Raw genomic sequence first — 288358 nt, forward strand, 5'->3', positions numbered from 1 at the left:
GGCGACCCACGGGTTGAGAACCCCTGCAGCACAGGAATACCGTGTAGAAATTATTCATTTTAGGACACTACAGGGGAATTGTCAAAAAGCACAATTGTGAGCAGCATGTAACGATCACTTCAGATTCAGAACCTTCATACACTTCCATCCGATTGCTTTGTTCTAATCTGTGTGTGTGTGTGTGTGTGTGTGTGTGTGTGTGTGTGTCTCCTGCAGTATGTTTGTATTGCTGAAGGGAGCCACCAAAGAGCAGGCCTTCAAGATCGGCAACGAAATGGCCGAAGCGGTGACCGCCACCAACCCTAAACCGGTCAAGCTGAAGTTTGAGAAGGTTTGTGGTTAGTCATCACAGGCTCTAGGCTGCACGAAGACCATTTGCGGACGAAGTGCATCCATTCTCTTTAGCAAACGCATGCGCAGTTGCGCACACACAACACTCAAAACACACACACAGCATGGGATCACGGACGCTCTGTGCACGCCTCTCTGTGTATTCATGTCGGTGCACACATACAGTATAAACCGTCTCTGCTCATACAGATGTGCATTCATTACCAACCTATTAGTCTAACTACCCACGGCATATGTTTGTAGTCATGGATACACGTACATTATACGTTACTGCAGTCAATTTATTTGCCTGTTATTTACATATATTATATATACTAGCCCTTACCCGTTGTGAAATACTTGCCGCCTGGTGGCCGCGTGGGGTACTGTGCCCTGTGGCCGCGGGGGGTACTGCACCCTGGGTGCATTCACTAATCAATTAATTATGTATAATTTGTTAAATTGAAAAAAGGGCTTCGTTAAGACCTCCATATTATTATGGTCAATGCCTGTGTGAAGTGATTGGTGCAGGCAGTGAGGAGCTATGGCAGTGTTTCTGACACACATTCAGACAGACAGACATATTTGGTTAATTATAGTATGATGATATATGATATGATATGATATGATATGATATGATATGATGATGATACATAGATAGATATATCTTATACTGTGTGTGTGTGTGGGGGGGGGGAGTTCTATAGATTCACAGAGCAATCTTTTACCCATTTGACCTATTTTGATTTCTATTTGTATGTGTTATTTATATGATGTGTGTGCACATTTCCAGGTGTACCTGCCGTGCGTGTTGCAGACAAAGAAGCGCTACGTGGGCTACATGTACGAGAGTCTGGATCAGAAGGAGCCCACGTTCGACGCCAAGGGGATAGAAACGGTCCGCCGCGACGGCTGCCCGGCTGTTTCCAAGGTAACCAGCAGCATGCTATCCATCCTTCCCTCCCTCCACTCATCCATCCATCCATCCATCCATTCATCCATTAGTGAATGCACTCGCTCATTCACCCTTTGTATACCCTGTTGTCCATCTTAGAGCCCAACTGATGCCAAATGTTTGGGTTCAATTACGATCCAAAGTTTGGCGAGCCCTAGGCCGCTGATTACCAGTGTTTTGACTGATATTGTGCCAAAATATTGCAGCTTTGAAGTTTCTCTTTGAGAACATTGAACTTATAAGCAAACAAAAGAATAAGGTGATCTACAAGCGCTTATGTGAATGCAGGACACATCGGCTGCATAATTGCAGAGACCCATGTCACCAAAATAAACTCTAATAACAACGATATACCAAATGGTACCAAATGTTGCTCGGGCTCGCATCCTTCCACCGATATCCTAATACTGTATATCCCTCTCACTTCTCGTGCATCTAACCGTCCCATGCGTTGCGTTCTGTTGTTTCCAGGTTCTGGAGCGCTCCATCAAGCTTCTGTTTGAGACGCGGGACATCAGCCAGGTGAAGCGCTACGTCCAGCGTCAGTGTGTGAAGGTGCTGGAAGGCAGAGCCAGCATGCAGGACCTGACCTTCGCCAAGGAGTACCGGGGCAGTGGCTCCTACAGGCCTGGAGCCTGTGTCCCCGCGCTGGAGCTCACCAGGTAGGCCTACTGCTACTATCACTACCACTGATAAACCACTGTGTTCATTGTCGCTGTCTGAAACCGTTACTTTTCATTCAGTGTAGTTGTTATTTAGTCACAAGCTTTTTTTTAATACTTACGTATAAAACCCACAGACAGGCTTTCACTTTCAACCTGGTGTCCCTACTTTGTCGTTATACTGTAGTCTGTAATCTTATATTTCAGCTTTTATTTTTGCACGACACTGTCAAGACAAAGTATAAAATAAGGCATTGATTTATGAAAAAACATGAAAAGCTAAGAGAAATATAAGGTTTCTGCGAGACAGTGTAAATGGTTTACAAACCAGTCCGTGTGTCCGCAGACGTACATGTTGGAGAGACCAAAAGAGACAACCAGGGAGAAAGACAAGTCGGCTACCGTATAGAATTACTGTACACATTTACAGTACACAGTGTGAATCCAATTACTCTCTCTCCACAATGCCCATTGTCTGCAACTGCATGCACCAGCAACTGGCCTGCATCTGCTGAACCTGACTGTGTTGCCTAGCAACCCAGCCCCTTAATGGGTGGAAAAATCTGATTTGAGAGACCTGGTTAAGATGGAAATACTCAGCCATCTTCATCAGGCATGCCGCTCATCACTTCCATCGCCTCCCCTTTGCAAAACTACTGTTGGTATGCAGGCCAGAGTCCCGGTGTTGCTGCTGTTAATTACATGTTACAGTATACTAGTACATTTTTGATGTGTTCGATATATTAACCTTATATCTGTTTCTTTCATAAGAACCAGGCTTCCACCATCATTACAGAATTATGCGGAGTAGGGCTGGGCGATATGACTTCAAATTAATATTTCAAACTTTTGCCTCGATTATAAAAATAAATAAATACTGAAAAGAGCTGATCTAAAAATATATACATTTAAAAAAACCTTGTTTCTCGATTATGCTGTTATTGGTTAATTATTGGTTTTGATATATTTTCGGTTAATTGTCCAGCCCTAATGTGGAGTATCCGTTCTTCAGTAAAAGGGTGGGCTACTGAATTGCCAATCCTGGTTATTTGTGGTAGATTTTGGCCTCCTTGCCAATTGTGATTGTTTACTTAAATGCTTGGAGAGCAAATGTATTATTTATTTGCATTTTTTCAAAACATTATGTTTGCAGTCATAGCAGGTCTGGTGACAATCCAAGCTGATGTGTTTCTAAACTTGTTATATGCACTGTTTTATTGGTTTTACTCTGTTAAATTGTCCTTTTTCTTGTTCCCCCCCCACACATGTAAAGCGTCTTTGAATGTCATGAAAAGCGATATACAAGTCCCAGATATTATTATTATAATCCTCTTTCTGTGCGTCCCTCCCATTTCGTCCACACAGGCGCACCATGTCACACGACCGGCGGCTGGAGCCGCGGGTGGGCGAGCGCGTGCCCTACGTCATCGTGTACGGCGTGCCGGGTGTGCCACTCATCCAGCTGGTACGGCGCCCCCTGGAGGTGCTCCAGGACTCCAGTCTCCGCCTCAACGCCACCTACTACGTCACCAAGCAGATACTGCCCCCGCTGGCGCGCATGTTCCAGCTCATTGGTGTCGACGTGTTCGGCTGGTATCACGAGCTGCCCCGGGTGAGAGAGAAGGCCGCCACACACACACACACACAGGCCGAGATTGGTGTCTGCGTCAAGCAAAACAAAACATTATCCCATTAAGTCCTGGAATGCATTTGTGTCACATTAGCTTTTAACCATTATTTTACACTTGAGCTATTGAAAAATAGCAGATCTACAAGCTTGTAGATCTGCTATTTTTTTTTTAAATCGAAAGTCACAAAATGACTTCATCATTTACACTCTAATCTTTATGTTATTTATTTTTGGCTTTCGCCTTTATTTTATTTATTTTATGGAGGGACAGTCAGTAGTCTGACAGGAAATGGGGGGGAAGATATGCGGTAAAGGCCGTCGAGATTGGGAGTCGAACCCGCGGCACACTGCCAGCCAAGGTGCCTGGACTGCTGAGCCACGGCCCAGGCCTACACTCTAATCTTTAACTTTAACCAGTGCTAGTGCATCTGCTTAATGCTTATAGTTAGTTAATTAAATTCCAAGGAGCCGGAGGTCGGAGGACTCATCCATTTGGTTACACTCTTCGGAGCTACACCAAAACAAACGGCGAATATAACGGCGTCATGACGTCATTTTGGATCTTGATCCAGAACCTGTTGAGAACCACTGGTATAGTTATATAACGTTATTCTTATAGTTAGTGATCTTTTGTAAATATTGAACTAATGAAAAGCATTAAGAAGAGCCAATATTTAAAGTATTAACAAAAGGTTGAGACTAAATATTCACGACAATGGATCCATTGGAATACAGGTTTTTGGTTTTGGATATCCAGCCAACGGTGACAATATATTTTGCGGACAATTCAAATCTATTTCATTATGTATTTAATTATTTAATTGGTGATTATATAATAACATTCTGTGAAAATAACAAAATGGCCCATCTACAAGCTCATAACCTTTGTGTAGAGAGAGGGGATAGGGCCATGCATCCCTGGGGGACCCCAAAGTGGTTAAGATTATTTTTTTGATTTTAAAGAACAATACATTTAAAAAATCACTCGAATATTTACTGCTTGCTGTCAAAGGGAGCGAGATAAACTATGTCGATGTTGGCCAACAGTCTAAAATAAGAAAATGGCATATTTTCTTTGCCCATGCTGTTTAGTAACGAGAGAACAAAAGAGAAAGAAAATCCTCCCAGCTTCATGCTGGGAATCAGAGGACACTCCTGAAACTGAAGTGGTGATGTGGGTGGTCTTTTGTGTAAAGGCTGAATGCACACCCTTTCAGTAGTGCACACACGCCATCTGGTGGGAAGCGTGAGAAACTGCAAGACATACATTAAAGGAGGATTCTATACTAGAAGGCTTTCTTACCTTTATTTGTAGTTGTTGCGTCCCCACTAGGTGTTATTTTGTGCAAAAGCGCATTATTGGCTATTTCCCCTACCATAAGCCCTCAATGAATTGCATTGAATAGAATGGGGCTATTGGGTGTTGTGCTAATTCGTTTATTTTCATCGCTCAAAAATAAATGTATCCTCTTCATAAGGTAAATAGTATCCCAAGCAGCACACTTTACTACTTATTTCGATGGAAATAAGCTAATTAGCACAAAAACCCAACCCCCATTGAGGGCTTATGGAAGGGGAAATAGCCAATAATGCACTTTTGCACAAAACAACACCTGGACCTCTTTGGTGGGGATGTAACAACTACAAATAAACGTAAGAAAGCCTTCTAGTATATGGAATTCTCCTTTAAGGGACTACTGCAGGAATTGAATCGTTGCATCATGGAGCTTACACTAACACTCCATAAATTACCAAACGCAAATGGAACAGAAAAGGCCTTCAAGATTATTACTAGGTATCTGCTTAAAATGAAATGCTGTAAGCTTGTAGATCTGCTATTTTCCGGTGTGTGACAACGTTGCACGCCCGACAAAATGTAAATCATGTAAAGTCGGTCAATTTACTCACCATGCTGTTAAGATTGACCTCTGCAGTTTCTCATCATGCATTTCATCATCCATGAGCACAACATTAACCGGAGGGAAATAACTGGAGGGAAAAAAGACCATCTAATGGTCCCAAATTGCTTCCTGTTTTCTCACCAGACCCAGAAGGCTTCCTGTTCGAGCGCGGCGGGAGGCGACGAAGGCGGAAGGAAGGGAACCATTTCCCAGTACTTCACCACGCTGCACTGCCCCGTGTGCGACCAGCTCACCCAGCTTGGTGTGTGCGCGCAGTGCCGCGCAGAGCCACAGCGCGTCGCCGTCACCCTGCACCAGGACATGCGCCAGTGGGAGAGCCAGCAAGACCAGCTGCTAAAGGTTAGAGGAGAGAGGAGGTCGTTGCCGTTGGACAGAGGAGAAATGTTCAATTTACACAGTACCAAATTGCTTCCTGTTTTTTTGCCAGGTGCTTGAAAAGCGCCTGGAATACATTTACTAACGACCGTACAGAGACGACCGTAATGGACACCTTGTCATGATTGGCTGCCTCTAGGCTGCCTCTAAGCCAAGACTTACCCATAAAACCCATAGTCTGAATGGCATAAACCGCATACTTTGAACGCTGCAACGTGAAGCCGTATTGGCTGCTGTTGTGCAACGGGTTTCTGTGAGAAGTGGAACGTGAGTGGGAACTTGCTATACTTGGCAATTATGACTGAGTCATTCTCGTTTCTACACTGTAGACGGTGTACGGAATGTATATTTATCGGAAAGTATAATTATCAGTCACGGGAAACGGGGAGAGACACGTAGCAAAGGCTGCCAGGCTGAGGAATCGAACCCGAGACTCTCATTAGACTAGAGCCTATATACAACTTAAAGGGTAAGACCACTTTATTAGAGGTTTGAGTTGTTTTCTTACCTTATTATGGGCAAACTAGTCCATTCCATGAGTTATTTAGCTCTGTTGTGTGAAATAAAAACAGTCGCTCGGTGACTTCCATTGTAACGGGGGAACAGCTCTCAAAATCACTCTTTTAGCACATAAACCAGTGCAACAAAAGACAGTTTATGACATCAGGAAAACTCTTTTAAAATAGATTTATAAAGTTACTATTTTTGTTGGAGATATACTGAAGCATTACTGCGGCATTCCCAACTCTCGCGGGGACATCTTGCGAGGTTTGTTAAAGAAATCTGTCGGTGAGCACTCATAACATAGTTGAAACAACATTAATGAGACAGACACAATTCAGAGTTTCAGAGTATTGGAATAAATGTATTCGAATACGGAGAGCAGTGAAGCGTTACAATGGAACACCGTACTGACTCAACACATCTCAGTCAGGCTTCAGCTTAAATACATTATTAGTTATTACCCCCCCCCAGGGGTGGGTGGGTCTTGTACACATGACATCAGAGGACCCCTCCAGACCACACAGGTCACAGAAAACAGCTTCTCATGGCTTGGTTTATGACGTCCTTAAATGTACAAGCATTCCACATTTCCTTGACAGGTTTCGTTTGTAAACAAGTCGCCACGCTGTTTGAGATGCACCTAGCTGCAGCATCGCATACGAGCAGTCCCACACACACTTCTTCTAAAGTGTCTCCCTCAAACACGTCCATTGTGTATGTTTTTAGCGACAAGCGGACAAGATCAAATCCATTTGTTTAGATCGTCGTGGCTCAACAGCATTCCAATAATAGTTCAATCAGATCGTTTTTACTCAACGCGAACAGCAGTGATTCGGTCGGCGTAGGCATACCTACCGGATCTTCTTTCTAGACAAATTAGTCAAAACAAGACAAAATTGACATTAAAAAAGAATATTAAAACCGCATGAGTTTTCCTGATCTCATAAACTGTCAGAATCAGCTTTTGTTGCGTTGGTTTATGTGCTAAAAGAATGACTTTGAGAGCCGTTACAATGGAAGTCAATGAGCGACTGTTTTTATTTCTTAAATTGCTAATAAACAACACAACGGAAAGAAATAGCTCATGGAATGGACTAGTTTGCCCATAATAAGGTAAGAAAACAACCCAAGGAGAAATAGTGCGGCAGCTAGATGCGGGATCAAGGCAGGACTGTGTTCTGTGTATGCCTTGATCCCGCCTCTAGCTGCTGCTGATTGGCCAGGCCGTTTGGTGGCCGGAGCATGGAGTCTGCCTGAGAGTTCCCAGATGGGAGCAGGAGGGGGGGAACCCAGTGTACTCTCTGCTGCCCCATCTGGCGGAGTCAGGTTAACTGTTTGTAGCTTCCCCAGGAATTGTATTAGAATAGAAGGATGACAACGTTTTTGTTCAACTACTACTTGCCTTCTCGTTTCGAGAAGTTTTGCCCTCTGCAGCTGCTGTTTAACCAGATTCAACCTGGTGTCGCTATTTTAGGCAAAGGTTTTCAAAACCTTTCACAATTTGTCTAATATCTAATATCTAAAATGGCAGATACAAAAGCTTGTAAAAGCTATTTTCAACCTGGGGCACCACCATACAACAAAGTATAATATAGGGCTTAAATGTTTGTCATGCTAGGATTTGGGGTTTTGTCGCTGTAAGAGCCATTATGACCTAATGTTTTGCTGATTGACAGTGTCACTGCAGCTTGGTCAGTGTCTGGGCCAGCCCAGGTACTTAACCAGGCTCCTGATCAGGTACAGGTGTTGCCAGTGGCAGACGGCAGAGGCTAACAGTTTTCTACTGTGTTCAGGAGGGCTGATCGCCTGTGTTTGTTAGGGTTTCTTTCTGATTATTGTATCTGTATGTTATATAGAATGGGTTTTCAACAGGTGGTCCGTGAAGGTGTTGCATGTGGTCCCTGACCATGCATTTAGTAATGTAGGAAAGTGAAGATTCGTATTTGAATTTATTGTATTGACCACAATTTGAGAAACAATGCAGTAAATGATCTGGTGACAAATTATGTCGATGTCATCAGTTACTGGGAAGTCTACTCTGAACTTCCACAGAAAAGTGAGTTAGAATCTCAAGGGAAACCATACCGGATTGCCTGGTTGAGTCACCATTATAAAGAAATGTGCCCATAATCAACCGCAAGTGTCTGCTTACTCATAGTAAGTTACAATGAACAGCAACATGAGTTTAATATGGAAGGTTAATTTCTTTCCCCCACACCACGACGGTATCCCCCCTCCCAACTCAACAATGGTCCCCAGGTTAATTCTCAGTCAGGGTGGTGGTCCCCAGGTTAATTCTCAGTCAGGGGGGTGGTCCCCAGGTTAATTCTCAGTCAGGGTGGTGGTCCCCAGGTTAATTCTCAGTCAGGGGGGTGGTCCCCAGGTTAATTCTCAGTCAGGGTGGTGGTCCCCAGGTTAATTCTCAGTCAGGGGGGTGGTCCCTGGTTCATAATCAGTTGAAAACCCCTGTTATATAGGAAAATGACTGCGGAAAATAAAGCAAAGTTAAACTCAACGGACATGTTTTGGAGATCAGTTTGTACTGGCACACGTAAGAGCTTCCACCTGGCCGTCGGCAACCAGTAGTGACATTAAGTATAGGACTTTAGGCACTACAGTCACATTGCATTGAATCACATTGCCTGACCTTGGATGACTGTGCAATGAAATTCACATGAAACGTGTTTGTATTTCCAGATCTGTAGGAACTGTAGTGGCAGTGCAGAGCGCCAGGTGCTCTGCGTCTCACTGGACTGCCCCGTGCTCTACAAGCTGTCCCGGGTCAACCGGCAGCTGTCCAAGGCCCCCTACCTCCGTCAACTCCTGGAGCACTTCTGAATACCCCTTAACACACATCCTAACTCCAGGGCCTCGGCCCAAGCCAACCAGGAGCCAGAATGCTTTTTTTTTTGTGCTAAATGCTGTCTCGTCCACATCAGTGTTTGCGTGATCCTTTGGGTTTGTTCGTTCATTACAACGGTGCTTTGATTAAACTCTGTTGGGTTTTTCATTTTAGTGTTGTAAATGTTATTTGTTATACAAGTATTTTTCGGCAGTGTGCAGCAGACTGTTTGGTTTTTGGCCTCCCATGTGGAGCCGAAGGTATCTTTTTCCCGCCTACTCCCTCTCGAGGGCTTATGTTTTGAGTTTAGCTGATGACATTGTATTTGGACACTGGCCTTCCCCACACTGCATCAGAGCATTAAGTGCAGTGCTATCAACAAGGACTCTTGTCTCCTTTTTGTATGCGCTGTAGGAGTTTGTACTGTAAATACCAAGACTGAACATGAATTTGTCAAAAGATAATCTGGACACAATTTTTAAATATCCCTCCTTGTACAACTGTCAAGTCAAGACGGACTACATTGAACCACTGATTAACTTTTTTCTTTTTTTCTTCCTTTTTATAAAACAACTGCAATCCCATGTAAATAGTTTATGTACAGAGCCTGTCTGGAATCACTGTGCATTAGTCAGTTTAAAAAAAGAAGAAAAAAATAAAATATAGGTAAAGTTCCAGCCATGATGTGGTCAAATCAGTCCTATATATCATGCATCAATTTTCAGTTGAGTTTTGTCGGTTTTAAATGTTGATTGTATTGATGTCCAGTTTGACAGAAATAACACCTGAGAACTCTGTTCTGAAGTGAATGATGGGAGTTGGAAGATTCATTTCAGTTGTCTTTTTTTTTTCTTTCTTTTTTTTTTTTTACATCTGGGACTGTTGCAATACTGTATGTTGATAATTTATGTCACAAGAGTCTATTATTCCCCCTGTGCATTTGGTTTTGTATACATTTAAGAAACCCCTTGAAAACAAGATTATTCATCTGAAGGGGTTCATCATAATAAAGGTACATTTCTAATGCGTTCTCCATGGCAAACAGTATCCAACATCAACATAAAAGTTCTGTTCTGTATTTCACTTATGATAGTACGCAGGTTCTGTGTATTTGTATAAATGTAAAAAAGAAGAAAAAAAATGGAAGTGGATTTTTTGTTTGTTTTTAATGGACGGTGCTGTGGGTGGAGGTTTGAGATTGATATAATAAAAAGTCACTGTATTAACATTTTCCCGATTTATATTTTCAAAAGATAACTCAAAGGTACTCACACCAATGGCAGAGGAAACCAAGTAAGGGACAGTAGTGGAAAGTAAGTACATTATATACGCATAATTACTGATGCTTGTAGATCTGGTATTTTCCATTTCCGCAATTTCCGCAATTACAATTTCCGCAAATTCCGCAAATTGACAAAAACGATGGGTTATAGCCCATGTTTTTTGAAATTTTGAAAAAAAAAGTTATCCTCGTTTCTCATCATTTTGGACCATGGGCTATAGCCCATATCGTACGGCATACTATAACGCGCCGTTTTTCATCATTTTTGAGGATTTGAAAAAAATGACGAAATGACAAAAACGATGGGTTATAGCCCATGTTTTTTGAAATTTTGAAAAAAAAAGTTTGCCTCGTTTCTCGTTATTTTGGACCGTGGGCTATAGCCCATATCGTACGGCATACTATAGCGCGCCGTTTTTCATCATTTTTGAAGATTTGAAAAAAATGACGAAATGACAAAAACGATGGGTTATAGCCCATGTTTTTTGAAATTTTGAAAAAAAAGTTTTCCTCGTTTCTCACCATTTTGGACCATGGGCTATAGCCCATATCGTACGGCATACTATAGCGCGCCGTTTTTCATCATTTTTGAGGATTTGAAAAAAATGAAAAAAACGATGGGTTATAGCCCATGTTTTTTGAAATTTTGAAAAAAAAAAACTTATCCTCGTTTCTCATCATTTTGGACCATGGGCTATAGCCCATATCGTTCTAGTCAGGGTTCTAGTCTCCTGAAGAACATTTTCACTGTCCATCTAAATTCTAAAAGGCTGGTTAAATGAGACATGGGCTATAACCCATCGTTTTTTTCATATTTTCATTATTTTCAAATCCTCAAAAACGATGAAAAGCGGCGTGCTATAGTATGCCGTACGATATGGGCTATAACCCATGGTCCAAAATGATGAGAAATGAGGATAACTCAAATTGTCGTAGTGGTTAAGATGTTGGCTTTCCACGTGGGAGACCAGGGTTCGATTCCCGGCTGTTACACTATCATACAAAAGAAGACCTCAACATGATGCTGTGTTATTTAAACTTTACTAACTGAAGGCTAACGAACAAAAGATCACTTCAAAATTACCAGGAGACTTTGCCTGAGAGTGTCTGACTGATGGTGCAGTGGTCTAATCATCAGGGTTTCAGTACAGACATTCCATGTTCAAGGCCTGTTCCTCCTACAGCTCAATGCTGCAGTATTTTCAAGGCTAGAAAAAAAATAGAAACTCAAAAGCACCCGGAGACATCTGCTGAATGCCCAAAGGTGCCGTGGCGTAATGGTGTGGAGCGCTTGGCCCGATGCCTCTGCTACAGTCAGTTGGCCGGTTCAAGTCCCATGTCATGACATCAAGGTGCTGGAGGACCATCGGGAGTTCCTCCTACAGCTCAATGCTGCAGTAATTTGAACTTTTCAAGGCTAGAATAAAAAATAAAAACTCAAAAGCACCCGGAGACATCTGCTGAATGCCCAAAGGTGCCGTGGCGTAATGGTGTGGAGCGCTTGGCCCAATGCCACTGCTACAGTCAGTTGGCCGGTTCAAGTCCCATGTCATGACATCAAGGTGCTGGAGGACCATCGGGAGTTCCTCCTACAGCTCAATGCTGCAGTAATTTGAACTTTTCAAGGCTAGAATAAAAAATAAAAACTCAAAAGCACCAGGAGACATCTGCTGTATGCCCCAAGGTGCCTTGGCTCAATGGTGTGGAGCGCTTGACCCAGTTGCCAGCTTCAGACAGTTGGCCGGTTCAAGTCCCATGTCATGACATCAAGGTGCTGGGAAGGACCATCGGGAGACGGTGCTCTCTCCCCCTGTTTCCTGAAAAGTAACGGTTGGGGGTTATGCCCACGGTCCAAAATGATGAGAAACGAGGATAACTTTTTTTTTCAAAATTTCAAAAAACATGGGCTATAACCTATCGTTTTTTTTCATTTATTCCGCAATTTCCATTTCCACAATTTCCATTTCCGCAATTTCCATTTCCGCAATTTCCACAATTTCCATTTCCGCAATTTCCGCAATTTCCATTTCCGCAATTTCCGAAATTTCCATTTCCGCAAATTCGCAATTTCCGCAATTCCCGCAATTTCCGCAATTACAATTTCCGCAACTTCCGCAATTTCCGCAATTTCCATTTCCGCAATTTCCGCAATTTCCATTTCCGCAATTTCCGCAATTTCCATTTCCGCAATTTCCGCAATTACCATTTCCGCAATTTCCGCAATTTTGCAATTTCCGCAATTTCCGCAATTTCCGCAATTTCCATTTCCGCAATTTCCGCAATTTGCGGAAATTGCGGAATAAATGGAAAAAAAAAAAAAAAAAACGATTGGTTAGAGTCCATGTTTTTTGAAATTTTGAAAAAAAAAATTATCCTCGTTTCTCATCATTTTGGACGGTGGGCTATAGCCTATATCGTACGGCATAACCCCCAACCGTTACTTTTCAGGAAACAGGGGGAGAGAGCACCGTCTCCCGATGGTCCTTCCCAGCACCTTGATGTCATGACATGGGACTTGAACCGGCCAACTGTCTGAAGCTGGCAACTGGGTCAAGCGCTCCACACCATTGAGCCAAGGCACCTTGGGGCATACAGCAGATGTCTCCTGGTGCTTTTGAGTTTTTATTTTTTATTCTAGCCTTGAAAAGTTCAAATTACTGCAGCATTGAGCTGTAGGAGGAACTCCCGATGGTCCTCCAGCACCTTGATGTCATGACATGGGACTTGAACCGGCCAACTGACTGTAGCAGTGGCATTGGGCCAAGCGCTCCACACCATTACGCCACGGCACCTTTGGGCATTCAGCAGATGTCTCCGGGTGCTTTTGAGTTTTTATTTTTTATTCTAGCCTTGAAAAGTTCAAATTACTGCAGCATTGAGCTGTAGGAGGAACTCCCGATGGTCCTCCAGCACCTTGATGTCATGACATGGGACTTGAACCGGCCAACTGACTGTAGCAGAGGCATCGGGCCAAGCGCTCCACACCATTACGCCACGGCACCTTTGGGCATTCAGCAGATGTCTCCGGGTGCTTTTGATTTTCTATTTGTTTTCTAGCCTTGAAAAGTTAAAAATACTGCAGCATTGAGCTGTAGGAGGAACAGGCCTTGAACATGGAATGTCTGTACTGAAACCCTGATGATTAGACCACTGCACCATCAGTCAGACACTCTCAGGCAAAGTCTCCTGGTAGTTTTGAAGTGATCTTTTGTTCTTTAGCCTTCAGTTAGTAAAGTTTAAATAACACAGCATCATATTAATCAGATCTTTCTTAGCGCTGTTGAGGTCTTCTTTTGTATGATAGTGTAACAGCCGGGAATCGAACCCTGGTCTCCCACGTGGAAAGCCAACATCTTAACCACTACGACAATTAGAGTTATCCTCGTTTCTCATCATTTTGGACCGTGTGCTATAGCCCATATCGTACGGCATACTATAGCGCGCCGTTTTTCATCATTTTTGAGGATTTGAAAAAAATGACGAAATGACAAAAACGATGGGTTATAGCCCATGTTTTTTGAAATTTTGAAAAAAAATGTTAGCCTCGTTTCTCATCATTTTGGACCGTGGGCTATAGCCCATATCGTACGGCATACTATAGCGCGCCGTTTTTCATCATTTTTGAGGATTTGAAAAAAATGACGAAATGACAAAAACGATGGGTTATAGCCCATGTTTTTTGAAATTTTGGAAAAAAAAGATAGCCTCGTTTCTCATCATTTTGGACCGTGGGCTATAGCCCATATCGTACGGCATACTATAGCGCGCCGTTTTTCATCATTTTTGAGGATTTGAAAAAAATGACGAAATGACAAAAACGATGGGTTATAGCCCATGTTTTTTGAAATTTTGAAAAAAAAAGTTAGCCTCGTTTCTCATCATTTTGGACCGTGGGCTATAGCCCATATCGTACGGCATACTATAGCGCGCCGTTTTTCATCATTTTTGAGGATTTGAAAAAATGACGAAATGACAAAAACGATGGGTTATAGCCCATGTTTTTTGAAATTTTGAAAAAAAAAGTTAGCCTCGTTTCTCATCATTTTGGACCGTGGGCTATAGCCCATATCGTACGGCATACTATAGCGCGCCGTTTTTCATCATTTTTGAGGATTTGAAAAAAATGACAAAATGACAAAAACGATGGGTTATAGCCCATGTTTTTTGAAATTTTGAAAAAAAAAGTTAGCCTCGTTTCTCATCATTTTGGACCGTGGGCTATAGCCCATATCGTACGGCATACTATAGCGCGCCGTTTTTCATCATTTTTGAGGATTTGAAAAAAATGACGAAATGACAAAAACGATGGGTTATAGCCCATGTTTTTTGAAATTTTGAAAAAAAAAGTTAGCCTCGTTTCTCATCATTTTGGACCGTGGGCTATAGCCCATATCGTACGGCATACTATAGCGCGCCGTTTTTCATCATTTTTGAGGATTTGAAAAAAATGACAAAATGACAAAAACGATGGGTTATAGCCCATGTTTTTTGAAATTTTGAAAAAAAAAGTTAGCCTCGTTTCTCATCATTTTGGACCGTGGGCTATAGCCCATATCGTACGGCATACTATAGCGCGCCGTTTTTCATCATTTTTGAGGATTTGAAAAAAATGACGAAATGACAAAAACGATGGGTTATAGCCCATGTTTTTTGAAATTTTGAAAAAAAAAGTTAGCCTCGTTTCTCATCATTTTGGACCGTGGGCTATAGCCCATATCGTACGGCATACTATAGCGCGCCGTTTTTCATCATTTTTGAGGATTTGAAAAAAATGACGAAATGACAAAAACGATGGGTTATAGCCCATGTTTTTTGAAATTTTGAAAAAAAAAGTTAGCCTCGTTTCTCATCATTTTGGACCGTGGGCTATAGCCCATATTGTACGGCATACTATAGCGCGCCGTTTTTCATCATTTTCGAGGATTTGAAAAAAATGACGAAATGACAAAAACGATGGGTTATAGCCCATGTTTTTTGAAATTTTGAAAAAAAAAGTTAGCCTCGTTTCTCATCATTTTGGACCGTGGGATATAGCCCATATCGTACGGCATACTGTAGCGCGCCGTTTTTCATCATTTTTAAGGATTTGAAAAAAATGACGAAATGACAAAAACGATGGGTTATAGCCCATGTTTTTTGAAATTTTGAAAAAAAAAGTTAGCCTCGTTTCTCATCATTTTGGACCGTGGGCTATAGCCCATATCGTACGGCATACTATAGGGCGCCGTTTTTCATCATTTTTGAGGATTTGAAAAAAAATGACGAAATGACAAAAACGATGGGTTATAGCCCATGTTTTTTGAAATTTTGAAAAAAAAAGTTAGCCTCGTTTCTCATCATTTTGGACCGTGGGCTATAGCCCATATCGTACGGCATACTATAGCGCGCCGTTTTTCATCATTTTTGAGGATTTGAAAAAAATGACGAAATGACAAAAACGATGGGTTATAGCCCATGTTTTTTGAAATTTTGAAAAAAAAAGTTAGCCTCGTTTCTCATCATTTTGGACCGTAGGCTATAGCCCATATCGTACGGCATACTATATCGCGCCGTTTTTCATCATTTTTGAGGATTTGAAAAAAATGACGAAATGACAAAATGATGGGTTATAGCCCATGTTTTTTGAAATTTTGAAAAAAAAAGTTAGCCTCGTTTCTCATCATTTTGGACCGTGGGCTATAGCCCATATCGTACGGCATACTATAGCGCGCCGTTTTTCATCATTTTTGAGGATTTGAAAAAAATGACGAAATGACAAAAACGATGGGTTATAGCCCATGTTTTTTGAAATTTTGAAAAAAAAAGTTAGCCTCGTTTCTCATCATTTTGGACCGTGGGCTATAGCCCATATCGTACGGCATACTATAGCGCGCCGTTTTTCATCATTTTTGAGGATTTGAAAAAAATGACGAAATGACAAAAACGATGGGTTATAGCCCATGTGTTACGGTGTCAAAATGTGTTGAACCCAAAATGCAGAGTCACGACTAACAAACAGCGGAGTAGTGTTCAAACACTAATTTATTAATTAAATGCAGAACAAAGGGCAGGCTAACAAAAAGGCAGAGGGTAAGCAATCCCAAAAATGCACACACAAAAAATAGGTACGAGCAAATTACCAGAGGTATTCAAGGCAGGGTCCAGAGGAACAGCGACACAGGTAAGCGCTCCAGGGTAGACATCATAACAACAATGTATGAACAGACAAAGTGTGAGTGCAATGAGTCCAGTTATAAATGGGGCAGGCTGATTGTCAAAGTGTTCACAGGTGGGATGACGAGGGGGTTGGAGACAGGTGAGTGAACTGACTGTGTGAGTGGAAGGGAAAGTAGGAGTGGCCAGGGCTGACATGGTCTGTGGAGGGACAGATCCTAACACCATGTTTTTTTGAAATTTTGAAAAAAAAAGTTAGCCTCGTTTCTCATCATTTTGGACCGTGGGCTATAGCCCATATCGTACGGCATACTATAGCGCGCCGTTTTTCATCATTTTTGAGGATTTGAAAAAAATGACGAAATGACAAAAACGATGGGTTATAGCCCATGTTTTTTGAAATTTTGGAAAAAAAAGTTAGCCTCGTTTCTCATCATTTTGGACCGTGGGCTATAGCCCATATCGTACGGCATACTATAGCGCGCCGTTTTTCATCATTTTTGAGGATTTGAAAAAAATGACGAAATGACAAAAACGATGGGTTATAGCCCATGTTTTTTGAAATTTTGAAAAAAAAGAGTTTGCCTCGTTTCTCATCATTTTGGACCGTGGGCTATAGCCCATATCGTACGGCATACTATAGCGCGCCGTTTTTCATCATTTTTGAGGATTTGAAAAAAATGACGAAATGACAAAAATGATGGGTTATAGCCCATGTTTTTTGAAATTTTGAAAAAAAAAGTTAGCCTCGTTTCTCATCATTTTGGACCGTGGGCTATAGCCCATATCGTACGGCATACTATAGCGTGCCGTTTTTCATCATTTTTGAGGATTTGAAAAAAATGACGAAATGACAAAAACGATGGGTTAAAGCCCATGTTTTTTGAAATTTTGAAAAAAAAAGTTAGCCTCGTTTCTCATCATTTTGGACCGTGGGCTATAGCCCATATCGTACGGCATACTATAGCGCGCCGTTTTTCATCATTTTTGAGGATTTGAAAAAAATGACGAAATGACAAAAACGATGGGTTATAGCCCATGTTTTTTGAAATTTTGAAAAAAAAAGTTAGCCTCGTTTCTCATCATTTTGGACCGTGGGCTATAGCCCATATCGTACGGCATACTATAGCGCGCCGTTTTTCATAATTTTCGAGGATTTGAAAAAAATGACGAAATGACAAAAACGATGGGTTATAGCCCATGTTTTTTGAAATTTTGAAAAAAAAAGTTAGCCTCGTTTCTCATCATTTTGGACCGTGGGCTATAGCCCATATCGTACGGCATACTGTAGCGCGCCGTTTTTCATCATTTTTAAGGATTTGAAAAAAATGACGAAATGACAAAAACGATGGGTTATAGCCCATGTTTTTTGAAATTTTGAAAAAAAAAGTTAGCCTCGTTTCTGATCATTTTGGACCGTGGGCTATAGCCCATATCGTACGGCATACTATAGCGCGCCGTTTTTCATCATTTTTGAGGATTTGAAAAAAATGACGAAATGACAAAAACGATGGGTTATAGCCCATGTTTTTTGAAATTTTGGAAAAAAAAGTTAGCCTCGTTTCTCATCATTTTGGACCGTGGGCTATAGCCCATATCGTACGGCATACTATAGCGCGGCGTTTTTCATCATTTTTGAGGATATGAAAAAAATGAAAAAATGAAAAAAAGAAATCCGCAATTTCCGCAATTCCGCAATTTGACAAAAACGATGGGTTATAGCCCATGTTTTTTGAAATTTTGGAAAAAAAAGTTATCCTCGTTTCTCATCATTTTGGACCGTGGGCTATAGCCCATATCGTACGGCATACTATAGCGCGCCGTTTTTCATCATTTTTGAGGATTTGAAAAAAATGACGAAATGACAAAAACGATGGGTTATAGCCCATGTTTTTTGAAATTTTGAAAAAAAAAGTTAGCCTCGTTTCTCATCATTTTGGACCGTGGGCTATAGCCCATATCGTACGGCATACTATAGCGTGCCGTTTTTCATCATTTTTGAGGATTTGAAAAAAATGACGAAATGACAAAAACGATGGGTTATAGCCCATGTTTTTAGAAATTTTGAAAAAAAAAGTTAGCCTCGTTTCTCATCATTTTGGACCGTGGGCTATAGCCCATATCGTACGGCATACTATAGCGCGCCGTTTTTCATCATTTTTGAGGATTTGAAAAAAATGACGAAATGACAAAAACGATGGGTTATAGCCCATGTTTTTTGAAATTTTGAAAAAAAAAGTTAGCCTCGTTTCTCATCATTTTGGACCGTGGGCTATAGCCCATATCGTACGGCATACTATAGCGCGCCGTTTTTCATAATTTTCGAGGATTTGAAAAAAATGACGAAATGACAAAAACGATGGGTTATAGCCCATGTTTTTTGAAATTTTGAAAAAAAAAGTTAGCCTCGTTTCTCATCATTTTGGACCGTGGGCTATAGCCCATATCGTACGGCATACTGTAGCGCGCCGTTTTTCATCATTTTTAAGGATTTGAAAAAAATGACGAAATGACAAAAACGATGGGTTATAGCCCATGTTTTTTGAAATTTTGAAAAAAAAAGTTAGCCTCGTTTCTGATCATTTTGGACCGTGGGCTATAGCCCATATCGTACGGCATACTATAGCGCGCCGTTTTTCATCATTTTTGAGGATTTGAAAAAAATGACGAAATGACAAAAACGATGGGTTATAGCCCATGTTTTTTGAAATTTTGGAAAAAAAAGTTAGCCTCGTTTCTCATCATTTTGGACCGTGGGCTATAGCCCATATCGTACGGCATACTATAGCGCGGCGTTTTTCATCATTTTTGAGGATATGAAAAAAATGAAAAAATGAAAAAAAGAAATCCGCAATTTCCGCAATTCCGCAATTTGACAAAAACGATGGGTTATAGCCCATGTTTTTTGAAATTTTGGAAAAAAAAGTTAGCCTCGTTTCTCATCATTTTGGACCGTGGGCTATAGCCCATATCGTACGGCATACTATAGCGCGCCGTTTTTCATCATTTTTGAGGATTTGAAAAAAATGACGAAATGACAAAAACGATGGGTTATAGCCCATGTTTTTTGAAATTTTGAAAAAAAAAGTTAGCCTCGTTTCTCATCATTTTGGACCGTGGGCTATAGCCCATATCGTACGGCATACTATAGCGTGCCGTTTTTCATCATTTTTGAGGATTTGAAAAAAATGACGAAATGACAAAAACGATGGGTTATAGCCCATGTTTTTAGAAATTTTGAAAAAAAAAGTTAGCCTCGTTTCTCATCATTTTGGACCGTGGGCTATAGCCCATATCGTACGGCATACTATAGCGCGCCGTTTTTCATCATTTTTGAGGATTTGAAAAAAATGACGAAATGACAAAAACGATGGGTTATAGCCCATGTTTTTTGAAATGTTGAAAAAAAAAGTTAGCCTCGTTTCTCATCATTTTGGACCGTGGGCTATAGCCCATATCGTACGGCATACTATAGCGCGCCGTTTTTCATCATTTTTGAGGATTTGAAAAAAATGACGAAATGACAAAAACGATGGGTTATAGCCCATGTTTTTTGAAATTTTGAAAAAAAAAGTTAGCCTCGTTTCTCATCATTTTGGACCGTGGGCTATAGCCCATATTGTACGGCATACTATAGCGCGCCGTTTTTCATCATTTTCGAGGATTTGAAAAAAATGACGAAATGACAAAAACGATGGGTTATAGCCCATGTTTTTTGAAATTTTGAAAAAAAAAGTTAGCCTCGTTTCTCATCATTTTGGACCGTGGGATATAGCCCATATCGTACGGCATACTGTAGCGCGCCGTTTTTCATCATTTTTAAGGATTTGAAAAAAATGACGAAATGACAAAAACGATGGGTTATAGCCCATGTTTTTTGAAATTTTGAAAAAAAAAGTTAGCCTCGTTTCTCATCATTTTGGACCGTGGGCTATAGCCCATATCGTACGGCATACTATAGCGCGCCGTTTTTCATCATTTTTGAGGATTTGAAAAAAAATGACGAAATGACAAAAACGATGGGTTATAGCCCATGTTTTTTGAAATTTTGAAAAAAAAAGTTAGCCTCGTTTCTCATCATTTTGGACCGTGGGCTATAGCCCATATCGTACGGCATACTATAGCGCGCCGTTTTTCATCATTTTTGAGGATTTGAAAAAAATGACGAAATGACAAAAACGATGGGTTATAGCCCATGTTTTTTGAAATTTTGAAAAAAAAAGTTAGCCTCGTTTCTCATCATTTTGGACCGTGGGCTATAGCCCATATCGTACGGCATACTATAGCGCGCCGTTTTTCATCATTTTTGAGGATTTGAAAAAAATGACGAAATGACAAAAACGATGGGTTATAGCCCATGTTTTTTGAAATTTTGAAAAAAAAAGTTAGCCTCGTTTCTCATCATTTTGGACCGTAGGCTATAGCCCATATCGTACGGTATACTATATCGCGCCGTTTTTCATCATTTTTGAGGATTTGAAAAAAATGACGAAATGACAAAATGATGGGTTATAGCCCATGTTTTTTGAAATTTTGAAAAAAAAGGTTAGCCTCGTTTCTCATCATTTTGGACCGTGGGCTATAGCCCATATCGTACGGCATACTATAGCGCGCCGTTTTTCATCATTTTTGAGGATTTGAAAAAAATGACGAAATGACAAAAACGATGGGTTATAGCCCATGTTTTTTGAAATTTTGAAAAAAAAAGTTAGCCTCGTTTCTCATCATTTTGGACCGTGGGCTATAGCCCATATCGTATGGCATACTATAGCGCGCCGTTTTTCATCATTTTTGAGGATTTGAAAAAAATGACGAAATGACAAAATGATGGGTTATAGCCCATGTTTTTTGAAATTTTGAAAAAAAAGGTTAGCCTCGTTTCTCATCATTTTGGACCGTGGGCTATAGCCCATATCGTACGGCATACTATAGCGCGCCGTTTTTCATCATTTTTGAGGATTTGAAAAAAATGACGAAATGACAAAAACGATGGGTTATAGCCCATGTTTTTTGAAATTTTGAAAAAAAAAGTTAGCCTCGTTTCTCATCATTTTGGACCGTGGGCTATAGCCCATATCGTATGGCATACTATAGCGCGCCGTTTTTCATCATTTTTGAGGATTTGAAAAAAATGACGAAATGACAAAAACGATTGGTTATAGCCCATGTTTTTTGAAATTTTGAAAAAAAAAGTTAGCCTCGTTTCTCATCATTTTGGACCGTGGGCTATAGCCCATATCGTACGGCATACTGTAGCGCGCCGTTTTTCATCATTTTTAAGGATTTGAAAAAAATGACGAAATGACAAAAACGATGGGTTATAGCCCATGTTTTTTGAAATTTTGAAAAAAAAAGTTAGCCTCGTTTCTCATCATTTTGGACCGTGGGCTATAGCCCATATCGTACGGCATACTATAGCGCGCCGTTTTTCATCCTTTTTGAGGATTTGAAAAAAATGACGAAATGACAAAAACGATGGGTTATAGCCCATGTTTTTTGAAATTTTGAAAAAAAAAGTTAGCCTCGTTTCTCATCATTTTGGACCGTGGGCTATAGCCCATATCGTACGGCATACTATAGCGCGCCGTTTTTCATCATTTTTGAGGATTTGAAAAAAATGACGAAATGACAAAAACGATGGGTTATAGCCCATGTTTTTTGAAATTTTGAAAAAAAAAGTTAGCCTCGTTTCTCATCATTTTGGACCGTGGGCTATAGCCCATATCGTACGGCATACTATAGCGTGCCGTTTTTCATCATTTTTGAGGATTTGAAAAAAATGACGAAATGACAAAAACGATGGGTTATAGCCCATGTTTTTAGAAATTTTGAAAAAAAAAGTTAGCCTCGTTTCTCATCATTTTGGACCGTGGGCTATAGCCCATATCGTACGGCATACTATAGCGCGCCGTTTTTCATCATTTTTGAGGATTTGAAAAAAATGACGAAATGACAAAAACGATGGGTTATAGCCCATGTTTTTTGAAATGTTGAAAAAAAAAGTTAGCCTCGTTTCTCATCATTTTGGACCGTGGGCTATAGCCCATATCGTACGGCATACTATAGCGCGCCGTTTTTCATCATTTTTGAGGATTTGAAAAAAATGACGAAATGACAAAAACGATGGGTTATAGCCCATGTTTTTTGAAATTTTGAAAAAAAAAGTTAGCCTCGTTTCTCATCATTTTGGACCGTGGGCTATAGCCCATATTGTACGGCATACTATAGCGCGCCGTTTTTCATCATTTTCGAGGATTTGAAAAAAATGACGAAATGACAAAAACGATGGGTTATAGCCCATGTTTTTTGAAATTTTGAAAAAAAAAGTTAGCCTCGTTTCTCATCATTTTGGACCGTGGGATATAGCCCATATCGTACGGCATACTGTAGCGCGCCGTTTTTCATCATTTTTAAGGATTTGAAAAAAATGACGAAATGACAAAAACGATGGGTTATAGCCCATGTTTTTTGAAATTTTGAAAAAAAAAGTTAGCCTCGTTTCTCATCATTTTGGACCGTGGGCTATAGCCCATATCGTACGGCATACTATAGCGCGCCGTTTTTCATCATTTTTGAGGATTTGAAAAAAAATGACGAAATGACAAAAACGATGGGTTATAGCCCATGTTTTTTGAAATTTTGAAAAAAAAAGTTAGCCTCGTTTCTCATCATTTTGGACCGTGGGCTATAGCCCATATCGTACGGCATACTATAGCGCGCCGTTTTTCATCATTTTTGAGGATTTGAAAAAAATGACGAAATGACAAAAACGATGGGTTATAGCCCATGTTTTTTGAAATTTTGAAAAAAAAAGTTAGCCTCGTTTCTCATCATTTTGGACCGTGGGCTATAGCCCATATCGTACGGCATACTATAGCGCGCCGTTTTTCATCATTTTTGAGGATTTGAAAAAAATGACGAAATGACAAAAACGATGGGTTATAGCCCATGTTTTTTGAAATTTTGAAAAAAAAAGTTAGCCTCGTTTCTCATCATTTTGGACCGTAGGCTATAGCCCATATCGTACGGCATACTATATCGCGCCGTTTTTCATCATTTTTGAGGATTTGAAAAAAATGACGAAATGACAAAATGATGGGTTATAGCCCATGTTTTTTGAAATTTTGAAAAAAAAGGTTAGCCTCGTTTCTCATCATTTTGGACCGTGGGCTATAGCCCATATCGTACGGCATACTATAGCGCGCCGTTTTTCATCATTTTTGAGGATTTGAAAAAAATGACGAAATGACAAAAACGATGGGTTATAGCCCATGTTTTTTGAAATTTTGAAAAAAAAAGTTAGCCTCGTTTCTCATCATTTTGGACCGTGGGCTATAGCCCATATCGTATGGCATACTATAGCGCGCCGTTTTTCATCATTTTTGAGGATTTGAAAAAAATGACGAAATGACAAAAACGATTGGTTATAGCCCATGTTTTTTGAAATTTTGAAAAAAAAAGTTAGCCTCGTTTCTCATCATTTTGGACCGTGGGCTATAGCCCATATCGTACGGCATACTGTAGCGCGCCGTTTTTCATCATTTTTAAGGATTTGAAAAAAATGACGAAATGACAAAAACGATGGGTTATAGCCCATGTTTTTTGAAATTTTGAAAAAAAAAGTTAGCCTCGTTTCTCATCATTTTGGACCGTGGGCTATAGCCCATATCGTACGGCATACTATAGCGCGCCGTTTTTCATCCTTTTTGAGGATTTGAAAAAAATGACGAAATGACAAAAACGATGGGTTATAGCCCATGTTTTTTGAAATTTTGAAAAAAAAAGTTAGCCTCGTTTCTCATCATTTTGGACCGTGGGCTATAGCCCATATCGTACGGCATACTATAGCGCGCCGTTTTTCATCATTTTTGAGGATTTGAAAAAAATGACAAAATGACAAAAACGATGGGTTATAGCCCATGTGTTACGGTGTCAAAATGTGTTGAACCCAAAATGCAGAGTCACGACTAACAAACAGCGGAGTAGTGTTCAAACACTAATTTATTAATTAAATGCAGAACAAAGGGCAGGCTAACAAAAAGGCAGAGGGTAAGCAATCCCAAAAATGCACACACAAAAAATAGGTACGAGCAAATTACCAGAGGTATTCAAGGCAGGGTCCAGAGGAACAGCGACACAGGTAAGCGCTCCAGGGTAGACATCATAACAACAATGTATGAACAGACAAAGTGTGAGTGCAATGAGTCCAGTTATAAATGGGGCAGGCTGATTGTCAAAGTGTTCACAGGTGGGATGACGAGGGGGTTGGAGACAGGTGAGTGAACTGACTGTGTGAGTGGAAGGGAAAGTAGGAGTGGCCAGGGCTGACATGGTCTGTGGAGGGACAGATCCTAACACCATGTTTTTTGAAATTTTGAAAAAAAAAGTTAGCCTCGTTTCTCATCATTTTGGACCGTGGGCTATAGCCCATATCGTACGGCATACTATAGCGCGCCGTTTTTCATCATTTTTGAGGATTTGAAAAAAATGACGAAATGACAAAAACGATGGGTTATAGCCCATGTTTTTTGAAATTTTGAAAAAAAAAGTTAGCCTCGTTTCTCATCATTTTGGACCGTGGGCTATAGCCCATATCGTACGGCATACTATAGTGCGCCGTTTTTCATCATTTTTGAAGATTTGAAAAAAATGACGAAATGACAAAAACGATGGGTTATAGCCCATGTTTTTTTAAATTTTGAAAAAAAAAGTTTTCCTCGTTTCTCACCATTTTGGACCATGGGCTATAGCCCATATCGTACGGCATACTATAGCGCGCCGTTTTTCATCATTTTTGAGGATTTGAAAAAAATGAAAAAAACGATGGGTTATAGCCCATGTTTTTTGAAATTTTGGAAAAAAAAAACTTATCCTCGTTTCTCATCATTTTGGACCATGGGCTATAGCCCATATCGTTCTAGTCAGGGTTCTAGTCTCCTGAAGAACATTTTCACTGTCCATCTAAATTCTAAAAGGCTGGTTAAATGAGACATGGGCTATAACCCATCGTTTTTTTCATATTTTCATTATTTTCAAATCCTCAAAAACGATGAAAAGCGGCGTGCTATAGTATGCCGTACGATATGGGCTATAGCCCATGGTCCAAAATGATGAGAAATGAGGATAACTCAAATTGTCGTAGTGGTTAAGATGTTGGCTTTCCACGTGGGAGACCAGGGTTCGATTCCCGGCTGTTACACTATCATACAAAAGAAGACCTCAACATGATGCTGTGTTATTTAAACTTTACTAACTGAAGGCTAACGAACAAAAGATCACTTCAAAATTACCAGGAGACTTTGCCTGAGAGTGTCTGACTGATGGTGCAGTGGTCTAATCATCAGGGTTTCAGTACAGACATTCCATGTTCAAGGCCTGTTCCTCCTACAGCTCAATGCTGCAGTATTTTGAACTTTTCAAGGCTAGAAAAAAAATAGAAACTCAAAAGCACCCGGAGACATCTGCTGAATGCCCAAAGGTGCCGTGGCGTAATGGTGTGGAGCGCTTGGCCCGATGCCTCTGCTACAGTCAGTTGGCCGGTTCAAGTCCCATGTCATGACATCAAGGTGCTGGAGGACCATCGGGAGTTCCTCCTACAGCTCAATGCTGCAGTAATTTGAACTTTTCAAGGCTAGAATAAAAAATAAAAACTCAAAAGCACCCGGAGACATCTGCTGAATGCCCAAAGGTGCCGTGGCGTAATGGTGTGGAGCGCTTGGCCCAATACCACTGCTACAGTCAGTTGGCCGGTTCAAGTCACATGTCATGACATCAAGGTGCTGGAGGACCATCGGGAGTTCCTCCTACAGCTCAATGCTGCAGTAATTTGAACTTTTCAAGGCTAGAATAAAAAATAAAAACTCAAAAGCACCAGGAGACATCTGCTGTATGCCCCAAGGTGCCTTGGCTCAATGGTGTGGAGCGCTTGACCCAGTTGCCAGCTTCAGACAGTTGGCCGGTTCAAGTCCCATGTCATGACATCAAGGTGCTGGGAAGGACCATCGGGAGACGGTGCTCTCTCCCCCTGTTTCCTGAAAAGTAACGGTTGGGGGTTATGCCGTACGATATAGGCTATAGCCCACGGTCCAAAATGATGAGAAACGAGGATAACTTTTTTTTTCAAAATTTCAAAAAACATGGGCTATAACCTATCGTTTTTTTTCATTTATTCCGCAATTTCCGCAATTTCCATTTCCACAATTTCCATTTCCGCAATTTCCATTTCCGCAATTTCCACAATTTCCATTTCCGCAATTTCCGCAATTTCCATTTCCGCAATTTCCGCAATTTCCATTTCCGCAAATTCGCAATTTCCGCAATGTCCGCAATTTCCGCAATTCCCGCAATTTCCGCAATTACAATTTCCGCAACTTCCGCAATTTCCGCAATTTCCATTTCCGCAATTTCCGCAATTTCCATTTCCGCAATTTCCGCAATTTGCGGAAATTGCGGAATAAATGGGAAAAAAAAAAACGATGGGTTATAGTCCATGTTTTTTGAAATTTTGAAAAAAAAAATTATCCTCGTTTCTCATCATTTTGGACGGTGGGCTATAGCCTATATCGTACGGCATAACCCCCAACCGTTACTTTTCAGGAAACAGGGGGAGAGAGCACCGTCTCCCGATGGTCCTTCCCAGCACCTTGATGTCATGACATGGGACTTGAACCGGCCAACTGTCTGAAGCTGGCAACTGGGTCAAGCGCTCCACACCATTGAGCCAAGGCACCTTGGGGCATACAGCAGATGTCTCCTGGTGCTTTTGAGTTTTTATTTTTTATTCTAGCCTTGAAAAGTTCAAATTACTGCAGCATTGAGCTGTTGGAGGAACTCCCGATGGTCCTCCAGCACCTTGATGTCATGACATGGGACTTGAACCGGCCAACTGACTGTAGCAGTGGCATTGGGCCAAGCGCTCCACACCATTACGCCACGGCACCTTTGGGCATTCAGCAGATGTCTCCGGGTGCTTTTGAGTTTTTATTTTTTATTCTAGCCTTGAAAAGTTCAAATTACTGCAGCATTGAGCTGTAGGAGGAACTCCCGATGGTCCTCCAGCACCTTGATGTCATGACATGGGACTTGAACCGGCCAACTGACTGTAGCAGAGGCATCGGGCCAAGCGCTCCACACCATTACGCCACGGCACCTTTGGGCATTCAGCAGATGTCTCCGGGTGCTTTTGATTTTCTATTTGTTTTCTAGCCTTGAAAAGTTAAAAATACTGCAGCATTGAGCTGTAGGAGGAACAGGCCTTGAACATGGAATGTCTGTACTGAAACCCTGATGATTAGACCACTGCACCATCAGTCAGACACTCTCAGGCAAAGTCTCCTGGTAGTTTTGAAGTGATCTTTTGTTCTTTAGCCTTCAGTTAGTAAAGTTTAAATAACACAGCATCATATTAATCAGATCTTTCTTAGCGCTGTTGAGGTCTTCTTTTGTATGATAGTGTAACAGCCGGGAATCGAACCCTGGTCTCCCACGTGGAAAGCCAACATCTTAACCACTACGACAATTAGAGTTATCCTCGTTTCTCATCATTTTGGACCGTGTGCTATAGCCCATATCGTACGGCATACTATAGCGCGCCGTTTTTCATCATTTTTGAGGATTTGAAAAAAATGACGAAATGACAAAAACGATGGGTTATAGCCCATGTTTTTTGAAATTTTGAAAAAAAATGTTAGCCTCGTTTCTCATCATTTTGGACCGTGGGCTATAGCCCATATCGTACGGCATACTATAGCGCGCCGTTTTTCATCATTTTTGAGGATTTGAAAAAAATGACGAAATGACAAAAACGATGGGTTATAGCCCATGTTTTTTGAAATTTTGGAAAAAAAAGATAGCCTCGTTTCTCATCATTTTGGACCGTGGGCTATAGCCCATATCGTACGGCATACTATAGCGCGCCGTTTTTCATCATTTTTGAGGATTTGAAAAAAATGACGAAATGACAAAAACGATGGGTTATAGCCCATGTTTTTTGAAATTTTGAAAAAAAAAGTTAGCCTCGTTTCTCATCATTTTGGACCGTGGGCTATAGCCCATATCGTACGGCATACTATAGCGCGCCGTTTTTCATCATTTTTGAGGATTTGAAAAAATGACGAAATGACAAAAACGATGGGTTATAGCCCATGTTTTTTGAAATTTTGAAAAAAAAAGTTAGCCTCGTTTCTCATCATTTTGGACCGTGGGCTATAGCCCATATCGTACGGCATACTATAGCGCGCCGTTTTTCATCATTTTTGAGGATTTGAAAAAAATGACAAAATGACAAAAACGATGGGTTATAGCCCATGTTTTTTGAAATTTTGAAAAAAAAAGTTAGCCTTGTTTGTCATCATTTTGGACCGTGGGCTATAGCCCATATCGTACGGCATACTATAGCGCGCCGTTTTTCATCATTTTTGAGGATTTGAAAAAAATGACGAAATGACAAAAACGATGGGTTATAGCCCATGTTTTTTGAAATTTTGAAAAAAAAAGTTAGCCTCGTTTCTCATCATTTTGGACCGTGGGCTATAGCCCATATCGTACGGCATACTATAGCGCGCCGTTTTTCATCATTTTTGAGGATTTGAAAAAAATGACAAAATGACAAAAACGATGGGTTATAGCCCATGTTTTTTGAAATTTTGAAAAAAAAAGTTAGCCTCGTTTCTCATCATTTTGGACCGTGGGCTATAGCCCATATCGTACGGCATACTATAGCGCGCCGTTTTTCATCATTTTTGAGGATTTGAAAAAAATGACGAAATGACAAAAACGATGGGTTATAGCCCATGTTTTTTGAAATTTTGAAAAAAAAAGTTAGCCTCGTTTCTCATCATTTTGGACCGTGGGCTATAGCCCATATCGTACGGCATACTATAGCGCGCCGTTTTTCATCATTTTTGAGGATTTGAAAAAAATGACGAAATGACAAAAACGATGGGTTATAGCCCATGTTTTTTGAAATTTTGAAAAAAAAAGTTAGCCTCGTTTCTCATCATTTTGGACCGTGGGCTATAGCCCATATTGTACGGCATACTATAGCGCGCCGTTTTTCATCATTTTCGAGGATTTGAAAAAAATGACGAAATGACAAAAACGATGGGTTATAGCCCATGTTTTTTGAAATTTTGAAAAAAAAAGTTAGCCTCGTTTCTCATCATTTTGGACCGTGGGATATAGCCCATATCGTACGGCATACTGTAGCGCGCCGTTTTTCATCATTTTTAAGGATTTGAAAAAAATGACGAAATGACAAAAACGATGGGTTATAGCCCATGTTTTTTGAAATTTTGAAAAAAAAAGTTAGCCTCGTTTCTCATCATTTTGGACCGTGGGCTATAGCCCATATCGTACGGCATACTATAGCGCGCCGTTTTTCATCATTTTTGAGGATTTGAAAAAAAATGACGAAATGACAAAAACGATGGGTTATAGCCCATGTTTTTTGAAATTTTGAAAAAAAAAGTTAGCCTCGTTTCTCATCATTTTGGACCGTGGGCTATAGCCCATATCGTACGGCATACTATAGCGCGCCGTTTTTCATCATTTTTGAGGATTTGAAAAAAATGACGAAATGACAAAAACGATGGGTTATAGCCCATGTTTTTTGAAATTTTGAAAAAAAAAGTTAGCCTCGTTTCTCATCATTTTGGACCGTAGGCTATAGCCCATATCGTACGGCATACTATATCGCGCCGTTTTTCATCATTTTTGAGGATTTGAAAAAAATGACGAAATGACAAAATGATGGGTTATAGCCCATGTTTTTTGAAATTTTGAAAAAAAAAGTTAGCCTCGTTTCTCATCATTTTGGACCGTGGGCTATAGCCCATATCGTACGGCATACTATAGCGCGCCGTTTTTCATCATTTTTGAGGATTTGAAAAAAATGACGAAATGACAAAAACGATGGGTTATAGCCCATGTTTTTTGAAATTTTGAAAAAAAAAGTTAGCCTCGTTTCTCATCATTTTGGACCGTGGGCTATAGCCCATATCGTACGGCATACTATAGCGCGCCGTTTTTCATCATTTTTGAGGATTTGAAAAAAATGACGAAATGACAAAAACGATGGGTTATAGCCCATGTGTTACGGTGTCAAAATGTGTTGAACCCAAAATGCAGAGTCACGACTAACAAACAGCGGAGTAGTGTTCAAACACTAATTTATTAATTAAATGCAGAACAAAGGGCAGGCTAACAAAAAGGCAGAGGGTAAGCAATCCCAAAAATGCACACACAAAAAATAGGTACGAGCAAATTACCAGAGGTATTCAAGGCAGGGTCCAGAGGAACAGCGACACAGGTAAGCGCTCCAGGGTAGACATCATAACAACAATGTATGAACAGACAAAGTGTGAGTGCAATGAGTCCAGTTATAAATGGGGCAGGCTGATTGTCAAAGTGTTCACAGGTGGGATGACGAGGGGGTTGGAGACAGGTGAGTGAACTGACTGTGTGAGTGGAAGGGAAAGTAGGAGTGGCCAGGGCTGACATGGTCTGTGGAGGGACAGATCCTAACACCATGTTTTTTTGAAATTTTGAAAAAAAAAGTTAGCCTCGTTTCTCATCATTTTGGACCGTGGGCTATAGCCCATATCGTACGGCATACTATAGCGCGCCGTTTTTCATCATTTTTGAGGATTTGAAAAAAATGACGAAATGACAAAAACGATGGGTTATAGCCCATGTTTTTTGAAATTTTGGAAAAAAAAGTTAGCCTCGTTTCTCATCATTTTGGACCGTGGGCTATAGCCCATATCGTACGGCATACTATAGCGCGCCGTTTTTCATCATTTTTGAGGATTTGAAAAAAATGACGAAATGACAAAAACGATGGGTTATAGCCCATGTTTTTTGAAATTTTGAAAAAAAAGAGTTTGCCTCGTTTCTCATCATTTTGGACCGTGGGCTATAGCCCATATCGTACGGCATACTATAGCGCGCCGTTTTTCATCATTTTTGAGGATTTGAAAAAAATGACGAAATGACAAAAACGATGGGTTATAGCCCATGTTTTTTGAAATTTTGAAAAAAAAAGTTAGCCTCGTTTCTCATCATTTTGGACCGTGGGCTATAGCCCATATCGTACGGCATACTATAGCGTGCCGTTTTTCATCATTTTTGAGGATTTGAAAAAAATGACGAAATGACAAAAACGATGGGTTAAAGCCCATGTTTTTTGAAATTTTGAAAAAAAAAGTTAGCCTCGTTTCTCATCATTTTGGACCGTGGGCTATAGCCCATATCGTACGGCATACTATAGCGCGCCGTTTTTCATCATTTTTGAGGATTTGAAAAAAATGACGAAATGACAAAAACGATGGGTTATAGCCCATGTTTTTTGAAATTTTGAAAAAAAAAGTTAGCCTCGTTTCTCATCATTTTGGACCGTGGGCTATAGCCCATATCGTACGGCATACTATAGCGCGCCGTTTTTCATAATTTTCGAGGATTTGAAAAAAATGACGAAATGACAAAAACGATGGGTTATAGCCCATGTTTTTTGAAATTTTGAAAAAAAAAGTTAGCCTCGTTTCTCATCATTTTGGACCGTGGGCTATAGCCCATATCGTACGGCATACTGTAGCGCGCCGTTTTTCATCATTTTTAAGGATTTGAAAAAAATGACGAAATGACAAAAACGATGGGTTATAGCCCATGTTTTTTGAAATTTTGAAAAAAAAAGTTAGCCTCGTTTCTGATCATTTTGGACCGTGGGCTATAGCCCATATCGTACGGCATACTATAGCGCGCCGTTTTTCATCATTTTTGAGGATTTGAAAAAAATGACGAAATGACAAAAACGATGGGTTATAGCCCATGTTTTTTGAAATTTTGGAAAAAAAAGTTAGCCTCGTTTCTCATCATTTTGGACCGTGGGCTATAGCCCATATCGTACGGCATACTATAGCGCGGCGTTTTTCATCATTTTTGAGGATATGAAAAAAATGAAAAAATGAAAAAAAGAAATCCGCAATTTCCGCAATTCCGCAATTTGACAAAAACGATGGGTTATAGCCCATGTTTTTTGAAATTTTGGAAAAAAAAGTTAGCCTCGTTTCTCATCATTTTGGACCGTGGGCTATAGCCCATATCGTACGGCATACTATAGCGCGCCGTTTTTCATCATTTTTGAGGATTTGAAAAAAATGACGAAATGACAAAAACGATGGGTTATAGCCCATGTTTTTTGAAATTTTGAAAAAAAAAGTTAGCCTCGTTTCTCATCATTTTGGACCGTGGGCTATAGCCCATATCGTACGGCATACTATAGCGCGCCGTTTTTCATCATTTTTGAGGATTTGAAAAAAATGACGAAATGACAAAAACGATGGGTTATAGCCCATGTTTTTTGAAATTTTGAAAAAAAAAGTTAGCCTCGTTTCTCATCATTTTGGACCGTGGGCTATAGCCCATATCGTACGGCATACTATAGCACGCCGTTTTTCATCATTTTTGAGGATTTTAAAAAAATGACGAAATGACAAAAACGATGGGTTATAGCCCATGTTTTTTGAAATTTTGGAAAAAAAAGTTAGCCTCGTTTCTCATCATTTTGGACCGTGGGCTATAGCCCATATCGTACGGCATACTATAGCGCACCGTTTTTCATCATTTTTGAGGATTTGAAAAAATGACGAAATGACAAAAACGATGGGTTATAGCCCATGTTTTTTGAAATTTTGAAAAAAAAAAGTTAGCCTCGTTTCTCATCATTTTGGACCGTGGGCTATAGCCCATATCGTACGGCATACTATAGCGCGCCGTTTTTCATCATTTTTGAGGATTTGAAAAAAATGACGAAATGACAAAAACGATGGGTTATAGCCCATGTTTTTTGAAATTTTGAAAAAAAAAGTTAGCCTCGTTTCTCATCATTTTGGACCGTGGGCTATAGCCCATATCGTACGGCATACTATAGCGTGCCGTTTTTCATCATTTTTGAGGATTTGAAAAAAATGACGAAATGACAAAAACGATGGGTTATAGCCCATGTTTTTTGAAATTTTGAAAAAAAAAGTTAGCCTCGTTTCTCATCATTTTGGACCGTGGGCTATAGCCCATATCGTACGGCATACTATAGCGCGCCGTTTTTCATCATTTTTGAGGATTTGAAAAAAATGACGAAATGACAAAAACGATGGGTTATAGCCCATGTTTTTTGAAATTTTGAAAAAAAAGGTTAGCCTCGTTTCTCATCATTTTGGACCGTGGGCTATAGCCCATATCGTACGGCATACTATAGCGCGCCGTTTTTCATCATTTTTGAGGATTTGAAAAAAATGACGAAATGACAAAAACGATGGGTTATAGCCCATGTTTTTTGAAATTTTGAAAAAAAAAGTTAGCCTCGTTTCTCATCATTTTGGACCGTGGGCTATAGCCCATATCGTACGGCATACTATAGCGCGCCGTTTTTCATCATTTTTGAGGATTTGAAAAAAATGACGAAATGACAAAAACGATGGGTTATAGCCCATGTTTTTTGAATTTTTGAAAAAAAAAGTTAGCCTCGTTTCTCATCATTTTGGACCGTGGGCTATAGCCCATATCGTACGGCATACTATAGCGCGCCGTTTTTCATCATTTTTGAGGATTTGAAAAAATGACGAAATGACAAAAACGATGGGTTATAGCCCATGTTTTTTGAAATTTTGAAAAAAAAAGTTAGCCTCGTTTCTCATCATTTTGGACCGTGGGCTATAGCCCATATCGTACGGCATACTATAGCACGCCGTTTTTCATCATTTTTGAGGATTTGAAAAAAATGACGAAATGACAAAAACGATGGGTTATAGCCCATGTTTTTTGAAATTTTGAAAAAAAAAGTTAGCCTCGTTTCTCATCATTTTGGACCGTGGGCTATAGCCCATATCGTACGGCATACTATAGCGTGCCGTTTTTCATCATTTTTGAGGATTTGAAAAAAATGACGAAATGACAAAAACGATGGGTTATAGCCCATGTTTTTTGAAATTTTGAAAAAAAAAGTTAGCCTCGTTTCTCATCATTTTGGACCGTGGGCTATAGCCCATATCGTACGGCATACTATAGCGCGCCGTTTTTCATCATTTTTGAGGATTTGAAAAAAATGACGAAATGACAAAAACGATGGGTTATAGCCCATGTTTTTTGAAATTTCGGAAAAAAAAGTTAGCCTCGTTTCTCATCATTTTTGAGGATTTGAAAAAAATGACGAAATGACAAAAACGATGGGTTATAGCCCATGTTTTTTGAAATTTTGAAAAAAAAAGTTAGCCTCGTTTCTCATCATTTTAGACCGTGGGCTATAGCCCATATCGTACGGCATACTATAGCACGCCGTTTCTCATCATTTTTGAGGATTTAAAAAAAATGACGAAATGACAAAAACGATGGGTTATAGCCCATGTTTATTGAAATTTTGAAAAAAAAAGTTAGCCTCGTTTCTCATCATTTTGGACCGTGGGCTATAGCCCATATCGTACGGCATACTATAGCGCGCCGTTTTTCATCATTTTTGAGGATTTGAAAAAATGACGAAATGACAAAAACGATGGGTTATAGCCCATGTTTTTTGAAATTTTGAAAAAAAAAAGTTAGCCTCGTTTCTCATCATTTTGGACCGTGGGCTATAGCCCATATCGTACGGCATACTATAGCGCGCCGTTTTTCATCATTTTTGAGGATTTGAAAAAAATGACGAAATGACAAAAACGATGGGTTATAGCCCATGTTTTTTGAAATTTTGAAAAAAAAAGTTAGCCTCGTTTCTCATCATTTTGGACCGTGGGCTATAGCCCATATCGTACGGCATACTATAGCGTGCCGTTTTTCATCATTTTTGAGGATTTGAAAAAAATGACGAAATGACAAAAACGATGGGTTATAGCCCATGTTTTTTGAAATTTTGAAAAAAAAAGTTAGCCTCGTTTCTCATCATTTTGGACCGTGGGCTATAGCCCATATCGTACGGCATACTATAGCGCGCCGTTTTTCATCATTTTTGAGGATTTGAAAAAATGACGAAATGACAAAAACGATGGGTTATAGCCCATGTTTTTTGAAATTTTGAAAAAAAAAGTTAGCCTCGTTTCTCATCATTTTGGACCGTGGGCTATAGCCCATATCGTACGGCATACTATAGCGCGCCGTTTTTCATCATTTTTGAGGATTTGAAAAAAATGACGAAATGACAAAAACGATGGGTTATAGCCCATGTTTTTTGAAATTTTGAAAAAAAAAGTTAGCCTCGTTTCTCATCATTTTGGACCGTGGGCTATAGCCCATATCGTACGGCATACTATAGCGTGCCGTTTTTCATCATTTTTGAGGATTTGAAAAAAATGACGAAATGACAAAAACGATGGGTTATAGCCCATGTTTTTTGAAATTTTGAAAAAAAAAGTTAGCCTCGTTTCTCATCATTTTGGACCGTGGGCTATAGCCCATATCGTACGGCATACTATAGCGCGCCGTTTTTCATCATTTTTGAGGATTTGAAAAAAATGACGAAATGACAAAAACGATGGGTTATAGCCCATGTTTTTTGAAATTTCGGAAAAAAAAGTTAGCCTCGTTTCTCATCATTTTGGACCGTGGGCTATAGCCCATATCGTACGGCATACTATAGCGCGCCGTTTTTCATCATTTTTGAGGATTTGAAAAAAATGACGAAATGACAAAAACGATGGGTTATATCCCATGTTTTTTGAAATTTTGAAAAAAAAAGTTAGCCTCGTTTCTCATCATTTTGGACCGTGGGCTATAGCCCATATCGTACGGCATACTATAGCGCGCCGTTTTTCATCATTTTTGAGGATTTGAAAAAAATGATGAAATGACAAAAACGATGGGTTATAGCCCATGTTTTTTGAAATTTTGAAAAAAAAAGTTAGCCTCGTTTCTCATCATTTTGGACCGTGGGCTATAGCCCATATCGTACGGCATACTATAGCGCGCCGTTTTTCATCATTTTTGATGATTTGACAAAAATGAAAAAAACGATGGGTTATAGCCCATGTTTTTTGAAATTTTGGAAAAAAAAATTAGCCTCGTTTCTCATCATTTTGGACCATGGGCTATAGCCTAGCCCTATATCGTACGGCATACTATAGCGCGCCGTTTTTCATCATTTTTGATGATTTGACAAAAATTAAAAAATTAAAAAAAACGATGGGTTCTAGCCCATGTTCTGACCCCTTCATGCCAAAGCGCCAGCGCTCGCCCAGCAGTCTGCTGTCACCCAGGCGGATATGGTGATCTGACCACCCATTCCAAAGCGCCAGCGCTCGCCCAGCAGTCTGCTGTCACCCAGACGGATATGGTGATCTGACCACCCATTCCAAAGCGCTCGCCCAGCAGTCTGCTGTCACCCAGGCGGATATGGTGATCTGACCACCCATTCCAAAGCACCAGCGCTCGCCCAGCAGTCTGCTGTCACCCAGGCGGATACTTACACACCCTCAGGCGTCTTACTGGTAGCATTTGTAGTAGATAACAGTAGCACAATTTTAAATTTGTAAGCTATAATATGGCCAGAATCATTTAGCCATATGCTGGGAGGAAGCGTCAGTGAATCCTCACTATGAGTCTGGCCACGCCAGGCTAAGAAAAAATATCTGTACAGTAGTCTGTGTGTTTGACTAGAGTTTGACTGGATAGCTGAATTCCAACATCCAAAATCTCGGTCACTCGCTCACTCACACTTGGGTCACTCCAGCATGGTCATGTTACGGTGAAATTGGTGACCGGCTGTAGACATCACATAATGTAATAAATCATTGTGGTTTGTTTATTAGCAGAGTTTTATCTAGCACTATTTAGGCCACGTATTTAAAGACCTCCATGAAAGTTATGTGAAGTCCACAAGATGGTCACATATTTCAGTAGGTCACCAATTTCACCGTAGCATGCCATGCTGGAGTGAGCAAGTGTAAGTGGTAAGTGAGTGAGTGGCCGAGATTTTGGGTACTGAGAACATGTGGTTAGCTTCGTGGTAAAAATGTCAACACTTGGGTGGAAGACCTAGGTTCGAATCCGGGGAAGAACATGAAAGTTACCAAGTGCAGCTTTAAACAAACAAACATTATTGGGTTTAGTTCAAAAGAAAAAGAAAAACATACTGAGACTCAATTCAGTAAAAGACCAAATCTTAGGTAAACAATCTAAATTGTTTATATTTATTCATCTTTCGCCCGAGAATCTTAAATATCATTATTCATTAGACAAGTCAACAAAACAAATCGCTACAGACTCTGTAGGCTCCTGTACATGGGACAGGGAAAACATTTTTTAGGGCAACCATTAGACTCAGCTTAACAAATACACAATTCAGAAACACTGAAGTAGTCATACCTACTATGGAGCTGAACCCTGGAAACCCAATTAATCAGCCTAAATGTGTGGTGGTATAATTCAAACCGCTCTGTCAGCGAGGAAAGTCAAATGATGAAGAGTGCAGACATTGTTGCACACAGTAATGGCTGATTAATCGCTTGTTGCATGACTGTGTCACGTGATAGTAGCAGACCTACAGGATCACTAGTACAACACGCCATAACGTGAATCGTTCCGAGTTCGGCTATTTCAGCGTCGTCGTCAAGATGGCTTAAATCAGCAGGCTTGCACAAAAACGGCAGGAGTGTGGCGCAAACTTTAAAAAATTCACTTCTCAACAGCAACACATTGACAAGTGCGAACACACACACACACACACACACACACACACACACACACACACCTCAAGTGAAAATGGCTCTTCTATATTCTAGTAATGTCTCAACAGCACTTAGGAGTCACAGGAAGGCGGACAGGGCCCACAGGTGCCATATCATCACTAATGAATACTTTGTCGTATGACTATGGTACTTCAGCGAGCAACACAGTTGTACGGCAGTGTATATATTAGGCTTTAGTCTCTTTTCTCTCGGTCCAACGTGAAGAGCAGTTTGCGTCTGGGTGAGTCTGCTATTAAGGACACCGTATCGGAGAAGGGTCCCCCGCCCCCACCCGAGGTTTCAGTGACCTGGACAGTGGAGGGGACAGTTCCCGGGTTGATCCCGGATAGCCCGGTGCCGTCCGGGGAGAACGGTGTCACCTTTTGTGGAGAATTCATGAGGCCGGCAGTATCATCCATTTCAATGACCTCAAAGTCTGCATCGTTCCACAGGTCCGCCTCATTGTCCCCGTGATCCTCCTCCTCCTCTTCCTCATCGTTGGCTCCCGAGTCCAGCAGCGCTTGGCGGTACTCGCTGTCGTCCGCGTCGGGTCGTCCCCTGCCGCGGGATTTCCCGCGCTGCGTGCCGTCGGCGGGGGCGGAGGCCAGCTTGTACATGACGGGGAAGAGGATGGAGGTTAGGGTGGCGCTGAGCAGCGACTGGTACATGAGCAGCGGCTGCTCCGGCAGCTTCCCGAGGAGGAAACCCAAAAGGCCGGGCAACGCCATCTCCCCCAGCGCCGCACCGACCACGAAGCCCGCGGCCGAGTGGCTCGTCACCGCGGTGTACTGCTCCACCCAGGAGATGCCGCTGGGGAACGTGGCGGCCATGGAGGCGCCGTACACGGCCGTGCCCAGCCACAGGACCACCCGCTCCCGGCTGAACAGGCAGAGGAGCAGCGAGGAGAGCGTGCAGCCCACCAGGCTGAGGAGGATCATGGTGCCCGGATACACGCAGGCCGCAAAGAAGATGGCCAGGCCGCGGCAGACCGCGAACGTTCCCCAGAACAGGGAGTTGAGTCCCGCGGCCTGAGGCTCGTCCATGTGGGCATAGTCCTTGGCGTAGGTGAAGATGAAAGAGCCGTACGCCACCTCGGCACCGACATACCAGAAGAAGAAGACGAACAGCAGGACGTTGAGCGCTGTGTGATGCCGCGCAAACAGGGGCTTCCCCGAGGCGGCGGCGGCCTTGTCGCGCGATGGGCTGCCGCGGGCGTAGAGGATGAAGAACAGGATGGCGATGAGGAGAACGAAGGACCCGATCACAATGTATGCCAACATGGAGGTGAGGGCGCCCTCCTTGCTGTGGAAGTATCGGATGGCCACCTTTTCTCTCGTGCCAACAGGAGGTGCGGCAGCAGCAGCGTTGAGTGCAGTGGAGTTTGCGAGAGTGGACAGGGTGACGCCCATGCTGCTATTTTTACCCATGTCTGTCCCAAAGAGTAACTTTGCTATTATCGGTGCCATGAAGGCCCCCGCTGCGAAGCTGAAGTGCAGGGCCTGCATGTGGGGTCCGGCATGCTCTCCCCATGTGTTCAGGATGAGTACATTCCCACCTAAGACCGCAGAGGAAACACATGAATCAAACCGTTGTCCAAACGATTATACTCTGGCCTCAACAATGAATAAAATACCCATAATCAACACAGTGATTATTTCATATCAACAATCTTTCCATTTTCTATTATTAGTATATTTGATGAAGTGCTGCTAAAGAGTGGTTTCCAAATTCCTGCCGAACACAACCAAAGATTCAGATTGTTCGTACCTGTATCCAGAACACCCATAGATATTCCAATGCTGGACATCAGCCCAGTGAGGAGAAGAGCCTTCTGGCAGAAAGGGATGGCACACATTCCAAGTGCTGTGATCAACATGGAAAAACCTGCCAAACATTAATTAAGAGAGAGGGGAGAGAAAGCCTTCATTATTCTCAGAGCAACCTCCAAACACTAACAATAATGAGACACCTTGATGGACTGCATCGTGATACCCTATAAATGCATTTAAACTCTTAAACCTAGTACATTCCGTTGGCCAGGGTCCCCCAGGAGTGCATGCTTGGTCCCCTCCTTTTTCCCCCCTACACCAAAAACGACGCCAAAAATAGCAGATCTACAAGCTCACAATGTAAGCATAATATATAGAGATGTATTTTCATCTATTAAGACATGCACCGAAGGAGCACACAAGGGTTGTGTCCTCATTCTAGGGACATTAACCATAGTCAGCACCATAGTCATTAACCATAGTCAGCACCATAGTCATTAACCATAGTCAGTAGTACCATGGGTTTAATCATGTGATTAAACAATAAATAGCAGAGCACCAGCAGTCACTGTAGTAAACACTGAACGGTTATATGACTACACTGCACACAGTACCCTATTGGTCTGAATATAAGACTATGTTTTTTACCAAAGGAAATATCCTAAAGAACTGAGTCGTATTATACAACTTAATCGGGGACTAGACTATTTGACATTCAATGTACATTTTCCACAATGAGTCTTGAAAAATGGGGGTCTTATATTCGGTATATGTTTATGATGCACTTTGGCTGTATGTGCCCAACCGTGGTTCAGAGGGCACAGGTTTTATTACAAAAGGGCAGTGGTGGGAACTCAATTGTTTTACTCAAGTAAAAGTATAAATACTGCAATGTAGAAGTAAAAGTCCGGAATTCAAAATGTACTTGAATAAAAGTACAAAAGTATTGTCATCTCACTATGCAGAATGTGCCATTTCAAGTTTTCAAATGTATACAAATATTTTGACGTACAACATCAATCGCGATGCATTGTGAGCTTGTAGATCGGCTATTTTCAAATGGACGAAATGTCTAATAGGGCTGAAGTGGTTAATTTATGTTTTGTAATAATAATCAAAATCTACCAAGTAACTAGTAACTTAGCCCTGAAACATGTTTTACGCAATCGCTACATTTACAGTCCAAACGTGTATATAAACATTCCGATTTCAAATATAAAGTCCTCGCCACATGTGCCACGGGTGTTAGAAATTTGCTGGTACAGCGATTAGCATTGCTGCATCCCACGTTGTTTAATAAAAAGCTTTTTTATCCGAGTGCCCCGGCTACTTTTCTCAAACGGGTTCATTTGGGAAATTCACAGTTGCACACCGGGAGCGCCAGTGCGGTCAGCGTGCCTATATCGAATACACCGAGTGCCACACTCCTCCCGACCGATAGGGGCGCCTAGTTGAAAGCCAATGGCAAAAAAACAGCTCGGATAAAAATGCTTTTTATTAAACAACGCGGGATGCAGCAATGCTAATCGATGTACCAGCAAATTTCTAACACCCGTGGCACATGTGGCGAGTACTTTATATTTGGAATCTGAATGTTTATGTACACGTTTACAATGTAAATGTAGCGATCGCGTAAAACAGGCGGAAGTTAAGCCATGACGCTCGTGAACCATGGCTACATGGTAACTAAGGTTTTCTAATAAATGTAGTGGAGTAGAAGTAAAAGTATTGGAAATTGGAAATACTCCAGTAAAGTACGAATTCCTCAAAATTGTACAGTACTTTAACTTAAGTAAATGTACTTAGTTACTTTCTACCACTGACTTTGTATGTGCCCATCCGTTACCGTGGGTCACAGGGCACAGGCTGTACTACAGAAGGGGACTTCACTGTTGGGGCTGCTAGTGTGAACCAAAGAGATTATAGAATCTCTTTGTGTGAACTACCCGGCATGAAACATGAGAACACCAAGTCTAGTGTAGCCAGACGATCAGTGATCCCCGCCTACTGATCGTCCGGGGAAATCTAAATTCAATATGGGGCTTGAACCCATGATGAACACTGCTTTCTTTGACAACAACCAATCCTGATGATACCGTATCACGGTGGTAGGCAACAACAGGTGGTCCGTGAGTCCCACCAAGCTAGAATATCTGGCCCAGAAAATTATTTTGTTCATTATTTACAATATCTGACTGACAATCCCACATGTAGGCTGCAAATAGAGAATCTAGCCCCCACCTAAAGAATGCTTATTATGACAGGCAAAGACAATCAAATCAGACAGGATGGTGCACCCTGGTGCTGCTGAACCCCTCATATTGGATTGGATGTCAGATGTCAAAAGCTTTATGTTGATGAAACTGGGGCTGATGAACGCTTAGTTCTTTCTATTCTTATTTATTTTGGATACTCTGTTGTCACTGTCGACATTTCTCTTCAGACTTTGAAAATCTCCTCCCGTGTTAAAAGCCAAAGTTTCACATTGGCTTAAACAATGCACTAATTCTTTCTGTATCTATAGAAACAATGAAAAGAGCTCCTGTTCTATGAAAGAGCTCTTGTTCTTCTCTCTGAGTATATGTCTCCAGATAAATGTTCTTTTTCACGTTTTAATGAACTAAAGGTCCTCTAAGTGCTAACAATCAAGGATTCAAAAATGTTACTGTATAGCAACGTTGCTATACATAGTTGCTATAAAAGTTTACTATGAAAACCTGCAAACGCTCCATATATGGCCAATACTGAATTCATTCCATATTATGTTTGTCTGACCTCATCTGACACTCACTCAAGACACTGCCCCAGCTGCCACCCTTAGATCGAGGTCTTACTGTTAATATATAAGATTATAGTTCTTAAATTAGCCATTGATTATGTGTTCTGCCATACCAACCCATGCCATATCAGATATGAATGACCACTGTAAATGATACGCATTGGTTCTGCAAAATAAGGATGCAAGAGTTACTTCAACCCCTCACCTTTGTTGTGGGACCCCTCCACCCAACCCCTCACCTTTGTTGTGTTTGTGTGGGTTTGTTTCCCCAGTAGTGCTTATATAATTAACACTGTATGCTCCAGTAAGGCTTGCCACAGTGCCCAAAGTGTCTTGAGCCAACTTGAGATTTGATACTTGAGATTTTACACTTTAATGAAATTGAATTGAACAAATTGAATCGAATTGAAAAAAATAAAAACTATTTGCTGGTAAAAAAAATGTGGTGCCTGATATGAAATGTAAGCTGAACACAATCATGTGTTAAAAATGTCATGCAAATACACACTTATTCGAAAAACTGACCAATAGAATAATCAAGAAAGTAATAAGAAAACATGCATTGCAGCTCTACTGTCGGTAATTCAGTGGTTTGTTTTTTATTCCGGATTGTTTCCACCCAATTTACGCCCCCACGTTTAATTTAGCTGTGACCAGACGACGTAGGCAGGCAGAGATCTCCTATGGTCTGGTTACATGAGTGGAACAGGCCTTACCCAGCAAGAGGTGGGGGTTCATGCAGTTGAAGAGGAGCCCTGCCAACAGGGAGCCACCGATGTATCCCGCTGAACGGCCTACAAAGATGTAGGAGATATTGCTGATGTTCTTGTGCACATTCACTGCCAGGTCCTCAAATGTAGGGCCTAGAATGGAGATACTCATCCCCTGTAAAAAGAAACACAATTGTTGGCCTATCTATGTATGGTTTGGATGCTCATAGCCCTAATGCAGGGGTCTTCAATGTTTTAAATAGCAGATGAAACCTTTTCATAGATAGCTTCACTGACTATCACTGTTGTGTGTAAATGTATGTTTGTGTATTTTTCAGACATACTGTAACAAATTAAACCTTCAATACCTTCAATACTCTGTGGTCTGATCCCAGCATGATGTGGTCTGATCCTTTTTTGAGTGCAGAGTCTGCCGACCTCTCAACTTAGTTCTTTCCTCATTTTAATGATTATAATGTGACTTAATTCATTATGCCAACAAACAACCCTATCAAGCCCAATAATAATACATTATTCTTAATCATGAGAATAAATGACAAGGGCTGGGTTTCTCAAACAACACTTCTTACACCATGGTGTAAGAAGAAGGTTCTACACATGCTCAGTTGCCCTCTAGGCCGCACAAGAAGCCTGTGAACATAGACATTCCGTGCATAGATGTGCCACGCATTCTAGGGTTCAAGTGGTTAATGTCAAATGAAAAAGTTCCTATCACACAATGATTTGGCCGGGACTCCAGGAGTTTCTAATGGTTAGAGAAATGAGCATGAACATGAGCCTTGTTGGTTTGACTACTGCAAGCACATGGGTGAGGAACATTAATGAAACATTATTGGAACTTCCTTGAAGAGCCATCTGTACACTTGAGCTATAGGCACTAGAAGTCCTAAATATATTTGCCCAATGGCCAAGTATAATCAGCCTAGCTAACCATTAGTGTGAGGCAGGTGTTGCTAAACCATGTTGAAGGCCTAGCCGCAATTTGCAACTCTAGATTTTTTTAAATCTAGAGTTGCAACACGCTCCATCCACTTCCTATTCATCTTTTTAGGTTTGTGACGTTAAACTCACCAACATTGCAGCTGCAGTTCAAGCTTGAATTATCCTCTTTCAATCTGCCGAGCTTGTTTTTCATAAAAATCCCCCGTAGACATGTTATGAGCTACTTTCTGTCCAAAATATTCCAAGAGTGACATTCCGAGCCGCCATTTTGTATTTTTTCAACATGCCGTAAAACAAGACGTGAGGGGGAGCGCTTGTTTAATAGAAGGCTGTGCGTGACGGGGTGTCGCGCTGCGTCGGCCTCTTCTTTGGGTGTCTTACCTGCGCAGGTAAGATTCTATTAAACAAGTGCTCCCTCTCACGTCTTGTTTTACGGCACGTTGAAAAAATACAAAATGGCAGCTCGGAATGTCACTCTTGGAATATTTTGGACAGAAAGTAGCTCATAACATCTATAGTTGCAAATTGCGGCTAGTTGAAGGCCATGTGAGTTCAGCGAATCTGCCTGAGGAAGGTAGAAGACAAAAACTGGCTTGCATGGAGGGGTAATCGGTACCTATAATCAGTTTACATCTGGTAGTCATCTTGACAAGCAAGTTTCACAACTATGCAAATAATCCTACAAGGACCAGGATATAGCCTAGGGTAGTCATTCCCATATGTAGTTCCCTGTTCAGGCGGGGAAACAAAGACATTCATTGTTATAAAGGCTACTGTGTTTTTGACACTTGCTTTGGCAATGTAAACGTATGTTTTCTCATGCCAATAAAGCTCAATTGCATTGAATTGTGTTTTTGTTATATTATGTAGGTATTGCGTCCTAGTACACCTGCCTTGTTTGGGTAGGCTATTTCTTTGTTCATTATCAGTAACTAAATTAAACTGAAATGGAGCCCTTTGTGTGACAGTGTGATTAGGATTAGTTTTAACTTTAAATTACCATTTCATTCACATACTTAAGAATCTAATTTAATTTCCGATCCCATCCCCCTGATCCACAGACCTGCCTTAGTAAGTGCTCAATAATGTGAGCAAAATGTAAACTTTATTTTGTGCACACCTATATTACTTTTGACTCTCCAAAGGTTTGAGTGGAGAGTCTGCCGACCTCTCAACTTCTTTCTCATTTTAATGATTATGTGACAAGCCCAATAATAATACATTATTATTATCCATGAGCATAACTGACATGCATGACAGCATGTCTGTATTAGCCCAGTTATTCTCAAACGTTTTAATTTTAAGGACTCCCATGGGAGTCCTTATGGGAGACGCTCGTACATGTTTCAGGGCTATGCATAGCCCTGAAACATGTACAAGCGTCATGTGAACCATGGCTAGGACTCCCATAACCCTGAGAGTGTACAGATGGGGTTAGAGAGGGTTACAGGGAGTCAGGGACCCCAATGGAAACAAGCCATAGGCTTTCTTGGGTATTAAATCCTCTTATTTGCAACCCCACCCCCTGGCTGGCTGAATGGCTGGATCCCACTTTGAGAATGAGAAGAACCAGTGCTGCTACAGTAGCTTGTGTTCAATGATCACTTTAACATGTCCTGAATTGCTTACCAATCCTAGGAATGATGTGCAAAGGGCCACGGTGACCATCCAGCGGCTGCACGCTCCCCCGGTGGTGCTGATGATTTGAACCCCATCAGAGCCAGACCTGGAGCTCCTCTTGGCTCGGACCGCTTTCAGCGCGCTCTTCAGACCTCTGTCCTTCCTCTTGTCAAACAACGTATCCTCCTCCAGGTCGTCATTGTCCTCCTCATCGTCAACGCTGGCGAAACGAACGTGCTTCTTCTTCACAACGGGGTCTCTGACCACGTTTACAGACATACCTGTCAAATTATTATGGCTGCTGCTCTCTGATGATGATGGTGGGTGGACGTGGTGGTGATGATGATGATGTGCTGTCACAGACAGGCTACTGCGTGCACTGAGTAAATAAATATGCGCATACGCGGCGCACGAATGGTGGTTTCCACGTTAAGGTGCCTCTGTTTATAGATGTCTCCTATTACATCGTCGATCCGAGCCACCCATTGTAGAAACAGGCGACAGGCAGCAGGTAGAGGCACTCCATATGTCAAGCGGAATGTGTGTGTATGGTTTGTATCTATGGTGGCTTCAGCTGCCTCAAAGTGCTCATGCTCAGCTGACGCGGTATTACAGCTACAGGAAGTGGTTGTCATGTCACAATTCATGACAAACAGTGACCTCTAGCGTCAGGACGTCCTCCGTGAGCGGGCCGTGCTCCGTGAGCGGGCCGTGCTCCGTGAGGGCGGTGATCCGTGAGGGACTGGAAGTGCGTTTCCCCCCCCCCGCTTGCACGTGAACGCACACACACACAATTGGTATTATTAAAGTGGAGACGTTTAGCAATGTTGCTCATTCCATCTCGTCTGCGAGACTGCAGCTGGGTGCTATTGACATCTTTTGATTTGAATGTGTATTGTACAGCTCTGTAACTATGACACACACACACACACACACACACACACACACACACACACACACACGTATTTGTTTGTTTGTTTGTTTATTTATTTTATTATTTTGTTTGTTTATTCTGATTGTGGCAACCGTGGAGTCACGTTTCCAAAGGTCTACTTTTGGTTCACTGAATTAAAACTCTATGATTCTACTAACTATTTGCAGTAACCTCAGACATATAGACATGTGTTTTTGTTTTTGGTAAAAAGGCTTCCATGTATTTAAGTGGAAGTGTTCAAGAATATATATGGTTATACCTACATGATTGTATCAGTTGCCAAGTCATGGGAGCCCATGCATGTTCTTTGCCGGTGCCAAATAACCATTTAAAAGTGCCTTTAAAATGGGTCGTGGTGTGACTGTGACTGCCCCACAGTGAGAGAAAGAAAGATACAAGAATGTCACTGAAAAGTCAAACTTGTTTTACTCTTGAAAATGCTGAATTGTGTTTGTGATATGTACAAAGTATTATATTGCATATAGTATACTGTACATAGCAGATATGAAAGACCCAAATAACATTTGGGATAACAAAAAAGAGTAGAAGGCATTCTAATGTATAAGGAATTTGGATTATTCACTATTTGCAACATGAATAACAAAGCAAATAATGCATCAAAATAGACATGGAGGAAAGATAAAGAAAAAAGAAAAAACATAACATGTCAACTACTTTTAAGGGCAAGTACGCTTTAGTAGATGTTTGGGTTGTGTACTTACAGTAGGTTGCCATGATACAACTCCAAAGGTGGACAAGAAATCTAAAATGGTTGCTCCATTGATTAGGCTATAATTAAATCGTCCGAAACCACTAGATTAGATCACTGTAAAATGTAAATCAATTTCTAGTCAGTTATTTTAGATTACTTGTCCACCTTTGGAGTTGTATCACCGCAAGGTAACTATACACAACCCAAACCTCTACCAAAGTGTTTTTTCCCTTTAACCCCTGGCTTCCCCATTTGGGCCATATTTTGGGAAATACATGTTTTAAAAATAGAGCATAAGTGGTTAAAGTAAGTTCAATTTAACAAGGATGATTGTTTTCCTGTAACACAGCATGGATTCCACCATGTCTGAAGCCTGATTTGTCGTAGGCGGTGCATACATTAGGCATGATGCAATTGGCCCATTCCACACCGATTGAAGTCTCTGCATAAACTATAAGCCACATATATATTCAATTCATCTTTAATTTCAGCCCAATCTGGATAGCTGAGAATATTCAATCAATGGCTACATTAAACAACTATATTAAACTGATGATTATCAATCCATACAGTATGTAAAAACAATGCATAAAGTGTATGGCAAAGAGGTATCACAATCAACCTCCGAGGTACAAATTAAGTCATTTCTTTCAATCAAGGCTTTCACTGGTGAGTAAGTGCTGGCATAGTCTAGAAACAGAATAGAACTAGTAGGCTATATATTGTACAAATTGTCTACAATTTTAACAAATAATAACAAGAACTTGATTGTACATTGGTAAAAAATCAAAATATTTGATTCAAAGGCAAGCTATAATCTAATCATATGCAAAGCCATAACTCAATGTTAAAAGATGTAAACACCAAGTGCATTTTCTCATACTTGTTACATCCTCTCTAAATAAAAAAGGGCAACTGATCTTCTGAGAGAAACATTAAAATAACACAAGTTTAAGACGGCTATTTAATTTTCTTTTCTTCTTTCATTAGCATTTTTCCAGTCAAAAATATTTCACAAGCACCCCTTCAAATGCAAATATTGCCCCTGACATAACTCAATAAGGTAAAAGCTTGAAGGCGTGCCTTCAAGCTAATGTGGACAGCAAATGAGAAATGGGGACAGCAATATTGTCCAGATGAGGACAGATTACCAATTATTTTATGATATCTGAGGTAGACAGTGTCACAAGTCTTGCTTATGAAAGATTATCTGACCCAATACCCATGATCATTATCTGACCCAATACCCATGGTCATTATCTGACCCAATACCCATGGTCATTCAATGCTGCATATTTGGAACTCACTATAGAGCAATCAGATCATTTTGTGTCGGTCGTGAAGCGGTCGTGACCCAATATATCAAAACATTCTTTCACTATGAACCACACTTGGGTCCCATTCCACTGGTTGAAAAACACAGCCAATTACCTTTAACTTTGTGTTAAAAAAATGTACACAAAGTAAATACAAAAGTACTGTGACTTGTCCATAAGCAATCTCTCTCTAGTAAATAGTTTGTGAAATTCTCACGGATTATTGATTTCCTAACATTTTCAAATGGTTCAGGTGCACTATCTGTGGTTGACTGTAGGCTACAGGTATATGATAGCACGGTGCTTAAGCAAACACAACTGATACGTCATGCATTCCATTCAAAACCTTTGGTCTTCAATAAATCAATGTTAACGGAAAATATCCATTAATTATGGCATACTTATGACGCTGTCGCTCAATAAATTCTAGAAAAAATAAATACAATATGAAAATCAAAACTAACACCTTGCCAACTGAAGGTTAAAGAAATGAGCACACAGTCAATGGTTAACTTGATTCAACCTGACTAATGGTTACATTGTCAATGATTAGTCAAACTTGTGTAGAGAGTAGAGACAATACAATGTCCCAAATAAGATACTGTCGTTGAATTATAATGTTACTAATTTTGTACACAATGGTGAGAAGATAATTTACTTGTAAGTTTCTTTCCATTTTGAGAAGTTATTCATTTTCATTCATTCATTATAAATTATCTTAGGTGAGTACTGGTAGCCTAACATCTGCACAATGCCCAGATACAAAGCAGACTTTCTTTTCCACGGTATACCCAATTAAACCCAATTTGATTTTTGAATTCTGAATATTCTTTGAATTTCTGAATATTGGACCAAACATACAAAACAAAAAAGCGAAATAAATTCTCACCACTGTCTATGTGTACAAGGAATACTGCTCAAATTTAACACTAAAATAAAAATAATAACCAGTCACAAAAAAACAATACAAGCATGTTCTTTATACCTATTACCATGTCCGGCCAATACATATGTTGCATAGCGATGCTGATGTACAGTTAGTTATCTTCTCCTGTACTAGTTAAAACAATATGACAGTATAAAAGATACTGACAAACTGATCGCGATTCTTAGGCACCATGTCAAGTGGTCACATTGGATTTTAAAAGCAGCCATATGTCAGTCATTCAAGCTATACTGTATCACGCACAGAAGACAAGCCTATTAAAGGGGAATTTCACCAAAAATACATTATACATCTGAGCTGTATTTTGTTCCTAAATGCCCCTCCATAGTCAGCTTGAGATGAAGTTCCCCAATTGGATTTCATCAAGTGTAATGTGATGTTATTGTGTTTAATAAGTTGCTTCTTCCTGGCGCTCAAGCACCTTTTATTCAACTATAAGACGATCACAGAGCTACATTCCCAGTACAAATTCAACCTTACAATATTTCCACAAAGCACTTCTCTGAAGTGAATATACTCAATATACTGTGCTACTCAGAAATAAACCCCCCACCCAAATATTAAAAATGTGGGCATGCTTCCCAAAATGTATAAAAACAATATTCTTTCCAAGGGCACTATTGGGCAAAAAAAAAAAACATAAAGTAAAAACCCAATAAAGATGACCACTTCTTCCCCTTTAATTTTAGCAGGCAATTATTCTTGTGCAATTAAAATATTTAAGCCATGGTTTCCCTCCAATATATGACTTAAGACTTTTTTTTTCATGTCGCAGAAGTAAAACTATACTGTAAAATGTAAAATTTGTAAATAGCAATGTAAACCTGCAATGTTTAAAAAAATGCAGACCGTGGATTTGGGCAGCGTGTAGACCTGATTTACACCATTGTTCAGCAAAACGTTGCTTACAACAAGCTCACAACACGTTGTGATCTTGTAGTCTAGATCTGCTATTTACGGTGTGTCGTGCGGTGATGACATTAGGCATGACTGGCCAAACGATTCTGAGCTAGCAGCCTTCATAAAGCACCCACAGTTATAAGTAAAGCATGAGTTTACTTCAAATCTTCTTCTTTTTCTCCACCAACCTATTTCCATTTTAACCTTCAAGTTGATTTGTCAAATAGAATCTTTGGCCATAGAACAACAATCTAATGCATAGTTCGTAAAGATAATTTCAGGGCTGGGCGATGTGCTCAAATCAAATATCAATATATTTGAATATCTATTATCTATTGTGCCAATATTATATATATATATATAAAAATATGCTAAAAAAAAAATAGCAGATCTCCTAGCACACAACGCGTCAGGATGCAACGCATTGTGAGCTTGTAGAGCTTGTATAGTGTGCGTTGCAGCTATTTTTCCCTTTTCCGCATGATTATTAAAGCATAAACTAGGGCTTAAGTGACTGCAATCAGGAAAAGACAATACTTATGCCATGTCAAGATATAACAACATAAAAAATCCTAGATAATATCTAGTCTTGGATACCAATATAATCACTATATTGCCCAGCCCTATTTCACATTCATGCTTAAAGTATGTACTGTACTTGTACTCTATATGTGGTCAATCTGATATGTAATATCATCATTACTTTGGCATTTCTCTCATGATGTCCTCTCCTGTGAAGGCAGAGAACATTCACACATGCACAGGTATGTGTACGTGTGAAGACTGTGAACCTCACTCAACCTCATTCACACATACACAAGTAAATATGCACCTATGTGGTCCTTGGATTATAAAATGATCCAAGTGGCGGTGGGGCTGTGGGGGCGGACGTGGAGGGAGGGTGGAGTTTAGAGAACAGAATCCGAGTCCTGGCGCTTCACGTCTCCCTGAGACTTCTCACAGTCCAACAGGGTGGAGCCCTGTCCCGACTTGAGGGCCTCCTCGGCCTCTCTCTGCTTGCGCCTGCGCTCCACCCAAGGTATCAGACACAGCACGGCCCCTCCGATGATGGGTGGGATGCCGGCCAGGTAGAAGGCCACGTCGTAGTTCCCCAGCCTGTCCCTCAGGAAGCCTGGTGGGAGGAAGGAAGGAAAAGGAAAATATTTAAGGAATAGAACACCCCCCAGTGGCCCACACACACACACACACACACACACACACACACACACACACACACACACACATATGTGAGGTGATTAGATAATCTCTTCCCCTGACACTCTGTTATGTAGGAGTTATTCATGTTTCTCGTGGTTACGGTTGTTATTGCTCAAGTTTTCAGTCGCACTCTCAAAATACCTTGAATAAATGTGGTCCAATGAACAGTAGGGGGCGGGAGAGACCTGTGAATGTCTGACTCCTTCCCAGCAGGACTCTGGTAAAGTCCTTTCTCTCACCAGAGGGCAGGTGTGAATTAAACATAAGGTCTAGGATGCATTTGTGAAAAGCTGCTGCTTGGTCAGAGTTCCCACACATTTTCCATTCCGATGATTACAGGCCCAGATTTCTTGACTGAATTTGAAGACTTTGATAAGGCACGCACACCAACTATCACAAATTATGTAATCGTAAATTATAATCGTGTGAATCAGGTTTTCTTTATTTCTTCCTCCCCTGTAGATTAACATCATTTATGTGCAAATCCCATACTTTGTAAGGCCTAAAAGCATACTATAATTAACATACAAACATTGTTTTCATTATATGATTTCCTACATGAAATCCAGACCTTTTTATACCTGCATGGAGAACACTGCTGGGGAGAAGCTAATATTCCCATTTTTGTACTGCACTTTGGTTGGCCGACAATGCCACATCACACTACAGCTGAAGACTGTACTTGACCCAGATGTACATGTCCCAATGGTACATGTACCTGGGTCCTTTCTGCTGACACTCTGATTCAGAATATCATTTGCATGAGCTAGCAGCAGGTTGGAACGCCTTTCCTAACCCAATTAAGAACTGTTCCACAGGAGTAAACCCATCTACCTCCTAGCCTATATTTTCAGTAGTGGTAGTAGAAGTAGAACCAGTAGAACCAGTATCATAATTACAAGTTACAGTTTTATAACCTTGTTCCTGTTCTTTTTCGACCATTTTTCATGCCCTGGGAATATGTATTTCCGCATAAAGTATAAACACAGACTTTATGTAGCCATTCAGCGTCCAGCACAATTGTATGGCTACTATCGGCTACTATAATAGCCCCGCCCTCCTGCGGTACCTGCAATGGGCGGCCCCACGGTCATGGGAACCGACATCATCCCCAGCAGGAAGCCGATGGCCTGCGACACGTCCTTGGATCCCACCAGCTCGAAGGCGATGGGTGCCATGATGCAGATGAAGCATCCGTCGAAAAGACCCATCAGCAGGCACACGGCGATCAGCCCGCCGAAGATGTGACACAGGGGGATCATCATGGACATCAGGCCGATGACGAAGAAGGAAGACACCTGCATGGACGGAGGGTTAAGGTTTACAACACTGTTAGCATAATAATAACCAATAGGACTGGCCAACTCCAGGCTAATGCAAAATACTAATTTCAAGAAATACATTCCTCTCATGCAGCGGTGGCTTATTCACTGATTGCACCTGCATAAGCACAGGGCCTGCCGTGTCATAGGCCTGGCTTACTTTTTATATCTCATTCTTGGTGCAGAATACTAAATTGACGGTGTGTGTGTGTGTGTGTGTGTGTGTGTGTGACGTGTGTGTGTGTGTGTGTGTGTGTGTGTGTGTGAATGTGGGCTGCTCACTTGTAGGTAGACTTTGTCGACTCCTTGGACGTAGTCGGCCACCCTGCCAAAGATGAGGCGGCCCACGCCAGACGTGATGCCGATGCACATGAGCAGGACCTCTTTATTGGCGTCCTTGCCGAAGCGCTCCTCCACGTGTTTCATCTGCGGCGGACATGAAAGGGAAAGAAGCACACCTTATCAGACACCGTTGAACACAGCTGCCGGCGCAGCCACAATCACAAAACAGGATGACAAGAACATGAACAAACATGAAAGTGCAAAAGATGCAATTACTTGCAAATTACATGGTTGGTATATTTTGGGGAATTATTCAAAATAAGCATCTTGTTCGTTGGAACAAGCCTATGCCATCAGCCATCTATGATAGATATATCTACGTATAACATTTTTATGACGTAGGACTCTAAATGTGGGCAAGGTTTCTCATCAAACACTGTACACTCAAGAGAATGTCCCCACTACCAACCTTAGATCTCCATACACTGTATGGAACTGATCTGTTCTGACATTCCATATGTTGATCTGACCTCATCAAACCCTGTACGCTCAAGACATGCTTATATGGCCAGTACAGAATTCATTCCATGTTGATCTGACCCCCCATGCAAAAAAGCCCAGCGCTCGCCCAGGTGTCTGCCATCAATGAGGCGGATGCGTGCACGCGACCTGGTCGCCCTCAGGCGTCTTACTGGTATATATATTCATTTTCAAGGGGGTCCTAAGAGCTAAGATATTAGCTCTAGAGTAGACACACAGACACACACACACACACACACACACACACAGACGGCTAGCCACTTGCAGGGCCACGCTGTAAAAAGGGACAATTGCCAGGTGCTCAGTGAAGTTCATGCAGTTTTTAAAAAGTCTCACAGGAGCACCGAATTCTTTCTGCTGTAAACGTGCACGAAGGTTCGACAGAACGCAAGAGTGACTGTACGCATTCATGGCGGTGGAGGGGTGGGGGGGTGGGTGGAGGTTTGGGGCCAGTGTAGGGAGCCGCACCGTTTTCTAAACGTCCCCCAGGGAAAGGCGCCTCCCCCTTTGCTCTGCACCACTGGTCGTACAGGGGTTGGTTTCCGTCATATCCCAGCATGCTACTCACTCCCGCTCCCTCTCCTGTATATCTCTACATTTCTCAGTATTACCACATTCACCACCCACGCGTTTGTTCAGGTTCCTGAAACTGTTCTGCAATTCTATGCACGCTCTCTGAGACCTATAGAGAACGGTTCCATCAGAGTGAGAGAAATGCAGTGCAGATGCTAGGTTTCCGTTACAGGGTGAGGGGAAAGAAGATTACAGCTCATACCTCATAGTGCACACACAGTATTCACTGAGCTACTAAATGATCTCGTAATATAGAGAAGTCTTCATGGAATCTCACATAACAATGATCATGTACTGTAAGTATTATAGCTTTTCTGCATTTAGGGAAGTGCCTGCACAAGGCAAGCCTTGAGAATTCCCTTAACTACTTTAACCACCTGGCGATCCTATAGTTTGGGAAATCGGAATATCATTATAGGCCAACATTTCTCCAAATTTCAAAAACTGTCAAAATGTTCAACATTTACAAAATAGCAAAAATAGTTGTAGATGGACTATTTTCACATCAGTATACGACTTAAGTGGTTAAACTTTAGGAAAAAATAGATGGGTTTCAGAACGCATTGGAGGCTCAAATCTACAAAAGAATTTACGAAAACTACAAAAGATTATTTCAACATTTCCAACCAGACTTACTGTTCTACAGATTGTAGACTGTCACTCACTCACGTCCCCGCCCCCACAGCCCTGAAACCACAGTGCAGGAACCAGACACCAGCCAGCTGCACCTCTGGGCTGTGTGAGGAGTGACAGACTCCAGAGAAAGAGTCGCTATCCTATCTCTTCTGGTTCCCGCTCTTTCCCTTTCCCTTGTGTGTGTGTGTGTGTGTGTGTGTGTGTGTGTGTGTGTGTGTGTGTGTGTGTGTGTGCGAGAGAGAGACCTACATTGATCCAGAGGGAAATTCAGTTGTCATAGCAGCACACTGCGGTGCTGCTACGACACTGCTGCGTGAAACACAACTACAGCTAAGAGTAGAGAACAAACACAGAATAAGTGCGCTATAAGGCTGTATTTAAACACCAACAACTTAAACCCTAGGACAACAATATAAAGAACAGCACATCAAAGCTGTGACTGCAGGCTGTTCAGGCATAATGTGTATAAGCATGCACGTGTGAGTTTATGTATGTTGAAGCGATGCATGATACATTTGTGCCTGCAGCATGAGTGCAGTGAAGTAGAACAAGCACACACACACACACACACTCTCTCTCTCTTTCTCTTACCTTTCACTTTTATAGCCATATGTTTTTGTTCTGTTCAATGCATTACTGTATTATATGTGTACACTATTGTGCTATGTTCCCTGTTTTTAACTGATTGTTTATACTGTGTCCATTGTTCAGCACCTTGTAACTTTGTTTCGAAAGGTGCTTTATAAATAAAATGTGCTCACTTACTTACTCTCTCACACGCACGCACGCACGCACGCACACTCTCTCTCACACACACACACACACACACACACACACACACAGTAATAGAGATGTGTGGTGTTGTCACCAACACCCGTGGAATGAGTTGTTGACAACCTAGAGCTCTGACACCACATTGGCTGCCATCTTTAGCCCATGCATATGGGCAAATCATGCTCCGTCAACAAAGGGTTTTCAGTCACGAACACTCACGTCAAAGTAGATTTAACCATTGATTGCAACAAATATAGTTAAACTTGGCATTAACGGCTCAGCTCTCTGGGATGTTCCCTGAATATTGACCAAGCAGCATGCTAAGCAAAATCAGGGAACGTTGAGCAAAACCCCCATAGGAATACAATAGCGGGCCAAAGCAATATGTTGTTGACAGATTAGCGTGAATCAGCAGACATAACATCGCAAAGTGTTTGAGCCTCTGCCAGACTTATCAAAAGGTGGAGGCTGAGGTGGAGGAGGCAGCTACTGTAAGCAGCAGTGGAGGTGAAGCAGGCAGCAAGAGAAGCAGAGATGTAGTGAATGCAAAGTTGTATTATGCAAAGTTGTCTTAAAAGGAACCTCTCTGTCAAGGCTAGAATAGATTTTAAAATCCTTCTAACTACTTTTAAAGCCCTACATGGACTGGCCCCACCGTACATTTGTGATCTTCTGCCCCCCAAGGTCAATGTGAGATCCCTGCGATCCTCTGACAAAGGCCTCCTAATGGTTCCTGGGACCAAGCGAAAGACAACGGATGACCGTGCCTTTGCAGTAGTTGCACCTACTTTATGGAACGCCCTGCCTTGCACTTTAAAAAACGCTGAGTCTGTCAATATTTTTAAGAGTTTGTTGAAAACGTTTTTATTTCTGAAACATTTTCCTGATGTTACTTGACCTTGATTATGTTGTTCTTATTTGCTTGTTGTACTGTCCTGTTTTAATTTTTGATTTTTTTTTACTGTGTTCATTGTACAGCACTTTGTAACCTTATTAACACATTTAGTACCGGAACTGCATCAAAATAAAGGCGCTGCTTGCGCCAGAGTAATCGCCAGAGTAGTGATCGCTTCTATTTTGAAAGCCAGTAACCGGAAATACGTTCTTAAAAAAGTTGACTGACAAAGTGACCTCACAATCTCCGATCATCTTAATATATTTATATATGCTCCAAAAAGAGTTCATATTTTGCGGGAGAGACGGATGAGGAGCAGAAACGCAGCGCCAGCATATCGATCCATTCATCACCACGGAGAGCGCCCTGGATCAGGAGATACGAGTCATTCTTTCCGCCGCGCTAACATGGGAGTCAATGACAAGCTAATATTTGCACAGAGCGTTAGCATACGGCAAGCGAAAAGCGAAATGCCAAAAAAAAAAAAAGGAATAATTCTGAATATTATCATCTCGCCCCGCGTCGTTTGGACGTCGCTAGGACGTCCACAGACGTCTAAGGCACCTCTCGGTTCCAATCCTTATGACGTTTCAGGACGTATTATGTACAAAATGTGTTAAGAAAGGTGCTTTATAAATAAAATGTACTACTTACTTACTTAAGCTCTGATTGGATGACAGTGTGATGTAATGACTAGCAGAGCTGTGAATGGGGAATAGGAAGCTATAGGCTGATTGTTTACAATCAGCTGACTGACAGTCGATTACATTACCGATTACATGTTCATGTCCTGCATGAACTGACACTATGCTTCATTAAGTGTTAATGGTTGCACGCTCTTTGTGCCCTGTGGTTGATTGGACATTATTGTTTTCCAGTAGAAAGAAATTCTATAGAAATTTATTTTCTTTTAAATAAATATTGATCTTTTTTCAGCTTTTAGTATTTCTTGTGAGAAAGAGTCTCTCTATATGTAATTTATAATGTATTCTCTACTTTTCCTCGACTTAACCGCCCAGTTGGGTCCCCCAGGGCTCTACGCTGTACTGGGCCCCAGTCTTTTCCACTCCACACCAAATCTCTTCACCAGCTGATCTGCAAGTATCAACTTTTGTTGTGCTTTCATTGTACAACTAACTATACATGTGGGATTTTTGAATGTAGGAATTGTTGAAAGAACATGTATCTCTATATATGGGTCCTCTCTAATGCTAATGGTCTCAGATGTAGGCTGTGGATAGCTGGAATAATATGTACTACCTTCCGATGGCACCATTTGCAGGGATTTGAAGATTATGCAGGAAAGTACAGCCTTTCTCTTCCTGGAACATTAACTAAAGTAGTAAACCACAACCCACAATACAGCTTGAAATCTAGCTTGAAGTCATGAAACTATCCACATCCCAACTCAGCACAAGAGATGAAAGCACCGTCCTATAGTGAGCATTAGACATGGAGATACGGCTGAACAGCAGAAGACACGTGTTTTTACTACTACTCATATCGTACGAGTAAATCATTCGCGATGTGAAGCCAAAGCTCACAATTTACGAGCTCACACTATATGCTCACACTATACGCAGCCGTGATGTCACAGTCATCTGACAGAGAGTCTCAACCCCGCAGGCAGCAGCAGTGAGACAGAGGTGGTGTGTGAACGGGTCTGCTGTGCTCAGCATGTCCACCACTGCTCCTCCTGCTGAGTGAGACAGAGGTGGTGTGTGAACGGGTCTGCTGTGCTCAGCATGTCCACCACTGCTCCTCCTGCTGAGTGAGACAGAGGTGGTGTGTGAACGGGTCTGCTGTGCTCAGCATGTCCACCACTGCTCCTCCTGCTGAGTGGGACAGAGGTGGTGTGTGAACGGGTCTGCTGTGCTCAGCATGTCCACCACTGCTCCTCCTGCTGAGTGGGACAGAGGTGGTGTGTGAACGGGTCTGCTGTGCTCAGCATGTCCACCACTGCTCCTCCTGCTGAGTGAGACAGAGGTGGTGTGTGAACGGGTCTGCTGTGCTCAGCATGTCCACCACTGCTCCTCCTGCTGAGTGAGACAGAGGTGGTGTGTGAACGGGTCTGCTGTGCTCAGCATGTCCACCACTGCTCCTCCTGCTGAGTGAGACAGAGGTGGTGTGTGAACGGGTCTGCTGTGCTCAGCATGTCCACCACTGCTCCTCCTGCTGAGTGAGACAAGCAGGTCACCAGAAGCAGCCGGCGGCAGCGCCATGTGCTCTGGACGCCCGGGGGGCTCTCTGGATCTCTCACACACTGCAGATGTCTGAGTCATGTACTCTACACACACAGTCACACACACACACACACACACACACACACACGTATGAAATTCACCATGTGCGCACAGTCGCACACTCACGCTGATGCAAACAACACAGCTGACAGTCACATAAACCAGCACTGAGCAAGGGTTGACCACATACACACACACACACACACACACACACACACACACACAACCACGCAGAAGTATTCACGTGACACAATTAGTCTGTCTATTCAGCTATTTAAGATCCGCCTCAGTAGTGATATCATAAAGTTAGTTAAACCACTTGAACCCTTGCTTTATTATTCTGGGGCAAAAGGTTGTCACGTTGCAACATGCTGTGAGCTTCAAGTATATCTGCTATGCTTGTAGAAGAGATTTAAGTATATCTGCTATGCTTGAAGAGATTTGGTGTAGAGGGAAAAACTAGTATAGAGCCCTGGAGGACCCGATAACTAAACTAAGTAAATCTCTAAGGTGGTCTTTCTAAATAGAGAGGCTTGCTATAAACGGGTCTGTCTGGTTATGTTTTAAATTCCCTTTTGTAGCCTACGCATTGAACCCATTCACACACTGTATCAGTTATGTCTGTAATGTATTGGAGGGCTCTTGCTAGCTTGCAAGTGGGTGTTGTGTCCTGCAGTTGGTTATCGCTGCAGAAGTCTTTCTCTGGAGCCACCATCATTCCCTCTAAGAAGTGTAATATGATATTTTCAACGTGCATCATCACTGATCTAATCTTCAAATACAAACTAATTGCCTTGTTTTCCGGATCTGGTCAATATGACGTCTTCAAAGCCTTACTTTCATCTGATAGTACAGTTAGATAGGCCTTGATTAATCCCGAGAGGCAAAGTTGTCATAGCAACGCAGCAGTACGAGACATGATAGGGCAGATACATTAGAGGTGTTTTATACACAGTATTGTACAGTATGATTGTGAATATAAATAATGTCAAGGACCCCATAACTCTGAGACTATACAAATGGAATCAGAGTTGCAGCCGTGTAAGGGTCCATTTAAGGAACCCTGGGGGTCCCTGGACTGCACTTTTAGAACCACTGTAGTTTATGCCACTACTCTTCTTGTCTTTAAGCACTTACAGATGCCCAATATCTCCAGTAAAACACACAAATGCATTATTTCCCGGGAGCCAGGTGATCCTATAACTGCGATTAACCTGCTGAGATTTTCAAGTGGATCCAGAAAAAGATGGGAACCACTGTGTCCTAATATACAGTACATACAGTATGAAGCAGCGATGCTGAGGCATCCACTGCTTTCCCTCGACTGAAGAGCTGCCAGCAAAGTTAAAGGCAGTCAATGCATGGAGGGATGTTTACTTTGTGAGGCCAGATTCTAGCATTGAAAAAGAAAATACTTTATTGCTGTCGGACAGAAACTTTTAAAATTAATGCCCTAGTTTGACGTACAAAAAAGCCGATCTTATAAGCTTGTGGATATGATTTTTATTTTTTTTCCTATTTCGTTTAGCTTACATGTGATTTTAAAACACTTGTTGAAAGTGAAAGTGAAAGTCGTTAATAAATGTTTAACCAATGAATAGAATTAACAAGAGCCATCCATTGGAACAAAGGCTTGCTTTTTTCTTTTTTTCCCCCATTTCCAGAAAAGTAAGTGTTCTGGACACAGGTTTCCACCCAACAGTGACCACTTCTATTCTAGTAGATCACTGGTTCCCAAACTTTGGGGCGGGACCCATTTGTGGGTACTGGCTCTTTCACTAGTTTGGGACCATGTCTAATTTCTGTTTTGGGTCACAGGCTATAACATTTAGGAACCACTGTAGTAGATCATTAATTAAAAAACAAAGTGACGTCTGCGATGCGTCTCCTCTGATTTGTTCTTTCTACATGCCGCCTCCTGAGCATGTGGATGTGTGTGTGCTCACGTATTGTTGCACATGGGCCAAGCGTATGTGATGTCACAACACTTATTTAGGGCCGCTGCCAGCCAGGTGGCCCGGTAGCATGGAACATCCAATACTAACTAACTAAATAAACACACACACACACACACACACACACGGACACACACACACACGGACACGCACACACATGCACACGACACTCCCACACACACATGGATACGCAAATACACACACATGCACTCGTTTTGTAGATTACACTTTACACACATTCAGCGGTTAACGCTGAGCGTCCCAAGCACCATGTTCCAAATTAATTCACAGGCACGCACACACGCTTACTATGTACAGTGGACACGTGTGGCCATAGAATGTCCCTGGCCTTACAGACTAAATAAGTACACAGTCACAGACACAGACATCTCTGGGACGGACATGACTAATTCACAATGAGTCCGATGGCCACAGAGCTATTGTCAAGTAAAAGGGTAACTGAATTATCTCTTTACTCTGGCCTTACTTCAATGACACAAGGAATGGACTTTGGCAATTTGGAATTCTGAGGACCCGTGACAACATAGAAATTTCACTAGACAGTGGACACCAGTATTAATTAAACAAAACTGCATATGTTGCATATTTGAGAGCCATTGGAATCTCCTACTGTAACACCACAGCCCTATCTAGTGCCCCTGCTTTTTTGTCTTCACCAGGCTGAGAAATTGCAGTCAGCCCTATCAGCCCTGTGTGTGTGTGTGTGTGTGTGTGTGTGTGTGTGTGTGTGTGTGTGTGTGTGTGTGTGTGTGTGTGTCTGAGCCAATATTACAAACTACTGGGCCATATCAGCTCCATATTTCTTCTTGTGCACACTGCCAGCAGGTCATGCACCTCAATTCCAGATTGTGTTTCAAAGCGAACATTCAATTGTAATTTTTCTTTTAATCACCCTTGACTTGAAACTATGGACTGCCACAAGCCAATCCGGAACCTTTTCGTCCAGTTTATGGGCTCTAACCAGCCTGTCCTTCCACCTTATGTGATATACTGACAACAGCAGCCAATCGCAGGGCAGACATGCAGTCTAGATGCTGGCAATATCTGGTGATAACTCACGTTATCTGGTATTACACCCGTCCATACCAAGAGTGACGATAACATTTCATGGACTGGTGATACAAACATAACTGACAAAAGGAATTAATAATCAGATTTATGGATTACAGAGAAATTGAATGACAGAAAGTGTTTGAAAAGAGACAGGGAGGCAGGCAGTAGAGATGTTCTGGGAATCACATTTCATGCTACTTTCACAAGTGTACATATTACTGTATTACTCAAATGCAAATTACTCAAACCAAAGATAATTTCAGCAAAAATACTTTTTTCACCATGAGATTAAGCTCAATTTGACTAATTCTTGTCCTTAACTAACCTTAGGTTAGATGAGGACATGTTGGTATACTGTGAAGACATTTTTTGGGGATGAGCACACAAAAAAGTATTTTAAAGTAAAATTCCAAAGAGGAACAGGGTGGGGCAGAAAAGCATTTCCAAATGTGTTTATGGTGTAAATACCGTTCATTCTTTAGTGCATTGCTTACACTTTCTTGTGAAATGCTGTTTGACAACCTTCTGATAAGGAGAAATTCATTGGATAATAGGTGGATATTATTTGGATGCATTTCTGAATTTCTAACATGGGGGATGGATAGAGAAAGATGGGCAACAGAGGTCATGAGATGAGACGCTGGGTGAACCTGACTGTGCTGTACTTTACGTCTAATAAGGCCACAGTAAAATCCTTAACAAATGAATCATTACAAATGGATAAATTAACACTGAGGATATATTTTACTGTGAAGTATAATAAATTGCTACAAAGCCAAATCTTGTCATTTTAAAATATTTTTGTTGTTGTTTGTCAAGAGAGAGACATGAAGGAGGGGCTGTGTGGGGAGGGGAAATGACATGACAGATGGCTCATGAGCCAGACATCGAGCCATGATAATATCATTGTCTCGCTCATATAGTTTCCACATTAACCACTTAAACCCTATAATACTTCATTGAGTTGCCCAGAGGTCTATTAGTGTCAAGAAGACCCCCTCCTTTTTTCCCCTCTGCACCAAATCTCTTCGCCAACAATAGATCTACAGGGATATAGGGAGTTAGGGACCCTAGTAGTAGTATATAGTAGTAGTAGTAGTATAGTGTAGTAGTATAAAGCAGTAGTAGTAGATCTACAGGGATATAGGGAGTTAGGGACCCTAGTAGTAGTAGTAGTAGTAGTAGTAGTATAGTGTAGTAGTATAAAGCAGTAGTAGTAGATCTACAGGGATATAGGGAGTTAGGGACCCTAGTAGTAGTAGTAGTAGTAGTAGTAGTATAGTGTAGTAGTATAAAGCAGTAGTAGTAGATCTACAGGGATATAGGGAGTTAGGGACCCTAGTAGTAGTAGTAGTAGTAGTATAGTGTAGTAGTATAAAGCAGTAGTAGTAGATCTACAGGGATATAGGGAGTTAGGGACCCTAGTAGTAGTAGTAGTAGTAGTAGTAGTAGTAGTAGTAGTAGATCTACAGGGATATAGGGAGTTAGGGACCCTAGTAGTAGTAGTAGTAGTAGTAGTAGTAGATCTACAGGGATATAGGGAGTTAGGGACCCTAGTAGTAGTAGTAGTAGTAGTATAGTGTAGTAGTATAAAGCAGTAGTAGTAGATCTACAGGGATATAGGGAGTTAGGGACCCTAGTAGTAGTAGTAGTAGTAGTAGTAGTAGTAGTAGATCTACAGGGATATAGGGAGTTAGGGACCCTAGTAGTAGTAGTAGTAGTAGTATAGTGTAGTAGTATAAAGCAGTAGTAGTAGATCTACAGGGATATAGGGAGTTAGGGACCCTAGTAGTAGTAGTAGTAGTAGTAGTAGTAGTAGTATAGTGTAGTAGTATAAAGCAGTAGTAGTAGATCTACAGGGATATAGGGAGTTAGGCACCCTAGTGTTCATGTAGTTTAAGTGCTGGAGCCACCGGGAAACAGCAGCTATAACACTTAAACTAAACCCTAATAAAGTAATCTAACATGACACCTATGTATAAGGCTAACACATTCTCCCGGACTGTTTTAAGGCTAATTGAATATCCAGACCTCCTCCAAGACACACATCGCAGGCCGACAGGTGCACATCGTCATAAAGCACACTGTGATGAGCTCATAGCAGGCCGTTTAAACAAGGTCCTGTTTGGCAGATGGCACAAGCCACCTATTAAACTACCAGGCTGGGAAGTGTGAAGTCTGGCTACTACACTGTGGGGGCACACCACTACGTTGTTTATCACTTTGGATCACTCCAGAATCAATACATAATGCATTACATTAACTGCCCTGCCTCTTCCCAGTTCCTGGGTGTTTTTAAATCTCTTTTAAAGACCCACTTTTTCTCTCTGGCTTTTGTTGTTTGACTACGCATATACCCTTATATACCATGTAGGCCTATGTAGGTACTTTTGCTTTCCCTTTTGCATTGTTTGCTATTTTGTGTCACTTACATGCTGTTTTTACATGTTCTTGTTCAGCACTTTGGTTTGTCTTCAGGCACTGTAAATGTAACCTATTAATTTAAACATGTTTAATTAAGAATACAAACTACACAGTAGCTCTGGGCATTGTGTGATTATGCAGCACAAACATCCATTGGCACATTATGATGTGACACACCCTTGTTGGGTAAAAATGCATAAATCTATACTACTAATGAATGGGGAGACTTCCATTATTCAATTAGCTATTTCATTATGTTTACATTTTGTGTAGTATAATAAGTAAGTCCATACATGAAATAACTAATCGGAAAATGTGTGTGTGTGTGTGTGTGTGTGTGTGTGTGTGTGCGTGCGTGCGTGCGTGCGTGCGTGCGTGCGTGCGTGCGTGCGTGCGTGTGTGTGTGTGTGTGTGTCACAGTGTGCATGTGTCACAGTGTGCGTGTGCGTGTGCGTGTGTGTGTGTGTGTGTGTGTGTGTGTGTGTTGGACTTTACACCCTCAATAGTCACTACAGACTCAGAGCTGATATGTGGAAGTTGGCATTGAACGTGGAAAAGGACATGTATCTTTCAAAGGCTGTACTCAGCATTTTGCTGTGGGGATAAGAGAGAGAAAGAGGGGGGGGGGGGTCGGACACCACTCTCCCTGCTAATTTAAGCAGCTGTGTTATTCCCCACACACTCCCTTCCTGAACTGAACAATCTGATTGTTGAGACTTTCCCTCTGTTTTTAGGACTATTTTTAAGGCATGCCTGCTTTATTAGATTGAACACATTGCACATACAATCCTCTGTAAATCTGGGACTGCCAAAATGAACCCAAATGTCCCCAAATTAAGTTAACACAGAGGGTTGTACTGTGCGGAAGGAGACAGGAAACAGGGACTCAGAGCATGCGTCACAGGTCACGATCTGAATTTGAACCCGTGACTTTGGAATGATGCGTGTGTATATAATGGTATGTTATATGGTATACCGATTACTGACCTTTCACTTACACTTACTCTTTCTAACCCAATGGTTCTCAAAGTGGGGTCCGGGTACCCCCAGGGTACTTGTATCAGATTCCATGGGGTCCACAGCTAAATTAATTCATATAGAATCAGAATCCGCTTTAACCCTATACTGTATACATCTCTACAAGCTCACAATACGTCGCAGCGACATGTTGTAAAGTCGTAGATCGGCTAGGTCCCTGGCACAAAAGATTTTCAGATGGGGGTCTGTCTGTGTCCATATTACTTTGAGGGTCCTTGACATGAAAAAGTTTGATAACCACTGTTCTAACCATCTACAACCAGAGTTAAAGCCCCACTTTCTACATTGTCGCACGATGGTGTCGAGATGTTGCCTTGTGAGCTTGTAGTTCTGTTATTGTTGCTATAGTGACTCAAGGTTGAAAGCAGTTCAATGTACTGTACACTCAGGATTTTACTGTGTACCGCTCTTTTATCACTGAGTAATGGTCCTCAGGCCGCTATATGTTGAAAAGGGAGAGGAAGTAGCGCGGCTGAATAAACACTCCCTGCCCTTGAGCAAGGCACTGACTGCATATGTTCCAGGATGTACTGTATGCAGCATCATGTAAGCAATGTGAATGAGTGCATTAACTGTCAAGTTCCCCTTGGGCAAGTGCAGATCGAGAGGGCTGGTGGCCTTTTTGGAATATTCTGCCTCAACCTGATGTTGGGCTCTGCAGCCAGAGACTACACCTGTGATAAGTGACCAGGCCTGCATGAGAACCAACCGGAGCAGACACTGGACACGTGTTGGGATAATACAGGATAGGAGCCCCAGGAGAGGCTGACCGTGCTCCAATAACGGTCAGCATTGTCCAAATAAACAGAAAACTCCTGAACCCACCTTCCGCACATCCCGGCTCTCCCCCTTCACACCTCCTAAGGTGTTTTCGCCAATATCATATTATATCATATGTTCCCGTCCTATAGTCCTATGAGTAGTGTGTGACTCTTGGGAAACGTAAGACGTGTTTACTTTGACTGTACTCTGACTGCAGCTCAAGTCTCGCTGTCATATTTGCTTACATTCACCAGGACGCATGGTTGAACTGTCTTGTGTACACACGCATACAGGTACAAGCGTACCGAGGAATTAGGAAGTCGCTGTGAAGCTTCGTTTTCTGCCATGGAGTCGAGCAAAGCAAAGCAAGTCTCGGGTTAAGTCAACATTCACACGGAGGAGCATAAACAGTTTTGACCCTTTTACCATGAGCATTTTGAGCCTGTAGCATTCACTGTTACTAAATATTATAGAAACTTTCCATAAAAATATAATGTTCTAAGTCACCTAAACTGTAAAGCAGAAGAGACTACCGTATACCGTACTCAACACGAAACAGAACTATTTTGAAACAGTTTAAATAAACGGCATAAGTTGTTTGCTATGGTATAATAGTCAGTGTTTTTTAGGCTTTAGAGAGCAGGAGCAGACAAAAGAGAAGGATCATAGTTTAAAATGACTGTGCCAAAAGATTAGCCAGACTATTGACCCGGCAGATTTGTGTCTGGCCACGCGAGGTTACCTAAAGATGGCATGTCTCTGAATAATGCCAATGAAAGAGGATATAAGACTTGTGTTCATTTAACACAGCAAGTGTAAAGAGTTGACCTATAAGTAAATACCTCCCGGTATAAGTGCCTGACACACTCGAGTTGATAATAATGAAATGGGTGCCTCAGAGAGGCCTGAGGCACCCATTCCCATGTCAAAACTCATGGTAACATTACTCGCAACTGACTGGGGAACACCCCAGCTGGAGTAAGGGTTGCCTCCTCTCGCCTTTCACGTGAATATAAGTCACGGCGTTCGATATCTGTTATGATGATATCTTCGCTGCTGCTCCCCAGTTGACCCTTTGGTCCCCATTTCAACATAAACTCCTCTCCTTAACCCACAGAGCACACGCAAAATACAGGATGGCAACACAGGGAGAAATCATCATTCAATGCATTTCTCTGTTGGTGTTCAGGATTAAGCTACATACAGTATCTTCCTCCACGTGATGTTATTCTATGTCACAGCCACCTACAGTATAGGGTGGGAAAGTGGACTGAACATGCATGCAAACACATAACACGTACGTTTGTGATAGTGATAGTAGAGAGTGTGAAGGAACAGCAAACTGGCCACCATGTGAATATGGTCAATAGACCAATTATTTGTATGCAAACATTCACACACCAATGGCGGAGGAAAGCATGCAAGGCACCAATCTCATTGGGTGAAGTTAGGTCTTGCTCAAGGACACTTTGACGGTATTCGAGACAGATCAGGGGCTCGAACCAGGAACCTTCCAATTCCGCACCTCTGCACTGTTATTGGTTAGCGAAATACAAGGAAGTGGGCTTCCTATGCCAAATTTTCCAATTGGTTTCCCCAGTCTTTTCTTTTTCAGCCGAATGCAAACGAAAATAAAAGCCTATAGGTTACAGAGGCTACAACAACAACAACAACTCACCAGGTGAACATAAGGCACAAAGTAGCCGTAGAGGGCAGCAGGGATCCCGAAGGCCCAGATACGGTATCCCAGGGACCTCCAGATGTTCAAGTTGAAGACCTCGCCCAATCGGGGGCAGCGGCCCGAGCTGCTCCGCGGCTTGGTGGGCAGCAGGGGCCTGTAGGTGAAGCCGGCCAGCATGAGGCCGAACATGAGGATGGAGAGCACGCGCATGGTGTTGTGCAGGCCCACCTTCTCCAGCAGGCCCGAGAGCACGTAGGGCAGGGCGATGGTGAAGCCGCTGCTGCCCGCTGTCACGATGCCGTTAACCAGGCCCAGGCGCTTCTTGAAGTAGTGGCCCAGGATGACCAGACTGGGCTGGTAGGCGAAGGAGCAGCCGCATGCAAACACAATGCCGTAGGTGAAGTACAGCGGGCCGAGAGACCTGAGGAAAGAGTAAAGTCACACGTGGCGGCAGATGCACAAGCTCATATGTTGCATCGGTGCGAATTGTGAGCTTATACTAGTAGATCAGCTTTTTTTGTTTATTAGTATGTTGTTGATAGACATTAAACAAATAGAGGTACTCATAGTGATATCAGAGATCAATGTCTAAGTATTGGAAATATGTGCACACCACACAAGACAAGACACACAGACACCCCATATTTCCGTTACTTTTGAAAGTGTTTGAAAGTTTGAGGAGGATTTCGCCAGCTGTCAAATTCATGCCATGCGCAAAATAGGGAGACCAGGGTGAAAGTGGTTAAAATGTGTGTGCATCTATCTCTGTCCGCTACTGTATGTCTGTCCCCTCAAAAGTAGACCAATTGCAGCTACACCACTCTGTGAGGGACATCCAAAACAGAACCACCCTATTGCCATAATAGTCTGAATTGCCCAGTGAACTGAAAGTTGGGTCGTAGCTGAAAATGCATGCATTTAATGAATCCCTTTTTGTTTTGTTACACCAACATTGTTCTTGAGAGGCACTTTCATCCTTTTTGGTTTTGTTTGTTTTTGTTTTTATACAAATTTTCACTTGGCCAAGTCAAATGAGGCGTATGCCGCCTACACCACTGATTATCGCATTTTGATTTGTTTTACTTAGCAGACATAGCAACTTTCTATTGACGTGTAATGATTGGCCAGATTTAACATGATTAAAATTGGTTGAATGAATATTGTTGTGTTTAATGTGTTACTCACTGTTTTTTCCATGTGTGCTGTACAAATCACGTTGTTATTATAAAAGTGCTATAGCAATACACTAATTATTATTTATATTTCTACTGTTATTATTCACGTGAATTACTATGAAATACTAATACTACGAATCACAGGTAAGTATGCACAGATTGGAGGTGGAAGCAATCAATCTTCCACCACCTATCCTGAAAGGTGCCACCTAAGGACAATGTGGATGATGTCATACTGTGGCGACTTGCACCACACCAATCTATATTCCACAGTCACAGGCCACACCCCTTCAGCCAACAGTTATCAGCGTCTGTGGTTCAACAGGTTTAACCACATGAAGCAGATCTGGAAACATAGAAAATAGAGAGAAAATAGCTGATCTACAAGCTCACAACATGTCGCAATGGGACACGTCGGTACTGTAACTTGAAAATCTGCTATTTTTGGCGAAGACATTAAGTAGTGAGCCTATAGTATAATAGCCCCGTGGGACCCCAGTCAACTAATTGCATTTAAGTGGTCACGTTTTAACTTGAGCAAATGTTAATTCCTTGCAAAGAACTCCATCAATCACAAAGAGTATTTCCACTGGGGTTAAATGTTGAATTAGTTCAAAGTAAGAACAGGGTGGGGCAGAAGCCTTTCCAAATGGTTGTTTATGTAGTAAATACCATTCTTTATGTTGCCTTAAAGCCAAAATATTTCTCTTTTCTGGCAAACAGACAACCTTCTGATAAGTGCAAATGAATGGTAATAAAACTATTTGTAAAATTATTATGGGATGTTTCATGCACACGCGTGCTCACACACGCACGCACACACACACGCACGCACTCACACACACACACACACAAAATCAACACTGTTCCTTACTTGACGAAAGAGCTGGCCAATAAGCCGATCAGGCCCACGGCGGCTCCAGACACTGCCGTCACTCTGCAGCCCAGGATGTCGGTGAAAACACTGACGATGGGAGAGCAGAAAAATATCATCCCCATGGACAGAGAGCCCACCCAGGCTGTATGAGAGAGAGAGAGAGAGAGAGAGAGAGAGAGAGAGCACAAACACAAATACAAGTAAGATAAAATATCGACTCAACACATCAGTCGCCCCACCCCTCACTTATTCCCTACCTAACGCAGCAGTTCCCAAACTTTTCAGGTCGGGAGTCTCGGGACCCAAAAGAGAGATTAGATGTTTGCCCAGAACCAGTGGCTAACAATATGTATCCCAATTCTGGGGGTGAACATTTGGCGAGAATAGCAAGTCTACGTGATGTGAGCTTGCTGTAGCTCGGCTAATTTTAGCAAAGAAATTTGGTGTAGAGGGAAAAAGGTAAGGGCCTAGAATAGACCACATGGGAGACCCCGGTCAATGAAGCATAATGTATGCTGAAGGGTTTAAGTGTTTAAACCAAGGCGGATTCTTTCCAAGTGAAGAGTATCAGTCAGTTCTGCCAACCACGGTATTAGTGAGGGGTGAAACTGTCAAAAACATTAAGTGAGGGCCTGGGCCGTGGCTCAGCGGTCCAGGCACCTTGGCAGGTAATCCAGTCTGGCAGTGTGCCGTGGGTTCGACGGCCTGTACTGCATGTCACCCCCATCTCTCTCCCCATTTCCTGTCAGCTTACTGTCTCTGTCCCTCTATGAACAAATAATGAAATAAAGGCGAAAGCCACAAAAAAAACATTTAAAAAAAAAACGTTGAGTTTACTGAGTTTATTAAGATCCCCAATGGTTGATGGAAAACATCAGCTAAATCTTCAGGGCTGGATTACAGTAGGCAAGACAAGACGTAAAACGTCATATGATTTGAACTGAACATTGGTCAGCCAGTGGGTGAATGAAGCAGGGTGAAATGCAAATGAGGGCAGAAAAGGCGTCACTACTAGGCCCAGTTTTCTCTATAACAAAGACGTGCGAGACAAGCGTGGACAGAGGAAACAGGAAGTCACTGGGAACAGGAAGAAGTGATCAGGAAGAAGACAAAGCCTCATATATCAACACTAAGCACGTCGAAACACATGACATCTACTTCAGTAACTCTTTTAGATGAAAAACAATTAAACGTAAAGTTTATTGAGTATGATATTGATATTAAAGAGGAAACATAAAGAGGAGTATCTGATGAAAAGCTTCTTCAGTGGATAAATCAGTGTCAAAGGTAACAGTAAAATCATCAGTGTTTATTTAACCATTTCCATTTGTAACTCTGAGAGTGTACACGTATAGGTGCGCACGCTACAAGGGCAGTGTTTTGAGTGTTCTGAAGAATGAATGGTGGTTCTTCATATATTGTAAAAGTCGGTCATTTGACACACCATAGCAGCAATGGAGTCTTTACAACATAGCAGCAATGGAGTCTTTCATTTGACACAACATAGCAGCAATGGAGTCTTTCGGAATAGGAAGGGGGAATATTTTAGCAATCTAATCTAATATTTAGCAATCTAATAGCCTACATAGATGATGCAGTAAAAGGTAAACACATTGTGCAAATAAAATGTGCAAAGTACAATAACTTCTAAGAGCATAGTACCAAAAAAGGAGAATAACAGTGGTATGATCTATTTCTGAGAGAAAAAAGAAAGGAGCAGATGGGAGGCAGGTTTTTTTGTTGTTGTTGTTGACAAAACTTTGGCTGAGTCTCTTCGTGGTGCCCTTAAGACACCTCTGGTGTTTGTGTACACATACTGTACACATTGGCAAAACCGGTCCACAAACGGTTCATTGCTGGGGTAATATTTGTACATGTGTCCCAGCTGGAATGGAGGAATGTGTGAACTGACATACACCAAGAATAACATGCCTCTCTCTAGGAACACTTATGAATATAAACATGATGCCACAGACCCGGAGATATACTGTTTCCGTCTTTTATTCTTATCACCAGAAAGGAGTAGACTAAACATAATGGAGGAGACAAACAAGACATGCAGAGAAGAAACACGCACGCACGGACGCACGCACGCACGGACGCACGCACACATGTACACACACACACACACACACACACACACACACACACACACACACACACACACACACACACACACACACACACACACACACAGAAGCCTCAGTGAGTTCCCTTTGACCACAAATTAATTGAATTACATTTGTCATTACATTTGGTTGCTACTGACGAGGGCCTTTTTATTACGATGAAGACAAAATGTGTTACAAATTAGCAAGTACCAAATAAGAAATCCGAGTTCCCAGAAGTTATCGCCATCTCTCGCATACAAACGGAAGGGGGCCAAATGAGTAGCCTACTTAAAAAACAAGTGTTGTTTTCGTTGTCATTTTTGCATCACTAAACGGGCACACATGAGGTTCGGCTGGAATTTGTTTTTGTATCTGACTGTTTCCCACCATTGGTAACGGGAGAAGGTCACTGTAATTTGTCTTCATGTTGTCCTATCCGTCTGTCTACCATCAACTAAAAACTAACTGGCTAGAAATTAAGCGTGTTGTACATGGAAGGTATAGACTCCTGCCTGGGTATTTTCAGTTGGCTTAATTTCTGCTAAAATGTACTGTACTCCTATGGTATGGTTCTTGGAAAAAGAAATATCTAGTCTACAGAACTGTAATCAGTGGAATCTCATAATGCTTAAAGTTTGCAAATATCATTCAACGTCTGCATTCAGTCCCCCCCTCCCCCCACATACACACACATAGTTGAGTAACATACTGTAGATTTGTTGGCAAGAGGCCTTCAGGAAAACGTACAGTTATAAGAGAGGAAGAGATAAGGCGAGGCAGTTTTATAATACGGACAGATATACTGAGGAGAAAAGGACCAGGGTTTGTTTTGTTGGTTACCGGTATATATGGGAGGGGGAGCCATGCCTCTGCTTTTGATATGCAAAGTACAATAACTTATAAGAGCATAGTCCCAAAAAAGGAGAATAATAGTGTATGATGCCTGCCTCTGCTTTTGATATGCCCCCCCCCCCCCCTCGTTAATTTGTATTGCCAGGGGGATATGTTTAATCCCTGCTTCTAGTCAGACTTAATTAAATACATGCATTTCCTTTTGAGAAATCTGATTATGTTGGATAATATCAACATAACTTATCAAGTTAATAATTACATTAAAATGTATGTCAACCACATTATAGCCCTGGTGTTCCAAATGTGTTCTAATTCCAAATCAAAATTAGTCTAAGTCTAAATTACACAGTTTCTAAGTTAAGAAATAGCAGATCTGCCAGCTCATGCGACGCGCTGTGAGCTTGCCTTGTAGATCAGCTATTTTTGTTTTGTGTATGGGGTATACACAAAACAAACAGTAGTTTACAAATCAAACCCTGGAATGGACTGTTCCTCTCAGCAGAAAGGTTCATTATTTTCCCTGTTAGCCTAAACTGACCCGAGGTGAGTTATGACCAAACGAGCATAGAGCAGTAACCTGAGATGTCAACGAGGTTGCTCAAGCGGTGCTTATTTACTGAATGGAGCACAAGGAAGGAATCCCTCGCCCAAAAACATGCGTCTTATAATAATTAGTCCTCTCAAGAATAGCAAAGAACTTCTTTCAACCTATATTTAGCTGCATTCCTCTTGCATAATGCTTCAGCTTAGCTTTCCTGTTTTTTTGTTTTGTTTTTTACATTCACTGTGTGAGGAAACACATTCGAGCCAAACAACACAGTCTCTCAGAACCAATTCTACAAACCATTGAAAGACTTTAATGGCAGTACAGTATTTGCTGAGTCGACCGTTTTGCTGAGGCATCAGCCCTCCGCCCGCTTTAACCTACATAATGTAATAAATGTCAACCGAAGTAAAAGAGAGGAACTTACATACTGTAATAAATGTCAAGTGCAGAAAAAGAGAAGGACCAAGGAATCTTCAAAAAGACAACAGGAAATTGCTGTCCCATTTTCATCTGCTTGGCTCTCTTGATTTAGAAGCATTTACGCTTCAGACAAAGGATTGGGGGGGGGGGGTGCACAAAATGTAATATTAGGACGGTCTCTTTCCCAGTGACATCCAAGTGGTAGCCTGCAGGCCACAGCTTGCTTGGTCACTGACAGACAGAGCAGAGCCTGCAGAGCTCGCTCTAAGTCGTCTGTCTGCTCCGCTTAGCCTACTTGCTAGGAAGGAACCCCTCCGTTCACCAAGCTTGAACCTGGTCACCCCACACCTACCGCAGTAAAGGAACCAGCCTGTGCACACTCACTCACTCACACAGAAAAACTCTACCTCTCTCACAAACCAGAAAGAAAGAAAAGGGGGGGGGGGGGGGGAGGCTGACAGTGACACCTTTATTGTTTTGTTTTTCAACTGTGTTCCTTGAACTTGAAATGTTTTCTTTTCCAATAAACATGTTTGCTGGTCTGCGTCTGTCTGGTTGCACAAACCCTGTCCGCAGTAATCAATGCTGGACGCAGCAGTGTGTTTCCGTGCTTGATGCAGAGAACCCAGAAAACATCAAGAAAGACAGAATGTCCAATGTCTAATTCTTCTCATAAAATACCAGATATTTGTCTTACAAATGTATAAGGCGAGAATGGCCTGTTGGCCTGTGCCCTAATGGATCAGGTGAGTTTGCCCAGATTTCAGTATATAAATTTACAAAGCTCACATTAGAACACTAGTTGGTGAGTTATTTATTAACCACAAGTCAATGGAAACCACTAATGGCTGGGCAGACTTGACTCATATTGCTACTCTTGGGTCATTCCACAGGCCATTTCTTTGAGTTGGTCAAATAAACAACTTGTCCTCTCACAACACATTCTAGGAATTTGTAAGCAAGAGGCCTGCAAATTGCTTAGGCTACCAGGTTCTGACATGGAAGGAGGATCACACCTTGTCATCTAAGAATGGAAGCCGACATGCTTCATTTAACCTACATTTAACGTTGTGCTCTTCGATCATTATTAACCTGGAAAAAACAGCGAACCTTCCAGATATGATTGTTTTCATAATAATCACGAGCTGAACTCATCACTTAACTTTGGCATAGCATATGACAACAAATCCCGAACCTGCAGGTCGACATGTCAAGATCTATCAGTCAATTAATTGTGCACTGTAAAGCCTGGTTCATAATTAGGTTTGGGTACCAACCAAAAATTACTGTGACAATATTAATGAATCAAATTAATTCAATGTTCACACTACAACAAAGATGGCAGAACCGTATCAATCGAACAGATGAGGTAACGTGAAATCATATTAGACACAATATTAGCATATCATGATTTAAGTGTTGCTGATGGTAGACTAGCCATGCACACTGCTAGGCTAGCTATCTACTCCTGTATACAGTATGTGACCATTTCTCTATTGTAGGTACGGTACTAAAAACACAGTTGTTGGACGATTTAAATGGGAAAACAAAAGCAATGACCAGAAACTGTACAACAAACCCACTGCACAAAGTGTCAAATACAGACAACCTCTAATCTTTCCCCACTTACCTCAAGTCTAGTCAGACAGCCTGATGCAAAGACTGGTGTATTTGAGGGCATTGTCCCTAGACTGTGTCCTGTTAAATAAACTAAAACAGTAGGTCAAACAAGTAAAAACTAAATGGATATTGGCGATATAGGGCGTTCAAAGTGTTACTGGCAGTAGGAAATTGCATGTACTATGTAGTACTAAGAATTAGGGTAAAACTAAAAATTTAAACTCAAAGTCACTTATAAGTTCACCTGCCATATACCTAATGTTTCTTTTCATGTTTCATTTTGTTCTTTGTTGTCTAATAAGCCTCATAGAGCTTGCCTGTACTGCATGACATATAAACCAAGGCAGAATTTCAGATTTTACAGGTGTCAATGAACATACAGTCACAGAGACACATTTGGAGGACAGCTGCTTGCAGCTACCAGCTAGCGCAGCATCCAATTGGAGCGTGCACGCACGGTACCTCTCGCTTCTGTCAAAGCCATTGGGTTTGATCTGGGGAAGCTAAGCTGCTTCCTATTGACAAATTGGCACAGGTCCACAGTCCCCCGCAGAGCAGTGTGAACCCCTGGCCCATCCTGTGCCAGGCCAGAAACACAGACAGTCATCTCAGGACAGGAATGCCAGAGACCCCATTGAAGCGCCACAAAACCAGAGGTAAATGGTGAAATATGTGCGTACCACGTAGGCACAGAACGTGAATCGCAATCATGTTGCACACTTGTAGATAATTTTAGGGCTTAAGTATAGGGCTTAAGTGGTTAATTAGACTAATTATAAATTCCACGTTGATTCATAATTAAATGCAACTTATTTTTAATATGAAAAAGGATGTGCTTCAAGATTACTCGATTACTTGAAAAGGTCATTGATAAAATAATCGCTAAGAAAATGATCCATAGTTAGAGCCCTGAAGAGGTGACTGGACTCCACTCACGATACACGTTGCATGTAATCCTACTTCACTGTCTTTCTTGTGTATTACAAATTTACAGTAAATGCCTTTACAAGACAAATGATGGATCAGTGCACTGTAGCGACCCTCCACCCAGACCTGCAAGCCATTTCTCATTATGATCAGACAGCACTAATTTTAGACCCACTGACCTGAGCCCAGCAACTGTGCCGTACTGTACAACCAACCACTACGCCCACGGCTGAGCCTGAACTCCCACCAAGCAAAGTCTGAATTCCTGTGCCAAAGAGAGCACGAGAGTAAAAAGAGAGAAATAGGGAAAAGACAGAGAGAGGGGAAAAAGAGAGACTAAAACAGAGGAGAGGATATCAAAATAAATATATAAACCTACAGTAAATAATGTATTATAAATATACTGTACAATCATTGCTATAGCTAGTGAATGTGCAGTTTTTCAACAATGAGTATACGGGTGGGTTATATGCATGGTATATCAAAAGTGTATCAACACTGAGTATGAATGACTATATGTGTGCAATCTATCAAATATAAGAATGTAAGGATGTATGTGTACAGTATATCAGGAGTAACTGAGAATGTCTGTCAACAGACTGTCAACAGTATCAGGATGAATATGTGTGATCTACCAACAGCCTATGAGTTCATCTTTCAACAGTTATCCATAACATCTGTCAACGTCTGTCAAAGTTCTAAACACACAGTATATGATCCTCGTAGTGCAAATGCACCAGAAAGTGGGGGGATGGGACTCGGGAGGGGGTCTGCAGGATACAGTCCACCTTCCTCCTCATCATCCATAACCTCCTCCAGTTTGTCCAGTAGAACTCCAACTACGGAGCTAGCCTTCCTCGCCAGCTTGTTCAGTTTGTTATTGTCCCTTGTGTTGAACTGTTGATGTTGATGTTGTGTTGTGTGTGTTGACAGACTGCATGCCTGTTGCATACATGGAAGCCTGAGCAGCCTAGCTCTGTCCCTTCCTATTAGTGTTCTGTTCTGTTCAGTCCAGTCCAGTCCAGTCCAGTCCAGTATATTGCTAATGTGTCCTCCCAGGACCTTGTGCAGTAGGTGTCCACAACCTCCACCTCCTCCATTTGTATGGGCAGGGGAGTTGGGGCCTAGTCTTGCACCAGTGGAGACCCTGCAGCGTCCAGAGACCAGTGGAGACCGGAGATAGGAAGAACTGGCAAGAGGGAGGGAGAAAGAGAAACAATGCACTGGGAAGGAGAGACAGAAAAAGATGAAGAGAGGGAAAGAGAAAGAGACTAAAATGGAGTGGAGAGAAAGACAGAGAGAGATGGTTAGGGGAGAGAGAAAGAGAGACTTACAAGAAGAGGAGAGGAAGAGATGGAGAAATACAAAGAGACAGAAAACCCTGAGAAACAGCAGAATGTGGTGGACTGGATTGAACCATGTCCCCAGTCAGCAAGGTTAATGAGTTTATAAGCTGTGGTCTATGTTAAGCTAAACACGTTTGGCACATTGCCGAGACTCATTACTTACTGCAGTATAACACTGCAAGTACCAACAACACTTGTTCAGCCTCCACAAAAGACCAATCACTTTGCTTCTAATTGTCAGGCTTCTAATTTAGAATCTAGTAGAGTGGTGCCCATTGGGAACGATGCAAGTTGGAAATGCATGCCCCACCCAGTTATTATGTTTGTGTCCCTTTTATGCCCATATATGGAGTTCTTCGTCAGGCCTCCATGCCCACATATGGAGTCTATGCAGATGTCAGAACATCAGTGTGATGGGGCCCTGTCCAGAGCCCGGGCAGAGGCCTTTTGTGCTGGTTCTGGACAACGATGTATCCGACGGACTCAACACTATGCACTGCACTCCTTGTGGTGGTGTGGAACGTGTGTGTCAAATTTGGGGCGAACGGTTCTCGAGTTACGTGGATTACAGACATACGTACACAATGAGACTTCACATCACAATGAAAGTTTGCATGACACTTTCATACCGCCAGTTACAAACGTCAAGTCAATGAAAGTGTTGCCAGGGGGCAACTTAATTTAAGTAAACAAAGAAAGGGGGTGTTATGACAGAGAGAGAGCAAAGAGACATCCCAGCAACTAATGTGTTTTTTAGCTCACAAGAAGTGTCTGTTAGAAAGTGGGTAGTGTTGCCTCTCGCAATTTTCAAATGCTTCCGTCATGTCTGCAGAACGGTAGCTCTGATCATGAGAAAGCAGAAGTGATGACATACCCACTTCCGTTTTGTCTTTACAGTCGCGCAAATGTTCCAAATCAAAATCCAAGCATAGCTTGCTGCTTAGCAGAAATGGAAATAAAATTATTAAATGTAAAGATATTTTAAAATAGATTTTCGTGAAAGGAAATGCCAGCTTCCTTGACCGGATTTCGGGAGGTGTGGTTCCAGACTCTATATAGCATTTGGAGATTGTGGAATAGTTGTCTGGCTACGCAAGACTAGAAAGGGAGACACGTATAGAGGGAATGCACGTGACATCATCCTCATCATAATCCGGACGTTATGCGGTAACACCTACTGAGTGGCAAAAAAAATACTTTCTGGCAGCCCATACATACAAACAGAAAAGTCCTATCTGATTGCATGAAACGATGTTAAACGAGGTTAAACTCACGTTGCCACTCCCTTTGCCACTCAATTTGCCACTCACTTTATGCATGCGCAACGTGCATATCCAGCCTGAGCTCCTTAGTGTTACACTGAACCAGTTATGGCACTACCTGACCCATCGCTTGCTCTAATTCCTTTCACTGGCCACTCAGGAACCTCCACCGGTCAACCCCCCGTCTTCTGTGATGTCAAGCATTAAAGAGAAAAAACCCTGGATATGCCATTACTGTGGATACTGACCAGCAATTATATTCATAATTAGAACAGTTGCTGTTTAATCCTTCCTCAGGGGCCCCAAGCAGGGCCTCAGCCATGCTACAACTCTGCTCACACATCTGGGCCTAATGCCTGATTTACACTCAGTGGCGTGCCGGTGTCACGCGCCCAAAATAGCAGATCTATAAGCTCACAATGCATCGCACCACGGCGAGTTGTGCGCTTGTAGATTGGCTATTAATGGCGCACGACACTGGTGTGCCACCAAGTATAAATCAGGGCTTAAGAGGTCCATACGTTCAGCGTCATGACTGTGACTCTGTCTCCCAGCTGGAAAGCATTTCCACTGGGCACTGCTAGAAGACAGTTAGGGGCCCCTATAGCTTTTGTATAAACCTACCCATAGTTCAAGCTGTACCATATTTTACGTCACATATTTCATAGTTACTTGCACAAGCGGAGCGTGCAAGTAATGTTATCAGTCAGGTGCTACGATGCGTAGTCCCTTAGCAGCATAATGATATTACGTCATATGCTAGCACGAAGCAGACCGTCCAGGTATGTTTTCCGTTATGCTACGGAGCGTAATGTCCCATGACGTGATGAAGATATGTACCAATGTTCCTTAGCAGCAAAAGATATGACGTCATTTGCTGGCAAAACATACCGTGCAGGTATGTTTTGCGCGTATGTCCCATGACGTGATGAAGATATGTACCAATATATAATTGGTTTACGATGGTGACGTAATGATATGTTTCAGTGTTAGGTGGATTTAAAAAAGGGACATACGCATCAAACCACCCGAGTAACCACATTATACCACTAATCAACTCAGAAATTACGTATATATATAGACATATACACATTTGAGCATATGACGTGATGAATATATGTACCAATGCCAGGGTATAATTGGTTATCGATGGTAAGGATGACATGTTTTAGTGTCGGGTGGACTAAAGGTAATGCCACTATGTATACATGTATGTAATCTGACACCACTGCCATAACAGGCATAAGTAATCATTACCATACTTCAAAATACTACTTTTTCTCCTCCAAAAGCAAGGTACGTAGCAAATAGCTAAACCTAATAATTAAATATTGCAAACGTTCTTTCACAGAGAGGCTGAGATTTGAAAGTTTGTAGCAGTCTACAGTACTTGCATGCTCTGCTTGCGCACTAGTAGGCTATTTATGGCCTACTAGAACTGCACTCGACAGAGTGCAGTTCTAGTTCCTCTTTTATGTTTACTATTATGTTTTACAGCTCCATCCTTTTATCTTGTGGACCCCCCACCCCCAAGGTAGGGGACATGCTTGTCTGTTCTTTACCAACAGCTGCAAGCCTGCACAGAATGACAACTTTCAGGAAAGGTAATCAATGGTCCGATTGGGTCAAGGACCACCCGCTTCGAGTTGCAAGGGCAAAGGTATAGTGAAAATGGTCAAAATCTTTGTTTTGACACTAACATAGTCAGAAGAAAAAAGTCCTTATGCACACCTACAGCGGACAGGTGCGTTGGAAAACTGGAACTGGAGAAGTAGAAAAACAGAATCCTGCACACTGTCTTCACTTACAGACTGAAACGTTTAATGCTGTAAGTGAAGACAGTGTGCAGGATAATTTTTTTCTACTTTTACATTAACATAGTCAAAATGTTTTCCATTAAAACTACGAACTAAAAATCCCCATTTTGAGTGTGATCTACGCATTGAAGATACAAAACCCCCAAAACAGTTAACACGTACTGTATACTACTACTGACAGATAACGAGTCCCATATGGGTTTTTTTATGGCCTTTGACCTCGATGAAGCTTGAAAAGACAAACTCAATGTCACTGGCATTGGATCAATGCCCAAATAATGCGTATTTGTGTGGCAGGGGTTTGTTGTGCCTGACTCCACTTTGGTTTTATACTGTACACATTTAACAGTGTAATTCTTTTCATTTTAATTTGTTGGTAAATCTCTTTTAAAGTGCTTTAATATACACTTGATCATATTATAAGGGCCAAGCATACGTCAGAAGGTTATGGATCAGATCATCTGTGTGTGTGGTGTGTGTCTCCCTCATCAACCTTTCATCCCCAAATCCTGGCTCGTGTTGTTTTGTCCACACATGACAGGAAGTGAAACTCAGCAAATCGTGACACGGCAAGAAAAATGTGAACGTGGTGCAGAATAATTTATGTTTGAGCATGAAATGTGGGGAAACACGTGACAGCGTTCTTGGAAAGACTTCTGACTGTAATGTATTCTTGAGGACCATATGTAAGACGTTAAACAGGCGGTTGTGTGGGGAAAGGGGTGGTGTGCACAGGGCTGTTGGTGATTGGGGAAGTTCTCTATCCACCCCCTTTTCAATGCATTCTGTTCAAATGGGGCCCGACCACAGTTAAGGTACGGTTCCTATTTAGATTCTCACAGAACAAAACTGAAATTCGAATCATTTCTGCAGGCTAGTTACAAGTCTAAACAATGTAGTGAAATGAGAGACATTTCACAGCCATTTCTGTCAGCAGAATTTGGAAATTTTGGAATTCACTCCCATTCTTTCGAGATTAGTTGCTAAAGCCAGAAAGAATTAACCAATTAGACAGACCTACAGTCCAAAGCACTGGTTCCCAAAGTTGGGTCAGGTGACCCCCAGGGTTCCTTGGGGGGGTTCCAGGGAGTCCCCAATGCTCCCCATCAAAATGAGGAACAGTTAGCCAGTGTTTTTTGTCAGGTGAAACCTGACCTACATTCGATCGGTTTGGCTTTGACAACCTAGTAGTGATTGGCTGCCCCGACTCCCCCGAGTCTGAACCCATACTCCGCCTAGCCAATGGGAGTGCCTCCTAAGCCATGAAAGGCTGCAACACGGAAGTGTTAACCCAAAGCACCGACCTTACAACCTTAGAGTAGCGGCTAATGAGCTAATACTGGAGCTACACAACAAAACACAGTGATTGAACCAACCAAAGCACTTCGGAAACAGACGCAAACAACGCCCGCGAGGTTGTCACAGAGGAAAAAAATAATTAATAAGAAATACTAGGGGGAAAAAAGACAGACAGAACGGAGACAGGCAGTGCTTGTTTCACCTGACAGTTAATGACATTTTTTTTAACTACCGGTATTTGAAAATGTTTGATAAATGTCTTATGGGGGTCCCTGGCACAAATCTTTTCAATTGGGTGTCTGTAGTCAAATGCATATAAATGTAGAGGTTCTCGACATGAAAATGTTTGAGAACCACTGGTCTTAACTACACAGGCCACATTGAGTAACCAATGTAAATGTAGACAGACAGACAGACAGACACTAGGTACATAGTTTTTTTTTAATTGTATACTGCCAGGTATTTTATCTACTTTAACCTAACATGGCTTCAGCTTTTAATATCACTTCACTTCAGCCTGTTTACAGAAGGAGATTAAAGCATCTTGGTATCCCGCTGCCATTTGCTGGCCTGTCTCCCAGCCCCTCTGGCTATGGGCTGATGATGACACTTCAGAACGGGAAGCCAAACAATTGGTTGTCCTGGTCGGACCCTGGTACCACTGAGGTGGCACGGATGTTTACCTGCTGTACCATTTAATCTCCAAACAACCTTCACCCAAACTCAGAGATCAAACGCCCTGTCAAATATTAACTTGTGTATGTACGCACCTGAAACTCGTCACATCAGCGTTGTGGGAGTGATTTGGTCTACGTGAGGTTGCTTTTCGTTTGCCTACCCACACCAACTGCCCGACTGTATCGTTTATGTTGTTAAGTATAAAACGTAATAAAAACTATAACGTAAAACACTGAGACCATTGACCAAAGGTCCATAGCTACGTTTTCATATGGGCCATAAGTTGTAACGTCTGGTTTGAAAACTAGGTTGAAATATTTGTCTGTGTGGGGTTAAGCCCAGGATCAAGGCTAGACCATATAAAGAAAGTGATATAACTATATAGCTTAGAGGGGTCCCTTAAGACTTCCAGGAAGAGATGTCTTGGTAGGACTGTCCCCCGTAGTAGGGCTGCATAATTATAGCTAAAGAGATCATCACAATTATTAATCATGGTTATTTTTTGGTGATAACAGACATTTTTGTCATTTTCTAAAATGACTAAGTTGCTCATTGTTTGTCGGTGTTATGTCTTTGGTAATAGGCTTTGTAATGACAGTGGTATGCAAGATGCCAAAACTACAGCAATAATATCTGGCCCAGCAAATTATTTTTTAAATAATTAGTAAAGTATATTATTTATTTTGTAAATGACAGTCCAGGTAGGATATGGACAGAAATAGCTTTGCCTTGATGAAACCTGGTAGGATGAACAAATAGTTATATTTCTATTCTTTGAATGTTGTTTTCATCCTTTTGGTGGACAAACTTCTCTCACATTCAAAAAACAAACCAAAACTGTTTCACATGACCGGCAATTATTATATATTATATACAATTATTACACAAGCATTTCTGTATGAACCTGTAACATTTTACTCCTGCTCCACATGCATTTCTATCAGTTGTTATGCCACACACATCTTTATTATCTTTTACAACAATATAGTTATTGTATGTAAGCATGTTTGTCACCCGATATTAATCATGTCTGGTAACAACTCCCCAGTGGAGTAATTTAGACGGCTCTGAATTTGTCTGCACAATGTTCTAATGCTTGCTTAACCACTTAACCCTCTATACTTAAGTCAATTTGGCCTGTGTTAACTGTGTACTTGCTCCGCTCTTTTTTCTACACTGGTTAATACACGGGTTATTAAAAGTTTTTGTCTCGTCACAAATCTTTGGTCTAAACAAGGCTTATCTCCTCCCCTCACACGGTCACACCAATCAGGGCATGCCAGTATTTATACCTTGCAACATCTACTTGGATCTCACACAGGGCTTTTTTGCCCTTTTTCCTGGTGGGGGTCTTCAGTGTCTTCCACCAGACAGAAACCCATGCTTGATGGATGCCCAAGCTCGACCACCCCCGGGGCCTTCCTTCAACTGGCATCACTGGCTCCTATCCTCCGTCCATCCTCCTCCCTCATCCCCTTTATTCTCTCTCATGCCCTCATCCTCGAACACCCTCATCTTCCGTCCTTATGTGTAATTGTCCCCTCTGCGCTATCCTTTCGTCATCATGTCCGTTCATCGCCACATATCCCTTACGCCTTCATCCACTCATCCCTTTATCCAGTCACCGCCCTTATCCATTTATCCCTCACACCGTTCTCACCCTTTTACCGCATATCATCCACGCCTTACATGGTCATCCACGCCTTCATTTCCACACTAATTGACTACTGCAATTCTCTGTACACTGGTATCGACCAGGCGTCACTTAGGCGCTTGCACTTAGTGCAGAATGCAGCTGCCCGTCTTCTCACTGGAACCAAAAAACGAGACCACATCACCCCAGTTTTGGCCTCTCCATTGGCTCCCTGTTAAGTTCAGAATAGATTTTAAGGTGCTTTTATTTGTTTTTAAATCACTTCACGGTCTCTCTCCCTCCTACCTCTCTGACCGAATTGTACCCTACGCCCCATCTAGAGCATTAAGGTCTGCGGACAAGCTGCTGCTGGTCGAGCTCACGACTAGTAAGAGGAGCAGGGGTGATCATGCTTTTGCGGCTGCGGGCCCCAAACTCTGGAACATGCTGCCCCTCCATATTAGATCTGCCGAGTCAATTGGGGCTTTTAAATCCCTCCTCAAAACTCATCTGTTCTCCCTCGCCTTTAACTGCACCTGATTTACCTGTACATTATTTTCTGTTCTGTGCTATTGTATGCTCTGTCTTGTATTTTATTGTCTCTTTTCATTGTTTTAGCTTTGAGCTTTGGCTGTTGTAAAGGTGCTATACAAATAAAGTTTGATTTGATTTGATCCCCTCGTCCTCTTCACCCGTCTTTCAATTTCACTCTATTCAGAGCATCTCCACATCAACTTTTCATACTTCAATAAATAAGCAACTCAAATTATTTGTATTGTTCGTAAGATGAACCTAAGGCATGGCTATTACTAGTGAAGATGATGACATATTAGATGGATTAGATTGCCATAAGGATTGTTAGATACTCTGTTCTGACTTGCCCAGGACCAGCAACTCTTGTTGAGCACTGAAATTGCTTACTAAATGTTAACGCCTTAAAACCCTATATATTCCTTGTTGAGCGGAGACCCTCAGGGGTCTATACGAGGCAACCTCCTTTGTTCATTCTGCATTAATCTCTTTGGCAAACATAGTGGATGCAGCACGTTGTGCTTGGCTCGCCGCTGTCCCCGTTAGAGCCGAGAGCTGCTGCCGGCCATCATAGGTAGATACTAAAGAAATATTTACACCCTACAACTTCGCTGAGTCATTTGTCAGTGTCAATTTCACACCCCTAAACGCAATGTTCCTCACGATCATAATATTTGATTTTCTCATCATAATATAGGGGTATATAAAGCGTATTTAAAAGAAAAGGGCTATAATAGGGTAATGCGAGACGTCAACAGATAGTTCAGGTTACTCCAGCTCCATCATAACAGACACTGGGCAATCTGCCTGGAAGGTCCAAAGGTCTCCACGTGCAAAAGGCTTTACATGGTCAGAGGCCTACGAATAACCCCGTCATTCCATGCCGGAAGGGAACCGGTGGCCATTACAGACAGATGCAAAGGCCACTGACCTGGCCGGAGAGAAGGGAAGCGGTGGCCATTACACACAGATGCAAAGGCCACTGACCTGGCCGGAGAGAGGAGAACCAGACGATGGGGGTTGGACTGTCCCCACCCCAATATGAAGCACAGTGATTGGCTCGCCAGGATTCCAGAACCCGCCCAGGTCTGTGTTGATTTATAATTTACTACATCTCTGGCGCTGGAAACATGGACATGGATGACATTAAATACATTCCAATTACAGCCCTGGGAACCTGGCGGAGAGTTTATGAATGTGGTGGTGGGCCTAACTTTGTCCAACTTTTTTGCTACGTAAATAACCAGTTGTTGAAGTGAACACGGAGGCTTAGGGGCCCCCAAAAAGTGCAAAGTTAATAACAGTTATTAACTTTGAACTTTTTGCCAGTAATGGGCTTATCATGGCAATAAAATGAGCTCAAATGTCCTAAACCAGTGGTTTTCAACTGATTGTCAATGAGGGACCGCCACTCTGACTTAGAATCAACCTGGGGACCACTGTTGTGTTAGATATGGGCTAAGATTAGTGCTTTTGTATCACTTGCTATGCATCCCATGTGTATACAACATCCTACTGTGCACTCAACTCTCAACCAATGGTCAATTGACTAATAATTTCCTAATAATAATGACTTCCGCCTCTTGAGATTTTAACTCCCTCTGTTGAATTTCTTTTCAGTAAATGACTGCATGGACGGTCATCAATGTCACCAGGTCATTCAGTTCACTGTTTCTCAACTATTAGAAAGAAAATGTAAAAAATAATCTACAAATCCTACATTACTAAATGCATGTTCAGGGACCTCCACGGACGACCTGTTGAAAACCCCTGTCCTAAACCATCATATGATACATGGTACTGCAAGTGTTTAAACCCTCAGTTTATCCATAAGGCTTCCAGAGGGAGGTCTCCAAAAACAAGAGGGGGGGGGCTGTACATGTTGGTGGCCCAGGGGCCCTTTATCTCTAGATCCGCCTATGTGTACGGGACTTGAACACACAATGCGCTGTCAGTCCAGAGCCTATATCTGGCATGCGCCTGGACCACTAGGCCACCAGGCACCCCAACACCACTGTTTACTTGTGGAGCCCTTCTAGTATCTATATTCCTTTACCATACTAAGCAGGCGCACTGAATAGAAATAAAGTGTAGCTGTAGTATATAATAATTATATCATTGCGACAGGTGTTGGGTTGTAGTATATGTGATTGTATTTCTAAACATAATACTATACTTATACAGTGTATCATAGCCTCATGTGTATTACTGCTTTTATATCACGGTTATCATCGTCATTATATTATCAATATGCAATTCAGGTTTGGCTTTTCTAACTATGCTGATGTCTGAATCCATCATACGGATGAGATATCATGCAGTAGTCACAAGGAGCTTACTCTCAAACCATGTGTCTGATATCATCATTGTTCATCTTATTGGGTTTTATTTATAATAGCTTTATTGTGTGTAAAGCACTTTGTAATTCTGCTTTACTGTACTACGGTATGTATATATAAACCTAGTTATTATACGTCTTGGATGAAGACCTGCATTGGCCGCAAAGTGTAGGTGGTTGTGTTGCTTGCCTCACTCAGTTACTATTGGTTTTATCTACAAGTCAAAGTACAAAGGTATTCATCTTTTGAAATTCTGTTATAAGTCTGATAGCCAAAGAGCACCAATTTAACCTGAGACAGGGAAGAGTGTTCTTTGTACATTTAACCATTAAAGTGTTTAATGTATCATTATTATTATTATTATTATTATTATTATTATTAATTATATTCCTTCTTCTATGCCTTAGCCATTGAGAATGATTCTAGACAAATAATACATGTTGTAACATGTGCTCTGGCACGCCTTGCACAGGGGCTCTCATTGCACAGGGAACAAAGATGGGATTTCAATGTGTACACACATTCTATGCTTCCGAACTTTGCAGACACACATGAATTCCTAAAACGTAACTCTGGCCAGGCCTAGGGAATTCTCAAAAGAACATATTGTACAGATTTCCACTGTAGGTATCAGTACTTATCATAGGTCATAAAGCACACACTGGTGAACCAAGGTATAGGAATTCTTTCCAAGAAAGGATGAATTCTTTCCAAGAAAGGTCCTGGGGAGCAAATTCCAATTAAGTTAGGGAAAGTTAGACGATTTCTGGACCAATCTGGAAAATAAATGTTTAGCAATAGCACAAAGGAGTGTTTTTTCGTGCAAAATAAATGGATTCAGAATCATGAAAACCCCTAGTTTGACCCATCACATGCTAATTAAAGCAGAATGAAACGTTGTACATTTTTCCTGCATAATATAGGTTGTTAATGGTAACCCACCTTTCAACAACTATCGCAAAGTATCCCAAGGGAGTTGGGCAAGTAAAATAATATATAATATGATTATAATCAAATTATTGAGCAGCTTGAAAAGAAGCCGCCGGCCCCAGAACAAACTCTTACTAATGTAATTGAGCAATTTATTCTGGAAAAGGCCTATCTGCCCGGAACCTTTATCCAATGATTTATACATTATAATTAGTATAAACTTATATGGTTAATTGTCTCAAATGCTCAATTGTACTCACATCAGGCTATATTACCACTAGAGTTTTACAAAGTTCAACTGAAGTCTAACCACTGCCATATCTAATGCACAGACGTGCCAGTGCCTCCCGCTTTAGTACACTGTAAGGTTTAAGATAAAGTTTTACTCATTACCCCACCACACAATCTCCTACTAAGGCCGCCACATCTTACCAGGGCCCCCTTTGAATGACAAACGTGCTACAAAACTCTTGTAACTTAGTTATCCTGAGATGACTCCAGAAATCCCCAACATACACATTACACACACACACACACACACACGTCACGCACACACACTGTATACTGATCTGCAGTCATACCAGTGCGCGCATGTTACTCATATAGGCCTTTAGGTGCAAACAATGGATACCAGCCAATGTCAGGCCAATCAAAGGGGAATAGAAACAACATGGTTAAGATAAATTTAACTTAACTTAAAGATAAATTATAGATAGACAGGGTCATCATCATGTCCTGCTAAATCAGCACATAGTGGGGAGTTTTGTCACTCAAATAAGCCCTTATGGCACGTGATGGCAATATACATTATATAGTATTATAGTATTGACAATGACAAGTGAGTCTAATCAATCAATCATCAACATCAATCTAAGCCTACATAAGTATCGACAAACAGTGTTTATGGAGCATGTTATTGGACACTAATAACCAATGCAATCCCATTATAATCTCATTCGACCTCATCGCTCCAGGGCTAAAAAAATATATATTTATGTCCTAATCACAAAGAGACAAAGATAGTACATTGGTGGAACATTAAGGGTTCCATTTAGAAGATTTTGTGAGATCTGTCGAGTATTTCTGGCCAAAGATCTTCTCATCCAGCCTGCCGGGTCTATATGGGCCCTTCTGTACACTGCCGTTACCAGGAGTCAAACCGTTAACCACTTGAACCCCAGCATCTATAGCCTGGGAAGAACATTAGCAGATCTGCAAGCTCACAATGGTGTTTTGCGACCCATTGTGAGCTTGTAGATTGGCTATGTTTGGCGAAGAGATTTGGTGTCAATGGAAAAAAGCGGTCCAAGTAGTACAGAGCCAACTCAGGTCCAGATTAATAAATCTAGAGGGTTCAAGAGGTTAAGCTACTGTAGTCTCTGTTCGTTCTTGTTGCCCCCACATCACAGTGGCCACACATGTACCCAGTGTCTCATAACAGGAAGACCAGAGTTGGCGTATCAGTGCTAAGGAAAAAGCAAAATACTTGAGTGAAGAGCGGTCACATTGGGAGACGGAAAGGACAATTTGCCTCTCTGTCCCTCTCTCTGCGAATAGCAGCCACTTAGAAAAGCACATTACATGAACACTCATGCATGTGGACGATAAACAAGGTTCAACAGGAAATGTACTGGCATGTTAATGGTCCATACATCCATGCTACCATATCCAGACTCCAAATATTATTATTAATATTATGAATAAGTATTCACCCACGTTTTAGTACATTTACTTATGATCTGTATCTGGGTACTGTTATTTCACAAGGCAAAACCGGCAGGATCACTGGTTTTCAAATCATTGTACGGGCCATGTAAAAACATGCACTGAGGCATAATTCATGGAGAGTTTTAATCTCCACACACACACACACACACACACACACACACACACACACGATACCAGTAAGGTGCCTGAGGGTGAGAGGTTGTGTGCACTGGCCATATATGGAGCGTGTCTTGAGTGTACAGGGTTTGATGAGGTCAGATCAACATATGGAATGTCAGAACAGGTCAGCTCCATATATGGAGATCTAAGGGTGGCAGTGTCTTGAGTGTACAGGGTTTGATGAGGGCACAGGTAGGGCCGGGCCTTAATTTTCGGGTCTGTTGAGAACTGTAGTTTCGCACTAATAACTTTGGGGCAGGCCCGTCCAGTTTAAATGGACAGGTATCAGTCAAAAGGGAGACATCGAAGAGGAAGGATGGACAGGGAAGAATCAACATATGGAATGTCAGAACAGGTTCTGACATATATGCATATACTAATATTGATGACATCAGGGATCTCCATATATGGTCTTAATTGCGACAGCAAGGTCGCATTTACTATGATAGGATCACTGATTTACTATCATCCCTGATGATGTCATAGTGATGTCACGAGACCTGGGCACTATATATGGAGGCTTTCCCCATGTATGGGGATTTTGAGTGACGAAAAACGCCCCATGTATGGGGAATTTGAGTGATGAAAAACGCAAGATTCCATAGTTAACTGGGACCTTTGGTCGCAAAAAAAAAACACAAACAGTACAAGCTTATTCTCGCCAAATGTTTACCAATTATGACATGCCCAGACAAGGAGTGCTAGGGTTCATGGGGTTAAGTAATATTGTCTTGAATATAATCTACCTCCAAATGGACCGGTTCCTTGAACTTGGATAATGTGATTCTCACTCTAGACTACAAGTGGGTGAGGGATGGCAGGAGACAGCTGGACTTTGTCTTAAGGCATGCTGATGAAAAGTCTCATCACAATTACAAAGAAACCCTCTGTGATCCACTTAACCACATTAACCCTGGTGTCCCTATTTTTGGGGCATGTCATTGTAGGCGAAAATGTTTTATGCTTATAGAGAAAATTGTAATTTAATTAACAGCCACTGCCAGTTCTATCCAACATTGGCATCCGATAGTTAGGCTAAATAAAGGTCTATCTAAGCCAGGGGTCGTTGGGTCCCCTGCCATGCTTCACAATTTATTTTATTATATTCACGACCATTGTTAATCTGTAGAATAACCGCCTTTAGAAAAACATTTGTATGCGTCAGTGCGAAATGTTAATGGTGCTAAATTCAGGTTGGAGATGGAATTCTCTCAAACCAGCACTGGCATCGCAGTAAAATTCGACCTCCCTCAATAAGATATTGAGAAATTCAAGATATTCAAGATACCCAAAAACTATTAATTAAATATTGGAAGTGGTCCTTGGGCCAAAAGAAAGGGTGGAGAGCTCTGATCTGGGCTACTTGTATTCACCACCGCAATGCTGCCAATACTCTTGCCATGTAAGGGAAACATCATGTCTATAATCTATCCTTGAACTGGTGGGGCAGCTAGATAACAAGAGAAAGCAGACGTTGCAACCAGATGCTGCAGTATTTTGCCAAATCCCAGTAGAATCACTAGCAACAGGTGGTTAGGTTCACAGTGGAACAGAACGTGGTCATAATTCATATGCTAAGGTCTCAGGAGAAAAACAAAGCACACATAATACACATACTAGTGCACACATATTCACACAATGTGCACAGACACAAACGATAAACACACACTGGCATGATGTGCACACACACACACACACACACACACACACACACACACACACACACACACAATTAACATTATATTCGCCCACATTTTAACACCAGTTTCTGTCATGTTTTTTCACTGAATTAATGTAAATGAAAGGTGACAGATGTCTAACCCTAACCCTTTATCATTAATTTCCATTGCCTGCATAAATCCAGGTAAAAGTATTACAGTGTAAATACATGACATAGCAGATTGTGTATTTTGTACGAATAGGGGTACGTTCTTCTGGTACCCCCCCCCCCAAAGTAAATTCAGATCAAAACAGTTAACATGTATTTATGAAGGTCAAATTCATTTACACAAGCATGGCAGGAGTTGCACTGAATAATGGAAATTACGCAATGTTTTGAGAAATGTATCATCATTATAAAATCACAGTAAAAGTTGATTTGGGAAAAAAAGAGATTCCAGTGCCCGTCCAATGGAATGTGGAAACTGGAAAGAAATTTGGTATGGTGGTGGGTGGGGTGACTGGGGTCATGGTCAAATTGCATGGGGTGGAGGGGCGGGGGTCCCTGCTAAGTAAGCAGTTTGATCAGTAGGCCTATGACTGAGGAAATTAAATTATGGGTTTAGGGATACATTGAGGCTTTAAGCATTCTGAATAGGTTATTTGAAATGATCAAATGACATGAAAATAAGTTCTTGTTCAAATTAATTTCATTCATTCATGTCTCTCCAGGTGGGTATCAGTGTGCAAAGACTCAACTGAGTCAACTCCACTTTGTAATGTCAAAGACTTTGAAAAATCCCTAATAAGCCATCTTTAATTGTTTCCTTGAGTGACATTCCATTAAAAAAATGTAGACCTTATGTATGTTAATTTAATAAATGGACATTGGAACCAACAATTTATAAAGTCAGGACAGGAGTTTTAGCTAGTGCAGCTGAGGCAAATAATTCCATACCAGGAAAGGCAGATCATATTACATGTTTGCTAACGTTAGCTCCATGTGCATGCAGCATGAGTGAGTGACTCACTCTTTGAGTTATGACCTGCATCATGTAAACTGTAAACGTCTGGGTTTCCGAGGCTATGTAAACTGAGTCACGGTCTTTCATCCATTCACACTTTGTGTGCGTGCGCGCGCGCGTGTGTGTGTGTGTGTGTGTGTGTGTCGTGTGTGTGTGTGTGTGTGTGTGTGTGTGTGTGTGTGTGTGTGTGTGTGTGTGTGTGTGTGTGTTTGAGTGAAGCGAGCCTAACTCACCTGTCTTGAACCTGAGGTCTTCATCCTCCTCGGAGCCGAACTCTTTGAGCAGAGATACGAAGAGGATGCCGAAGGCGTTCTGGATCCCAAACACGGAGCCGTTGCACCACATGGCAGCCAGCATAACTATCCATCCCCATCCACCTTCTGGGTGCACGAATTCCACCTCCTCATCCGCCGCTGCCCCCCCGAGTCCCGGGACCACCATCTCCATCAGGGCTCCTGTGCTCTCCCCGTTCTTCTCCTTCTTCTCCTCCTCTTCCTCCTCCTGCAGCCTCTTCTTCTCCTCCTCAGGAACGGTAGCAACCGTCTCTTCTGTCGCGGCAGAATCGTTCTCCATCATGCCGTTGCCTTCTGTCATTTTGGCTTTTTTCCCCTTTTGTTTTTAAACCCTTCTCTTCCAGTTTGCCTGTCCTGTCTGCTGTCTGTCTTGAGAAGCCTTCTCACTGGAGGAGGGGATGGGGGGGCGGGCAGTGGCAATGTTCAAATAAACGACCCCGTTATGTATCGGAAACGCACGCCTGTGATGTCATCTAAGAGCTAAATGCAGTGTTAAAGTTGCATCCATTCAGACACGTTAACTTATGGTCCGCTGCTTTGCTATAGCTGTCAAGGCGCTCGTGTTGCAGCACTGTATAAATAGATAGCACGGAGGGGCGGGGCGTCGAGAGTCTGCAGTTAATCGGAGTCCGACTGACACAGCATGGCAGTGAAGTACAGTTGAAATATTATTAGGTGACTGCAGAGAGGACTATATGAGACAGAAGATAGACAAGCATATACCTCTTTATAATGTTGATAAAGATGTAGCCTAGCTATAGTTCCCCCTCAACAGCTAAAAAGGGAACCAAGACAATCCTATATGGATAGAGAAAACAGATGGAGAAAGTAGCTAGATATAATCACCCAAGAACAAAAACGGACAGAACAGATCTATTTTCGTGACGTTAAATGGCGCAATTAAATGAACCGATGATGTAATTAGTCAAGCTATTGTATGTAGGGCTTTGTAAGGCTATGTTAACTAAAGCTTCGGAAATCTGACAACTCAAACAGCAGCTGAAATGTGATACATATATTTAAGTTGTATATAAATCATACAACACACTTTCAAATATCAATAAAATAGCATCGACTGACCAAAGTAAAGTGACCATACATCCTGCCATTATATAACTGGGTGTATGGTCGGTCACTCTGACTCAGTCAGTTACAATGAAATGCCAATGTAGACTACTTTATAGTCCCTTTAATTATGGAGCAACAAACAGTTTTCATACACTGACCTCTTGTGGTTCAACTTCTCACTCAGATCTTACAAACTTAATTACCCACCAATAACAATACCTAATGAAACATGGTAGTGTGTGACTGCCTGGACCCCAACTTCTTCACATAGCAGCTTAATGGCTTCCATATTGGCTATTTTAGGCAAAGATATTTGGTGTAGATGGGGAAAGGGAGGGGTCCTAATATAGACCCTGTGGGATTCCAGAGGTTTTCAACAGGTGGTCAGTGACCACTGGTGGTCCGTGAAGGTATTGCATGTGGTCCCTGCGGCCATGCATTTAGTAGTGTATAATTTGTTTATATCATTTTTTAACAGTGAATTGAATGACCGACCTGTGGTGACCTATGATGATCGTCCATGTAGTCATTTACTGACAAGTTGGAGACCAAGAAATTCAACAGAAAAAGGGAGTTAGAATCTCAAGAGGGGGAAGTGCACCAGATTATCTGGTTGAGTTGAATAATTATTAGGAAATTAATAGTAGTCAGTGGACCATTGGTTGAGAAACAGTGAAGGTATACACATTGGAATGACGGGATGCATTACAAAAGCACTAATCTTAGCCCATATATCCCCACCCACCCAACACAACAGTGGTCCCCAGGTTGATTCTAAGTCAGGGTGGTGGTCCCTGGTTCACAACCAGTTGAAACCCCCTGAAGTACAGTATATATACTAGGGTTGCAGAGAGCATGAAGTCATCTTTAGCATGCCAGCCTGTAGGATCCAGTGATAGGCCTACCAGAGCTGGGGGCAGGCATAATACAACAATAATGTTCTATTGTTCTTAGACATATAGGCTATGATAAATTAGATTATATAAGAAATAAAATGTTGGACAATCTAGATATGAGCAATTGTCTGTATAGGAAGAAAAGCCAAATGTGGTTTAGCATGGTGTCTGTGGTGGTGGCCGCCCACCACCCAGGTTCAATTGTAGTGGGTGGGGAATCAGACAAGTGACCAAGTTGTTGAGGGGAGCTATTCCCTCCTATGTCCAGCTTTATGCGTGTAACACAAAAATTGTCCTAACACAAACGTTGAATGGCATTTAGGTGAAGTAAACATTGAAGATGCTTTGCTACAAGCAGAATCTGCTAGAGCTACTTACAGGTGTTGCAGGTTACAAGTGTTGGTAATCCTCGGTGGATGGATGATCTGAGCATTGCGAGTACCAGCTGTCAGGGTCATCAGCTGGGAGCCATCCTTCCTTGATGTTTCGCCCCTTTCATCCCAGAACATCTCCGGATGGTGGGGCCCGCGGTCAGGGACGTCTCCCTGCCGCTGGACTCGGGACTATGCATGGCAGGGGCGTCCTACTCCCTGAGCCAGGTCTGAACCTGGCCGCATACCTTCTGCTTCTTGACTGGTTGTCAGTGGGGCTAGGATCCTGCAGGGTTCCAACTGTGGGCTCTCTTCAGCCATATCCATCTTGATGTGGTCTCGGCTACAGTTGCTATCTCCCCAGTGGCTTTCTTCAGTTGCTTGGGATCCAACCCGATCTTCTGCAGGAAGTAGCGCACTGATGTTGCTGGGAAACCACGGCAGCCAACTTCGATGGGGAATAGGGATGCGTGCCATCCTTTGATAAGAGCCTCATCAATCAAATCCTGGTACTTGGCTTTCTTCAATTGGTGAGAGATGCCTAGTCTGTTTAGTGTTTGTGTAAACACACACAAACATTGAAGACAAAAGTGAGGACGCAAATTGTGATTGGCCGGAACGAGATGATGTATGATAAGAGCACCCCTCACTTCACATGGGTGTGACTTTTACTCTCTACGAATGTAGCTAACTGTCAGGTGAAGTGTCTGGTGAATCCATGGTTAAATAGTACACACAGTCTTGTTCCATTTCTTGAGCACTGAGGCCTGAGGGTGTAAAGTGATGAGGCTGGGAGGCTCCCCTACGGCCCATGACTGTCACTCATGGGCCATTACCTCTTACCTGGGTATCAATTAGGCCTGTTTTTGACTATAGCCCTTTCTACTTATGTTGCGTTACCGTTCACTGTATCCAAATGTCCATATATATATATATAAATTTGATATATACAAGTTTGCAGTGCTGGAAAGTAACTTAAGTACTGTACAATTGAGTTATTTGTACTTTACAAGCTCACAATGTGTTGCATGACGTCATTTGTAGATCAGCTATATTCTTTTTTTTTTTATTATATACATTTAACTGCTGTAGTTCTACATTGCAGTATTGATACTTTTACTTTAGTAACAAATGTGAGTACTTTTTCCACCACTGCAAGTTTGTTTTTCACTCTGTCCTGAATGTGTTCCTATTAAGATGTGGGTTTAATTTCTAGTCCAACAATGCCCTCTAGTGGCACCTCTGAGAACTTACACAATCGTCAACCATCCTGCATTAGGGCAGCCATTTACAATTTACAATTTAGGCATTTAGCAGACGCTCTTAATCCAGAGCGACTTACATTAAGAAAGAACAAAAAAGCATGGGAATACATCACATAAAAACATTTATCATGAAACATGCGTAAGCTAAGAAAGTAACAGTGGAATATCTATAATAAAACTATACATATAAGCTATACATCTATACTACTATGCTATACATATGTACTATGACGTGCTATGACTACATACAATGCACTTATGCTGTCTACATAACATGCTATAAGTCTGTATCAAATGCTATCTAAGTCTACAGAATTGCTATCTAAGGGGGTGGGGTAAGTGCTATGGGCAGCGACAGTAGAGTGCCATAAAAATCAAATGCAACAAATGTGGTCTACACATTAAATCATGAAATGTATTTAAACTGTAAAGGCTGATAATGTAATACTACACCTACCAATAATGTAAAATAAAATATAGCAATAATGAACTGAAATCTTGAACCAATAAAAAATTGCCTGTAATATAACTAGAATTTCGCCGACTTTCGGGCGGCTCACCCTAGTTATGTTGCAGTGCAATGGGAAGAAGGAAATTGCAGGACAGCCTCCACTTCATGTTGCCGCAGTATTGTACCCTTCACATCATGTAGTAACGGATGGCTACACATGTGTACTGCGCTCGCACGCACACACGCACGTGTCAGTTCTCGCGAGTTCCCGGGAGGCTGCATGTGCTCCGTGCCGTGTGATCGTGTCCGCCGAAGTGTGCAGCAGTGTTGCTAAACTGCTATCCTGCCCTGAGCTAATGTGACGCACAGGTACTCCCTTGTAAAATAGATGAATTACTTACTTAAATTACATACCGGTAATTAGAATAAGAGTTTTTGTGCTACTGAAAAGTTTGCATGTTTGCCAACTTGCCCAAATGTCTCCATTCTTTTACAAAGAAAAGCATTACAAGTGTTATCTTAACGTTTAATGTTTGCTGCATGGTTCATGAATTCTTGAAAACATTTATAGACAAACAACTTAACAAGCACATATTTTCAGCTGGCAACACAACAATCTGGTCTGTGTGGTGTACTGTGGGCTACTTAACATTTTAGCTTCTTCTTTTTTGAGCAACACTCGATGAAACCACACCACAGTGACTACACAAAACAGTCACCACACAAAGCAGTGACAATCCAACAGAAAGTTCATCAACACTGTTCAGCGTGTTATCACAGTTAAAGGTCTCAACTGTCAACTTTGACCACTTGGGGGGACTGTCCCTCCTTGTCCACTCGGGGTGACTGTCCCTCCTTGTCCACTTGGGGTGACTGTCCCTCCTTGTCGGCGACCACTCCCCCTTTCCTTTTTTTGAGTCCCTTCATCTTACGTGTCTGCAGCTTGCTCAGGTCCTGCTTCTGCATGTGCAGCCGGCCAAACTTGGTGCCGAAAACATCTTGGGAGATGTTCTTCTTCTTCTTGGGCTAAGAGAGGGATGGAGACAGGAGTTGGGTATTTTATGGCTGGTATATGATGTCATTGGGGATTGAGATTCTGTTGGTGTTGTTAGTTCTACAATGCAGTTATTTATTTTTATTTCCGAATAGCTTCCACTCAGTTGTAGCGCATTCACTGAATTATCAGTAGATTGTCCAATTGTATGGCTAAGCGAGACACTGAAAGACAATAAAGTAGTAATTATTTACCTTCAGATTTTTGGGCCGTCTGTGAGATATCTTGTACAAGTCATCTGACGCAAAGTGTGTTCTTCTCATGGCAAAGTCAAACGATGGTCCTATTTCCTCAAGCTCTATCCTTGGTGTCCGGCATCCAGACTTCTTCAACAGAGTCCTGCAACAACATCCTCATTAACCTAATTTGGCTTTTCCGTTTTGAAAAGCGTAGTGTCAAGTACATCTATGAAAAAGGTTACTCAAAGGGAATGCCAAAATACACTTTAACCAGGACAGGAAACAAACTCTTCTTCATTTACAGATGTGGGCGGAGTATCCAAAATTATTATACATGGCTGGTAGCTGATAAAGTAGACAAATATATTAGCAGACTTCACTTTCAACCTGGCATACCCTTATGTCGTTAAGGGTAAAAAATGTTGCTAGTTTAACCAATATTATTGAAAAAGAGAAACAGCATGAAACCGCAATACGACAAAATGTAAGTGTTAATGGTGTTTGTATTCCATCTTCCATTTTTATTCAGAGTGATTTATATGTAATAATGTTATTGTGAATTATTATGTGATTTGCATAATATTCATTGTAGCTGTACATGACAGATTTCTGTACCTGTAGCTGCGCATGTAGATTTTGCCTTCCAATGCCGTGAAGTGAAGCACATGTTCCAAACCAGCCAGACGTACCGAGGGTACTGTAGGTCCTCTGAAGAAGTCTGCAAGGTCAAAGAAATCATCAATATATCAACATGGTCAATCAACTTATTCTGAAAGACAGCCGACAGCACAATCAGTGAGTAGTGTTGAGCATGTACCTATGAGGAGACTCTGGAGGCGTTTGTGATCGTTGTCTGAGTCAAAAGCATCCCCAGCAAACACGAGCATCGGTTTGGTCCCCTCGGCCCATTTACTGTTCTGTGAATCAAAACAGAAATACAATTAGATATTTGAAACGTTTGTTGCTAACAAGCATGTTTTAAGGCAAGCATTCCGGTTACTGCATTATTGATATTTTGAGGCCTGTATTTCAACAACTAATGGGCTGGCAGACTGAAACCACCCACACAGTTTAGAAACCACACATTAGATTAAAGAGAAGGTTGATTAAACACTTGTAACACTTTGGGAATGTCTCCTTTCTAACATTTCAAACAGTAACAGACACAGTGCACATCTGAAAGTTTTAAATGTGCTGGCATCACTGATCGACTCAAACTCATTACCTTAATGCTACTCAATGACACGTATTTCTCAATGCCAAGTTCAATCATATCGAGCACATGGAAGTCAAAGAGACGACCTATAGTTGGAAAAAAATTAGAAATTAGCACCTTATCTATAACTTGACCGTCCCCACAACAACTCAAAGCACACTAGGAACACAGTTCTGCAACAAACATGTACAAATTAATTTGTGCTTCAAGACACTTTACATGCAAATCATGAATTGGATTAAAGTAAGGTGGTCAAAAATTATGTGTTCTACAAAAGCGTTAAGTCATTGTATTCTTCAAGTTAAAGTTACATGGTGCCACTTTAAATGTCAGTAGTATATATTCTAATATCTTAGTTGTGTGTACTATTACAGTAAATCTTTGAGATGTTTAACATATGTCTATATAAGGCTGTTATGAGCGGACTTGTGTATGGATGATGACTGAAGTCACTGAATATATTTTATGAACTGGTCATTTACCAAGTATGAGATTGTTTGGACGTTTCTTGTTGTGTGAACCAAACAGAAACAGAGAAGTGTCATTCTTCTTGGAGAAGAATTCCTGAGAGACAAACAAATAGATAATATAGTCACCGGAAAGTAGGTGAATTAATTGTAATATATTCCGTTTTTAAATTTACATTTCATTTACACTGACCAATGATGTTGAATCCTCAAATGGGCGGGTTATGTTTTTCCTAAAAGAAAAATAAACAATGTAAATCAATTTATTTACCTCAGGCAATAACGGAAAATAGCTCAGTATGATCCTTATGTTCTTGTGTGCTCTGATCACGTCAGCAGAGCCCGTTTGTGCACGTGCAGCTGCAGCCCATTAAGCCAAATTTATGCTCCGTCCTGCGAAGATGTTGCGCGCACAGAGCATGGCCGAGAATAGCAGACCGCTAAGCTCACAACGGTCGCATCCACGACACAAGGTTGTATATCAGCTGTTCTCGCTGCGCAATGCCGTTGTGCAAAGTATGTCTTATGTCTCCTAGGGTGCACCTCACTAGCCAACAGTGAAGAGGAGGTTGAATAAACTGAAACCAGTGCTCACCAAAACAGATTTGGGGATCTGTTGGGAATTGATCACATGAAACAGTCACCTGTGCACCCAGTCTCAATGTTTCTAAACCAATAATTTGTCTAAAGTTTATTACTTCACATCACCACCCTTGTATTGGAACAACAAGTGCTGTGGTGTGGCAAACAAGCTGCCAGCAGGATGATATTTGTTAGGACTATCACATTAATAGATAACATTGCTTACTTCTTGTACAGCACTGCATTGGGCTTCTTTAGTGAATACTGTGGGGTGAACAGAAAGTGCCATGTCACATAACTCCAATCACACTTTTCAGTTGGATTCTTCATAGCTAGAAGTTTAATAGCTCAAATGTATGCCAAAATCCTATAAATAATGCAATAAAATATTTCTCAGCTTGCACCCAATTATCAGAGTACTTACAATGTCCTTCAGTGCCTCTGTAACAGTTGGGCTTGTGTTTCCTCCTTTCATAATCATAGCCCTTTTCATTTGTTCTTTTAGCAATGGCGCTCTGCCTGCCAGGAAGCGCTTGGAGCGCTTCGTCTTGGGTTTTCTGGGGAAACAAACAGTAGAAAGAAACCAAGTTCTATCAACTAATGCTTCATTTATATCCCTTCGTAGTTCGTACAACAATGTCACTCGCCAAATGTACAAGCTCTTCAAGTTGCCCGTCATATGTGTGTTTGTTTGCTCAAATCAGTACTGTACTAGTGAATCTGTCTGTTCCTGTTGCCACTGTGTACTGGTACTTGTGGGGGCAGTCTCTAGGACATGTGTACACTGTACAGAAACATTATCGCTGCATAGAGTTTGACAGAAAGTTAGCCGATTTGTAACTCTAGATTTTTTTTATAATGGGATGAATCTAGAGTTGCAAATTGCAATAACCTCCATTGACACCCCACTCATCCAATTTGCATTTACGATTGCAGCTGTAGGGCAAGCTTGAATTATCCTCTGCAGAGCTTTTGTGTCATAAAAATCCACACTAGACATGTTATGAGCTACTTTCTGTCAAGAAATTCTGTGCAAGTGATTCTTTTTTTAAGTGTTGGAAGCGCTCGTCGTAAGTCACTGAATGGCCCCGCATGCCATCTGTTTCACATTTGCACATAATACAGGAGACAGAAAAAACGAGTGCTTCCAAACTCCAACACTTAGAAAAAGAATCACCTGCAGAGGATGTATTGACAGAAAGTAGCTCATACCATGTCTACGGTGGATTTTTATGAAACAAAAGCTCTGCAGATTGAAAGAGGATAATTCAAGCTTGCCCTACAGCTGCAATGTTGGCGAGTTGAAAATTGCGGCTAACAGAAAGTAGGATTTTTATGAAACTATATGGAGAAAAAGATGACCACCCAAGCCGTCTGCACAGCTGCAATGTTGGTGAGTTTACTGTAGTTTAATACAATCAGGATTTCTCTATTTCATGAATGGGCTGTCAAAGTGGAGTATTACAACTTAATACAGAACTTTAAATTACGGCGCGTATACGTGGACATCTTATACAAACTAAGATTAGAACTGTATGAGATCTCTTGTATCGATTCTGACAAGAAATCGTTGACAATCTTCGTGTCTATGCTACCAACACTAGTGTGTGATGTGACCATATTTTGTCTAGAGCAGTGGTAGGCTATGTGAGGTTTCCAGGTGGTCAATGGTCAGTGTTCACCAGAAAAGGTTTAACCACTTTAACCATTTCATTTTCTTTTTATACAAATCTTGTTGTTTTCAGATGGGGGTCGTAGTCCGTCGTACCCCCTAAAAATGCTTTGTGAAATGTCAGATGTCAGAAGCTACTGGTCTCTAGACTAGCTAACTTGCTAGCGGTCTTAGTTTAGCTATTATTTAGTTTACGACCAAAGGCTGAGGACCGATTAAAAACTAACACTTCCACGAACGTACGTACAGGAAATAAATAACACATTTGAAACTTACATTATTCCATCTAATTGAGACATTGTGGCGGATTTATTCTTCTCTGGGCCTGGAATCTCACACGCTTGATTTCCTTTCCACGTGAAACTTTCACCACGACGGAAGACAACATGAACATTAACGTACTTCCGTATACGTCATATCCGTCATATACGTCTCTCACACACACACACACACACACACACACACACACAGGTTAACGCATCATTATACAACTTTGAATAAAGAAAGTAAGAAACCAAATACCAAGTAATGAAACCGAGTGCAGCCACGCTTAACCACTAGATGGTGTCAGTGGACTGACTATATATGATGGGCATAGGCTAGCAGCTTGGTAATAACAATCTTTGGTAAATAAATATGCAGTAGCTATTCATGTCCATGATTGAACGCATAGATTGGACATAATCCGCATTAATTCATTATTTGTGACACGGATCTTTACATTTTCTTTCTCTTACATGGCCAACATGTGTCCTTTGTGAAAGACACGAGTAGACTACCGGTAGGCCTATTTGTTTTCACTCCCTGAAAACTGGAAGAATTCTGAGACTCCATAACCTACTTAATAGTGATGCTACAATAAGAATGAAATGTCCTTTCAAAATACATAGGCATATGAAGCACCCTGTAGGTGAAGTATTGCAAATCACTTGTAGAAATGTAGTTATACTTATACAGCTTACTTTCAGCCCATAATAGGATCTGTGCTCCATAATAAAGGCATCCCAACTATAGTTGCATCACTGCCTGACTGTGCCTGTGCCCTCATGTGAAAATCATTGCAGAGGGTCATGCAGACAGCCCAGAGCATCAGTGCATGTGAGCAGTTTTCCAGACAGCCTTTACACATTCAGCTGGCTATTTGTGGCTGCCCCACAAATAGATGTTGGTAAACAAACGTTTTCACAATATAAAATTAAGTGTCCAGAACATTAGCTAGCTATGTCCACTTTGTCAACAATTTCCAATATATATATAAAATAAATAATATATTAAAAATTATTGTCATGATGATTCTGGCATACTTTATACTGCAGTGCAAAGTGCACATGCATATACACACAGCTCCTTCAAGCACCAAAATGTGTTCTATGTCGACTAATATACAGTATTCTTCATTTACTGTATCCTCAATATTGTTTTTATATGATTGAAAAATATCCAGTATTACATTTTCGATGATCTGTCGGGTGTAAACCTCATACCGGGACACACACACACACACACACACACACACACACACGCCAGACAAGTTGTTCTACTGGCACAATCAAGTGCTTAGTTTGCTCGGTCCACTTAGTACAATACCTTCTATACCACAGTTCATAACAATTTCATGTCTCATTTGCTGCAGTGTGCCAATGATGGTATGAGGTGTGCATGAAAAATGTAAAACAGCATAATAGTATGTACAGAATTTGTGATTCTTAATGTAATATATAGGCCTATGTCAGCTTATCCAAATAAATCAATACATGGTTCCCTCTCTTTAATCCATTTCATTAAAACATCTATATTACACTTTGAATGCATCAGCACATTTAACCAATGTTGTCTCCTCTATACTTTTTAATGTTTTTAAATGGCTTTGCTCTTTTTAATGTGTATGTTGTTTTTAAACATGACAAGCACCATGATTTGGTATTTTTGCTCCCTTGTGTGCGTACTAGTTTGCATCATGGAAGTAACAAAAAGACAAGACAATACAGATAAGCGAGCATTTTTTATTATAATTATTGAAGCATCAAGCTCATAGTACAGATAAAATTAGCACATCTTGACCATTCAAAGAATAGCAAAAAGAAAGAATTAGAACAGCAAAGTTTCCCTTCCGTACATCCTGATACTTCCTGCAATTGCTCCCTCTCACTCAGGGGGAGGCTTTTCGCTTTCCTTCCCCATTGGATTCAATAGGTAAGGCAAGATTACCCACTTCAACCCTGGCGTATGTCCTTATTGGTGAACATTTTCAAAACAATTTCAAATTAGAAAATGTTTTGAAAATATTTGAACATTTGACAATAGGGCTCCAGTGGTTAAAAGAAAATAAAAGGAGAGAAAAAAAAAAAAAAAAGAATAGAGCCACGTGATCGAGTTCGCTTTCAACATGTCACCCCTTAACTAATTAGTGTTGAACACTGGTTTTACAACAGAAAGAAAAAGAAAACAGTTGGACAAAGAAAAAAGAAAGATTGGTCCGCAGCAAAAATGCATTCCTTACAAAATGTTTTTGTAAAAACTTTACCATCGAACAGCATAAAATGCATTTCAGTTTTTAGTATAAAAAGGAAAATGATTCATACCAATAGGACTACCTACTACACAAGGTTGTCAAACCTAAGTAGTACATAGTCCCCCCCCACCCCCCAAAAAAGGATTGTGAAAAAACTAAACAAAAAGCTAAAAATGTAACGTGATGAACATAAAGAACCTATGACAATTGTGGCAGATCACTTAAAGGTAAAGATATTTCAGGTAAGGACTCCAACTAAAAATTGGTCCTCTGGCAAAAAAACAAAACAAAAAACAAACAAACAAATAAATAAAATAAAAAAACACTCCAAAAAAGCCACGACAGACATACTGGAGGGCAAGCAATTCCAATTGTCAATTTCACTTGGAGTATTTGCACGAATTGTTCATTTAACTAATGGTCCACTGTCATTTTCTGCATAGTTTTCAAATACTTATGCCTTAAGTGATCCAATACACAATTTACTGTTATAGGTGCCATCCCAATAAATGTGATATTTAGTTCCCAAAATTGAGGATGAAAGTAATCCACGTGTGCTGAAGGCAGGGCAAGGTTCTGTAACTCTAGCTGCGCACACAGATTCAAACCAAGTCTGCATTTTCTGGTAGAAAGCATACAAATGCCAATGATAATTCAGCTATTAATCAAAAGGCAACCCTCCCCATGTAACTGCTACATGTCTGGCAACAGAATTACAAAAATGCTCAAGCTTCAGCACTGTGCCTGATTTATAGTTAGTTGCGGACCAGTTTCGCACATGAAAATTGCCGTTCTACAAGCCCACAATGCATCACAGTGCATCGCAGAGCTTGTAGATCTGCTATTTTCGGTATGAGACCCAGCTCAACTAAGTGCAAATCAAGCTTAAGGAATACAAAATGTGATTAGACAAATTAACCCAACCACTCAAAAAGGAAGTATCCCCACCAGTCCATTAAAACCTGTATCAGGATGTGGCGGTTCCAACTGAGTATTAGCCAGTATAAAAAACCCAAAAAACAAACAAACAAAAAAGAGGGTGAGGTACACAGACCTTACTTACACAGGAGGAAGAGACGGTAGCACACTACACTGTCAAGCAATACAGCACTAGTAGTCACATGCACCATAGTGTCACAGGATTTTTCCCCTCACTGAACAAAGGGCATTGATAGAACAAAAAAAGAAAAGGGGAAAAAAAGAAAGAAAGAAGAAGAAAAAGATAAATAAATAAAACTGCTAGGGAGCCACATTTGGACCAATTCACTGCAGAAAGAAATGTCTGCGCACAAAATTAATAAAATGGCAGTTTATGCAACAGTTATGTGCGGAATGATCCGGGATCACCCTGGCATGCTCAGATTGGTGGGCCTCTATTGTGTGCTGTATGGTGGGGAAAGGGAGAGAGAGGATGTATATTGTTTCAAAAAAGAAAAAAGGCTTTGCTGGGCAAGCGCTGCAGTAAGCAAAGTGTCTGATTCATTATTTCCCATTCAAAGCCCCAGTGGTGCAGCCAGTAGGGCTACTCTTGTCATATCACGATTCTAGGACCAGCTGACAGTCTGACTTTGTTGCGGGGGTGGTGGGTGGGGGGTGACTCTGTTGGGACCATGGAACAATGGCTGCCATGCTGGACGGCAGAGGGCATTGTCCTGACCTGTACACCATAGCTACATGGTGTGGGGGCGGAAGGGGTGGGGAAACTGGGTCTCCTCGAGTCATACATTCACAGCTAAAGCTCTTCTCTAGAGACCTCTACATTCAACAGGTAGGACAGCCCATTTGTAGCTGGCTGCACTACATTCAGTTGGGACTCAAAGTGCTCCCCCCATTTAATAAATCTATGTGAGTATTTAGAGGGTTTGTGGGGAGTGTGGCCCGGGATAAAACCCCTAGAAGGTTCCCATTTACAGCGTTATTAAGCTTAATTTATACATTGTAGTACAAATGTATTTTTGGCAAGCAACAGTATAATATACTGTGTATGTACAGTATATTATAAGCCTAATATATTATATTAGACTTTACAAAGCAAATATAAAGGGAACCCTAAGTGCACGTTCACCCAGACCCATTCTGGATACACAAATTAATGATGGATTCCATTACTGGGCATTAAACTATAAATGTACTGAGACATTCAAATGGCCTAGATGATTGTCGAGGTGTAGACCCATGGCTGACCGAGCAGGGGTGTGTCAGACTAGATTATAGCTTGGCTTCAAAGCCCAAATAATGAATAGCCAAATAAGGAATTATATTGGCTCCAGTGCAGTCCACTGCCAGGAGCACCCAAAATGACACTGACCAGTAAGAAGCCTTGAGCTTTTCATCTCAATAGTGCAACAATAATCATGAGGATGTAGTTACAGATTTCTTTCATGAGAAATCCATTAAATGTGTTCTTTCTAAAAAATATATATATACCGGTATATAAAAAGAAAAAAAAGTGTTCTTTAAGATCAACAGAACTTTTTGCAGAATAATCAAATTCAACAAGGAATAGAAAGGATCCTTGTGTGTGTATGAAACACAAATTCCTTTGAAATTGCATATGTTTCATTAATTTGATGTATTTGACCTTTTAAACAGTCGGGTTGGATTTTATAGATCTATTTTGTAATTGTAAAGAACTTGTTAACTTGCTGTGAATGAAGGTTATTGTTATTAACTTTAACCGATTCTAAAACACACTCAACTTGAGACAAAAACAGTAGTCCTCCCTTTTCATACCAAAATAATATTCTTGGCCTCACCTGTACAGGTTGTGAATTGTTAAAATGCACACATAAATAGCAAATAATATAAAATTATTAAATTGGACATTATAAGGTATGTGATGTTGACAGACACAGTTGATGGTAGTTGACTGACAGGGGATGGGGGTTGAGCTCAATAAAAAAATGAAAAATAAAAACCTCAATAAATAGAAGACGTGGACTCATCTGAGCATGCCAGGGCCCCTGGCCTAGTGAGGGCGAAAGCCTTGTCTGTGAGGAATGAGGGGGGAAACCTGCAGGAAGGGACCACTGCAATGGGCACGGGTGGACAGCCTGAAACAGAGCATGTTTAATTCCTCTACATGCACTTCAAGATCACAGCAAGAGTGAGCTAGAATATCTAAACAGAGAAACGAGCTTTCATGCAAGAGTCCTAAGGTACAACAATGCATACAATTCAAACTGAAAGTTAAACTACGGGCCGGGGCGGCCTCTTCTGTGCCAAGAGATCCTAAACAACGACAACAATCGTGGAGGGGAAGGGGGAGGAGTAGCCTCTCCGTCGGGGAAGAAAGCCGAGCATAGGGGGGACACCCCCACACATGGCCGATGACTTTCTTTTTACGTTTCTTCTTCATTCTGGACAGCTCAGCTCTGCTGGTTTTGCTGGCGGTTCTTGGCGTAACTTGTAAAGACGAAATTGTAATCATTGAATTGGGCCAACTGGCGGTCGAGGCGTTTGTAGCCCTCGAGTTTCTGGGCGGAAGAAAAGACACTGCGACACTTGGAACTCTGATGGAAGAAGAGAAAAAGAGACAATAAAAAGGCTGTTACATGACAAGCACTTTTATTTAAAACTTGCATGAAAGCATGGCTATACTGTATGTCACAGGTGTTTCCTAATGTTGTGATACTATGGTCATTTAACTTTCACTATATAGCTTCAAGTAGTGCCCTCATAATTGGATCCGCAAACGTTTGTCTGTCTACGTTGTCCTTACTGGCCGCTCATGCACCAAGACATTCCAACGTAGTGTATATAAATACCCCCAAGCCCTTGATCGTAAGTTCAACATACCTGATTCACAAAAAGTGTAGTCACAAATTTTCCTGGCTTGAAGATGTCCACCACCTTCCTGATCAAATCATCGTAGGACGTCTGGGAGAGATTGGTTTCGAAGCTGACGTAAGAGAACTCTGGCTCTGGAGTGATGTGGATGGTCCAGTACGTTCCCTGCTGGATCCAATCACATTACAGAAAACTTGACTTCCAACAGATGCCAGCAATCAAGGAAAACGGAACAATGATGGACACCTGATAACTCTTCTGCTTTATCAAAACAGGACAGTGAATAAAGAGAGGTGGTGCATGTACACAAATACTCCAGAGTTACATATTGAATGTCAATACACATACTTTTGGAACACACCGTTAAGTGTTAATCAAATCACCGTAAGCACGTTTCTTATATACTGTATGATGATATTTGCCATAAGCAAAGCATGACATAAGCCCTATTTTATACAACATGCAGAAAGAATTATGTAAAATAGCCGCTCTACAATGAAACTGAGCTCTATTGTGAGCTTGTAAATGATTTTTTTGATATTTTGAAATTATGTTGCACCCATAGATATTACACTGGAAAGAGGACATTAGTCAAAGGTTACTATAGTAACTTACGTCAGTCTTCATTCCATTCATTGAGTATCCACAAGGGTTGAACATTGTGGCATCAATCACAGAACCTGGAATCAGGTCACGTATTCCACTCATCTGAAAGAAGAATACATGCAATTCACTTACACGTGCTCTCCAAAAGTGTTTCTGTTTTACACCTCATCCGCACTGCCAGCGACGCTAGCGAGCGAACAAGGAAATCTCATAAACATACTGTCCTGACGTACCGCAAGTGACAACGCGCCGTGCAGCGACGTCGTCCACCCCTCCTATATTCGCTCGCAGTCTCTATTTGAGCGAGATTTCGCGGCCCCGCAAACACATTTATTGGTTGAGATCTACACGCTACTATTTATTGGTTATTTGATTGGTTCAGGCTACGTCGCAAAGCATTGGCCGATGCTCCATATTGGGACAATTCTTCGTGTGATATCGCTGTCTGAGCGTTGTTCGCTCGCACCTTCCCTGTGCAGAAAATGAATTTATATCAAATATCTTAGTTACAATGAACTTGAGTTGAGGTGTTTGTTTTGTTAGGGTAACTGTTGCATAATGGCAATTTCACATTAGAGTCCCGTGGTATCCCAGCCACCAAGCCCCTGGGTCCCCACTGAGACCATCTAAACCCTGGCTAAAAGCAACCGTTGAATAGCAGGCTGAGAGAACCAGAGGCCAGGTCTAAAATATATATCCCTCTTCAAATACCTTAGTTACCACAACATCGTTCATGTGAACTAGTTTGTTTATGCTTATTCACTGTAATTATCAAAATCATTATGATGATTTATCACCCTGGTCATGTCCACTCTGCTGGGATGAAGCATGAAGTCTAGCCGTCAGAATGTGAGCCTCAGTGGCTGCTCTCACAGACCCCTCCCTCGGAGACAGACGGTCAGAGACCGGAGACCCATGCAACTATGGACATTTCTATCATTTCGATGAAGAAGCATAAAAACAAACTACTTCACATGAACAATATTAGTGCAACTAAAAGATTTGGTGGGGGATATTATAATCAAGTTTGAGACTGCGCCAGCCCAAGCATTCTCCCGGTAATTTCCCCTTCTTGACATGCCTTTCCCCAGAATGAAGGCTTACACCACCGGGAACCCTGGCGCTAAATAGTGATACTCATAATAATAAATAATAAATAAGCATAAACAAACTATTTCACATGAACAATGTTGGTAAAGCTATTAAAGATATTTGTGGGGAAATATATTTTTTATATGCAAGGATTTAGTGCTGACAATCCGAGTGACATACTGTACAGTAGATACAAGGCATACAGTTAATTGGTTAGATTTGCATTCCCAAAAAATTCACACAATATTACCCCCTTTTTTGCATGTCATAGCCACTTTAAGCAAATAAAACAATTAACCAAAAGCAGACAGACACAATGTATACTAAACAAACAATGTACTGTACCAAATAATGTATATTTCCATTCCAGTTTACTTTAGGCCCTTCAAGCACAAGTCAGGTGATTGACAGGCACTATTATTGTACTTTGATAGAGTTTCACGGGAGAAAAGAAACGTTGACCTTCAAGCACAAGTCCAAGGTGATTGACAGGCATTATTATTGTACTTTGAGTTTGGCAGAGCTGTGAATTGGGTGATCAAAGCGAGAGAACTCTGTGTGATTTATTAAGTAGCCTACCTGGCAGGATTTTAAATAGTGATAATGTGCCTTTATTGAAAGGATAAATCCCCTTTAGATGTATCATCTTGTTTTTAGATGATACAACCAGTTGTACTACTATACAGTATACAGAAGGTGCAGGGAGCGTTCTAATTTCTTACATTTTATTCATGAAAATCTTTTGAAAAAAGTAAAAATTCAAACAAAATGTACAAAACAAAAGATAAAGGGATATTATTTACTTATACCCATAAAAATGGGTCCCGGCCCACTGTTTGGGAAACCGTGTTCTAGAGGGCCCCCTTGACTATTGGGCCCATAGAGGCAAGGGAGGCGTTGCCTCCCCAAGCGTGATCTCGCCTGCCTTTGAAAAACAATGACCGTAAAAGAAAGACAGAAACACCCTGACAACGCAGCCAATCACCACTGTTCCCATTCTGTAGAGCGACCCTCACCTACCTTTGTCTTTATGGGGTGGGGGTCTGGGCCATCACCTTTACTCCCCTGGCAGGTTTTTGGTGCAACAGTTAAAGAACAGGAGCTTGCTTCATTTTGGACCCACCTTGCTATCAAAGAACGCAAGGGAGCTAAATTTGACACGCTTTTGGACAGCTGATGTTTTTGCCAGTATCCATTACTTCTTAAGGGCACTAATTACATTGCCAATGACAACATGTAGTCTTGAACATCTGTTTTCTAGTGTTCAAAGAGTAAAAAGTGCACACATAAGTAGGTACAATGACAACCTCTCGCCTAAATAGTCTGTGCCTCCTAGCGTTTGAGAGAGATTTAACTGAAGGTCTGAACTACGATTCAGTTATAGATATGTGATGTACCGGCGTCTCATGTTTTGAGACATCACTAAATGCTTGAACACCATTACATTTTGCTGCTAATGTTGTAATCGCAATGTTAAAATTAGTCACTAATTTATGCAGGACGTCATGTTCGCCTTATCTCTATTCCGTAATGCTGCACAGTGCACACTGAGATTTTTTGAGAACAAAAATACATACGTTAATTATACTTGCATATTCTCTTTGTTAAAGTTTTTCAGTTTGGTAGTGTTGTTGCTTTTTTGTTGCCCCCCCTCTCCCCCCTCCTTGAGCCTATGGAGGGGCCAGTGGGCCACTTTGACTGCCAGAATTAAAACATCTTCTATCCTGTTGCCTGCCAGTTCTTAAGAGTTTTTCACTAACCTTTGAAAAATCATCGAATAGTCTGCGTCGCTCCATTCCGCGCACGGGTTCCCTCAAATGACCCGCACGCGTGTCCTAGAATCGGAAAATAATCATGATCCATACGCGACAATTGGTTTGAATGCTACAGGCTCTGGTGTAGAGCGAGCGAGGCACACTGTTTTCCATAGGAATGCATTGTGTGGGGTTTTTCCACTGGCTCCTACAGGGTTGGGAAAGCTTCTTTTTTGTGATCGACGCGTTATGAGGTCTCCCGAGAACCACCGAAACCAACCAAAGACCATAGGTTAGCGAAGAGCGGCCTCCAGTGTAAAAACAAAACAAAGGTCGTGTCGCGTTTGGCAGTCTGAGCCTTTTGGCCAAAACTCGTGGGACTCACAGTCAATGTGTTAAGTTGCAGGGGCATGTTGGGAGACTTACACGAGTGACATCATTTGCAGAAACACCATCTTTCATGTAGAACTGGTCCATGATCGCTGGGTCAAGGTCACTCATCAGAACTTCCAGTGTCTGATCTGCATGCTTGTTCTCCCAGAACTCTGGCAAGTCCAGGGTGAACAGGTACCTAAAATAATAGTTATTATTGACATGAGTTACATTGCACCCAGGTGAAGGAGTGTCTGTTATCTGTCCTCCATCATCTTTCCTCTGTCAGTAAAACCTACTTGAGTAGGTTAATAGATACATTAACCTACACATTTTCGCCATTTCTGAGCCACTTATATATATGTAGGGGGTGCATACTTAGTTTAGACTAGTCATTGGTTAGACATGGGTTAAGGTTAGGTTTAGGTGTGCTGCCCCGTGGGAGGTTAGGTTTAGGGTGAGGGTTTGAGATAGGTTGTAGTTGTAGGACTAATGACTGGTCTAACCAATGACTAGTCTAAACCAAAAACTGTCTAAACTAAGTATATATATAACAGGCATCCACCGTGTCACACCTGATCAGTCAATCACAGCGCCAATTTCTCCGCCATACATGGTAATTATTCCATCCTCAAATCTCTGCACCATGCACGGTAATGTTTCCGCCAAAATAAAATTATTAGCTAGATTAAGATAGATAACATAGATACAGTCGCACTGTCCATAGGCAAACTCAAATGTGTCTTACCAGCAGTCAGAGTTCAGACGGCCCATACAGTAGGCTGCTCCATCTGGAGAGGGAAAAATGATGGACACTCATGTCAGTCGTCATGTTTGTTCCCATGTTCATGAGCTCACGGTGGCCCAGGCATGTGATGCACAGCACAGCTTGTGCTGCGTTGCTGAGTCACATAACACATTCTGTCACTCTTAGTCCTGTCACACTTGAAACATGCAAGACTAGAAATACAAATCTAATATGCATTGGGGAAAAGAAATCACACCTGTGTGAAGTGAGGGGCGCCCTTATCATTATACCATATCATCTCATTAAGAACTGAATTCATGTGATTGGTTAGCCGATTTGCTCGTCTACATATGACGTACATTTTCCCTTCATTGTCAATGGCATTTAATGTTTGTGTTGCCACAAATTTCCGTCATATTTGAGGCACAAATGACTTAATTTCTCCTTTCATTGTCAATGGCAAATATGAGACATGAGGGGACAAAAGCTGTATATATGAGGCCCCTCAAAAAAGTGTTATGTCTGTGTTTCTCTCCCGGGGGCTCTATGGACAGCAGCCATGAAGGCTCTGTTCTATTTAGTGTAGCACAGTGGTTCTCAAATGTTTTAATTTCAAGGACCTGCATAACTATGAGAGTCCATTTGTACACTCTCAGAGTTACACACCTGTAAGGGGGAATTTGGAACCCCCTCAAGGAACGATGAGGGTCCCTGAACCCCGCTGGTGTAGCAGAGTCTTTCCAGTGAGCCAACATGACTTTGACCAGCATGGAACAGAGCCCTAATTAGTATAATTGGTAAGACCTGCAAAGGGAGTAAGGAAGAGGAACAATTCCTTTCCAGTATCGTTGGGTAATATCTGATACTTAGTGACCGGAGAGCAAAGGTCCGTTTCTCAGTGGATTTATGTTCTATGAAGGTTAAACAACTAATTCAGCCCCCATGCCCCTCACAAAAATGCAGGCAAAATTTGTGAGAGCAAATCCATATGGCCAACATTAACAACTTGTTAATGTGAAAACACTCATGTGAAAACACTCCTTGGGCTATAAATGGCCATAACAGTCATCACAAATGCGATGAAGGTCATTTTGACATATTTGACATTTTGGGGCATATTGTATTTATCCCTACTGTATTGATACGACTCGTCCTGCCCCCCGAGATAAACATTTCCCTGCCAGTGTGATATTGTGATTATGCAAAAGTTACCCTAAAAACACAGCAAGTCAATTGCATTGTTACTAAGATATTCGATAGAAATTAATATTTTTGAGGGGCGCTAGCTATATACAGGTCTAATGTTTGTTTTTAGTTCAATGTTTGTTTAAAAAACGCCATTGACAATGAAGGGAAAATTAACGTCATCTTGTCGCTAACACAAACATTAAATGCCATTAACAATAAAGAGGATTTAATGTTTGTGTTGGCACCGTTTGTTTTCACCATTACATGACCTAATCAACATGAGTTAGACTTTAATATATTAGCGCTCCTCACTTCACACGGGTGTGATTTTTAATGCCATATTTAGCCAGTACGGACGCAAATCTGCTATCTAAATTACTAGCCTAACCTGCTGAGTTTTCAGACTGTTTTTTTTCACTGAGGCCAAATGATGTACACTATCATAAAGACATTTTCTGGGGTGTGTCATTGGACATTTAAAAACATTTGCTAGTATTTACTCAGGTATTACTTACTTGGGAAAATCTGGCTGAGAAATTCCACTTCCTCTTGGAAGTTTCGATGAGGAAATTCCTGATGGATGGGCTTCATGAAGTTCTTGCGAGAATAGAAGAAATTCTGTTGAGGAAAATAAAATGCCCATTGCAATTTAAAATAGTCACAATATATGGATGTTTGGAGATGTAAAGAGAAGTTTGTTCAAAGACTATTGACCAGTCCAGATAAGAACTAAATATATTTTACTCATTGCAATCTAAAAATAAATTATTAGGATAATCTATTTTTATGCAAACCTAGTAAAGTGTGTTTATCATGTTGTAATGGCTCTGCAAAGTAAAATCCTCGTTATTGATTTAACTCAGAGTTTAACCACATTAACCCTTGCATGCCCATTCTGGGATGTTATGGTTCTGTCATAACAGTTGAACATCTACAAACGCAAAACGTTTCACATTGTCACGTGACGAGCTTGTAGGCCATTTTGGCTAATGTTTGCCCATTGATGTCAAATTAAGTATATGGTTTAAGTAGTAAAGATAGAATCAAGTGGACATATGAGGTCCATCATGTTAAATTAACACTGATTATTTAACTGTGTGCATATGGATTACATGCTAGATTCTCTCCTCTATCCTGGATCACAACTCATGTGGCGCATTCCATGCACCATTTGAGGTTGAGTCAACATGCTGTGCACTCCTTTTCTCTTTCTTTTTTCTCTCTTTTCACTTTCTTTTCCTTCCCTTTACTGTCCTTTTTATTTTATTTTTTATTTCCTTTTTTAGTTTTTGTGGGTGGGTAGGTAGGGAGCAGGGGGAAAGCTGGGATGTTTTAAAAATACAAATACACAAGAAAGCACTGATCAATATGATATTGCTGGTAAATGTATCTATGTATGTGATGTAAAAAATAATTGCTCTCCTCTCACCTCGATGGCATCAAAGCCACAATACTCCCTGGCGAGTTCCAGCAGAGGCACCAGTGCTTGCAGTAAGAGGGTGGTTCCGCATGTCTTCAAAATGAAACGTCTCTTGGAGACAAACATGCTACTCTCACTGTGGAGGACAAACAGAGGAACAAGGCAGGAAGACGGAACAATTAGACCAGTAGTTCCAGTCGTGAGACTCGTGAGTCGTGAGAGACAAAATCCCACAGTACACCTGGACATGTCACATGTCACGTCCAGGTGCGTCTTGGGATTTTGTGGAAACCACATATATTGTCATTGCAATATTATCATTGCACTAATTAATTTACGATTTCAGTACTTTGTGCAAACTTGTTACCCAATAGTAATACAGAGCCAAATTATACCCAGTATCTCTATTTTGATGTAACATAAATAGTTAGTTTTTTACCCCACGATTTTTGAAACCCATTTTTTCACCCAGTGTTGCTTATCTAATGTAATCCTGGGCGCTACACTTCCTCTGAAAACCTGGGAGGGCAGTGGACTGGCCTCATGCTTCCTTCTATGCATGAGGAGTCCAAGCTGCTTCTTTTCACCTGACAGGGGAGAGTTTCTCTGGCCGGACGTAGCGTGTGGAAGGAACACGTTATTACGACCAGTTCCTTTCCCCTGCATCAGGCGCCCGGCTGGCCAGGGAGAGGTAATTTAGAGACCAGGATGTACTGCATGTTTTTTGTGAGGGTACCTACAGGGGGAGAACATGCAAAATAGTTCTTTTAAAATGTCTAAAATAATGAAAATATCACAAACTCACAAAGCGTCAAGATGTGATGCATTGTCAGCTTATAGATTTTTTTGGTACTTTGGAATTTTTTTTAAAGTATGAAATGTAGTGTGTGGCTAAACCTTTTATTAGGCATTTGGATATGAATACAGGTGTGCCTTGAGATTAGAGTAGTTAAACTAACTAAACTAACTTGACCATAATTACTCAGAGAGTCTGAACTATGACTGGTCGAGTTTGAGAAAACTACTGGGTCTTTGTAAGGATATTGGGCAGTTAAGTCCCTTTTATTTTATGTATAAAAATCTAAAGATGAAGACAGTCTATGTCACTGGTCAGGCAACAGGTGATACTAAACCTATACTTGCTATGTGTGAGCCTACGGGGTATGCCAGGGTAATTGTCTAATCCAATACAATGTCATAACAGGCACAGACTACTAGACTAGAGCATCACAATGAAGTGTTGACTAACACACGCCATCTATTTAGAGTAACCATGACGTGGCAGTGAGAATAGCTGCCATGACCTGGATTCACCTTGTGTCTGCTTAATGCTCCGTCATGTACACTGGACACCCAACTGTCAGACAGTTTAAACTGCTTAGCATGTCATAAGCCAGTAGACACTTTTGGAACCAGATGGAAGGAAAGGGTGGTGAGGGGGCTTCCTATGGCACATCGCACTTTGTTGTTGTCTGACAACCCTGATTGGCCAATTTGGGATACTGGAGGATTTGAATATAATGTTATTGTTGTGCATCTAAACTATAAGAGAACCACAGCCATTTAGCCCTTCCAAACATACTATCTACACCTGTCCGAGGATGGGATGGTTCCAACACGTCATGGTGCTGGAGTGGACACAACAAACAGATTACTGTCTAAGCCTTTGTAATCTGCTGAACAGGAAGGGAAAGGAAGTAAGAGAGTATGCTGAACTCACCTGAGTATATAAGCTTCCTGCTTGTCAGTTTTTGTCACACTTATGATCAAACAATGCACATTCTCCAAAAGTTTGTCCCACTCAAACCTGAAACAAGAAAGAGAGAGAGGAAGGGATATAGTGTGTTACAGAATTACACAAACATACCTATAGTCTAGTGCTCTGTGGGATTATCCAACAAAAATGCCCAAACAAGGAAATAAAAATGTCTTGTTTACAACGATGATGATGTCATTAAATGATCTAGATTCTAGAGCCAGTTAGGAATGTGAACCATCTTGAGCATGATTATTCAAATGAAAGTAAACCAAAGTGCATTCCTCGTTATTAATTACTTATTATTAACAAGAGGATGTAAAATTCCAGTACATGAGGATGTGCTGGAACGGGCTTATCAGATACCAGCAAACTACTAATATACAATAATTTAACTTCCATTTCCAATTTCGTGGGCGAGTGCAAATCTTACACTACTTTACTATATTCTCTGGGAAAAGGAAAAAAGGCTACAATAGAGTCTCTCACATTGATTGCCTTTGCTTTCATAGGCAAAACAAACACTTCAGTCCGAGTTGTGCTGCAATAAAAGGGAACTGCAACTGGGCAGAAAATCTGCAGGATATTGTGGATTTAGGCTTTGGGTCCCGTTTTAGATCCCTGGTATTCATCGCTTGGTAGAGCACTGAAGGCAGACTGGCGCAGACAACATAGCTTTCTGCTAAACAACGGGCAGGCTTCTCCCTCACTATCTATCTCTTTCAGCACCCCTCCCTCCAGCACTCGGTACTCAAGGACAGCTGCAGTGTTGAGGCAACCGCGTCACATTCCCACTACAACCTTGGAGGGGCAGCCCAAGCGAGCAGGAAAGCGCATGCGGAACGTCCATTATGGAGCAGAGACTGGTAGAGAAGAGTGAAGAGCACACCGCTCAATGGGAATTTACCAGTAGGGAGTATTGCACAACCCCACCCCGCCCCCCTGCGAGATGGTACAGGGCTGCATGAATCAACCGCCCCTTCTAGTGGTCCATATTTAAAAAAAGCAAGCTTTGTGCGCTTTCGAGTGCAAAATGTGAGAGTGCCCGGTTAAGAATCCTTTCGAAACGTCTCTCCAGGCATCGGGTACATTCCTCAAAAGCCTTTCCTAAAAAGCAGCAATACAAGCTATGAAATGTTCTCGTTAAAACAGCAAATAGATTCACAATTCTTAACACACAAATATAATATTTCTTACTGACTAAGTAGAATTTAAAAAAGAATGACTGAACTGAGATTTGATACCTTCTAAAGTGCCAGCTAGGACTCACTGACAAGATGCCAAGCCACTTTCAAGCTCTGCAGATAGGTGACAGACCAGATACAAGATGGTGGATCACAATGATAAACAAACCACACATTTAAGAATAGCCCATTCATGTGATAAGGCAAGCCATGTAAAGATTTTTCAAGTTTCAACTTCTTGATTGTAAAGCTTTTATACAATGAGTTACTCATAAGTTCATAACATCACAACATAAACTATCCTATCATGCCACATAACCAATTCCCCCACCAGAAAACCACAAATCAGTTAATAATAATAATCTTTTAATTTGAAGGATACAGTGTTTTCTGTCAGTGTTTTCTCACATTTGGTTCTGAATATAATCCAAAATAAACAGATATGAAACAATACTTAATTAATTATTAAAGTAGCCATGAGCAATAATATGTAAAAAAAAAAAAATTATTAAATGTATTTATTTTTTTCTTGGTATTCAGACAGCCCCCAAAAACATTTAATCTCTGTGACGCATCTAGGGGCCACAATCTGATGTCCCTAGAAGCCTTGTCATTGGTCGAAAAAGAAATGACTAACCAATCAGGAAGTAGACAGGCAAAATCGACAAATGACAAAGCTTCTAGGAAAATCTTTGAATGCAGATTGCGGCCCCTAGATGCGTCACAGAGACTACATTTCTTTTCAGAGCGTTTTACCCATTGCTGGCTGTCTGAATACCAAAAAGAAAAAAAATATTTATTGCTTATAGCAGCTTTAACAGCTAAAACACAAATTGTGCTGCAATATAGTGGGGATGTCAACAGTTAGCTTCAAAATAAATAAGAATATCTGAATATGCTGCATAGCTTACTGGTTAATTTGCATGCATTTTCATTATAATAATATTAAAATGTTTCAAATTGTGTTGACATTTGGTAAATAATCAATAAGATTTTATTTTAATCAATGTCATTTAAAGTACACTATTATTAGACTTTTCACCTTTATCTATCAAGTTGAATAATGTTGCATTTTGAAAGGAGCCTAAATAAATAGCCTTCTGATAAACTACTAAAGTATAACCTCTTATTACCATAGTTAAATTATAGTTTAATTAATCCTACAGATGCAAGCAGCCACAGTGCCATCGGTGCATTCAAGAGTGACTCTAGAACGGAGGTATGTGTGCTTTGTTTATTTAAAACTACTACACAAACTTGGTTTTCAGGATTAACAAGTTTGAACTTGACTGCAACCCTCAGCCAAAGCTGGGTCACTGTACTTCCTGCGCAGTGACATCACAAGAGATGTCGCAACATGCCAGCTTCATACCTAAAGAGACCCTGTCATCGGAGACATGGGTAAGCTCCCATTTCAGTGTGAAATAGACACTGGGGTTGGACAACTGAGGCTATTTCTGGTCCTTCGGCAGTGTCAACTTTCCCAGAGAAGATGGATGTAAAAGGGGGAGGGCAGATGAATGGCAGGAGAGCAGCTCCCTTCAAAACCAAGACAAGAACATGTGCTGAGCAAACACATGTCTGAGTAACAGCTCTTGGTCAAGTTTATTTATTTGGGTAAACTGGAGTAATAGAAAGGTTAGTAAGGCAAGAAAGAGTGGTGATGTGTGTGTTGGGGGGGGGGGGGGGGTCACGAGACACAGGTGAAGGTCACACAGCTGTAATAACATTCACCAAAGTGTAAATAATTAGGCTTATATTTAGGCTTATTCAACACTACGCTGCTCCCTGAACCCTGCATAGAGAGAAGCTAGTGGAGCGAGTGAAGTGAAGTCCAGATTTGTGAATCAGATGCCCTTGTGGACTTATTTGGACATTGGCAGGCGTCCAGCGCCGGCCTGATCCACTGACAGCGTCTCTCTTGAGCCGTTAATCTTCCCTCACGGCAGTAAATTAATGCCAGTCGCCATGCACTCGCCAGGCCCACACACACACACACACACACACCGGTCTTAAACTAGGCCTATAGCCTTTGTGATCGGGCTCTAACAACTGAGAAACTCTGGATTTTCGTGCACTGGACTAATTAAAAGGACTTGGGACATTGCCATATGCATATGCATAGAGAGGAGCTAAAATAGGTCATGGATCATGCAGTTTCAAACAGAATACCTGCTTGCAATTTAGACACACAGCACCGGCTAGGCTGTAGTGACTAATAATAATTAGCCATTGCTCTGACTTATTTTCAATCAGCTGCTGCAGCATCGTCTGTGAACTATTTACTGTATGACTCCACACCTCCAAGTTTCTCCACCTCATTTCACACCAAGGATTCAAAACTAAAGTATTCTCTAACCAACAAAAGTGTATTGTTTATTCCAGCAAATTGAAATTGAGTTCAACTTCAGCCCATTCAAAGCCACCAGTGTTGCTGACAACAACCATTCATGTCTGCTTGGCTTAAAGTGTATTTATATAGCCTAATGTTCGATGATTGATGCTGGAAATGTGTTGTGACAAACACTATCTTGATGAGAAGGTGTCTACGGCATTTCCTAGAATGCATCACAGTAGTGGTTCCAAGGCAATCATACGTAAGAGAGGGAGCCCGGGACCAATCACATGAAGTGGGTGGAGAAGGCTGGGTGCTGGGAAACGTGACTAGCCCAACTGCAACAGTATGTCCCACGTGGTAATAAATATACCGAATGTAATGCTATCGTAGTATGATGAGCTACAGAAAAGTAATCGCTGTCTGTCAAACCATGCAGCTGAACCACACACTGGTTATAACATCTCTCTATTAGCCTACAATGACACCCAAGCAGTAAATTCCTCAATCCTCAGTTCATGTATTTACTAACTGCATGTCTGCATGTAGCCAGTTCACGTCTCCATTCATTCGTGACGTTGGCCCTTGGCCGACTGGAGACGCAGAGGCTCTGAAGGCGTCGTTCGCGTTAAAAAGCTGCGTCAAATGTGGCTGTTTCATGCGGCTGTGTGATCTCCGAGTGCCGCAGAGGTTATAAATCTTGTCCCGGTGCCCATCCAGAATAGCAAATGCCGCATAAGGAATGGCTAGAAGCCAGCTAGAGCACGCGGTCCGGTCACCGTCTACCTACCTACCAGGCTACCACATGCTTGTTGTCTGCCGCCGGGCCATCTTTGTAAGAACACGGCCTCCTAGTCCTAGGCCACCTCATGACGCACCAAACTATGGACCCCCTTTAGCTTTCCACAGAAAGCAGCCCTACTGACGTTAAAACGTCACATTCAAGCAAAAACACACGGATTGTCTGACCAGTATGACCGTCAGTCAGACATGAATATTAGCGATCATACACACGAGAGCCCATTACAGATTTACGTGCTATTTCCACGCGCGTGTGCGCATGATAACTTAAAGGGGGAGACAGTGACTTGTGCCCAAAAAGATCCATGATGCGACTGAGCCGAGACCTCGTCCTCGTCATAGTAACTCATAATGCTACCACCAGACCAGCACACCTGTCAGTTGTGATTGTATCTCTCTCCCCACTTATTACATAGGCTATTACACAGCGTTACTCAACTAATGCATAATAATCATTGTATTTCAGACTGTGACGCTCGTCGAAAATAGCAGATCTTGAAGCTCAACGTTGTTGAGTTCGTAGCTTGCTATTTTCGACCTGACGCTGGGAAGAAAATGACGGGGGAAGAATGAATGACTCCGCAAGTGCCAATGTGTTGGGGGGGGGATGAAGTGGCCATTTTTAACAGCAGTGACGACGTGTTCTGGCGCCAGGGCCCCGACGGGGTTCATTAAAACGATGCATAATGAATCATAAAATGACCAGGGGGGAAAGGGCAAGGGCTCTGAACAAATAGTTAATAACGTTCGTTGTGACTTGTGAGTTTCTTATTCCAACGCGTCGTCTGACAGGTCGCACTGAGTGAGGAGGAGCTGCAGTTTGTGCGGCGGGCAGCTGTCTAGAGGTGATCAAGAAGCGTCGTTCATTAAAGCGATTCGGACTTCCCTACTACGTGCGACGGTGTGGCTTGCCGACGTGATCGGGTCTGACGGCAGGCGACAGCATGTTTTTTGTCGAGCTAAAGTATATAATACATAAATAACCCCTTTAACAGTCGACCTGTCTACGGTCTACTCTACCCGATCGCTCCAGGGAGTTCAGAAACACGGCAGCCACAGTGCCACACACAGACAGACACAAACCTCGGGATGGTGCGGAGGTCCCCGGTGCCTTTGGTCTCATCTTGCCGGGAGAACCACACCTCCAGCAGCTTCTCAGTCCCCTCGAAGAAGTGTGCACCGTTCTCTTCCATCGTGAGACAACAGACACCAACAAAACAGAAAATTAAAAAACGTTGAAGGGGGGGGACGTTGGTCGACTTAGTCCTTTGCTTGATCGGTATAATTTATTGACTCAATGTCCTTTTAAGCAATCCAGGTGTTAATGTCTTGGTTCTTTTTTTACCGTCTTCCCTTTTTACAGAGAATACCGTTAGCGAGTGCTAGCTAATATCGCCGGCCATACTGTGTAGAGCACTGAATGAGCGGAGCGCACTGGTTTTATTCAGCAGCACCGACACCACGGCGCGCCGTTCGACCAATCACAGCGTCCGGACCTGGCCCAGGACGAGCGTGATTCGTCTGAGGAGCTGTCAAACTCTGGAAGGGAAGGGGCGTTGGTCACGTGACGATGCATCTCCCTAGCGTTACATTTTGTTCTTCTATCATAGAGTCATAGATCAACACGCTTTATGATACTCTATATGTTTTTGCGTAATTTGCCTGTCCTGGTGTGCTTTTGGATACTGTGTGTTTATAAAATGTGTTAAATAAATAGATAAAGGTATTCAATCAAAGTATATGGTTCCACATTTGGGTGATATGATATAATAATTAAGTTGTAATGATTATAGAACTCGAAAAGGATGATACGCACTTAACTTCCAAGACGAAAACATACAATTCCGCCATTTAAATGTAGGCTATTATTGTTTTCAGCGCTGGTTTTAGATTTACAGTCATAACTCCTACTCCGAGAAACCATAACAAAAAATATGATTTCTAATTCGTCGTACGACGGCGTCGCGAGCCGATGTACAAGCTTAAGTTTACGCTTCGTTGCTGACGCCTGACACTGTGCCTTGTGAGCTTGTAGATCGGCTACTTTTGAGCGACCTATTACGGATAACGTTTATAACAAAGTTATGAGGAGAGGAGAGGGCAAGTGTCTCATTTTGACAGGCGCAGGTCTCTGTGCTGGAGCTTTAATCGTACGTTTAAAATAAAATACAAAAATCGGCATTACGCCAAGACTGTGAAGATTTTAATGTAATTGTGTGTGTGAAACCGATGCCTGCATTTATTTAGTACGTAAAGAAGTGCTGCAGCCTGCAGCGCGAAATGCGGGTTGTAGTTCCCCAGGCTCCTCACACGCGTGCTGATGAATCCAGGCGGAAGTTTAAAAAACTACGTTGACCAGCAAGCCTTGCGCGCCAATTAGAAACGTCAACGAGCCAGTGAACATTAAGCGGAGCAGACCAAAATCCCAAACAAGGAAATGGTGGGGGAATAAAACGACCAGATTATTTAATTAATGCATGTAATAATTAATATTTTATTTTATTGTAAATTAAGACGTATTTATGGCTTAGAATGGATTACGACTTCAAAACAAAGCTCGCGGCCGAACGAGAGAGAGTAGAAGATCTTTTCGAATATGAAGGTTGCAAAGTGGGTCGAGGGACCTACGGGCACGTTTATAAAGCTAAGCGCAAAGACGGGTAAGATTCTGAGATCGTTATTGTTTACTGGGGGAAGAGGGGGGGGGGGGGTACTGATTGTAGAATGCATTTTCAAAATACAGTCCCATTGTGTATTGCACGGGCGTGTAAAGGAATAGATTTGAGTGTCCCCCGAGCGCTATACCCGTCTCTGTGTTTTTGTTTTCATGTACACACAAACACACACACACACACACACACACACACACACACACACACACCACACAAACACGCGCACGCACGCACTCACTCGCGCGCTCAAACACTCACTCACTCACTCGCTCACAAAACGGTCCTCCCTCCAAAACAACACTGGTGATGTTTATTTATTTTATTTGACAGTCTCTTCATGGGAATCAAGGCAGCTTGCATTCAGTATGGCAATTCTGGCGAGAGGTCATGCATCACATCAGCATCGCTACTTTTAAACCGGCTACACTTATTATGCCAAACTTTTTATGCACTGTCTGAGTTGCATTTTGATCTTTAACATTAATTATTTGACGAGGGCGTTATGTCACGTGCAGTGCAGTGCATTTAACAGTACAACGTTAATAGCCTACAGCCCTATACACAGTAATAATGGGTGGGCAAAATACATTTTTGTGCATGCTTGTGACACTATAGTTTTAATGAGTATACGATTTCATGGAAAACATCTGTTTTTTTATCTTCATGTAATTTAAAATACTACATAGTAGCCTATATTATATTTCTAAACTCATGAAAGACTAGCCCACCCACCCAATATGATATCCTTTGACTTAACCACATAACTAATGCTTAGTTGACAGGTGTTCCCCAGAGGTCTAAACTAGGCCTTCTCCACACCAAATATCTTTGCAGAACATACATGATCAAGCCCATAGCGTGTTGCATTGTGACAAGTTGTGTGCCATCTGCTATATTTTCAGTGAACGTTCACCCCAAGAATGCAGGGAGTGGGACGCTATAGGTTTGGTTTCATGTGTTATGTTCAATAGCCTATAATATTAATAATAATTTGAATACAATCCAGTGGTTCTTGAAGACCAGTGCCCATCAGGTGATGCATGAGTTGAATTTGAACAACATTCCAATTAATCAGTCTGGCTGCTATATCATCGGCCACCTCTCACATCAGAACTAAACTACTTTTGTCTGTAGTAAATTGGTGGCATTGCTACCACTTGACTTTTCTTTCATTATTTTCATTATTATTATTATTAGCCTTTTATTATATAACTATTAGCCTACTATAAATTCATGTTTTGGTCATACCATTGGCCAATTCTGTTTGTTCATTTATTATTCCCTGAATTATACGCACTGGCTGAATATCTTTCCCTCTCTTGTGCAGTATAGTGGCAAAGTAAGAAAAATGCTCCACAACTTTAGGCTAGATCTGCATAATCTCACCATATTTCTGTTTTTAAAATGTTTTGTATGAATGTTTGAATGCTTCGATTTTATATAAAATTCCTACTGGCAGTCTGGCACGAATTCAAAAACGTAGTGATGGCAGCACTTCCATCATTAAAACATGTTAGTCTGGAGCCCTGCAGTCACAGAATACTGTACCTGGGACTGGGTCATCCCCAAGGAATGAAGGAACCTTTATCTAGTTCACCTTTATCTCCAGAGATGATGGGATTTCATGTGATTCATTTAGTGCTCTTGTGGTTTTATAATAGTCCATATTGCAATACTCTTTGTTAAGTCATCTTTGTGTTTGTGTTGTGGAATAATTAGGCTGAATAATACTTATTGAGTTTTCATAATAATATAATAATGGAAGGAGGTAGGGCCCGCACACAATTATTTTGGTAAATAATTACTTTATTGAATTAAACGACAATGTTTCGATCTTGATAGATCTTCATCAGGTCAGTACCATACTGACCTGACAAAGATCTATCAAGATTGAGGGATGCAGGGACAAAGTTTACCCATAGCCTAGGGAGTGCATACAAAGTTGTACACAGATCGATGCAGTTGTTGGTAAAATCAGGAATTGTCCGGTTGTAGTGCCACTATGAGGCTGTTTTGGAAAACAGTAAGTGGCATGGCATCCTCGGCCTAGTGGAAATGTGTGTGTATAATGTCATGGAAATTGTACACTGTGGGCTATATCTTGCGCCACCCATCACAATGTCTCGATGTACTGTAGATCGGCTAGTTGAACTATTTTAAAATGTTTTTCAATATAGTAAAAATGGCAAATACGTTTAGGGATAAGGGTGGTGCAAGATGGAGCCCAGAGTGTGTATCTTAGCCAATCAGGATGGAATACTGTATAGGAAATGGTGCAGATCCGTGTTGATCACATGACTATGGAGATAGTGTATACCGAATTGCGAGATGTATGGATGAAATGTGTAGAGTAATCAACAGAAATGTGTTTTGCCCAAATCGGCCTCATGGTGGCGCTATAACAGGCCGTTGTGGAATATTTGGGACAGAGGTTCGTTGTTGGCAGTGTGAGTGCACAGTGTGGCATGGATGGGGCCAACGGTGCCGGAGATGAGCTGGTAACGGACGGATGAACACACGGACGGAGTGCAAAACATACTCTCTCCCCATGCCTTCGGCCTGGTGGAGACAATAATACGAGATCAGATAGAAATAAAGCACAGGTAGAATGGCAGTATTATAAACCTCTTAACACGGGTACAATATCCTAATTCCTTTAGCAGCAGTGCAGAAAATGTGGAAGGGCAGAAGGCATTAGTAGCACAAGAAAAATAAAACTCACAAGGCATTGAATGATAAGAATACACAGGTTTGTTATACAGGTTTCATGTAAGCCAAAGGATTGTATGAAAGGTTTTATTGATAATTCTGATAGTGCTCAAAAGTGTATCGGGGCAGCTGGGGCATTACCCAATACCCACCAATTGTATGTTAAACCTGTACCATGTAGTATAACATTTAAATGTAACTTACATAGTAACTTACATTCCTAGTAGGAAAGTCAGTGAAAGATTTCACGTAAATTGAACGCTGCATTCATGATTTGCGGATTTTGTTCCAAACGGGCCAATCCTGCAAAGTTTGAAAGCCAATGTTAACCAATTAGGATGGAATATGAAATATCGGACAGATCCAGCTTGAACACATGTCTATAGAGATAGTGTGTAACGATTTGCGGGATTTTTGGACAGAATCTGGAGGAGTAATATCTTAAAATGTGTTTTTCAAAAGTCGGCCTCCAGGCCACTCTGGAAAATGTGGGGCAGAGGTTAATTTTTGGCATCCAGGGAGTGTGTGTGCAAAATTTGGCAACGACCGCGTTAACGGTGCCGGAGATTAGTAACAGACGGATGGACAAACGGGCGGACGCACGCGCACACACACACACACGGACGGACTCACACACACACACACACACGCACACACACACACACACACGGACGGACGGACGGACGGACGGACGGACGGACAGAGTGCAAAACATACTCTCTCCCCATGCCTTCGGCCTGGTGGAGACAAATATTGTATTAGCCTATTAGCACAATAATAATACAATCAATCTGCAATTACTAGGAATCTGCAAAACTCCATTCTAGATAAACGTTTCGTCTGCTAGCATTACATAATATCACACAGTTTAGGCCCGATTAGGTTGGGAATATGAGAGGCCCACGGGAGGATGAAAATGAGAAATTACATTGACCTTGGCTTATATTTTAAAGAAGTAATAATGTGCTGAGAGGCGTTTTACCTCCCACTAATTATGTTGTATTTATACAAATAACAGATTTGTCAAATGTCTCTGCAGAACACATCGGCCGATACAAGATTAATCCAATCTGACCTACTTAAAAACTACCTGTTTACTTCAAGTAAACCAGCTATGATCAATTGCAGACCAAGAGCTCCAATGTTAAGATGCTAATTAATGCATGGAGTGGCTTTGTAGCTCAGTCAGTATTACAGATGTGCCACTTCAGTGGTGATCTGATGTAAATCAGGTTGTCTAAATTAAAGACCATGAGGACCTGTTTGAGGACTGCACACATAATGAACCTGTTGTTAGATGCTGTTTGTTTTAAAATAATAATGCCCCTTTTCACTGATTTGTATAGAATATAGTCTCTTTGATTTACCCTTTATATTGTGTCTTTATTAATATTTTCACTAGAACATTGCTTATTTGCTCAAAGTATTTCATATTTGTCTGCAGGCAGCACAGCGTGCAGAACATATTCAGTGCTACAGTAAGTCTCACATTTCACTCATTTTCTTTGCAAGGGCACAAGGCAATCCTATCCCCTATTTTTACCAGCTGCTGTGTAAGCACAGCTGGTCAATGTTTTCTCTGCTGTGCTTTCACGCCCACTTACTGTACTTGAGACCTATGTTTCTCATTGGCTGTACTGACAACCTATCGTCCTGATTGCTGCCTCGTCTCTAGGCAACCACACACTTTTTGCCTCTAGCCGACCTCTCAACCATGGGATATAAGGCAGCAGCTGGTAATGAATTGCTGTAATCAATTCTTGTTTTTATTTTATTTAACCAGTAAAAACCACATTGTCTCTTTTACAAGTGTGAACTGGCCAAGAGAAGAGGCAAAATAAGTAACACGGCTCTGCCAGTAACAATGAATACAAGACAATAACAGGACAAACATGCAACGCTCATAAATGCAGTACCCTACTCACTACCAAAGAAGCTCAGAGGGAGAACAGGAACATCTAATAACGAAACCAATAAAGGCTAATATGTCAAAACTAAGCAACGAAATTTGCTACTAAACTAAAAAGCAAGAGAACCAAACATTTCCTATACGTCAAAGCAGGAGCAATGTGTGCCCATGGCAATCCCTCTCAATAAGGGAATCACAGAAGGCTGCAGTTTGAGTCTGGTTTGTAGGTCAAGACCAGGGTCCAAAAAAGCTGCAAGGCTTTGTTCCCCAGCCTCAGATTTTATTGGGGGCACGACATAGCACAGCCAAGCATTTGATCTGAGGTTGAGAGAGTTTTGGACAAGTTCAAATTTAGAACAAATGTAAAGTGGGAGACTACCAAGAATGGCTTTATAAGTGAGAATATACCAATGTGGCAATGTAGCAACCTACGAGACGTTAAAGAGTGCAACCCACTAGGGCGTATAGAGTAGTGATGAGTCCTATAGGGGGAGTTGGTTATGAACCTCAATGCAGCATGAAACAAGGGGTCAAGTTTGCTCAGCGTTGAGGAACTAGCACGGTAGACAGTATCGCCATAATCGAGCTGCGACGGAAAGAGGCCTGTGACCAGCTTTTTGCGAGAAGCATTAGAAAAGCAGGACTTCATTCTGTAGAAGAAACTCAGCGTGAACTTGAGTTTTTTTGCCAAAGCATCGACTACCCAATATTCCGACCATAGGCCCATACTAACCCTAACCGCATGCGGAGGCCACGAGTGAGTATTAACCGGCCACAATGTCGGACTAACGGGATGTCAGACTAACGCATGGGGGAACAACGACTAGTGTTTCGGCTCTGTGTATAATTTGTGTTGGTTTATAAGAAAGCTCTGTGTTCGGAGTCAGAGTGAGACTACTGTGTGCTTTGAATCCTGGGCCTGTGTTTGTGTCAGTGGTGAGAATCATGCAAAGATAATGATGCATTGCAGGCTCAGGGGAGAGGTGCCACTCGGCAACATAATTAAGCCTCCTCCAGAGAGTAAAGGGCTTCCTTCAGCCAGAGGGTATTGCTAGTGGCAGGGATTCCACTGTTCCATAAATATTATATATAATATATATTAATATATAATATTGCATAAAACTGACATTCAAACCCAAACAAAATAATATCTGGGCACTTCAGGAGAGACTACCCAAATAAAATATATACTCTAACATTTCAACTTTGTCTATGTGTGTGCATTGTTGTTTTTTATTATAGCCCACCATATAGTCGGTCCCCCACACAGTAAACTCATCATGTTTACACTCAGTTCAGTTAATAACCACATGAACCTTAGGCTTCCTATTCTGGTCATAATAGGCAATCATTTAGCAAATGATTTACAATGTTGTGAGCATGAAGCAAAAATATTTTGATTACTAAAAAACAAGTTACCATGTCCCCTGCGGAACCCCGGTCAACTAAGTATATAGGGTGTTATATGATTTTACTGTGCACAATTGCCACCACACACCACTCAGGTTATCCAAACCTGACAGGCTACAGCACAAGGCTGTGTTGTGTTCTGGAACAAGATGCTGAAACGACTGCATTATTACATTGTTACATGGACAATGAAAGAAATGGAGCTGTTTTATAACGTCGTTCCTGTGTTTCTTTTCTTTTGTATTTCTGCAGGAAAGACGAGAAGGAATATGCACTGAAACAAATAGAAGGCACTGGAATATCAATGTCTGCCTGTAGGGAAATCGCTGTGAGTCAAGAGTTTTTCTTTTTTTCTTATCAAAGGATCTATGGATGATGTTGATTGTTTGATGAATTACTTTGGGTTGTGGTCTTAGATTCATCACACTATATATCCAGATTGCTAGCAGTTCAATACTAAGCAGAGAAAACGGCACAGCTTGCCCTATTAGCAATAGCTATATGCCGGTAACCAGTGCTATATGCCGCTAACCAGTGTAATAAAAACTGTATATCAGAATAATTGTAACTGTATGAAAAGGTGTCATATAATCCCATGAGGGATGGGCCATGAGGTGGCATGACACATACCTGTACATAAAATAATTCATTCATTCATTGACATTTAGTGTCTAATCTATATATCTAAGATAAATGCATTCACTAATAATATGTGTGCAGTAAATGAGAACAGTAGCAAGCAGGTAATTAAACATAATCAGCATCTCTTCTTTGGCCCTGGCCTGAACATATGAGATTCTCTTAATGTGTGTCACTTATAATTTATGCCTCAAGCCATGCATTGTCTGTTTTAATTTTTTTCGTATTCTTTTGACTGCCATTGCAGATTGGCACACACACACACACACACACACACACACACACACACACACACACACACACACACACACACACACACACACACACACACACACACACACACACAAGGCAACTCCATTGTCACATCACAAAAAGTGGGTGAAATACTTTGGCCTATAAGCTCCAAAATTGCATTTAAAAGAAAGGTGGAAAGATATCAAGAAAGAAACAAAAAAACAGCTCCGATATCAGTATGGGCCGTGAGAAATATATGCACAATGGTGCATGCTAGGTGCGTGGTTAAAGAAGCAGTCGGGTGAGGCAGTTAAATAGCAGTAATAACACAGATGATAAGGTGCCTGATTTAAGGAAAATATCAATGCAATTAGGCAGTTACAAAGCAACAGATATAACATGCACACACACACACACACACACACACACACACACACACACACACACACACACACACACACACACACACACACACACACACACACACACACACACACACACACACACACACACACAAAACATACTCTCTCCCCATGCCTTCGGCCTGGTGGAGACAGTGGCAAACATTTGTCTCTGAGTACACCCTCAGAGTTAAATGAACTTACTGTGTAGTGAGTGTACATGTTGTACACAGCTGTTGCTTAAAACTGATTTGGCTAATCCAGGCAGACAGACAGATAAACAGGTCCTAGGTCGAACCCAGGGCCCTCGGCGCTGAGTCTTCATCAGACAAACATTTGTGTTTTGTTTTGTAGCTTTTGCACCTTGGTATCATGTGATGATTGTATAGGAAGATGAGGCCTGCACAGTGCACACCGTCACCTATAGATGGAAGATGAGGCCTGCACAGTGCACACCGTCACCTATAGATGGAAGATGAGGCCTGCACAGTGCACACCGTCACCTATAGATGGAAGATGAGGCCTGCACAGTGCACACCGTCACCTATAGATAGAAGATGAGGCCTGCACAGTGCACACCGTCACCTATAGATAGAAGATGGGGCCTGCACAGTGCACACCGTCACCTATAGATAGAAGATGGGGCCTGCACAGTGCACACCGTCACCTATAGATAGAAGATGAGGCCTGCACAGTGCACACCGTCACCTATAGATGGAAGATGAGGCCTGCACAGTGCACACCGTCACCTATAGATGGAAGATGGGGCCTGCACAGTGCACACCGTCACCTATAGATAGAAGATGAGGCCTGCACAGTGCACACCGTCACCTATAGATGGAAGATGAGGCCTGCACAGTGCACACCGTCACCTATAGATGGAAGATGGGGCCTGCACAGTGCACACCGTCACCTATAGTCACCGTTCTGTGCATCAGAGTTAAGCATGATCCCATACTATCATGTGATTGTTTGTCAGCACGGACATAGCTGCCCTCCATTCCTGTGTGCTGCTGAACAGATACAATCCCCTGTTGTTGCTCTCAAGGGTAAAATTGTCTAGTTGTGATCCATGCATGTCCGTGTGTGTGTGTGTGTGTGTGTGTGTGTGTGTGTGTGTGTGTGTGTGGGGGGGGGGGGGGATGGAGCTCGTTAATTTTTATTGATAACGATCACCTTATCGATCAGGCTTATCGAGCCGGGTTCTTATCGAGCCCACTATCATTATCATTATTATTATTTTGTGGTAAGACGGGAGACAATAAATACATTTATTTATAAATAAAGCCAAGCGTAATTGTGGAGCAGACAGCACTGGACAGCACTGGTTTGCATTTATTTCTTGATCGCCTCTTGTCTTGATTGTTTAAACATGACCGGTTATCATGACCCGTTATCAATAAGCCCAAAGCTTATTGATAACGGGTACTCAATAAGCTTCTTATCGGATTTTTTCGGGTATCTTTTATCGAGCTCCATCCCTGTGTGTGTGTGTGTGTGTGTGTGTGTGTGTGTGTGTGTGTGTGTGTGTGTGTGTGTGTGTGTGTGTGTGTGTGTGTGTGTGTGTGAGGGTGGGTGTCTGACTGTCTGTCCTCCTAAAGAACTTGTAGATAAAGAAAGAATGTGGTCCTGGTGACACATAGCTATAGCTGTGATGTAATAGACTCTATTACATCACAGCTATAGCTGTGTCCCTAATCCCTATAGACCCTCTATTAAATAGAGGGCCTGGTTTCACTAGGTGGAAGGTATGTGTGCCATATAGCCTATACGCAATGTCAGCAATTCTGTACACTCACCACACTTAGTTTGTTCTTTTCTTTGGTCAGATTGTTTTTTTTTTAATCCATAATAATACTTCTAACTAGACACATGCACAGAAAAACATGTGTATGCCATAATGCCATACACACATGCACGCTATAGGGCTGCGATTATTTCTAACCTTTTTGATTAATCATGTAATTGAGAAGTGTTGTTTGGGACCAGAGTTGGACCAATGGACCGACAACAGTAGCAATCAAATCAGTTCTACTAGTGCCACCAAAACTATGCAAACTCAATCAAAGTTACAGTGCTGTGACAAAGGAAGTCTTTGTTGTTCAAATTCAAGGTCAGCAATTGGATGAATGGGTGATTTTTTTATGAGAGAAAGAACTTATTCAAACATACTAACACTCCCATATCCCATGTGTGCAAAGTGCAAACCCCATCAACTGTACCAAGTGGCCTCAGCTCAACCCCACGCCCCCACTTTCTTGCTCAGTGTGTGTACACATCCTATACAGTACAGTACTGTATGTCTAGGGATGGAGCTCGATAACAGATACCCGAAAAAATCCGATAAGAAGCTTATTGAGTACCCGTTATCAATAAGCTTTGGGCTTATCAAGCTTGTTATTGAGCATAGCGGCATAGTGGCCCGGTCATGTTTAAACAATCAAGACAAGAGGCGATCAAGAAATAAATGCAAACCAGTGCTGTCCAGTGCTGTCTGCTCCACAATTACGCTTGGCGGTAGTTGCAGTACATATATTAACCAGTTAACAGTTTCTTTAATATTATGTTATTGGTAAAAAGGTCAATTGCCTTCTGTCTGTTAAGAAAAGTTCTGTATTTGAAGGCCCTAGTAAAAGATACTGGTTCTGTTCAGAATTTATTGTCTCCCGTCTTTCCACAAAATAATAGAAAATGCTCGATAGTGGGCTCGATAAGAACCCGGCTCGATAAGCCTGATCGATAAGGTGATCGGTATCAATAAAAAATAACAAGCTCCATCCCTATGTATGTCTCATTTTAAGTGTCTTAATTGTTTAAACCCATTTTGGGCGGGAACCCCTTTTGGTGTTAGCATCATGTTATGCTTTAGCTATTGAAAAATAGCAGATCTACAAGCTCATTGCGCGCCACCGAGTGGCTGCGCTACGAGCTTGTAGGTCTGCTATTTAAAAAAAATCGAAGAACCACTGACAGAAACATACTTACTTACTTACTTACTTACGCCTTCTGCCCCTTCTGGGGCATAGGCCGTCAACAAGAGATCTCCAGGCATTTTTGTCTTGAGCTGTTCTCTCCAGCTGGTTCCAGGTCGTCTTCATGGTCTTGATGTCTGCTTCCAGGTCTCTGCGCCAGGTGTTTCTAGGGCGACCCCTTTTCCGCTTGCCCTGTGGGTTCCATGTTAGGGCTTGTCTTATGATGGTACTCGCAGGCGTTCGTAGGGTGTGGCCTATCCATCGCCATCTGCGTTTCCTAATTTCTTCTTCCACCGGAAGCTGGTTTGTTCTCTGCCAGAGTTCATTGTTACTGATGGTGTCTGGCCATCGGATGTGGAGGATCCTCCGCAGGCTGTTAATGAAGACCTGCACCTTCTTGATGGTGGCAGGCCTGGCAGCTGTAGTTCTCCATGTTTCTGCTCCGTATAGGAGGACCGCTTTGATGTTGGAGTTGAAGAACCTAACTTTGGTGTTGGGAGTCAGTTCTTTGGAACTCCAGCTGTTCCGTAATAGGATGAATGATGCACAGGCTTTACCAATTCTGGCTCTAACGTCAGCATCTGTGCCCCCTTGCGTGTCGATCACACTGCCTAGGTAAGTGAAGGCTTCAACTTCATCCAATGCCTCGCCGTCCAGTTTTATTGTGTTGGTGTTAGCTGTGTTGATTTTGAGGACCTTGGTCTTGCCTTTGTGGATGTTGAGTCCGAGTTGTGCCGAAACGGCTGCCACGTTGTTGGTCTTCTCCTGCATCTGTTGACAGAAACAACAGACAGAAAACTGTCTGGATGTAGAAGACATTTTTTGAATCTGATCTCAGGTCAAAATGGGTTAACTTATATATTTGTTGCTGTAATGCATGTTACGCTGTGTGACAACGGCATGTTGTATTTATAATTTGGCACAAATACAATAAGAGAGATGATAATAAAGAGAGCCATAAACCGTGTCAGAAAGTGGACCAGGGCCATGAGGCTTCTTCCTGACACTCGGTGATCATCATATCACCCAAACACCTGCGGAGTAACCCCAGCTCCTGCAGCTGCCAACTGGTATATACCAAATATTTTGGGACCCCAAAAGCTTCTGCACATTTTAAACACCTAAAAGTGCTATGAGGGATATGTGCACTGTGCACGACAGCTGCATGCTACTGTATGCCTTTCACCACAGTGTTCAAGTTTGTAAATGAGAATGACATTTTATCTATTCTTCTGTGCCTCAATGGTACATATACGGATGTCAGTGTTATTCCTTTGTCCTTGATCACTGACCTCAACCACAGAGAATTTGTGGGGTCTTTTTTTCTGTGTCTATACAGTATTACGCTCTCTCTGACAGAATGTCAATAGGTGTCATATTACAGGCCCGCTCACCAACCCACCCCCACCCACCCCCTTGCCTGGCAGAACCCAGGCTGACAGTGACTCACAGAAGAGACTGAAAGCTGTTGTTGTTGATGACTATAGTATCTGATGGATGACGAGTGAGTTCCGTACCCGGATGTGCTGCCATGTGAAATAGTATTTTTGTGAACCCTCCTCAGTAATGATAGACTTTGGGAGGCTAGTGCTGCTGTTTGCACCATCATTCATTGGTTGTACTTTGGAGTGTGTGGCCAGACTGTCCACGGAAATGTTGACTCTGACATCGATGACTCAAAACAAATATATTTATGTATATCTGTCTGATGTATTGTATGTTTTTTGTTTGTTGTTGTTTAGTTGTTCTTTTGTGAAGAGATGGAAATAACCCTTTAGGGCTTTATTGTGATTTTGTCGGGAAAGTGCTTTTCATGTGATATCACCAAATAGAATAAATCAATTAATTAATCAATCAATCAAATCTACTCTTATAGAACTCCCACTTGAACTCAAAGAATCTCTCATTGTTTAGAGTAAGTGAGATGATGAACGTAATCTCTTAAGCTGCTGAAGATCAACAGTGTTTCCCCTTTGGCAGATAATGATGTGCTATGACTAGTATTGTGTAGGTCTATTTGGAAATTCAGCTCAAGCGATGGAAGTGGAAATTAGATAAGACGTCTCTCTGTCTCTCATGGCTTTAGTAACCTTCTTCTCAGAATAATCATATCAGTCCCCCAGAATATGGAGGCTGTCAGAGAGGTCTGAGTGTGTACTGTGTGCTCTGTGGCAGAGCATTGGAATAGGCCGTGCTGGACAGTAACTAGTAGATCTATTTGAATACTGAAAGTACAGTATTTGAGTAGTGACTCCCCCACTACATTTCGATGAAGGGATGTTTGGCATCCAAACGTACAATTACCCACTTAAGCTATATCTCAAATATAATGAATATAGCGATACAAGATCACGTGTCGCTCCGCAACAATTCATTGCTGTATTGAGTATTTCTCAAATGACTTTTCTTTCGTGGAAATGTTCTATATTTCAATACAGCAATGTGATTTGATATTAAAAAAGAAAATGTACTTCATAATTTGAAAGTATTAGTAAGAGTATTTATTTACTTGTGTATATACATACTTTGTACACCGCTGGGAATAGAGACACTCTTGGGCTGTTGTTTGTTTGTTCACTGAGTCAATGTGTGGGGAAGTGAAGTGGTCTAATTATACACTGAGCGATCACGCAGGCAGCACACTACTGTGTCCCAAAGACATGTGCCCACATGGCTGTCTACACCAGAGGTTCCCAACCTTTTCAGGACCATTTCAGGACCTTGTCGTCACCCATCTGCATTACAGCATATTTAGGGGTCCACTTGCAATTTCCTCATGGCCCACAGGTTGAGAATCATTGACCAAACAGTAGCAATCAATGACAGTGACTGGGGGGTGATTGGTGTAACAACTAAATTGTGAGAAAAATGGAAAAATAATATATATACATTTTTGTTGTGTCCTGTGGAGAGACACAGCATTGAGGGCAGAGAGAGCGGAGATGCAAGACAGGTGCTCATTTTCTTCGTCATTTTCCTCTCCCTTCCAGTTGGCCTTGCCGATACTAAACCTGTGGTAAAATGGCATTGTTCCCGAATCCTAATCCAAACTGATAATGGTATCGCAGTAGCAAATAACATTAGGGCTGTAATTGCAGCCATGCTCGTGTCGTGAAGCCATCCTCACGTGTCCCCCTTGCTGGAGGTGGGCCCCTCCATTCTGGGAAATGGAGTGGGGAGGGAGAGGTGGGAGCCTCAGTCATGCAGGGACGTGCATTTGAATTGGGTGTGTAGTAGACGTACAGTGATAATTCTCAATTCTCTAATTACATAAAGCGAAAGCTGCTCCAATGGTCCGAGACCTCTGTTGGAACCTTAACCATATCTAAAAGCTCACAACGTGTCACAGTGCGAGATTAGGTGTAGAACGAAAATGTATAGACCTCTGGGGGACCCCAGTCTACCGAGTTAAAGTATTTAGGATATCCTGGGTTCGATTCTCGCTGGGGACGCTGGGGGCGTGTTCCCTCCTCTGCGTCATCAGTGCCCATACCCGAGGTGGGGTTGGCGAAAGGGCCTTTCTGTGTGGAGTTTGCATGTTCTCCCCGTGTCCCCTAGGGTAGGTACCCTCACAAAAACATGCAGTAATCCTGGTCTCTAAAACTACCTCCCCCTGGCCAGCCGGGGCGCCTGGTGGAGGGGAGAAGGGGAAAGGAACTGGTCGGAATAACGTGTTCCTTCCACGTGCTACGTCCGGCCAGGGAAATTCCCCCCTGTCAGATGAAAAGAAGCAGCTTGGACTCCTCATGCATAGAAGGAGGCATGAGGCCAGTCCACTGCCCCCCCAGGTTGGCAGAGGAAGTGTAGCGCCCAGGATTACATTAGATAATTGGCACTGGGTGAAAAAACTGGGTTGCAAAATTGCGGGATAAACATTAAATAAAGTAAATAAAGTAAATATTTAGGATATAAGGGGTTAAAACTAATTTATACTTCACTGTATCATCCTTTCAAATTAGTTGAAAATTGTGTCTTGTACTAAACCATAGGCAGTTGGAATGTCACTTTAAAATGATAATTTGAGGACACAAAAAGGCTTTATTCTGCTTTCACCCCTTCTGAACCCTCTCTTTAGCCTCCATGATGGGCAATAAAAAGTTAGCTCGTTTGCTTATTGGCTTCTGCTGTTTGTGAGCTGTGAGGTCAGGTTTAGTGGCGATGCAAAAAGCATGTCAGTGATAGCAGGTATTGATTGCCAACTCCACGCCTGCACACACTCAGCTTGACTGATGTTGCCATTTTAAAACCATGTTTTGGGAATGTGTAGGAAGAAGGCCCATGGAGTCATGAAGGAACCCAGTCCCACCGGCTTAGTGAGTCACCAGCCACCACAGGCCACAAGAGTCTTCAACTTGAACTGACACCTACACCCTACATCCCAAACACACACACACACACACACACACACACGCACTCACCCACGGCCACGCACGCACGTGTGTGTGTGTGTGTGTGTGTGTCTCAAATATGACAATATGTTGGCCTACCTTGACCTGTTATGTTATGTAACATTACATAACCCAAAGATTCCACCTTGCTCTCTGTGATTCCATTGAGCAAGCATTTTGCATCCCAAAACGCAGTTTATAGTTAAGGGACGTAATAAAACAACGACCTCTGCATCCACGGGATGCACTACTGTACTTTTTATTCTAGTTTATTTTTATTATATAATAATTATAATAATCATTTCTTCTTCTGTTTTCTACATGAATATAACCACATTATAACCATATAAAATGAAATGGACGTTAAATGCTGCAATTTGTAAGAAATTGTAAACATTTGATGAGTCAAATGTCCCTAGGACTCATCTAAAAGACCATCCCTGCATCCATTCATTACATTGAAAACCTATTTACATCACTGGGATACTAATTGTTTTGGCCTCTCAGATTGCATTTGAGATACAAAAAACAAACAAAGAGAGAAGTATGCAAGAAATATGATTTTGTTGTTTTTATGGGCCCTATTTTAGATAATTCTATGGCGCACGGTGCAGAACGCAAGGCGCAGTTGTGTGAAGGAGGGGTGTTTCCCTCCAGTTTTGCTAGTTCGACAGAACGTTATCTGAGCGCAAAGCTCAGCGCATGGTGTACATTGTACCGACCAGGGTTTTTCAACTGATTGTGAATAAGGGACCACCACCCTGGCCTGGCCTGATTTAGAATATGGGCTAATAATAAGATTATGCTTTTGAATCACTTGCTATGCATCCCATGTGTATACAATAGGCCTACATCCCATTGTTTTTCAACCAATGGTCCATGCACTACTAATACTTTCCTAATAATAATGACTCAACCAGACAATCCGGTGCTCTTCCCTCTCTTGAGATTTTAACTCCCTTTTTCAGTTACATTCATCGGTCATCATAAGTCACCCAGGCAATCAGTTCACTGTTTCTCAACTAGTGGAAAGAAAATGTAAAAACATACAGTCCGACATACCAATAGTTTGACATCCGTGGCCGGTTAAGACACACCCGTTGCTACGACATGCGTTGCCGGTTAGAAGACACATGCGTGGCCGGTTAAGACTCACCTGTAGCTTCCGAGATATCGGACCAAAGACTCGTCCATGTGTGACTAAAATTAAATCAAAATGTACTGTGAAAATCAACACTAGTCTGTTTTCATGGGTCGGCATGTCCTTGCTAGTACTGCATGAATTATTTGTAAAGCGAACAGGTGAGCTCCAGGGACAGGACAGGCCCGTCCATTGAGCTTGAAATCGACCTTCGACATTGTTTTTTGTATTTTATTATTCCCCTGAAAGGGGTCTTGTTTTCCCCTATGGTTAACCGCAAACAATGGCTTTTGTGCAGGAAAGTAACCGACCTAAAGAATTAATTAGCATTAACATAATTAGCCAATTTACTCTTTGTTTTTGCTGCTCCCATTAGTACCGAAGAGTTATTCATTGGATCATGTGTTTTCATAAATAAAGTCCACAGGACTTCCTTAGCTTTGTTCCATGCTGACCTGTCTGCAGCCGTAGCTGCAGCTTATTGTCCAACTTGCACTAATAATGTGGCCAAAACTGATCCTACTTTAACCAACACTAAAGTAACCAAAAGGTAGCTTAATGTTGTACAACATACATACACTGCAGTTAGGCTAATCTCCCAGTTCTTCAGGAAGATTAGCAGCGATACATGACATTGACATTTTGTTGGATGTTAAGTTAACATTGCAGTCCAAACAGTCTTTCGCCAGGCTGCATACTGTATGGCTGGGCCAGTGCTGTTCTGCACCAAGAGCAGCCAATGATACAACTCATTGTATGGATCATTTTAATATGGATGCTGTAGTAATATTATACTCCATCTGTTGCGGCTTCTCCCTCTGCCTCCAAGAGACATGCAGCTCTGTGTTTTCTGGCTCACGTCAGCTATTCTTCTTCAGCACTTTGATCACTGAGCAAACATCACCATATTCTGGTTGTGTTTGCAGAGGGTGTTGGCCCCAGCCGCTCTCCCACGTGGTTGCTAGGGATGGAATGATTACTAATGTGCTGTAGCTGTCAGTTAACTTATATGGCAGAGGTGTGTGTGTGTGTGTGTGTGTGTGTGTGTGTGTGTGTGTGTGTGCGCGCGTGCGCGCAGCGTGCGTGCGTGTGTGTGTGCGCGACAAAGAGAGAGAGAGCTTAAGAAAATCAAACGGATGCATCCACTCTGCCACTAGAGTCTAGACACAGCGATTGTTGATGTTTGTTACACCTGTAGCAATGGCGCAGTGCAGTGAATAATAGTTTATGTACTGGTACATTACTACAATCCATCATTACAGCCTTCATATGTTGTTGTTTTTATTTGACCCTCAGTGGCATTCTGGTTCTGCTCTGACGCACGAGCACATATCCACCCCGCTGGATCCTGCGCTGAACTAATCCTCCTTGGAGCGACTGCAGGCCAAGCAGAGGGTCTATACCAAAGACACGGCTTCTAGCCTTGTCAGCACTATTGGACACAGAACAACAGCAAATGGTCGCCGCTGTGCAGATTGCTTGCTTAGCCAATTGCTGTAGCTTTGTTCACTCTGTGTTGGGGAGGGGAGGCAGAGAAAGGGAAAAAAAGAGCTTGGCATGCATCTCCTCACAGACAGAGCTGTAGTGTTTCTCTCTAACTACTTGCAGGCCGCAGCCCACAAACATGGCAGAGGGCCGTGCATTGATCCACCCTCTGTTCAGTTGTTGTTGCTATAGGGCTGCAACTATCGATTATGTTCTTAGAATATTGATTATTGATCAGATTCATTGAAAAATCGAATATTGTTTTTTTTATATACAGAATATGCACACATATTTGACATGCATTTGGTATTATGCTCTTATGCGGAATGACCCACAGTGGGAGCAGCAAGGATGTACAGGGTCTTGCTCCTTGATTGGTGTGGGAAATGAACATGTGACCTTTCAGTCACTCCATCCCAGAGGCGATTCTGCAACCTGTTCCCGCTACAAGTTTTCTTTTAGGTTTTCTGGCTCCCGTAGATCCTTTCTGTAAGTCAGTCTGTAGTACGGTATGTTTATCAGCGTGAGATGCAAAACCCTTTTCATCCCAAATCCCTAGAGAGATATTAGCCCAAATACGATATTTGATTGCCTACCCAAAGCTGGAGTCCATTCCCTATAGTTTTCAGATACGTGGACTGAATTGTTAATTAACACCCCAGACAAATACTTTTGCCTGTTTTCAGATTAAGCCTGAGTTCTAAGCCTGAGTTCTAAGAGTTCTCAACTAACAATCATCAAGAGATCTCTTTTAAACCTTGTCCTTTAAGCCTGGGGTTTACGTTACGCAGAGGATCGCGCTATCTCTTCCAGTTTCACTTCCTGCTGAACAGACACTCCCAACCAACCTGTAGTTTGCCCTCCCCTAGACCAGGGGTTTTCAACCTTTTTATACCAAGTACCACAACAGAAAATAGCTGGCTCTCCAAGTACCACTATAATAACTGATGTTAAAATTCAGGAGTGTAGACCTGCCCCATCCTATTCAGCTATTAACACAGGAGGAAAATGTAATTTATTCTTTCAATTGTTTTGTTTTTGTTCCATTCCTAAGCCAATTTCGCTTCCGCTCTGATGAAACTGTCTAATCAGCACAACTGATAATATTTCTAATGTTTTAAATCTTCTATTAACGGCTAGGTGTGCTGTAATGCTCATTTCAGCATGGCTGGAGAGCCTATTTCAACCAATTGCTTGGTCAGAAGAACTACCTGTATTAATTTAAATATTCCATTCCACTTTTGTCTTTCTTCTTCTTTTTTTGGGCGACTATCAGTACCACCAGAGGGGGGCTCAAGTACCACTAGTGGTACCAGTGGTGGTTGGAAACCTCTGCCCTTTGACCTCTGGCACGTGAACGCGGCTAGTGGTGTTCAAGGGAGCCCCCGGACAAGCCGGAGCCCCGGAGGCACTATGAAGTATTCAAACCCCAGTCTACATGGTCGTGGGCAGGAACTGTACTCCTGTGTCACCCCCGGATGTCCAAGTTTGGTAAATATTTATCGAGTTTCTAGACAATGTAAACGTGCAAAACCATTCACTGGAAAATGGTCTATGTTTATTTATGAGATATGGCTGAACCTGTGAATGTAAAATTACGTTTATTGACACTGGTGTGGTACTTTAAGGTTACATTCCAGGAACTTGTCCCACAAATGCCATGTGATGCTCAGTGATCCGAAAGGGAGATTTGGATCTTGAGTGGCCTCTTTAGAAGGTGGACTGGCAGGTTTCTGGCCAGAGCCTTGCTTAGCTGTGAATATCTGGAACCTCTCCAAATGCAGTGGTTTCCCTCAAAACGGGGACAAACAGCCTGGTCTGTTTCATTCCTGCTGTTGTCAGTATTCTTGTACTCACTTTAACTTAAAGTATAATGCAGCAGATTTGCATATGTCACCAGTACATTATTTTAGTTTTTTCTTGGGGTCAAAACTCTATTCCAGGGGTTTTCAACTGATTGTGAACCAGGGACCACCACCCTGACTTAGAATCAACCTGGGGACCACTGTTGCGTTGGGTCGGGATATGGGCTAATATTAATGCTTTTGTAACACTTGCTATGCATCCCAATGATCCCATCCCACTGTTTCTGAAACCAATTGTCCACTGACTACTAATAATTTCCTAATAATAATGACTCAACCAGACAATCCACTGCACTTCCAACCATTCTGTTGCATTTCTTGACCTCCAATTTGTCAGTAAATGACTACATGGACGGTCATCATAGGTCACCGGGTCATTCAGTTCACCGTTGCTCAATGACATGATTCTATGGCGCACGGTGCAGAACGCAAGGCACATGACATTTTAAAAAATCAACAAATCCTACATTTCTAAATGAATGGTCAGGCACATGCAATACTTAAAGGACCACCAGTGGTCCACGGACCACCTGTTGAAAACCCCTGCTCTATTCAGTTGCAAAACCAACCTAAACTAAGCTTGAATGTTTGTTATTAAAGGACGGCTGCAACTATCGATTGATTTATTTTAGATAATCCCATTGATTACTGTAGCGTGTAGCAGGAGAGAATGTCAAAGGGCCAAAGTCGCCCCAAAGTGAGCTTAAGAGAATTCCATTGTGCCCTACTCCTGTGTCACGTGTGTTAAAGGCTCATGTTTTTAACATTATTGTGTAAATTAGGGTTATATATTCATGTGCATTCTTAAAGAGTTTCATTTATAGATGAAATATGCTATTTGCAACTACACAATCACAAATTAAAATATAGGTCTATAAAATAAGGGGGGGCATGTAGTCCCCAAAAGCAGCACAGCAGTTACGATACATATGTTTACAGTAATTATTTCAATGTTTACAAGCATTTGACCAATGTGAACACTAAACAAACCTATTACAGCCTCAAGGTACAGTTATACTCCTAAGAGCTATACAGCAGGAACGGTATGCACACCAAAGGCTTTTGTGTGGTTCTGATCTTTAAGAAAGAACAAACGTACACAGAAGATGAGCCAAGAGCTACAGTATATGTCAATCACCTATACCTAATAAATAACTTTAAAAAACATGTCAACCAGTAATATGGTTGAGGCAAACAGAATCAGCGACACTTTGCATTATTTATTAAGTTTAATACCGGTACATCATCTCATGGGAGAAGTACATCAAACTGGCTTGTGTGGTGGTCAAGTAGCTATCTAATCATTCTAATGAAAGCAGAGAGAAAGCATAGATAGATGAGGATTGGACCGGAACGTGACAAAATAGGCTACAGCTGAGCTTTGTTGTCAGGCAGCAGCATGAACAAAGTAACACACGTTGAAACAAGGCTGTGGTAAAATTACCAAGAAGGAGTGGACAGTGATGTCACTGTTATGCAACACAGAAGTAGCTATGGACTTGAAGCTGTTTATAAACCACTCAGTGACATCACCGACGAATCCTTGGTGTTACTCTTCCTGCGACCGAGTAGCCTCTGAAACCAGGTTTTCTTTTCACCGTCGTCTTGAGTTGACTCTTTTTTTTATTTTCTTTTTTTTCCCTTCACATAATAATACCAACACTGCTTTATTTTATTGTTTTTGGTACCCATTAGTTTACATTTGTATCACTGATTAGGCCTTCAAGAAGCCATCCGAATGACCTGTGCATAAAGCTGAGTCACAAGTCCTGTGTGTGGAAAAATTTCTCCCGGGGGGGACGGAATGCTATGGCTTAAGGGAGGATTATGGGTATCTGATCATGGCTGTGAAGTTTGTCTGTGGTGATCTCCCACTTTCAAGTGACCTAGTCAAGAGTCATGTAAACATGTTTACATGCAATCTAACTGCTCTTCTAAATGTAGCAGACTAGACCACTACAGTGGTGGTGATGGCAAACGGAGCATATAAAGAAAATCTTTTGATGCTATACACAGAGTGATTGGCTTCCATATTACACTATAAATAAGAGACGATTATAATACGCGTTTTGCTAACTTTTAAGAGAGTCCCATTGTAAAACGTGATATCTTGCCGAGTGTGTATTGGGCTAGGGTTTTTCTGTTGTTGGTTCATGTCACAGCTCACACTCACACTCACGTTCATATTTTGAGCGTACCGAGATTTACGACCATTCCCACGTTAGGTGTGGAATTCATCATTATTGTTTTACCGTGACTTTGAGCACATTCTACGGCCATTCTCAAATGGATGTATTGCGCAGCTTGCGCTTGTATGCATATTCTATAGTTCACATAACGGTCGGACAGACTGACAGTCACTATGGCTAATTATATATTTTTAAAAGTCCACATTATTAAATGGCATCGGCGTGTACTGTGTAGTCACTCAGTCAAAGTTTTAAGCCAGCTCTCCATGCAGCGCTCTCCTCCAAAGGTAAATAAGCTGATACAAGTACAGAGCACTGTGTTCACCGTACGATTAGCTACAACAGGCACCATTTTCTTTCCACCAAAAATTAATATCTTGTATATAGTACCTCTATACCGGTCTAAAGTCCTGAGTGCTTTACTTAAAAAACAGTTGATCTTATCCCCCCTCACTGGCGTCACTTAACTCCAAGGCAACAATCACTGTCAAACTGGGTTAGTTGTTATATGAGTGACCAGGCCAGCGTTGGACCGGTGGGCGTCAAGCATGGTGCCACAGAACTGGAGGTCTGCCCGTTAAGCCCAGGGCTCATTTGCACAATGTCCCACTATAGCCCACGGATTAAGGTTGTGATTAAAAACTAACCTCAGCAACCGCCTTCCTCATTTCCCCCAACTAAAGGCCAAATCAAACAGGCTTCATACAATCACTGTATTATTCCTCTCTTTGTACGTAGTAGGACTGCGTTAGACCAGTGCTGCACTAGGGGCTTATATGTATATACTGTAGTGTGTATATATATATATATATATGTATATATATATATATATATATATATATATATATATATATATATATATATATACACACACACACACACACACACACACACACACACACACGTTATGTATAATAATATAAGTATATACATAATATATATTAATTTACAGTAAATAAAAATCAATTCATGAGATGATTGTGCCAATTTGTAATAAAAATAATAAAAATAAAACATGGTACTTGAAGCACAAGAAGTTAGAGAGGTAATTGTACGTGCGTGCATTCGTGCATGCACATGTGCTTTATGTGCGTGTGTGAGAGTGTGTGCATGCATGCATGCTTGTGGTTGTGATAGATAGAGAGACTATCCTGCTTCTCTGCAGCTAACCGGTACCTAACAGAGTAGACATGGGACTATATCAAATGTTCATGCTTAAGCACTTAAACCCTATTTAGTTTGTTCACTGGGGTCCCCCAGGGGTCTGTTGCGATGCAACCATTGTGAGCTTATACAGTAGATTGGCTATTTTTTACTACTTGTGCATGATACTGTTGTATGGCAATCAGTGGTTAATCAGATTAATTGTATGTCAATTTAAAAAAATCAATTGGTAGTTACTTTTTTGGGTTGATTCATTGATATAGTAAAATAAATATTTAAAAATAAAATCTGCTTCTCGATTATTTTATTATAATAATCACAGAGAAATGTTTTTACAGCTCCACTCTACTGCAGAAAAGGACAGTGTGTCTGCCTAGTGGGTGAGTGGCTGGAGAAGGGGGTGCATCTGGCTTGGCACTACTCAAGGTAGTGGTCTCCACGTTCTTTTTCCAAGCCATGGTCCAAAAGCCTCAGCCCCCTGAGTTAAGCCAAAATTGTCAAATGTCCTTCTTTCATCAACTCGGTAGTTCTATTAAGAAAGAGTGATGGCCACAGTAAACTTCAGACAGTTCTCAGACACTACACAATGGTAGTCTGAGAGTGCGCCACAGTAGTTTTGGCTTTTATTCTGGCCATGTGATCGTGTGACGTGTGTGACGTGTGTGTGTGTGTGTGTGTGTGTGTGTGTGTGTGTGTGTGTGTGTGTGTGTGTGTGTGTGTGTGTGTGTGTGTGTGTGTGCGAGGAAGTGGAAGACAATTCCATGGCATGACCAAGACCTTCCGCGTCACTCAGCGTCAATGTCGATGATGGTCTGAAATTACAGCCTCTCCTTCTGCGCCACTGCCCTAGTTTCAAGGCTACGGTGTCTTGTCCTCACCTCTACGGTTACACGTTTCACTTCAATGTGACTTATACTGTAGCTAGAGTAGGTCACAAGAAATAGAATCATAATTAGAGCCAAACGATGCCAGAGCTTTGTTCCAGATTCCATCCTGATTTTGGAGCGTTGTAGACTCTGGGCCCGATCTTGCATCAGGGGCACTTTTTCCTTCATTTGGGGATTTAGTATTGTGTAAGAGGCGTTCTCCTGTTAAATTGGCTATCTTATGCCACCGCCTAAACTGCCTTCAAACACCTCCGCTACCCACACCAATGGGTCCTTGCAACCAAACGGTTGGGAGGAGTTGCATCTGTTGCACTCCTAGTGTAAAGGCCTTAAGAGTGAGACAGCACAGGATTCAAGGTGCTAATGGAGCCAAATGACCCTGCACCACTAGGTGTGTTTCCACAGACTGCAACCAGCACCGGACACCCAAAACAACCATCGAAACCATAATACCACTACAATGGTAAGTGTTTTTCCAACAGATTCCAGGTCAGCTCACATACCGTAATCACATTAGCCTGTAAGGATAAATAATTCATTTACCGGATTGGAACCTGTTTCAGCTCTGTCTTGTGTTCACGCCACTGCCCCACACACAAACACATACAAACACGCAAACACAGAACTTTCCTAAAGGGCACAGTTGATTATAGATTGTCTGGTACAGATGGTTCGGCAAATGACATACAGTGGCTGAGTGCTGAGATGAGATCTACAAAAAAATCAACAAAGAAATGTATAAAAAAAAGTATAGCAGATCTACAAGCTCACAATGTGTCGCAATGCGGCATGTTGTGAGCTTGTAGGGTGGCAATTTTTGGCAGACCGATGTGGCTGGGCAGAGAGAAACATTTTAGTTGAATGTGTGTGTAATGCTTGCCTGTGCAGAAACCTTCCATATTGTATGTACTGTAGCCTGCAACTCTTCTCCATTAGTAGGCTATCTCACCTGGCATTGCACTGCCATTACTGTAGTGGTAACAGGTACGGTCGCCCCAATTCCATCTCGCCCCAGCTTTTTTCCGCCGACCTCACGCCGACAGCTCGGTGTTTTACTGAGAATAAGGTTAGAAATAAGTTTAGGTTTAGGCATAGTTTTACTGGGGTTAAGTTTAGGAATAGGGTTAGGTTTAGGCATAGTTTACTGAGGTTAAGGTTAGGAATAAGGTTAGGTTTAACCGTTTAAGCATAATTTACTTAGATTACTTTAGGAATACCAGGCCGCGAGGTTCCGCCGGCTCTACCCTCGGGGCGAGTTGGTAAAGGGGAGAGTTGTTTTGTATTCACTGTAGTCACACATCTTCTGAAAAAGAACAATGTTTTAAAGGGGGTGTGGTATTTAGTTTTTGTTCAAATACGTAGTTCTATATTCCCATAGTAATCATTGTTATTGTTAACTAACAGGGGTCTCTCCAACTCTTTAGTATACAGTAAATGTACTTACTTCGTCGCTTTCAGAGTCAGTATAGTGCAGCAGTAACATGCTGTCATATTATAATTGAAATACACAAAGTAGGCCAGATGTTTCTATGAGACAGATACACGGACACTCAACTTACAGCTGTGTTGCTGCCGGTCGGTCGACCCATTAGCAGAGTTACATTACGTTTCACTGCAAACAGCACTTTAATAGCTGAGCCATGGACCTTACATAATGGATCCTGATAACTTCAAGGTGATTATGTGTGTGTGACTGTGTGTGTGTGTGTGTGTGTGTGTGTGTGTGTGTGTGTGTGTGTGTGTGTGTGTGTGTGTGTGTGTGTGTGTGTGTGTGTGTGTGTGTGTGTGTGGCGGATGAACTGCAGTGGTGGACATAACTAGGCATTTACTGTACTTAACGTACATTCTTATTCTTGTTTGTGTACATTTGAGGATCTGTACTTTACTTTATTTATGAAAAAGTACATTATGAATTAACCAGCCCTATTTCAAATAGCAGATCTACAAGCTTGTAGATCTGCTATTTTGACTATTAGATTGATATTATTTTGAAAAATTCAGTGTACTTTGTAATTTGTACATTTGAGTATTTTTAAAAGCATATACATTTACTTACATATTTTCTAAAAGCAGTATTTTAACTCAAATAAAATGTGACTGAACTATACTTTGACTCAAGTACGCCACGGATGAGCTGACTGTAATTGTATAATTTTGCTTTGTTTGGTTCCTCGACTTACAAGAACTCCAGCTTATTGAAATATTGTTTCTTTAAATTCATAGAACATACAGTAACAGCACGCATGAAAATGGCCGTCAAGCTGCAAACACTTGTACTGCACAGCTGTATTAAGTTGACATGGGCAGCTAAAAGCCAACGTACACATTTCGGCGTTCAGCCTTCACCGGCGTCATCTCACACTCAGTCTGACTTGCCAGGAATAATATAGTTGTTTTATTTACGTTGGCATCTATAAATACCGTATTTATAAGAAGTTCTTCTTTCTGTACTATTTTATGGTGTAGAATAGATACTCTAGAATATGGTGCTGTTGTCAGTCATTCATTCATACTAAGCATTCATGGCCACATTCAGGCCACACAGTGCACAGCTGCATTGTACACTATCTGTATTTATGTAATAATCATCAAATTATCTCCCTGTTGTGTGTTCTAGCTGTTACGAGAACTGAAGCACCCAAATGTAATCGCCCTGCAGAAAGTGTTCCTGTCCCACAGCGATAGAAAAGTCTGGCTCCTCTTCGACTATGCTGAACATGACCTGTGGGTGAGTCTCTGAGTGTGCCCAGTGTGACCTATTTATGTACTGCCTTCAAATGTCTACCATATGAACCCTTGAGTCCCTGCTGGTGGGCCAACATTTAGCAAAATATAGCCGATCTACAAGCTTGTAGATTGGCTATTTTCGTGTCGTTGAAGAGATCTGGTGTAGAAGGGCAGAAAGGAGCAGACCAAGTAAAGAGCCCTTGGGAACCTGGTCAAAGAAGCGTAATACTGTAGGCATGTTTAGCCTATAAAGTACATCTAGCAGTATGATTGACATTACAGCCAAACATTTTCCAAAGCATATCGTGGTTTATATTAAACTTAAGTTGTACTTAGCTTTGTGATCAATAAGTCATAACCCAATAAATACGCATAAAGCTTTGCAAAAATAAAAAGGCCTTTAATAAATAAATGGGCTGAGTGTCTACACATTTTAATTAATAGATGTCCTCGAATCCTCAGGGCATATACAAAACTAATGACAGCTCATAGATCAAGGCTGGTGTCAGCTGTCAGGCAATCAATCATAGAAAAATAGGAGTTAGCTCAGTGGTTTAGCAGCTTTTTGTGACACTACACCAGAGCAAATTAAACAAAGCAAATCATTAACAATGATTGGAAAACCATAGAAAGGGAGTCCCTCTTATTACAAGGCTACTTAAAAATTAATACATTTACCCAAAAGTCATGTAAATGACATTGAGCGTTTGTTTACATGGCTGCCGTGTTGGATACAGCATCAAATCAATGATGCATGCATGATTGCATTTTTATAGCGCTTTTCCGAGTGGTCAAAGCGCTTTACAATGGTTTATTCATTCATACATTGGGAGGTGAAGTGGCGAACAGTCGGTCCTCACTTCCCACATTCACACACCAATGGTGGCGAGCTCACACAGACCAACTCATTGCCAGGTAATGTAGAGTTCAGTGTCTTGCCCAAGGACACTTCGACATGTGGACAAGAGGAGCCGGGATTTGAACCACCAACCCAGGGATCATTGGATGACATGCTCTACCTCCTGAGCCACAGTCGCAGCGGGTGCTCTGAGCCTTTGATTAGACAGCGGTCTGTCATCGAGTTTATCGGTCATTATTCAGAAATAACACACCGCTGAATTCAGTGATTGACCAATCAGAATAAAGCATTCATTTAATCTGTCTAATAAACGTATTTATTAACCACAATAATCCCCATTCTGGGCGTGACATAATAGGCCAACATTTGGTTAAAATAAGCATACATATGCTCATCGCAACACAATGCAGTGTGAGTTTGAAGACCAGCTATTTGTGGTGTAGATTTGGTGTAGTGGAAAGAAGCAGGGGACCAAGTATAGATGCTTGGGGGACCCTGGTCAACATCTATAGGGTTTAAGTGGTAGCTGTACTATAAATGATGTAGTATACCATGTACAGTACAATGCCCGTGGGCTACTGTACGTATGTTCATGTGGGGAGAGCAAAAAGAACACTGAAAAGGTCTGGCTGAGCACAAATATGCCATTTGCACAGGAAATGAACACTAGCCCCATGGCCAAGCATTGCAAACAGACTCAAAGGCCATAGAAATGTCTAATGCCTGAATTCAATCATTAGATCATTAAAGAAAACACTGACGTAGGCACAGTAATGGTCCTTAAAATATTATTTGTAACTGGCCTCCAGATACACCAACTAAATAAAGGTAGAAATATTTTTAAAGCAAAACAAAATTTAAAAAAGACTGTGCTATTGAATTGAATTGCTATCACATGATTGATACCTCGAGTCGTCTCCCTTGATATATTCAAATTGACTGGCTGACCGGCACGCCACGTCACTCTGACTCAGACATAACCATGTACAGACCCAATACGTCCATATTTAGACATGTCACTCTGACTCAGATATAACCATGTACAGACCCAATACGTCCATATTTAGGCATGTCACTCTGACTCAGACATAACCATGTACAGACCCAATACGTCCATATTTAGACATGTCACTCTGACTCAGATATAACCATGTACAGACCCAATACATCCATATTTAGACATGTCACTCTGACTCAGACATACCCATGTACAGACCCAATACGTCCATATTTAGGCATGTCACTATGACTCAGACATAACCATGTACAGACCCAATATGTCCATATTTAGGCATGTCACTATGACTCAGACATAACCATGTACAGACCCAATACGTCCATATTTAGACATGTCACTCGGACTCAGATATAACCATGTACAGACCCAATACGTCCATATTTAGACATGTCACTCTGACTCAGACCATGTACAGACCCAATACGTCCATATTTAGGCATGTCACTCTGACTCAGACATAACCATGTACAGACCCAATACGTCCATATTTAGGCATGTCACTATGACTCAGACATAACCATAATCAAACCGGACACGCCCACGATAGGCATATATGGAGATCAAGTTATCCGACTGAGCCACAGATCCGACCGCTATATGCCCATATATGGCCCTGTGCCTTATATGATGCAAACCTCTAGTGCAGATAATTCTGTTAAAACGAGACATTTCACATTCAAACTGACATGAAACTGACTTTTCTCAGACTCTGACTTAAGTTAATTTTAATATAGGATATCTCAATGATGATATTCATCAAAGAATTTAAAAATCACAATAAAATAATCATCATCAACGCAGCCCCCCAAAATTCTTACTTTTCAGCAAATGGAAAATAAATAACCTGCTTTCCAATGGCTCCAATGCAGTTATTAATATTTAGTCACAGGCTTTTATTTATACACACAGAATCAATCAATTCACTTCCAAAAATAGCGAAAATAGAAGACCTATAAGCTATGCAATCCTATGGAATTAAATGACAGAAACATTAAAAGTTGAAACATGGAGGTTTCCCGACATGCTTCGCTCCAGGGCATTAACCAATGTGTCATGCACGCCCTCACTGTCTCTCTTCTCTTCCCCCCGCAGCACATCATCAAGTTCCACCGTGCCTCAAAGGCCAACAAGAAACCCATGCAGCTACCCAGAGGGATGGTGAAGTCTCTGCTGTATCAGATTCTGGATGGTATCCATTACCTCCATGCCAACTGGGTGCTCCACAGGGACCTGGTGAGCAGTCACGGCCCGTCAGTATTACACATTTAAGTTGACGATTGAATTGTCACACAAATAATTGCGATTGATGATTCAATTGTGTTTTTTGGCATTGGAAATTGGAACATTGTGAATAGAAATTACATTTCTGTTTGCCTTTTAGGCTTCGTAATAAAAACATTGCACAGGGCAGATATGGAAAATAACTGAAATTACTGGCATGTTTATAAATGTTATACTTTAAAAATAGCGGAAATAGCTGACCTACAAGCTTACAACACGTGATGCATTGTAAGCTTGTAGATCTGCTATTTCTACATGTATGAACATCTTTCAACATGGAAACCATTATAACGATTATGACAAAATAAATGCGCTTATCTAAAATAATTGCCATTAGCCGATTATGTCATAATTGTGATTCCCCTAATCACAGCTCTCCCCATGCTCAAGTTTCCCTTCACGGACCACACGTTCACACGGCCGCTACAGTGCTGTTTGTATTAGAGTGGTTTAAAATAGAATACGTTGCTACTACTCTATATGTGACTCTGGTTGCAGCTCAACACAGGGAGTTCTTCATCACAGTAGACCAGGGGACCATGCAGCATTTACGCCAAATGCTGTGAAATAAGTTGTGTGCAAAATAGATGGCACTAATACTTGCTTGCGTGCGTGTGCTACTTTAGGTGCATATGTATTTTTTTGCAGCGAGGTTGTCATTCGCTGTGTGTACCTACCAGGGGGCCATGCATCCCTTTTCAGTGTTCAGTATCGACGGCATGGACGTGAAACCTTTATCGGCTGCCCAGGTAAACTCCAAGCCATTCTGGGAAGGGTCGGCCGTGCAGGTGTTGCGTGACGCATGTCAGCGTGCGGTTCATTATCACGTGGCCTTGGCTGAGGAACAGGGAGTCTTGGCACAATGAATGTTATCTATATTTTGTCTGTCCTTTTTGTCCTTGCCGATCCCACAGCAGCATACTGCAACTCTCCTGTGAGATCGTCTCCTCCACAGTTTTCCCACAGTGATTTGGGCATGGGAGGGGTATTCCTTTAGCCTGATTTATACTTGTTTACTCATCGGGTCACACACCAAAAATAGCTGATCTAGAAGCTCACGACGCGTCACGCTGCAACACACTACAGCTTTTAGATTTTTGGTGCGTAACTAAGTATAAATCAGCCTTTACATGTGCCACTTGCTGGGCATCGCGTTGTACAAGGTCAGGCCGCACCGACTCCCAACAGACGCCGTGTCACAAAGATCCTTTTCTTTATCTTGGACAACTTTTGATGGTCTCGAGTCTTTGAACTGCTCTCTTGACCTCTCCATCTTTAACGCTCTCCCCGTCCCCTAATCGTACTTTATACATACTCCCCACCGCACAAGGAGGATCCCTCCATGTTATCTGCGACTCCCGACTGCCACTGCCAACTGGTTAACTTCCTAGAATGGATAATTTGTTCCAATCCTTGCAAAGGAACTCAGTAACCTAAACTCAAGAGATTATAACTTTAAAACAATTTAAGTTCCAAACTTGATTGTCCCCTGTGGGAATGCTGGTTTGCAACTTTGCACAACAGTGTTAACTACAAACACAATAATAAGGGCGAAGGTTTAAAAGGCTTAATAGCTAAAACACATGCAAATCCACATAACTGTAATTATCAACTTCAATCGTCACTTTGATTGCTAGTGTGACGTGCAGCAAATGGCGGCAGAGCAATTGCAGGGATCGCAGATGGAAGCTGGGGTATTTTCCACATAAGATCCACAAGTTATAGAATCCAATTTCTATTTATTTCCTGCGTAACAGCTGTTGGCTGTTAATTCTCCTGTATACACTTTATTCTGCGCTGTATCAACAGATGCTACTTTGATCACAAGATGGGATCCATTTCCTCCACACTGATCTGCTCTCTGTCTGTCCGTGCACATACATATCAGACTGGCAGTCCAAATCCTATTTTTTCTGTGTCCAGATTGGAATCAGATCTGGACACTTTACCTGCACTTTTTTAATACTTAGTCATACAGTCATACAATGGTGTTACTCAACACAAATTGTCGTTCTACAAGCTCACAACACAATTCATCGGAATGCACTGTGAGCTTGTAGATCTAGCTATTTTCGGCGAGTGACACTCAATCATTACTCACACCTACATCATTTCATCGTCAACCAATACAGATAGGTTGACGATGTCTGAAATTTAACCCACAAATAATTATGATCTGATCACTTAATAACGAAATCTGCGGTCTGAACAAAGCCTGATAAATCTATGGATCTCTCTCTCTCTCTCTCTCTCTCTCTCTCTCTCTCTCTCTCTCTCTCCGTGCCATGCTGCACGTCTGCTAACATTTTCGAAACATCTTGAAAGTGTATGAACTTTTTTTTCTTCTCTTCTGGGAGTCCCTCCCTGGCACAAAACATTGTCAGATGGCGGTTCGCGGCCAAATATATATCAATTTGGGGGTGGTTGGCATGAAGAAAAAAATAACTTTGAGAACTACTGGTCTATACAGCAAAATCCTTACTGTGTATCTCTTTCCGCTGGACCGGTCTCTATTTATGTAATCCCTAGCGATCCCAGATGGCTCATGTGTTGGCTGGACTGTCACATTACGTAAGCCCCCACTGGGATCAGGGAGCGCATTGAGACCTTCACTAGCTGTCACTCTCTCTGGCTTTGGTCATTTGAACTAATCCATGGAGAGGATCTGCAGGCAGTCTGCAGCCATTGATGATTCTTACTGTGTGCCGGCTGTCTTTTTACTTAACGCAGGGTTAGTGGGGGTCAATTCTAGGCCGTCAAGTCGTTAAAACATTGGCATTGCTGTTTTTGTTGTTATTATTGGTAGGATGCTGTTGTAGTAGTTGTACTAGTTGTTTATTATTAGTAGTATTAATATCAAAGTATTAATAGTAGTGGCATATTAGTATTATTATTATAATAAAAACAACTGATGCTTTTAGATGCTTTTTAACGACCCAAGTAAATTGGAATGGTCGCTTGCCTTTCTGCATCTGACGACATCAGAAAAGACTAATAGTGACTCCACTCGACTTACAACTTTGCACAACCGCTACTTGTGCAAAGCACAGACTCCAACAGTAGTGGTAATAGTGTTGTTTTTCTCTCCTGTGGTCACATAGACGTCTTATCTGAGCAGCAAACTCTTCCGGGCCACTGTAACATTTTCACCGCAGCAGGATGAAATTCCCTGTTGTTGTCAGAGAACTAAGGTTCTGCAGTAAAGGTTGACTTATTGCAGCTCTCGCAACTATATTTTGCCTTCTCATTGCCATGGCTTCCTGCTATTGTGGATTCGGGACTATGCGAATTCTCCCCTTGAGCTTCCTTGTTCCTTGTTGTGGAATAATGTTGTTTTCCAGATTATCTCCTTTGCACAGGTGACTGCTTTTAGTTGTCTTGAGCTGCATCACTCATAGCATGAGGGGGAAAAGTCAGCCAACCATTTCAGACATGAGAGACACTTTTTCCTTAGTTGAGCTGGTGAGACGTGTATGCCTGCCAGCTCCAGTCCAGCAGATTTGGTGGAAAAATACAACTAGGATGTTCCTAAAAACCGGCACTTAAAACCACCTGCAGTTAAAGGACCACTTCACCCATTTTTATCTGTATCTTCATGTATTTGGCCCTCACTGTGTGTCATAGGAGGGCTGTGGACAGTTCTTACTAGTGACATCATTGTTAGGCAGGCAAGTAAAACATTTAATTTAATGTTTCACCTTGACCTCCTTGACCTGCAGGATCAAGGAGAATCAGTGACAACCGTGACCCGATTTGTAAGCAGAAATAGATTCTCGTTATATTTTATTGCTACTGCCCAGTGTCCTCTGCATTGTCTGCAACAGTCCCCAAGGTCACTAAATGTCATGAAGGCTCAAGTGCAAGCTACAGTTGTCTCTTGCTGAGGCAAGAGTCTGTCACTGTGAGCTCACACTGTTCATGAAGGATGTTGACTGAGGTAGCAGATAGAAACTACCTAAGTAAACTACGTTTGTTTCTACATAGGCCTTATGCCCAAAGTTCTCTAGGGTACTGGTCCCCAAACACTGGTTTGGGGACACATTTTTATGGGTCCCTTTAGTTTTTGTTTCCTACATTTAGTTTTTAATTATTATGATTTCAAAATATTTTCAAAAAACATTCACAAAAAAGCAAAACCTTTCATGAATTAAAAATTGAATTGAATGACATTTTTAGTCATTTCATGAAGAAATCAAAGAAAGATCAAAGAAATTCCATCAATTAGAAAACAAATGTTTAAGAAACAGTGAAAATAGCTCACGCCGCGTTGTGAGCTTGTAGATCTGCTATTTTCACTAGTTTGGGTCCCGGGCAAACTTTTCTTTTTTGGGTCGTGAGCTAAAACGTTGGGGGACCACGGCTCTATAGGGCACTGGTTCCCAAACACTGGGTCGTTTCAAGCTTGAAGGCTCTTAATTTGGAGCAATGACTTAGTATAGAGCCCTGAGGGACTCCTCGGCTCAACAACGTATGGGGTTTAGACGAAGGTGAAACACAGAAACGAAGTGTCTCATTATTAGTGGAACCACACTGGAGGAGACACAGCGTTCACTCTGCCTCTGCTGTTACACAACACTGTGTCTCTGATCTATACTGTACATATACACTGCTTAACAGCAGCTCTGCACCACGTGCATGTGTCTCCGTGTGTGTATTATATACTAGGTGTGGCTATATAAACAGTATACGTGTGTGTGTGACGTGTGTGTGTGTGTGTGTGTGTGTGTGTGTGTGTGTGTGTGTGTGTGTGTGTGTGTGCGTGTGTGAGTGTGTGTGTGTGTGTGTGTGTGTGTGTGTGTGTGTGTGTGTGTGTGTGTGTGTGTGTGACTGCATGTGTGTGCCTGTGTGTGTGACTGCACGTGTGTGTTGCGACTTGCAAGTGCGTACACTTTTGCGTGTGTGTGCGTGTGAGGTACTGTAGGTATGTGCTTTTACATTGCACCACTGACTGCATAGCCTCAGTCCCTTCCCCCACTCTCCTCCCATCCCCTCCTCCTCCCTTCCCATCCATTCCCATCCCCCTGTCGCTGCACCGCCCCCTCCCCTCCTCTCACTGTTATGTAACAGCCACCAGACAGACCCCTGCGCTGCCTGCGCTGCCTGTCATTGTTGCCATGTTTGCTTATTATTATTATTGGTCTCGTTTTTTCATACAGTCGCTTGTAAATATGGGTAGTTGCGGGTTGTGTTTTTTATTTATTATATATATATATATATTCTTTTAAAATATAAAACTTTTTATTCAATATCTTTCGAAAATAGACGATGTAAAGTGCAAAAACCTAGCCTAGTTGCTTCTTTTGGGCTTGTTTTCATAGACCTAGACCTTCATAGCCACTTGTTTCTCTTGCAAAACCTGGCAATGCTGCTGCCTGCCTGAATGACTGACTGACTGCTTGAGCGCCTGAGTGGAGCTGCAGTGCTGACATAGCAAGGCCTCCCGCGCACGGCCGGAATGCACAACTCCTTGGCCTGTCCCCTTTAGGGCTGACATTGACATTTTGGATGCCGATAAATTGCCATACAAAAAATGCGATGAATGGTCTAATTGTGTCATCGGCAATGGCAGATTATTGTTTGCTTTGTAAATGAAAAAAGACAAATAACTTCAGTATACACAAATAATTAACTGACAATGTTTGGTACCAACCGTGCCAATAATCAAAAATAAATAATGTGCTATGGCCAAAATAGTCCATATCTACAGTACAAGCTGGGTGTGAGGAATGAGTCAGTAGCTAACTACATAAATCATGTTTTATACAGTAATCTCATCTAGGCAAACAAACCGGCTAACAATGCAGTAGTTGGTGTCAAATAATCCTTCATTCAAACATTTGCACATCTGAGAGTCTGCCAGTGTTAGTTTTACTAGTCTGGTGGGATTCCTCGGGACCGGCGTTGAGCAAGCATGTTGGATTACAGCACTGTCGGCTGCACATGACCTTTCACATAGATTTTGACAAAACGATATAGAACATATAGTGTGTGTGTGTGTGTGTGTGTGTGTGTGTGTGTGTGTGTGTGTGTGTGTGTGTGTGTGTGTGCGTGCGTGCGCTTGCGTGCGTGTGCGTGCGTGCGTGAATAAGTAAGTAGCCGCTGCCTTAACGTGAATGATTAACGCTGAAGAAGTATTGACGCCGTAACCCGTCAGTGTGTGTCTGTGCCTTACATTTTCATTACAAATACCAGAAATACCAGAAGGACTTTTGAGTGATGGCTGATTCTTTGGTTTATTAGTGAATCTGTGCACATGGTAAACTGTGGTTTTAATGGACCTTTGTGCGTATATTAGAAGCATACCGGTAGTTTTGCACATCCAGGACTTCCCATTCTTTGGGTCCAGCACCGTGTTTAAAGAAACTATGGGGATGTACATATACATATACTACTCCTTTTTTCATATATTTAGAAGCATAATCATTTCTTGCCGGAGGCTGTTCTCCAGTTAAGTATCTTAATGCCGCAGCCCTCAGTCAGTGCAATACCCTTTACAATCAATTATTATGATGATATAAATAGTAATATACTGTAAATGTAGTTGTATAAGCAGTTCGTCTTTTTATGTATATATTTACATTTATGCATCAAGACAATTTGCTGTGTATGCAGCAAAATCAATACTTTATCAATTTTATATCATACTGTAGTTGGTGATTTAACAGATTTCATTGAAATTCATATGATATGCTGTGCATTAGAATTGTTCACAACGCCACCACATAAAAAAGCTTGTATTATCAGAAGAACAGGAGTTGCTTTCTGTTATATCATGAGTTGCCCATGTACATCTAAGTCTGTGTACTTGAACTAGAGATACAGTGTACTTGATATGTATTGTGTACTGCCTGTACTGTAGCATACTTATAGATAGGCTTATAGATACTTATAGATAGGCTACGAGAGACACCTCAGCGCCAGCAAGGTCAGCCTTGCTGGCCAATCATATCTTATTGTCACGTCATTATGATCCAGCACTATATATGTTCCCTGTTGTGAACCTTTAGCGTGATACTGTCTCGTGTCGCATTATTGTCCTCCCGGGCCCGCCGCTGCAGTCGCCCTACCAAAGAAATATTCAACCGGATTATCACACACCACCCATGCCTGCACACACTACCAGTCTGTCAGAACCAGACGAGGGTCCAATTAGAAACTACAACATTTACTATTCATGACATCATCATATAGATTAATGTATCTAGAGTACTTGTGAGAGACAATTGATCAAATGCCACTTGGCTTGATATTGAAAAATCACACCCGTGTGAAGTGAGGGACGCTCTTATCATCATACGTCATCATACATCGTCTCATTCCGGCCAATCACAATTTGCGTCCTCACTCAATGTTTGTATTTACGCAATGTGTGTGTTTTCACATTCACGCATTCATTGTCCATGGCATTTAATGTTTGTGTTAGGACAATGTATGTGTTTACAGTACACAAACTCTCAAAGCTGGACATAGGAGGGGTGCATGTTTAGATGCAGGACCCGTGTTCAAATCCGACCCTTGTCTTGCATGTCGCCTGTCCTGCCTCTCTGCCCTTGGTGTCCTGTCTCACTACACTGAACTGAAATGAATCACAAAAAAGAAGGTCTTGTTACTGTTAAGAATTTATAAAGTCCTCAGGGGTTCTTTTTACCCCCTTAGCTTTATATTTTGTGTCAATAAACAAAGCCTAGTAGCCTATGCAGCTGTTTACACTGTTTTCACTTAGATTGCTATACAACACTCTCGCAATAGCTCAGTTCAAGCACTAGACCAGGGGTTTCTTTTCCATGTCAAGGACCTCCAAATGGCCATAGCCTCTGGCTAAGGCCCCCAATTGCAAAATGGTGTGCTTTCAGCAAAAATAGCAGATCTACAAGCTCACAACACGATGCGTTGTGAGCTTATAGATTGGCTTGAGGGATTAAGGAGGGGGCCGAGTACAGTCAACAAAGTCTATATGGTTTAAGAGGTTAACTTTGACTTTATTTTCAAAACATGTCACGGCCCTCACATTAAAAATCAAAGGAACTAGAGCCTAGAGGAAATAAAAAGAAAGAATATTCCTGATCTGAGCCTATTAGCTAAGTTAGAACTTTAGCATCCCCGGGTCTTCACGGTCCCAAAGAGATCCACTCCTCTTTGTGTTTCTCTGACTGACAGTAGTGTGTAGCATTGTGTGCCTGAATAATAGGCTTCATTGTTAGTGGCGTTTCTATAGCGACAGGACCTGTTTGCAGAGCAGAAGTGAAAGCCGGTGAGACTTCAGAAGATGCACACACAACACGTCGGACAGACACACGGACGCTGGCGTTTAAAGCGCTTAACCTCAACCTAGGGCTGGCCGATATGTATTATGTACATAATGAAGTGTCACAATATTTTTGACCAAATACCTTAATATCAATATCGTATTGTGACTGATTTCACCCACCCCTCCCCTGCCCCTGTTCTGTTATTTGTTTAACTTATCATGAAGCTAAACCTGTTCTGGGGCATAATAGGTGAATATTCTGCGAAAACAGCCAACGAGATCTGGTGGGGAAAAGGTAGAAAGTACAGACTCCTGGGAGATCCCGGTCAACGAAGTATACTGTATAGTTTAAGTATTCACTTAGACTTTCGTTTTATAACAGAATTTCTTTTTTAATTAGGGTTTAAAGATATTTTCTAATTTTCAATTTTCTGGATAGTCCAGTAAGAGAGTGCAGAGAGGGATTGCTATGTAAAGCTGCGTTCAGACCTGAATATAGGCCTACATATTCGCCTCGGTTCATCCCGTTTGTGCTGCACCAGGTCGCGCCGCGCTGTCTTTGCATCGATTTTGTATGTAATCGCGCCGCTCTAACCATCCAAACGTACAAACATATTAAGAAATGTGGGACACACAACCAGGGAGTCAACAGTGTCCTATACCCCATTACAGTATATTCCCACGGGAGGGATTCCTGCGGTCCCCATGTAATGCGGGAGATGGCGAAAACTTCTGGGAACTCAGATTACAGTCCCCGAGGCTAGGAATTCCTTGACAGCACACTGGACTGACTGACATGCTCATGTGGACCCTTCTAGAAAATGCTGCTTTTTATAAGCTGCTTAAATAAGAGTAGCCACTAAATGACATGTGTCTTGACATGTGTTGTATTCTCTCTCTCTCTCTCTCTCTCTCTCTCTCTCTCTCTCTCTCTCTCTCTCTCTCTCTCTCTCTCTCTCTCTCTCTCTCTCTCTCTCTCTCCTCTCTCTCTCTCTCTCTCTCTCTTTCTCTCTCTCTCTCTCTCCCTCTCCCTCTCTCTCTCTTCTATAGAAACCAGCCAACATTCTGGTCATGGGGGAGGGACCTGAACGGGGAAGAGTAAAGATTGGTAAGAAGTACTCAACCTCCTGATGACTGACCATTGAGCTGGTTATGCATCACTCCACAGAAAAAGGTTTAAGCATGGCAGAGAGTAGCATTTGTATACACCGTTCAAATGTTCAAATCTACTGTGTCACGATTTCCATAAAGGCTAAATCCAAAGTGCTGGTAGTAGTAGTAGTGTCATTCATTTGACTGTGAACTGTTTAAGCTGTTCATTGCTGATTGTTTGATTGAAATTTTGATTTCACAGTATGCAGAATGGGTACATTTCGAACGAAAGTCAATACAAAAACTGTTGGACTTGTGGACGAACCATGATAAAGCACAACCTAAAGCACTTAAGATGGTTCTACTGTTGAAACTTTATTAGTGAAGCATATGACTTACAGCTGATGCAACTGGACAGTTTTAAGAGAAATTCTGCAAAGTGCTAAATCTAACCAATGACTAGTCTAAACTAAGTATGCACCCCCAAAGGGCTTAATACACACACACACACACACACACACACACACACACACACACACACACACACACACACACACACACACACACACACACACACACACACACACACACACAACCATCTGTGCTAGCTAAGGTTTACATGTTTGTGTATGTACCCTCAGTAGAAAATGCTACTGAGCACTTTTGACCATTGTTTGAACCGTACAAGTCACCCAACCACCAAATACAGTCCAACACGTTAATACTCGATAAAGAACATGGGATAATATTGTCTTATGTGACAATGGCCTCATTCAACAGCAGGATGGGTTTTTTTACAGACTGCATCTGTACCTCTAGGTCAAAGAGCATTGTAATATAAACAAAACTTGACCTGTGTTCATAATCTTATAACCATACTTACACTTTGAAGCTGCGTAATCATTTAGATAATGTGTTTGCGTATGTATCATATGACACAAGATGACATGATACAGTGGTAAGCAAGGCAGGACAGAAACAGACAAATGTGGTACAAACAAGTTCTGCAACACTAATCAAGCATACAGGGATGTGTCAAGTCTATATAAGTCTGTATATATTACATACAACAGCCTTGGACAGCGGCCCCTTGTCATTGCATCCATATCATTTGTTATATGATATATAGTAGGTCTGTTTGCTTTGCTAACTGCCCCTATCTCTCCTGTCCTTCCACTGTGCAGCTGACATGGGTTTTGCCAGACTCTTCAATTCTCCTCTCAAGCCATTGGCGGACCTCGACCCCGTGGTGGTGACCTTCTGGTACAGGGCCCCGGAATTACTGCTAGGAGCCCGACACTACACCAAAGCTATTGGTCAGTGTGTGTGTGTGTGTGTGTGTGTGTGTGCGCGCACGTGTTTACACAGTTTAATTTCAGTCTGAGAGTGTAAACATAGACCGACCGTCCGTCCATCTGTGTGTCCGTGCGTCCGTCTGTGACCAACTAGTGAACAGCTAATCTCTGGCACCGTTGGCCCGATCTATGTGAAACTGTGCACACACACTTCCTGGATGTTTTCTGATTGGCCTGTTATAGTGCAACCAGGAGGCAATTTTTTGCAATACGCATTGTCGACATTGCTCCCACAGATTTTGTCCAATTAACATCACGCAAATCGATACACATGATCTCTATAGTCATGTGATCAAGGTCCAGTTTTTCATATTTCATCCTGATTGGCAAATATATGCATCTAAAGTTTGCAGGAGTGGTTCACTTTGAACAAAATGTATCAAATCATGAACACCTGCCTGAGTGCCTGACTGCCATCAGTCACATCAACACGTTCACACCTGTTTTAGCGCCGATACAGGAGGCCGAAACATACCACAATAACAATAACCACAATTCCGTACATTCTGTACATCCTGCATGAGGACACACAATAACATAAGGTATTATATCGTTGACTTCCTCACATCAGCAGTGTTGAAACTAGCCTGCATCCTGACTAAATTGAGAAAGGACACAATCATGTCACCCTCTGGGGGTCCTGGGATGCAATACTGTACTCAGTACTGTACTCATAAAATGTCCTTGGGACCCATCTGAAAGACCACCCCTGGTTCCCAGGACACATTACATTGAAAACATATTTATATCACTGCATCAGAACAATGTACAGACAAAGCAACTAGCGACATAGAACTTTGTCCTAGGACTGCTGAAGGCAGGAGAGAGATTATATTTTCGTCCCTGTCTGTGTATCGGCTTGTGTGTGTGTGTGTGTGTGTGTGTGTGTGTGTGTGTGTGTGTGTGTGTGTGTGTCTTTGGGCAAGACTGACGTCGGCATTATGATGTCAGTACTTGGATGCCATTGGCATTCTGTAGCCATGTAGAGCTCCATATTTGGTCATCATCACATATTTGGTTAAGGATGATGTCATCAATACGGGTGGGCCTGAAAGATAAGAGCTCTACTGAGTTTCTCTTTTAGTTTTGATGAAGTTCGCCTTGATGACCGATCAATCATTGTGTTGAATAAGAATTACTGCTTCCCTTTTAGCTTTTGACTTATATATTGAACTAAAGTGTAATTCAATATTCTCAGAAATGCCACGTGTATATATCGGCAGGCTTAGTTATCACGTCCGGGAAAAAGACATTCAGAGACTTTTCAGTGGCTTTGGCAAGTTACTGGAGATCGACCTGAAGAATGGATATGGCTTCGTAGAGTTTGAGGACAACCACGACGCCAACGATGCCGTGTATGAACAGAACGGGAAGGAGTTGTACGGAGAGAGAGTGATAATCGAACATGCCAGAGGACCCCGGAGAGACCGACATGCGTACGGCGGCGCTGGCGGGGGCGGTGGCGGCGGTGGCGGCGGTGGCGGCGGTGGTGGCGGCGGCGGCGGCTACAGAGGAGTGCGCGGTAGTGGTTACAGCAGACGAAGCCGTAGTGGGAGGGAGAAGTACGGGCCCCCTGTGCGCACAGAATACCGCCTCATCGTGGAGAATCTGTCTAGCAGGTGCAGCTGGCAGGACCTGAAAGACTTCATGCGGCAAGCGGGCGAGGTCACCTACGCTGACGCACACAAGGAGCGAACCAACGAGGGGGTGATTGAATTCAGCTCCCGCTCCGACATGAACCGAGCCATAGAGAAGCTGGACGGCACCGACATCAAGGGGAGGAAGATACGTCTGGTTGAAGACAAGTCTCGGCGCCGCCGCTCCCCTTCCGGAGGAAGCCGGTCCGGGTCTCGTAGCCGGCGTCGCTCCCGCAGCAGAAGCAGGAGAAGCAGGAGCAGGAGCTCCCATTCCAGGTCCCCGACCCATTCGGAGATGAGACGCGCCAAGACTGCCTCCAAGTCTCCGTCTCCCATTGAGGACCGTCGGCCCTTGAAGTCCCCACCGGCCTCTCCCTCCCATTCCAAGTCCCCTTCCAGTAACAGATCAGCGTCCCATGACTGACCCAAGACGGACTGACTGACCACCACTGTTCCCAAGAAGCAAAGGAGAATTTGTAAAGAATAAATAGCAGAGTTCACCATAATCACAGACACATTTAAAGCTGCAATCCATAACCTTTAGTAAATAAAACCTTATTTTAGAGTAGAACACGTTAATTCCACATGGATTTGCTGGGGGAAATGGGGTGGGAGTCCATAACTCCCCCCTTCTGGTCATTCATTTTTATCACCTTTGGGGATATGTTTTATCCCTGCTTCTGGTCAGTCAGACTGAATTAAATACATGCATTTCCTTTTGGGAAATGTTTTTTGATATTTATTGTTTGTTTGATATTTATGTTTGATATAATATCACAATTTAACTATTTAAAAATGAATGTTAACCACCCCGGCATCCCTATTTTGGTAAAATATAAATAAATAAAATTTGTTCAATCAGATTATAAAAAAATAAAAAAAATAACCAGATTTCCTTTTTATTTCAGAAATAGCGAACTTAGCGACACCTACAAGATCTGTGAGCTTGTATGTAGAGCTTTGTACATTTGCTATTTGTTGTATGACAAAGATAGGGCTTGAGTGGTTATGAAAATGTTCCCCGCCTTTTTTTACAAACAACCCTGACCAGTGACTACACGTCTCCATGCCGAGACATTTAGTTCCAGTGGTTGAGTAATTAGTAGGCCCACTACTGGTTCACAAGGTATTGCATGAAACTCAAATTTAAGTAATTTAAGTAAACATGTAGGTGCTTGCGTGTGATCTAAACTATTGTAATTGCAAAGAATGTATTGCTTGGTATTTAATGATGTCTCCTCTCTAATAGCATTGTAAATGTCTCATGCACACTACCAGTAGTTTTTTTTTTTCAGACGGAGTCTGGACCCTGCTAATGAATGGTTGGAGTACAGAGTACAGTACAGCGTTGCCAGACAACTTCTTCAGCCAATCAAAGTGTAACAGAAAGTCTCCAACTTTATGGCTTGGCCCCATCTTATCGCTGCTTGCAGCTATAATAAATGTTATAATGGAGGTCATACGTCATAGATATGTCATACTCAACTGACATCATAGGTCAGGGGTTTTCAACGGGCCAGGTATTGCATGTGTAATGTAGGATTTGTTGATTTCTTTTTTTTTTTTTTTTCCACTAGTTGAGAAACCTTGAACTGAATGACCGGGTGACCTACTGTATCATAACTGACAAGTTGGAGGTCGAGAAATTCAACAGAAAAAGGGAGTTCGAATCTCAAGGGGGGGGGGGGGGGGGGGAAGAGCACCGGATTGTCTGGTTGAGTCATTATTATTAGGGAATTATTATAGTCAATGGACATTGGTTGAGAAACTGTGGGATGCATACACATAGGGATGCATAGCAAGTGTTGGAAAAGCACTAATCTTAGCCCATGTTCCCTCCCAACACAACAGTGGTTCCCAGATTGATGAAGTCAGGGTGGTCCCTCGTTCACAATCAGTTGAAAACCCCTGGTATAGATGTTTTTTGTGTAGTATAACACATTTAACTGATACAGGTTTAAATGGGAAGTTGTAGAAGCATACGGTAGTTTAAAAACACACATTCACAGTGTCATGCGTGTTTGGAGGTAACGTGTTTAACCTTTCCTTCTTGATATATCCATTGACTTCCTCAAAGCTGATGAATTTGCTTCTGTGTTTTTGGGTTTCAATAAACCCATGTGACGGGACCCTGACGGGTCGGTCTAATTGGTCACGTATTTGTCGGGCTTTCTTTCTGTATTCCTTCTGTATTACTGTATTACTTTTTGCAATAGTGTGACAAGCCTCTACCAGAAAATGAGATGGGGGCAATTAATGAATTCCACATTAAATCACATGCCTTTGACATCCAACTTCCCTATGTTCCATACCGACTAAAATACTGCAGCGGCTCAACAGCACCCTAATGTCTCTCTTTTCTCTCTCTATCTGTCTCCTCCCTCTCTCTCTCTCTCTCTCTCTCTTTCTCCCTCTCTCTTTCTCCCTCTCTCTTCTGTGTGCATGTGTGTGTGTGTGTGTGTGTGTGTGTGTGTGTGTGTGTGTGTGTGTGTGTGTGTGTGTGTGTGTGTGTGTGTGTGTGTGTGTGTGTGTGTGTGTGTGTGTGTGTGTGTGTGTGAATGCCACAGACATTTGGGCAATTGGCTGTATCTTTGCAGAACTGCTGACATCAGAGCCCATCTTTCACTGTCGCCAGGAAGACATCAAGACTAGTAACCCCTTCCATCATGACCAGTTAGACAGAATATTCAGCGTCATGGGCTTCCCGGCAGGTGTGTGCATATCAGCAGTATGTGTGCCATACTAGATTTTCTGTTTTCTTCAAAACACACTTTTTGCTATTGCTCCTACAACTCGTGTCCAAAACTCACACAAATCGGTGCACATTATCTCTGAAGTCATGTGATGCAAGGCACATGACATCAGGCAGACTTTTCAGATTTGATTGCTGTTGGCCATAACTTCCCTCCAAAGTTTGCAGGCCCTTCTAGTGGCACACAATGTAAAAAAGAAAATCACCTAACTGCGAATGAGCATGTGAATACTAAGTTAATATGTCAAGACATCACAGATTTTTCTTGGACATGAGAAAGGCTAAGGTGATTCTGACTGCAGAAGCACGGCCTGTCTGCCACTGACTGCATTCTGTCTACCTGTCCTTTCCAGGTGATGATTGAGTGAGAAGAGAGCGTTTGTTTGTCTGCTAGCATGATTACATCACATCATTAATGTGGCTCCTACCTCCTAGTCAGTGATCTTTCCAGGGGGGCCACCCCTGGGATGAGGTGCCAGCACTTCCGTTTATGCACTCTACAGCGTAGGTCTTGCCCAGCGTGGCCCGGGTGCATTCCAGTGCTTTCAGAGCCTGTTTCCAGTTGCACAAAGACCCCTTTTCCACCGGTTGGTTCCCAATGGGAACCGGTTCAGTTCTTTTTGGCTTTTAGTCCATGAGCCAGAACTCCAAAATGGTGCATTGAAACGTTAATTGTGAATTGAGTGGGCAAAACCATACCTATAGATTATTATCACCATGAAATTTCCCCAATTGAGTACTTACACGAAGACAATAATTTATTGTATTACAAATTTTACATTTTTAAATATGCAAATGAGGCATTATGTAGGAAAATAGTCGAAAATATGATAAAGCTACTACTGTGGACGGGTTATCATGTATTAATTTACTTGTATTGATCCTATAAACAATTTAATATAGGGTATAGTTTTCCCACCAATTTTGGAGCTCTGGCTCATGGACTAAAAACCAAAAAGAACTGAACCAGTTCCCATTGGGAACCAACCGGTGGAAAAGGGGTCTTTGTGAAACTGGAAACAATCTCTGAAAGCACTGGAATGCACCCGGGCCACAGGGGGGTGCCCTTTCTTGGTTTCTTGGAGTATCACCGAAAAGAAGCACTGTCTTAAACCGGTTTTCTAAGCATATACAAGACAATAATGACGGTCGGATGAAGTAAATGTGGCGGTTGTGGCTTCTCTCCCCCGAACACGGGCCAATTGTGTTCGTAAAGACACATTGTGGTGGATTTGAACCCCCAGCCTCTGCGGTTGTGGGAAGGCACTTTAGCACTCTGCGCCACCCAAGCGCCCGCAGCCCGCACAGCCAAACTTAACCCCCATAAAAACGAGATTGCATTTTTCTGGGTTCCTCCAGCACACCACAGTTGTTCGAAACATAAGCGATGTGAAGGTTCACAACCTTTTAAACCAAGCTGGTGTTTTTTTAATCCCTCAGATAAGGACTGGGAAGACATCAGGAAAATGCCAGAATATCCCACACTTCAAAAAGACTTCAGGAGAACAACGTGAGTAGGCACCTGATGCTCTGACCATCTTTCAAGTAATTTTGACAGAACATGTTCTGTTTAAAGGGTGGCGCTATAGCACTCCATTGAAAATGCAAACTTTGAACAGGCATAGCTCATGAACCGTTTGACCGTCAGCTATAAAACCTTGATACACATATGTGTCTCCTCACGAGGAACTGAAAAACATATATAACATATAAAACATATATCTCTTCCCAGCCTGGGCCGTGGCTCAGCGGTCCAGGCACCTTGGCCGGTAGCCCGAGTCTGGCAGTGTGCCTTTACTGCATGTCACTCCCCCACCTCTCTCCCCTATTTCCTGTCAGCCTACTGTCTGTCCTTCTATAAAAAAAATCTATCTCTTCCCGGGATCTTTGATCAAAATGCACAATGCTTGCTTCACGTGAACTTTGGACCAATATCTATTAAAAGAGTGTCTGACTTGAAAAATGTAGCTTTTATGAGCCAATGAAAATTGCAGTTTTATGAAAATTCTTCTTCTGCCCCTAATACATATGCAGAGTTACATGTTTATGAAACTTTACAGTATGGTAGAGGGTCATGCCAAATGGCACTGAAACAAGGCTTACTCCAATTGGCAAAAGGAGGGTGTGAAAATGAAAACTTTGAACAGCCATAACTCATGCCTCATTTGGCCAAAATCAATGCACCTTGTTTACACCTTGACTCATGCAGAACACATCTGTCACTTTGACCAGTAACCTCTGCCCTCAGATTTTCCACCATTTTGAGCAGTTTGAAAAATCTTTTCCACCAGATTCATATACTGTAGGATATATAAAATATTCTGTGTATGACTCTGCTTGTGTTCCATACTCTACAGGTATGCAAATAGCAGCCTAATCAAATATATGGAGAAGCATAAAGTTAAGCCTGACAGCAAGGTTTTCCTCTTGGTGGGTATATATATATATATTTCTACTGTAGTTATATTTACACTATACCCTGTAGCTGTGATTTCTAGTACAGAGAATCTGAACATGGCAAACCGGTGTGATAATTTGCACAAAAAGTATGAGAAAATGGTCATTGGGTTTTATGTAAATATGACCAGTTTATGTTAAGCTCCATAGTCTAGTGTTCCTCATGCAGGGCCATATATGGTCATTGCGAACGCAGTGATTGCGAACTCAGTGAGCACTAACTATGAGACCTAGCAGAACATGTCTGTGTGTCTGTCTGTCTGTCTGTCACGCTGTAACACCACCTGCCCGCCACCAGAGGGCGCAGCTGTATCACACACAAAAAACACACACACACACACACACAAAAACGTAACTTCTTAAAAAAAACCAAATATGTACGAGCTGCGTTCGCTTCCCGCGTTTGCGCGTCTTACTTGTATATGGTCTCTATACTCTATACAGTAGTTTATACTATACTGAAACTGAACTGATACGTTTTCTGTTTCTTGGTCTACCTGTATGTGTCTATAGCAACTATAAATATGAACAAAGTCACAGCCGGTTTTTTAAGATGTTTCATGTCACAGCCGTTATGTTTCACGGTGACAAATACTTTAATTTTGAATCAGACTTATGCACTGTCATACGTCATCACCTCTCCTGTTTTCCTTCAAGCAGAAATGACACACACACACACACTCTCTACATGCAGGGATGCTAGCTAGAGATCACACGGTAGCCTACGGTACCTTCCATTGCATAGAAAGACATTAGAGAAGGGACCAACCAAATCCCACTTGTGGTTCCCAAATCGCTGGTTGATTCAGAAGAGTCTCTCAGCTAGCTGCTACCATTTGTTTCTTTGTTTCTCACTGGCAAGTTGTTAAAAGCTGTTTGTTTTTTGGGGAGGGGGGTTTGTACGGAAAGACGAATGTGAAGAATGTGCCCAGACATTTTGTACAGTACATGTCATTAGGATTATGTAAAGACGAATATCACTCACACACACTGCACGGTTCTCCAATAGCAATATACTTGCCGCATCAACATTAATCTTACCCTGACTAGGGGGGTACTGTTGACGGCAGTGCGGTGTGTAGATTTCGCTCACAATTCAGTGTTTGCGCTTATAGATTTGTCAATATCACCACGATAAATAAACTTTCATAATCTGGACTGTGAGGAATTGAGAATAAAAAGCACTATATATATATATACCGGTATATATATATATAGAAATAAATGTGCTTTGAAAATGCAGAATGGCTGCCATATTAAGTGGTAAAAAAGAGGTAAGGCTAATCCAGAAAATATTTCGAACCAATAATATAGAAAAGTTTAAATTATGTCTAACTCTTGGCTTAAACAAATGGAGATCACTCAAGATGAAGAACCCAAACAGCCTCTTTAAAAGCCTGAATAACTGTTTCATTCATGCCCTCAGCTCCAGAAACTCCTCACAATGGACCCTACGAAAAGGATCACATCTGAACAATCACTACAGGACCCCTATTTCCTGGAGGACCCCTTACCGACCACAGAGTGAGACTCCAATACATTGTTAAATGTTTTGTGAACATTTCCTCTATGTTTTCACAGTCAGGGGCTGCATTCCATTATTGTAAAAGTGATTTTGGCACGTCACACTTTAATCGGCCATCAGGTTGTTGTTGTTGTTGTTGTTTTTCTTGTGGGAACAAGTTTGATTCATTAAATGGATAAAAATGTGTGTTTACTTTTTATCGCCACAATGCCAGTGCACAGCAAACAACTAATTCAGTCCTATCTCTCTTTGTTGTTTTTTTTATCCAGTGTGTTTGCTGGGTGCCAGATCCCCTACCCTAAACGAGAGTTTCTAAATGAAGACGAGCCTGAGGAGAAAACGGAGAAGGTAATCATCCCCTGGCACTGTGGAATATAGAATTAACGGACATGAAACTGTATTTTTGTTTTTGTGAGCTGACCACAGTGGCACATGGAGTCTGTCTTTCACAGGGGGGATATACTTTTTCAGCTACCATAGTGGTTTTCAGAATAGAGGCACTAATTTGGAACAGTTTGTTTACTTTGTTCATTTTTAGCCATTTTAGCTGTTGCTCTCATCCAGAGAAAGGACTCGGATTCTTGTTAAAGTTTTCATGGACCCTAATATCTGTATTGTGAGTAAAGTGTTCAGACATAAACCCTATGGCTATGGCATAACCCTACAGTATATAATTCAATTTACTCCAGTGTATAAGCAACCTACCAGGAGTTGTCCGTCTGGTTTATCTATACATCTTCCTTTGAAAGTACAGAACCTGGCCTGGTATTTCAGTGTGGAACGTGCATTTCCAAGGGGCGTATAAAAATAATGCCTCTGGTGATAAATCTGCCCAATATTTGCATACTTAGCATACTTGCCGAGGGCAATTCTTTTTTTGCAATGGCAGAATCATCTGGAACCTCTAATACTTAAATACACACAATGAATTGTACATTGCTTCACTGTCATATTCTAAACAGACAATATTTATTTTATTGTTTATTTATTATTTGACAGTGACCATACAGTATAATGCACCAGATAGCAATATCCGGTGCAATATATTCTGGGAGAGGATTTTCTGTTTTTTGGGGCACATTATATAACCAGTAAGACCCCATGAGGGCGAGAGAGTCTGCCGCCTGGGTGACGGCAGGCGGCATGACTGCTGGACGAGCGCTGGTGCTACGGCATGGGGGGTCAGATCAACATATGGAATGAATTCTGTACTGACCATATATGGAGCGTGTCTTGAGTGTACAGCATTTGATGAGGTCAGAATTCAGATCAACATATGGAATGTCAGAACAGGAAGGACGGGTGGGGAGGATCAACATATGGAATGTCAGAACAGGTCAGCTCCATATATGGAGATCTATGGTTTTGAGGTTTGAGGTCAGATGTAGAGTTGCTGGCAGGCTCCATATATGCAGATCTAGGTGATGATCCAGCCTTCTCCATGTATAGTTATGCAGGGTTAGATGAGGTCAGTGTCGTGATCTTCATATATGGAGATGGCCATATATGGAGGCGTGGGGTGATTAACTAACTGACGGACGGGAGATGCAGGTTTTCATAGTAAATGCGACCTGTGGTCACAATAATTATAAATACAATACAATTAGAAGACAAGACAGTTTATAAAATAAAATACAACAGACTTGTCCTAGACATGTGAATGTGCATGCTTTGTCATCATGCAAGCCCAGAACAGTGCGTAAGCCTTTTCGGAACATTCTCAGATTACTGTCGAGAGACAAGAGTGATAGAGGAAGCAGAACACAAGCTGGCCAAACATGAACAGCAGTATAGAACAGAGGTCAAACCACCACCTTTCGAGGTTAACATCACTCACTTGTGTTCAGATCTCAGAGTAAACTGCATGTCCCATATCGCAAGTCACAAGTCATGATCCCATCTGAGAGAGAGATAGAGAGTTATTTCAAAACTGTCCATATTGTGCACACCATACTGAAGGTGGCAGATGGCAGATCTAGTGTGTTTGTGCAAGGTGAAGGGCACAGTGTACTGTGTACAGTCGGTAGTACACTAACTGCTCCCCCTATCTATCTATAGCTTAATGCTGCCAATCCCCAGATCCTGCAGCACGTTTACAGCAGCTGCTATCAAGTTGGCAACACCCGATAGTAAGTAATATACCACACACTACTGGCCTAGCCTAGCCTAGCCTAGCCAGGAAGGCTGTGTGAGCCCCACAAGACCCCCCCCCACCCCTCTCTCTCTCATTGTACCCTGGTTGCACCACAAACTCCCCTGCAGGCATGAACATATGAACATAATTATTTTGAATTTGAATATATCGTCTCTGTCGTGTGAAAACCTTGTGCATGTATAAAATTGTTACTTTCGTGAATTCAAATTTTTGCTACTTTTGTGTGACACGGCAGTATGACAAAATAGGGCATTCATTTATGGGGGGAAAAACATAGTTTCGGGGACAGAAATAAAGATCATATACAATTATACATGATTGATGTGTTGCCCTAGCATTGCGCAAGAAGAGTCCTGGCTGCAAGCCTGCAACTCCCCCCTCTCTCTCTCTCTCTCTCCCCCTCTCTCTCTCTCTTTCTCTCTCGCCCCAGGCATGAGAGAGCCTTATTGTTGTAGCCAGTGGGCTCACGTGTCTGGGTCCCGTGGGGAGCCTGTGAGAGGTTTGCGAGCCAGGCTCACAGCGTAATTCCTGTAAATCATCCCAGAGCAGAGCTATCGATGGCTCCAAACTGGAACACAACACGTCATTGACTGATTGCCGACCTTTTAGTTCACTCTGCTACTTGGTGGTGGCATCAAATGCAGATCCCATTAGCCTGCAGTTGTATACTGTAACTGTATGTTGCAAGAGTATGCAGTATGTATATATAGAGAGAGTATCACATTTTAACACGTTAAGACCCTAGGCCGATTCTACAAATGCCTCTAGATCAGTTGTAGTTCTCACACTTTTTAAACAGATTTTTTAAACATGTTCTGCTATTTTTGAATAGCCAACGCAAATATCTACAGTAAAGACAGTTGAAATACACAGATGCCAATTTCCTGGCTTTAATGGGTTAAATTAGTCAGTTAATAAGTCAGTTACTGTACACATAATATGAGCTTGTGCAAGATTTTTCACCCTTTTTTAAAACATGTGAATGTGACATGCGTCCATTATTAGTGCTACAATGTTCTAATATGTTCTAATATTACAACAGGTAGGCCTACTTTATTGTGCATGTTTGGCAGTTCAAAGGAGCAAGCAGTGTCCTTTCCTAGACAGCAAGGATCTTGCACACGCACGCACGCACGCACCACTTATTACATAGTTCTAACAAACAGAACAGGTGGCTTTGAATAGAGTCACTAAATGTTTTCCAGCTGTTAGCATAGTCACATGGACTGTTAGCAGCCTCCTTTGTTCACATGATTCCACAAAGGGGAGGGGCTAGGTCCAGGAGCTAAATTGTTGTACTACATTCTTTGCTGTTCTCTGTAATGGAATAAACTGAAATGGTTTTGGTAAATTAGCCCTTTGATCAATGTATTTTGCACTGTACTGTACTTGACATCTGGTAGCACTGCAGTATTGCCAGCATTAATGCATAACATAACTGCTTCATAAGCAGTGGTGGAAAAAGTAAAAGTTGGTAAGGTATTAGTATCAACTTCTTAAAATACCAAAACTATACTTAAAGTACCAAATACCAAAATAAATACATTATGTAGAATGTCCCATTTCACAAGTTAAAACAAATATTATAGAAGGAGAGGACACTGGAGCAGCACGGACATTTCAAGCCTTTTATTAAGTGTATACAAAACAAAACGTTTCGACCTTGCAGTCTTCATCAGAGTCACCTGAACCTCAAAATTATACTTAAGTACAGTACTTAAGTAAATGTGCTTAGTTACTTTCCACCACTGTTCATAAGAGGGCAAAAGGAGAGTGCTGAGAGAGTGGACATGAAACATGTGTATAGGTCCTGAGGGCGATTCCAACCTACCAATTATTATCACTTCTTTTCTCGTACTTTTGAGGTGAAGCAAGCAACACAGGCCTGCAATGTGGAATTGAGAAAGGGAATTCGAATGGTCGACACATTGGACATGACTCATGAGTATATGTAAGCCTTGCCGAGCCATGAGGACCATAGGGCAGGAGTCTATCTCTTGTTTCTGTAGCGTGAGTTCGCTTGATGTCCAAGTACACCCCCTGGACATGACACTAGTATGTCGCATGGGAAACATTGGTCATCATGTCTGTTTGATATAGTATGCTTTAATTCCCTTAGTAGACTGACATATCGTCTCTGTCCTCATACTTAAGTACAGTTTTGGACCTCATATGTCCAAGACTGTTACTTTTCAGGATTCAGATTTAAAAGTAGCAAAAGAAGCAGATCTACAAGGTCATAGTGCGTCGCTTCACGCAGTGTATTCCGAGATTGTGGATATGCTACTTTTGAAACTTTAGTGTGACGCTGTAGTATGGTCAAGTAGGGCGTTAATCTACAAAAAAACACAAGAAGTTAGAATATGGAGATAGGAGGTTTCCGTCCAACATCGACGATATACCGGTAGTATGCTTTTCTTCCTTTACAACTGGACATATATATCTTGGCTGCCCCCACCCCCCCAGGCTCACCAGCAGACGACGGGCCAGACTCAGGCTCAGACCCAGCAACAGACGCAGGCTCAGCAGGCCCCCACCCAGCAGAGCTCGGCGCAAACCAACGGTGCCACCGGTGCCACCACTGGCGGAGGACTGCAACATGGCCAGGACCAGGGACCCCCAAACAAGAAACCTCGTATCGGACCCTCCGGCACCTCCTCAAGCACTGGTGTGCTACAGTCAGAATACCAGGTTAGTACAATTGTGTCCTCTGGTGATTTATATCGTCATTTCATTTTCTGCCCAATTAAATCCTTTTAACTGTAGACCACCCAGACGCCCGTTGCTGTACAATTGTAAGTACTATGAGCAGGAATTTGTTACAGAAGGCACACACACACTGGCAAACACGCTCATATATACAACATACTGTACAGCTCTATAGCAGTCATGTAGCAACAACAACAACAACAACAACAACAAGAGAAATGTGTTAGCTATAGTACTTATTTTGTGGCAGCCACACTGTTCAGTAACTTGTTTGACTTTCTCTTGCCAAGATAAGACTTCTTGTTTTCACTACTCATCCAGCTGCTGTCCTTGAACTAAAGGTGACAATGTTATCGGACGTTTAAGTGTTGAAATTAAGTGTGACATTTCCACATCATACAGTAGCATAAACGTGCCAAAATCTTTGGTCTTGGGTCACTCAGCGTGTCAGGGTCAATAAGAGCGGTCTACAAGCTTCTCCATCTCATTGTGGGTTTCTATAGGATTATGGCCATGTCAGACATTTTGACTACATCATGGTAGTGCTATCTGCTATGGTAGTGCTAGACTACTGTAAGCCAGTGCCAGCAACCAACACGTAAAGTTAAAGGGAAGGGCCTGGGCCATGGCTCAGTGGTCCAGGCACCTTGGCTGGTAATCCAGTCTGTCAGTGTGCCGCGGGTTCGACTCCCGATGCCGACGGCCATTACTGCATGTCTTCCCCCCATCTCTCTCCCCATTTCCTGTCAGCCTACTGTCTGTCCCGGGGACCACATGTAATTCAAACAGGGCATTAGTCCAGCGTCTGTTCCCGTGCTTGCGGTTATGGTTAGGTTAGTAGATGAGGTGGGTTGTCATTTGTCAACCGAATTTGCTCAATTCGGTTGGTTGGTCACGCTGTGCTATGACCTACGATACGAACTATGTTTTATCTCAAGAAACACAAAACAAAACGTGACTTATCAGAAGAGGACTATATGGGTTCGGGTTGTTATATTCTCCAAAGAGAGCTTATAACATTTACATGACATTCTATCACAAAGTTGTCTGCAGCGACAGATAGCAGTCTCTGTTAACACAAACAATGACCTTCCCTTTATCTTTTTTTTTGTGGCTTTCGCCTTTATTTTAAAGGTGGATATTCATGATTTTATCTTTTTCCCATTGCACAGTGTGACGTGAAATGTAACATAATATGGCCAAAATCATGCATTGCACAATACCCATCCATGTATCACAGTGAGTCAACAAATTGTGATTATCCCTTTATATATCTGGCAGATTATCTCTAGTTTTCAGATCAGACCCCCTTGTGTCTTAAGGGACCACAATGGAAATAAGCCTCTAGCACAGTTTTGTATGAAAGTTGGGGTGCTATATACAAGGTTTATTATTATAGTTAATAGCAGTACGAATCAAGTAGTATCTAAAATACTTTGCTTTGACAGCAAAACATTGTCCTGTCTGCTCGTTGTTGTTCCCCAATCTTGGCGCCAGCACTATCTTTGGCTCATAGCCCTCAAATGTGTGACAGATTTCTTGCACAGGGCAGTTTGCAGCGCAGCGCAGTTTGCAGCGCAGCACAGTTTGCAGCGCAGCGCAGCGCATGAAGATGTGCACACAGTACACTGCTGGTTAGGAGGATCATGTGATGCTAGTGCTCTCAGGTTATATATATATACTGTAACACAGGGGCTTCGGCTACATGTGGGCAGCTGGTAGGCTCTTCAAAATCAGGCCTCAGCAAATGTATAAATATATCCTGCTTCAATGAACAGAGTGGCAGATTGGACTGACAGAATAGTAAGCTGGCTGCCAATGCCTCACGATCAGACTTCAGTGTCCTACTTCTCTCAATTAATTGATCCATCTGCCCTGTGCAATCCCACTGTCACTCTATCCCTGCAATTTTACTGCATTGTGGGTACCCTACCCCCATTCGATACATATGGTATACATAATGTGGTTATAGTCAGCTGACAGCCTATATCCAAGCATTCCAGCTGTTTTGATATTGTGACAGTGCACTTACAGTAGTGACTGAAGTGCCTGGGCCATGGCTGTTTTACAATGTGTTTGCGACTATACTGTACTAAACAATATTGTACGGTTACCATGTGTTACATGGAGACAGTGATGGGTTTTCCATCATGATGGTGGACGATCTTCATACCCCCAAGTGCTGTTTCAGGTGGGAAAAAACCTGCTATACACAATTTAGAGTGGCCATCACCTGAGGGATTCTTTCTTTTTCCCATTGTAAACGTTGCCTGTACTGTAGAAGCCCGGCCTTTAGAAAAGGGACAGGCTTTCCTCCATTAAGTATTCAGAGATCTCTTGTGGTAGGACCCTTAACATACTTATTGGCTGGATTAGCTTCTCAGTGGAACCCCTGATGAACCCTTGGTGTGTGTCTACAGCTGTATCGAATGAGTTTGTTGTGGATGATGCGTCATCTCTGGAGCCTTGTGTAACACTGCAGGAACCAATAACACCAGAGCTGGTCTCCCCTATACGTCTTCCTTTTCTACTGTGTATTCTCTGTTGTCACGGCCCCTGTGTCCCTCTCCAGATGACAGCACCCTTCTGTTTGTTTCCCTTTACTGTTCACCACTTTTCAACCTATCTTAGGTCCTCACTAATAATCATGAAAAAAATGGCAATTGTTTTCTACTCAGTCTGTGTCTCATAGGAGGGCTTGGGCAGTTTAGAAACCGTCCTCCAGTGACATCATTAGGCAGATGTTTTTTTAAACAATATGTTTTTACAAAAATGTTTAGATTTTCTTATCGTGAGAACGATGGCTTCCATTTTCGCATTGCAACTTTTCAGGACTATAGAAAGCCTGCAGTTTCGATTAGCTTGTATTCCTCATCGATGATGTCACTGGAGGACGTTTTCATAACAGCCCACAGCCCTCCTATGAGACACAGACCAGAGTAGAAAATAATTAATGACAGGTTGAAAAGTGGTGAAGTGGTCCTTTCAATGGCGTATATACAATAAGGCGAGGGCAGGCCTGTCCAAATTCATTTCTGGCCTGGCCAAAATCCATACAATGAGAAAAGAGAGAAGACAAAAACAAGACCTGAGAACTATTGCGAGCGTGACCCTCAATCACCCATTGGAATGTAAATGCAGCCTTTCAGCCTTTGTATCCAACTCGTCTGGCACTGCCAGACGCACTAAAGGTTTTCAAAGAGATATACCTGCCAGACTGGCAGGTATATCACATAGACACATACCCTCTATCTATAATTCAGGTCGACTCTGTGATCACAATCTTCTCTCCGACAGCTCTCCGGCTCCCGACTTGGTTACCAAAGCAACGTCCAAGGTTCCAGCCAGCCCCAGAGCACCATGGGGTACTCATCGTCATCCCAGCAGAGCTCCCAGTACTCCCACGCGACCCACCGCTACTGAGAGCCTCCCAGTCACTCCCAACCAGCAGAGGAGTTATGCCCACCTTCCTTCTCCTACTTAAGACCTAATCATACTCCAGTTTTCAGTGATGAGGTGACCACCGTTTCGGTGGTCAACTTATAACTTCATCACCGAAAACTATGAGTATGAATAGGTCTTCAGTCGTCCCTCTCTCTCCTCTCGTCCCTCCTTCCTTCCTTCCACGGGGGTGATGGGAGAGTGTCCTTTGACCTTTCACCTTTGATGACCTCATAACTCTACGATGGAACCCTCAACCCCACTCGCCAAAGGGCACTGCAATGTGAAGGCAACTCAAACATAGGAACCCCAAAAAAAGAAAAAATATATATGAATCCCGCCTGCAGGGCAGATACTGATAAACCATGTAAGATAGGATTGGTTTGAAGAAGGAAAAAAAAAAAAGGGGTTGGGGGGTGTGGGGAGGCGTACCCTTATCACAAAGACTAAGAACTATGCCACTATGGCACTTCTAGGAACATTTTCTTCAAGAGGAAGAATCGCAGCTGTGTTCATATGTATATTATATACTGTAGCACCTATTGGATTTATTTTTTCTGTTTGCCTTTTCTTTTTGCTTTTTGCTCGTTTGCTAGAGTTTTAAGGTTTACCTTGATGTCATTGTAAATATTGTTCGATACTTAAGCGATGGGATGAAACACGCGGCCCTTTACTGTCATCACTATCATTCATTGTACTCTTAAAGCCTCATTTGTATTTCATCACATCATGGTGGCCCTTGCCGTAAGCTTATTTTCAGTTATTTAAAAGTACTGATTGTGCCACTGTCTCGTGAAAAAATACAAATTGAGCTTAAACTTTGGATAATCAAGATGACATGGAGAAGAGGTATGAGCCAGCCCTGTGCTTTTTAAGTAAAACGAGAGAGCTTCTACTCTCCCCTTAGAATCAATATTTGTACACAGTAATCAGCTTTCCCGCTGATGTACGTGCAGGGAAATCAGAATTGCGCAAATTATCTTAGGGTAGAACTGTTCTACAAGCGTTATCGCTTTCTCCCTTCTGAGATGCCATGCACATACATCCAACAAACAAAGCTATTCAACAAATGTGGGTAAGAAAAGACAGGTAGCACTTATTTTCTCCAACAAACACGCCATTTTAAGGACCCTGAATGTTTGACCATTTAAGGCCGGCAGCTATTTGGACTGCTGGTCTTCCAGTGGTGAGGTGTTGCTGGTGGTGGAGGTGTTCGTTTGAAACGCATCCTAGCATTGGACAAAGACCTTTTAAAGGTTACCGAACGTGCGCATTAAAAGCATACAGGGCAGCTATAAACCGTACAATGCAACCCACCCCTCCCCTCAACCATGACCCAGTAGTCCCTGTTTGTTCCCAAGACACTGCCTGACGTCAGTGTCCTTTATTTTCATTTTGATACGTTTTTAAACTCTTGCTTTTGTTTCTGTTTTTATTGTTTAATATTGATGTTATTATTATTAATAATGCATTTATTGTCTCACTCAGTCAAAGAACTGCACTGACAGCTGAACTCGTCTGCAAAAAGAGCTGGAACAAATATTTGGGGGTGAGCCCTGTGACCAAGCCTTCCCTTCTCTTCCACTCCTCCGCGGCGCCCCTCTGTCTGGCTTTGCACGGACCAGTAGAAACCCAGGTAGAGAAGTGAGCTCAATCAAATGGGGTCCCCGTGAGAATGAATGCGTTCTTTAATGTTGAGAACCGGAGAGCCGAAGAAAGTCTGGCACCGGTTGTGTTCAGTATAGGAACATGTCTGCTTCACAACCAGAATGCTGCACAGTTCAACTTACATAGGAATGAACAGAATGCAGTTGTGATTTAAGCTATACCGGTATTATGGTTTTGTGTGCCTCTCTAATATTATACAGTATGCTGTGTGTGTGTGTGTGTGTGTGTGTGTGTGTGTGTGTGTGTGGGGGGGGGGGGGGGGGTGCGTGCGTGCGTGTGTGTGTGTGTGTGTGTGAGCGCATTATACAATGCATGCGTGCGTGCGTATGTATGTGTGTATGTTTATATATATATATATATATAGTGTATTTGCTGTCCCCAGGCTGCAGAGCCAGTGCAGACATGTTGAAGTCTTTCTTCCCCTTCCATATAGTTCCATCCGGTTGTTGTTGTCTGCACCCCCTCTACGTCTATGCCAAGTACACTCAGCCATGTCCCTTTTGTTTTTGTTAATGAACTAATGAATTATGTTGATAATCATTGAAATACCACTTCAGTTAGAGGACATATTCAAGCACAAGCCCTCCTGTAGCAACGTCTTTTCATTTCATACCGGTTTCAAGTCACGCCTGTCAGCCGGGTTGTATTAAAGAGCCACCCAATGACTGAAGTGTAACTGTACTGCATATGCTCTGATGCAGATGTGGACACAAGGGGAGGGGGGGAGGTAAATAGATAGTGGGATTAAGACATACTGACACCTAGAGGACAAAAATAAAACTGGACCTTGTCTGGACCTCTTGGACGTGTTTATTACAAGGCTCAAGGAGGTTTTTAAGCAAGACATTCAAGACATTTCTTCGCAAGACGATTCTATGAAACTGCCTTTTGTGGTGTCCAGAATTCACCAGCCCACGTTGCGCTGGTGTAACACACTGCTGATGGTCACTGCTGTCCTTTGACACAGTCTGAGATGTAGAATATCAGTCATCAGATTCTACTTTCTGGAAGAGAATGCTGACAATAGTTTGCATTTTACAGCGGGAACTATGAACTAACATTTGAGGGTTTGTTGGTGTCTTTTAGGCCTCTGGCGCAAGTTAGTATTATTTCTAAAATGGATACGTTTTACTGCAAAAAAATCTGTTCAGAGGTTGCATCCTGAACTATATGGATATTTCTTTGCAATATGATACAAAAGTGTCAGAAGGTATATAGGCCCCAGTAAGGTAAATAACTGTCCAAGTAATTAGGTCATGCGCTTGGTTCCATTCCATTATAGAAACACATCTGCTAGGGAACTGATTTTTTTTCCTTTTTTTTCTAATTCCAGAGTTTTTTAATGCAATGCATATCCTCAATACTTTATTTGCACGAGGACTGCCACCTCTTGTCAATCTCTATCTTAATAAATCTTTATTTTAGTTTGTTGTTGTTCTGGTGGACTGACACAACACAGGCCCCAGAGGGCATACAGTACAGTACAGGACAGTAACCTTCTCAGAGCAGTCATATTTGATGGGAATTAAAACCAGCAGCTATTACATCAAAGGTTTTCTCCATCGGTTTTTTGTATGTGTACTGTGTATCTTGTATGAAATCTAATTCAGGAGCAATGAGGATGCATTAAGACACGTGTTGTACATTTTCTCTTCACATAGTAAAATCCTCAGTGTTAAGTTATCCATTTGTACGCTCTCAGAGTTAAGTTAACACTCAGGATTTTACAGTGCACAAGCGAGGTTGTCGGAAGCGTTACTATTCAGCGTGAAGCTCCAACAGATAACAGTGGGGGCAATATCCTGTCCAGACAGCAATTCCTATGCAAAAAAGAAAACAGGCTTACAAATAGCTTGTGTCTGTCCAGTGCTTAAAGGAACATGTTTTGCCTTTTTTTTACTGCAAAATCTCCATGCATATGGTCCTAATGCTCACTATTGGACGGCACAATTCTGTCTATACATGCTCTGTGTCTCAGTGGCGGGCTGTGGATCGTTTGAAAATGAGCCTAACAATGACATCATCAGTGGTCATTTCAAAACAAGATTTCAAAGTTGTCATTGCTCTGCAGGAAGCTAGCAGTCTATATTACAGTAGGGTATTTTGTTTTGTTTTGAAGCTAGCAGTCTATATTACAGTAGGGTCTTTTGTTTTGTTCAGAGCTTGTCACAAACCACTGGACCGACCATTGTGGCAAATCTATTGTGCACACAAGTTTTCCACATATACATTGTATACTTTTTGAAATATTTGACTTTTATTAAAGTTAAATGGGTGTCTGACCGGGCTGAAACCATTCCCAAAGTCATTACATCATAGATGTTATAGACAACTGACGTCATTGATGATCAGTAGAGTAACTAAGTACATTTACTGAAGTACTGTACATAAGTACAATTTTGAAGTACTTTTACTTTGCTGGAGTATTTGCAATTTTCAGTACTTTTACTTCAACTCCACTGATCTCAGTGGAAAATATTGTACTTTTACTCCACCACAACTATATGAAGACTTTAGTTACTTTGTAGATTTGGATTATTATTACAAAACAAACTTGTAGATCAGCTATTTTCAAGATATTGTTTTATACATTTTGAACTTCTGAAACGGGACATTCTGCACAATGAGTGCTTTTACTTTTGGTACTTCAAGTATATTTTGATACCACTTTTGTACTTTTACGCAAGTACATTTGGAATTCCGGACTTTTACTTACACTAACAGAGAATATTTCTATATTACATACTTTTACTTAAAAAGTACTTTTTCCACCACTATTGTCACTATTGTCACAGGCTGCATTTCAGAGATTCACGTGATTTGATTTTTCACTTATTAATGCAACAACAATGACTATTGGCTTGCAAGAACAATGAATATTGTCTATTTCAGCGTGCTAACTTTCCAGGGCAATAAAGGCTGTAGTTTCCCATTTCTTGTCATATCGGTAGGCAGGATTCTGAACTGTCAACACCCCCCCCCCCCCCCCCCCCCATAGAGACGCTGTAAGTAGACCGAAATGTGCCCACTTAGCTATAGTGAGGACCAATTATATGAAGATATGGTTGAACAAAAGTGCTACTTTAAGCGTTTCACGATGACAGTGTGTAGTTCATGGGTTCCCTGTGGGTTCGCACTACAGTATATCTGTTCGTGTCTGTTCTCTGTAACGTGGTGTTCACTCACTTCAGCCTCTTTTGTTGTTGTTATTCCCCCCTTCTGACAGCATTTTACATTGTACTGAAATACTATATATAAAAACTATATTGTAAAGAAATGCATAGGCTATACTATAGCTACTATATTGTATAGGCTACAATCATATTTATTATTTGCATACATATATGAATAATACCAATTGTCTTTACTTTGGACGTGTCCACTGCCTTAATAGTAGCTATAGAAAGGGACCTCTGTCAAACAAAATAAGGCATCTCTAGATCCAATTTCTTGCTTGTCTTTAGAGTGACTTCTTTGTAATCACATATCGTTGCTGTTCGAAACCTCATATTTCCATATTTATCCTTTTTTCGTAAATTGATGCAGAAAGTAATTTGTAATACTACGGTGTCACACAAATGTAGTGAACACAGCTGATCTACAAGCACTTGCTTATATGTGACACGTGAGCTTGTAGATCTTGTATTTGTGCTACTTCTAAACAATTACGTGAAAGTGGTATTAACAAGAGCTTGTGGCTAAGTAACTACGTTCGAAAAAAGGTAATTGTTTTCCCCCCATCTCCTGAAAAGTAACAGTTTTGGACATACATGTTTTCCCCTCCGACAGCAATGATATGTAGTTGCTGAATATTACATGGGTCACGTATCGTGTTGCAGGTGTACAGTATACACAGTCAAATCCCAGAGTTAATGATTTATACACTTTCCGGAGTTAAATGAACACAATGAAGAGGGACACCCTTTGGCACAAATGCCCTCCATAAACCTTTTTATGCTTGTGTTACTGTTGCCATGACAATATTAAGTGCTGACTGGCATGGCCACTTTGCTCTGTTTAATATCTTTTTTATGTTTGTTTTTTGTTTTCTTTTTCTTTAAGACTCGTAGGTTTTTCAGGAATGACAGGATGCATGTTTTTCATTTGTGTGGACAGTGCCTTTTTTAATCTCAGCATTCATCTTGTGCGCCTATAACGAATGGGGAATTTGTTCATGATCGTTTTATTTTGTTTTGTAAAAATAATAATTTATCTTTCTCCTGTGCTCATTATATGATATTTTCCCCATTACTGTGTTGTAGGCCTAGTGTATTATCTCACACAATGTGCAAACTAGCGACTGAATATCTTTTTGTGTGTCCCACCTCTAATGTTAAAGACTGCAAAACCATTTTGATGTAGGATTAGCTGTCACTTTTAATAGATATTGTCCTGACTCCTGACACATTATTGAGACGCAGTTAAGTATGTTTTGAAAATGCTGTACATAAGAACACATTTTAAGAATTTCTCGTTGAAATATTGATAAGATATTTGTCTTTTAATGCACTGTTGTTGCTCAAATATTTAGTGGTAAATAAAACATATTTAATGTTATTTTTTTATGTCTCATTTAGACACTAAAGTTATGGATATGAAAGTTACAAGTAACCCAGAATTGAGAAAGCGGTCCTCTGGCTGTGTGTGTTGATATTTACAGGCATATAATACTAGGATACACACCTAAAGCCTAATTTATCCTCTGTTCGCGACACCGTCATACAACAGACCATAAATTATAGGCATGATGAGACATGAAAAATAGTAGACCACTAGGCCTCCTCTTCTCCTCTCACATTTCCTCCATTTATGTGCCTGTCTTTTTCCAATTAAGCCCAATTTATGCTTCAAAGTGTCACATGACACTTTAGTTGACAGCATAAATTAGCCTTTAAAGCACAGAGACCCCTTTTCCACCAGTTGGTTACTTGGTTCCCAATTCCCGAACCGGTTCAGTTCTTTTTTGTTTTTAGTCCATGAGCCAGAGCTCCAAAATTGGTGGGCAAACTATACCCTATATTAAATTGTTTATAGAATCAATACAAGTAAATTAATACATTATAACCCTTCCACAGTATAGTAGCTTTTTCATATTTTCAATTATTTTGCATATTTTCCTACATAATGCCTCATTTGCATATTAAAAAATGTAAAATTTGTAATACAATAAATCATTGTCTTCGTGTAAGTATACTCAATTGGGGAAGTTTCATGGTGATAACAATCTAATATAGGTATGGTTTTGCCTACTCAATTCATAATTAACGTTTCAATTTTGGAGCTCTGGCTCATGGACTAAAAACCAAAAATAACAGAACCGGTTCCCATTGAGAACCAACCAGTGGAAAAGGAGCCTTATTGTCACCTTCTCAACAGAACGAGAGACACTCCATCTGCAAAGTGTTTCAGTGATGAAGGACTGTCTACACACAAATGTACTTTAAAATTATGTCAAAAAGCATATGATATTAAGGTTGACCTATGCATCAGAGCCATATATACAGCAACGTAAGTGTTCCCTGTTATAAAGGGAAAAAAATGCATAAAGGTGGTTGAAGTCTCAATTTGGCTATGGAATTGTCATAAATTAAACAAAAGGTAAAACAATGCTTATATGTGGAATTTCAATTAGGGAGCTTTGACAGTTTGCTGAAATGTGCCATTGGATCATATTTGCCTTTCCCTTCCCAAGGCTCTTTCTGTGTTGTATCACCAGGGAGATTTGCAGGTTGGGGTGTCTGTCTGTCAACTCTTTTTTTCTCTGTATGTGTACGTGTGTGTGCACATCAGTTTAAAATATACACATGGCCTAAAGGTATTGTTTCCATAGCATTTATATAGATAAGGCAGCAATAGCACAGTGCAGGAACATTTTCAAAAGAAAACAGTTTATTCAGCTGCTTTTAGCAAACCTGTCCAAATTTCACTGTACAAATGACTGTTAAATGAGAAAAAAATGTCATGTATATTTATTTTATATCCTCTATTGTAATAAAAACCTCTTTTGCTTCGACCACTTTAATTCGTACAGACATTGTTTTGGGTTATTGGGAATATTGCCTTTTTCTGATTGGTCCCTGAATGACTAACCAGCAGACTTGCTCTGCCCTTGTTCCTCCCTGGTTCCTCATGGTTTATGTTGAATTTTTGGAGAAACAAAAAAAACACAATATGGATATGCCTATGCTGCACATGAGATGTTCCTTTTTACTGACACCAAGTTTAAAATATGAATTGAATTGAATACACATAATATCAATACGAAGCAACTGGAAAAACATGTTATTTCAGTGGTAGTGGATGGTGATAAAGGATTTTTGGCCTACCAAGAAACGGCAACGGGTGCGAAGAGGGGCACAACCACCATTCTTGACCATTCTTCTCTTTAATACAGTATGTATGGTTGTGTGTAGTCTGTTGTCATTTCGGGCATGGCTTGGAACAATCTCAATCAAATTAAATTAACAGCTTAATACTTCTGAACACTGTACTGAGTTACATATCATGTGACTGTCTTGCACATACTCTAATCTCACAATAGTCTCTCTCACAGGACTCACTCACTTACATCCCACAAGAGGAAAGGGAGTGCATGTGACTCAGCCGCATCTTCTTTACTGGAGCCTGGTCTAGTGAAAGTATAGCGTTTGATGAGCCCACCTCTGCTGATCTCACACGCATATCCGGTACGTTGGTCTTGACGAAGCCCTATTCACGATGACGTTCCACAACTTCCGGTTCACGTCCGGGTTTGGCTTTGAAGGGGAGCGGCATATTTCGCCCATAGGGATACATGCAATTTTACAGACTTTAAGAGGACAATATCGTTTCATTCCAAAAGGTAAAGTTAACATTAATACTGTTTTCAGTTTTACCATCTTTTTGTCTTGATAATGGTATCCGTCTTTTATACTTTACCATTTTTGAATTGCCTTAAATGTCTTGTTTGGATGTGCGTGTAACTTGTAAGTATCAATGCTAATGCTACTGCGGCTGCTGTTTGCCTTTGTTTATCTGATTTCTTTTTTTAAATAAACGGCAGGGAGTCCGTTTTGTTTTATAACTAGATCCTTTAACGGTTGAATTTAATTGTAACCCCACATGATGCAAACTAATCATTGGTGTTTATTTAGCCCTCAGGACTTTTTGTGTTATCATTTTATGTGACTGCACCTCGATCGTGCTGTTTACATTTCTGCTTAATACAGTATTAAATAAATCTATCATCCATTCAGTCAGTGTGTATCCAACTCTGTATGTACATACTATAACCAAAATTAGCCTTACATTTTTAACAGAGGTTAGGGCACATAATCTGTTTCATATAGATAGACAAGTAGGCTATGATGTTTTTCATTTTAGGTCTGCAAGCTTACGTATACTTTATTAGCGATTTATTATTTTTTAGTGAAAATACAATTGTATTTATTTTATATATCAATTATTTGATAGACATCAATCCTCAGTGGATATCCATCATTATACTAAGTTACTGACTTGATCAAAGCTCTTAATTTAAACCATTTCCATGTATATCATTATTAATTTCAGGGTATGGAATTCACCAAATCCCTTGCCCACCTGCCGCAAATGCGGTTCAATGATGTTGAAAGGCTTGCTGCTCAGTTTTCAGACACACCATCTTCCAAACGGGAAAAGGGGTACAAGTTCTTAATTGAACAGTATCTGTTTGATTATGAAGGTAAAGTGCTTTTGTCTTTGTTAGTAAAACAGGACCCCACTTTGAGAAGTACATAATTTCATTCTGTATCATGAAATATAATAATTAATTAATATGCATTGTTAATCTTGCACACTTCGCATAGTCCAATTAATCTAGAGAGAACGGGTGTTCCATTGGTCAGTCTTCCATTCAAACTGTCTTAGAAAAATAATAGATTATGTCATAAAATTATCAATAATGTGATAAAATCACATTGGGGCAAAAAAATGTGAATTATGCTTGCAATACACTTATACTGAAATGATTTGTATTTGTTTGTGCTACAGTGTGTTAAAAGGTTACATCGTCCAGCACCTCCCTGACAGTACGGTCATGGTGGAATCTATAGTCCTCAAAGTGTCATCTTCAGCTGAAGACACCAACACAAAGGTTCTCCTGGAGTTATCAGGTAATTCTAAGCACATTTGGCTGAAATAGTTTTTTCTGATATCTGGCGTGATCATTTAAATCTAAGCTATTAAAGGCCCGCTGACACGCCCCTCGGGAGCTAAGAACTGCTATCAAACAATGCTATCATGATTCTGACGTCAGAGTGGCGAGGGGCTTTCCCCAACGACTTCTATGCGGGCTCGCCGGGCTTGGTGGCCGTGGTAGCATAGCAACTTATGCTACTATTTTGGTGTCACATTTAGCTTGAATACTGGGTGAAAGTCTAATTCAAAAAATTATTTTTTCGCAACATTGTTCAGGTGAACTGTGTGTTTATGCTTGTTCATTGTAATAATCAATATCGCTATGATTATTTTATTTATCGCCGCGTCGCTCCGCATGACAACATACAGTCTAGCCCGTCTCAGATGCAGGCTGCACACACACGGACGGACGGACGTATAGTCTCTGGTCAGGTCCCCGCATTGAACTGGGCATGTGTGTACGCACACACACACACACACACACACAACTTTTAGCCGTGGCTATAGTGCATGACAGCGGGGAAGAGAGCTAAAGACGACCGAGGCAGATTCCGTGCCATTGCATTCAAACTAAGCATTCCTGGCGAAAAAATATTTTTTTTCAATTACATTTATAGCCAATATGACGTTAAATGTACCGTCAAAAACGCTAGCCTGACCTATAGCCACTTGTTGCTAGCGCCGTAGCCCCGTTTCAAACTGTTTCAAACTGTTTTCAGTCAGACCACGTGATGTGCTGTACCACCCATATTAATTTCGGGGCGTGTCAGCGGACCTTTAAGGGTTGGTTTTTCCACACTGTTAAATCACTCTGGATTTTACTTTGTAATACTGAATTTTTAACCACTTGGTGTCAAATTTGTAATTACCTTTTTTTCTTTTCTTTTGGTATTCAGACAGCCAGCAATGAGTAATTACATTTTTTTTAAATACTGAAAAAATATTGCTTATAGCAGCTTTAAACCCTATATATTTTGTGGACTGCGGTCCCCCAGGGGTCTGTACTTGGTGCTCTCCTTTTTGTCCCTGTACACCAAATGTCTTCGCTGACAATAGCTGATCTGAAAGTTCACATCAGCTAATCTGAGCTTGTAGATCACCTATTTCAGCCAAATATTTGCCTACATGCCTAAAATAAGGATTAATGATGCTTGTGGGGGTCATGTGGTTAGAAACCTAAGGGCTGAAAGCAGAGAGACTTTATTTTAATTATTTTCTAGTAAGTGACATTGGTGGGCTCTGTGTGCTTGTGCCATCTTCCCAGAGTGCTGAATAAGCAGTAATGCATATTACAGTATGCATGTGTAACCGGTGTAATCTGTCTCTCTCTGCGTTGTGTTGAATCATGGACAGACGGACCCAGAACTCTTTGGAAACCAGCTTTATTCTGACAATGAATAATAACACACACGTCTCCACGTTAGTTCTTAGTGCAACTCCTCTCTCTCATTCCAAGACGGAAGTACAGAAGCTGCTTAGCTAGCGCGACAATAACAAACAACAACAAATAATAGAACGTAACATACCTGACAATGAATAATAACACACACGTCTCCACGTTAGTTCTTAGTGCAACTCCTCTCTCTAAACAGGGTTAAACAAACACTGTATAAATCAATTTGCAAGTACAATGCTTATCATGTTTACACAGAGAATTCAATAAGACACCCACCTCATTCCAAGACGGAAGTACAGAAGGAAGAGGTGGGGGTGTCGCAGGACATTTATACAGGGGGCAAAAGGAGGATATTTAAAGGAGCTGTGACCTTTAATGCACTATGTACTGTATTCCTATACACGTGAACAATGGAGAATTAAGTCAGGTAAAAGCACTTATTTGTGTCCTATTTTGTGTAATTATATAATACTGTTACACATGGTACAGTATCTGACACCAAAACGTGTTGCAATGTTTCCTCGTGATTTCAGGTTAAGAGTACTAATCACTACTTACACTTACAGTATCTATAACCACAGTGTTATATATAATACCAAAGTGTTATTGTTTACAATTTTGTGGCAACAAAATTGGAAGCACACCGTTGTCTATAGAATGTAATTGTAGCTGATATTTTCCATTCACTGAAACAAAGGACACTAATTCGAAACACTAAAGTAGAATAGCTGTTACGGTTTCACCATTCGATAGGGTGTGTGTTCTGACTTTTTAATCACATAGTGTATTTTTACATTTGTTATAACCTCAAGTTATTAACGCATGAATCATCATACTGATGATTTGTTCTAAACCGGAAAAAAGTTTAAAAGGCGAATCAAATAAATTCTCCTACAGTGCTTATTATTAACTTCCTGTTCTGCTGTACTTTGTCAGGATGAAGACCTGGGGAGCTTCCTTTCTACTCTCCTGAAAAAAGGGATTCCTTCTGGATTGTGCTGAAATATCACAAACCAAAGATCGATGATCAAACATCAAACTGCATCGTCAGTGATGAAGGTCATCCAGTGTAGGCACATTAACTGAGCCAAGATGGACTGTATAGTAGATCTACAAGCTTGTGTTCTGAACTTGTACATCAGTGATTGTCACCAAGAGATTTGGTGTTTGGAGGGGGGAAAAAAGCAGACGAAGACGAGTACAGCACCAACTCGGGTCAAGTTTCTTAAGTGGAGAGTCTTCAAGGGGCTAAATGTTCCCTGACATTATGTACATTTTATTCACTGTTGTTAATTTAGATGTACCTGCCAAGGGCCTAGAAATAAAACATGTAAATTATTTTTTTGCTTTGGATATTGTACAAATGCCAAATTCACTAAACCTATATTAAAAAAAGACAGTTTAGAAATACTTCCATTTTTGTGTGTGTTATCTTTATACATGCTAGATGATACGTATGAGTATATTACATTTGATTATACAGGAACAGACATCAAAGCTATCAAATAGGACAAAACAATTACAGCTGAAATCAATAATATATCAGTATTCTGATATTAACCTGTGGGCCACATGAAGTGTAGGTGGGGGCGTCGTGTGTGGCCGCCAGTTGCCCATGTATGCTGTAGACTATACTGTATACTTATTGATGAATTAACAAATTGTGGTAACAATTTAATTCCACTGGCATGGTGTATACTGTAGTGTAGGCCTACATTCTTTCCCCTCTGTACCTGTTGAAGTTCTCTTAATAGATGTATGCACTAGAAAGCAATTGATGTTTGTATTTTATGGCTAGTTTTGTTTTGATCTGCTACTTTTAATGCTTTTAGAATACGGATAGGAGATTTCTGACCCAGGCAACAATACTGTCACTGAATATGCTAAGGCCCTGCCCAGACTGGCATCCCAAATCTGATTTGTGGGCTATCCAGATTAGAGTCGCATTGTTTTTATGCAGTCTGAACAGCAAAAACAGATTTTAATCACATTCCTCAGCCACTCCATTTCAATCCACTAAGTAGTAATTAACCAATCATTAAGCCATATTTCAAATATAGTGGAAATAAGATCTACAGTACAAGCTCACAATGTGTTGCGATGCATTTGTGAGCTTGTAGATCAGAAATATTTTAAGTCAAAATTGTAAAACAGCAATGTATTGATAATAAACTAAAAATTTACTTTGTAATTTGTGCTGTTAAATTCTTACTGTTTAAACATTTGCTCCAGTACTCAAGTAGGCCTACACATTTGTTTGACAAACAACTTTCACTTGTAGTAGTCAAATTTAACCAGGAGTAATATTTTGACTGTACTGCCGTTGAGAACTTTGTCCAACGCTGGTTATACTGCCAAGAAACATTGTGAAATAATCTACCAAACACAAATGTCATACACACTATTTATTTGACTAGAAACAAAATTGTACTAGAAACATGTGATTGACTCAAAGTAAGAAAAATAATACACAGTTTATTTACACTATACAATAATAATAAAATGAATATAGGCTATTATAAAGACACTATTTACAATGATAATTGATCGAGTGGGAATTTTGGGAAAACAGCACTTCCAGATGCTCCATGTCCAGCTCCAACCCAGGTCTGCTGACTGCACAGCTCTCACCTCCTAGTTCTGGAAGGAAGGGAAAACATGTCAGCTAAAAACAAAGGACTCCACAATTGTACTTTGAAGTGCAATACTTATCGACCTACTGTAATCTTTCTATTAATTTACCAATCTGTGTGTGTGTGTGTGTGTGTGTGTGTGTGAATGAGTGCGTGCGTGTGCGCACAGGCTCTAAGCCAGGGGTCTTCTAGGCAATGATACAGAAAGTAGGCAAAAGCCATACAATGGAAGAATGAGACATGGTACATGTCCTTTAATGCCAGGAACACAGGAAGACGATGGCTGCTCTAACAGAATGACACAATGTAACTTAAGTACTATTACTTGCCCTGCTCTGGAACGCTCTGGGGGCGTTGTTCCTCTGGAGTGCTCTGGGGGCGTCCATGGGCGCTTCAATCAGGATGGCAAAATGTGGTTTCCTCATGGGCTCTGGAACCTTATGTGGGAGAAAATGGAATAGTTTGTAACTTGAACTTGGAACAAATTTTCAGAAACTGAACTGCTAGAAAATCCTTGTTCTGTTCTACAGGTGCATTTTTTTATGTCTTTGCTTACAGTTTTGTTGAAAGTGAAGTATGGCCAGCAAGGTGCTAAACAAGGTCTCCGGACTGACTAAGTTTCTAGCTCGAACAGCAAGATACATGGATAGGGAGACAAAATGAGTGGTGGCCAACTCCCTTATCCAGTGCCACTTTAAAGTGGCACTGGACCACAGTAAAGTGGGCAAAGGCTCATTCATTTATATAGGAGCCACACAGTGGAATAGCCTGTGTTAAATCCAGTGTTAAACTGACCTCCAATTTGAGGACATAAAACTAAGACAAAAAAAATGGCTACTGGAAAAGGTTCCCCTATAAGGGGTCATCTTAGAGACTTAGAGGGATGGATAGGGATGTATTTGTGATGTATTTTAAAGTATTGTTCAGTGTGAGAGGACCCCAGTGGAAATAAGTCTTTGGACTTTACTGTGTAATCCTTGAATCGCTGATTATAATGTTGTATTATGATTGCTTTTCTAAATAAATCAAATCAAATCAAAGGCCAAATGTTTAACAAAAATGAGCATGAACGAGAGGCTGTGTCAGCGTAACTAAAACTAACATTGTTCAGCCCCCTAGGCTATGCATCACAAGAAAGGTGTCAGGACAAAATCACTTAAACAAATGACTAAAATGATTGATATATATGGAAACAGATTATATTAAAAGCTTTGGACAAGAGTCAAATGTATGGTGGAGGTATAGTGATCATTATACATTCATATAAAAAGGCAAAGCTTAACATAAACCAGGCTAAATATACAAGAGGAAAATCGCTAGCATTATTAGCATTCGTTAGCTTCCATTTCCAACTAACGTAGACATTTTCATAACAGTAAAATGCAAAAGACCGATAACATTAGCAAGACAGGATCATCGCAAAGCCATAAATACCATTACCTTATAATGTACCGGTCGAAATTAAATATTGTAGCCGTAGATCAGAAGAGGTCCATAGAAACTCAATGGAGAATTAAATATTATCCCCTACAAAGTCTAAACCGGAAGAGTAACTGACGTCACGTGAATAGGGTCTATGGGCCAAAGAGCTCGTGGCAGCTGTGACTCCACGAGCATGATGACTGCGGCTTGTTCGGAAGCTTCACAAAACACATATAGGGACCTGGTGGCGGGACTGGTCAATATCTGTGTGATGTATGACCTATAATGGTAAATGGTGCATTTATATATCGCTTTTATCTAAATCGCTTTACATAGATTGTACATTACATTACCCTTTTTTTTTTTTGTCACTGTCACTTTGTGACACTGCCAAAAAAGGTGCTATATAAATAAAGTTTATTATATTATTATTATAAAAACAAAGGTTTCTCTGTGACCTGGAAACCGAGTGACCATCTACAGCCATCTAGTGGTTATTCAGAGGTACATCACTTTAATCTCTATTTTCTGGGAAAGTGACCACCACCACCAGTACGTGCTCGCGCGCGCGTCAGTGTGCGTGCGAGATGGGAACACGTCATAATTATGCGACACGGCGTCTGTTGCTTGCAGAGTTCTGAAGGACGCAAATATCAGCATGGATTACAGGAGTGCTTTAACTTACTCTAACAAGTACTGTACTTTTAGGCAGACATAGAATAGTACACCAATAGACAACAAACAAACAACTAGTAGCAGTAGCAGTTTTTGTATTGACTTAATTGTGCTTTCGTGTGAAATGTACCCATTCTACATGAATTACTTAATACAATGTTCAATCAAACCTTTATGGTGTGGTGATGTTGTGCTTTTTCTCTTGGCCACATGATGTCACCAGAGCACTTGTGTTCACTGTCAACCAAGCGTTACTTATGTCCTTCAAGACAGACAGTGATGTGACAATTAACAAGGAATAAAGAAAGTGGCAAATATTTTAAAAATTGATTTAAGATGACTTCTGCTTCAGAAAAGAGATAATGCCATATCATATGCATCACAGTCATATGCATACTGTGCAATTATCCAAATATTTTCAAGATTTCTTAAGGACTGAACATGGATCAGAAACAAAACTGTACCATGTGCTTACGGTGTATGCAAAGACAATTTTAAACTGGTAAAGGTAACAACTGATGACGAGGTACTCTGCAAGTAGTGCTTTGCAATCCAACAAGCTCACTGGGCTGGCCAGAGAGCCATCTCCATAGCTCCGTCATCACCCACATAATAAACCTCTTCATCAAACAGGGACAGGGACAGGTCCCTCAAGATTTCAACAAACACCTTGAAGACCCTGGCAGGAGCCCTCTTCATACAAGGTTTCTTCGACTATGCATGCACCTCTTGGTACGTACCACAGCACCTCAAACGCCCTTAAAACAAGGCTCCAGGTTTCTCAAAATAAACAAACTACTTGGTCTTGGAAGAACCCACCTCACCCCTGCCCATTTTGATAGACTGCAATGGCTTTAGGGTTGACTTAACTACAGAGTACAGCATCTTGCAATGGGCCTGGTCTACAAGATTCGCTACACCACCAAGATACCCATGTACCTGTCAAATACTTCCTTTATGTCAATAAATCCACAATCACAACACCAGAGGGAGTTCAACAAACTACGTGCAACCCAGATTCATGCAACCCAGATTCGGCTCAAACAAGGGATTCGTCATTCAATTAATTTCGCTCCTATGTCACTGAAATGTGGAACGCCCTACCAACAGCCATTAAGAAATGTGAATCCTTAGACTCCTTCAAACCCGCTCTCAAAAAGGACGGCTGCAATTCTAATCTGACCCCTGTAAAAAATGTCAAAGCCCCCCCCCCCCCTTTTCCCCCATACTGTACTTGTTTTCCCTTTTATACTTTCTTTAACTGTATATATGATGATTTCCTGTTTTTCATATTGTATAGTTTGTACGTCTTTAAATGGAGAACTCTTGATGTAATCAATTCATTAGTAGGCCTACTTTTCATGGTTTCATAGCAGTTTTTGTATTGACTTGTGCTTTCGTTTGAAATGTACCCAATCTGCATACTGTGAATACAATTTTCAATCAATCAATCAAACCAGTGTTGGAAAAGTTACTCAAAAACGGTAAAAATAATTATATTATCTGATAGTTCACACGTACAGACAAGTGCGCATCATTTCCGTATCCGCTCTAGAGTCTAGATCTAGACCGGATCAGTCCTGCAAAGCAACTCGATCGCAAATCAGTCTACCATTGATTGATTGATTGAATACTATATTAGTCAGAAATGTAAACAGTACAGAGTACAGTCAAACACTTAGTCTTAAAGGATAGCACCGAAACAAAGTCCTTGCGGTCATGACATGAAAAATAACAACAAGATTCAAATCATCACAAAGACCATTCATAATAAACACTCAAGCCCCACAGTATCACCAACTAAGGCTCGTGAAAATAGTAACGAGTTACTTTTGGAAAATAGTAACATATTAGTAGGCTAATATTAAGCTATTACTCAAAATATTAAGTACCGGTAATTAGTTATTTTACTATATTATATTACTATGGAAAGTTTTATTACTTTAAGTAATAAGTTACATTAGTTACTTTCCAACGCTGGTGCTTACAGAGCCAATCAACAAAATACACCTATGCCTCTCTTCACAGTATAGTAGGCTACCTGCTTCTGCGTGATTTGCTAATCTTTCTGGATACAATAATACTTAAGCACATGATATTGTTACTGTCATGAGATTGGACAAGATGTGTCAAGTAAGCATGTGTTCAAGATATCTTTTATAGGATAGCAGATTGACGAGGGAGACCAGTACAGGCAAGCTGAGAGCTGGCATCAGCCACGGACAGTTCTGGCAAACAAACTGGGTGAACTGCTGGGCCTGTGATGTTACTCCTACAAGTTTGAGGGATTTTACGAGCTGGAGAGGCCTCAGCAGTATGTATGAAGACAGACGCGATCCCGTTTCCATCCTGAAACACCCTCTTAAGCACACACATCTCACACGCACACACGGACACGCACACAGAAACTACACAGTCAGGTACACACAATCACAGGTATATGTACACAGATGCAAGAGATCCTCAAGGGCGGACATGCAGATGTTTCAAAATGTTTGCTGATTCAGGGCAAAGTGCATAATACTTCCATCCTTGTGGTCTACATGGAAACATTCACTCTCTAAGCCCCTGACTCAAAACATATATCACAGCATATTTGCATATTTGTCCTACAGTATAAGTCACTCCAGCAGGCCTGTGAGCCTTATTCTAAGAATCCTTGTGACATATCACACTCACTTCCGCTTATTTCAGGCAAGTTGCCTGCTGTCCCAGTTATGAAAGAGATGAGGCAAGCTGCTCAAAACATTGTCCTTGCATCTCCTCCTCTCCTGGAAGATTCATTTATTCATTCATTCCCTTTACTTCATTTGCAAACGACACTGATTTTTATATCAGATCTTTTAATTGTGGACTTTAAGCATGGACATGAAATTGTATTCTCTTTTTTTATATACCCACTGCTATTGCGGAATATGTTTACACCGGCAGGCGCCTTCCGTGGTGCCTCTTATCTGTCTTCTTTTTAATTATGCACCTTATGTATTGGACTTTGTATATTTGATTTGACTGTGCCTTCCGGTTATTTGACTTGTTCTGTGTTCCTTACCTCTCTATCCTCTCTTCCATAATCTATCTATATTCATGTAACTGCAATGTTGAGAACTCACACGTGAGAACTGATGATAAATTAGATTTTGATTTTGACAAATTGACCTGAATTCCCCTCTTCTGTTGCTCTTTTCTCTTCTTCTAACCATAAGGAGCCATTGATTTAAATGGTGAACTTGTTATGTTTCCAACTACTAAATTTAGAGTAAGTTAAAGGAGAATTCCATACTAAAAGGCTTTCTTACCTTTCTTTGTAGTTGTTACGTCCCCACCAAAGAGGTCCAGGTGTTATTTTGTGCAAAAGCTCCTTATTGGCTATTTCCCCTACCATAAGCCCTAAATGAATTGCATTGAATTGAATGGGAATTGAATGGGGCTATGGGGTGTTGTGCTAATTCGCTTATTTCCATCGCTCAAAAAATACTTGGGATATTCCATTTTGATGGAAATAAGCAAATTAACACAACACCCCATAGCCCCATTCAATTCCCATTCAATTCAATGCAATTCATTGAGGGCTTATGGTGAAATAGCCAATAAGGAGGTTTTGCACAAAAAAACACCTGGACCTATTTGGTGGGGACATAACGACTACAAAGAAAGGCAAGAAAGCCTTCTAGCATGGAATTCTCCTTTAATATGGACCATTAGGGAAGTAGTCATGAAAGATGACTTGAGGAGGTATGGTAACATAACAGGAATATAACATAGTCCTTCCTTAAATTCACACACAACCTCCCGTTCATATTGGCCTGACCTTTCACAGTGAAAACACATTCAGATTGAGTGCCAGCATTATGCGTATGAAGTGGTGGTTATGACTTCAGTGCCTTGCTCAAGTCTTACACCACATTGTGTACTAACAACCCTACATTGTCCCTGACACCAGCTGGAATGGAAGATCCTATTTGTGTCACATACTTAATAGACTGCATGCTAACTTAATTTGCACAGTAGCCAAAAAACTATATTGAACATATTTGTTCTAAGTAACTTCAGGTAAGAGCATCAGCTGTAGGTAAATGCGAATATAAAATGCCTCACTGCCATTTAAGTTGCTTCCATGTGTGGGATGCTACAGTAGGTGTTTGTGGCCTGACTTCCAGAGAGTTTTGTGGTGGAGGGTGTGTTTGCGATTCCACCAAACCTACCAAGGGGTTGAGAACTATAGAACTAGAAAATATAGTGATATTGTAATCACAAATAGAAGTCTTGGCTTACGGGGGCTCCCAAAAAGCTTTATTAACCAGTTTAGACCTTAGAAGTGTGGTATTGGTTCCACCACAACACCATCATCATCCATGTCTATCCATTCCTGTTCTATGGCCGGGAGCACTGGGCTGACCCAGCGAGTGTCAGTTTGACCGAGGAGTAAAAGATCTTCATCTGGACCTTAGCCATTGCTCCACTGACTCCCACAGGTCTCACAGTCTCATCATGACTGCTTCTGAGAGCAGCCTTCAGCCACAACATGGTGCTTATCAGTGGTACTCAAATGTTTTACTTAAGTAAAAGTATCAATATACTGCAATGTGGAAGTACTCTGTTACAAGTAAAGGTCCAGAATATAAAATGTACGTTAGTAAAAGTACAAAGGTATTGGTATCAAATTGTACTTAAGTACGTTTTGATACCAAAAGTACCAAAAGTAAAAGTAGGCTGCTCATTATGTAGAATGTCTGAATCTGCAAAGTAACTAGGAACTAAAGTTTTAAAATAAATGTAGTAACGTGGTAAAATGAGTAAAAGTAAACGTATTTGAAATTGAAAATACTCAAGTAAAGTACAAATACCTCAAAATTGTACAGTACTTAAGTAAATGTACTTTCCACCACTGGCGCAGTGCTTCTCCTCACACTTTGACACTCCTGTCTCCTTCCAACATGACTGGTACTGCTATCAAAACACATCAGTCAATAAACTAATATTTAGTACAGAATCACTTGTTATGCAGACTGCCTTAGCTAACTGTTAATTACTTGACAGTGACAATGCTCATTAATCAACACGTCAGTTTTCACATCCATGTAAATGGGCCAGAGTTAGCCCAGTGATGATAATACTATCAATACAAAAACACATACAATAGAATAGAATAGAATAGAATACAGTACAATATACAGGATAAATATAAACATTGTAGCCTACAGGGGACAGAACAGTGGAGTGAGAAATTAGTTTTTAGCCACCTCTTAAAATTGAATTTGAAGGTCAAAAAATAGTTGGACGTCTCTCTTACTTCTGTAGGGAGACTGTTCCAGTGATGGGAGAGAAGACTGTTTTACCAAACACACTACGTCTGGTTGGCACTTCGCAGTCCATGGTAGTTGCCCTTGTTGCTCTGTCACCACTGTCTCTACGACCTATGAACTGTTTCAGTGGTGCAAGTCCATTTAAGTTCTTAAAGGGGGAGTGCCGCTTTAAAAATGAGACATGCATCTGCAAAATGTTTAAAGCTGTCAAAATTAAATAAGTTGTACTTTTGAACTATGTGGCAATGGTGATAACGGTTGGGCTTCTGGTCAAGTGTTTTTAATGTCTGTTTGTAAAGTGATTCTATGGGTTTTAAAGTTAAAGTCTGATTTGTCTGTGACCAGGTTGTGAAACAGTATGTTATGTGTGAAAAAAATCATAGCATGCATGAAGAGTTGTTATAGATATGGTCTTATGTGTCTGAAATTAGATACATTGAATTAGATTTTATTGGCTACATTTTTAACATGTTTTTTAAAGTTTGAGTCTAGTGTAAGTCCAATTCCAATTCAAATCATACACACCCCAATGGAAACCGTTTTTTTGTTGTTTTTTTGCGTTAATTACAGAAAGTATTTTAATCAAATCATCACAGCAACATGACTGATGAATGGCAACAATGACTCCCATTCTCATCCAGTAAGCTGCATGACTCCCTGTTGCCCGTAAATGCTTTAGCTAACAGGTTTTCAAAGTGGGGGCTATACCAGCGGTAAAAGGATAGGGATTTTTTGATAATTGTTTCAGTTCAATCCATTTCAACCTGGTGTGCTTATTATTATTATTTCCAAACTTTTTCATACATTTTTTATCATTTTACAAACTCATACAAGCTCAGAACACGTTGACCTGATATTTTTCTTAACCCATTAAGACCAGGGGTCAGGTCTCAGCCCCCCCCCCCCCCGTCCTCTCTCTCTCTCTGAGTTAGCACTGGAGTGCTAGCACTACGGTATACAGTATAGCTGTATACAGTACATGAGTGGCCACTGGCCAGACCATATAGGTTTGCTTAAGAGCAGAATGGAGGCTCAGCCAAAGCTGTGGCCAGAGCTAAATCCAAACTGCTGACCCATAGCCGACTGTCCTCAGACCGTGAGAAAAGAAAAGGGTCCCTCTCTCTCCCTGTTAAGAATGTGGGTGGCCGGGCTTGTTTCTCAAGAAGCCTAAGGGCCCCAACAAGTTGCACGAGCACATGCATCTAGACCATGTGGTTCCCAAACTTTTCAGGTCGAGACCCAAAAGAGAGATTAGTCATTACGACGATTGCCCAAACTAGTGAAAATAGCAGATCTACACAAGCGCACAACACATTGTGAGCTTGTAGATTTTCACTACTAAGATTTGTTTGTTTGTTTGTTTTAAAATGAAATTATTTTAGATTAAAAGAAAAATATATATATATATATTTTGAAATATTTATATTTTTTTAAATGTAGGAAAAGAAAATTAGATTTTTTTACTCAAGTCGTGATCTTAAAAATGTGTCTGTGACCCGGAAACAAATGGGTCCCGACCCACTGTTTGGGAAACAGTGATCTAGACTAGAGAGAGAGAGAGAGAGAGAGAGAGAGAGAGAGAGAGAGAGAGAGAGAGAATTTGGATGTGTGTGTGTGTGTGTGTGTGTGTGTGTGTGTGTGTTGTGTGTACTACGTACGTACGGTTGTGTGTATATGTTTTACATGTTTGCCTTGTAACAGTCTGCTGCTATGTGCACATGTTGCACTCCTTTCCATGGTGTCACTCCTGTAATCTATATGCCTTAGTACAGCATGTGCAGCAGGACATGATGGATTGGTGTGTGTGTGTGTGTGTGTGTGTGTGCGTGTACATGCGTGCGTGCATGCGCGCCTGTGTGCGTGCGTATGTACATACGTGCGTGCGTATGCGTGCGTGTGTTTGAGAGAGATAGAGAGAGAGATGGAGAGTGAGACAGAGAGAGAGACAGAGACAGAGACACACACACACACACACACACACACAGTGTGACACACACACACACACACACACACACACACACACACACACACACACACACACACACACACACACACACACACACACACAGCTCACTGACAATTCAAGCACTTGGTTGACGGCTTGTGGAATTAGCCCTAAACCGGAGAACAAATAAAATACAGCCACATTCGACACAAGGTTAAGTCATTGGAAATTCTTGGGAATGTTTCACTCTTTTCCTTTTTTTTGTTTTTTGCTGATTCACTGCCCTGCCACATATTACCGCCCCCTGCCATCCCCCACCCACCTCCCCCCGCCATCCCCCACCCACCTCCCCCAAAAAAACACCCCACCCCAGCACACCCCCATCCATGTGTAGAAGCTATTGTTAAATGTACTGAATACTTTGTTAGAAGACTGGTCAGTGAACGGATAAGAGGCTGTACTGTGCTGTCCGTTTTCTCTCCCCGTTTTGAAGGGGGATTTTGGCTCTCCTTGGCTTCAAACCTCAGGGGTCAGGGGGGGTCAAGGTATGTGAAGATAGCAGGGGCCACAATTTCTGTGTGTGTGTGTGTGTATGTGTGTGTGTGTACAAGTGAGTGACTGTCTGTGAGTCACTGCATTACGCAGACACACGAGACGCCATATGTTTCCACCCAGTTCACTGAAGAACAAATGCGTCGGTCCTTTTTTCATGAGTGCTCCCACAAGCGTCTGTTTTTCTCACTCACCCCATGTGTGGGTTAATGCGGCCCAAGCAGAAGACTTGGGCCATGTCAATTAAGTCGTAAAAGAATATATACAAAGGATTAAATGGGACACCTGTTTATGGCGTCCTCACAGACAAACTAAAATGTCCAATTTAAAACAAAGCCTGTGTCGGCTAACATGGTGCTTGAACAACCAGAAAGTGGAAACAGTAGACTTCTGAAGGATCTCTGTGTTTTGTGCATGTATATTTGTGTGTATGTTCTTCATGTAAATGCAAAACAGAGTCTGTTGGCCTGAATCTTTGTGTTTGTGTCGTTTGCTTCCCCACAACGTTGAATTCTTGTTGGTACAACATTGTCACAACTAAATAGCAAATGATACAAAGGTAGTTAATTTAAACTAGGCCGATACCCGTTGGGAACGATACCCGTTGGGAACCATGCCCGTTGGGAACAGGTGCTCTTAGGGAACGATGCCCCATGAGAAAGCATGCCCTTCTGGTAATGTACATTGTACACCCATTGTACCCGTTGTCAGGGTACCTGTTGTATCAGTTGTCAACCGTACAGTACATGGGTAATTGGGTATACATGGGACCCTGACAGACAGACAGACAGACAGACAGACAGACAGACAGACAGACAATAATATATGCTCAAATGGGACATACAAAAAGATACAGAGATTTTTTGATTTTCTGTTCTGGACAACCAATGGTCCGACCAAATTCCAACTTGGCACAACACCCTCGGGTCCTCAACGATACACACGCCAAGTTTGAAGTCAATCAGTGGAATACGGTGCTTGAGTTATGGACTTAGTGCACCCCATGTGGTCTTCAAGACAGTTACTGAATTTTGCCACTTGACTCAGGCACACTTGCATATACCCATTTGATTGCAGTCTCTTGACAGTACTGTAGACATCTAGGCTGAAAATAATCCATTTACACCCTGGAACTCATCAAGCCATCCACTTTGTTGTGGAATCCATATGCTGCCTTATAAGAAGACGCACACGTTTGTTGACATTCTGTTTAACATTTGTTTGAAAAGTTTACATACAGATGGTGATACATGTGATATAGAGAGTGTTAGCTCTCACAGCTGGCCAGGCTGGAGGTGTGATTGTGCTTCTTAATGGGTTTGCTCACCTCTAAATGAAATACCTCTTAATGAATGGTAGGCTGTTTGTTATCAGGCCACCGATTACTAATGAATGAGCCATTCAACCACATGAACCCTAGCATCCCTATTCTGGTCATGGCATAGTTGATCACAATGCACACGTTGCATTGCAATGCGTTGCAATCTTGTAGGTTGACTATTTTCAGCAAAAAGATTTGATGAAGAGAGAAAAAGGTGGGGACCAAGTACAGAGCCCTGAGGGAACCCAGTAAACTACCCCTCTTCACTGACTCTATGTGAACTTGCTGTAACAGACACATTGATCGAAGCACCCACTTGTATTCATTACTGTTATTGAACAGTACACTATTTCAACCTTCATAATATGTTTCAAGTTCCAAGCTAGAAGCAAACATTACCACATAGCAAACAAAGAAATGTTTGCTTGCAAGGGTTCAGCATGCCATGAACCTCCGTCCGTGCATGTATTGTTAGTTGTTACCCTCTCCGGTGAAACTAAAGTAGACCTTTATTCATTTCTGATTCAGCTTCACCCAGCCGATGGCAGTTCAGATGGTCATGAGCCTTGCGAGGCAGCTTCACACACATCCTGTCCTGCTGGGCTGGGAGCTGGATCAAAAATTCACGTTAACTCCGGTGCTTATTAATTTGGGGGGGGGGGGGTCCTTGACATGAAAATGTTTGAGAACCACTGGTTTAAAAATTAAACAACATTTAGGAAGCACGCCCAAAATAAGCAACTACACCTTAGAAAAAAGCCCCAAATTAAACGCAACCCGCAACTACCAATAGCAACTTTACAGAAAAACAAGCCCAAAGATGCTTATAATAAGCAGACATGGCAACACTGGGCAGCCTCTGTTAACTGTGGGGATTAAAGTGTCTTGCTCATGGCTGAGCTGGGCGGACCCGGAGACGAACCGGTGACCTTCCGATGGCCAGACGGCCTCTCTACCCACCACGGCTGCGCTGTCAGGTGAGCAGAAGTGGCTGGACACATGGTGTGGGCTACAGCCTGCCCAGATCTACAGTGGGGGGTTGTGGGGATGGGGGGTTGGTCAGTGACAGGGACCACAGTATACATGGGGACATTCCAACAAGTTAACAACTAAAAGTGGAGAGAAAATAGAAAGCAAATGCCTGGAATATAAAAAATAAAAGTCACCCACTTCTTTACAACGACAACTCTGTGATGTGGCAATAAAGTTGAGATTAGTGCATTTCTAGACCCTTCTAAATGACCCTTCACAATGGGCGGTGTGATGTTAGGCAAAGTAAAGTATAACATACGACCAGGTTCAAATCCAGAAATATGTATCACCTACCTCACCTTTCTCATCCTCAAAATATTCAACCAACCTAATTCACATAGGATTGTTTGAATAAAGCAATATTGTTGGATGCAGATAACAATACCAAACTATGATTCTCTCTCTCTCTCTCTCTCACACACGCTCACACACACACACACACACACACACACACACACACACACACACACACACTCTCTCTCTCTCTCTCTCTCTCTCTCTTAATACATGTACTGTAGGCCTACTTACCCCACTTTCAGTGGCAAAACTTTTGGGACTAATTTAACCACCCATTTCCCCATCCATGCCAAGCCTACAATTTAGGCTATGTAACTGATGTTTGACCTCTGAATTTTAATTTGGAAACTTTAAAGTGTATGAGTTCAATTTGTGTACAAGTGTACACAAAAAGCAGTTTTATGACGCAAGTTGGCTGATAGTAGTTGTTGTTACCAACAGAGTATAGACAGTCAAGTAAAAACTGTTCATTTGTCAGTCTATATTAAGTAAAAATGTAGATTACTCCACTCCTTTTTATAGTTTCCATTCTAATAAGATTGACACATGACTGTCTTTCCCTACCCCTCTACACAGAGTAAAATCATAATTACTGTATCCATTATAACTGGTTGTACAAATGGGCCTTTGTTCATGGCTCGTGGGTCAAATTAAGTTAAATTAACAGTGAGGATTTGAACTCTGCAAAGTTAATTTAGCAAACACACTTCCTCGGTTCCTCTCCAAACAACAAAACTTTCACCTTCGTTTGAAAAGGAAAGAAAAAAAGAAAAAAAATAATGAAAAGGAATCTCGCGATAGGCGCTCGCTTATGCAGCCGCCATATTCTGTGACAGTATTTTGATTCGTATCTACAGTGGAAGTAGTGAGAAAAGCTAAAAGAAAAAGGCAGGGGGTGGCGAAGAGGGGGGGAAAAGAAGAGGAGCTGTCAAAACTTTTCCCCAGAGTTTGCTCGAACGGCGGGGGGTTGCGGTGCAGTGTCCCCCCTCCGGCCCCCGCACATCCGAGGGACGACAGAAGGAAAGGGAAGGGACGGAAAGGAAAGGAAAGGGAGGCCCAGGCAGGCTAGGCAGGCCTCGGTCGGTGCCGTTCGAACCTCCGTCCTCCTTCTCCGCTCTTCTTTCAGCACCACCACGGCCCAGCGGACACTCGGTGGCGGCTGTCTCGGGTGTTGAAGGTGGACCCGGGGAGCGGCAGGCTGGAGACAACGGTAGGCTTTCACTTCACAGGCCCCGGGCGGTGGTGGGGATATCACTTATTAAAGTCCACAAAGTTTATCTTTAGATGGAAAAAGTCCACATCGCCCCGGCTCGGCGGAGGATTTTATTATGCGATCGAGTCACACACACGTCAAAGTGTCCAAGAGAAAACGGTTGGAGGAAAGGCGAAGAAAAAACTTTGTTGTCTGTCGGCTTTTCAGGTGTGGAAAACTATTTGTCTGCAAGTCGAGCGAGCGAGTGAGAGCGAGCAGCTGGCTGTTTTGCAAGCGACTGTTGTTAGTTTATAAAGCACTTATAACCAGCAAAAATACACCAGTTTAACTTGTATTTTGGTATGATTGGGTGCGCGAAAAGTTTCGTAGCAATGAGTCTTTATTTTAACATGACGTAGGCTACATGTTTTGTAGCCCATGTAGGCTACATTTTCCATTGAGCAGCAGAGCTCCGTAAACCGCCGTCCACAAGTTTCAACTTTTAAATGTACTAATTTCACACTGATCTGAGTCTGTACTCTGTACCAAATGTGTTTATGTTCCAAACGGAGAGATTTGATCATTAAGTTGTTGATTCCCCCCCTTCAAATAAGTTGACTTACACCACCATCCATGATTGCATTGTGCTAAGTGACGACGTTTCCGATAAGTTACCATTTTGGTGCGATTGTTTGTCTACCACTTACTTGACATCAGTTAATGTGTTTATGCTCGTAGTTGGAGCAGTTGTCACAGACCATATGAAGCAGTCTATCCACTCCATAGTAATGTAAATAGGCCCTCTAGGCCTAAACACAGACGGGGAACCTTTTGGAGTTGTGCTGCTGCAAGTACATTAATGAGGCTAGTCTTCTTCACCAACTGTCGACTTGATACATAATATATAACGTGAGCTTGTGTATACAGATCACGCATATGGTACATGAATTAGATGTTGTGACAGTCGTGAGTGACGCGCAGGAGGTGCATCTGGTTCATTGCAAGTTTGCCTAATATGACAGCTCCAAGACGACTTTGTTCTTCATATGTATTAGTTCAGTAACGTTTAACCCAGTGTGACCTACATTTACCATGCTGTGCTGTTTACTCTGTTCTGTTTTTGTTTATATATAACAAGCAGGATGGACTTGCAGACATGCTTATTACATTGGGCCTGTTTTTAAAGTTGCACATTTTGTTTGTGAGTCAAGGCCAGTGATTGCAACACATACACCGGAACCATGCATGCTGCACTGAACCTGCTAAGGAACATGTTGAGTGATTTACACATCCTCTGTGAAGTTAGAGCTGCTTATGTATGTTCATGTTTATTTGTTTGTCTTTCACTCCGATTGTCACATAAATTGCTCATAGTGCACAGATGTTGTCAGTAATGACAAGTGGGGTGTTGTTCTCTATTGGTCATGTTGGTGTTGTTGTTGTTGTTGATTTATTAGAAATCAACAACACCATAGAAATAACAAAACATGCTCTTTAATAGTACTATTTCTTCATTCTTAGTGGCGTATTCTGTTTTATGGCTCCATGTTACATATTATCAACTTACACTGGGCTTGAAATTATCTAGCCACAAGCCAATACTGGTAAATAATATTATTCTACTTCCGAGTTTGGCCTAACCAGTACCAGCCTGTGTGGAATCCGAGTTGCAAGTCTTGCCAAATTGGCCAATAGATAAACTGTGACTTTGACAGAAATCACTCTCTGAGCACATGATCATACACCACTGTGGTGGTATTTATGTCTCAGCAGAATATGAATGACAACAACTTTCTCAGGTGGCTGCTTCAAGAGATGTGGGTTCATCAAGGACACGCCAAGAGTCCAGCATCACTTTTCTGTTTCCCTCTAAACACCTTCTAAGGCTAAAGTGTGTTGTTGTAGCTGATGGTGGAGGTTGTAGTGTGTGTATATCATTCATTAGCAGCTTGTGCCTGTCTTGACTTGCAGTCAACATTGCACTTCCTGACCAATAAGCTGCCACGGCCAACTGTTTATAGGTACAGACCCTAACTGAAACCATGTGTGCTTGTAGCAGGGCAAATATGTCGCTGGGAGGGCTTGCAAGATTTGCCACTCTTCTCCCACTAGTAGAGTGGGGGTAATGGCTGCACATAGTCTGTGTGATAACAGTATTAAACGCACAATGTTGGGAAAATCCCTGTCTTGGGAATTAATGGGCAGAAGTGCATGCTAACAAGATAATGCATCATGGCTTTTAGGGCTTGCCGCTTGCAGAATGTTTAAGCCAAATGGATTGGGATATGTTGAGATATAACCCAGGTTGCTCTGATGCGAGCCAGCAGAGGAGGAACAACGAAGGGGTTAGGATTGTTTGTTTCCAGTGTTTGGTTATATACAACAGGCAGGTAGGGCTAAAACTCATGTTTTTGAGCTTTTGGAAACAAGGTAAGCTTGTGGCATGTTCTCATTAAGATCTATGCCAAGACTTAAATCTTCTTTCCTGAAAAACCTGTTTCCAGGTTTATCATGCTGTTTGCACAACAACTTATCACCAATCAGAGCAGAGGGAGGTAGTGTATGTGTATTTTTTTCTTTCTTTTTCACAAGGGGAGGGATAATTATGAGTGTGTTGTATGGAGTACAAGTGCTCATTGTTTTGGATCAACAGCATAGTTGGAGTCAATTGAAGCTAGGAAACGATATTGGCTTACCTTGTCGGTACAGATTTTCTGTAAAAGCACTGCATAAGAATCGGACTCAAACAGTGGATGGGTTTGATTTTTCCCCACAGCCAGATGTGTAATTGTCGATAGAACTGGCTGATATGACTTCAGCATTCTCATGATATTTTCCGGGCCAAATGAGAATACAATAATTTATCATGTGACGAATCATGATACCCATTTTCTCTCAACTGTCATTATTTATTTGCGAATTTGCCTTTTACCACCTGACCTCCATCATATATTTTGGCACAACTACTTTGGCCTCTTCAGAGGTCCATCTCTGTGCAGACGAGAAAACCACAAAAAGCTAAAGTGTGTGTGTGTGTGTGTGTGTGTGTGTGTGTGTGTGTGTCAAAAATGAAACAAAATGTAATTCAAACAATGAGTGGAAGGATCCATCGACTTATGCCCATTGCCCATTGCTGCAGGCGCAGGAAGAGGCCTTGGCGTTTTCAAACCCTCCCCCCACCATGCACTGTGTGTGGCTGGCTGTCAGGAAGAGAGGCTCTTATAGTGGAGGCCCCTCCCCCTGTCAGAACTCTCGCCTGACTTCTCAGCTTCAAATGGAATTCTCCATTACACATGATGCTACTCTCCAGTTCAAGGGTTAACCACATGAACCCCAGCGTCCCTATTCTGGCCATGTCATCATGGATGAACATTCAGCAAAAATAGGTGAACAGTTGCTGAAAATAGTAGATATTTGGAAAAAGCAGGGGACAGAGTATAGACCCTTCGGGGACACCTGTCCACAAAGTATGCAGGGTTGAAGTGGTTAAATTGTGAGTTGAGAATGAGGATGACACTGCTGATCTAGCTGCACCACTTGGGTTTAGCTCCGTTTCAATTCCATTGCATTGTGTATGTGTTCTGTTAAGGTGGCTTAACCTTAACAGAACACATGGCTAGTTCCTAGAGACTCCCTACAGTAAGTGTTATGCACTAACATGAGCATGTTCTTTGGGCATGCTCATGTTTTTGTGGACGGTGAACTGAACGTATGTTTGCAAATGATGATTATCGTTGACTCCCAAGCGAGAGTTGATGCCTAAAAATGCTAGCCAGGACTTGCGTCCTATAGGAAATAATGTACTCGTCATCATCATCATGAGACACATCTTTCTAGTTTGAAACAGACTTGTGCTTGAGGTCATGTGATTGCGCACTGTAGCTTGCTGCACTAATGAGCTGTGTGTTTCAGTCAAAAGAGTGGGACCTCACATCTTTTTTCAAAATCGCTGTGTTCAATTATTAATGCAGTAGTAAACTGATGACAGTGAGACATAACACAGCATTGACTCTTCCTAAACGTCTTCCCCACCAAACAGACTTGTTCAGACTACGTCCAAATGTTCAAGACTACAAAAAAACGATCACAGATTGCAACAGACTAACATTTAGTTCAGCACAAACCAGTCGGCCGATGAAACATTGTTTTTGTGCATGCAAAGTAGCCTGCAGCGATGTTGTTAGTGTTGCCAGTTCTGCTTATTATAAGCGACTTTGGGCTAGTTTTCATGTAAAATAGCTTAAATATGCATAGTTGCATGTTGCTTTAGTTTGGGCTTGTTTTTCTGAACAACGCTGCAAGTTGCAGCCGCACGCAAGCTTAATTTCCATCCACCAGCTGTTTTAAAACCCGGAAGAGACGCGTGCTGTAAGTTGCATCTTCTTGAAGTGACTGTCTGGGAGTAGCCTATCTGAGACCATAACAAAACACACACAAAGGGGGAGTGGCCTAAAGTGATGAGGAAAATGTCGTTGTACCACTTTAGGAAGTAGCCAGCAGAGGTATTGCGTAATAAGGCAATGTATGCTTACTGTACAATATGTGAAGACATTGGGAGGGGAAAATGAGCCAATAACCCAGCAAGGGCTGTGTAAAATGTGGAGTCATTTGAGCGTGCGTGTGCTGTGATACATCATGATGAAGGTGAAGCTGTCTCGAGGTCCATTGAGCGTGCTCTCGGATTGATGTGGCGAGATGGTATCTAGTTCACACTACACCAGTAGTCAGCCCTGACACATGACAAGCAGACTAGAGATCCACTATACAGTAGAGTAGAGTATTTACCCCCTCATCACTACCACCGACCAAGCATGCTCGGTTCTTCATCAACGGCTTCCGACCAGTCGGCACGGCGATATCAATGGCAATCAACTGCTTCAGCGGCCGACCATCTGTGTGGTCTGGAGCTACCTTATAGGTGACTCTCCACCACACTTCACACTACAACAGAATGATTAGGCCTACAACAGACTGGCAGTCTGTTGCCAAAAGTTGGCATTTAGTTCAGCGTTGAGAGGAAATCAGATGACATGACTTCTACACAGGAGTCTGCAGCGCTGGTCTGCAAATTACTTTGGGCTTTTTCCCCCTGTAAAGTTGATTGTAAATATTCATAGTTGCAGGTTGCTTTTGTGTTGGGTTTGTTTCTGAATTGTATTTGCTTGCTTTCAAGAATCCTTTTGAAAATAGATGATGTAATAGGGCTCAAGTGGTGAAACTGGTCAATTCTTTTGGGCTTGTTTTCATAGACTTGGTTGCTTGGTTCCTTGTCTCTCCCCCCTCTTTACCACCCTCTCGCCTGTCATGACCTGACTGAACAAGTTCGATCGACGTCGGACTAGAAGTCCCAACCCGGTGGCACCACAGCACTATTTACATCAGGCCCACATTGCATTGGTAAATCATAATTGTATTGTTTTGGTTTTTAAAAAGCTTTTAAAAGCAAATAATCGCTGTTTAGTATAGTATACAGTCATTAATTGTGTGTATTTGGGCAATGGGCAGTGGCAATGATTGGGATGGATGGGAAGGAGGAAGATCTATTGAGAAAGAAGAATAGCTCTGTGCAAGCTCATAAAAAAACGGATGAAATGTAATTGACATGAGTAGTACATTTTTGACTGTGAACTTGGCTCATAGCTCAAACCTCCTACAAACTTTACAAATTACAATTTCCCTTTGCACAACCGGGTGAAACTTGTTTCATTCACTTTGAGCCAGGGTATCTGTTGTCAGTAACATGGCTGTTTGCAAACACTCTGCAGTGCAGAGGAGATTCAGTTCCATTTTGTTGGCCTTCTGCGGTCATGCGCCTTGAGCGCATGATACAGTGCACAGTGCACACAAAGTCAAAGGTATTATTATAGCCTACCTTCTTGCTGTCTTTCTTGTGCCTCAGGAAACGGGAGCAGAAGAGTGAACCACATCCTTGAGATTATTCGTACATTGCCCTCCCCTCTGTGCCCTTAACCCGAGGGTCTGTTTCTCTCTACCAGCTTCCTCTCAAATCTTTCAATGACTCTTTAAAAGGTTATGACTCAGCCTTAATAATCTGTTACATTCAGAGTATAAGAATTGTCATGAATTACATTTCTGAGAGTCCATACGTTTGTCAACACTAATCACCCAGATTATTCATGCCGTGTTCGTGCCATATCGATACAGCAGCCTCTCGATCGCTTGAATTCGCTTCGCCTATCGTCCGGATGTTCTATCGAAATATTGCCATATCGATTAATTGTATGCACCACTAGTTAGTGCTGCACAATTAATTGAAAAGAGAGGGACTTTAAGAGAGGTTATGTCAAGAACTTCTATGTTGTCTGTAGAAAGCCACCGTAGTTGGCTCCAGGTGCCACATTTTGAGTGTAGACTACAGTAGTAATGTTCAGCAACTAAAGACAATAACTATCTTCTTGAAAAAGATGAGAATCGTGATCTCAATTCTTGGTTAGGCAAATCGAGATTCACATTTTAGCAAGAATCGTGCAGCACTACATCAGATCAAGTAATTCATTTTGACATTTTTAATTATATATGATCATGTTTCAAGCACACAACAAATCCAAGGCAAGCCTACATTTGTTCATTTGCTTATGGTCTTATTGGTATGGGTACAGTGTTCACCAGTCACCACTGAAACCAAAGGGAAGAGCTCCCTGCAAGTTTCCACTTAGCTGCGCCCAATGATCAATTAAGATTCAATACTCTCTAACAATGTTACCCAGGCACTTAAACTCATTCACTGCAAATCATGTGTTTGGACGTGTTTTTATTTATTTAAATGGCCCTCACTGCCAATCACGTGTTTGTTTGTTTCATTAATGCGCAATGAACGGCTCTCATTTCGGGGTGTGATTTTAGTGAAGAAGAATATTCTGTGACTACTTAAACGGTGTGTAAAGACGACAAATAGCCGGCTGTGAGGGCTATTTTGGGTAAATATTGTCAGTAAATGAGATGAGGGAAAACTGTAATTTCTCTCAATTTCTCTCAAGTGAACGATGAAGAAAAAAAGGAAGATTTTAAGCTATTCAAAATGTCTATCTATTATCTCAGGTTTTTTTAATCCAAGTCACATCACTCACAGTATGACCCACTAAACCCAACTGACTGCAAATTGTTCAGAAAAATCTATTATCTCAAAATAGCCATTCCTTTGCTGCACCACTTTCTAAATCACGGTGAAATAATTACGCCTTTCATGCTAATAAAGTGTTTTTAAAGTGTTTTTGAATTAAGTGTTTGAATTAAGTGTTTTTTAAGTTTCCCTTTTGCAGGAACTCGGCTATGAAATAGGATAGTAGCGCAACCGTCAATTAGAGCAGGCTCTCTTTGGATGTAGCATTTAGGCTAATTAAAAACAGAGCTGTGCGAGTGTTAAACAGGCATGTTTGCAAAGACAGCAGCGCAGCTTTTGAGACACTTAGGCATTGTTACTAGGATCCAATGTTGTGCCCTGGGGCATTTACCCCCCCCCCCCCCCCCCATTTTCTCATCTAAAAAGAAAAAGATTTATAGGTCAATAGAAGCTGCTGGCCCAAGTAGTATTTGGTGGCTCTTTTATTCTGTGCTACAAGACCATGCACTGTCAAAACATGTGGGTTAAACATGTAATCAATTAAACCTTACATGACTTGCATTTATTTATCATTTGTTTTTGGGGACTTTTTAAGCCGTTCTTGAAATGTGATGGAAGTAGAGAGAGAGAAGCGGGAAATGACAAAGCATGATCTGGCTGGCCAAGATGGCAGGAATCACACCGGGAACTCGCTGATCAGGGCATTTTGCTATGTGCATACCATATGGACGAAAAATGCTTTCAGGTTATCTCATTTCTTTCAGAGCTGCACTTGCTTAATACTTTCAGACAGAAGAGTCATGGTAGATTTGTTTTAATCAGGCTTACCTGATCTTTGACAAACTGCTATGTATATTCTTTAATTTGTGTAAACCACATTTTTAAGGGGCACTAGTCCCTTCTATAAACCGCTTTAGTCCCCACACGTCTCAATATTTGCCATTGACAGTGAACAGAGAAATTATGTCATAATTACCCTAAATATGACGTAAATTAAACATCAAACCATTAAACACCATTGACATTGAAAATTGTCAATGTAAACGAGCAAATCGGCTAACCAATCACATGTTGGTGGGTGCGCTTGGCCAATAAGGGACCACCTTATGTACCTTATGTAGTAATGTCAAATGTCCGCAAACATAAATTGATGTACGATTACAAGAGTGCCCCTCATTTCACACGTGTGATTTTTAATATAGAGAAAATAGTGAGTGTGTTATAATTATTAGTTCTTATGTCTTCTTATTGACTTACTGTTCAAAGTCAAACCTAGTTCTTCAGAATCAGTGGGCAGGAGCACAGAGGGACTGTAAGAAATGCTCAACTGTGTTCCTGCCCACTGATTCTGAAGGCCTGAAGACACCATAGTGTGGTGTCTGCAGGATATGCATGTGAGACAAACACTTCCTCTTGTTCCCGCATCCTTCTCATAACTGCCTCAGTTTATATAGGTTTGTCTCATTCTCAGTGTTTGGTGCTTTTAACAGGATACAAGAAGTTCATCTTATATTCATATTTGGATCAACTGCAGGCTATTATTGTTTGTTTAATAACATTTGGACCCATATGTAATAATGTCAGTGAAAACTTTTACTCATTCTACTGCGATTTAGCAAAGCCAGTGTTGGCTCATAGCTATAATCTGTGGTATTAACTATGGGAGAAAGTTTAGGTTGGGTCCCGTCATCATTTTAAATCCTCGACCTAGGTTATGAATTCAGGCAAGGTTCAGAGTATGGGATGTAAAAACAGCAGGCTTTTTGTTGCTAGGTCAGATCCTGGCCTGGGTGCAATGGGTGGGACCATGTAAGTGACTATCTAATGTGAAGCACCCTTGAGCAAGGCACTTGACTCCCAATCTGGAAATCCATTCGAAAAAACAAAGGTGCTTTTCCTTTTCTTTATTTTTTACCCCTCTGCAGCACCACCTCGGCAACCGTTTCTTAGTCCACTTCCTCCAGAGTTCTGCTGTGTTTATTCCTATTAACAACAACAATACATAGTCCGGCAGCCGACATGCTTCTTTTATTTAAAGTGGGAGATCTTTTTTTATTGGCCTAAAATGTTGTCTATCTAATAATTCATGGTTGTCTGTCTGTAAAACACAAGGGGCCTATCTCCACACGCCGTGGCGCACAGTGAACTGTTTCGCCACCACAATGTCCGTACCTCCACCGTGCGTTATCGTCCACACATGCACTGTGATGCACACGTACTTTCCCAGTAGCCTAAAGGTGTTTGTGTTTTTTCAACAACACAACATGTAATGAGCGGGTCCATTTGGATGATTTGGTTAAAATCCCAAAGTTACATTACTGTGTACTTCCATCCATCCATCTTACACAATTACATTAGCCTACCTTTGTGCCCACCCCAACTTCCAAAGATCATCTGTTAACAATTCCCTCCCTATCAGTCAGTACATCATTTGGTGTTCATATATTCAGAACGGGTAACTAACATACATTTATGAATCCACTTGCTGACCGGCTGTCAGTATTGAGCAATTTCTTTTATAGGGGTTTCTTGTGACCCTATCATTTTCATCCTATGGCAGGCAAAACTGTCAAATATGTCAAACTTTCCTTATGCTTTAAGTATAAGTACCATGTTAGATGTCAAACTATGGGGTTTTCATGATTTTTAATCCATGCCAAGCATTGGTTTCACACTAAAAACGGTCATAGACGTCATGACAAATGTGATGAGGTCAGCACAAATGTGATGAGCTCAGCACATTTTGGGCACATTTGGGCAAGTGGCTATGGCTGTTTTTAGCCCAAGGAGTGTATTTTGTGCAAAAGTAATGCGAAAATGGAAGCCATCGTTCTCACGATAATAAAAATCTAAACATTTGTTTAAAAAGAAATCTGCCTAACAATGATGTCATTGGTTTCTTAACTGCCCACTAGTGCACCTCTAGTGCAGTGGTTCTCTTTTTAAGCTTTTTTAAATTTCAAGGACCCCCATAACTCTGAAAGTGTGGAACCAAATGGACTCTTAATTTGTATACTGTCAGAGTTACAGACCTGCAACGGTCCATTTGGAACCCAGAGGGTCCCTGCACGTGCACGGTGAACCCCACTTTGAGAACTACTACTCTAGTGCCAGTGTCTCTGTGTAGCCTGTCTGTATTATAACATTATACACCACCCTTAGCCCTTAGGTTTGCCCAAACCAAAGAGCACCAACACCAGGAAGGGTCTTTAAACAGCAATGTTTTGGTCTGTTCCTTATTTTTGCCAGACGCATGTCACATTGCGGCGGGAAGAAACATTCCTACATTTATCCTGCAGCTACCTTACCAATGACTTGTTAGCATAGCATCAAAACAATGGGCTCTGCTGGCTCTGAGCTAGCATATTTGAGGGGAGCTTGAATGAGAAATGGTCGAGGTAGTTTGAGTCTAGTGTGAAGGAGGAATGCTGAAAATGCTAACAGCAACATGGTGTTGATGGTGCAAACTACAGCCACATAGCACAGAAGCTGTGCAGGAATTTGTCTTCTTGGTGAGTGTTGCATGGATGAGAACCAGTTTAAAAGATGAAGCAGTCGCACACCTAGCCTCAATACAATGTGAATTTATTAAGCAGAAACCAAAGTCTTCAGTGTATTACCTGAAGAATACTTTGTTGTCAAGGCTACGAGTGTGCGACTACTTTATATTTTTGAACTTCACCATGGTCGGCACCTCCACAACATGGATGTGCGCCTTTGCCTTGCATGGATGAACCAGGGCATCAAGGAGGACTTGTTCAAGTTCCATTGCTGAAGGCTCTGTTACCTTTTGCCAATTCCCATGTATTTCCAGTTTCCACATACTTTTCTGTTCTTCATTAGGATGGTATTATTCCATAGAAATAGCCTTTTGAACCCCCTCCTCCCGCACACACACATCTACATTTTACAGGAATTTGTTTTTCCGTGCTTCCCCAGCATTGATGCCTTTTTATTCTCTTGGTAAGAATATTAGCTTGACAGCTTGTTTTCTGAGGTGCAGATATTGCATGTGGTTGTCTTATCACTGCACCGCTTATCCTGTGGACAGATTCTGGCTGTGTGTCTGTGTGTGTGTGTATGTCTCCACTGACTCCCCCTGACTTCCTACACACAGACTCACACACACGCACACACACGGCGCGTGCTGCCTTCCTCGTGTTGTTCACCGTCCTGTTGTCTTAAAACGCCATGCAGGGAGGAGCTGCTCTGCCCTTCATCATTTCTCCCACAGTTGGCCTTTCATCTCTCGCTCAGGTTCTTCTGCTCCCCAAGCATTGGGGGGGTGGGGTGGGGGCTTTGATCTGACTGCCTATCAGTGCAGCGTGGGCCCTCGGGCTCTCAGCCCTCCTCACTCCCTCACGGCCTGGCTCGCTCAGAAAACATATTGGTCAGGGTGTGGTGGACAGTGGAGTCGACAAAGCTTTTGTTTGTTGTGGTTCAGTGTAGCTTTGCCAAGGGCAACTGTCTGTGTGGGTCTCTCTCCCCCCTCTCTCTCTTGATCACCCTCCCTTTCTCCATCTCCCATTCTCTGTTTATCTCTCCCTCTCTCTCTCTCTCTCTCTCTCTCTCTCTCTCTCTCTCTTTCTGAGATTCTTGCAGCAGTAGCGGTATATTGAATTAAGCCCCTTACATTTGGCGATGTTTTGCAACTCTCACATCTCGATCTCAGCCAGAGCTCCAGGGGAAGAAAACAAGCTTACTTCCCATTGAGCTTGGAGGGGAGTCCTCCCCCAACACAGATTGCACAACAACACTGCAAACATACACAAAAGTAAAGCTTGTTGAAGCAGCCTCTGTCAGCCTCTTCCCGCCCAGGCGGCCCAGGCGCCTACTCCTATTCCCCTTTTGCTGCATGCTTCTCTAGTCCACACAGTAATCAGAATGTATTTTTTCCCCCCGCTTTTAATACCAAAGAAGACATTTTCCATAAGTACCCACAGAACTAGTATGGAGAGAGAGGAGCTTGCTGGGTACAAGCTTGTAAAGGTGGAAGCAGGCCACACTGCTGCAGCTTTAGAGAGAAAGGGGAGGGGGGCCTTTTTTCACGCCTTCCCAGTTGCCCAAAGCCTCCCTTTTGTTTGGGTTGTTTTTGATAGTTTCCTTGTTCCTGGTTACTGATCCATGGAAACTTCTCTTGACTTTTAAAGGAGTCGAGTGTAGCAGCCGGGGGTATAGCTTATAGAGTGCAGAGCAACCTCCCTTGTGGGCTCCTTTCCTCTTTAGGGCTGCACAATTAACCCTATCAATTAACCCTTTATTGTAACTAATACTTCTGATTAATAAGCCAACTAGTTGACCAAATAGTCCCGATTGTTGACATAATTGGCCATCCTCAGCCCTCTCCTTGACCCTCCTCCTTAACTCTCTTTCACCCCCACCGGCTTGCGACCTCCCGGGCCCCGCTCAGCTCCCGGTTAGAGATGTCATAATAACAGAGCTGCTCTGCCACGTTATTCCTTGCAGGAATGTACTTTGTGTGTGTGTGTGTGTGTGTGTGTGTGTCACCAAAGCACCAATGAACTAGCGTAGTGGATGCATGTTTGGTGTGTGTGGTTTTGGCCGCTGTCTCTGCATCGCCTCAGGCCACGATGGCGCTGGCACCCTCCTAGGCACACCTGTCAGTGCCAGTCGAGACAGAGCCACAGAGTGTGGCGTTGTCCCTCCCGATCCTCTATGGGCACCAGCAGAGCCAATCGTTACCCACACGCACGTGTGCACACACAAGCTGTTGGAAAAGTGATTTGAGCGCACACACACTGTTTTTGAGTTGTGCAGCCACTCCAACCTTCACACTGTGCCCAGCTGCATGATGGGAAGCTGAGTTTTTAGCAGAAATTACGTGATTTCGGGTGTTACAGTACAGTAGAGGGAGTCGGACCACCTGTGGACCCCCCACACGGTAATTCTGTCATTTCTCGACCGTTTCGAACGTTCCTGTGGGTCTGGAAGTTCCGGGGACCCCCACACGGAGTTGCGACACTCAGTTCACACGGGTGTGATTTTTCATACTGTGTTTACCAGCAGTATGTATATACATGCTTGTAAAGAACTGATTTTCAATTTTATTTTTTCACAGTAGTAAGTTTTCCAGTGTAGGAAAATAATCCTACAAAACTTTCCCTACTAATCTACTACAAGCCCACTGGCTTTCATGTAATCTGCCTTACATCGTGGAGAGGTTATCATTTTCCAGGCTAATGCTTTTACAATATGACTTTGGTAACATTTCTTACTTTTGAAACTATTTATTTCCATGAGCAACTTTGGAAGCATTTCGTTCTCTCTACCTTTTGGACGACGGACCTAGTGTTTGAAATGCCCGTGTAGGTCTCACAGATGGGTCTGCTGTGCACCGTGTAGGTCTCACAGATGGGTCTGCTGTGCACCGTGTAGGTCTCACAGATGGGTCTGCTGTGCACCGTGTAGGTCTCACAGATGGGTTTGCTGTGCACCGTGTAGGTCTCACAGATGGGTTTGCTGTGCACTGTGTAGGTCTCACAGATGGGTTTGCTGTGCACTGTGTAGGTCTCACAGATGGGTTTGCTGTGCACCGTGTAGGTCTCACAGATGGGTTTGCTGTGCACTGTGTAGGTCTCACAGATGGGTTTGCTTTGCACCGTGTAGGTCTCACAGATGGGTTTGCTGTGCACCGTGTAGGTCTCACAGATGGGTTTGCTGTGCACTGTGTAGGTCTCACAGATGGGTTTGCTGTGCACCGTGTAGGTCTCACAGATGGGTTTGCTTTGCACCGTGTAGGTCTCACAGATGGGTTTGCTGTGCACCGTGTAGGTCTCACAGATGGGTTTGCTGTGCACTGTGTAGGTCTCACAGATGGGTTTGCTGTGCACTGTGTAGGTCTCACAGATGGGTTTGCTGTGCACCGTGTAGGTCTCACAGATGGGTTTGCTGTGCACTGTGTAGGTCTCACAGATGGGTTTGCTGTGCACTGTGTAGGTCTCACAGATGGGTTTGCTGTGCACCGTGTAGGTCTCACAGATGGGTTTGCTGTGCACTGTGTAGGTCTCACAGATGGGTTTGCTGTGCACTGTGTAGGTCTCACAGATGGGTTTGCTGTGCACCTGGGAGTCCCAAATCCTTTTACGTTGACAGAAGCGATTTTTGCCATGTTTATGTGATTACAGCCCGGCACATGGGATGTTCAGACAATCACATCTGATCCACTTAACCACTTAAACCCTATACTTAGTTGACCGGAGTCCCTCAGGGCTCTATACTAGACCCCCCCCCCACCCCCCGTTTTTGCTGCACACTAAATATCTTCGCTGAAAATAAGAAAATAGAATATAGAAAATAGAATATTGACGCTAGGGTTAGAGTTAAGTCAGGTTTTATAAACTGGCCGCTAGCAGAGAGGCTTACGGTCATCCACATATCGGATGGCCACTGTGCCCATTTCAGCGGACCGTATTTACCAGTCAATTACTGTGATCTGGAGAAAAGGGCACTGCTTGGCGAGTGAGACAAGAATGACTAGAATGTTTTGAGAGCGGGCGGAATAAGACTGAATGGCAGAGCAGGTGATTGATTGATTGAAATCTTTATTAACAGTTTGCAGAATTACAGTACATTTCAAGCACAAACTCAATACAAAGACTGTTAACTGTGAGTGGACGACCCAATTAAGCCTTACACTTGTTTACAACAGGGTCCACATTGTTCAATTCATCAAAACATTTAGAGACAAACAAATAGACACTTCTATGTAGTTAAAGAACAGAACAGGTCACATGACTTGGCTGCCATTTGTCTTTTGCTTGGCTTCAAGGTGGAGAATAATACTCCTAGCAGCTGCAGGAAGCATTTCCGGTAGAGCTTTTTCCCCCCTTTTCCCTTAGCTGAGCATGTGGAGGTCCAGAGATACACTGAAGCATGGGATGCATTAATGCAACATTGTTTTTGTTTATTTCTAAATGTAAGCACAGGGATGACTATATGATATTTAATTTCACCACAATTATTGTGTACAAAATACACGTGATTAACGATATATTATTGCGACAATCAAAATTTGCTTAAAACGTGACCATAATACGGCTATTGGGTAGAGAAGTCTCTGGCAAAGATCCGAGGCCACGGAGGAACATTTATTAGTATTTATTATGTATAAATTAGTATCACCTGTTCAAAGGTAATATGAACCGATATGTTTCTTTTCTGATGTGACACATGGCTCTGGTCTCAATATTTAGGTGCTCGGGACGTTTTACAGCACTACTACCAACCAATACCATGCTAAGATAGGGTATCTGCCTGATATCTGATTCTAGCTGAAGTCCTGCATTGATTTGGCCATAGGGACAATAATAACCACACGCTCAACAGACCGCTGAACCAAAGCCAAACACAGCCAAAAACAGTGCTAATATTTTGCAGTGTGCTGTCAAAGAGCATGTTGACATACAATAATGTGTATTTAGTAAGACAGTCAGAAAAGGGCAACTGACTGTTGCATGCTTGGCATATTAGTGTTAAGCGCCCTGTGAGTATGCATGTCCATTGTGTTTGATCAGTCTGGAGTGAGTGATGAGAGAGAACTGCAGTCAGTCACCCTGCTCTTTCCCCCGTTCCATGGGAGGTTCAATGGTCCATTCTGTGGAAATTGATCACCTTAAAGAGACTTGGTTTTGTGTGGTAGGAAACATTTGGTGTAATCTTGTCAGTCTGCTGGCATGCCGTCTTTGCGTGTCTGCATTGTTGGACCACTGAAAGAGGTGTGTGACTTCCTTTGGAAGGTGGGGCTGTGGTATGCGATTGACATGGAAGTTATGCCTGGTATTTATGGCTTTTTTTTGCATCCCAGTTGTTATCCCAGGACAGAGCATAGTCGACTGTTGAGTTTCCGTGCTAGTTATCGCCAGGCATTGTGACTGCACCACTGTAGAATATATGCAGATGTTAGTGGCCATTATATGATCATCAGCAGACATCGGTACACTATGGGCAACCCCACAGAATAGTATTGGGGCCTGAAAAGTATTTTCCAAGAAACATTCAAGGCTGTAAAATGTATTGATGCTTAACATTTTTGCATTATATTTTGAGAAAAAGCTTGACTTGGGACTTTTTCCAAAGTCTAGTGAAAACATATTATATCAGCCATAAGCATGCTTTGGCACACATTATGACAGTCTACAGCACATGCATCATCAGCCAAAGGCCAACAGTCTGCATCTGCGATAACATCAGTTCACTGCCAATTTGGATTAATCTTGATTGTGTGTAGCCTTGACGCTAAGCTACTTGATGAGTTAATGAGCCAACCTACCGCTTTCCGACCTGGAAGCACTGTTGAGGTCGTATCCATGGCTCTCAAGCTAACAAATACAGTAACTTGCCTGTAGTGGAAAAAATCTGTTGCCACACAGTGGACCATGGAAGCCAGGTGGCCCTTTGAAACTCGTGTCGGAAAAGCCATCGGAACCAACTGTTTCTGAACCTTTATTTAGCCCCCCCCACCCAACCCCCTTGTTCTGCTCCTAATGCTCTGTCCTCCAACCTCTTGCTGCCGTCGGATCAGTTTTCATTCATAGTACTACCGTTTTCTTCAACTCACTGCTGTCCGTCTGTAATGTGACCAATGAGACGTTGCACTAAAAGGGCGGGCGGCGCGAGTCAACCCTAATCAAGGAGGGATTGGAAGGTGAACTTTATGTTGGTGGTTTTCAATGGAATCCAAAGACACCTTCACGCTGCAGTGGCTTCATTAATTTTGTCATTGTTGTACTTGGGATGACAGGCAATGTTTGTTCTTAAACTCGCAATGCATTCTGACCATATGCCTACATCGGGGATGTTTTGTCTTCCGTCATTCCCCATAGGAATGACTGAATACCAGATGCTCACTTCAGGAGAACAGACGTGGGCTGGCGGGCATGGTGGCCTGGTGTGGTCAGAGAGAGACGCTGTCCTGTAATCATAAAGAAAGATCTTCAATTCCTCACACCAGCCAAAGTGCATCAACAGCCACAGACGTGCTGTTGGAAACTTCATCAAACAAAAGGCACTGAGTGATTTCCCACCTGTCTCTCTTTATTAAGTCAGCCGAATGCTTTGCAATTTTAATGTTAGCTTTTGTGTCCGCCGGAAACTGCAGTGCACATGCTACTACTCAGTAGTTTTGTTAAACTACGACTCAGCATGTACTCAGTTGTTTTTAGTAGCAGCCAGCAGGTTAAATTTGCCACATGTCCATGAGTCATGGTATGACTTGTTGTGGACAGAGACAGGAGCTCCTCTGGGGAGTGTAGTGTGGGAACGGAGGCCCACATGCAGAGTATCTCTCTCTTAAAGCCATCTGAAAGAGCAGGAAAGAATTTAACTGTTTAGCTTTTTGTTTTTGTTATTTGGGTCCACTAACCATGGGGTCAGTGCATTCCGATGTTCAGCAGCTCTGTCACTATATGGTATGTTACTTGGAATTGATGTCTAATTTTACGATAACATCACTAGTGGACTAGACAATCTTTGCAAGCCACAGCTAAAATGTACTAATGTTGTACGTATATAAAAACGAAAGTTAAGGGAGTTTTCTGATTTTCACAATTGAGGGGTGCTCTTATCCTACATCATCATACATCATCTCATTCTGACCAATCACAAATAACAATTTGCGTCCCCACTTTTGTCTTTATGCGTCTGTGACCGAATCACCATGTGTGGCATTGTGAAACAAGTAGCCTACCTTTACCAATCATAGTAAAAAGCATAGTCAGGTTTTGTCATTTTATGCAGTTGCACAATCTACTTTGATCGTGTTTGTGTGCTAAAATGTCAATGGGGTGAATATCTTGGATTATCATTTATTTATATATATATGGGGCAACTATATTTGGGGCAACCAATATTTAGTGTTACATTATGGCAAGGTAATTAAAACTGACAGTGTAAAAGTGGACAGGTAAGTGTCCATTACATTAACTGTAAATGGACCCCTGTGGACCCCTCTTGAGTTAAATGAACACTCCAGAATCATCCAGATTTTGCTCTGCAGTGATTGATAACTGTGATGATTGTATCATTAAGCAAACGGACTGAGATAATCATGTAGCCTTACATGCCTCCCTCCCATCGCCTGTCGCCTGTGTCATAAAACGCCCGTTACTCCATACCGTGTTGCTTCAGGGCATTGTTTGGAAGGAGATCTAAAGGCTTCTCTCATGACCAAACGAAAAGCCGCTGGTCCGAAGGGCCGTCCAAATATAACAGGATCCACACAGACGAGCAGCAACGGGAAATAATAAATAACAATATATGGGGCAGAGAGCACCTCGCTATTTAGCATTGACTCAGGCCAGAGGCCCTGCTGCTGTGCTGAGATGCCTTTGTGCAATGCTGTGATATAGAGCAGTCAGACAGGCGTCCAACTGATTTATATACCCCATATATAAACCCCTGCTTTATATAAATGTTTTGGCCTATTTTACAGATTTGCATTGGAGCGTTCTTTTTTTTCCTTCTTTTTTTAAATGTTTTTACATTGCATTGGCTTGATAGATGTTCATTCTCTCTAATCTGCCGTGAGTTTGGTTATCAATAGTCTGGTCTCAAATGCTTGTGGAAGAATCTGTTTGTGTTTTCTGTTCACACAAATATATTGTAAAATAACTTGGCTTAGGCTCATTTGGTTTCTTCTAGTAGGTATTATACATGACTGCAAAGGTGAAAACTAAATTTGGTGGAGGCGGGACATCCTCTTTATTTTCTACTCATTTTCAGAGTAACAAACCCGGAAGACGCCATTGTCTAATGTCTAATAATGGTGTGGCCTTTTTGTCGAAATCTTTAGCAATCAATAATGTGTGCAGTAAAATGAAGTCATAATGCTGTGTTGAGAGGCAAAGCCGCACTATGCAAGATAAATATGGATGCCATTTCCCCTGGCTACTTGTGGCATGTTGACTAGGCACGATTACAAAATGACAAATGACGATTTATTGTCATAAAAATAATTGCGATTAACAATTTAATTTTGGCCTTTTTGGCATTGAACATAGGAACGTATGTATGAATAAACGTTTAATTTCTGTTTCGTAATCAAATATTACTAGGGCTATTGCAAAAATAGAGGAAATGGCTAATCTACAATGTAAACTTGTAGATCAGCTATTTCTGCAATGTTTGGAAGATGTATGAACATTATTTTGACAATTATGCAAAAACAATTATCTAAAATAATTGAGATTATGTAATAATTGTAACGGGCCTAATGTCGACTAGTGTTTTGTTTCCTGTGGTCAAATGGAAGTAGTGATTTGTACAAATATTTGTACAAATATGCTTCACAAGAACAGTGTCACTATGACATTTATTTGTACCTGCATGGATTTTCAACTATTCTCCAACTTTCACAATCTTAAATGTTTCACTTTGATTTCATCAGACATTTCCTCGGTTTTGTGATGTCCTCAAGGACATAGCTGTGAGCTGTGGCTGGTCTGCTTTTCAGGAGAATGGAAACAAAACACACAGAATACCACATAATGTTTGCAATGACTGACAATAATTACCAATCACTATGCAGAAACGAGTGTATTACTACTTTGAATAGGCCTACATTAAAAGGGAAAATAAGGAATAAAGTATATTGCTTGCCATGGATGCAAACATTTGTAAACTGCAAACTGCTGCCATAGGGTGTGACAGTAACACATGTAGTCACATGCTCTTTAAGGTAAGCTCTATTGCTGACATTTTACTGCTGGAAGGTAAAGCCCAATTTATGCTTCATGGCACGACCGTGTCACTTACCGAAAATCGAGTTATTTTCATCAAGTGACACCGGCATGTGACAAAGTATAGGCTAATTTAGGCTTACGCTCCATCATGCGGATGATGCGGCCTATCCTTCTGGAGAGTTGCTTGGAAACTCTAGCCTATAGATTATACCAATACCTGCTCAATGAGAGTCTGTGTTGGGGCTTGTCAGCTGGCAATTAATGTTTCCACAATGTAAGGAAAAAACTATGCGGTGTGCCCTGTGGAGGTGGTTGGTTGTTGCTACACTTCTGTATTTCCTTTTCTGTTTTTCTTTTTTTTTTCTCACATAGGCTACCCATTTCTTTTAGTCAGTAGATTGCTCACACCCTTGGTTTAATTCAAATATTCTTGGCTCAAGCAAAACAAAAAGATTAGTGGTTTGGGATAAGGTTTTTCTTGTCACTGAAGCTTCTATTTTAAGCCCAGGCTGTGGTCCTGACATATAATGCCTGGAGGCAGGGTGGAGGAGGAGGGGGTTCTGAGGACTGAGGAGGAGCATTGAGGGTTCCAGGAGGATTGTTGCTGTTGCACAACTTCTCACTACAGCCATTCATGGAGCTTCACCATTATTGTGAATTCTTGTTGGTGGTGTTGATATTATAGTTCTATTTAGTATTATGGTGGTCAATTTGCTCCAACCAACCAAAAAAATTATGGAAATCTGATATTTGTGTTTGTTTTATCCTTTTGTTATTAATACAAAATTGTGATCAGACAGTTATGCAATTGTGACAGGCCTAATATTACAATGTCATGAAAAGTGATAATTCTATCACACTCCATGCACATACAAATAACTTGGGGCTGGGTAATTTAATATAAACAATTCTTCATATCTGTCCTCTTCTCCCTAGCTAGTTGATAGATAAAGACATAAAGCAATGACAACATTTAGATTAATTATTACTGACAAATAACCATACCACCCACCTTTTGCCTACCTAGGAACTATTACTTGGAAGGGAATCAGCTTGACATACAATCAGGTTGTTGGGACTTGACAGAAACCATGTATGTTACCCTGGCCTTAAGTAAGTTTAGGTTTAGGAAAACAGTTTGACACCAGCTGCAGGCAGTCTGTGAGGATAATGACATGGATGGTGGAATTACAGATGTCAGCCGTCCATGCGCTTTGGTTTCTTTAAAAAATTCGTCCCATGTGTCGTCCATTTCTCAAATCAGGCCTAGGCTCCTCCTTGGTTTTTCTCCCACTGGTCTCCTATTTTGACAAAAAGGCAACAGTAAATGTAATTGGTGGATTGAATCGATTCTAAAATTACAAATTAATATTTTTTTAAATTCTATTTTGGGCCTTTTTTTTTGCCTTTTTATTGATAGATCATAGTAGCTTGACAGGAAACGTGGAGAGAGATTAGGGGGAAGACACGCAGCAAAGGTCGTCGGGATCGGGACTCGAACCCGTGACACACTGTCAGGCTGGATTACTAGCCTAGGTGCCCGGACTAAAATTTTAAAAGAATTGAAGAAAAAGTTTATTTTTGCTGGTGAAAGTTTATTCTCAATTCATCAAAGAAGTAATTGATTCCGAGGAGTGTCTGAAATAGATCAGATAGGCATAGCCATTAGCCACCATGGTTTGGTTTGTAAAAGCATCTTCTAATGCATTTGGGCACAGCATCATAGAGATCCTGTTTATGAAATTAGGACTGTTCTTCTCTCTCATTTCAACAGATAGATGTAAGCAAGCCAGTCTGAATTACTGACTCATAAATCTTCATTGAAGCAGAAAAATCCTAACTCAAAATGCTCCTATGTAATTATGTAAATTCAGTCTGGCTGGAGTTGTTTTTACGCGCTGAGGACTTCATTACTTGATCATTGTGTAGCCCACTGCATGTCTGTTAACTGTTTGCAAAGTGAGTGTAAATTGGCGTGCTTTATTAGTGGCTGTCCTGCTGGGCATAATTCTTGGCGTCTTGGAATTTTGAAACAATCGCAATTGTACTGTGTCTGCCAAAGGTCTGTGTTTGTGTGTTCCAACCTTTATGTGTGGATGCTTGTATTCATGCATACAGAGGTGCCTACTATAATAATCAGTCTTTTATACTGTTGGATTGGCCTGTCATAATTATTACTGTCTGATCACTTATCACATTCTATTTGAGCTAATCGCAATTATTTTGCATTATCTTTTGAATCGTTTCCATTCATCTGTACAAAACAGCTCGATGTAAATGAACATAATTGTCATATTTCCATCATTTATTTTCTAGGTCATTGCATATGCTCCTTTAATCACTTTAGGGCTTCAAAATTGAAAAGGAAAGATCTACAAGCCCACAAAGCGGCATGGTGAGCTTGTAGATTGGCTATTTTAGCAATTAAAGGATTTAAAATATACAAATATAGCAATTAAAGGATTTAAAATATACAAATATTAACCAGTTTTGGCCATAGTACATTATTTATTTTTGTATATTTCAGTAATAGGTTTTGTATATATTTAAGTTTGTATAAAAGGCTTTTCAAGAACTGTCCGATCCCCACAAATCCATAGCAAAACTAGGTGGTCTCGTCTTACCTAAGTTACCTTGTACAGTACATTCCATGCCACAGTCACGGCAACAACTGCTTTGTTGGCTGTACTTGGACCAGATGGATTCATGCTTGCTGACATTATTGACTGCATTTGTAGTTTCTTCTTTTCTTTGTCAGGTGAAACCTGACTAGTGACTACATCGTCATCATGGCTCTGATCGTCATACTGACGTGATTGGCTGCTTCTAGCCAATGGGACGACAAGCAATGGCAAAGCTGCCTCTGGCCAATGGGTAGGGGAGTGGAAAATATCCCTGACAACCACGCAGTGCCTGCAGGCACCTTCCTGCAGGCTGTAGCCATTGGCCACGCAGGCTGCAGAGAGATTGATATAAAGAGATATAACTTCAAACCAAAAGCGGCTGAAACAGCGGTTGTGACACACAAACATACAGTACACGTTACTAAATTAATAATCAGACTAATATGGGGGGGGGGGGGGTTACACAACGGAGACAGCACAACGGCAGCGATGTGCGAGGTTGTGAGTGGAGACAGTGCTTCTTTCACCTGACAAATATCACTATGTGACATTTCTTGTTGGATGCTCGTTCATTTAAAATGTTGCACACAAATCACCACGTACTTCTTATACAGTCAAAAGTTAAGCTTGGTGAAGATAAGACCAGTTTATGTTGTTGTGGATGGCTGACCCCTCTGGTCATCTGTTTCCACATGCTGACTGAGAAACATGATTCATTGTGGTCACGAGTCCCATCATGAAAATAAAGAGGGACAGAGCTTGTCTGACCAGGGCTGTACTGGACATCTCCGATGCAGAGCTCCTGTCTGCATTATTTATTGTGGGGGGAGGTATTATTATTCTTCATGTCTGGGACATCCTGAGGAATGACCAGATACTGTGAAAAACACTGTGTTGTTTTTAGCACTGTAGATGAAGACTTCTGGGGTTAGGGTTAGGGATGTAGATGAAGACTTCTGGGGTTGGGGTTAGGGATCTGAATGACAGAACATTCTACTGGTCTTAATATTGAATATTCAAACGATCATCCATCCATAGCTGGGGTGGACAGACATGATACGAAGTTTTAGACTGCAGAACTCCCAGCCTAACTGCCTAACTGATGGTTTAAGAATAAGATATAAGCCTGAAACATATTCCACTCGCAAGTGCGCAAATCGGTTTACACAACATCGATTTCACGCAGCATTGCGTACTGGAATATGTCACCTTGAAGAATTGCGACGCAGTGAGGCTGTTTATGATGGACAACAGTATGAAGCGGACTTCTTCGGATTAGGAATTTGTGTTCTCTTCTGCCATTTCACGATATAGCTAACTATAGTTTCAAAATGTATAGGTAGGATGACCTCCACAGATGAGTTTGTGTCAGCTTGGCCAGGCATTGTCCTTTGTATACTTGCTGCATCAAGTATGTTTCCCTATAGTGGTCGATGTTATTGTCAGTGTCCTATACAGCAGTGTTCTCATGACTCCAGTTTTGTCTTTTTAAAAGAGTGCCGTGATCCCCCCCCCGTGGCCGCACCCACCAGTTCATTAAGTATACCTGGTTTTCACTTTAGCACCACCCACCTGCACTTAAGCCTTGCCCACAGCTGTTGTTGTATGATAATGTGGGAGGGGTTAGGGTTATGGTGTCACTAAAATTGTGTTATTTCCATTGGGCCTTTTGACTCGAAGTCTTTCAGCTTTCAGGAAGAAACCAAAAATACACAGGGAAGACATATTTGAATATTATAACCACACCTGGGGGTCTAGAGTAATGTTAACTGCATAGACACATACAAAACAGAAAAAGTACAACAATCACAGCACTCCTTCTTTAAGGGTAATCAATTTCATCTCCCACATGCAAAAATGCATTCTTGGTCCTATCCAAACCAGTGATGATGAAAAATGTATGAGGTAGGTAAGGTAAACAAGTTTCACCAGCTGACACTGGTTCTCACTCAGCCCCCTTGAGACACACAGTTTTTTGCCTGTGGTCAAGACAACTGCAGGTTAAACCAGCTGTCACCCTGATGGAAGGCACGAGCATTTGCACTTCAAGAGGATGCTATAGCTCAGCATTTTGGGCTGATGGGCTGTTTTCACAGATGGGCTGTTTTCACCCCGCGACACGGGAGCAAGTATGAAATAGGATTTAAATCCTATGTATTTCCTTGACCAGGATCTCCCAGGATCATAGCTCACAATGCACAGCATTACCTTGATAGCTTACAGATCTTCTATTTTTGGCGAATGTTCACCAATTCTTTCCTGAATGTTTGCCGATTATTATTGGGTACGTTATCATTTGTGTTATGTGGTGGACTTAAATGAACACTCCAGATTTTACTGTTCAAGCTGCAGCAAGCGCCTTACTCTTTCTTAACCCCCCTGCCCTTCTCCCTGCTCCTTATACGGTAAAGAAAGACAACCCAGCCAGGCAACTTTTCAACCCTTATTTACACTGTTTATGAGGGGAAACCAAAAAAAAAAAGGTTCAGCTCTCCGATTGTTATTCTGGGCTTATTTTCTCGGTGAGCCCAGGACTGAAGAGGAGGAGGTAGAAGACTGGCCTGTCGTCCCCCACACCCCCAATTTGTGAGACCTCCCCATTTCCCACAGTGCCTTGGGAGGGTTGGCCGACCTGGGGAGCTGGTGCCCTTGCCTGCTTCCAATCAACCGCCAGCTGCAGGCTGTGGTGCAAGAATTTTTGATTTCCTGTCCCCCCCCCCCCCCCCATTACACGTGCACGCGTACACACACACATACCCTCTCTTACCCTTGTTTTCAAAAGTGGGCAACTAAATGGCTTGTCTCCCTACTGAAGCTCCTCGTAGTGCTGATCCCAATTCCATCTCTCTCTCGCTCTCTCTCTCTCTAGACCACCCCCCCCTTCTCTCTCTCTCTCCCTCCCCCCTCTCTCTCTCTCTCTCTGCACCGTGAGGCCCCCAGCTTCATGGCACAGTTGAGTGCAATTTGGGTTCTGCACATAAAGTGTGGTTTGTTTCTGTTCTGCAGACATGGAACAAAAGATCTCCTCTCATGCTCCTATGTACTCTGCTTTGAAAGGCTAATGCCTGATTCATAGTTCATACGTAGTTGTGCATAAAAAGTAACTGATTTGTATGCTCACAACACGTCGTGCTGCGATGCGTTGTGACTTTGTAGATATGGCTAGAGATATTTTGATGCGTGACACCTGTGTGCAACTTAGGATAAAATCAAGCCTAAGAGCAGGCGAGCACTGCTGAGCCATGTGCAATCGTTTTCCCCTTTTGTGATGATGATGGATTGGGATTGCAATTGAAAAATATTTATTTATTTCAAATAAATTAATACGGTAAATAATAATGCATTTTTTAAGACTGATGACTTTTGGCATTTTGCTAACATAAACTGGGTTATTCGTCTTAATATTTTGTTCTCAGTTCTTCCACTGATTTTTCCCATATTCCATTTCAGGGCAGTTCAAGAGGTGGTCTAACTTAAAGTTCTCATAGCGTTTTCAAGTTTTCCATTGAGCAGTGACTAATGTGACAGGACTTTATCTGAAAGAGTATTTATTTCAGTCAATCTCAACATGAGCCAGTCTTGACATTCATATGGTGAGGAATCACTTTGATTCTGAGAGAGACAGCTTTTTTGGCATGTCTGGCTCTGCTCTTAATGCGAGGCACCTCCGTGAAGTTTCCATTTGAGGTCAGGCACCCTCCAACCTCCACTGGAATCAAGGTAAAGCCTGTGGTTCCTCAATGAGAAGTTGAAAGCAGTGGAGGACAAATAAAGTACTTATTCAAATGTACAAACTACCGTACACATTTTAATATCGATGCATTGTTGTATTGAAAGTTAGCACATTTAAAAATGTAAAACAATCTTAATTGTTAATCTTAAAATGGTGGTTCATTAAAAAACTGTTTGGGTCCCAAGACTACCTTCCTAAAAATGTTGTCAAAAGTAAAATTGTTCTACTTGAAATGCAGCGGTGTGAAAGTCATGTGCAAAATAATGGTATAATCGTGTCCACCACTGGTATGAAGTGAAGAGAAGAGCTCCCAGAATGCAATGTGTGTCAGAGCAAGTGAAGATATTAGAAGGGCGGTGCCATTAATGATATAGAATATCTGTTCAACCCCTGGTGTCTATATCTGGTGTCTTTACTCGTAGCTTATCTGACTAATCTATAGTTTTACTTTAATTTTAATGTATTTGTGTGCATGGTCAATATGTTGATATACAAAAAGTTTAATGCAATGATGTAGCTTCCTAAATCACAGACACAGACTAACCAACAAGGTCGCTGCATCAAGCAAAGCATCCAGGATTATAACTTTCGCCATAAGCATGCTGACCTAGGAAATAGCAAGACCTTCTGTGGGCTTGGCGTTCGTTTGTTTCCATCAGGGCTGCAATCTGAGGTACACCACGTTACACGGGATGAGCCGTGGAAGAGGGTCTGATTTACAGTCCAACAAAATGGGACTTAACGTTTTCTGCAGTCGAACAAGCGATGGGCAAATTTTACGTTTGTTGTCTGTGGGATACTTGGTACTTCTCAGTAAACATTCACCAATAATGTTTTAGTGGTGCTGTTATTAAAAGCTCTTTTAGGTGTGGCATTTACCCTACCTTGGCTGAATGGGTGAAAGTTTTGTTTTGTTTTACTGACTATTGAGACCTGTGCAGAGAGGATTAGATATATTTGTCCATTGGGGGGGGGGGGTGTGTGTGTGTGTGTGTGTGTTTGTGTGTGCACAAATGAACGTGTGCATTGCTAGTTGCTACTGTGGATGACTGGGTCTCCTGCCAGCAGGCCTCAGCAGCATCCACTGCCAATTAGTCCCTTTATTTGTTTAAATTTTGTCCAGACTGAGAGACAGCAGTTAGACATTCCATGAAGCGTGGTTGGGCCTTAAAGCTGCAGAGGAAATTTCGGATTGAAAACTCTGTGGGTACTTTATTTTATGGTCTCCACTGTGGCACTTCTCACAGCAGCTTGCTGGGGGAGGGTGTGGTCTAATCTTGAGCATCCATCCACCATTAACTAAAAGCATTTATTTGTTTGTTTTATTTTTTGAGGGGCACTAGCCCCTCCTATGCCCAGTGTTTTGTGTTTGTTTGAATCATAGCGATGATTTCATTGGCTGAGCACCCCATAGCGATGATTTGACTGGCTGAGCAAAGTACGTATTAACGCTTCTAAAGAGAGATCAGATTTATTAGCGTATGGTAGTAATGGAAGATTATACCTCCCGGTTTTGGGGGAAATAGAAGGCGGGGCCATCTGATTGGCACTCTTATCGCCTTTATTCTGAAAAATTCCATGGCAAAAGAAGTATTAAGATGTGCCCCTAAGAGGTAGGCCTACATAGCAACAACAAAGCAACATTAAAGTTGCAAACAAGTCGCATACAACCAATGACAAACAAATACTCACTTATGCCCTTGAATGGCAAAAATAGCTGATCTACAAGCTCACAACAACGTGCCACGCTATGACATGTAAGCTTGTAGATAGGCTCATTTTTAAAAAAAATGTGCGTGCGTGCGTGCCCTCTGCTGTGTAGCTCCATTGTGTTGGTTAAATAGTTTTGTGTGGGCTGTGTGACACCGGCACAGTGTCAGGTGTTGGAGGCTAATCTTTCAGCCCGAGAGCTCCCGTTGATGATTAATCCACGTTTTATTTTCTCCCCCCTAATTGTTTCAGACGTTTTTAAGTGCGTTTTTTTTCTCCGGCAGGGTGAATGGGTCCATTGACAGAGTGTGGCAGGGCCTGTAACTTCCAGAAAATGAGCATAGGGCTGCGGGTCAATGCTTTGGCACGGCAAATAACAGCCTCAGCAATGGGAGCTTTGTCTCTATCTCTGCTGGCACCGTGGCGCTGCCTCCGGCCTGTTCCACTAGTAGCGCCTCAGGGGGCAGCCAGGCTCACCACCAAACCTACGAGCCACCTACACACATGGGGCACAATGACTGGGGAAGTCAGAGATGGGGAGGGCAGGGTTATAGCGTGCCAAAATCTAGGCCCCCGTCGATGGGCCTATAATTATGTACAGCGAAGAGGTGTGGACCTTTTCAGTTTTTTGAAGCCGGGAAACAATCTAACCGCAGTGTTGACCCGTATGTGGGTCACTTGCCAAGTAGTGCGTTTCCTTTCCCACAAGCGGTTGTTAGGCCGTGGCGCACAGCCTCCTGTGCTGCAGGCTGAATAGTTGCACAGTAGGCACCAGGTCTGTGCAAGCGCTGTGCTCTCTTCTGCCCAGTAAATCACACACGGGTAGATATCTAAGCCGATAATTGTTTTTAGATTCTAGTCTTGGCTGTAGTATTATCGGATACTCGAAATTATGCTTAGTTTTCCAAGTGACGTATTCTGCCAGCCTTTTAAATCAGGTAGATGCGATCTGATTGCCGCTTCAGAGTCTAGCCTTGGCTATAGTTGTATATCTGATGCTGAAAACCAGGCTTGGATCTCCACAGGGCCTTATTAGCTTCATCTGCTGGAGGAGTTGGAAAATACTTCACTGTAGGCGGTAAGGTTTGCTCTAAACATGTAATATGAGATATGGCAAACTGTTTTCCTCTGGTTTGCATTTAGATGGCTCTCCGTGCTGCCTTTGCACTCTTCTTTTGACAGAACACAAAATGAATTCCACAGTCTGGTGGTATGATTGCAAAACGTTCCATTTCCTTATATTGCAGAAGACAAAGAAAAGCATTGAGGGATGGGTTTAAGCGTGGTTTAATGCAATGAAATTGTCATCTTTTATTATGCAGACATTTTCAAAGTTTTATTTTCCCCAAATTGTAGAATTAAATCAACTTACCCCCCCCCCCCCCCCACCCATAAAAAAAAGAAAAGACTATAATCCCCAAAATGTTGTTACATTTGTTGAATGATTGATTCAAAGTAATTTTACAGTTAGACAATCAATGTTATATTAAAAAATTCAATGCCCATTTTTATACTTTTTGTTAAAAGACTTTGTGCAAATCTATTAAGCTCACAATGTATCTCATTGTAATGCAACGGTAGCAGATCACAACACGTAGTATCAAGGTAGTAGCCTGTAAGCTCCGCCTTTCCTAGGCAGCATCATCTCTGACTGCAGAAATCACCTAAAATATCCTCTCGACAGAGAGACCGGTCAATTCCTCCTTTTCTGGCTGACTCCCTTTCACTAGCTCCCTCTTTGACAGTAGCCCAAGAGCCCCGCCCCCTGTTATCAGGCCCAGACGGATGTTTTAGCAAGCAGATTTACGGCTGCTCACTTATGACATAACACATGCTCGCTGCTCCGATAAGACGGCAGCGTAGTCGCGCCGCCTGACACCAAGGCTTCTCCTCGGCACCGAAAAGGCCAGACGTGTTCCCTTAGTACTAGTTCACATTTTAATAACCCTTTTATCAGCCAATCAGACTGTGATGGCTAATGTCCTTTTAAAGGTGGCTCTGGATCGTGTTTGGCCTTGAAATTCTCTCTGGTGGATTTTAAATTGAGGGATTCTTTTTTTTAGCTTAAGAGTTAAGACGAGACTTATTATAGTAGAGATGCATGATTACATTTTCATATTGGTATCGAATATGTCGACCATTATTTACTTAATGCTGAAGGTGATTGCATAAGTGCAAATTCAAAAAGTGTTTTCTGGGGAAACTCTCAAAAGGGTCTACCTGTAGAACAAATAAAAAGATGTCAAGTATATTTAAGATGTTTGAACTAATAATTATGTGCATCAGTAGTTCTAATACCGGTAAGTCAGCTAATTACTGTTTTAAGAAGTCTGCACATGCACCTAGAATAACAGGAGTAAGGTAAACCCTATTGAAAATGTGTATTGACCATGCAATTGATTGGTTATCAAATATCAGCCAAAAGTTCAATATTGTGCAACCTAAATGTGTCCTTGGTCAACCCGGGTCCCAGTGGGTTCAGCAATGAGGGTTTTAACATTTCGCCATCACTGCTCCACCTGACTTCAATAAAAAAAAGATAATACAGACGTCATGTCCCTCAGTCGGGCCCTGGTTGTATTGACCGTAACGCTGTACCTCAGCCCCTAGACGGCAGAGCAGAACAGGGTGTGCTTCTTCCATCTGTCATAATGTTTTGAATGGCATATCTGAGGTTCCCACAGGAGGAAGTTTTGAAAGACTGTGGTTAGAAGAAGAGAAGAGAGCGAGGGAGCATGCAAGATGGCTGTCTTTTGCACTCACACACGGCAAGATTCTCATGGATGTTGTGATCCCTAATGGTTAACATTGAGCAACGGTTAGGGACGTGAGCTTGACACTGTACGACTCCCCCACCCCCAGTTTGACTCCCTGAAACAGCTGGTGACGTTTGAGTGGTGAATGAGGTGCTCTGTGTGGCCTTTACATTTCTTAATTCTGCTGTTATTCAGTGTTATGCACCAAATTCACAGACACAAATTCCAGCAAGTAACATACGAAAAGGTATCCTTCCAGCAATGCGCCTACACCTGTACCCCCGGCTGATTTAGGTGAGCACTGAGCAGTCCGTCTGATTGAGTAGGAAATCATTCTCATTTAAAAAAAACTGCGCTGTCTGCTACTTGACTGTCTGCTACTCAAATGCCTGTTTGGGTGGCTTTTTAATATGCGTCAAGTTTAAAGGCTTTTTAAACTTATCCTTGCTTAAGGGTGTTCTTGAAGCCTGTCCCGATGGGACCTCCCTTCACTACAATCAAAATGAATAAAACCCACACTGACTTTCACTTTGAAACATTTTTTAAAGTAGCAAAAATAACCGATCTACAAGCTCACAACGTGTCGTAATCTTGTAGATTGGTTATTTTCGCTAGTTTTGTGTGACTTTCTTGTGGAATGAAGTAGGGCATTAATTTGTGGAAGAAAAAAACAACAACATAGAAGTTTATGATGATGATACAAGGTTTCTGCTCGACAGCAACAATATGATCCAGAGAGGCTGACTGAGTGGGCGTGGCATCAGAAACTAGACATTAAAAGTAACTAGGTACATTTACTCAAGTACAATTCCATGGTATTTTTGCTTTACTGGAATATGTCAATTTTTTTATACTTTTTACTTCTACTCCACTACATCTCAGAGGTAAATAATGTACTTTTACTCCACTAGAGAGATATTTGAAAACGTGAGTTAGTAGTTAATTTGTAGCTTTAGATTATTATTCCCCGCAAATCGTTACACGCTATCTCAGTCATGTGTTCAAGCCGGATCTGTCCGATATTTCATATTCCATCCTAATTGGCTAACATTGGCTTTCAAAGTTTGCAGGATTGGCCCGTTTTGAACAAAAGGCCTCAAATCATGAACGCAGCGTACAATTTACGTGAAATCTTTCTCAGACTTTCCTACTAGGCTGAGGGAAATATCCCACCCTTTTCACATTGGCCTGTTATAGCGCCACCAACAGGTGGATTTTTGCAAAACACATTTTTGGAACAAAATTCCTCAAATCATCCAATTGCCATCCAAGGTGTAAGAAGAAATGGCACTCTTTTCACATTGGCCTATTATAGTGCGACCAGGAGGCCACAACCTGGTGCAGACCTGTGCTTTTTCTAGTTTAATATATTTTAGACATATTATGATAACGGCACATTCTGCATAAAATGGTGCATTTATTTATATAGCGCTTCTATCCAAAGCGTTTCACATAGATTGTGTGCATTACATTCACACACAGTCTCTCTCTCTCTCACACACTCACTCACTCACTCACACACTCACTCACTCACACACACACACACACACACACACACACACACACACACACACACACTCCTTCATACACAGATGACGGAGGAAACCATGCTAGGCACCAACCTGCACATGGGGAGCAATTAGGTGTACTTTCTTAGTAGTACTTTTGGTACTTGGTGCCAATTTTGGTGCTTTTTATACCAATACTTTTACTCAAGTAATTCCGGACTATTTCTACATTGAATTATAGATACTTTTAAGTAAAAGTGGAGTACTTTTTCCACCACCGGGGACACCAGAAACAAAGCTTCTCATTCTGGCGTGGAATGATGATGATAACTTGACTAATGATTATGTGCAGATTAAGCTTGCCCTACTTGGCTGCCGTTCAGATCTGCTCTCCACTCAATAAGGGAATGTTGACGTTGAGATCTGCCGGAGAGGCCTCGTTTCCTCAATAGTCAGAGGTGGTTTCCTCTTTGGCCCTGCTCTTTTATTAAGCAGCGTTGTGGAGGAGGAGGAGGAGGGCTTCTGAAATTTTCTCTTTGAGCGTCTCTGAAGATTTTTTTCTGTTTTTAAAGCTCAGCGTCGTAATGAACGGATGACCTCAAACTTCTGACTGATGTCTCTTTCCTTTCTTTTGTTGTATTTTGTAGTTGCGATAGATCAACCATTGTCTCCCTTCCTCCCATACTATGTCATGCATCTGCCCTTAACTGCTCTCCAAAACACAGAAGTTGTCTAGCTCAGACCACCAGCCTCAAACTATGGGAAGAGGACTGAGGTCAATGGCAGTGCGTGCTTCTGCACTTTTATGTGTGGTAATAATAATATGCATATAATTACGTGTATGTTGGACAGAACAGACACACGATGAAAATATCTATTGAAGCTATTCAGCCTCTTTGCAAGTAAAGCACTTATTCTTTCATATGGTTTACTTTAAGCATTCCATGGAACCCCTCTTATGTCCTCTTGTATGTTGGATAAATATCGTTGTCTCTCTGTAATGTATAAATAGATGTAGTTTTCACATGGAGCTTATGCTCTTGTACTTCCGATTAATGGCTTATGTACCTTGATGAGAATTCTTTGTATTTTTTCTAGGCAGGGCAACCAGACGTCCCAGTTTGTATTTTGTCTAGGCAGGGCAACCAGACGTCCCAGTTTGCATTTTGTCTAGGCAGGGCAACCAGACGTCCCAATTTGACCGGGGGCGCGTTCGGAAATACCACACCGGAGCGCACTCGCCTATTAGTTTGCATTGCACAGTGGGCTCAGTGCGCTATTTCCGAACGCGCCCCAAGATTGTCACCGGGTTCGAGCTGGGTGTCCCACAGTCCCGACATTTTGAACACTAATGTCCCGCTTTTCAACATTCACTACGAAATTGTCCCGGTTTTCGCCAGGATTACAATAATAGCAGTTGTATCCAGTTGTTGCATAAACGTTGATCATGTTCTTTTCATGTAAAAATGCTCACCTAACCAATCAGAAAAAACATAAACAAATGCATTGCGTGTCTGAATTCAACACAGAGGGTGATGTTTGTCAATCAGTCGTTGCCTCTATGTGGCCCCTATGGTGTGTATACATTGCTCATGCATGTACGTGCACGTCCTGGTTTTGAGGGGATGAATATTTGGTCACCCTTAGTTTGTCAAAACTCTGCAGTAGCACAATGAAGGCATCGTTTTCTCGTTGCATTTTTTCATATTTACTAGTGTATCTAGTGTGTAACAGCACTTTTGTTAAAGGTGTTTGTGGTGTTTACTACTTTCCCTAAGCCCTAAGGGATCAATCAATGCTGATTATTTCAGTGGTCCTTAGACCAACCGTGCCTTGGGATTTCGTGACACATTATTAGTGCAATACTGTATATACAAATATACAAAAAGTGGCTAATTTTAAATGTACTATTTCGGTATTTCATGCACAATTGTTTATTTCCCTATACAGAGGCAAAGTGCCCCTCGGAGTACAGGTCTCCACCAGGACAATAGCGTTTGTGATGTGTAGGAGTAATATAAACATTTTATGTTTATTATTATAATCTTTTTGCAATAATCTGTGGTCTGGTGGTTGTATAACAGGGCAATACAAATAAATATATCACACGTTACAGTGTATTCATGATGTTTAGTAGTGCACATAGTTGTACACAGATCGTTTTAGGTAAGAACATGGGAATGTGTGTGCATAATTTTACGGAAATTGCATGTTGTGTTCATGATTTGTGGTATTATGTTCAAAACGGACCAATCCTGCAAACTTTGGAAGGCAATCTTAGCCATAGGGATGGAATATGGGGAAGGGAACAGGTCCGTGTTGATCACATGACTAGAGATAGTGTACCGATTTCCCTGATGTATGGATAAAAATGTGTACAAGTAATATAAAGCAATGTGTTTTGCAATAATCTGCCTCATGGTGGTGCTATAATAGGCTGTTGTGGAATAATTCAGGTAGAGGTTTGTCGTTGGCATCCAGGGTGTGTGTGTGTGTGTGTGCACAGTTTGGCATCGACCGGGCCAACGGTGCCAGAGATTAGCTGTACGCAGAGCAGACAGACACACATGCGAATACACACACACACACACACACACACACACACACACACACACACACACAGACGGAGTGCAACACATACTCTCCCCATGCCTTCGGCAATTATATACCGTAATAAAAACAAATGGATAAATAAAACGTTGACTTAGTGTCCCTACTTAGCGGATGTCGTTATAGGCAGAAATTGTAAGATTTTTCAAAAAGGCAGATCTACAAGCTCACATGGTGACGCATTGCATTGTAAGCTTGTGGATCAGCTAGATCTACTGTATTTTACTTGGCTATTTATTTTACTTATGTGTGTCTTCGGCAGAAAAGGTTTGAAAACCACTGGTTTACCTTCTCTCTCCCTCTCTCTCTCCCTCTCCCCTCCAGAAGATGTTGAGGTTGGGTTGCTGCCACCACTGAGGCTCCCAGTGTGCTGAGTTGCTGCCACCACTGAGGCTCCCAGTGTGCTGACCACCACTGAGGCTCCCAGTGTGCTGACCAAAGCAAGCAGTCCTGACCCGCATCCTGACCTGCTAATACACGAATGGCCCAAGGAAGCCACCAGATTGACACTCAGGTTTTGCATGACCTGCGCCAGAAGTTCCCTGAAGTCCCTGCGGGTGTCGTTTCACAGTGTGTTCTCCAGGTACACTTTAAGAAATTATTCTTTTTTTTGACCGATGTATGCAAAAAGATGTATCCCTTAAATAGAAATAACTTGTTCTTTTTTTGGACCGAAGTTATCAAATATATAATCTTTTCAGAAATGTATTTTAGAAAAAATATATATACTGTAGATTAATTTTCTTTTTTTTGCTCATCTGTGTGCGGAAGGAAAAGTGGATTGTCTTTGTATATGAATCATATCATTTTTCTGTTTAGATGAATGCTGGTTTATTGACTGAGCAATGTGTGGTTTATTCATAATTGCGTTTAATGATGATATTCTTTGTATCATATCGTACCTAATAAGGTCTAAATGGTACCTAACTTCAATACTTCTCCCCCCCCCCCAGAACAACAACAACCTAGACGCCTGCTGTGAGTACCTGTCCCAGGTGAGCCCGGGCTACCTATACAGTGAAGGAGGAAACCTCAACTTCACGGACGACCCCACGTTCATCAGGCTCCGCAATCACATGACCCAGCTGAACCTGGGTCTGCAGACTCAGAATGTGCACGGGTCCTCGGCGCGCGGCGACGGAGGCCTGAGGATGAACGGCAGCAGGACTCTGGCCCACAGCCTGAGCGACGGGCCCCTCCAGACGGGCCAGGCGGCCAACACTGACTTCTACCAGCAGGAGCCCCAGTCAGCCCCGGCGCAGGTCCCCTCCGGCCTCAATGTCTTTGGCGTGATGGAGCCCACACGCAAGCCGCAGCCGCCCCAGCATCTGGGACTCCTCGGACTCAAAAGTGGGAGCGCGGGCGGCCAGCAGGCGCCCCGCTTCAACCCCATCACCGTCACCCTGGCGCCCAACATCAACATGAACACGGGCCGCAACACCCCCACCTCTTTGCACATACACGGCGGGCCCCAGTCGGGCCTGAGCAGTCCCAACTCCATCTACATAAGGCCTTACGTCAGCCAGTCCGGTACGACCCGGCAGAGCCAGCAGCAGCAAGCGGGCCGGGCCCAGTACAGCCCCACCACGCAGCCGCGGGAGCAGATCTACCAGATCTCCCACCCGTCATCCCTGCCCGGGTCCTGGTCGGGCTCCCAGCATGCTCTGTCCTCCTCACATACCTCACAGCACCAGACCCAGGGCCACCAGACCTCCCACGTCTACATGCCCATCAGCTCCCCCACCAACCCCCAGGCCCCCTCCTTCCTTCAGGCTGCGTCCTCTGGAGGAGGCCAGCCGTCCACCTCCTGCTCCTCCTCTGTCATGCCCTCCATGTCCTCCTTCAGCCAGTACAACATCCAGAACATCTCCACCGGCCCGCGGAAGAACCAGATCGAGATCAAACTTGAACCTCCGCAGAGGAGCAACTCCACCACCACCACGGCGGTGCTGCGGACGGGCAGTGGGCCGCGCTCCTCGTGCTCCACCACCTCCTCCTGCTCCTCTTCCTCCTCCTGCCCGTCGTCCTCCTCCTCCTCTGCCGGGGCCCCCACCACGGGCCCCCCCTCCACCCCTCTCTCCATCGGAGGCCCAGGCCTGAGCCGCAGCCAGCCCACCGTTTACATCTCCGCCAGCCCGCCCACCGCTGCTACCACGCCTTCCGACGAGGCCAACATGGCACCCGTGGGCTCCCGATCGCAGCCCAAGTTTTACATTTCTGCCAACTCCTCTGGCGACGACGGCGGGTGTCGGAACCCCCCCACCGTCTACATCTCTTCCAACCCTCCAATGCAAGGCCAATCCGGGAACAGGAGTTTGGGGGGCCAGGTGAGCATGGGCCCCGCCTATATCCACCACCATCCGCCCAAGTCTCGTGCCTCGATGGGGGGTCACGGGGGCACGGCGTCTTCGCCGCGTGTGGTCGTGACCCAGCCCAACACCAAGTACACTTTTAAAATCACCGTGTCCCCCAACAAGCCCCCCGCGGTGTCGCCTGGAGTCGTGTCCCCAACTTTTGAGCCCACCAACCTCCTCAGTCTCCCCGCAGACCACCACTTTGCGGAGCCGGACCCCTCAGACCCCTCAGATCCGCTGTCGGCACAGAGGGAGAGGCCCAGTGAGCCTCGCAGACTCAGCATGGGTTCAGACGACGCAGCATACACGCAAGGTGAGGCTCACTGTGTTTAACAAATACCTGTATGTTGCAATGTTCGCTTGCAAAGTCTATGGGTGCAACAGTTAATTGAACTAACCCTAAATTATTTTTGATTTAAATACAATAATCAGTTTGTGAGGATAGAGATATATACCGGTACAGTGACTGTACCGGTATATATCTAGCCTGCAAGTGTTTTATGTGTGTGTACCGGGTACACACACATAAAACACTTGCAGGCTAGATCAGCTATTTATTATAATAGTAATAGGGCTTAAGCGGTTAATCAGACTAATCCATTTAGTTGATTATTAAAAAAAACAATTAAAATATATTTGCGTTGATCATTCAATTAATCAAAAAGGTAATCGATAAAATAATTTAAGAATTATTGAAGTCCCTATGTTTATTTCCACGAGCGTTAAATACATCTTTACTTGGTGTATGTGAGAATAAATAATGATTCCTAGTTGCAAAGGGTTTTGTATAAATGAAACCATGTGATTCGTTCACCTGGTTTGGTGGCTCATGGTTTATCTTAATGCATCACATGTGACGTAGCTGCCATTGCATTGCAAAGTGTCTGGCATTTGCCATCCTATCTTAATGCCATTTTCACAGATCAACGACTGGCATGCCTGGAGCCTGGCCAACCCTACTCTAGATAACAACTAGTAGTTGTAACTTGGAACGCACAGACACAGTGAAAAAATGCCTCCCCAAAAACTGTTGACACTACAAATAATCTTCAGAAAAAGCCATCAAACATCTGTGTTTTACTGTCTGCTACACAGACTATTGGTTACTGTCTGCTACACAGACTATTGGTTACTGTCTGCTACACAGACTATTGGTTACTGTCTGCTACACAGACTATTGGTTGTTTAGACTGTGTTTACTGTCTGCTACACAGACTATTGGTTGTTTAGACTGTGTTTACTGTCTGCTACACAGACTATTAGTTGTTTAGCAAATGTCAAGTGGCTGAAGAGTCCACTTCCTATCCAATCTTCCTCAGTACAATGGTTTAAGAGGCTGCATAGACCCTTTTTAGAGACGTGGTTGTTACAATAAATAACGGTATACATTTTTGTCTACCAGCAGTTGGCCTTAAATGCTTTTTCCACACCATCCTGCCAAGAAAGTAATTTTACTATAAAGCACGCTTTATGTCATTTTCAAAGTTGGTTTCCATAATATTGGCCATAAAGCATTTCTTCAGCCAAACTGTGTATACTCGCTGTCATTAAACTTCAGTCAATGTTGAAACGCTGCTCCACTGCATACTAATCCACTGGGAGAGATAAAAGCTAAGGTGACTCGCCCAGGGAGGGACGTTGAGATGACGGGGGAGTGAGTAAATGCTGTGTTTGCACCGACAGCCTTTAAGAAGGGGCCGTATTCTGTAACGTGACTCAAACTCATCTTAGCACAGTGGCGTTTCCTTTTTTGGTCTTTTGACTGCATTACATGTGAGTCACTGCCTGTGGCCCTCAACGCTACACTGACTACTGCCATGCGAGGCTTCTCCCCGTGGCCTACTTCTGCCGACCCTCGTCAGTTTAATTTCACTCCAAAGAGGCTTTATTGACATTAACAACAAACATTGTTGCATTGCCAAAGCACGAATGTGAAACGCATTGCTGATTCATCTCAATTCGGCGTGGTAGAAGTGACCCATAACAATTCAATTTACCTTCCAGAAGGTCCCTGGGCATGGTGAGATCAATCTTACAACTTGCCAGAGCGTAAGTGCAAAACACATTTTGTTTCGTGTAGAAAACTGGATAGATCTGTAATACACACACTGTATTACAAACATTTTATTTACTTATTAAGACATATTTGAGGGCATTTTATAGAGAGACACAGGACTGTGTAGTGATACAAGGAGTAGAGAAGGATCATGCCATCCCTCAGTGTTTTGCAGGTAGCTAGCTACAGTACATAATCTTGTAGCCAGGCTGCATATTTCCCATAATTCACTTAACTGTCTGTTAGGTTTTGGAATTCATTCCATTGTTATCTGTCTTGCGCAAGTCTTTTTCTGTCTCACATGACACAGCAGGCAGAGTGGGTAGGGCGTGGAGCGTTGGAGCAGCGTATTTACATTTTAGAAATATAGCCACTAGCCAGGCAGACGTGCATTGAGTGAGCAGGTGTAGGTGCTCGGTGTCTTGCCAAGGCGCATGTACAGTATGATTAAAGTTCTCAGTCGCCATGACTGATTTTAATTTGAAAGCATGTCGCGCACCGGAAATAGACGATCTACAATCGACTATTTTTGGTTATTAGTTGTTTTAAGATGAAAGATTATAGAGAGCAAAAGTGAAAGCCTCAATCTGCAATTTCTGCAACTGGTTATAGAACAGCAGGAACATTTAGAACAATGATACCTAAACATAGTTATTCATAGACATATCGTGTTAATTGTAGAATAACTACAATAATACAATAAAATGCCATCTGTTTGGCTAGTGTTTAGGGGGATACATTTTTGTTGTTGCTTAAAACGCTATACTATATATACTTAAGTTGACTGGGGTCCCCCACCACTCTATACTTGGTGCGCTCCTTTTGCCCCCTCACAAATCTCCTCGTCAAACATGTACAAGATAGATGTAGATCGGCTGTTTTCACCGACTGTTCACCCCCATAACAGGGACATTTGGGTCCATCTGGTTAACGTGTGGGTGCGCGCATGCGCGTGTGTGTGTGTGCGTGCGTAAGCTTTTGTGTGTATGTCGGGGGCGTTATTACCTGTCAACACACAAAAGAATTATGGCATTCAGGTACTGTATAGACTTGTACACATCTGTACATTTATGTGTAGCCATAGTATCCTGTACTATACACTATGTACTAGACCAGTACTTGCCTCGAGCAACCTGCTAACTGCGATCAAATTCAGCTCCTCTGCACGACCACAATAGGTGTTGAAATGAGGGCCGATAGGAGGCGGTGAGGAATCTGCGTGAGCCTGATATAGTTCCCCTTTCCTCCTCGACACAAAGTTGCTTTCACACAGAGGAATAATGACTCAGAACTGGTTAGATTGCTCTGTGCGGCCATTTGCGTTTGGGTTATCCGATAAGTCTGTCACCATACCCGCGGCAATGTGCCACTCATTTCTCATTTCTTGAATATTTTTTTGGTTTGTCGGGAAAATGTCTCAGTTACACATCCCATCCTGTTTAAATCCTGTAAACAGTTTGTCTGTTTAGAGACTCGTCTTACTGTGGTGATGGTGGAGCATGAAAATAATGGCAAATTATCCATTTATTTTTTTTGTCTAGCAGTACTGGCAGTGCCAATGGTTCACTTCTGAATGCAAAACAATGGTTGACTTGTGTGTGTGTGTGTGTGTGTGTGTGTGTGTGTGTGTGTGTGTGTGTGTGTGTGTGTGTGTGTGTGTGTGTGTGTGTGTGTGTGTGTGTGCGTGCGTCTCGTTGTTTCCAGCCCTGCTGGTGCATCAGAAAGCCCGCATGGATCGGCTCTGGCATGAGCTGGAGCTGAAGAAGAGGAAGCTGGAGAAGCTAAAAGAGGAAGTCAACGAGATGGAGAATGACCTCACCAGGCGGCGGCTAGAGAGATCCAACTCCGCCTCCCAAATTCCTTCGGTGAGCCTCTCCTCCTTACGGGAACATCAAGTGATCTCCATTCAGTGACAGCTTGATGAGCATGAATTTCACCGCAGGGTTTGAATATCAAAATAAGGTCTGCCAACAGCATGGAAAATGTGTAGGAACTATAACTTTTACTTTTTACTGGAGTACTTTATTTTATATACACCCCCCCCCCCCCCCCCCCCGCTTTTACAAAAATCACATGCCCCCTCAACAGGATTTAATCAACAGCTTTAGTTGCGACTAGGAATCTTAAGTGTAAACATTCAACATTCAGACATGTTTTCTGACTCTTGTTATCCATAATTGCAAACAGGCAAAGTCACTCATTGACAAATACAAAGCAGAAGACAGAAAATTATATTATCTGGGTCACATTGCCTTGGCCTGCATGTGTATTAGAAGAAGCTCTGTCGAGCTTTCCCCCTTATGGAACATCAGCACTCCTGCTGCAGTTAGTAGGTCACATTAGGGTTTGTTTACGATTTATTTAAAGGATAAACGTTCCATATTTTTAGACCATGCACCTACATAGACATTGACCGAACTATTAAGAGTGCCAGGGTCACGTTACAATTTAGTTTGGACCTGTGTGGCGGAATTTTCACCTACGTGCAGGGAAACAAATGACGACCGTGAAAATAGCGAAAAAGAAATAAGAAACCGCACGTCTTTTCTTATGCATTTCAAACCGTGTTTACATTAAGCTCACAGCTGCAGGTTTGTTGAAATCTGTTGGGAGGGCCAAATGAAGTGTTGCTCTTTAGTTTTTGTTGAATCAGCTGGTTTTGTTGGCTATTAGTGTTTCAGTCAACAGAGGGGAGAGCGGGGCAGCAGAAGGCTAATTGGCCACTGAGCTCGGTAGCTCTGTGGGCTGGTGTTATTTATTGAATCCAGGCATCTCTGTAGGTCAGCACACCTCACAATGCAGCCAGCTACAGTACACCTTTAAATTGACTTCACTCACTTAATTACTTTGATTTATTTTTTTCAATATCCTCCTATAGTGAATTGAAGCACATTCCAATCTTTGATTGAACAGTTGATGTCATTTTCAGAATCTTTATAGATTTAGAATCTTGTTCGATAGCTTAGCACTTCTGGTGCTGCCGGAATCTTTCAGAATAAAGGCACTAGAGGGCCAAGTAGATAAGGGAGATCTTACTCTGAAAACCCCCGCCTTCCATTTCCCCTCCAAAACTGGGAGGTGAAATCTTCGATTACTACATTGCCAGCGTAAGTCTGATCTCTCTTTAGAAGTGTTGATATTCTAACAGAGATGCATGATGAAGTCAGACATTACGATCATAACGTCAGAACATTGACATTATGATCAATCTGCACGGAGGCCATGTAGATTCAGAGAAAATGGGGAGGTTTGTCGGGCCGTAAACCAGGAAGTGAATGGCTGCGTGCACAGCAAAACGGGTCCGGGAGGGACTGAGCAATGCGTTGGAGACTCCCATCCAGGGCAGGCTTCAGACATGACTCCCGCAGGGGACTAGGTTCAGATCTAAACGCGTTTGCTAGGGACCTTCCTTTGTCTGTATTTGGAATGTATGTATTTTAAAAATGTTCTAGCATTTAAATTCGTTAACGATTTGAAATTTGTGAGCAACGTTTTACGAATAACTATATCGGGCTTAAGTGGTTACGAAAATGCCCAGATGGACAGCTGATTATGATCCCATCTCATTCTCTCTCAGATTGAGGAGATGCAGCAGTTGCGATGTAAAAACAGGATACTGCAGATCGACATTGACTGTCTAACCAAAGAAATTGATCTCCTTCAAACACGAGGTAGGAGACCAAGCATGTGGTTGTGTGTAGTCGATGAGTGACTTGGCTTATTGCTCATTGTGTGTGTGCTAAATGTACGTGCTACTCGTAAGTGTTTCAATAAATACATTCCTTTCCTACTCACATGGGCCTTATGCACACAGCATCCATTTTGCTCTCATGTTATAACAGTTATATAATGTAACATAAGAACAAATTGCTAGTCAATAGTGTCGGGTGTACCAGCAACCTTTTTATACTGTGGTTGGAATTGGATACACAAAAACACAAAATCATCTCTCTCTGATTCAGCATCCCCATATCCCCATCAGCGCATGCAGTCAGGGTGCTGCCATTGTACTACTAACTGCCATTAGTTTCCTGAATTGCATCCTGTTGCTGGTTGCTAACAAGGGATTTATTGGCCCTCTGGCAGCACTCTGCTAACAGACGGCAGACGCACACACACCAGTCCAGCGGTCACACAGGTGAAGGAAGGAAAGCGCTGGTAAATAAATTAATTGTCCTTTCCGCTGAAGGCAAGAAGACCACAGGCCAGCCTGGAACTCTCGTCTATACCTGCCGTTGAACCACTTAAGCCCTGTGTATTTAATCGTATGACAAATGGCAAACATAGCAGATCAAGGCCTTGCATTGCAATGTGTTGAGCTTGTAGATCTGCTATTTTTTGAAAGTTTCGAAATCTTTGGAACATTTCTATATTTTGGACGCCAGGTTGAAACCTCATATTTAAGTTGAGTTCTTTCTGATTATTTTCAGATTTTGACACATTTGAGAGTGTGACACCAGTGATGTAAATAGGTTTTCAATGTAATGAGTCCCGGGATGCAGGGATGGTCTTTTAGATGAGTCCCACAGACATTTTGAGTCCCACATGAACAACGTTAGGAGTCATATTTTGCCCTTTAAAAAAAAAAATAGTGGTGCAACCACTCCAAGGAACAGCAATGTCCGTGTTCACCTGTGTTGTTCAATGAGCACCAGTATGAGTATGTGCCAGAAACGGAGAGAGAGAGACAGTGCTGCACTGTTGCCTGCTAATGAGAGAGAGAGAGAGAGAGAGAGAGAGAGGGAGAGAGAGAGGGGAGTTGCACCACTCGGTTTTGTTTTACAAATTGCAGCATGTAACTCCCATTTAATTTTATATGGTTATAATGTGGTTATATTCATGTAGAAAACAGAAGAAGAAATGATTATTATAACTAAAGTTAGCAAAATAAACTAGAATAAAAAACAATACAGTAGTACACTAGTACAGTAGTGCATTCCGCGGATGCAGAGGTTGTTGTTTTATTGCATCCCTTAACTATAAACTGTGCTTTGGTATGCAAAATGCACCCTATTTTAATCTCTGTGACACTGATACATTTTGACAGTATGTGATATCTGCAGTTTGTAGCAATGCAGTGTACAAATTTAAAAAAAAAAGTTTATATGCTATTTACACTGTACAATGTGAACTGTATATTTGTCTGCTTCTCATCTGTTACAGGACCACACTTTAACCCCAGTGCAATCCATAACTTTTACGACAACATTGGATTCCTAGGTCCAGTCCCACCCAAACCGACATTATCTGTTGGTAAGTTTAGTAAAGGAAGCATGGGGTTGTTGTACATAATTTTCTCCTTGCTGTACGCCTCGGGCCGTCTGTGCTGTCTGACTTTAATTTGTTATTTTTTATAATTCTTGCGGCATGCTTACGTTTTCAGATTTCATATTTAAAACCATAATGACGACATGCACTTCAACCTTGAAGCCTGTTGCATGTAGGGGTGCAACAGTTTATAATACTAATCGATTTGATAGATTAAATGAATAAGCCTTTTTTTTCTTTTATAAAAAAGGAATAACAAATGTATAAAATGAGGCTGAAGTTTTATCGATTAATATTATTATTTTTTGTATTCCAAAACAAGTCCTCCTTGATTCTTGGATTAATCGAAAAAGTAGTCAATAGAATAATTGCTAAGCAAATGATCAATAATTGTAGCCCTACTTACATGTCGGCCACCTCTGCACTTCTCATTTTCCTCCCCTTCTTCTTATCTTCACTGCCATCGTCTGTCCGTCCCTGTGTGTGTGTGTGTGTGTGTGTGTGTGTGTGTGTGTGTGGGTGTGTGTGTGGGCCCGTGGGCGGCTGCAGGCATGGGGCCTGAAAAGAGAGGCTGTGGATATAATGTGGTCTCTGAGGTCATGAGGGAGCCCTCTCCTAGCCCGACCCCTCCTCTGCCACAGGGTTGGTAGCTCTGTCCCTCTGCAGCCTCATCAATGATCCGTTGTTGGAGGTGTCGCACACCAAGAACAGCTGAGAATAGCTGACTATTACACTACGTTTTAACAGCGGGAGACCTTAGAGACCAACAGCAAGCGTCGCTTGAATGTCATTGGCTATCGCCCACTATCGCCGGGCGACGTCGCCCAAAAGCTGAATTATTTTTATCTTTTCGGCCGATGTTCCTCCGCCCACTTTTCGACCATCGCCTGTTCGCCTGCTATGGCACTTCCGGAAAATTTGTCTGCCTGTCGCCCGCTGTAAAAACATACTGTGAGGCTATACTAATGTCACGCATTGTAGGCAATACTAATACTGTAGGTCGGCTATCATTTGGCACACGACGAAGTATGATTTAATTTAACGAACCCATGCATCCGTGCATTGATTTTTTTTTTAATGTTTTTGGAAATGAACACCCAACTCGGTCACACAAAAGAAGCTTGATATCATTTGATTCATCCTACAATTGAGATTTTCTATCATCATTAACACAATACAACGTTGAGATATATCGAGGAAGATTATGACCATCTTGGTCATTCACGAGATCATAAGATTTAATTAAAGATCCAGCTTTAAAAAATATATATTTTACCTTATTTTAGCTTCCGTCGCTAGTACCAATCCTCGGTACCAGAGTGAAAAACGTCTGCGAAGTACGAACGTTGGTACGGCGCACAGCCAGTGAGAACGGCTGCATCCACTGCTATGTACATCTAGTGGGTTAGGGCAGTGGTTGTCAACATGTGGGTTGTCCCCAGATGACATTGAAGTCACATTTTAAGGACTTTTATTACCTTTAATGCCTAAAAAAGAGAAAATAAATAAGACCATTACTGGATCAAACTATACTATAAAAAAAACCTTTTTTTCACTATTTATCTGTGGAACAGAGTCAAACTAAATGTAATTCTTTAATTTCAAGTCAGAGTTGGGGGTCCCCAGTTCAAATATGATTATTTTGGGTGGTCCCCAGTTCAAATATGATTATTTTGGGTGGTCCCCAGTTCAAATATCATTATTTTGGGTGGTCCCCAGTTCAAATATGATTATTTTTAGGGGTTACGGCCTGAAAAGGTTGAGAACCCCTGGCTTAGGAATCTGGATTTTGCTGTTCTCCTTTTTCCCTCTCCATTCCTCTTCCTCTTTCGTGCTTTGTGTCCATCAGCTGAAATCTATACAATTTTTTTAGAATCTGCTGAATATTAAACTGTTATACAGTATATCTATATAGTGTTATACAGTATATCTATATATCTATATATTGTATGTGTTTCTTTGTATAATTAAATGCTTGTGAAAACGGTTTAGGCTGACTTAAATCTTTTTCCAAAATTGTATCATCGATCATTTGTAATATTGATATGCATTGTGGCGTGTTTGATAACCCTTCAGCACTATATTAATATTAATTAATTGTATGATGAGCATTATGAGCTTGCAGATTGGCTATTTCCTCTATTCTTGAAATCTGTTAACATTGGAGTCAAAAAGAAGAGAGAAAAAACTCATGACATGCATAAAACAGCGAAGCCACATTGAAAGTCGTTAACCCATGGCATTTTTACCTAAGGCCCCATTTCAGAAAACGAATGAAATGTTTGATATTTATGTTTTATAATATCACAGCTTGTAAATTGGCTGCAAAGAAGAATATAGTGCTTGAGAAAATGTCCCGCCTCTGTTGTGTTTTTTTTTGTTTTAAAAAAGCCCTCTCCTCTGTACAGAGCCGAGCATTAAGAGCGTCAAGCCCTTAGCGGAGCAGGAGGACGACGAGGATACGCAGTGGAGCTGCACGACCTGCACCTTCATGAACCACCCTGCCCTCAACCGCTGTGAACAGTGCGAGTACCCACGGCACTTCTGAGCCAACAGCAAGACCGCCATGCCTACCGAACCCACACCACCAACCAAGCCCCCCCCCAGCCCAGCCCTACCTACTGCCCTCCCCTCTGGATGCCTTCGCACCCGGACTGAATGACTAGATTAGAGAAGAGAAGAGACCCCTTTGTTTTTATAGTATGAGAAATACTAGAATAAAGTTCAGGGGAACTGTGGGGAAGACTCATCGAGCGACCTGTTTTCCTTTTTGTGATCTACACACATACACACAGCCTGCAGTATCTCTGAGGTTTGTCGAATGCTGTCCACCTGAAGGCTGGTGGATAGCGTATACAGCTCTGAAGCTGGCCAAGTCGGATGATACCTCACCTCGAGAAGACTCGTGATCGTGTGTGGTCACTTCCTCCCCCCCTGCCCTTCCCTGCTCGTCGACGGGCGACCTTTAACTCCCGGGGATACCTCGCTGCTTCCATTTACAGTATTATGAGTGGTGCCCAGAAGTGTGAGGGGCCGGCGCGCACACACACACACACACACACACACACACACACACACACACACACACACACACACACACACACTCATACATGCATACAGCACATGCATACATACATACTGTATGTGCACAGATAACATACATGCAACCAACTAAGGCACCAATGTGCCTTTGCTGGAAAAAAAAATAATCTTCTGTGGTGGCGTGATCAGGAATGGGAACTACGGTTGGCCACCGTTCTACGTCTGAAGGGGAAAAAAACTAAAACGATCAGACGACTTTTTCTTTCTTTTTTTTATTTTTAAAGTTTGGTTGCTGTTTATTATTTTTTCTTCTAGAGGATGTCATGGGGGAACTAGCAGTGTTACTGCCACTAAAACTCATCTCTGGTCTCCCCCCACCACCACCCCATCCCAAACATCCCCCTTAGTATCCCTTGTCAGTCTGTGTCTCTTCCATCGTGAGTTTATAAAACTAAAAAAAGGTAAAAATGGAAACTAAATTGCATGCTTTGTGTACAGTACACGGAGGGAAGAAGAATTTGCCCTGAGCTTTTTACTGTACATAATTTCGAATGTGCCTTTAAAAAAAGAAAAATGACAAAAAAACGCCTTGTTCCTCACACTATGAATCACTTCTATTTCCTTGTAAGTATAGCTTTATAGACTTTATTAACTATTGTTTCTTTTTTTTGTGTTTCATTTCGTCTCTCTCTCTCTTTCAAACAAATAAGCACCGTGTCCCTTTTTAAGCTTTTTACTTGATTTCTGTGAGAGTTTGGGAAGCATTGCAAAAAGAAATAAAAGAGGCGAGAGGAGCACAACAGTAAACCAAAAGCGTTACAGCCGTCACAAAGCTATGTTGTCTGCATCGGTCTGTTCGCCGCTTGTGTAAATGCCCAATTTTCTGTACGATCTGCAGAGTAAAAAGATGGAGGTTTTATTTTTTTTATTGTTTTTATTGTATTGTTTTTTTGTTTTTGTTTTTTTGCAGGATGCCAAAGATCTTGTGACCATTTGAGGGTAAAAACAAACTACAAAAATTACAAACTGCCATCTGACAACTGGAATGTAGGTTTATTTCTTGGGGCATATGATATCTACACCTCGGTGCCAAGAAGAGATGCATGATTTTTTCTCTTTCCTTCTCTGCATTACATTCTAACTTGGGAGTTGGATGTAAGATTGAATCAAAGGATTCTTTCCCCCCAGGTCTCCCTGTATGGTTAGATGGACTGAAAAGTGAAACGTTTTCTTTATATGGATTTCATGATCCAAGTGGATGCTATGCTGTCCGAAATTGGGGTTTCATCAGTGTACCAAGAGATCAAAGTGAATATGTTAGTATTCCTGTTCCCAATTGAAGCAAAAGAAAATATATTTATATATGTCATCATGTGCCTTATATTCACCAGGTCAGAATTGTATTAGATCTCCCATCCCGACAAGGCAAAAAAAGAAAGAAAATAATTTTGGCAACCCCTCTCACCCTCCAGCCTGTGCATCTTTGCAGTCCCTCACCCTGCTGCAGACTTGCCCCGATTCATGCGCCCCTTCCCCTATTCGCTGCATAACTCCAGACGAAATAAAAGTGGTGTTCAGTTGGACTCTCTGTGAAGTATGCGGTCGCCTTTTGCCAACTCCTATCTTTCCGGAAACCAACCAATCCACCCCCCGGCATGTTCTGCAGCAGGAGTTTGTTTTCAGCCACAGCTTCCACGTCCCATGGCCAGGCTTCCTGAGCCCCGGCACCCCGTAAAGCCCTGTGAGACTACCAAACACGTGTTTAACCACATGAATCCTGGCATTCGGTGAAAATAGACGATCTACACTCCGTATGCTTGTAGATTGGCTATTTTCGGCAAAGACATTTGGTGCAGAGGGAAGAAAGGAGCAGGCTGGGGACGGAGTATATAGGGGCTCAATGGTTCATCTTTTTATTTGGCTTAGTGTCCTCTTATAAGCTTTTATCGGTGAGGATGGTTCAAAAGCTTTACTTTAATGAGATTACTTCACCTTAGCTGTGGAATACTTACTCTGTGAATTTGTTCACATTTTGTAAAATGTTGCCTTACATTAGTGCCTTAGTATTGTATTGATAATCTTTGCTGTCACAAATCAAAGTGCCATTTTTTAAAAAGAAAACCATTAGTATTGTTTAAATCCAATTAAAGTAGAAAATGAATTTGTAGTTGTCTCTTAAGCACTTATGCCATACCTTTCCTTTTTAAGCCCAAAGAAACCCAGTTTTCAGCTTTTGTCTGCACCTTGGTGTGAAGAGGTGGTTCATACATGTTTTATTAAATGGAAAAAAACAAAACTAATTTGGGTATCTAAAGTGTTTTTAATGTTATCTGGGAAAACTGTCTTTGTAACAGATAAGTTATTTGTAATAATAATAATTTAAAAAACAATCTTCTGATTATTTCCCCTCTCCCTGCATTTTGGTGCAACCTGTTCTAATTGCACCAGCAGATGGTGATCAAGAGCCATGTCATTGAGAAAAAGGCACAGGTGGAAGTTTGATTGACAAGTGGAGTCATGTGATTGGTGAATTAGCCCTTCACTAAATCCCACCCCAAAAAGCGATTGTCCAATGCCAATCCAAATAGTTTAGCAACGGTTGCTATGCAGGTCAAGGTCTGATTTCTTCGCTGCTAATGTGCATATTGGACAAGGATGGGCTGGGGAGGGACTTAATGAAGGGCTAATTGTGCAGTATTTTTTACCAGCTGCTGTGTAAGCACAGCTGGTCAATGTTCTCTGCGGTGCTTTCACGCCCACTTGCTGTAGTTGAGACCTATGTTTCTCATTGGCGTCCTGATTGGCTGCCTCATCTCTAGGCAACCACACACTTTTTTCCTGTAGCCGACCTCTCAGCAATGGGATATATAAGGTAGCAGCTGGTAATTAATTAATGTCATCAATTCTTGTTTTGTTTTTGTCTTTCCTCTCTTTTGTTAGTTGGAAGTCTCCATTATACTGTCTCTGGCCAAGTCTACAAGCCACACAGACAGGTATTGTACTACACTTCGGCTCAATGTATTTTAAAATCTTATAGTTTGTCAAACATTTCTAAAGAGTAAAAAACGGTAACTCATTTTTGAAAACATTGTTTCAATTGTATTTATAACAGAATTGGTGATAAATAAGTAAATTAGGTGTTAAAGATCTACTAGTGCAGTGATTCCAACTGGCCAGGAAAAGGGATTTGTAACTTGGGAACAATGGAGGCAGGCAGATTTGGGCTAGTTTGTCATGTAGCTGGTTGGGCCGGCTATTGTCTGACTGGCTGGTTTTCTATCATCAGTGTTGTGCTAGTTACAGTTACTAGTTACTTAATTTCAAAAGTAACTCGGTTACTTTACTGATTACTTGCATCAAAAAGTTACTGTGTGAAAAGTAACTTTTTAGTTACTTTATAAATATAAATCACACCTGTGTGAAGCTGGATATAGGAGGGGCTAAAAGAAAAAAGGGGGCCATTAATGTTCTTATAGCCTTAATTTCAGTAGCCTACTCTTATTGATCATACCAGTGGGGGCTGTGGTTATTTTGGGTGGGGGGGCATCCCCCCCACCCAGACATCCATTATACTACTGTGTAGGCCTATCTATACTTTGTTATAGCAACAACAGCACGTATATAGTATATAGGCTACCGACAAATTATCATTAATTTAAACCTGGGGAAAAGAAACAAGATTGGATTTCTAAATATGTTTGCCATGACAGGGAGTTTTTTTTCAAGGGTTGTCAAATTTTACTTTATATTAACAGTGGTTCTCAAAGTGGGGTCCAGCGACCCCCGAGCGGACCCTTATAGGTCTAACTCTATGAGAGTGACGAGTGACGAGGGTCAGAACCACTGCATTCAGTTGTTGTGGTCCAACTTTCCAGAAGTATGTGGCGTTGATTTGAAGATAGCTTGATGGGGCTGGACAGACTGCAAGAGATTTGAACTGGAACCACAAGGTGTTTGTTGACTGTCCAAAGACTCCAAACCTGCTGCAGTGCCGAGCCAATCAAACGGAAGCTATGGAACATGAACTAGAACAGGAAATAAAATGGGGATGCCGCCCCCACCGTCTGGAAACATTACTATTGTTGTGCCAGAGCCGATTAGAGAAATTGTTATTTTTGATCAGTTTAATATTTAGCTCTACCCTACAGTACCCGACGTGTACAGACCGGATGCCTGCCCATTTACTCTCCTTTAACCCACATCTTCCGGTGGTGCGTCTTTGTTTTCATTCCTAGTAGCAACAAGCTCTACGCGTTGTAACGGGGGTTGCCGAATGCCGACGGATTCAGTTGCGAAGCTCTGAATCAGTCTTGAGAGATAAAATCATACCTACGTACAATACAAATCTTAGATTGGGGTCCAGGGACTTAATACAATTGGGGTCCATATAGCCTAATGATGCATTTGAAATCTGGACCTTTAATAATCAGAATCCAATGCCTGATTAGCGAGTTCTCACTAATGCCCTGCCAGGAAAGCCCCTGCTGCACACAGGGGGAAAAATCCATTGCTGTGCGACGGGTCCAACTTTACTAGAAATAAACTAAACCACTTCTAATCACCGAACCAAGCCTGTTGTGTGTTGGCGAAAGTCTATTCTCCAGGCTGGGGAGTCTCAGCGCCCCAGCTTCTCTCTATAATATAAAGTCTATTCTCCAGGCTGGGAAGTCTCAGCGCCCCAGCTTCTCTCTATAATATAAAGTCTATTCTCCAGGCTGGGGAGTCTCAGCGCCCCAGCTTCTCTCTATAATATAAAGTCTATTCTCCAGGCTGGGAAGTCTCAGCGCCCCAGCTTCTCTGTATAATATAAAGTCTATTCTCCAGGCTGGGAAGTCTCAGCGCCCCAGCTTCTCTGTATAATATACTTTTTGGGCATAAAATAAACCAAAATATGTTATTTAGAGTGCCCTCTTCTCTCTATAATATACTTTTTGGGGCATAAAATAAAATGTTTTATTTAGAGCACCCTCTACAGATCTGGTCAATGGGTAATTTATGTTGACCAGATCTGTAGAGGGCACTCTAAATAACATGTTTTGGTTTATTTTATGCCCAAAAAGTATATTATACAGAGAAGCTGGGGTGCTGAGAGGCTTCCCAGCCTGGAGAATAGACTTTCACCAACACAAAACAGGCTTGTTTCGGTGATTAGTGGTTTAGTTTATTTTTGGTAAAGTTGGACCCGTCACACTTTACCTGTGAGCAGAAGAAGCTTTCCTGGCAGGGCGTTAGTGAGAACTCGCTAACGCACTGGACCAGGGCTAGAGGTTGTAGTAAAGCTATGTTATCCTGGTTTGTGTCTATAGGGGTCATTATATGATGTGATGCAGGCTGCAGCCTTTGGGTCAATATGTAATACATATTCATAGAAAAATAAGGGTTGAGGACTTCATTTATTTCATATATTTTATTTATGTACAGTCAAAATAATTAAAAAGTGATAACAAATAAAGGTAATTGCCCATTCTCTATAGTACAAAATGGCTCTCCTCACTTTGAGGCAACCTGAGAAAACAACACATGCTGCTTTGATTTAAACTTTGAGTCAATGCTACAAAAACAATAGCATGTGTAGAGTAGTGCATTGCACTTATACAGTATAAAAACAACATACTGAGTCAAGTACAGTCAGTCTGCTACATAATCAAGTATGTATGAACTTTAATGCTTAACTGTTCACCCACATTGTAAGAGTAATAGTATTTTAATAACCGTATGAATTGTAATTGCATGCATATTTACAGTTGCTACAAGAGAAATCACCAGATAATATATTTAGTTGTAGTCTTTAGATTCTGAATCTAAGTTTTCAGAATGTTCACAAATGCAAGCGAGCAAGATTTGAGCCCTGGCTATCAAACTCAAGTCTCTTCAGAATTAGAAGGCAAACTGACTCTGGCCGGCCCTGTACCTCTGAATGAGCGTGATCAGTTGTGACATGTCCACGACATGGGGGTACAAGGCCATGATGTGGTCTACCACACTCTGAGGAAACAGGGTACTGAGCTGGCTCCTTATGTTCTTTCTCTGTTCACCGTTGTCGGTCTGGACCCTGGTGGTCAACCCTGCATCACAGGCACCGCCCCTCCCCCAGTGGTCATCCGGCAAGCTGTGACTCTGTCTCTTTGTGATAAGAGACTGGAAGTGCTGCTTATCGTGGGGCATTGCGTGATTGTCGCCGTTGTGTGGATGCAGAGACGGGCAGGAACCCCTGGGTGGATGCTGGACGAACCTGGGTCTATGGATGTGCGGGCTCGCATACCTACACTGGCCGCACACAGAGTGGTGGTCGCAAGTGTGGGAGTGGTCACAGCCATTGTGGAGGGCTCTCTGTGGGGCATGGTAACTGTCTGTGGAGGCGTGTCCAACCTGTCTCTGTGTGTTACTACCATAGGTTCCGGAGGGGAACAAACTGGCCACCCCACTGCTGTAACCGTAGGAGGAGAGTCTCTCACTGCTGTAACCGTAGGAGGAGAGTCTCTCAGTGCTCTTGGTGGCGTCCTGGACATGCATCATGGACAGATAGCTGTCCAGGGAGCCGAAGGCCTCGTCGACATCCGGACTGGGACACCGACGGTAGCCGGTGTTCCACGGTGTGCCTGGACTACCGGTGTCTCTCGGACAGACGAACTGTTCAATGGGCGAGGCCCTGTGTGACTGGTCGTTGCTCAGCGGGGGTGGAGTGGGGTTGGATGAGACGTACGTGTGTGGATGAGTAACGGTGCGCTCTGGGTCATGGTAGGGAGCCGGGCTGATGATGCGTGCGTCCTGGTCGACACCACCCTGACCCGGCTCGGTAGTTGAGATGAAGAAGCCAGGCTTTGCTCTCTCTGTTGCTGCAGGCCTGCTCATCGCTCGCAGCTCATCCGCCACAGACAGCTGTGATTGATTAGTACGCTCTGGATGGTAGAACTTGCACTTCACTCCATAAGTACACTTCTTTCCTGGAATTAGATGAATACAGAAGGGGGGGGGAGTTAAAGCTTCTTTAAAACAGAGGCCACACAGATATAACCCTGTGACTGTCAATGTGCGTGCTCCTTGACACACGCTGCTGTCTGCAGGACGGTAAACACACTTGGCTTAGCAAATAAATTTGTTCTGGTCTGCAGTCTTCCTTTTGTTCCCAGGTACACAAGCAGATGCTTATTATGGCTCTTTGGGGGCCATTTACAGGACTAAATTCCATTCCCGGGCTTGTCCGTTTGGCACTCAAGGCTGTTATTGTCACAGGTGTTGATAAAAGGGCTTGTGTTTGTGAGTGGGCCACTACTACCGTGCCGGAGAGCTCTCTCAGGACCAATAACTGACTGACAGACAGGCAGCCATGAATCATCAACTGATCTAATCTGTGTGACAGATGGGTTGGACTGTATGAACTTCATGTCTGTATGAACTTGCACATCTGTCTAAGGTTGCAACTATCCATTATTTTCAATGATACTATCGATTGCGTTTTTGATTAATTGCATAATTGAAGCCTGGGCTGTTATATATATCTTATAGTTAAAACGGCTGATCTGCAAGCTTGTAGATCAACTATTTAAACAATTTCTGAATGTTTTTGAAATTTTTTAAACTATAATTAATGACATACTCAAAATAGGTATTTATTACTAATCAATTATTTTATGAAACAGTTATTAGTTCTATTGACTGTTGCACCGGCCTACATCTGTCCAACAGTGTGTTTTTTAGTGGCTAGGACAGTGACCACCAGTGACACCTACTGGTGAGTTAATGATGGAGCACACCTTCATTTACTCTCCCACTGATAAATGGAAAATAGTTTCTCCAACATTGTCAAAATAACATAATAAGCTAGGCATTACATATCACATTTCATGCAGTGTAAATTTACTTGAATATAATTCTTAGTGTCTATTTGTTTCCTCGAAGTGCTTGGAAAGCAGCCAGCCACAAGGGACTTGTTTATTACTTGTTGAAACCTGAATGGCAACTCTTCCTGTATATACCTGCAGAATGCCTCCTAGCTGAGCTAGCTAGTGTTGATTCTGTTGAATGAGCCTACCAGTAAATTCCCCGGGCGTATAGTACAAGGAAATGTAATTTGATTTGTGTGTGTGTGTGTGTGTGTGTGTGTGTGTGTGTGTGTGTGTGTGTGTGTGTGTGTGTGTGTGTGTGTGTGTGTGTGTGTGTGTGTGTGTGTGTGTGTGTGTGTGTGTGTGTGTGTGTGTGTGTGTGTGTGTGTGTGTGTGTGTGTGCGCCGCAGTGGTGGGAAGTAACTTGTACATGCACTCAAGGACATTTTACTGGCAGCACGTTGTGAGTTTATAGATCTGCTATATTTTCAAAAGATTTTATTTTCACATTTTGTAATCTTGTGAAATTGGACTTTCTGTTTAATGAGTACATTTACTTTTGGTACTTGGATTTTGATCCCAATACTTCTGTGGTATTGGTACTTTTACTTAAGTAAAACATGTGAGCAGTACTTTGACTGATGTTCAGTGTGAACCAACCATAAGGACAGTGTTGCTGCTTGCTGTCCACAGACCAGGCTTTCTTACGCAGGAAGTCGTCTATTGTGGGACCGTTTCGACCCAGAGGATCGTCTGGCGGCATGAACCTGCACAACACAAAGACAGCAAGGTAAGAAGTGGGCAACATAACCACTTTAAACATGGTGTCCCTCTACATCATCATACCCCAAAGTTACGCGGGAACGCATACTGAGGGGCAAAAATATATATATACTTTTTTGGGCTTGATGGCCCATACATCCAAACAGAAAGGTCCTATCTGATTGCATTAAACAACATTAAACTCACTTTGCCAAGTCACTTTGCCACTGGATTTCAGTTTTTGCATGCGCATACCCTCTATTGTCCCACCCCCAAAAAATAAAGATAGATATATAGATGGATAACAGGTCTACAAGCACACAACACATCACAATGCAATGCCTTGCTAGCTTGTAGATTGGATATAGTAGTAGTAGTCCGATCATTGATCAGCTCTGCAAGAGAGAGTGTGTGTGTGTGTGTGTGTGTGTGTGTGTGTGTGTGTGTGTGTGTGTGTGTGTGTGTGTGTGTGTGTGTGTGTGTGTGTGTGTGTGTGTGTGTGTGTGTGTGTGTGTGTGTGTGTGTGAATATGATAACAGATTACAAGCACACAATGCAATGCCTTGTGAGATTGTATATTTTCACCATCTGTCTTCCAATAAAGTATACAGTAGCTGTCTTCAGAACCTCAGAAGTTTAAAATGCCTTCTAGTTTATATTGAGGGTGTAGTATATCAAAATGTCAGTCTTCTACTACCTACCCTCCCACCACCCTGCAGTTTCCCTCCTATCTTACCAGTAGTTCCTTTAATGTCTAACTCTTTGAAAAGTAAAACATGAAGGACGAATGAATGTCACAATAGCTCAGTCTACTTATCCATGTCTTTGCATGACAATACTCGGGTGATTGTATTTATTGCTTATGTTATTATTAGTATTATTATTACACTGGGGAATGACAGGAGGATTGGACATGGTTTGGATGAGGTCTTCTGTAAGCCAAAAGCCCTGGTACGTACCTACAGTACAGAATATGGTAAATATACCTACAACTAGCCTATTGAGGCACTTTTTTTTAAATTCGATGCAATTGTGAACAATAGCCAAGTAAGAGTACCGTCCTAAAGTCGGCTCTTCGGTGCTACTGAAATCGAAATCATTTCGGCACTACAGCGGTAAAATAGGAGTATGAATCGGCCCTAAGTCTACTCTTGTGTGTGTGTGTGTGTGTAAACTTGTTTTATATCGGTTTGACCATTTTTTGTTAAAGATTTTTGAACAATTGTGGACAAATCTATCAATGGTTACATACATCAATGGTTGTCAAACTTTCAAATGAACTCTGACAGAACCATTTCCATTTTGTATACTGTTATAGACAGTCAATTTAGACCCGCATAATAAGATGCACCCAACGGTGTCTCTTCCTCTTACTTGTCATTGGCGAAGGTGTACATGAGCAGCCTCTCCTCTATGAACTTCTTCCACTGGGGGCTCTCTGTCTGCAGGTCGCGGTAGTTGTCGTTGGACACGATAATGCCGTCCAGGTCAAAGGCCAGCTTAACGATGTAGCGGTCGTCGTAGCACACCACCCTCCTCCCGTTGACGCAGCGCGATGGCGTGTACACCAGGATCTTCCTTCTCTCCAGCTCATGGAGAATGTGTTGGTCTGCAAACAAGCACAGCACATTGCATAGTTAGAAGTTTAAATGTGCAAATTGAGAAAATAGCCAATTTAAGTTTTGGGCTTGTATAATGTAGAGCTGATATTTGAAATCTTTTCACCTACAATGACATGCCCAAAATATACATAGGGATGCCAGGTCCAAAGTGGTTTAAACAGCTTTGTTTACCATGTGAACAATAAGCTGCGTTTTAGTATGGTTCCACTTCCCTGTTCCTGCTATGAAAGGGAGGTTGTCAAACAATTGTGGTTTAAGATAACATTTATTACACCATGGAGATGACACTGTGCCGTAACCCTTGCTGGACCATGTATGAGAACAGCATAGTACTGATAGTTGTACTGTACCATCACCATACATACACTGGTACACTGATTGTTTCTCCACGTGTGGTCCGAAAGGACCCTTAAGGCCTAATCATACTCCAGTTTTAGGTGATAAGGTGACCACCGGTTAGTAAAAACAGAGAGATGTGAGTGGTGACCCCTGCGGAGTGACGTGTGTAGTTTTCGGTGGTCACCTTATCACCTAAAACTGAAGTATGAATAGGATTTCATGGGTCTGTGACTCTGAGAGTTTAATAAGCTCAGTCCAAGAGATCTAACAAAATGGTATCAAGTGGGGGTTGTAGCCTAGTAGTATAGGATCAGTACAAAATCACAATAGCATTGGAGCCTTGTAAAAAATTTAACATCAGTGAAACTGGCTAATGCACTGGCACTGAATAGGCACAGAGAACAGTTTGGAAGATTCCAGTGGCCATATACTGATTTGAGGCAGCAAAGACGGCATGGTTTATTGATTACTTATTATTTTAGATATCTTTGTGGCCTTTATTTCGATAGTACAGTAGAGAGACTAACAGGAAACGGGGAGAGAGTCGGGGAGTGACACGCAGCAAACGTCCGCCGGGCTCTGGAATGCAACCTGGGACTCTGCATCAGATCCTACATGTGGTACGCGCCTTTACCACTCGGCCTTGATTCCTAAATCTTTTGATAAATATTGTTCAGGCACCCGCCCTGCCACGCAGTCTCCTCACCTGTGATGGGGGCTTCGGGTCGAGGCTGCTCCTTCCTCCACAGGGGTACGAACACGGTGACGTCACTGACCCCTCTGTCCCAGAACCACTTGACCGCCAGCTGCAGCCCCTTGCAGGAAAACACTTTCTTGTCGCCATGGCTGCAAAAGATGGAACGATTCAGCTTCCTTTTTTTCAGTTTCAGTAACTCACTCACTCATTAAAAATAATTAATCCACAAAACTAGCATTTGTATTGTTGACTTGATCTGTTGATCTGTCACATAGAACTATGTTTATGTGCTGCTTCTGGTGTAGTGATACTGCAGAACAAAAAAATGTGACGGAGGGATCAAAGTTGAACGAAAGTTACGCTATATGGTAGACATGGCATATATTTCCTACAGCTTTAAGTCCAAAAATCTGAACCCTTTACATTTTTAGGATATTTTTGTAAGTTTGAGTCCCAAGAAAGTCATGAGCGCAAAACCCCCCCAAATACTCCACAAATAAGTAAATATAAGCCTACTGCTGCAAAGCGACTGCTTAACGAGCACTGTAAACACTGAGTGATGCCTCGCTCATAATATGACCCTGTACTGGAAAAACAGGATATCAACGGTAATGTTTGGATCCATTTCACACCCTCAGGAGTTCACATGAACACCAAGGGGTTTACTGAGTTGTTCACACAGATGGACATTATACTGTATGTACAGTACTGTATGTCATGAATGTTGTATCAATGTACAGCAGTGTGTTTCTTTCTGTACAGTCCAAACCCAAGCATGGCAACTTATGGTTACAAATTTCGATACGTTTTTTCTTGAATGGTTATGGACATACAAGGTTCGCACGCGCGCACACACACACACACACACACACACACACACACACACACACACACACACACACACACACACACACACACACACACACACACACAATGTTCTGAGAGGGAATGGATTGGCCTATCAGAGACAGTAAACGGACTATGGGGATTCCCCCTCATGCTACCACCAGGAAGCGATTGCAGGATGGCTTTGCATACAACAGGTAGAGGAGACACTAGCTGAATGAACAAAATAGCTGGGGCTCTCAAGTATAACAGGACAGGTGCACAAGTTATGCACTTTCCTCATGGAATATGATTTAGAAAAGACACAAACTTTGCATGCTTACTTACTTGCCTCCATGCTAAAAGACACCCCATGTGTATACTGTATGTATTATGTGAGGAAGTAAATGATGTATCTTGTGGGGTAGTAATGACTAGAACCGATACTGTGGGGTAGTAATGACTAGAACCCATACTGTGAAACTGCAGGGTTGGATGTGAGGTTTTGCAGCTTATATGCCCCGGTTGCAGGACTTAGTTTAGACAGTATTTGGTTTAGACTAGTCATTGGTTAGACCAGTCATTAGTCCTACAACTACAACCTATCTCAAACCCTCACACTAACCTCCCACGGGGCAGCACACCTAAAGCTAACTTTAACCCATGTCTAACCAATGACTAGTCTAAACTAAGTATGCAACCCTATGCCCCCCCGCCCCCCTCTCTCTCTAAACAGATATACATTACTTAAGTTGTTACTTTGCACACAATCTGGTGTGGAATTGTGTCATCTAAAATAGTTGAGTGAATTGCTTTCGAGTGAATTGCATTTCTACCCATTTCCAGGAAAATGTGGTTGGAATGGCAACAGTAAAAACATTTTGTCCTAGAGTTCATTCTCTTTCACTCTGAATCTATTTACAGGAGATAAGAGAACATAATACTGGGTGTATCTGGCACAACATATTTTTGTTCTCTGTATCAACTGCCAGTTGTTATAGATACAAATTTCCTCATATCTTCTTTTCAAATCTTAAGCCATATGATTTTAGATTACTCTTGGATAGGTGGCACAGTGGCACCCACGGTGGTAATGTCCTCATTGGGAGTCATTCTAACAGCTAAGTACCTTAAACCGGGAAAGCATCCGTGTCATTTCAGATTTAGCTAAAAAGCATTATTTTTTACTTTGGATATTCAAAAATAGTAGATACAATTTACAATTTAGGCATTTGGCAGACACTCTTAATCCAGACCGATTTACAGTAAGCAAGAACAAAAACATGGTAATACATCAAAAATAGTCATGAATCATGTAAGCTAAGAACCTGGAACAATGGAACAATGGAATATCTATATACCGGTAATAAAACTATACGTATGCACTGTGCTATGTCTACATAAAATGCTATATAAGTTACTTAAGTTTAGCCTTTGCATACGCCTGTAAGGTCGTTGAGGCTAGGGCAAGTGCCACGGGCTAAAATGGAGTTTGTAGATATACAAGCTTCTTGAGAGCTGCTATTTTTCGTGAAAGATCGTGAAAAAGTGTGCAAATCTTTGAATATACAGTATATACATTTTAAAGCAAACGTTTTAAACTCAAATCTTTGCTTCTGGGGGTCCCTGGAACAAGATATTTTTTAGATGCCGTTTTTTGTAGAATCAGCCTCAGGTCTTATTGGTTTTAATAGCACCCTCATGCACCTCAAATGGCCTGTCACGAGCCATGGAGTCTTCACTTCTCCATATTTAGAATGAAATATAGGCTCTGATCAGGGTTTCACTTCCCATTTTGTGTAAGAGGAAGTATAAGGTGATGTAGACCCAGGTCTGAATCACAATTCACACTGGTATAATCCCTAAAACAGGACAAATTTGAAATTCATTCAAAACAGTATGGTCACGTATAGTATAGTACTATATTGTTTGTCACCTTTGCCAAGAATTTACACATTTTGTGCATGAGGAGATACAACCTTATAACTTATCAGTCAATTCTACACTGGTATGTGACATCCCTGTGAAGAACACTGTATCTCTGAAAAGTAAACATTTAAACAACTGATAGAAAGAAATGAGTAAGAACCAGATAGGTAATTGCCCTTTCTTAATTAGCCCATGTTGTGATGTCAGAACAGGCCAGATCCATATATGGAGATATAGGGGTGATCAGGTTCAGAGCAGAGGCTTTTGTGCCAAACGGGTTCCAGACCCACAGGAACGCACCCAGAGCCGGCCCGGTTCCGGTGAACCGCCCCCGTCCGAAACGGTAGAGAAATGACAGTTACTGTTACCATGTGGGGGTCCCCAGGGGTGTGGGGTTAATACAGTTACTATGTGTGTGTTTGTGTGTGCGTTAGGTTGCACACAGGTGGTGAAAAACAACCATGTTGTTTTCGTGCTCATACCCACCCACCCAGCTACCCACCCACCCAGCTAGCTCCGTAAGGGAGTGGTTGCACCACTCAAAAAATGCATGTACAGTAATGGGGTATCTGCACTGCAGGCTTAAGCAAGTTAGATTTAACTTTAATACCTTATTTAATATTATTAGCTTGTAGATCTGTTCAAGCTGTTACTTTGGGATTGTTTATCAGACCGATTAATTAATCGCTCTGATTTATTCATCGGACAGATGCCGATTAATCAAAAAACAACTATAGAATCGGCCGATACCGATGTGTTTGCCGATTAATCTCCCATCACTATGAATTACACTAATACTAAAGATGATGTTGGTGGTACTAGCGACGGTCACTCACCTCATGGCCACATTGCTCCCATCGATGACCACTGGCCTGAAGCCAGCACTAGAGTCTCTGTCTGCAGCCGAATCGGGCCTTGACGGGGAGTGTTTGGGACTGGAGTTTGAGCTGGTCGGGGGGAGGCCGCAGCCTCGCGGGACCAGCTTGGGGCTGGGCTGGGAGCCCGTGGACGATGCACTTTTGTTGCTCGATTGCCTGTGGCCAGTCTTTATCAGCTCCTCCAGGATGTCGTTGGTCTGTGCGTCGTGGTCGAGGCTCTCCAGCACGCGCATGATGTCGGCGTGGGAATAGCCCAGCTTTGTGAAGCGCTCCACCTTGCTGTGCTGGTGGTCCATGTCGTATCGGACAGTCTCTTGGGATTCCTCTTTGCTCCTCTCAAGATTTGTTGTTGGAGGAATCCCTCTCTCCGCCTTATGATATCACCGTCGCCACGGCAACCGCTTCTGTTTTGGAACAGTTGACATGATGACATGTGTCAAAAGAGGGCGTAGTTTATACTCTTACACACACACACACACACACACACACGTGCGCGCGCATACACACAGCATCCTCTTGCTATTGTAAACACAGGAAGCAAGTGGTGGTGTCACTGGAGGGTTGGTACGAAAACTGCACGCAGCAGCAGTGCCGTCACAAGTCACAGCGGCATGCAAACGCATGCACAGACACATGTGCCTACGTCATACTGCACAAGAAAGCCCCCTTCAAATGCATAGCTAGGAAGTATGGGGTCTGACGTAAAGCCCTGGTCTAATTTTATCTAAAATGTCACTGGGGTCAGTTGCCATAACAAGCATGAATGGAATCATTGCATATTTTTCTCTCTTGAACCAAGTGTTGTGTTTTGCCAACAGGGTGACGGTGTCACCTTGTTCCACAAACATCTTATTGTGTCTGGAAATCCCCTAGCATTTGTCGCCAAAGAGAGATAAGGTTTAAGAAATATGTCTGGATGACCCAGCTCAGACTCTTACTTTCTGTCCCATGAACAATGACATGGGCCTATGATAACCTGTTATTGCATGCCTGAAACGGTAACAAGTGCGCTTGTGAGTCCGCAAACACGGCATGAAACCGCTTCTTCATTTCAATGCACAGACCTGAAACCAAAACAACCGTTTCCTTGTTTGGACCTTTGCTTGATACTTATTTGATTATTTGTTCGGTCATACCGTTCTGACATACCGGCCACATAATACAGATATGCTAGGATTGCCTTTGAGATGTTGACTACACTCTTAATGTATGAGGAAGAGAGTAGCATGCAGGAGAAACACCGTCAGGTTTGATTAGTTTTCAAAGGGCAAAACAATTAGACTACTTTGAGAAACACAGTCAGGTCTGATTAGTTCTCATGGGAAATAGCAATGACTTAACTGAGTGTCATGCCTTCAAAGGAACTAGTGCAAAGAATTAAAGTGGATTTATTTTGAGCAAAGGCGTTCACCTCCCTACACAAGACTCAGCTTTGCACAGGCTTGCTACAACCTGCAGCAAACCACATCCTTCATTGTTGTGTTTCTTAAAGCTGAGTTCATGTGCAGCACTTCCACCGAAGACCCAAATTTTATGAACACAAAGACAAAGATTATCTTTGGCCGCTTGTTGTAGACATGTCACATTCCATAGGCACTGTTTTCTCAGTAATCTGTAAGCACGTCAGATCACAACAAAACAGGACAGTATATGTCTCTCGAGATAAACAGTTTTTAAAGTGATTAATTTCTCAAAGGCATTCGTTTCTGGTCACCCAGGTCAAAATGAATTCTGATTGATACATCTGGAAAGAACTGGACAACACTTTTGAGGTGCCCAGGACTGACATTGTCAACTACTACTGCGGATAACACAAGACAACCATTATCAAGAAAAGCTTAGTACACATGCAACTACTGTCTGATAAATCACACACAACGAAAAACACTAGCCTTTGTTTTCTGCACAGACAGAACCCAGTGCTGAATATCAGATGACCGCTGGTACAGTTTTCACTTCGCCTTGTACTTACACTTGGAGCGAGCAGCTACTCGGGAGCGTTTAGTCTTGGTGTGCTTCTTGCTGTGCGAGGTACCCTCAGTCTGTCACTCCGACCGACAGGCAGATGGGAGTGTATGAAGTCTGCTCTTACTCAGCCTCCTTTGGCAGACAAAAGCAGCCTGTGTGCAGCCAGCGTCTCTTATTATTACTCATAAGAGGAAGTCGAGTGCACTGCTTTTGAGAAAGGTTCGCTCAGGCCAGCAAGGAAGAGGGAAAGCTATGTGAACTGTAATTTACTTCCTCCTCAGGAATTGCAGCAGCTGCAGTGCAGACACCTAAAAGTTTATATGGAGCCCTCAGCCCAGAGGGGTTTTGTGCTGGTGCCCTACTCCCCGTGCTCTTCCTGGTGTGGAATTACAGTGTTGCACCTTACAGTTATACATTTGGTTTGGTTTAGTCCAGTTATTTGCACACTGATAAAAAACACAGAGTCATAGTGATAGACACTTAGACAGTTACCGTGGGACAAAAAATAACCTTGATAAGTTTGTATTTTACGCATGTGAGATTATAAAGCTCATCAAGGCCTTAAATAACAGCTCACAACAGAAACGGAAAAAGAATATTCCAGTGTAAAACAAATCCAGATTACAGGAAACCAGACAAACGGTAATGTTTTCAATATGTGATAAAAACGGAATTGTTTTCAGTATAGTAGAAAACTTCTTGACTTTTTGGCAAGGTTCTGTTGAAATGATACTGGAACAGTAACCTACAAAAACAAATACTTTTTGGAATCATTTGTATTTAGATGAACGTTCCATTATTGTATTTTATATAAGCTTATGTAATGGAAGCAGAGTTACAGGTACACAACACCAAGACACCCGAGGGTGTGTGTCAAGTGTTTTCATAGGATAGGATAAAAACGTTATTGATCCTCTGGGAGGAAATTCAATGCAACAGTTCGATAACAACAACACACAATGATGACATAACTAACACAGCACACACAACATGCATGCAGTGCAGAATATAAACGGGAATAAAATTAGTTTTTGTTCACCCTGCTTGTGTATTAAAAAAGACAAGCAGGCTGAACTCAGTGAACTGTACAGCCTGGTGGCTGTTGTTGGCACAAAGGGAAAAGTGTCTCCTGGGATGGGATTAAGTCTGACACTCATCTTCAGCGACCTCATTACCTCATTTACAGAGGATCGCCTCAAGTTGATTTCTGGATTGAAGTGTTATGAAGAATTATAAGTGCATTATAAATGTGATTATAATGCATTTTAGACCTGAGCTTTAAGTAAAGTGTTACCTGGTAGTTGTGATGTTCCAGTAAGTTTTAATGCATTTTGAACAGCAGCACATATTATTTCAATTGCACGGCTTGGATGAATGCTTGATTCTGATTGGTCACTGAATTCAGCGGCATTTATTTCTATATAATTTATTTCTTGATAATGACTCAAAGCATCAGAGCACCTGCTGCTCTGCTTGGACTTTATGCTGTATCCAACAGCACAGCTGTTTAATCGACTTCGTCTCAGTGTTTAAAAATGATCATCGTCATTATTTCTCAACAACTACCACCGTGTCATACATAAACTACGTTATAAGTTGTAAACATTTATAACTAAGTGTTATGTCTTATAAGTGCATTATAAATATGGTTATAACGCATTATAGACTTGAGCTTAATATAAAGTATTTTTTACTACTGCCTATGACTGGAATGGGGAAGGTTGTGGGAAGTGAGTGACTTGAGAGAAAAATATTTGCTTTTGGTGTTGCAAGACAGCTCTGGCGAATATGTAGGATGGATTAGGCTTACCGGTAGTTGTCTTTGTTCATGGAAATGTCTGGCATGGACCGGCAGTTATTTCCTTATTTGCCCAATTTGTATTCTGGGCAACAGAAGCAAGCTTTTGAGGTGTAGCAACCCCTGGGTGAGGAAGTTATTTTGCAGAGGGCTCGGAAGGGGCTTAATCTTGGACTCTGGTTCGATTTGATGTGGCTCTGCTTTTGATACTGTATCCTCTTCTATCTGATGATCATTCATTTTTATCACCAGTGGGACTATGTTTTACCCCTGCTTCTGATAAGACGTAATCAAATACACATTCAGTCTGCATTCCCTTTTGGGAAATGCAGACTGTTTATTTTGTATATTTATGTTTGACTAGTGCAATGCCCATTTAGAATGCATTTGGAGTTTAGCTTGTTATTTATTCAACAATATGAGCTCAAACATCTCATTAGTGTGACAAGCTTGGTGGTGTGAGAGAAAAGGAGAGGCTTCACAAGGTAAAAGTTGGCCGGCATCTCTCTTGCACAATAAAAAATGTTATTTAAAAAAGAAAAAAATAAGATACACCAAGGACAGACAACACATACACACTCTCAGAGAGATCCTGTGCATATAAATAGACTAGCTGTACAGCAGTCCTGATACCTTTCTTTTCTTTTTTTGACCTACTTGCCATCTCAGAAGTTAAAGAAACCATTATGTAAGTTTAGTGTTGAGTTACACAAAGGAAAACATTATTTGGACACTGTTTCATTGAATACCCAACCCATTGTGATATTGACGAGAGTGAAAGAAGCTTCAGACAAAATGAATATGTTTCAGAATAAGTGATAAAGATAAAAACGAGTCTACCACTTCATCTCGGCTCTAATTCCACGGCATGTGTAAATGATTCTTATTCCCAAACACCTGCATTGTCCTCACTTGGAAGAAGAAAAACTAATTGTGTCGTTTTAGATAACAGTGACTCATTGCATGGTTGCCCAATGCATTTGTGCCTCAGTAGACAGAACATGGTTTGTAGAGTGACAGGGAAGTGGAGGAAAAAAGATAAGAGCTAAATCTTTGTCCATTTATCTGGTTAAGTTAGGTTATAAAGGGAAGGTTTGTACTTTGTACCAAACATTTTCATGTCAAAGATCCCCAAACTGAAGTCTATTTAGCCACGGACCCCCATCTGAAAAGGTTTTGTGCCAGGGACCCCCAGAAGAAAAGATTTGTGTTCAGAAATTTCAATATTATATAAATCTTCCAAATATTTTTGATATTTTTAAATTATTTCCAAACGTAGATGTACAAACTCGCAGCATGAGCTGTGACAATGCCTTGACGCACAGTGCATTAAAACACTTATGGAATACTTTCATTACCGTGAGCAAGGAAATACCTCATTTTGTTGTTACTTTTGGGTCAATTTATTAATACAGTAGATGTGTAATAAGCGGGATAATGTATGAGGCTGTTCTTTCAGTAACTTAATTAAAATAAATCCTATTGTTTTTTTCCAAACGTGTTTATGAAATGGGGAAGAAGCAAGGCACATAATGGTGCTGGATGATACTGTTACAAGTAGCTGCGTGATTGTCCCATGACTTTCCTACAGGGGTAGTCTGGACTTGTTGAGATACAGTGAGAGCTTGTCAGACCATCACCTAGGCTTGGCCCATGCTCTGTATATTCCAGCAAAACAACCTGTGACCACGAGGACTGCCTTGAGTGTGTCATGGCTAAATGTCATGTGACATTTCTGTTATTGGAATAGCACCGACAGATATTAAGCCAAAGCAAAGACAATTATTGTCCTTTGTCCGAAGTCAAGCTATGTGATTACACAAACTGATTATTATGATTATGATTACACAAACTCAACCGAATGGCTGGAAGAAAGTATTTTTGAGTGTTTGTTGAATTTCTCGACACATTGTTTCTTTTCTATTTTTATAGAAAGAATGTCATCAGTTCCCGTTTTTAATATTCATTTCTCATTTTTGCTCTTTAGTCTACTTGCCAGACCATAGAGCCCCATTGTGAACCCGGACATGTTGAGTACACCAAGGTTTTATGTTAGAAATGTTGAGTATGGGTCCCCAGCATTTAGAAACTGCCGGATGCTAACTTGCATAATGTTGAATTTTCATAATTGGCATAATATGTGACCATATAATATACCATTAACAGCGTACAAACAAATCAGAATTGCTTGCTTTATGTACCATGTGACGTGTCAAACTAGGGGGTTTTCATGATGCTGAATCCATTCCAAGCATTAGTTTTGAAAAAAAATGAAAAAACACTTATTGGGCTAAAAACGGACACGTTTGAGCCCAAGGAGTGTTTTTTGTGCAAAATTAATGCTTGGAATTGATTCAGCATCATGAAAACCGCCTAGATTGACACGTCACATGCAACTTAAAGCATGGTAAAACTGTGGTCTACTCAACATGCCTGGGTTCACATTCTGGCAAGTGGACTAATTTGTTAAAAAAAGAAAGTAAAGCTGCATGCTTTGTGTGTGCTTTTCCACTTCGTCTCTTAACATAGCAGAGATGTGTGGCCTGTATTATTATTATTCTACTGTTGCCCTTCTTCTGACCTATGCCACAGATTTTTCATGAACTGTAGAGGTATTGACCACAAATCACGTTAAAGAAACCAAAATGTAAAAAGTGTCCTACTATATGTTGATCTCTCTAGTCCTCAGACGAGCCCTCCATCGTCGCATGCCGGTTCTCCCTGCATCTGGCCAGCTTGTTGGTGCTTTGCGCTCCTGCGTCTTTCTTGAGTACATCCACATACGTGACCGGTGCCCATGTTGGTTCCCACAGCATTCATTTGCTGGCTGGCAGCTCTTGGTGTCTTTTGCATAGATGAGCAATGTGCCTGATGATAACGAGACAAACATCACTCACTGACAAGAAGTACTCACATGTACTTGAATAAAACATACTTAGTTACTTACTTTACACCACTGCCTTAATTTATAAGACAAGAGACAATCTACGAGCTCACATAACGCTTGTCCTGAGGCTCTTGTCGACACCACCATATGACGTAGTATAACTCGGGCTTATTCTTCTCATCAAACATTACAGTCGGGCCTACATGTATAATGTAACAGTCTGACATCATCATCATCAAACCCTCTACACTCAAGACACGCTATACAGTATATGGCCAATTGGCCATGAACCCTGGCCGTACCTGTTTTTCATTGTGCATTTCTTGGTCAAAGTTGATCCCATGCCAAAGTGATAGCACTCACCCAGCAGTCTGCCGTCACCCAAGCGGATGCATGCACACGCCGATCTGCCCCAGCAGCGTGACCTCCACACTCTCACGGAGGAGACTGCTCACGGCACTGGCCTCATCAAACCCTAAGGATAGCCATGCATGGTTTGACGTACTACTGTAGATCTGCATATCTGAGCCGGCCAGCAACTCTACATCTGACCTTACTGACACCAGATTAATAGTTTAACTCTGGCCTATGCATTCGTAGGATAGGCCTATGACCATGTAACAGTTTCCTTATGTTGATGTCTGAATACTTGTATTGATACTGTGAAGATGATCAACTAAACTTAACTAAACTAAAGCATTCATTGGGACTGAACATTAACATTTCAACATATTGTCCATGTGTTTATCCTCCAACAAGAGCCAGGTGAAATTACTGACCGAAACGGCAGATCTATAAGCTTACAACACGTCGCAGCGCGACACATCGCAAGCCTGTAAATCGTCTGTTTCGGCACGTGATATGACGCACAACAACGTGCAACTTTGGCTTTAGAACATGATGACCTTATTTGCTGTACTTTTCCCAGACTTGCAAGATCAGTCACAATGGTCTTGACAGTGGAATGTTGTTTTTATTTTCTTTTACATTTTGTGTATCTTGTTTCACAGGAGACGTGATACCATGTCATTAACCAAGTTGGCAAATGTATGACAGCATTCAGTCATAGCAGCTGCACCACAGTATGAAACACATGACTGATATGCATTGCTGGTAGAGTAGGTGCTCATAGGTGTGTAAAGTTTAACAGGACATGACATTTACTCAAGTACTGTACTATAACAATTTAAGTATTCTTTATTTTACTGGAGTATGTCCAATATTTTGTACTTTTACTTGTACTCCATCTTAGAGGCAAATATTATACTTTTACTCTACTACAATTATTTGAAACTGTGTACGTTTTGATTATATTAACCCTATATGCATTTCGCTATTTAAGTTCCAGGAAGTTCCAGACCCACAGGAACGCACCCAGGAACGCACAAACCCACTTACTTAGCCACCCACACACACAGCTCCGTAAGGGAGTGGTTGCACCACTCAAAAAAACGAAGGAAATGAGTAAACACTATACAGCAGTGATACTCAACCTCAGGCCCGCGGGCCACATCAGGCCCGCGGGACCATTATGACTGGCCCACCAATTAAAATCTAAAAAAAAAAAGAAGAAAAATAAATCTGGAAAATGAAATAAAAATAAATAAATCTGAATGAAGTTATCTTTAATTACATTATTTTAAGTAATACTATTAGAGTTGTACTATTACTCGAACGAAAATAAAAGCTTGGGGGGGGGGGGGAGATGCAATGCAAATGAAAGACATATACTGTGTATCCCTATTCCCTGACATAATTTTATAGCTAAACGGACAGAATTCTATTTTATTTGAATGATGAAACCCAGCTGCCATTAATAGTTGGAAATGGAAATGGAAATTGCGGAAATTGTAATTGCGGAAATTGCGGAAATGGTGGAAATGTAAATTGCGGAAATGCGGAAATGGAAATTGCGGAAAGTAATTGCTGAAATTGCGGAAATGGAAATTGAGGAAATGGAAATTGCGGAAATGGAAATTGCGGAAATTGCTCTTCACTTATAGCTATCTATTTTCAGGTAGATTGTTTTATTTTACTCAGTCAGCCATATCACTACTCATTTTTTTTCATGAAAAAGGTCATAGCTGGGTAATCTATTTTCAGGCAAATTGTGTTTATTGTATTTTATTTTACTCAGCCATAACAATTTATTTTCTGTTAACCAACTTGCTGGCTGGCAGGCAGGCAGACAGCTACTCATAGACAGGCAGACAGACAGACAGCTACTCATGGAGAATTGGACAGGCAGGCAGTCAGACAGCTACTCATAGACAGGCAGACAGACAGCTACTCATGGAGAATTGGACAGGCAGGCAGACAGCTACTCATGGACAATTGGACAGGCAGGAAGGCAGACAGCTACTCATAGACAGACAGACAGCTACTCATGGACAATTGGACAGGCAGGAAGGCAGACAGCTACTCATAGACAGACAGCTACTCATAGACAATTGGGCAGGCAGGCAGACAGCTACTCATAGACAGACAGACAGCTACTCATGGACAATTGGACAGGCAGGAAGGCAGACAGCAACTCATAGACAGGCAGACAGACAGCTACTCATGGACAATTGGACAATTTACATTTTAGCTTTTGTTTTTAAACGAGGACTATTTAAGTGGGGAAACACAGGCACACGGTGATAATGGCACGTCCAAAATAGGGACACTATAGGGTTAATGTGATTAATAAACCACTGGAGATAAATAAGAGGATGTATCTATATTTAGATACATCCTGGGGCTGCCCTTTAGTCTACCGTTTCTAAATTGCACGTCTGATTTGGGTGGGTGGAGGGGAGACCCAGAGAATCCCTTTTACACGATAAGAGCACCTTTTTCCATGCCCACGTTTATTCTTAGTACAATTTACAAAAGTCACTTGTAAACCAAGTCAAATACAAAAAGACATGTAATCCTACGGAACTCCTGAGCGGGTGGGGGGAGAACAGGGGGTTGCAAAACAAATGTTTGTAAATTATAATGAAAATGGAGACTGATGGTTTATCTTGACATTATAAACTTATGATTGAGGTTGTATTTCATCCATTTTATTTGCCATAGCTTTATGTACATTACAGAAAAAAGGTTTTGATTCGTAACACCAATACATCGTTAGCATTTCTAAAACGTATGATGCAATTATCCAAAAGATACATAATGGCTCCCTGTCCCCATTTCTTTACATACCTACTAGCAATTCTACAAGAGCATTATTACGTGAACTTATTTTTGTTGGGGGTAAAGCATGCGTGGCACGGACAGGAATTATTTCTGTGACCTTAAAGGGAACTAGCCAATCAGCCACCTTTATTGTATTGTAACCACAATATGATAAAGGTACTGGTGGGAAGAGAAAAGAAAATATATATATTGGGAATCCCATTAGTATTGAGGTGTTCTCTAAGTAAGAAGTCCAGTAATTCTGTATGATGAGTTACCGCTTAATGTAATTCATGGTGGAAAGGCCTCAGTGATTAAATGACAGACATGACATGCATGTGTGCTTTGCGGGTACATACAGACAGCATGAGTGGAAGTGGGGTTTTCCATAGGATCTCTCACAGAGGGTTGACACAGTGGAAGCCGGAAGCCAGAACAGCAATGCTCCCAACCCCTCCTGCTGGTTCTCAAAAGTGGGGTTCTTGAGTTTAAACATTTACCCTATTAAATATTTCGGCTATTCAAAATAGTCAACCTAAGAGCTTGTACTACTTAATTTAGGTATATCCAGACAAAATGTGTTCTCTTATGGGTGTCTCAGGCGCAAGATCTTTTTACACATCAAATACGGTTTACTTTTAAGGGGGGGGTGATGTTTGAGAACCACTGCTCCGCTCACTTCAACGGTGTCTACTCCTCTCTTTGTCTTTAGACTTCTTGGGTGATCTGCTGTGACTCCTGTCCTTGCGGCTGTGGCCCTTGCCGTGCCCCTCCTGTCGGTGCTTGTCTCGAGACTTGTTGTGCTTGTGGTGTCCGTCCCTGTCTCTGGAACGAGACCGTGAACGGGAGCGCTGGCGTTTCTCGGCCTTTCTCTCTCGCTTGCTCTCCTGAGTCTCCTCGCTCTCCTGAACGAGAGAGACAAATGAGTAGTGTTGAAAGCAGTACTCGTACTAGTATAAGAATACTGTTCAAATGAAAAGGCCTACAATTACAGATTTTACTTGAGTAAAAGTACTAATGTATTGGCACAGTAGTAGTAAAGTAATGTATAACTAAAGCTGTCAAATAATTGTAGTGGAGTAGAAGTATAAAGTATAAAAAAAATGGAAATACTCAAGTACAGTATTTGAGTACGGGTAACGGCCGGGCTTTAAAAATGAGACACAAGACACTGACAATGAAGAGGAACACTGCCTGAACAAGGTCTCTGACTTTGTAAATACATGCTTTAGAAATACCCGGCCCTCATGATGTTGACATAATGTACAATCTACAGCCAGCCCGGGAATAGCATTCCCGGACTGGCTGGCACGACTCATGCTTACTCATGCAATTCTAGTTTGATGCAGTTGTGAAACTGGCATGGTGAAACTGACAAATCTTGCCCTAACCTGGCAGCTTGTCTAACAATAATAACGGGAGTCACTGTCACTTTGCCACATGCATTTTAAGTTCTGTTTTTACATTTAGCTATTGCTCTTATGCAGAGCAACTCAGAATGATGGGGCTAGCGTTCCAGATGCGCGAATCTCGTTTGAATTTGAGCATAGGCATGGTAACGCCCCGCCTGTCTGTGATTGGCCTACCGACACTGCCCGTCTTGACTGTCCTCCGAGGTGGATGCGTGGTTACGCCGTGGTGGGAAATAATACAAGTAGAGACAGAGTAGTACGGTAGGATAGAAGAGAACTATAACTTGTAACTTTTATTTTTGTAGAATAGGCAAACTAATATTGTTTATCCTGAATTAATTGAAATTATCCATACTACACTTTAAAATATGTTCTATACTTCGTCCGCTATCCCCTCCTCTACACCAAATCTCTTTGGTGTAGTCCCGCCCATGGTTGTGCTCCTCTTCGCACCCATTGGTTGCTGTTTCGTGGTTGGACAAAAATCCTTTCTCTCCATCCACTACCATTGAAATAAGGTGTTTTTCAGTTGACTGCATGGGCATATCATTTTGTTTTTAGTTTTTTCCAAAAATGATGTTATAGCAAATTCAACATAAACAAGGCGGAACCAGGACGGAACAAGGCCTGTTGGTTAGTCAGTCAGGGACCAATCAGAAGGCTGACAAAGGGTGAATTGTTTGCCCCAGAAACAATTGTTTCAATTCATTCTCAGGGTTTTACTGTGTACCTTGGATTTTTTGGGCTTCCTGCTTTCCTCCTCCTCCTCGTGGTGATGGTGCTTCTTATCTTTGTGTTTCTTCTCAGAGGGGCGATGGCTGGGTGCTTCCTCCTCCTCCTCGTCTAAAACCAGGTCATACTTGGAGCTTGTGGGAGACTTAAGGACAACTCAGGAGGTAAAAAGGTTAGTGTCTGTACAAAACATTTGTACACTCACTGAGTTACAAATGGACATGAAGACTATGCGTGTGTTATGACATGGTGCGTTTTGTTTATGGGACAAAAGAGGACGGATAAGTTCCATGAGACCATATGTCTACTAAAGTAGCATGTCCCCCAACCAAACGCAGGGCCAGACATCACAATTGACTATTTATCTTATCCAAAGTGAAGTCCAGAAGCCAGAAGGACAAAGAAAGACCTATTAACATTTTGTCAAACAGGCTACAACATTAGTGTGTTTAGTCAGCATTGGTCAGACTATTGAACAAGGCCTCTGCTTGTCACCAGGCTGTCCATGGACTTATGGTTGCACAATGCAGTTGAACCTGCACTTTAATCTCAAGTACAATGATACTCCTTTGCGCCTTAATGTCATACTGTACAAGCTTACACTAAAAGAAATGTACTACAGCCGTAAAATGTTGTTAGTCTAATTGTACGCCCTATTACAATGATGATAACCTAATTGAATGCACCCCTCTTGATGGCGGCTAATTTAGATCATTATTTCGACATTGTAAAGCAATCTCTCTTGCACATACACTAGCAGATTTTAGGATGTACGTTATAATGGGCCTACTCTTAATGAAAGACAAGCTGGTCATTATTATCCAAAAAGGAAAATTAGGTTAGCAGCATCTATCTTGCTGTAGAAATGTACTTCATTAACCACTTAAGCCCTTGACATTGTCGAAATTGTTGTATAACAAATAGCCAATTTAATAACCAATTTGTAATAATGTTACAAACTTATTTTAGTGTAATGTTTAACTTGAAAAAGAGATTGATTGATTGATTGAAATGCATAACAGCCATTTTTGGTTCAGTCAGCATGTGCAGCACTGCCCTCTAGTGTCTATCGTAATTAATCATAGCTCTGTGTTGGGAGAATTACTGTCACTCTCCTACATGTGAAAGATTAGGAGATAGGTGAATGTCATGTACATATTGTCATATTATTGGTTGAAATACCTGCTGATGTAATCATGCATTAAAAAAATTGTTTGACATGGAAGTAATTAATATTAAGTAATTTGTCATTTCAGCTATGGATGTTTTTATAAAACTAATGGATGGATGGAAATTGTCTTTCCTAATATTCCTCTTTCTAAGTCCAACTCAGTTCTAGATTTGTAGATGAACTTGTACAATATGTGGTACAGGGTTGGATATTGTACATGTACTTTATGGCTGTGCCGTACCCGTGGTCACCTTGTAGGCTATCACCAGCGTTTTAATTGTATTATTTGGGTTGCATTTTATACCAAATGGTGAGGCGTGGGATGGGGTATCTTGGTAACTTGAATATCGTTGCTAAAATGTGGCACCCAAAGTGAAACCATAAGGATACTCTTGTTTGGGTTTGACTTTATCCTTCAGAGCCACCTTGGGACGGTTGCCCACGTCTTTTTCGTAGGCTTTGAAGTCATCTTTGCTATATTTTCCACCTAAGAAAAGAGGATATGATAAGTTCATTGTTAAACGGACACAAAATATAACATTACAGTCACTTACGGTAACTAATGATGAAAAAATAACATAACTAGAAAAAGTGCTCCTCGGGGCACAGGTCTCCACCAGGATAATAGCGTTTGTGATGTTTGGACAAAATGTGTAGGAGTAATATAACAGATCTGTGTTGATCACATGACTATAGAGATAGTCTATACCCTTTTGCGTAATGTATGGCTAAAATATGTACGAGTAAAGAAATGTGTTTTGCAAAAATCGGCCGCATGTTGACGCCATAACAGGCCGTTGTGGAAAGTTTGGTCTGTTTACCGGTAATACTGAGAACTCTGCAGTAAAAGTATTCTCTTTCCACATTTCTATTCTCTCTCCAATGTGACTATCAAATAAACTATTACATGCTAAAAATAATTCTCCCATTCCCCCCTAAAAGTCTGTTTGTGGGTCTTATAAATATTTAACCAATAGAAAGAGCAATGAACAAGAGCATGAGACTAAATAAATATCCATTGGATTGGAATTATCAAGGTTCTTTTTTCTTGAAAGGTTTGGTCAAACCAGTCTATGGGTCAAAGGCGGTTTCTGCACGACAGCAACTGGCGGACAGCAATCACCTTTTCCTTTCCATTTAATCTTGGAGACAGACTGACTGAAGTCCACATGTATGCGGCGATCATCTATAAGCACATTGTCCATTTTGAAGTAGGCCTTTTCACAGTCATCCTCCTGAGGAGAAGGAAATATACGTTACCATGGGAGAAAAAAACCCCCACCTGTGTTAACTATACATTTATTAGTTACTGTACTGTGCTCTATACTGTATGTTAGTGTACTCTGTGGGGGTCCCCGGGGTTACCCGGAACATCCAGACCCTCAGGAACATGCCCAGGGGGCTGGCCCGGTTCCGGCGAGCCGTCCCGCGTCAGAAACGGTCGAGAAATCACAGTTAACATGTGGGGGTCCCCGGAACATCCAGAGCCCCAGGAATGGCCCAGGGCTCGTACTGTAGTGTATGTACTCTGTGCCACTTTACTCTGTGCTGTACTCTACTGGCCACTTTAGGTGTTGCAGCTGTCTGTGCTCAGACATACAGACAGACAGACATACATACACACATTGCTGCGTAATGGAGCGGTTAGCCACCACTAAAGAAAACACAGACAACAGCAGACATACAGTAATGTCTCTGGTCTCACTGGAAGTTGTGTACTTTACAAGTGACATGCTCAGGCCTTCTATTGATAAGAGCTTACTACAGCTGTTTATGCCAAAAATGCATATTTTTCCTTTTTTACAGACGGTGCACAATAATGACATTAAATGTGCCAGTTACAGGGTTCAGGGCCAGCTATTGAAATAACCATTACAACATAAATGCATGCAATTGCAAACAATTAAAAGCTAAGAAAAGCAACTAAAAAAAGTGTAAAAATTGAGTGTGTTAACACACACAAAGCAGGCAATTAACACATAAGACATAAGCACTGGCATAAGCACTGGCATAGAAGACAAGATACATGACACAAATGTCAAATGATAAGACTTTGGAATAGGCTTGTGGAGATGTCTGATGAACAAAAAATATATTTAACTGGGATCTTACCCCTGGACAAATTAACTGAGAAGTTTATTTTATTCTAATGATTTGTTTTATATTTTCCAAAATAAATTACAATATGATGATCAAATTAGAACTGGTGTAGGAACGTATGGTATAAATCTAAGTTGCGAACCTACTGCCTCATAAAGGACAGATACACCGTCGAACATAATCTAAACAAAAGACAACGATCTCTCTGTGCACAAATTCGGTCAGGAACATTACCATTAGCACTGGAGACAGGCAGGTTTAATGCCACTCCAGAAGGAGAGATATTGCTTGTTCTGTGAACTTGATGAAATTGAAAACGAGGTTCACTTTCTGTTTTATTGTCCTAAATACGATGACATAAGAGAAACTCTGGTTAACAAGATGTCTTCTATCTGTGGGGATTTCCTTTAGTTAAATGATTATGAAATTATGAAAAAATTGAGATATGTTTTGCTAAAGGGGCTTTTGTTGTGGCAGATTTTTATTTGTCAAGCTTGGGAGAGAAGACAGAAATCATATATACCTTTTATGTTTTAAGTTAAACGCAAGTCTGTCTTCTGTCCATTATTTCCTTATTTTCCCTCCACTTTAGTCTATCTTGACAAAATGGACTACTTGAATGTACTCTCGATCAGAGTTATGTATACATTGTGTGATATTTATTTTTGTTTAATATGTTATGTTTGTTTAATAAAATCATTCATTCATCATTGTACAACCGACAAGACGCATGCATTGTGACAGGACACTGAGGACAGTATAGAAAGAGGAATGTGAGAAAAGAAAGGATTCAAATCATAAGTCTCGAGATTTGTTATAGATGAACATATGAATGAGGCTCACCTTTTCAAACTCTATGAAAGCATAGCAGAGAGACTCCCCAGATTTCCAGTCTCTGATAATCTCACAACTGCACAAAACAAGCCAATCAGTTATGTTCAAATGACAGTATGTAGCCAATACCAGAGGTTACCATGTGCATTATTGTATGCACATCATGGTAAGTATTGCTGACTGGTTACTTATGTCAGTAATTAAAAAATGCAATCCACATTTGACCTTTTAATGAGCAACTGTGCCCAAGGGCGTCTGCTAAATTGAGTAAATTCCTAAGATGTAAACTTAACTCTACATTATACTCTGTATTGTCGTGTTATGCTAATCAGTAACTAGGAGGTGCAGGCTTGCCATTTAATGGACCCAAAGCGGGAGAAGATGATTTCCAGGTCGTCGTCTGTTGTGACCGGGTTCAGTTTACAGACAAACAGCACGTTCTCTGGAGGCTTGACCTCTGCATCAGGGAGGTCACCCACCTGTAGGAATGAACACATCAAAGATGTCAATGTGTGAGAAGTTGAGAACACATTAATTCTAATATATTTATATTTATCGAATAAAGCACTGAGATAAAAATATTGGTATTGCAAAATGCTAATATGAACGGTATCATGTGGTTATTTCTCACCAT

General features: G+C 41.8%; 10 protein-coding genes and 1 long non-coding RNA gene across 22 annotated transcripts in view; 4 read left to right on the forward strand and 7 right to left on the reverse strand.

Moving 5' to 3' along the window:
- The window catches only part of rev3l (REV3 like, DNA directed polymerase zeta catalytic subunit), a 91611-nt gene extending 81163 nt beyond the window's left edge, over positions 1-10448 (forward strand). For all 5 annotated transcript variants that reach the window (XM_080790303.1, XM_080790304.1, XM_080790305.1 and 2 more), the window contains 6 exons: positions 217-331; positions 1124-1261; positions 1757-1947; positions 3313-3559; positions 5623-5838; positions 9076-10448. In XM_080790303.1, coding sequence (XP_080646429.1) covers positions 217-331; positions 1124-1261; positions 1757-1947; positions 3313-3559; positions 5623-5838; positions 9076-9216 — 1048 coding nt within the window. In that variant the 3' untranslated portion in view covers positions 9217-10448. The remainder of the gene's footprint in view (positions 1-216; positions 332-1123; positions 1262-1756; positions 1948-3312; positions 3560-5622; positions 5839-9075) is intronic.
- A 27396-nt stretch (positions 10449-37844) lies between these two features.
- On the reverse strand, positions 37845-46773 carry mfsd4b (major facilitator superfamily domain containing 4B). Its single transcript, XM_080790280.1, has 4 exons — positions 46210-46773; positions 43624-43792; positions 40127-40243; positions 37845-39914 (listed from the first exon to the last, which is right to left on the reverse strand). The coding sequence occupies exons 1-4, from the start codon at positions 46477-46479 to the stop codon at positions 38554-38556; spliced, it is 1917 nt and encodes a 638-aa protein (XP_080646406.1). The 5' UTR covers positions 46480-46773; the 3' UTR covers positions 37845-38553.
- A 770-nt stretch (positions 46774-47543) lies between these two features.
- On the reverse strand, positions 47544-94306 carry slc16a10 (solute carrier family 16 member 10). The gene is made up of 6 exons (XM_080791222.1): positions 93594-94306; positions 70475-70619; positions 68423-68846; positions 53831-53974; positions 53296-53524; positions 47544-52140 (listed from the first exon to the last, which is right to left on the reverse strand). The coding sequence occupies exons 1-6, from the start codon at positions 93952-93954 to the stop codon at positions 51917-51919; spliced, it is 1527 nt and encodes a 508-aa protein (XP_080647348.1). The 5' UTR covers positions 93955-94306; the 3' UTR covers positions 47544-51916.
- Positions 94307-98216: 3910 nt separating this feature from the next.
- Positions 98217-103254, reverse strand: rpf2 (ribosome production factor 2 homolog). The gene is made up of 10 exons (XM_080790852.1): positions 103151-103254; positions 101627-101759; positions 101429-101466; positions 100814-100853; positions 100636-100717; positions 100163-100239; positions 99755-99854; positions 99553-99655; positions 98953-99097; positions 98217-98730 (listed from the first exon to the last, which is right to left on the reverse strand). Exons 1-10 carry the CDS (start codon positions 103171-103173, stop codon positions 98494-98496), a joined length of 978 nt encoding a protein of 325 aa, XP_080646978.1. The 5' UTR covers positions 103174-103254; the 3' UTR covers positions 98217-98493.
- Positions 103255-104863: 1609 nt separating this feature from the next.
- amd1 (adenosylmethionine decarboxylase 1) lies at positions 104864-123825 on the reverse strand. 4 transcript variants are annotated; one of them, XM_080791676.1, is made up of 10 exons: positions 123515-123825; positions 118076-118162; positions 116365-116491; positions 115451-115553; positions 113748-113790; positions 113054-113198; positions 112634-112708; positions 109791-109883; positions 109185-109340; positions 104864-108898 (listed from the first exon to the last, which is right to left on the reverse strand). In XM_080791676.1, the coding sequence occupies exons 1-10, from the start codon at positions 123622-123624 to the stop codon at positions 108755-108757; spliced, it is 1083 nt and encodes a 360-aa protein (XP_080647802.1). In that variant the 5' UTR covers positions 123625-123825; the 3' UTR covers positions 104864-108754. The 4 variants fall into 4 exon arrangements, with proteins under 4 accessions (XP_080647802.1, XP_080647801.1, XP_080647804.1 ...); XM_080791675.1 differs by having other exon boundaries at positions 109185-109343; XM_080791678.1 differs by lacking the exon at positions 112634-112708.
- A 1123-nt stretch (positions 123826-124948) lies between these two features.
- On the forward strand, positions 124949-181814 carry cdk19 (cyclin dependent kinase 19). 3 transcript variants are annotated; one of them, XM_080790775.1, is made up of 13 exons: positions 124949-125091; positions 131384-131459; positions 151114-151224; positions 154193-154333; positions 163680-163737; positions 164906-165037; positions 169281-169424; positions 170906-170975; positions 171823-171895; positions 173349-173446; positions 173717-173795; positions 178069-178293; positions 181609-181814. In XM_080790775.1, the coding sequence occupies exons 1-13, from the start codon at positions 124964-124966 to the stop codon at positions 181732-181734; spliced, it is 1461 nt and encodes a 486-aa protein (XP_080646901.1). In that variant the 5' UTR covers positions 124949-124963; the 3' UTR covers positions 181735-181814. The 3 variants fall into 3 exon arrangements, with proteins under 3 accessions (XP_080646901.1, XP_080646899.1, XP_080646900.1); XM_080790773.1 differs by having other exon boundaries at positions 124963-125091; positions 178093-178293; XM_080790774.1 differs by having other exon boundaries at positions 124963-125091; positions 178105-178293.
- On the forward strand, positions 166277-167137 carry LOC308334083 (serine/arginine-rich splicing factor 6-like; the record flags this gene model as incomplete). Its single annotated transcript, XM_080790671.1, has 1 exon — positions 166277-167137. One exon carries the CDS (start codon positions 166277-166279, stop codon positions 167135-167137), a length of 861 nt encoding a protein of 286 aa, XP_080646797.1.
- A 13621-nt stretch (positions 181815-195435) lies between the features above and the next one.
- On the reverse strand, positions 195436-197141 carry LOC308334168. Its single transcript, XR_013965855.1, has 3 exons — positions 197047-197141; positions 195936-196043; positions 195436-195613 (listed from the first exon to the last, which is right to left on the reverse strand). It is a non-coding gene; the product is annotated as an uncharacterized lncRNA (long non-coding RNA).
- Positions 197142-209003: 11862 nt separating this feature from the next.
- tab2 (TGF-beta activated kinase 1 (MAP3K7) binding protein 2) lies at positions 209004-259175 on the forward strand. Of its 3 annotated transcripts, none has more exons than XM_080790790.1 (9): positions 209004-209363; positions 244390-244423; positions 244485-244648; positions 245019-246732; positions 250180-250340; positions 252053-252146; positions 253639-253728; positions 254293-254385; positions 256152-259175. In XM_080790790.1, exons 3-9 carry the CDS (start codon positions 244547-244549, stop codon positions 256289-256291), a joined length of 2394 nt encoding a protein of 797 aa, XP_080646916.1. In that variant the 5' UTR covers positions 209004-209363; positions 244390-244423; positions 244485-244546; the 3' UTR covers positions 256292-259175. The 3 variants fall into 3 exon arrangements, with proteins under 3 accessions (XP_080646916.1, XP_080646917.1, XP_080646918.1); XM_080790791.1 differs by having other exon boundaries at positions 244393-244423; XM_080790792.1 differs by lacking the exon at positions 254293-254385 and having other exon boundaries at positions 244390-244648.
- A 3038-nt stretch (positions 259176-262213) lies between these two features.
- On the reverse strand, positions 262214-273886 carry LOC308334023 (endoribonuclease ZC3H12A-like). The gene is made up of 6 exons (XM_080790595.1): positions 273633-273886; positions 271619-272064; positions 268038-268177; positions 266745-266979; positions 265269-265375; positions 262214-263729 (listed from the first exon to the last, which is right to left on the reverse strand). The coding sequence occupies exons 2-6, from the start codon at positions 271954-271956 to the stop codon at positions 262663-262665; spliced, it is 1887 nt and encodes a 628-aa protein (XP_080646721.1). The 5' UTR covers positions 271957-272064; positions 273633-273886; the 3' UTR covers positions 262214-262662.
- Positions 273887-281005: 7119 nt separating this feature from the next.
- The window catches only part of ppil4 (peptidylprolyl isomerase (cyclophilin)-like 4), a 10148-nt gene continuing 2795 nt past the window's right edge, over positions 281006-288358 (reverse strand). Inside the window, exons 7-13 of the mRNA XM_080791299.1 lie at positions 288356-288358; positions 288079-288203; positions 287734-287800; positions 285914-286025; positions 285181-285277; positions 283618-283753; positions 281006-282380 (exon numbers count right to left, since the gene is read on the reverse strand). The exon at positions 288356-288358 is cut by the window's right edge and continues 114 nt beyond it. Of these exons, the coding sequence (XP_080647425.1) occupies positions 282156-282380; positions 283618-283753; positions 285181-285277; positions 285914-286025; positions 287734-287800; positions 288079-288203; positions 288356-288358 (765 nt within the window). The 3' untranslated portion in view covers positions 281006-282155. The remainder of the gene's footprint in view (positions 282381-283617; positions 283754-285180; positions 285278-285913; positions 286026-287733; positions 287801-288078; positions 288204-288355) is intronic.

Source organism: Protomyctophum bolini, assembly GCF_963924005.1.
Source record: "Protomyctophum bolini genome assembly, chromosome: 19".
In the NCBI taxonomy this organism is placed as follows: domain Eukaryota; kingdom Metazoa; phylum Chordata; class Actinopteri; order Myctophiformes; family Myctophidae; genus Protomyctophum; species Protomyctophum bolini.

Excerpts from the sequence above, each read along its gene's own strand:
- mfsd4b (XM_080790280.1), bottom strand. The coding sequence starts at position 46,479 with ATGTCTGTAAACGTGGTCAGAGACCCCGTTGTGAAGAAGAAGCACGTT. Across the intron at positions 43,793-46,209 it reads GCACATCATTCCTAGGATTG|GGGATGAGTATCTCCATTCT; the intron begins GTAAGCAATTCA and ends TTCTTTTTACAG. Across the intron at positions 39,915-40,126 it reads TATGGGTGTTCTGGATACAG|GTGGGAATGTACTCATCCTG; the intron begins GTACGAACAATC and ends CTGCGGTCTTAG.
- slc16a10 (XM_080791222.1), bottom strand. The coding sequence starts at position 93,954 with ATGACAGAAGGCAACGGCATGATGGAGAACGATTCTGCCGCGACAGAA. Across the intron at positions 53,525-53,830 it reads TCGACAAAGTCTACCTACAA|GTGTCTTCCTTCTTCGTCAT; the intron begins GTGAGCAGCCCA and ends CCGTCCATGCAG. Across the intron at positions 52,141-53,295 it reads CGTGGGGCCGCCCATTGCAG|GCTTCCTGAGGGACAGGCTG; the intron begins GTACCGCAGGAG and ends TCCTCCCACCAG.
- rpf2 (XM_080790852.1), bottom strand. The coding sequence starts at position 103,173 with ATGTCTCAATTAGATGGAATAAT. Across the intron at positions 99,656-99,754 it reads CCTCCAGAGTCTCCTCATAG|ACTTCTTCAGAGGACCTACA; the intron begins GTACATGCTCAA and ends TTGACCTTGCAG. Across the intron at positions 99,098-99,552 it reads ATCTACATGCGCAGCTACAG|GACTCTGTTGAAGAAGTCTG; the intron begins GTACAGAAATCT and ends ATGTTGTTGCAG.
- amd1 (XM_080791675.1), bottom strand. The coding sequence starts at position 123,624 with ATGGAAGAGAACGGTGCACACTTCTTCGAGGGGACTGAGAAGCTGCTG. Across the intron at positions 115,554-116,364 it reads GTGGCTTTGATGCCATCGAG|AATTTCTTCTATTCTCGCAA; the intron begins GTGAGAGGAGAG and ends TTTCCTCAACAG. Across the intron at positions 113,199-113,747 it reads CGTCTGAACTCTGACTGCTG|GTACCTGTTCACCCTGGACT; the intron begins GTAAGACACATT and ends CTATTATTTTAG.
- cdk19 (XM_080790775.1), top strand. The coding sequence starts at position 124,964 with ATGGATTACGACTTCAAAACAAAGCTCGCGGCCGAACGAGAGAGAGTA. Across the intron at positions 125,092-131,383 it reads AAAGCTAAGCGCAAAGACGG|GAAAGACGAGAAGGAATATG; the intron begins GTAAGATTCTGA and ends GTATTTCTGCAG. Across the intron at positions 171,896-173,348 it reads ACAGCAAGGTTTTCCTCTTG|CTCCAGAAACTCCTCACAAT; the intron begins GTGGGTATATAT and ends TCATGCCCTCAG.
- tab2 (XM_080790790.1), top strand. The coding sequence starts at position 244,547 with ATGGCCCAAGGAAGCCACCAGATTGACACTCAGGTTTTGCATGACCTG. Across the intron at positions 250,341-252,052 it reads CCGCCTCCCAAATTCCTTCG|ATTGAGGAGATGCAGCAGTT; the intron begins GTGAGCCTCTCC and ends ATTCTCTCTCAG. Across the intron at positions 252,147-253,638 it reads TGATCTCCTTCAAACACGAG|GACCACACTTTAACCCCAGT; the intron begins GTAGGAGACCAA and ends CATCTGTTACAG.
- LOC308334023 (XM_080790595.1), bottom strand. The coding sequence starts at position 271,956 with ATGGACCACCAGCACAGCAAGGTGGAGCGCTTCACAAAGCTGGGCTAT. Across the intron at positions 268,178-271,618 it reads GGGAGCAATGTGGCCATGAG|CCATGGCGACAAGAAAGTGT; the intron begins GTGAGTGACCGT and ends CATCTTTTGCAG. Across the intron at positions 266,980-268,037 it reads ACCCGAAGCCCCCATCACAG|ACCAACACATTCTCCATGAG; the intron begins GTGAGGAGACTG and ends GCTTGTTTGCAG.